We start from the raw sequence: 253,154 nt of genomic DNA on the forward strand, positions 1-253,154 counted from the left end.
CCGGCCTCCCAAAAGCTACTGTCCCCACAAAGTGAAAAGCCTGTCCCTGTAAAAGATTTTATTTTATTTTATTTTTTAAAAATGAAAACTCTCCTTCAGGTAACTGACTGAAGTGCTGAAGAGCGGCCGGGTGAAGCTGAATATTTTTCTTCAAGAGGGAAGCTGGAATTCATGATTGCGGATATTAGCACAAGAGTTGTGCGGAGGAGTGATCAAATTGCATAAGAAAATACTGTATGTTCAGCTGAGTTGAACCTCATGTGCGGCTTAGCTATGCATGCTTAAAAGACAGTTTTGTTATGCTGGCAAGCGGCAACAAGTAGTTGTTGCTTCTAAATGAGCACCTATTATATGCTTAAACTACTGCAAATTGGGCAGTTCACAGCAAAAACAAGTGTGTTTGGCTGATCACGCAGATACGCAGAGAAATGTGCTGCTACATTATCAAGCCACATGCAAACTACAGCCCTAAGTGTATTGGCCATTGGGTTCTTGCAGAGTCTTTAAAAAACGGGGAGACACAATGAGTTGTACATGAATGAGGTGTGTTCATGCCAAAAACGAGGAAAAACTTTACAGGCTTGTACTCTTTGATTTGGTAGGTTGGACATTGGAGTCCCTATTTACACTAATTGGCAGGTTATACTTACAGTTGAGTACTCTTTCTTCAGAGATTCAGAGTTTATGCAAGAAATAAGCATTTTATTTGGGAGAACATTCCCATTCAAAAACAAATCAAACATTTTGGGAGAACATTCCAGCATAATTTTGTCACAAAGGTGGTGCATTTAATTGACTCCAGAATCTGAATGATTTAGGAAATAACATGCAATACAACTCTTTGCAGGCTAGCAGCATGCAAGTCGTACAAATTCTAGTCCTAGGAGAGCTGTAATAGCTAGCAATACGGGGTCCAGTCAGATACTCTCCCTCCGGGATCCAAATCTGAATCAAATAGATTATCAGATTTGCTCGCGCATACACACACACGCCAGATAGAAAATTGAAGGACATCTGAACATTTCTAGTTCCAAATCTATCCCTAGTAAATTTAAGATTATTTCATTCTGCAGAAAGTATTTTTTTTATCAGAACTTCTGGATGCTATTAGAAAATGAGGTTGCCTACTTGCCTTGATCAAATTGACTGTCTCAGTTCTTCAACTATCTGAAGAGAACAACTGTGATCAAATCCATTTGTTCTCTACATAAATTAAGTTCAGCCTTAATGGACCCTGATAGAATATACTATATTAGTATTATATCATCATATGCTGACATTGATACAACATCTGCAGTGAACCTAGACTGACTTTGGACATGATCCAAGATGCAGGTTCAGTTGTTTTGCTAGTAATAATATATATGAAGAGAAACATCTTCAGGGCAGCAGAGTTACTGCACAAGGGCCAAAGGGAACAATATTAAAGAAATAAACGGCACATGCGTTGTGTCCTCCTGCAGATGAGAATCCAATGGCTGTCACAATAAGAAGTGCTCTTCAGAACAGGCCAACTTCCAGCCTGGAGAATGTAGAATTATGGGATATCCTCTTACCAGATCCATATATACATAATAAAGTTGTTGATTTATATTAAGCATCATACTAGTCTGCACAGTTGTTGAACTATAAGCAAATAGGGATCCAAAACAAGTAACTGAAATTCGGCAAAAGAAACTCTAACGGTACTTCCTGTGAAGTGTTAAAAGTATACATTGCTTCAAACTCAATACTTAGCTAATTAAGATTATCACATGCTGAAATTAATTTGTTGTACATAATGAATTAATTTGTTGTACATAATGAACCTAAACCATGTTAAAAGTTTACTAGATTAGTTTGAACTTGTATTACTTTGCTAACTCTTGTATTTCTTGCAGTATGACTACTAGCTGCTGTTGACTGAAATGATGTCATGAATATGATTGTATCATATCCAGAATTTCTTGCAACAGTAGGAGCTGCTTTTCTCTTTCTCTCCCTCTCTCTCTCTTTTTTTTTTGAGGGGGGGTGTTGGTTGAATCGACAATGGTGGCAAGACGAGCAGAGAGAATTACATGTTAGAACATTACTTTTGCGTCTATATCTTCTAAGACAGCTGCAAACTATCCAAAAGGACTGAGCATTTAAAGTGTATTGCAGGTTTGCTGAGAATCAAAACTCTCCAGGAATTCACAAGAACCAAACAGCATAAATGCAGCAGCTCCCTTGAAACAGGAGTAGGGGAGAAAAGATAGGGATGAATGATAACACATGCAGAGGAGCTGAGTTGTAGCGCAGCATGCCAGCCATTAGCCAAGGTGTTCAATCCGGCCGGGGATCCAATCGATCTGCACGCTCTCCTCCTGTAACTGCCAGCGCGTTAACCACATGGTTTGTACCAGCCTACCAGGGTCAATGGTCCAGTGTGTTTCTGATCCTAGCTTGCATCTCCAAGCCTCGATGTTTTCGGCCCCCCTGCAAAACAAGACAAGGATACTACCACAAATGCATGGGATCCGAGCTGAACAGGAGAGCCAACTCACAAGGCGAAGATTAAAACGAAAAGACACCAAAAACTCCCTTCTGCCTCCTGTTCTCCTGCGCCTGCCGTATCTGAAGTTTTTCAGAGCTGCCAGGATGCCCAGGATCCCATTGCCGTTGGCGTCCAGACAGGCACATATGCGTTGCTCCCTTGGGAGCTGCAGGATTGATTGGAGGCGCCGGCAGTAGGCTGCAGCATGCTACGGTATCGGCTTTGCCACAACTGATGCGACAGTAGCATCTGCTGTCTGAATCCGTGTCTGATCGTGTACGCATACCGGTGAACGCCTAGAGACAGTCAACCGATGGTCATCGACACCGATGATCTCTATGTGATATTTAGTGCTGCAGAGGACTCTAGATCTACTGCATTGTGCGCGTACAGTACAACTGTACGATGGTCAAAACGCTGGCCTGACGCAGTAGTGTATGGATTGGTCATCATATTAGCAGTAGACTAGTAGCTGTGATGTTTGTAGTTCCCAGCTGGGTAATTCAGCAGGCTATCTGAGATTCTGACAACATTAGTATTTTGGACTAGAAAATGTGATGTTCTTATAGGTAGCAAGCTGATCAAGGGCTATGCTCATCGACCCTCTAGAAAATAGCAATGCTTTTCGTCCGGACGGGCCTGTAAAACACCACAGAAATAGTATGCAGGTGAGAACAGAGAATGAAACTCGCCGAATTGAGTTCCAACTTCCAAACAAAACCAGTTGTTACCAAAGCATGCCGGAAAAATATTGGCCACATGAACAACCAATGAGTCATGGGTGCAACAATTGAGCGCTGTGTGGTTCACATTTTGCACAAAAATCTTCTGATGAATAATTTACAAGAGATATGTACACAAATGCATATGGCATATCTTGTACAGGAAGAACAAAAATCAAGATAGGAATAATTTGGCAAGCTACGCAATAATACAACAGAAATAAGAGTCAATCTTTACCATTATTACAAAACTAGCATAAACTTGTCGCCATTGTAACATTGCTCGGTTTAGGGGGGCAACCGAACATTTTACTCAGAAGTTATTCAACACGACACTAGTCAATCCTAGTAACAAGCATAAAATGGGCAGCAAAGACACAGAGATAGTAACAGAAGATCTGGCAGTTGGACATTAGTCTTTCATTGTTTCAGGCGCTTAATGCGTCTCTGGAGAAACTACCATAGCAGAACTTAGACTAAATCGAAGTAGACTATTGTGTCCTTAGCCATGATCAGCAGGAGAATCTTGAAGTATATCAAAGCCCACTTCCTGGTAACCTCATTGTGGACATAATCCAGAAGGATCCCCTTGTGGAACATGTAGATTTGATGGAACACTGACATGACCATAAGAGAAGTGGTGACGCTATTCCTTGACATGAGAAGGAGAGTCGGGATCAAGTAATATGTAGAATTTGTAACTATCTCATTTGCCCTCACTTTCAAGCTTTCATTTCTCAGTGGACCGCTTCTGGGTTTGGCAATAGTTGCTTCCAATGGGCTGGATGCAGTCACCTTTGTGGAGGTGCCTCCCTGTTTGTTTCCAGTTTATCAGATGGAGCCATAACAGCAATTGTTACACTAGCAATGACTCAGCCAATGTCTATTGAGAAATGATAACAAACTATCAGAGGTAGACAATGCACATTATGGGCCCACCTGCACCTGCTGCACAGAAGATCCATTGGATGCTCCAGTAGAAAACCAACGAGGTAATACTTGTGTGCCACTGAGTCGTGATATTCGATCATACCCTAGAATCTGTTTGCATACTCAAACATAAAAATGGCATAAAAAAGTGTATTAATAGGAGCACAACCGACTGCTACATTGACTGACAAAGATGGGAAAAGAAGTACGCATATACAGCTCAACAAGTTCAATAAGAAGGCACAGCCTGAACTTCTTAAGAATTAGGTAAAACCGTAAAAGATAGAATAGGTCCACAAAGCATGCATTAACAATCCTAGTATCCATGCATCAACTATATTTCAGAATTTCAAAAGTGTGATCGCACAAGATAGAAGTCTTTCTAATGCAAAGATAAATAGTAAAGCATTCAGCAAGTATACGATAAATGTTATGGTAGTTAGAAATATAATTGTTGTAGTGAAATATGTTAAGTATATATCTTGGCCCATATACTCTAGGCCCATGTGGCCCATGTGTTCTCTCTTCACCTTCCACCTTTTAAGTCTGACTGCAGACGTACTCTCACTCAAGCTCTCAGTCGTTTCCTCCATTCAAGGTAACATGGAATCAGAGCCGAGATCCAATTTTTTTTCCCCGCCGCCGGCCATCCGTCCATGGCGCGCCGCTTATCGCGGCACGTCTTTAGGACGCCGTCGCGGCTCCATTTGCTGGCCGCCCGTCGGCGGCCCCTTCGTCCTCTGTCGCGGAGCAGAGCAGCGCCCGTCGTGCCTTCCTCCCCTGCTCCGCATCTTCCGTCCGCCCGCGCGCGAGCTGCGGCCGGCCGCGGAGGCTTCCCAGTCACGGGTGGAGCAGCAGCTGTCGCTCGTGCTGCCCGTCGCGGCCCCCGCTGCCCCCGTCGCGCGGCCGCCGTCCGCTCCGTCCGTCGCGGATCTGGCCGTCGCGGCCCCTCTGCTGGTGTTGTGCCCGTTCGTTCGGCTCCGCCGCCCGTTGCGCCTCCGCCTCGTCTCCACGCCATCCAGAAAGTCTCGGCCACACAGGAGGTCTGAATCAATTGCAGACCTCGTGGTTGCCCAGTCAGCGTGCGGCTGCTCATCTGGGATTGGAGAGTCTGTTGCTGCTCATTTACTCTCGGTGAAATCTGCTGCTCTGCATCTGTTACTGCCTATTGGTGTCATTTCTCTTCAAGCAAAGTCACAGTTCCGTTCTATTCTATGTTTTGGGTACAAGTACCAGCCTTTCCTCAACATGTTGCAATCCAGTGATATCAAGCTTGATGCTAGGGTTCATGCTAGTGAAACTGTGTCTATTGCTGCAGCCTCTCAGAACATTGCTTCGCAGTCTTGGATTCTAGATTCAGGGGCTTCTTTTCATGTGACATCTGACAAGTCTAAGTTGGTAGCATGTAAATCAGTCACCAATGCTTCTTCTATTCACACTGCTGACGGCACATCATGTCATATTACTCATCAGGGTTCCTTTCAATCTCCCCATTTTTATATACTTGATGTTTCCTGTGTTCCTCAGCTATCGATGAATCTTCTATCACTGGGTCAAATCGCTGATATGAACTGCTTTGTTGGATTTGATGATTCATCATGTTTTATCCAAGATCGTCAGAGTGGAAGTGTGATTGGGACTGGTCATTGTCGTAGAGATTCTTCTAACCTCTATGTTCTGGACACCTTACATCTTCCTTCTTCCACCGCTTGTGTGTCATCAGTTGTGTCATCATCAGGTTCATCTTTCGCCAAGTGGCATCATCGTCTTGGCCACCTATGTGGGTCTCGATTGTCTACCCTGATTCATGAGGGTCGTCTTGGTCGTATCCCTATTGATTCTAGTTTCCATTGCAAGGGTTGCAGGCTTGGCAAACAGGTACAACTCCCATATTCTAGTAGTACTTCTCATTCTGCCCGACCTTTTGATCTTGTTCACTCAAATGTTTGGGGTCCTTCACCTTTTCCTTCTAAGGGTGGTTACAACTACTATGTCATATTCATTAATGACCATTCTCAATATACTTGGATCTATTTTATGAAACATCGATCCCAACTGTGTTCCATTTACCAGTCCTTTGCTCGCATGGTTCACACTCAATTTTCCACTGCTGTTAGAGTTTTTCGTTCTGATTCTGGAGGTGAATACTTGTCTTCCGCTTTTCGCCAGTTTCTCACTTCCGAGGGCACCCTTCCTCAGCTCTCATGTGCAGGTGCTCATGCTCAAAATGGTGTTGCTGAACGAAAACATCGCCATCTTATAGAGACTGCTCGCACACTTCTTATGCACAAAATGTGGCCCATATATGAATCTGGCATTCGAGTACCCCACCCGTAGGATTCCTATGCATCTTCCGGAAGAAAGTTTCTTCCATACCTTCTGCTTTAAGATATGTGCACCAGTTGAAACTAACGGACAGGATGAGACTAGGACGACGTCACGATGCGCTAATGCTATCTGGGTTGGCGTGGGGACCCCTCAAAAGGCAGGTGCGCTGGGACATTATTGGCTCACTAGAGTTTGAATTTCAAACTTTAAATTATTTTTTCTCTTAAACGGTGCATTCAATTTGGATTCCGTTTGAACCATCATCTCTATGAGAATTTTTCTAACAATTTGCAATCCCATATGATTATATGTTTTTTTTAATTTCAACATTCTAGGTGTATTAGCTCAACATTTTAGATATGCTGTTTCAACATATCTGCATAAAATGTTGACCCACACTTGAAGTATTGTTGAATTCTGTATTTTGAAATATTGAAACAATATATATTACTCAACATTTACTTATTTTCTATTGTTGAAAAAAGGAAAACTAAAAACCACTAGCAGGACGTCTGGATCATGGGAAAACAAATGAAGAAAAACTGTTACGTTGGTGCCCACGACACAGGGTAGTGCACGTGGTCGTGCTCCAGCTATCCTGCGTGCGCTGCTGGTCTACCACCACGCTCACGCTTTACCATCTGTTTGTGTTGGAATTTGATAATATTTGGACGGGCTGCGGACACGAGAAAAGAAGAAACTGTGAGACTACGACGGTTCGTAGTTTATGGGCCTACTGTTGGGCTGTTAATGGATTAAAGATATATATGTTAACTATCTTTTACAAGATAAATACGTGCCCCCCCCCCCCTTCCTTTTTCAAAATCCTGAGGTAACTCACAAGCCTTTTATGCCTAGAACGATTCCGCGCTCATTTTTCCAATACCAGATCCCATGCTATTTTTGCTTGCTCCGGAACACGCTTACAGGCACAAAATGAACAACCAGAGACAGTTTTGAAGCTACATGCATGGACATTCAGTGTAATTTCTTCTTTTTCCCCCTATCTTAAAACCTGCAAGTTATCACTCACTGTACATTTTAAAGTTTCTAGAAATTCGATACTTACACCAGTAAGTGTACAAACGCAATTTCATCATAAAATTTTAAAAAAATGTGTATATCGAAAACGCCCATAGAATTAGCATACTTTTAACCAGGCATGTGGTTTAACTTTGGGAAAATACCTTGGAAGGCCCTGTGACAAATGGAGGTTCCTTCTATGGCCCTAGAAAACTGAAACACCCTTTTGTAACCTTCTTTTAACTTTCGTTCCCTTCTATGGCCCTACTGTTATCTCTCCGGTTAACTCCTAGTTAAGTGGCGGTGAAAATACCAAATTACCCCTGGCACACCAACATTACACACCACTCCCCCCATCTTCCCCAGGCGGCGGCGCCATCTCCCCCCAGGCAGCAGCGCGCGAAGGAGGCCCTGCCCCAAGCGGAGGCGTGCGAAGGGCAGATGGCGGGGCTGTGGGCGGTGGCGGCGCGTTAGGGCGGCGAGCGTGGCGGCGGCGGGCGGGGCCACGGGCGTCGAGCGAGGCGGCGGGCAGTGCCGCGAACGGCGACGGCGGGTGGTGGCAGGGCGCAAGACGGCGGGCGGGGCCGCGAGCGGCGGCGGCGGCACGCATGGTGGCAGGGGGGTCGTGGACGGTGGCGGGCGGGCGGGGCCGCGGGCGGCGAGCGAGGCAGCCAGCGGTGCCGCGAACGGCGGCGGCAGGCAGGGCTGCGGGCAGTGGCGGCGCGCATGGCGGCGGGTGGAGCCGCGGGCGGGGCCATGGGCGGCGAGCGAGGCAGCCGGCGGTGCCGCGGACGGCGGCGGCAGGCGGGGCTGCGGGCGGTGGCGGCAGGTGGAGCCGCGAGTGGCGATTGAGGCGGACGGCGGCACCGCGGACGGCGGCGGCGTGGCGATTGAGGCGGACGGCGGCACCGCGGACGGCGGCGGCGGGCGGCATCGCGGGTGGCGAGCGGGGCACAGCAGCTCACCGGCGTAGCAGCTCACCGGCGACCCTGCCCAGCCCCAGTTCGATCCCCTGCTTGTGCCGTCGTGCAGGGAGAATGAAGGAACAAGATGACGAGTGGACCCTACTCGTCAGTGAGAGATAGAGAGGGCTGAGTGGTGTGTAATATTGGTGTGCCAGGGGTATTTTGGTATTTTCACCACCACTTAACTGGGAGTTAACCGAAGAGATAACGGTAGGGCCATAGAAGGGAACGAAAGTTAAAAAAAGGTTACAAAAGGGTGTTTCAGTTTTCTAGGGCCATAGAAGGAACCTCCATTTGTTACAGGGCCTTCCAAGGAATTTTCCCTTTAACTTTCTCCAGAGTGGAAGTGATATATATTCTGCCTAGGTGTAAAATATGCTCTCTAAAGGAGAGAATAGTATCAACCGCACGCTAGCTCCACGTATCATCAAAAGTCAATTTGACACGATCATCACACTTCAAATGGGGAAAAGGCGGATAGGGCGGTTACTGGCTAGCTGCTTAATCACCCCCAATAGTGTTTAGCAATAGGCATATTCTACCGACATTCATAGCTAGCGTACCAAATGGAGGGCCCATTTATTCTTTGAGTGTCTTCTTGGGCGTTGGAAATTCATTGCTCGATTAATTAATTAACTAACTAATCCTGCCGATTTATTCTGGACTCTACGTGGAAATGCTTGTTGCTTGCACGCTGACACGTCTGAGAATGCAAAGTATGACTTTAAACAAATGGTTTTTTTTTTGAATGGTCACTGGGGGAGAGTATCCCCACCTGAATTGTATTCAAAAGGTGTGGCAGACCACAGATCAAAGGCCTCATTTTTAGGGAAAATGAGACAAAACCCACATTGCTCGGTTAACTTAGGAAAATTGGGCTAAAACCTCAACAACTACTTAGCTAAACTAGGTCTAAACCAACTCCAAAGCCCAAGCATATGGGCAAAATTGTGGCATAACCACGAATACACTCACACCCTAGCATAAGGGTGGAAATGTGGCACAACCACGGATAGCAACAAAGCCATTGCCGGCCTTAGGAAGCTAGGGTAGTCGCTAGGGCTGGGCATTTTTTAACCGAAAAAACCGAACCGAACCGAACCGACCCGAACCGAACCGAATTGTCGGTTTTTCGGTTTATTCGGTTCGGTGTCGGCTTTTATTTTTGTCAGATTCGGTGGTCGGCTTCGGCTTCGGTTTTTAGGTTCCACCGAACCGAATCAACCGAACAACCGATTTGGGGGAGCGCAAAGCAAGCAACTACGCTGCGCGAGCGAGCAGCCGGCGCGGTGCGTGCGCGAGCGCGTGGGCCAGCGGCCGCCCAAGCGAGCGTCCGAGCGCAGCACAGGCGTCACATGGGCCAGCAGCGGCAGCGGCTAGCAGGTGCATGGCCGCATGGGCCAGCAGGTGCCTGACTTCCTCCCGCATGCAGGCCAACAGCTCGAACGGAGGGCAACACATGGGCCGCATGCAGGCCAACAACAGGAGCGGAGGGCAGCACATGGGCCAACGGCAGGAGCACAGCACGCGGGCCAGCGGCTGCCAGCAAGTAGAGCAGCATGCACGCAGCGACCAGCGATAGGGATATACGTTCATGTGCTGTTCGGTGCCACCGATAAACCGAACCGAACAAACCGACAATTTCGGTTTCGGTTTTTGATATTTTGAAGCACCGAACGGTTTTCAGTTTTTTAGAACCGAATTTTTAGAAGACCGAAAAAACCGAACCGAACACAACCAAAAAACCGAATGCCCACCCCTAGTAGTCGCTTGCGCCGTCTTCCGACGATGAACCGCTCCCACGACCCACTGCAAGCCAAGTCGTCTTATGAAGTCGTAGCTGCAAGCACCGTCCATTGACGCTGCCTTAAGCCGCACTTAGTTGCGGTCGTGGTTCGCTGCAAGCAGTTAGCCGACAACGACGAGACAACCCATAGTCGCCAATCCGCCATCAATGTCATATGCTGAGATGGTTCTCAAGCAGCGACACCTCCAAGGAGGGGGACGCCACCGCCGATCGCCACGAGCCACGGCCGCAGCAGAGGTGAACGCTCGCGCGTGGGGGGGGGAGCCACTGCCGCAACACCGCGAAGACCGGCCCCGGGGACACCGGAATCGACCTTCAGGGCTGCAACGGAACAGGTTCTTCAAAGACGACGCTTCCAAAGAAGAAACGATGCCGAGGGCGCCGCCGCCGCCCGCCTGAGCAAATTCAGGCAAGGTTTTCACCGAGAGAGACCTGTCAGGGAGAGGAGGGCACCTCGACAACGCCCCCAAGGGAGAACACAGCGTCCACTGAACGTCGTCGCTGCCGGCCTGGCTAGAGACTGAGCAAGACTTTCGTCTGGCAAATCCCTCATCCCACAGTCGCCGCAGCACCATGCACCCTCTGCCGACGTCTCCGCTACCGCTAGCTCCATGTGCCACGAGCCGTGGCCGCAACCGCAGCAGAGGTGGCCGCCGGCCACCAAGGCGCCCGCCCGCGCTCCCAAGATGGACACCCCCGCGTGGGTGATGCCGCCGCCGCCGCCCAGGGGCATCGGGGGGAGGGGGGCCCAACGAACCTCTGGCCCCGGGTGTAACACCTCCGGTGTTTAACACTATATAAAACAGGCAATTAACATGCGATGACACGTTAAACCCTCCCCCAACTTCTCAATTACTGCAAAGCCGAAATTCAGTTTAAACACGCCAAAAAGTCAACCCTCACACTTTTGCTCAAATGAACTCTTGCCCAGAACGAAAGTCGTAGAGTTGGACAAAACAAACAGCTTCCGTGTTCAAAGTTTTTCAAGTTCTAACATGAAAATTTGAATTAACCCCGAAAAACAAGCGGGATCATTAAACTTGAATTCAAAATTTGAACTTCCAAACCATCGCTCAAATGAAGTTTTGCCTGAAAGGAAAGTTGTAGAAAATTTAATTTTGAACAACTTTCGTGTTCAAAATTTTTCGAGTTTCAATTGAAAATTTCAAGTTTTTGCTAAGTCAAACAGTAGACTTTCTTTTTTTTTTCTTTTCTCTCTCCACTCTCTTTCTCTCTCTCCCCTCTCTCTTCCCCGCTGACTCCCCTCTCTGCTCTGCGCGCGCGCAGGCACTTGAGCGCGCGTGCGCTTGCTGCCTCGCTGCGCCGCTGCCGCGAAGCCGCTGCCCCGCACTGCCTCGCCGCGCCGCTGACCCCCGCCCCACTCGAGTGCGCACGCTCCCGGACGCCGCCCGCTGCCGCACCCTGCCGTTGACGCGCGCGCCGCGCCAAGCGCTCGGCGACGCGCCGCCATCGTCGCCAAGGCGCCCAAACAGGCCGGCCGTGCCCTGCCGAGCCGCGGACCACGGCCAGCCTTCATTGCCGCTCGCTACCCACGCCACCGGCCCGCTTGCTGCGCCCTGACCCGCCTTGAAGGCCGCCTGGCGAGCACGCCACCGCCAGGCCGCGCGCACCGCCGCCGCTGCCCTCTTCTGCGCTCAGCCCCTCCTCACGCCCTCACTCCCCCTTTTAGCTCGCGCCGCGCGTGTGCCCGCTCGCCCGCACCCCATTTCCCCACGCCCACGTCCCACCCCTTCGCCCAGAACGGCCAGCGCCGCCGCGCCACTGCGCAGCGCCGCCGCGCCCCATTCCCGCCCGCCGAGCCACGGCTCCCGTGGAGGGCCCAGCTCAGCGCCCCTCCACCCCCACCGAGCACGCAGCGAGCTCTATTTCACCCCCAGGCAGCTCCCAGGCCCGCCCAATTTCCCCCGGAGCCTCCCAGCGCCGCGGAACACCGCCGCCGCCGTCGTGAACACCGCCGGCCGCCCGCCTGCCGCGGACCTTCCTGCTCCGCCCCTCCCCGCCTCCAGTCGAGCCCCGAGCTAGCTTCCTCAGGGCGAAGTGAAGCTCCCCGGCCTGCTCTTGCCCCTCCTCCCGCACCGGAGCGCCGCCGCTCGCTGCAGCCGCCGCCGCCGCTCCCTGGACGCCGCCGCCGACCCTGCTCCGGCCGTTCCCGTCGACCACATCACCCACCCCTAGGTAGATCTCGGCGAGCTCTTGCCCTAGGACCCCCTCCCCGTCGCCGGCAAGCCCCTCCTCGCCGGGAAACGGGCCGCCGCCGCATCCCCTGTCTCCTACCTCCGGCCAGGGACCCCAGCGCAATTTGTTTTAGGTTTCTAGGGGGTTAAGTGAAAGATCCAGGGGCCCCTTTGCAATCTGTGTTTTTGTATTTTCTAGATTTTCCAGTGAACTTGTAAATTCGTTTAAAAATCGTAGAAAAATCGGAAAAATGCAAACTCAACTGCTATGGAATCCTAGAAAAGATATCTACAACTTTTGTTACATGAACTTTTTCATTTGCTCAATAGTTTTTATTTCTTTTAAAAATGCAAAGGAAATGTGGTTTATATTAGATCCCAAGTTACAAGCATGTGTTGTTAGCCATTTTTGGTCAGTGGGGTACATGTTAGATGTATAACATTGTGTAAAAGTTTCATAAACTTTTGACATGCCTAGCTATCGGTTTATTTAAATCTTGCCTTATGCCTTGTTTAAATTAGTTTGTTTGTACCTACGGTTTAACTTGGTTTACTGAGCTCAAACTTTTACAGTACCTTTAACTTGATGTTTTGTTGCTGTACAAAAATTTTGAGAAATTTTAGATGGGTGGAACCAGTCCAACTAATTAATAGTATAGATATTTACACTAAATCAAGAAAAATAGTTTCTGTACATGAAAAATTCTAATAATTTTTCTAGGGGTTAACCTTGAGTTTATAACCATACTGATAAGATATGAGGCTCTGGAACTTAGTATAACAGCCTATGGAATTCAATTTCGATCCATGCAGCATTACTTTGTGCTATTTTTTTCATGCCCTGTAAAATGCTTATTAAATTGTGAAAAATTTATGACAGGGTTATATTTAGGTATAAAACCTTCAGTTAAAATTTCATTACCAGTACTTGCGTAGTTTGACCTGTAAAATTCATTTTTGTTTCCAGCAGTAGCTGTTTGTTTTATTTTTTGTGGTAAATAGGCTGCATAAAATGGGCTGAAAATTTCACAGTAGGCAAGTTATTTAGATATGTATCATACATAAAAATTTCGAACCCAAAATCTCGGTTTAACATTATTCATGATAAGGACATGCTTAACCTAGCATTAAATAAGAAAAATTTTTCTTTTGCTGCATAGGGATAAAAGAGACAACCCATCCGAGTTACTTTGTGGAGTCAGTATAATGATTATTACTCTATAAATGGTTGCCCAAACAATGTAACAGAATATTTTATAAATCATCTTGAGTTGCGTTGAATTACAACTCTATAGTAAAGAATTGTTTAATTCGTATTACTAATATAACTCACGCATATGCATTTCATATAGATTCGACTACTCTCCCTGACGGTACGTACGAGTTGGTGCCGGAGTCCGAGAGTGAGCAGCGTGAAGCTCAAGTGAATCTAACTGAAGCCACTGAAGACCTGAACCAGAGTTCAGAAGAGCCCAAGGCTAGCTCCGCTCAGGAAGGCAAGCCCCGGATCATGTTCTACCTATTTGAAATTATGCAACTATGTATATTCCTGTTTATCTGTGCATTTAAGTTGCAGGAATTGTTTGGGACCTTAGTTGCATGATCCTAGGCACCTATGCTTGAACACTAGTATGTGTAGGTCGCTAGTTGGCTATGCTAATGGTTCGGTAGAAGTCGAGTGATTGCCTGTCACTCGCGAGCTCATAGGAGTTGAATGCTTACTACACACTGCAATATAAGGTTTACGGGCGGGGTTGTTGTACTTGTGATACCCCGTCTGTTTAGTCAAAATGGATAAGGCCGTGGTGTGTGGTAGTGGTGGTTAAGCGTTTGAACGTACTAACCACATGCCGAGAATATGGTAATCGGTAAGCTTAAGTACCTGATGGAACCGGCCGTGGAACATACTCCCCACTGTCTGGTCTATGGTCACGCACGGGTGCAGGGCACCCTAGGACGGTGGGCCTGTTTCATGCCCGGGGAAAAAGGGGAAAAGTCGCGTGGGGGACTGCATTTCCCATGCGTGTGTTTAGGTCTGCCTGGCCAGGTTAACAAATTCGATTCGAATCGTCCGTCTCTCACGGATATTGAGACTGCTTAACCCTTTTGCCACATAGAGTAAGAAGTGGAATAATGATGATGAGAAATATGTTGAATGATGAAAAATAATTGATTTCCACCATGTATGCTTTAGGATAGATGCTAATGTAGAATGGTTAAGCCTAATAGAACTTGAAAGCTAAAATCGGAAAATAAGGACTTACTGCTTTTCGGCAAAGACAAACCCCTCAAGCCAAAAGCCTTGCATGTCTAGTTAGAGGGTTAGTTATATCCTAGTCGGGTAAGCCTTGCGGAGTATTAGTATACTCAGCCTTGCTTGTGGCTAAATTTTTATTTCAGGTAATACTTTTGAGGACATGATTGCTAGCTTGACTTGGCCGTGTACCTTACCCCCTGGTTGGTCGGTGGAGTGGGATACGACTCCGACCAACGATGGCAATGCCGAGTGATGTCATGTACGGGCTTCATCATGACATCATGTATCGTCGTTTAGAACTCGTTCTATTTCCGCTGCAGTGAACTCTGAACTACTTTCTTTTCGAATTTCAAGTACCTTTCAATGATTTCGAACTTGGTTTGTAATAATTAAGTTAAGACTCTGTAATGTAATATATTAGTGAAATGTTGTACTCTCTGGACTCACCTTCGTGTGGGTTACATGTAAGCTTTGGGTTCGATCGACGCTCAGGTGGATTCTTCGGGACTTTACCCGACAGCACTGCCGAATTACTCCGTTTGAAGTGCGTGTTAGCCGGGATTGTCTTTAAGATGATGGTTCGCGCACTTGAGCCGGATTAATTAGGGCGGTACTGCCACACCGGGGGCGCCGGATCCGACCGCCGGTGACCACGCGCAACCGGCCACGCGCCGCAACGGACGCTCCCGCGTGGTGGAAGCCGCCGCCACACCATGTAGATCCGGCCAGGGGTTCGCGCTGCCCCCGGGCCGCCGCCGCCGGCTCCATGCCCGGCACCGCCACGAGCCCGCCATGGGAGGGGGGCGCCGCATCGTGCAAATCAGCCCCCGGGGGCACCGGATCCGGTCCCCAGGACGCCGGATTCGTAGCCCCAGACTGCCGCTGCCGCCACCGTGCCCAGCACCCGGCGCTGCTCGTCGTGCGCGGCCATGCCTGCGCGCAGCACATGAAAGGCCCCGTCGCCGCCTTCCCCGCAGGTGCACGGGCTTCCGGCACCCTGCTCCGGCGGCGGCGAGGTGGGGGGAGGTCGGGAGGGAGTGCGCGGCGGCGGGGGTGGGCGCCGCCCGAGTTGCCTCCGAGGGAGACGACGTGGGGGCCTCTGAGCTGTGAAGCCGTTAGTTTCAACAATCCAAATGGGGTTTTAGACCAATGGCACCCATAAATGTGCAGCATGATTTCTAACTCAAGAATTGTTCTTTGTAATACTGAAATCCCGCGGCGGGGGAGGATGGTATGTGTTGTGGGGTGGGGTGGACAGTTAGGATCGATTTCAGTTACTACAATAAAAAAAGAGTAAAATGCACTAGAGGTCCACCAACTTGTAAGGATGTGCTATTTAGGTCCACGAACTCTAAAAGTGTATTTTTAGATTCATCAACTTGTAATTCATGTCACTTAGGTCCATAAACTATGAAACTACATTTTTAGGTCCATAAACTTGTAGTTTGTGTCACTTAGGTCCATAAACTCTGAAAGTGCATTTTTAGGTTCACGAACTTTATCCATGAGCAATCGTGTGGCTACAGATCCTTAAAGGTCGCTTCGATATAGCTGTCCATGAATATCTTTCAACCCCTCATCGAGAACCATTGTGGGTTGACCCAAGTCTAACATCGTCACAGAAGTTTTTGCCACAACAACTTGCACCACCATATCCGGCCACTTACGCCACGGAGGATATAATATCCACTACCATGGTACACATATTGTTGAGTCCCTATATAACCTACTCCATCTTTCCAGAGCAATCACCCCTACTCTCCATCCATATTACAGGGTTATATATGGATATAAGCTCCAAAACTCACTAATGGCAGTCCGAAAGCCCTCTTTGAATCCCAATACATATCAATAACATCCAAAATAAATCTTTCATCCCCCTCTCCCCTCTCTACGCATTTGATTTGAAATTGGGGCTCAAATTTCATCATTCTGATACAACTCCTGCAATGTGTGGGAACCATATAGATTCATATTGGTGTGATATCAGTGCACGAAGGCTAGGTGGAGGGGTATGGACCTAGATGACACAAATTACAAGTTAGTGGACCTAGAAATGAATTTTCAGAGTTCGTGGACCTAAGTGACACAAATTACAAATTTATGGACCCAGAAATGTAATTTTGAAGTTGATGGACCTAAGTGACACCCTACTATAAATTGATGGACCTCTGGTGCATTTTACTCATAAGAAAATAGTATCATGCATATGGTACCTAGTATGTTGTTTGGTCAAATATATGGTATTTTCAGCTCTGTGATCTTGGTGATGTAATTGCTTTTCATTTCGAATTAAAAAAACTGTAGAATGCTGGCCCGTGGATCATCCCAATAGCTAAGATCACGAAAGGAGTAGAACCCCTTAGCAGAATCAGAACATTCCCCAATTAAGTAGCCACTAAAATAGCACAAAACACATAGCCTGCACCGGCCACTTCCTCTAGCTCGCCCCGGCCACTTCATCTATAAAAGCCTCGTCACTTGGTCTGCTTGTCATCCTCACCGGATCGGAACACAATACACATAGCACACACGGCCGCAGCATTAGTATTATTAGCCTGCACTCTGGGGTCGATCGGGCAAGTGTGAGGATCGGATCGGAGGTGAAGCGACCAGCTAATTAACAATCAGAAGAAGTTTTTGATCGATCTCTCGTCAACAATGGCGGACGGCGGCGTGTCGAGGCTGGCGTCGCAGCGCGCGGTGGTGATCTTCGGGACGAGCAACTGCTGCATGTGCCACGCCGTGAAGACGCTCTTCTCCGACCTGGGCGTGAGCTGGGCGGTGTGCGAGCTGGACAAGGAGCCCAGGGGCAAGGACATCGAGAAGGCGCTGGCGTGCATGGTGGGCCGCAGCCCGCCCGTGCCGGCGGTGTTCATCGGCGGCAAGCTCGTCGGCCCCACCGACCAGGTCATGTCGCTGCACCTCGGGGGGAAGCTCGTGCCGCTCCTGCGTGAGGCCGGCGCCCTGTGGCTGTGAGCTAGCTAGGCTACTAGAAAACGCCAAAGATCTAGACAAAAAAACCACTTGTTGTTTGAATTGATATTAATGTGAGACATCGGCTGCATTAATAGCCGGTACTCTTGGCATGCGTCGAGCGCTGACAAGACGCGCCACGGCACAAACCGGTGCCAATGCACTGACAAAGGCACCGGTTAACTCCATCAGCCGGTACCAAATTGGCCATGCATCAATGGCACCAGGTGGTGGCACGACCCAATGCTTATGGAGCAGACATTAGCACCGAGTCATGACATGACCCGGTGCCTGTGCTGGCCTGGACATAGGCATCGGTTGAAATGAGTATCCGGTACCAATGGCTGGCCTGATCTCGCTTGATATTTTAAGTCCCGGCCACGATGGTTCCCATCTCTCTCTCCTTATCTGCACCAGACCACCCATCTCTTCTCTCCACCGCACAGATCCCACTCTGTTATCCTCTCCACTGCCCAGCACCCATCTCTTCTATCTTCTCCCCATCTCTCCTCTCTCCCACGCCATGGAGGTCAGGCTGGTGGATCGAGCCCATGTGCTGGAAGCTCACTGCCAAGGTGGTCTGGGTCATGAGCAGCTTCATCGTCTGCATCGCCATGGCCATGATCACCATCCTCAGCTCCTGTCGCTCGGCGATATTGGCGGCAACGTGTAGGACGCCGCCGCCGTCAACAAGGGCCTCAAGAGCACTGCGCTCGCCCTCGCCCTCTTCGTACCACTCGGCTTCCCCTTCGAGGTAAGCTATATGCAAGCCTTTCTTGCTGATCTGCTGCTCCACTTTTCGATTCAGGCCGCGGGAGCTGGCGTGGGGCGCTCGGGCCGCCGCCGTGGGGCGCACGGGCCGCCACAGCTGCGGGAGCCGGCCGCAGCCGCTGTAGGCCGCGCAGGCCGCCACCGCTGCGTGTTTGCGGGAGCCGGCTGCCGTCGGGGGAGTGAGAGGGCTGACGCCGCTGCCGGAGCAGGACGGGAGCTGGCCGCATGGGTGATTTTTTTCTTTTTTTCTTATTTTTCAGAAACAGATATGTACGTGGGATTGTATTGATTGGATGTCTCTTGTGAACTATTCTTTGGATGATTTGTGAGACATATGACTATTTTGTATCTATGGATTTAATATCTGAACGATTCTTTGGAGCATGAATCTTGTGAACGATGCGAGGGAAACGGGAGGAGGGGGACCGAGAGAAGATGCTAGAGAACGGCCGTAGCGATCCTGTACCAATGGAAGTCTTAGGCACCGGGTTATTTACTCCTAGGTAGTCACATTGATCTCGGTTACTTAGTACCGGTTGCAAAACCAGTACATATGCTCATTTTCAACCAGTGTTGATGGTCCTTTCTCTAGTAGTGCTACCGCGCTAACCCGGCCATCCCATCAGCTAGCTAGCTTCCCATGATTATATTAATGCATGATAAAGTTATGGTTACATGCTGCTGCTAGCCACTGAAAGGTCATCAAATTAAGATCCATGATCTTTCACTACATATGTAAACATATACCTCTTGTAATATAATCGCACAATGAAATGCCCTGCAACCCATGACTATTCTGGAAAAGATAAATACTATACTAGTACAACAAAGTTTATCGCAACTCTACTTCAGGCAACATTTCGTTCAGAAGTTTGAACTGACGTTGATGAACATGTGTGTACTATACGCTGCCGCAGGTAAGCAATCTGGTTCAAATCATGTCGGACGTGTTTTCACTAGAGCGGAGGATGGGCAGCTGTAGGCAACCCTGTGCCTAGCGTCCAATGACGCAGGGCTAACCTTTAAGATAAAGAAGAAATTTCAAAATTTGGAATTCAATTCGTAAGCTTTTTAGAATTTAACACCTTTATGCACGATGCTTGTCCTCGTAAGACTGACTTCAACAATGATACGCAAACGCATATATGGCTCCGCCGCGGCACTGTGCATCACCGATTCGAGCTCCAACAGATGAGGCATCGCAGGATGCAAACTGCATCGTGAGGAGAGAGGTGAGCTAAAAATGAATTTCCTCTCTCCTCCTACGCAAATCCGGAGGCGAGCGGCGGGGCTGGTAGCGCGAGCGAGCGCGGGCGACCTCCTCCCCGCGCGGCGGGGCAGCAGCGGCGGGCCGCAGCCGGCGGCGAGCCGGAGCCGCGGCGGCTCACAAGGTGTCTCCCGAACGGACATGGGCAGCCACTGACAGCCATGCCCCACCGCGTCGCCGCCCTCCTCCTGCTCCTCCCGCTCACCGCCGCGTCGGAGGAAGCTGCGCCGGCGGCCGCTCCGCCGGTGGAGGCAGTTGCCGTGACCGCGGCCGCGCTGCTGGACCGGCACACGGCGCAGCTCGCGAGGCTGGAGGAGCTCGCGGAGTCGCTCGGCAGGTCCGTCCGCGCGCTCGAGTCCGCGCTCGCCAGATCCGTGGACGGGCTCACCAAGTACTTCGCCGTGGGAGACTCCCGCGGCTGCGTCTTCGTCTTCTCCGCCGCCGGGGACGCGCTGCTCGACCTCGAGGCTGCCTCCGGCGAGTCCCAGTCACCGCACTCCTCGCCTACCTCTCGCCGCGCCGCACCGACTGCCTCCTCTTCACCGGCCACGCCGACGGCTTCATTGCCGCGCACCGCCTCATCGAGTCGTCCCCGCACAGCCGCATCCTCCCGCCTCCTTGTCCGCGGCATCGATGCCTCCCCCGTGGTCCACCTCGAGGCCCACCACGCCGGCCGCGCGCGCTACGTGCTCGCCTGCAACGCCGGCGACCGCATCCGCGTCTTCACGGAGACATCCGCGTCTTCACAGGCCACGGCCGCCTCTTCCTCACCGAGGCTGGAGCTGCCTCGCTCGACCTCCGCTCCATGTCCGTCCGGGAGATGCCTTGTGAGGGCCTTGCTCGACGGCGCGGCGCGGGGTGCTGCCGAGGTGGGCGGCAGGCGCGGCGGAAGGGGCCGGCGTCGGGGGCGGAGCGGCGGTGGCGGCGCGGCGTCGGGGGCGGAGCGACGGGAAATGCGAATGCTGTTGGAGACATCGGGATGAGAAGGAAACGCAAAACACTGTGTGTGCGAGGCAAAAGTGGATTTGCATATGGAATATGGCTCTCCTTGTTGGAGTCAGTCTAAGGGGACAAAGAGTACTTTAGGCTAAACAAGTGTCAGTAGCTTAACCAGATCGAATCGCCTTTGGATTTGGGCCTTGCGCTCCAAAAAGTGCAGACTTGTCGGCGGCTACTGCTGCTGTCTCCACACACACGTGTTCCACGACCTGATCGATCGATGATGAGCAGCGTAGTAGTAGTAAGCTGTTTCTGGGCCAGAAAAGGGGTCGGCAGAATCGGCGGGTTGACCTGCTGTGAGGTCCAGGAACGACATGTGGCCCACGCGAGACGAGGCCCGCGCGAACCGCTAGTGGGGTGGGCCTGGGCTGGACCGGGGCAAGCAAGGAGCGGAAGCAACAACTTCCGCGGGCCTCTCGTGGACGGCCGGGCCGGCGCTGGGCAGCATCAGGAATCCTATATATCTTCCGGAAATTTTTTTCTTATCCATCTTCCACTGTTTGAGATTCGTGCAAATAACTCATACCGTTAGATTTTCATAACCCTAACACACACTCTCCTGCCTCCTACACCCGCCGCCGCCACTGCCGGCGGCCTCCTCCACCTCTGCCGCTGCCTCCGGCGCGCCGTCACCCCTTCCTTCAGTGCGCCACCGCCCTGCTCCTCCACTCCGACAGCGTGCTCCGCGCCCTGCTCCCTTGTGCAGCCGCCGCGGCTCCCCTGCGGAGCCGCCCCTTGCCCCCCGACCCGCCGCCGGCTCCCCCGCGCGCTCGCCCGCCGGCCGTGCCCGCGTGCCGCGTGACCCACTCCTGCGCCGCCGCCTCCGCGGCCTGCTCCTGCGTCGATGCGCCCGCAACCCGCTCCTGCGCCGCCGCGCTCCGCTGTCTGCTCCTGGCGCGCCTTGCCCCGCGCGGGAGCGCCGCCGGCGGCCTTCGTGCTGCTGTGTGAGCCCGCCGGAGCTCCGGCGTTGTTGCCGGCACTCGCCGGCACCGGAGAAGAAGATGTGGAAAAAATGTTGAGTTTCAACATTTTTCAAATACTGTTTCAACATTTTCCACATACTAGTTTAACATTTTCGAAATACTAGTTCAATATCAACTGGGCCTTAATGGACTTTATAGATAATTTGTTTAACCATCTTCCACAGGATGCATAGGGTCCCCCGGCAGCATGGCCCACGTCGCCGAGCGGGCAGCACGTCTGTCGGCGTGCACGAGAGCGAGCTGCGCCTGCGCCGCGTGCTCAGCGTCTCGAGCTGCCTCTCGGCGATTTTCCGGCCTTTTTTTCCCGTGGCACGACGCTACTAGAGTACTCCATTTCTAAACCACCACACGTGCCGACCGCTCCACCTAGGCTGCCGCCGGTGCCAATCACCGGCGTGCACACGTCGCGACGCGGGCTCGCCACGGCTCGGCCTCGGCGGCAGCGTCGTCAAATGTCAAGCCCACCGCGCGTCACCGGTCGGTGGCCGTGACATTGGCCGCGCGCTCACGTGGCACGGCAGCGCCCGACCTCGCCGCGAAGAGCAAGAGGACGAATTCGAAACCGACGACAGCAAGCACCGGTGGCCGCTCGAAATATCCGCGTGGCCAGGAGCTCTCGATAGCGTCGTCGTTTTCCGCGCGAGAGCTCCCCCAGCGCCAACGGTAACTCGAGCACTCGTTGTCACTTCTCCGGAGGTAAAAACTCGAGGACAAAAAAGAAAAAAAAAGAGTAGTATCAACACTGTGTGAGCGGTCAGCAGGGCCTGGCAAGTGAATGAGCTTGATGACTGGCGCAGTAAACATGGGCCGGAATTAAGAGGCTGCTTCCGTGCCATTTAAAAGCGGAGAGGTGGCAGGCAGCCGAGGAAAGCGGATGTGCCCCAAAGATCCCCTTCCCTTCTCTCTCCCCTCCACTGCCTCCGCCTGCCCAGAGCTGACTTTTGCTCCGCCCACCCCCCTCTCTCTCTACCACGCTTGTTTGCCTTCGCTTTGCCCCCCCACAGCCTCATGTTCTTCCTCTCCTTCGTGTAGCTTCCATCCCACTCCCACCGCCGCCCTCCCGCTCGAGCCGAATCCCCCCACTAGCGCTCCCCAATTGGGGCCCAGGCCCCCTCCCGCCGGCTTAAAAATCCGGTTTTGGGGAGGCTTGCTGCCGCAGATCGGGGAGACGCTCCCGGTTCATTCGGTCGGCCGGTGTCCCCGTCCCCCGTCGTTCCTCGGTGCTGTCTTCTTCCCGGGGCGGTGCTTGGATGAGCTGCTTCGTGTGCTTCGGATCGGCCCACGATGGGGAGGCCAAGAAGCCCGCCGCCGCCGACGCCAAGGACCCGCGCAAGGACGGGCCGCCGGATCGCGGGGTGGCCAGGGTCGGATCAGGTGCGGCCGTCTACCAAACTGGATCTGGGGATTGTTTGTTCCTCGCTCCTTCGCTGCGGCTTGGTCGTCTTCTTTTGTTGCTTGCTGCGCGTGAACCGTGAGAGTTTTCATGGAGCCAAATTAGCTGGAGATCATTCTAGTGAGCTTAGTGGTTATGGATCGGCGGAGACGAGCTTTGTGCTGCATTTGGTGGGGGACAGCACGGGACGCGTGCTAGTGCTAGGCTCATTTTGTGGCTATTACATTTAACTATAGCTCGAGCGTTACCAGTACAACACGTCCGTGGAGACTGGAGAGTGTCTGAAAGCGCGTTGGGCTGGATACAGATACACACTATACTGGTAGTATTTGTTTTCTGGAGTAATGGAAGCCAAGCCACGAACCTCAATAGTCAATAGGTGGGTGGAAAGTGATGGATGTGTTGTTGCAGTTGCCAGTTGCAGTCCTTCGACTTGGTAAGGATCGCCAGGATTCAGGCACTGAGAAATTGATTGTTATATTGATGTTTTGCCTCTCGGGAATAGGTTCGGACTTTTTCCACCTAGGCAGCTCCCCATGTCTGTGACCTGCAAATTGTATTTTCTACCCTGGCAGCTCCCATGTCTGTGTCCCTGTGATGTGCAAATTGCATGCAGTGGCTTGGTGGTCTGATATTTTAAAATTCTAGGATGTTTTTTTACATATACTGTATTCTAGGATGGGTTATAGTGACCTTATGCAGTGTAGAGAAGATGGGGGATAGGGGTTTATAGGTAGTTCTTGCTTGGTCATTACATCCTTGTGATGATGCTTTCAAGCTTAGCCGACTGGCCATTGGAAGTAATCAACTGATTCTTAAACTGATTTTTCATCACCTGGCTGTCTAGCTGCTTACAAAACTGTTTTAATGCTGCGGGGAGAGAAATAACTGATTTGATAAAGCAACTATTTTTTACAATTCTACTTACATGTAAATGTATATCTTTAAAGTAAAGAGGAACATCTAGAGTTGCAGGTTATGTTACATCCTGTTGCAACTTTTTTTGTGTTTTACTGATATGATGCCGCTTCTCTGAGTTCTGCATTTTTCTCATGTTGCATCTTTTAATGCATTTGCTTACTGATTCAATATATGCTTTTTTTTTGCTTAGATAAATCTAGATCACAGGGTGGATCAGACTCTAAGAAGGACATAATTATCCATAGAGACGGGAACAGTCAAAATATTGCAGCACAGACTTTCACTTTTCGCGAACTTGCTGCTGCCACGAAGAACTTCAGGCAAGATTGCTTATTGGGGGAGGGAGGTTTTGGCCGTGTATATAAAGGACGTTTGGAGAATGGGCAGGTAAGTCTCTCTTAAACCATCTTGACGCATTGGTATTTTGTCTGTAATGCTAAGTCCCCTTGATTTGGGTTTTGAATGGTTTTGATTGAAATATTAAATAAAATGCTGATGGAATTACTGTGTTGTCTCTTTAATGCACACTTTGCAGTAGTCCTGGATGCTAACCAAATAATTCTACTTATGTACTTGGATTAGTCCTGGATACTAACATAATTCTACTTCCCAGGCTGTTGCTGTGAAGCAACTTGATCGTAATGGTCTCCAAGGAAATAGGGAATTTCTGGTTGAGGTTCTCATGCTCAGTCTCTTACATCACACTAACCTGGTCAATCTAATTGGCTACTGTGCTGACGGTGACCAACGCCTTCTTGTTTACGAGTTTATGCCATTGGGGTCACTAGAAGATCATCTGCATGGTTTGTGTATCTTCTCTGTCATCCAGTCTTCTGAAATTCCATGAGTGCCTATAACAACGTTAAGGAAACCATCATGGCACTCTGTAGGAGTGGCATGCTTCATCTGACTGTTTAACATGCGCTATTCTTGACTTGACTGTACATGTGCACTTAGGTTGATAGATTGTGACTTGGTTCAGCTTAAAAGTTAAAACCATCATGATGTATGTTGTACTACTATTGGGCCTATCATATATGTTTGGTGTGCTAAATTTCACTTCTTTCGGTTTGCTGTATTTTTCATATGCTAAAATGACTTGGTTTTTTGCTTGAGACTTGTGTATGTATTTAGCCAGACTTATGAATGCAGCTTGCTGATTGTAAAGTTAAAAAAAATGTAAGATAAAAACTGCAGAAAAGAAAAAAAAAAGTAAAGAGAAAAAAAACTAGGAGCTCCAAATTCAGAAAGGTTCTCAATTCGAAAACAAAAATGGTAACCATATATGGATGTTCTTTTTTTCTGATTTTATATTCATGGTTTTATATTTTATTTTGTTCTTCCAATTCCTGGTAGTCACAACTCTCTTCGTCTTATAACTGAGGAGTATCTGTTTTGTATATAGATCTGCCACCAGATAAAGAAGCTCTTGATTGGAACACACGGATGAAGATAGCCGCAGGTGCTGCCAAGGGCTTAGAGTACCTTCACGACAAGGCAAGCCCTCCTGTTATTTACAGGGATTTCAAGTCGTCAAACATTCTTCTTGGAGAAGGATTTCACCCAAAGCTATCGGACTTTGGCCTTGCAAAACTAGGTCCAGTTGGTGACAAGACACATGTTTCAACACGTGTGATGGGTACATATGGCTACTGTGCCCCAGAATATGCAATGACTGGGCAGCTCACAGTTAAGTCCGATGTTTATAGCTTTGGTGTTGTGTTCCTTGAACTCATCACAGGGCGCAAAGCAATTGACAATACCAGGCCCCAGGGGGAGCAAAACCTAGTGGCATGGGTATGTTTCATATTTCATTGCATGTAGCTCTTTTTGTGTCCGACAGCATGAAAATCAAGCTGTGTGCGCTTATGAATGAATGCCTCTCTCAACATCTGTCATTTCAAATTGCTATCAGATACTATTTTCTGCTGCAGTCTTGCAGCATCAGCAACATTCATTTAGACAGTTTTATCTGGAAAATTGATATAGTTCATCTAATCTGCAGGCTCGTCCACTGTTTAAGGACCGCAGGAAGTTCCCTAAAATGGCTGATCCGATGCTTCAGGACCGCTTCCCCATGAGGGGTCTATATCAGGCATTAGCTGTTGCTGCCATGTGTTTGCAAGAGCAAGCTACCACACGCCCTCATATAGGGGATGTCGTCACTGCCCTCTCATATCTTGCTTCTCAGGCATATGACCCAAATGCCCCTGTTCAACACAGTCGGAGCAATTCATCTACCCCCAGGGCCAGAAATCCTGCTGGGTGGAACGATGACCAACGCAACATGCGCTCCCCAAACCACCACTCTCCAGACCTGCGGAGGAGAGAAGCTGCCAGGGCATCAAAGTATGGAGCAGAGGTTAGCAGGACTAGCTCTACTGGTGATTCCGGTCGGCGATCAGGATTGGATGACTTGGACGTGACAGGGTCACAAGTGGGTAGCCCAGCTCAAACTGGAAGGAGAAGAGAAACTCCTTTTTTTAGATAATGATGAGAAGAGAAACTCCTAGGGCCGCTGACAGGCAGCGCGCTATCGCGGAGGCCAAAATGTGGGGGGAATATTCAAGAGAGCGATCAAATGGTCATGGCAGCTTTGACAGCACAAATGAGTAAAACCGGCAGGTTTTGTTTCAGGCATCACTTCAGCAGAGGGGTGAGTTGAGCACTCATCAGCACCAAAAGGGATCCCATCTCGGTCCCGGATACATTGTCATCGATCCCATTGTCTGTGAATAAGGCTTTTCTTGCTCTTTAACGCATCCTCCTGGCGTCCATTCCTTGCGAATGTGATCGTGTTACATGCTTCGGTGGAGCTGAGGAGCCTGTAGGATTCAGTTGGGGAAGGTAGATTTGAGAAGAGGGGGTGCACAGAGTCGCATTGGACAAGTGCGTTTTTTTACGGTTATATCATATATATGCACGCATGCTCAATTTCGTCTATGTTGTGAATGTATAACTCGGTGTCAGGTTTCGCTGCCTGAGAGGCCGTGAAGCTTGTTTGTGAAATCCTGTTTGGATATTTAGGACAGGCTACGGTGTTTAGTACAGCTGTTTTTTTTTTTCTTGGAGGTTCTCCTGTCTTGTTGAGTTACAGAACACCTGCAAATCTGTCTGAGCATGCTGTACTGAAGTTGCAACATGTGCAGACGACTATTTGAGCACGATGAGCAACCGGGGACGGCGGCAGATTGACATTGGCTAGTCCCGGATGGCGGATGCTCCGAGGGCAGCAAACCGTTCCGAAGTTCGGCGGCCGGTGTTGCCAGGACAGCTTGATCAGTCCGTCCTGAAGGAGATCATCATCATCATCATCATCATAAGAACGAAATCCAGCAGGGATCTGCTTTTGAAGCTACTACCTTTGGACGGCTCACCTGATGACCGGATACAATGCTGGCTTTCGCTCATTGCGGAAAATTCCCCTACACTCTCCGCCTCCCAGATCAGAGATCACCTCAGAAGCTGGGCTTTCAGAGCTGGGGCACGCGTTTGAAGAGTAGGAGGAACTCAGAAGAGGAACGTTTCAGATTTCCTCTCCGCGAACCGCGGGGAAGAACGAGAACAGTAGCCCATGGCTGGCGTCTTTCTTCCCACCTGCCGCAGGCAGCAGCCGTTGACCACCATCTGAACGGCCGCGAAGAAGACGAAGAGAGGCCCCACGGCGGCGACTAGGCGGATCGGATCGCCGCCGAGATTTGTTTGACTCACTGCTACGTGGCCCCACCCACGCGTCCGTTTTGTTCGACTGGCCTACCTACCCGCCGCGGCGACTGGCGGCGCGGGGCCCAGCGGGTACAGGACCCACCGTCGGTGGCAGACAAGGGGCTGCGAGTTTGCGAGGGTGGGTGGATGGAATATTTGCAGGCTGCTCCGTTTGGCCCACCCCAGCCGCCGGGGTAGGTGAGCCGTGAGCCCGAGCACTCGCCAACACGCAGGCGGGCGCTGCAGATCAAAAGGAGGCCCGAACTCCAAAGTCCATCGTGCCATCTTCCTCCTGCCCCCGCCCCGATTCAGCACCGCACTGCAGAGAGGCTCTCCGCCGGTCGAGCGCGCCTCGATCCAGATCCAGGTAACCTCCTTGGCTCCTCCTCCCGCCGCGACTGCGCCTCTCTCTATCTTGCTCCGCCTCCTCCTCCTCCTCCTCCCATGCGGAGGGGAATCGGTTGGTTGGTTCCCGGTTCTGCTCGTCAGGGATGCCCCACCTCGCCTGGACGGGTTCGGTGTGACGTTCCGCGCGCTCCGTCCGGCGGAACTTTTGTTTGTTGGGTAGCCGTTCAATCAGGATCTTCCTTTCTGGAAGTGGAACGGATACTCCTACTTCTATCCGAATCTGATACGAATTGACGTTAGTCGTTACCGATGGACTTTCGATGCGAAACTTCTGTAGATTCGACTACTTTCTCGTCGTTTCAAACAGTCCGTTGGGTTACTAGACACGGAAATGCCCGCTCTTGCTCACCTGGCCAGCGAGTTACCTCTCAAATCTTAACATGCTGCGCGCTTGTGTGCCTGTCACCCTTCCATCCTTTCCGCCAAAATTGGCTTTTGTAGTGTGCATCCTTGTAGTAGCCACCAGTCAGCACTCAGCACTCGGTCACTGTCTTTGATTTATCTGTCTTTTGTTCACAACAAACCAGCAGTAATTAGGATGATGCATCTTCGTTCATCTGATTCGCATCGGTTGTACAAATTGTATCACCCTACAGGATGGGTTTGTTCCTCATACCTAACACCCGTAAAGGTCCAAAGCACACATCCTCTGTTACATTTGGATTGAGATCTATCGTCTATGTGAAGTTGCATTTCGATCCATAAACGGATAAACCTGATGTGTTTGCTGCTTGTGTGGCCAGGTAGGAGATGGCTCTCACGAGAATTGGTCTCGCTGGCCTCGCGGTCATGGGGCAGAACCTTGCCCTCAATATTGCGGAGAAAGGGTTCCCCATCTCTGTCTACAACAGGACAACCTCCAAGGTTGATGAGACAGTGCAGCGCGCCAAGCTGGAAGGAAACCTCCCTGTGTATGGTTTCCATGACCCTGCATCCTTCGTGAGCTCCATTCAGAAGCCTCGTGTCGTCATCATGCTTGTCAAGGCTGGGGCGCCGGTCGACCAGACCATTGCCACCCTTGCGGCACACCTGGAGCAGGGCGATTGTATCATTGATGGAGGAAATGAGTGGTATGAGAACACGGAGAGGAGGGAGAAGGCAATGGAGGAGCGTGGACTCCTATACCTTGGCATGGGTGTCTCCGGAGGAGAGGAGGGTGCCCGCAATGGCCCGTCATTGATGCCTGGAGGCTCTCTTGAGGCGTACAAGTACATCGAAGATATTCTTCTGAAGGTGGCTGCCCAGGTCCCGGACAGCGGCCCATGTGTCACATATATTGGCAAAGGTGGATCAGGCAACTTTGTCAAGATGGTTCACAATGGAATTGAATACGGTGACATGCAACTGATTGCTGAGGCATATGACGTTCTCAAGTCCGTGGGTAAGCTCACAAACAGTGAACTGCAGCAGGTGTTCTCTGAATGGAACAAGGGTGAGCTCCTCAGTTTCTTGATTGAGATCACCGCAGATATTTTTGGTATCAAGGATGAGCAGGGTGAAGGCTACCTGGTTGACAAGGTCCTGGACAAGACCGGGATGAAAGGAACTGGGAAATGGACGGTCCAGCAGGCTGCTGAACTCTCTGTGGCTGCTCCTACAATTGAGGCATCCTTGGACTCCAGGTTCCTCAGCGGTCTGAAGGACGAGCGGGTCGAGGCTTCCAAAATCTTCCAAGGTGACTACTCCACTGGCCTACCAGTGGACAAGGCACAGCTGATTGAAGATGTGAGGCAAGCTCTATACGCCTCCAAGATCTGCAGTTACGCACAGGGCATGAACATCATCAAGGCCAAGAGCTCAGAGAAAGGATGGGGACTCAACCTTGGTGAGCTAGCGAGGATCTGGAAGGGAGGGTGCATCATCCGTGCCATCTTCCTCGACCGCATCAAGAAGGCCTATGATAGGAACCCCAACCTTGCCAACCTCCTTGTGGACCCTGAGTTCGCCCAGGAGATCATGGACAGGCAAGCTGCCTGGCGCAGGGTCGTCTGCCTAGCCATCAACAATGGCGTTAGCACCCCGGGCATGTCTGCGAGTCTGGCCTACTTCGACTCCTACCGCAGGGACAGGCTGCCCGCCAACCTGGTCCAGGCACAGAGGGACTACTTCGGGGCTCACACCTACGAGAGGGTCGACATGCCTGGTTCTTTCCACACCGAGTGGTTCAAGATTGCGCGCAACTCCAAGATCTGAACTGCTGCTGCACAAACGGCATGCCAAAACACGATAAGACTGCCGGATGTTGAGTAATCAGTCATATATCGCTTGCAGGGGAGGAACCGTGGTTGAATTTTATTTTCCATGCACATTGCTTAAGTTGGGTCAGAAGTTCAGAGTTCCCTCTTGTAAGCACTAAGCAGTCCCGGATGGAGAACATTTAAATTTGCTGGAACTTTGCAATCTGTGTTTGTAATTTTTATTACATGAATAAAAGCATTTTGGCATGCTTGTTTCTAGTTCTCATGTTGATGAATCATTACATTTACTTTTGCCTTGAAAGAAACTATTTCTCTTGTAGTTCTCTCGCCTCTGTGTTGTTGCACTGAACTGTTGATTGGTAATTGTCCCAGTACTCCTAAACTAGGCTTGATGGACAACTTTGAAATAGCTTAATATCATTTCACGAAAGCTCATACTAAACAGTTTTAAAGAAACACGAATGCTCCAAGTTTTGTTGTTGCTCAAACTAGATTGGATGAATTATTGAATACACAACGCATTTGTCAATATCAGCACAGATGTTTGCAAACTGAACAATATATTGCGCAACCACATTTACACCAAGAATATCCAAATCTGCGTGCTCCTTTCACCCTCCGGTTTGATGCAGGAATATTTTAACAGCAAGCATCACAACAGAGATGAGTGGGAATATCTGTGCAGTGCTATCTCACATTACTGATTCGTGATGCTATCGTACTATACATATCATACACTTGTTCACTGGGCACTGAATCCTCTATCATTCGACAAACCAGGCTGCTTCGACAATATGACATTACCATTGAGGTCCATCTGATACTGCAATTTGCTGTAGTCCATGACGATTCTGCAGCTGCTCCAGTCTTCTGCATGCATGCTGACACCGAGATAGTATATATGGTCGTGCACACTAGTTCCACTTACCGACCTGAATACCAACAAAGATGAGTATGAGAAGCTCCAAAAAGCTTAAAGTGAAGAGGAAGAAAAGAAATGATAAAAATGCATCTGCTGTCTGCTGTGATCTTTCATTTGAGAGAGATCGATGACCTGCTGCAAGTTGGGTCTTCACCAGAATCATCACAGATCTTCTCCACAGAGTAGACTAAGCTTCCTAGTCCAATGTTATGGATCCATACCTGAAGAAATGAAAAATAAAGTGTTGGAATCTAGGGAAGCATAGAAACCAGGAGTACCAAGTACCAGCTATCTGTAAAAGTGGAATATTAACTGTACTGTAGAGTGCATATCATACCTCTCTTGGGAAGTGATGGTAGGTCTTCTCTGGGAAGAATGAGAAGTATGGTGGCAGGTGGGGCACGATATCGTGGGCATGAGTAACTCGAATTGCATGAGGCAAGTATGTCTTGAAATAAGAAGCAAAAGCAGCATTGCCAATACGAGGCTGCCCAAATGTCATCAGTTTTACGCCATCCAGTCCGTAGTTCACCTAAAAATATGGACATTTATTTGGATGTAGAAGTTAAACAAGCAGGAAGAAAGTTTTGGCAAATAGTCTTGGCTTTTTAGGAAACATGGCACTCCAAACCTTTTTATTTAAAACTACATTTATGGCAAAATTCTAACTGCTCAGACATGTAGAAGATTATCTGAAACACAACATAAGCTTTAGGTTGCTAAACAAAAGATGAAGAAACATCATCGCCACAACAGGCTAACCCAGCAGCTGCGAATGTAGCTATCGAGCATAAATTTCTGAAGAACAAGTAGTAAAAGCTTAAAGCGCATATGCTTCAGGCAAGGCTCAGTACTTACAACAAGATCAAATGCACAAAATGAAGCCATAGCTCCTCCCATTGAATGCCCCGTGATCATGATTGGAATATCTCCATAAAATTTCCTAGTCTTTTTAATACCACTGACTATTCCGTCACGTAGTGTCGTGTTGTGGTAGGCAGAATAAAACCCTCGGTGCACCTATAACCAGGTAGAATACTAGTATGAAATATGAAGCAGGTTTATCACAAGTGCAGTTTAACTATAATCCTTCAGCTATACTCACCATTGCTTCAGGCATACCAGGGTAGTCAAGATCAAGCTGTTTCCATAACAAATCCTCTATCCAATTCTGGATGCTGAGAAAAATGGACAATCAGTGCAGTTAAGGTAATAAAGTACATTTTGACACATTGCACAGAGATATGCCTCGTTTTCAACTAAAAAAGGTCAAGTATTTATAACATATATAATGCATCTCAACGAATTGTACTAGTACATTTTTTTAGATTAAGGATGCTCCGGCCTCGACCGAACAAACTGTACTAATACATAATTGATCTATTCGTGTAAGTTAAAGTGTTAGAAGTTCTGAATTGAAACAAGAATAGCAGTTTTTAAGAACTATAAGCAAAAAAGAGATTTAATGTACCTGTTCTCTTGAGTTCCTCTAAACACAACAACTATAGCATTAATATCACTAGCAAAACCAACATATGCCTGCTTATTCATTGAAAAATGATCAGTATACTATACGACATGAAGATAAAGGTACAAAAAAAGTAGGGAACAACCTCCAAGCAGTTCTCAACATCTACAACGATCTGTATCATCTTAAACCCCTGGGTCATCCAATGAGATTTCATCATCCATACCCAAAATTACATAGGTGGTATGGAAAGACTCAGAACATAGGTGAGTGGTAGTGAAGGTTTACCTTAATCAAGTCACCGCATCGAGCACATGTCCAATTAAATAATTGTGTCAAATCAGCCGTATAGATCTGCAAAATATCACGACATTTAACTACAAAACATGGTAAAAGAAAAGGCAGAAACCTACACATAGTGGTATGTTTTTGTATGAATTTTGCGCAAATAGTGGAAGGAATTAATTGACATTGAGGAAAAACTAATGGAAGAAAGGTAAATGAGCTTACTGCAGCAGCATACTCCACAAGTATCTTGGCAAGAGTGGAGTTGTATATGGCAGTGGAGGGGTTATGTTTGATCGTAAGTTCTGTTTGACAAAAGTAAAGCATACAAATTAAGATTCATTAAGAAAATACTGAAGAGTAATATGGAACATGATGAATACTTGGAGACAAACTAGCTAACAAAAACATAGCATGTAACATGGAAATTATAATCATACAGAAAATTTCTTCAGAAGTTAAAGTGGAAATATGTGACGTCTTTGAATCAAATCTGTATGCAAAATACTGTACTAATATACAAAAAATATTGATGTCACTTGTTCAAGAAAAATTTACTACGACCAGGCTACAAAACCATACCGACAAGACACGCCTCCAACGTTTTCAACCTCAAGAATTGAAATGAAAAATCAAGGTAATTTTATGTACTACTAAATGGGTTAGCATAAAAAACATATTTCGACGTATTGCTCTGTAATTTGCCAAGTGTGTGGTACACTATATTCCATAGAAATAGACAGCATGTCAGTTCATCCAGTTGCTTCTGAAAAATTGGACTCACTAAGTATCTCATTTGTTGCAGATTGTTTCTTTTTTCCCCCAAATACTCCCATCCGCATTCCAAAGTGGAGCAGATGAAGTGCAATGAGCACCTCTAAATGCAAGCAGGCACTGCTAGAACACAACATTGTGGGGGGTTAACTGCTTACCTCTCCCGGAGCAAACAGCAAGCAAGCACAGAAAAAGAGCTGCCTTTAGCAACCCGCGGCGCTCCATGCCCTGAAAACACAGCACAGAGAAACCAGGTGCACTCAAAATCACGACGCGTCCCGCACGAAGTCGACTAATTTCGGAAGAAATTGGGTGAAATAGCTCTGGAGTCGCTTACCGGAGGCGAAATCGGCGGAACCCAGGCCAAAATCCTGTCGCGCGCGATCGTGGAGCGCAAGAAATTGGGGAGGAGACCGGAGGATCCCCGATTGGCCAATCCGAACTTGTGCGAAATTTTATTCTGACAAGCAATCCGGGTTCTGACTTTCTGAGGTGCGGGGACAGTTGGGGATACTAAAGTTGAGAAGAAGGCGGAAATAAAATAAATTATATTTATAGGAGTGATAAATTAAGGGAGCGAAGAAGCGAGAGCCCGACCCGCTGATTAGATTAGAGTCATCTTATATAGGGAGTAGGAGCGATAACAAGAACACTGGGTCGGTGTGAAATGACACTCATGACCCCCTGAAGTTTATCGTCGGGATATGGATTGGTAACCAAGCGGGTCGCAATCCGCCCCCAACCCAGAAAGAATGGTGCGGAAGGATTAGACTCATGGCACCAATAATTCCCAGGAATCCGCTGGCCTCTCTCTCATAAACCTGAGCCCGTTTGGCAGGGCTGTGCATTTTGCCGCAGCAGCTCCGGGCCAGAAGCCTACGAATTACCCATACTCTAAAATGAATGCCGTACTCGTATTCAATGGCGATACGCTCTGATACAGTTCAATATGCGTATCGAGAAGTATCGAGAAATTATAATTTAAAAATAAAAGATTTAATTTCTGATACGTCATTCGATATGGCCCGATACTCTGTCCGATATTTTTAGACCAATAACACCACATTTGAAAGAGCACCGAGAGCCCACCAACATAAACTCATTTTGGTTGAACTAATCATTTAGCTATTTCTGATTGAACTTGAACACTTGCTACGTATGTTGGCTCTTTGGAAACGTAATGTTTACCATCTATTTCATTCTCTAGAATTATTTGATAATTTACATTTTAGAAATATATATATATATACACTTGTCGTATTGGCGTATCCTTGTTTTTTAAAAATCGTTGTATCGCCGTATCCGTACCCGTATCGGTGTATCGTGTATCGATGTACTTAGCAAGAAGCCTCTGGAGTCCCATGCGGTTTCCACGCATGAGGTGGAGCCACGAAAGGAGTCTCCACACGGCTCCACAAATAGATCATGTCCATTCGTTCTACTTTATCGCCACAACATCGTCAATCGTTCTGGTTGATTGGCTTGTCAGTCAACCAGCCAGCAGTACTATTCTCTCATACTAAATCAGCATCAGCCACTTAGCAGTATTGCTCTCTCATAACAAATCACCAGTAGCCACTAGTCACAGCTAAGCGAACACAGCGAATGGCGGGGAGGAGGTGGTGCTCGGGGGCCAAGGCGGTAGTCGACAGTCGGCGTGAGAGCAAACCGGCTACGTGAGGCGCCACAGGAGGCGAAGGGAGCAAGATGCGGCGGGCGGATAGAGTGAGGTGTGTGCGTGGAGGCGGGTAGAAGTTGGGCAGCGCAACTGGCGGTGTGCAGAGGCAAGTAGAAGCTGGGTAGCCGGCGGGGAGCAAGAGTAGGATGACACGAGATGAACCAAGAGGAAGAGAAGGGATAAGGAAGGAAGATAAGGGAAGGGAAGAAAAATAAAAAGAAAATGAGAAAATAAAAAGAGGTATTTTTAAAAACAAGACAAAACTATTTTATCAAATATTTTTTAAAATAGCTTCAACTCCATGAGGGAAGCCCCCTATCTAAAGAGCCGGAAACGAAGTTGTTTTGGGAGGAGGCGAAATCCTACAAACAGCCCCTAGTCTCTCCTGGAGCTACGCGAGTGAGTGAGCACGGCCAACTAGATCTGACGAGGGACATTGATTGCATATTTGCATCGTAGGTCGTAGGGTGGCAAGAGATGTCAGGAGGAAGCAATCAAGCAAATGAAACGGACGGCGACAAGGAGCTGGGCACGAGCGATCAGCGCCCTGTTTCACCAAACCGATTACGTTTCCCGTGCCGGGGACGTCGCAGCTAGATCGAGCTTTCCTTTCCGTTTCCTTTGGAATTTGGAGTAGGATGCGATGCCTCGATCCATCAGTTTGTTGAGGTGGTTATTGCATGAGCTCGACGTAGCTTCTTCATGCGGCAACCACTGCAAAGGTTAACGATCGATCGATGTGCTGCTGCTGCCCAGATTCGCCGCCCCTGCCCCCTGGCGATCGACCGATCGATCTCTTTCGAAAACGAAGGCCTCATCTTTGATTTGATTTTTTTCAGCCATGCTTTTGCTGCGTGCATGTTTATCTTTCTGCTGGCCGGCTGGCGAACCTTGCTCCGGCGTCAAATCAAAATTCAGCACGCGATCACATAGAACCATTCAGAATTGCTCGCCGGCGGCGAATGAGCCGTTCAAACAGGCGTAGCTGCGTCAAACTGAATTGCTTTTGCTTGGACGGATCAGAGTCAGAGATGCAGCGCCAGGGAATTGCCAATTGGGGAGGCTGCCACCGTGCCACGCAATGACGCAAGGAACATCCTTGGACGTCTCAGGCAGGCGTGCCGGAAACAGAAGAGACGAATGAGAGACTCCAAGTTGGGCCCCACGGTTGAGATTTGAGAAGGACGAAACGGTCCGGGCTCAAAACCGTCGGGAGCACGGAACGGTGCCGTGTGACTGTCGGTGATAGTTTTGGGTCCTGACATCTGAGGGCGCGTTTAGTTCCCAAAAATTTCTGAATTATTTTGGATGGAGCGCGATTGTTATTCCCGCTTCCCCCTGTTCTTCATCGATGGCGTGCACGGGGAACCAAACAAACCTACATCGTTTCATTTTCAGTAAATCACTTCCTCACTGAATCCCAAAAGTTCAGAGTTTCACATCACGAGGGACGGAGCGACGACTAGCTAGTTGCAGCCGTCTCTACCCTCAAGGGCAGAGGAGTGGAGTGCGAGGTCTACAATTCCACGTCGCATGGCGTGCGTACGACAGGTACCTATGTTCGAAGGCAGTGAAAATTTGCCAATATCACAACTAATATATAAGAAGTTCGCATCAATATATCTATATATTTCTAAAGCAAGTAAAATTCATGCTGAAAGCTGTACACCAATGCAAGAAATAGGGGAGCTGATAGTCTGCACTTCGCAACACGTGCTTTGTGCCTTTGTCCTTAACTATGCTAAGCTTTTTTTTTTTTTGCCGTGTCAGTACTCCTGCACAGCAAATTAAAACCAACCATGCCAGGTGTGACAACAAACAAAGGGAAGGAAATTGTCTAGCGTCAAATATACCTTGCTCTTAAATATAAACTAATAAGAACACAAAAGAAAAGTGCTGAATCCTTTTTTGATGTTGTGGCCTAGATGTTTGTTAACGCATTGTGAAGCATTCTAATATTTTTTTTTTCTGTAATTGAGTAGTAATCACGCGTGGCACTTTTGGCATCATAGCAAGTATGCACTGGAATGAACTTACATTTCATTATGTTCGGCTGGGAAAAAAAAGCCGGCTAATTTCGACTAATGTAATAGTATTTTGTGAGAGAGAATAAACTGCAACAAACTAAATAAGCTGAAAGCAGGCCAACCGAAATGAGTAAATCGGACCATACATTTTTTTTTCAATACTCGGTTGACGCAACGGGGCAGATTTATGTCATACTCACCCTTCATGAGACAGTAAATAAAAAAATAAAATTACTGTGCTCAAATCAAATATACCCTGAAGCCTGAACCCTGAACCCTATTATGCCCTTAGCTTAGTTAGCGTTTCATTGATCTGAATTGAGCTACCTAATACAATGAAACTGAGCTACCTAGTTTCATTGCATGCATACAGTTAGTTGCACTGATCAGCAAAGACAACAAAAGCGTGATCTGAATTGATCTCTGCGATTCTGGTCGTATCCCATCTCATGCTCCCATGCACATGACAGTCTGGATTATGTCAGGCATGAGCGAAGCTTTTGGTTTTTTTTTCCTATAATCATTTTTCTGATCTCCACACACACTTACACTTGACACTTTATGGCGGTTCTGTTTCCTTCTTTCATGTGCTGCATCCTCATTCCACCAAGAACTCATCTGTGCGGTCAGTAGATTTTCTTTTGCCGTTGGCTCCAGATGCATTGGGGTGTAGTGTAGGGGTTCTAGCTACAAACGGCATGCCTGTGGCGATTCACCAATTCGTCGATCCTACCCCGCCCCGTGCCCCGGCGTCTCCGTTCCATTCGCACCGTCCTCTCCGAGACTCCGATCGCCATCACGCTTGGACCTCGCAGCGTGGTTGGAAGCTTCTTATTTGGTTTCTGGGTTGAGGGGCATGGATGCGTGTTAGGGTATGAGAAGAGGAACAAGACAGAGTGGATCGGAGGAGTTCACTAGCAAGGGAAGCAGCAGAGGTCTGCTTCTTGGAGAAGAAGAAGAAGATCCAGTTTAACTCATACATGCCGATACCCTTTACTCACGCCTGCATTCCTATTCCTCCATGGGCATTCCTACAGAGATTTCGATATTTGACATCGAATACGCACGCCTCATTTGTTTAGATATTAAATTCGTGAGTCTTCCAAAATATAACACCGAGCGTGCGAATTCTTTCAAAACGGGGGATTTCTTCTCCTTTTCTTGATTTCTGTCCTTTTCCATTGCATTTTATAGATCAAGGGAATAGACAAATTTGCCCCTAATCTTATCCTCGCTCATCTCTTCTTCTCTATCGCTGGCATCCACCATTCACTCGCCGGCCACCAGCTCCACCGCATCAGCAGACTCCGTAGCCACCGACATCTCCCGCGCCCTTGCATCTAGCCGCAGCCCCTGTGGCGGTGCACGGCCTCCAGAGATGATGGCGTGGCTGCAGGCCCCATGGCGGGCGCCCAGCGGAGCTCGCCGGCGTGTGGGGCGGGAGAGCGTGCAATGGCGGGTGGCGGGCGTCGATACGCGGACAGGGGAGGGATCGCACGGCCGTTGGCGCGCGGTCAGGGAGGGAGTGGCGGCCGTCAGCAGGCGGTAGGGAGGGAGTGGCTGCCGCGGACGGAGCAAGCAACGGCGCACGGGAAAAAGGATAGGGAAGAGCGCGATGCTCACTCTGGGCCACTGCTTGAGCACGCCGGCGTCCGTGGGCATCGATGGCGGCGTAGTCGAGGCAGCGATGGATGTCCTTTTTCGCCGAGGTAGCGGTGGGGATTGGGGAACATGTACTTGACAAAGTGGATGGTGAGGATGAAGTTGTTGAGGCGTCGCCGGCCACGGCGCACCAGGGCTTGCGCGGCTGCGCAGCTTCCTTTGCCACCGCCATGGCAGCGGAACTGGCGGGCGCAAGGTGAGCTCATGGCGCCCGCACGGCAGGAGGGCGGCAACATTCAAGAGGCTGGAATCCAATTGGTCAGGGGCAAAATGGTCCGCTCACTCGGGTCGTAAACTGAAAACGAAAAAGAAAAGATAGAAATCGAGAAAAGAAGAAGAAATCTGCTGTTTTGAAAGAATTCGCACGTTGGAAGTTAAATATTAAAATCTCTCATTTCTATAGCGCGGCGGGATAGACTCTAATCAAGCTGCCAGGGCCATCATGGACAGAACTTCGTCTGTAGTCATTCAATAAAAGAATTTTCTAATATTTTACAAAACTTCCTAAATTGGATCGCAATTAATAATCGTAATTCTTTTTTTTTTACAAAAAATCCCCTAGTTTGGATAGCGATTAGTAATTACATCCGAGAGTTTACATAGAACCCTCTATATTGGGATCGCGATCAGTATTCACGATCCGATATTTTACACAAAAGTCCCTGAAACAGAATAATAGTTGCGAAATAGTCCCTCTCCGCACTCTTCCCCATAGTCCATGGCTGATGCTCCCTTCCCCTTCCCATGCGGGCTTCCGCCGCCGCACCCCGCTCCTACTCGTCTCTCACCATGAATTTCAAACTGGGCAGCCACCACGGCGCTACCGCCGCGGACGAGGAGGAGGAGGGAACGAATCGTGTGCGTTGCGGTGGATGGGAGGATCACTATCAGGGATATGGGGACTAGATCGGAGTGTGGCTTCGCGGCCAGACCCATCTAGAGCCTCTCTCCCCTCCGGTGGCTTCCCCTCGCTTGCTCGTGCGACCGGCGCGGTAGGCGGAGGCGTTCCTCTTCTGCGGCGGCGGCGGCGGCAGAGTAATACGATGTTATTGCAGCGCAATGTTTCGAGTTCCAAAATCGCAACTTTCTCTTCAATTTTCTCCATCTCAATGCTCAGCCATGATTTATCTGATTCAATCACTTTCTCCTTGAGCAAATAGATCTGCTGTTCACTACCACACAGCGACACAGATGTAATTGTTGAATTCGATATCATGGCATCGTACTAAGATTCTGTTCCTTCGTTGACACTAAAATAATACAGACTGATCATTCGATTCATGAACTGGGATCAAATGACCAGCTACTCACACTTCTTACTTGATACATAAAAAATGAATCCTAAGCTGTGCACATGGTCTGGAAAGTTTTCTAAAGAGATGATACAATTGGCCCATTAAGTTCCCTTTTCTGATTTGACCAAAATTATAATTGGACAAAAAACTGTTGCAGAAGATGACTCAAATACCAAATCGACAAATTTTAGTAGTCAATTTCTCGATAACTTTCAGATCATGTTACAGGTCAACCTTTCACAGTATGCACATTGATAGCAGTAGAATGATTTACAACTAAGCATAATTTATTTCATAGAATTTTGAACTTAACTGAACTTAACATCAGAAAACCAATGCCTTGCTTGGTGCTGCTCATCTCTTATTCTCCTCAGCACATCTCAGAAGATGGCCCTCCCTGCCTTGAGGCTTGAAGGTGTCGCCCCATCTTAGCAGTAAGGGTAGACGGCGATGCAGCGCCTGCGTCGGGGAGGTGTGCACATCATCAGCAGCAGCAAGGCGAGAACGATGGTGACAAGCAGCCCCAGCAGGTTGAACGCCGGCTCATCATCTTCTTGGCTGCAACACAGCTTGCCCATGTTAGCTGTTAGAGAGGGAGGAGGAGATGAGTCTTGGTAGAATGAGGATGGAGGGGTGGGACTTGGCTAAAGGCTTCTTTCTTGGCTTGTGGAATTTCTTTAAGGCAACGACTGGGGATACAGGTCAGTCTTTCTATTATATGGTATGTTTGATATGAATCTTCTTTGCTTTTAGGCTTTGTTTTGTGGCTGTGGGTTGGTCTTAGTTGTTGAGACATCACTGTCCACTTTTCCATGTTGCATTTTTTTTTGTTATTTGGTCCTTTAGGTTGCAGATGAGACGACTCACTCAACCAATCAATTCCACACCAATAATACCACTACCACCCGACTAGGATATAGTTTGTTACAGCCACATCAGTAGGCATGTTATGTGGCATCAACTTCCTGGTTTTCCTTTCAGTATATCCTGGTCAAATTCATATTCGTCTGATCTGTACTGTCATTATCAAGTATTAATTTGGTTATATTGACACTGAAATCCATGTTAGTAGCATGTGCTGATACTGGTGGAACCAGGTTGTATTCAATAATTTGCTCTCTTTTTTTCAGTATATAGCTATGCAGCTGTGGCCTGTGGGTATGTTTTTCTCAAATTTTGCTTCATTCACAGGACACAGATCTATCTATAGCAATTAAATTGCGGGTCGTCAACATCAACTTGAATTCTGGTATGCACATCATTGGTACTTTAATTAAGAGACAGTTGCTAAAACACTTGCTAAAGTTGTTTTCATTGTATCATACATACCATATGTTATATTTACTGCAATTAGGTTGATAATGACTTCTAAAAATGGCTACCCAACTCTTGATTCCTCATTTTCCAAGTACCATTTACATTTTATTTTTTTCGAATAAAGACAAGACAACCTGTACTAGAAAAGAATATGATGACTTGATGTACTGTTTTGTGGCCTCATTTGCTAATGCAACCAACTCATCAACAACCACTTACCAACTAAATTGGAAATCATAGTTGGTATAACTGCTACTAAAATGGTACTGTTAGACAAATATCTTAATGCTGTATTAAACAGAATGACGGTCATGCTACCAGGTCTGTAAGCATGTAGCATTAAGAGGTAAGAACACATATGCATGCACAATTCTGGTGACTAAAAGGAACAGAGCACATTGAACATTCAATGACGCATACATGTCATCTGCCATGGTACATCATTTTTCAGTTCAAAGTCGATGCACTTGGAGAAGGAGCCTTTTCGTCATCGTTCTCCTTCTCTGGGACAGCCAACTCCTCTGCCTATTCCTCAGTGGTTATGGTCTCCTTGTAATCAATGGGTTGCTTCCCATCTGATTCCCCTGCACATGGGACGAATGGAAGTTTTGTGTCAGCACATGATGATGCACCAGAGCAGAACTATATCCCATGCTTCCATGTAGGGAATGATGGTGTCAAGAAACAAAATGATTAGATATTAAGGATAGCAGCAGATGCATGATTAATTAGGCCCTGATCACTTATCATGACCAATATAGATGAAATGTGTGGTTGGCACATAGCACAATTAGCAAGAAAATTCAACCTACCATCCTCGTCTCTCGAAACCGCACTAGAACTTTCCTCCTTGGGCACTTTGGAGACACTCTCATCATCTTGCTCGACCTTGATCTCCCCAACAGTCTCCAATTTCCCCTCCTCCTCCACTTTCAGTGCCTCGACAGCTTCAGTTATCACCTGCTCAACAACAGTAGGGTCTGGGAGCTCTGCCTCATTTTTTACTACCTCATTATCTTCAGAAGGTTTGGGTTGCTCTGCCACCCCCTCCTCCTTCCTTTCTGTTGTGCCATCAACTTCGGTCATGGACTCCTTGTCCTCAAAAACAGTAGGCTCTGGGAGCTCCGCCTCATTTTTCACCTCCCCAGTGTCCTCAGAAGGCTCAAGTTGCTCTGCCATCTCCTCCTCAACCGGGACAGCTGTTAAGGTGACAATGTCATTGTCCTCGGTAGTTGGGGCAGCTGCCAAGGTAACACTGTCGTCGTCCTTGGTCGTGGGGGCAGCTGCGATGGTAACACTGTGACCATCCTTGGTCACAGGGGCTACCGGTTTTGCAAAGTAGACACTACCGCCCTCCTCGGTCACCATGGCAAGCATGTCATTGTTCTTGGTCGTAGGAGCAGCTGCAAAGGAAACACTGTCATCATCCTTAGTCACAGGGGCAACTGGTACCGCAAAGGTGATATTTCCATCCTCCTCAGTCACCATGGCAACCATGTTCCTGCCCTTGGTTGCCAGGGGCGATGGAAAGGTAACACTGTCATCATCCTTGTCATCATCCTTGGTGATGGCGTCATCTGGTACTCTGAAGGTGACACTGCCATCCTCCTCTGTCAGCATCGCAACTGGGAAGGTGACACCGAAATCATCCTTGTTCTCCACGACCTCATCCTCGGTCGATGCAATGTCCTCACTCAGTGCAGCAGCAGCATTCTCTTCAGATGACATCTCTTTGTTTTCACCCTCATTTTTCTTGTCCTTGACGGCTCCCTCCATCGATATCTCGACGACATCGTCATTCTTGATATTTTCTTTTTTCTCCTCAGTGATGACATTCTCGGTTGATGCCACGTCGGCCTTCTGATTGGCGACCATTTTGTCCTTGAGAACCTCATCTTTCTTGTCCTCCTCCTGTTCCTTATCCTTGATGGCCTTCTCGGTCGATGCTTCTTTGCCCTTCTCAATGGTGATCGCTTCTTTAGCATCCTTGATAATTTCTTCATCCTTCTTGATCTCAACCTCTTTCTTCTCTGGGATGGCGTTCGTTGCTATCGCCTTGGCCTCCTTCACCGCAAATGCTTCTCTGTTGTCCCTGACGACCTGATCAGCCTTGCTGTTGATCCCCTCTTGTTTCTTCTCCTCAATGGCCTTCTGTGTTGATGTAGTTTCCTTGTTCTTTGCATCAGCGACCACCTCGTCATTGGCTTTCGCAACCATGGCAGAGCCATTATCAGATGGCGGAGGCGCACGGGATGACTGGGTGGCGTCGGCGACGACGCTGGATTTCCTCCGGAAGCGATTGCACCTGCTGCTGCCGGAATTGCCTTTGACCACAGCTTCTTTGGAGCCACCGCAACCCATGGTGGCTCAAAGGAGATGGAGAGGAGAGAACGTCGGAGATGCAAATGCAATGAGAGGAAGAAGAATTAATATGGGGTCTAGGATTTGAGGCAAGGAGAAGTCTCGGGAGATTAGGGTGTTATATGTCACGTGCATGTATGAATGGACAAGCTCGTGGAGAAATGCATGCATGCATGCATGATTTGACAAATTTAGGGAAACCATAAACAAGCAATAGTTCTTTTTTCTTCATAAAAGATGGAAGTTTCTGTTTTTTTTGTTGAAGAGGTTGTCACAAGTGTACTATTTGTCTAATTCAAGGTATTTGTCTAATTCAAGGTCATCGTTGCTGTAAAATTTGCTTCGCTTAGAAAACTGTTGTTTGACAAACCTTGTGCCTGCAGGCTGTCTTACCCAAGGTTAACCTAACCGGTGGGAACCGGTCCGGTTTGACCGGTTACCGGTCAAACCGGTCCGGTCCGGTTCCGGTTCCGGCCGGTACCCAACCGGCCAAAATTCAAATTTTAAATTTGAATTCAAAAAATGAAAAATTCCCAAAAAATTCCTAAAAATACTTCAAGGTGTGATGAATCTAATGGTGTCAAATTTTCTCAAAAATTCATTCATTTAGTATAGTTTGTGGGAATTTAAAGTTAAATCAAAAAAGAAAAAGAAAAAAAATGGGCCGGCCCATGAAGGCCCACCGATCAAACCGGTCAAACCGGCCGGTAAACCGGTCAAACCGGCCGGTAAACCGGTAAAACCGGCCGGTAAACCGGTTGCACGGGAGCTTTTGAATTTCAAACCGGTCAAACCGACCGGTAAACCGGTAAAACCGGCCGGTAAACCGGTAAAACCGGTCGGTAAACCGGTCGGAACCGGTTGCACGGGAAAATTTGAATTTATTTGAATTTGGATTTGAATTTAACCGGTTTCCACCGGTTACCGGCCTAACCGGTCCGGTAAACCGGTACCGGAGGGTGGCGGTAACCGGTTTCCGGTTGGGAAATAAAACCCTCTTACCTCATCCGGCTCGGCTGGCCTCCAGGTGGTTGTCCATGCTGATCCAAGAAGGAACTGTTCAGGCGTCATTATAACCCCCATCCCCCAATATGCTGACTAGGATACAAATGTTTGACTTGGTGGACAACAAATACCATGTTTTTCTATATCACAACACCATGCATCAGGAAGTATACAAATGATACTCAACGGAGGGAGTATCATTTGTATACTTCCTGATGCATGGTATTGTGATATAGAAAAACTTCTTCTGTGCCGTGTGAGCCAGGAAGCTCTCACTCTGATGGCTCTTGACATGAGCCTCTTGTGCTTGTGCATCTTCTACGTTCTCTGCTGCCTGCTCCAGGACTGCTGCCCGGCACCCTCCGTTCCTCGGGGCGTGTACCCTGATCATCCTCTGCAGTGCATAGCCCTACCTGGATGAATAGATTTCTGTATCCAGTTCGTTATGCGTTCCTTTCTACGCAACTGCTGATGAATAAACACTGATGAAAACTTGACCAAGTCTGGTTGTCATTGATATCTTGACACGATCCCTGAGTTAGTGACTCTTGGATTTTGGAGACATTGCCTTGAGACTCCAATGCATGTCGGGTTGGGGTGGTAAAGGGCATTAAAATTTAGCCTATATAATCTAAGGGCTCTTAAAAGAGTCGGGCTCTAATTTTATATAATTTTGAGCTAAAATTATATAAGAGCTAAGTTAAATTGTGAAGGGACAATGATCCATTACCACCTCTAATGTCGAGTCAAAGATAACCCGAATGGTAAATAACACAAGATATTGTGATCATTCAGTAGAACTGAATCCAGCAAACTGCAAAAAAGGAAGAAAACTTGGGCATATGCAAAATAAACCCAGGTTAGTCTACAGGCAGCGCAGCAGTCATCTTTTGGGTGGGTTCTATACAACGCAAAAAGAACTGTTCTATACATACAGGAAGCTGGTAGTTTAGTTTGCCACCGATGTTATATCCAAAACCATCTGCACTAATAATGCTAACAAATGCTCCTCTCCATGATGTTGGAGTGCGACTGCCCTTCAACTCTCTTGCCACATCGAGTATCCCAGCTGCTGAACACGGAACTCATAATCGCAGCAGGTAACCGAATGAGGTACCAAGAAGCGCCACGTACACCACAAACAGCAAGGGAAAGCCCACTTGACTCCTGGGAGCACCCTTCTTTCTTAGAAATACCTGGCCAAGACATCCATGATATTAGAAATAATAGAAGTTGTATAACTAAAGCCAACTGAAAAATCAAAATAAACATCTGACGTACATGGGTCTATGTTGTCTGCCTCAGAAAAAAAATTACATATACCAGCAATCACAGCCGATAGTAAAAAGTAATTTCAAGAAAAAACAGCAAATTCCACAGTGGGCAGTTAGGCGACTATTCTGCTTTGTATGTGCCATGGCTAATTTTCAGATAGAGATAAAGATATCAGGTGACTATCCATCAACCATGCGGATCTAAAGGCATATATTGGGAAATAACTGCAATATTGGTTGTCAGATGATATCCGGGGACCATTAAGCATATGAAATCCTGGATGGATAGCCCCACGACCGGGAAACATGTCATGAAGAATCTACTCGACCGGGAAACATGCCATGAAGAATCTACCTGAACCAGTTAATGGCATGATGCATTGATGTGCCAATCTGAAAAGGAAAATGCAACCCCTCTCATTCATTGTGAATATAAATGTGCTGCACCTTGAAATTTCAGGCCAAACAGCAACAGGAGGGGGAGGGAACTGTTGCTGAAAGACATTTTAGATTTTTCACGCTTCTTCTTTATGAGTAAGTTGAAAACCATGTTTTTGAATGCCCTTTTTTTAAGCAATAGTATATACAAGTCTTCTATATTTTTCAGACATCTATGTATTGATGAAGTTCAAGACATACCATTTCTTGCTGTAACTTATCCCGCTCCTGGGTGGTACTTCTGCTCTCTTCTCTTAGCCTTATTATCATCCTTTCAGCCTACAAGACAGAAACATAATAGAGTATCTTCAGAGTTCAATGATAATTATATTATCCTGATACTTGTTCAGGTGATCCAAAATATCCCATGGTGCTCAGCTACCTCTTCCAATTTTGATTCAAGATTGTTGAGCTTTGACTTCAGATTCTGAACATCTTCTGTTACCTGGTACAAATGTACAAGGAGAAAGTCAACAAATCAGTTGTACAAAAAGAATAAGGAACCTTTTGTCCCGCAAGTAGGGTAGGCTAAACATGAATCCAATAAGAGCCATAGACTCAAGAGGTTAATATTATGTTGAATTGAAGGCTGTGAAAGAAATAAATCAGGACTGTGTTATGGAAGGTGCGTACTCACACACTTGTCTAATTCAGTTTTCTCTGGCCAATATGAGGGCCACAATTCAAAACTGAATCCCATATTTTAATTAGCTCTTCACCATCTTATTTCATAACTAGGAAATTTTAAACTGGGCATACAGTGCACTAGATAATGGAAGCTTACATGAGACAATTGATGGTTCTGCACATTGAAAAGTCCCCGATCACTTAGCATAACAGCTTCCTTAGGAGTTTTCTCCAGTGGAGGAGATTCCTTAAAAACTGCAGTGCTTTGTTTCAAAGGAGGGGATTCAATCTTAATAGCAGGGGCATGTTCATTTGCAACAGTAGATGCATGTTCAATTGCAATAGCAGATGAATCTTTTTTATTGGATGGAGATTCTGTCAATGCAACTGGTACTTCATTTATTGGCACAGGAATTTCTCTCAAGCCTGGAGTCTCTTTGACTGGTGAAGGTATTTCAGTTGCAATTGCTGGAGTTTGTTTCAGAGGGGGAGGAACTTCTTTTGCAACAGCTGGCACTTCGTTCTCTATATTTGGCATCTCTTTCAGTACAGGAACTTCAACAGCTGGCTCAGTGTTGTGAACTCCATTAATGGGTTCATCTTCAAGAGAATGGGATGCACTAACAAGGACAACTCTCAATTTACTTTCCTCGATGTACCTGCCAGTTTCTTTGGAGAACTGAAAGAAAAGAATTAATGAGATTTACAATTGGAGCAAATGACATGAAAAGATTAAGGGTTACAGCTATGTGCTTACAAAGGCAGGAATAAGGTCCTCATCAGATGTACCATAAGGAACAACTGTGGTCTGCACCAAAAACTTGTCTTTTAATTGCATGTCTGGTGGAGCAGTTCGGAGTGCTTGCATGGTAACTACATTTAAGTAAAAAGCAGGCGCAAATAATATAAGAGAAAATAATAATGTAGTTAACATAAGAAGAAATCTTACAAGGGAGAGAAAAGTTCTATTACTATTGCCATGCACACATGTGAATTTAATGGGCAGGGAAAGTAAAGGAGGAATCCACTTATAATGAACATCAAACAAGAGGCACAAACCGTTCCATTTAGAAATGATTTAGGATTTAGATAGTTACTACTTACTACCTCCAGTTTGAATACTTATCGCTTTAGCTTCATGCACACTGAACCAGGAGAATATCAGTAAGTACTGAATTGCCCTTTTTCTTTGCTTGCTAATATTCTTCCATCTCTTAAATACCAAATACAAATAGCCAAATAGGAAATTTGGTAACAAATGTTGCCTTGAAACACAAAATGACATCTATTTACAAACCCAAATGGACTTCCTAAACCAACATCTATGATAGTGAAGCGGTACTTCATACCAGAATCGAGATGGCTATCATGTATCTCCATTTTAACTTAACCCTCAAGTAAGCATATTCTTAGATGTGGATTAATATGGGTACTCTCAAGGTGGTTCTACTTCAATGAACCTCCCGTGGACAAACCATGATTATCAATAAAAGTGGCCCGTAGATGCATACCTGTGAATTCACAAGTTTTCCTAGGAAGGATAACTCCAGTATTTGGTCGAACACAGTATCTTTTTGGAGATGTTGTTTTAACCTAGCCAATTCGAGAGAAAGAAAGACAAGATCAGATATTGCAGTTTTCTATATGCTCAAAATACATTCAATGTGATCATCCAGTTTAGCATAAAATGAGAGCAGCGTACACAAAGCTCAGGCAACAAAACTTCTAGTTATAGCTCTAGCATAATCAGAAACTAACTAGATGGTTAGAGATTGATTTTTTTTTACTTCCCAAGATGCTTCATGATCATCCCAAATACCTACTCAACATTATACATAATATTGGAAGTTCGGACATTGCAGTATCAACCCATTAGTACAATTGGAGAAAGACTTTGAGTAGAAAATAGGAAATAATAATTGAGATGTACATCAAAGTCGCTGACAAACCTTGAAAGCAACAAATTCATTGGACTTGTTGACTAGATGTACAGTACATGAACTTTGTTTCTTCACCTCAACTGAAAACCAAGAAGGAAAAAGGGGGTCAGATTTTAAAACTGAAGAAGAATGCATACAGAATTCGATGTTTGAAATGAAGTGACACATTTGAAAAGGCACTATCAGAAAAAAGATGTATGAATGTATAACCGTATAAAGAATAAGAATGCTGAGGTTAGCTCTAATAACCAATCTGCAATTGACCAGCTGATCTATTTTACGATTTCAACATGGGTAGGTATCTGTGAGAGAAATTAGGTTCATCCTGTGAAAATCAGAGTCTCCATTTGATAAAGCACATATTTGACAAGCAATATTGTCGACAAGTGCATTGCCGATGTTCTTCACACACAAACCAGAGAAAAAGTAGTGACGTGGAAAACTCTTAGACCTTCTAAAAAGATCAGTAACATAACATTTCACTACGGGTCCCACAATTATTACTCTAAGCATATTCATTGTCTCTTTTTTTCCCTAGAGAACACTCATAGGACCATTTTCACTTCGTTGTGTAACCTTTTTGAGACAAAATCAGTTACAGCTATGATTGTACTCAATCCAGGTCCAGCCCAAGAGCACTGCAACACACTTGCAGTTTATGGCTGCCAATTCATTTACCGTGTTCACAAACCTTAACACCTTTTCCTCTCATCAAGTTCCTTCTCTCTCAACACAACTGATATTAGGAAAGGTGCGAGCCATTAGCTCACTTTCATGCTAACAAACCAAACATGAACTAACTGCCAAGCAGACCCCTCCCTGCCTGCCTCTCTCACACGCTGACACACACCCCACCAGTCACCAGACTTTACAACCACTCGCACCACGAAATCTATCTGTTTCTAACCAAACGAACAGAATGGAAGCAACCAACTAAAGTACTAGTCTAGAAGAAAAGCTCCGAGCTCTACACTGTCACGCATTACTGACAAAGTAAAGGGAGGAAAGGTATGCTCATTGCTTCGACTGGATCCTCTCATCCAGTGATGAAAGAGAGAAAGAGAAATTCTGCAAGGTGGTGGTCTAAAGTTGACGAAACCGCTAAAACTGAGAAAAGCAAGCAGAGGAAAAATAAAAGTTCGCGAAACCGTTGCTTCCCAAATTCACAACTCCCAAGGGGTTTAACTTGGCTGCTACTCCATCGAATACACGTCGAAAAGTTCCGAGCCTCATCCCCAAAAGCAGCGGTTATTCATCGGAGAGCTACTCTGTGATCAATTCAAAGCACCCCAACAAACAACTAGACAAAATCAACTCCAATAGGCGGAAAGCGTTCGAAATTAACCTCCGCACGCCATACGGAATCCGCCAAGCGCAAAACGCTAGCTACGCTAACAAAACATCGAATCGAAGCGGACATTCGAGGCCGCACGCCACCAGCATCATCTACTCGTGCAGTTCGCCGGTCGAGGCAGATCAGAAGAGCGGAGCAGGGAGGAGGCGGGAGGGACTTACAGGTGAACTGGAGCTCGCGCGGGTGGATCTCGACGAGGTCCTGGTCCATCGCCGCCGCAGGCTCCGCACCGCAAGCACACCGGCTACACCACCACGACCACGAGCAGAGCGCGCGCCGCTGCCCACTAGTAATTCGCAGGCGGCACCGAGTCTGGCGGGGTCGTGCAATCAATCAATCAGTCCCCGTCCCGAAAGCCTCGGCGTCGCTCGCGACAAGGACCGCCCTCCCAATCGCAATAGCAGCAGCAGAGGAGGAGTTGGAGTGAAGACAACGGGATGAAGGGACGGGGAGGCCACTCCGTCGCCGGCTCGTCCCCCCTCGCGTCCGCGCTCCGCGGCGGTTTTGACGAGGGAGGTTGGAGCGGGGGACGCGGAGCAGGCGGCGAGGTTTCCCAGGGGCGGGGTGCGGGCCCGGATTTATCGGTGCGGGTCCAGCCGGCAGACCTCTGCCCGTTTTGCAGATCCGTCCCTACACTCCCCCACACCTTTTCACCTCTCAAGAGAACGTGGACCTCGCTTGTAAACTTGCCCATAGGCCAGGCCCTTGAGTGCAAGTAGTAGCGTCGACACAGCAGCGTGGATTTCTGAAGCGGGGCACTGGCAGGTGGGGCCGTCCGCCTTCACCGCCCTGTCGGCAGTGACGTGGCGGGGCTGCTCCAGCGCGAGGAGCGCCCGGTGGTGGTCAGTCCCGGTGACTGGGCCTTGAATTTCGGTGGAGGGCCGCTGCTAGCGTCACACACCACACACGGCCCGCGAGTGGATCGCCAAACGGTACGGCGGGCCCAGCCGGGGTGCCAGGTGGAGCGTCGCGGTTGGTTGGAAGGCGGGGTCACTGTCAGTTCTGATGCTGTGTGGTTCCCGCTGCGCCCGGGGAGGCGACGGCATCGCCCAAGGATTTCCACATGGCTGGCTGCAGGGTGCATGCCAATGCCATCATCGTCTGTCATCAATCCGTAAAAGTTACCAGACGAGCCGAGCAGTACTGGTACTAGTCTTGCCATGGCTGCTAAACAAGTTTAGGAGAGCGATCAGAGCATGTGCGCCCGCTCCTTAACGATCTGCTGGACCTCCCTCTCATCTCTCAAATGGTACTTTTTAGTATTGATGGCGAATTTGAGCATTCTGACCTCCTCTCGTCTTCAAAATCTCTCAAATGGTAGTTTTATGGTATTGATGGCGAATTTGAACATTCTGCTGGAGATGCTCTTACCTGCATGTGGCTTTTGATTGGGGGAATCGGATGTTGCTTCGAAGAAACAACAGCTCGATCTGATTTGCGGCTGACTAATGTACCATGATTAGTTCGCCATTTTTCAGCGAATAATTATAACTCTTAGTACTCTGTTAGAAATGTGTAACGCGTATTGTGAGCTTGGATACGTGGCCACGTGGGTATGTAGAGCATGAGCAGCCTACAACTACAACCACAAATATATGGTCTCACAACGCGCCAAGCTAGGAGATGCTAGTTAGTAGGGCAGAGTTGTGATTATAGTCTACTAGGAAGCAAACGCGTTGAGCTGTTGAGCCAGTGCACCACCGTTTTCTGGAACTACAACACGGCTAGCTAGCTAGAGAGAAAAAGGAACATTTGTATAAAGGAAATCCGCCTTTTCTCATTTTTCAATGATCTAGCTGATGACATGATTTAAAGTTGCCCGAGTTCTAAATCATATCCCTGCTCAAAAGATAGTAGACACACTGCTTGGTATTGCTTCGCCTTTGCAGCTAACAAATTTGTTAGTAGTACTGCGGCTGGGGTGAGTAGCTGAAAAAAACAGTTGTTTCGCAATGCACGGGCTATAGGGTGTGTTTAGATCCGCGAAAATCGGGTAGAAAAGTCGCATCGGACACTGTAGTACATTGTAGCACTTTTCGTTTGTTTGTGGTAAATATTGTCCTACCATGACCTAACTAGGCTCAAAAGATTCGTCTCGCAACGTACATCAAAACTATGCAATTAGTTTTTTTATTTACCTACATTTAGTACTCTATGCATGGGTCATTTTCTATGTTTAATGTTTCGATGTGATTTCGATGTGATGGAAAGTCTGGAGGAGTTTAGGAGAAGTGAACACAGCCATAGGCTATAGCCTTTTCCGTGGAACATGCATGTGCTATAGGCCGTGTTTGGATGAAGGGTGGAAAAGTTTTGATGAGAGAGAAATGATGCTTTGACTATTAATTAGTGGTATTAAATAAAGTCTAATTACAAAATTACCTCCACAACTGTGGTACTGTAGCAGTTGCTCTAGCTAATGAGGTCTTTGACCGTATGGTTAGAGGATGATTGAGCGCGGTTACTGTAGCATCACTGTAGCCAATAATGATGAAACTTGGCTCATTAGATTCGTCTCGAAAAGTTACACTCATTCCTAAAAAGGTTTTGCAAATAAACTTCGTTTAATACTTCATGCATGCATTCGTCTTTTTGTGCAAAAGTTTTCGTGGATTCATCCAAACATGGCCATATGTCGCGTTTTAAAACGGTGCACAATGTTTGCCAAAGTCGTTTGGAGTTTAAAAGTATTTATAAGAACCTATATATACTTTTCACTTAAAAACTTTTTTTAAAAAAGTACAAAGACTCCATAAATAATATAACTAACTATAGTGTGTGTGTGGGTGGGGGGGGGGGGTTGAATTGCTGATTTCCTTGCAAGGTACTGCTACTCGCTCGGCTCGGCACAGGTTTCTTGAGCGGTGGTTGAGCTTTCGTCGTCCGAGCTAACCGACGCGGCGGCCACTCCGACCGATCCCTTCCAACCAAGCCATGCAAAGCTCTCCAGGCTTTCAGAAAAAAACGCCCCGCGCGCACTCAGTGCGGCCGGCGTTGCTCGTCGTCGTCGTCGTACGCGCGCGCACCGACCCACCGACAAGCAACGAGACGAGAGCGGCTCGATCGATCTCCACTGACCGACTGACTTTGGCTGCGCTCGAGCTCGTCGTCAGTTCCATCCAGTGCCGCCGTTGTGCTCTTCTTTAATTTCGTTCCCACTGCACCAGCAGCAGCACGCACGGGTGCTAGCTAGCTAGTGATGACTAGTGCTGCAGTTATTTGGTCATTAGAGCAACTTCAGCTCAAACTCCTACTCGAGCCTTTGCTCTAAATCATGAAAGCTTAGCTCAAACTCCTACTCGAGCCTTTACTCTAAATCATGAAAGCTTAGAGAGAAAATAAACTCCAACAAACCCCTTAAATAAACTCCCATTTTAAATGGACTCTCAAATTAGCACTCGAGTCCCTAGCAATAGGAGCCTCCCATCTCGGCCCCCACACGCCGGCCCGCCCCCCACGCGCCGCCGCGCGGCGCGCCGGCCGCCGCGCCTGCACCTCCACCTCCGCCCCGCCTGTAGACGGCCGCCGCGCCTCCACCTCGTCGCCTGCACCTCCACCTCCGCCCCGCCTGCAGACGGCCGCCTTCAACTCCGACGGAACGAGCGAGCCTTGAACGGGGCGGCGCCGGCGGGCCGGCGGTGGACGGCCGCGCCTCGCGCCTGCCGCCCCGAAGAGCGCTTCCACGGGGCCGTGAACAGAGCGCTCCTCCAGCTCGGGCACGGGCACGGGTGGGCGGTGGCTACCTCTGCAGCCCTGCGCCGCCGCAGCCGCGCCGCCGGGGAGCCGTGCAAGAACGACGTGCTCGACATGGTCCTCGACAAGGAGGGCGAGTGGAAAGCAGGAGGGGTCCCTGCTCGGCCACAACGTCATGCGAGTCCTCCTCTCCGATCTGTACGGCGCCGGGGCGAGCACGACGGCGGCTCTCATCGAGTGGGGAATGGTGGACCTGCTCCAGAACCCGGACGCGGACAGGTTCATCCCGGAGAGGTTCGTCGGCGGCGAGATCAGGAGCTACCTGGGCCAGGACTTCGAGATGATCCCGTTCGGCCTCGGCCACCGCATCTGCCCCGGGATGCCGCTGGCGCAGAAGCTGATACCGCTGCTCCTTGGCACGCTGCTCCATTGCTTCGAGTGGGAGCTCCCCGCCGAGGTCAGGGAGAGCGGGATCGACATGAAGGAGAAGTGTGGGGTGGTGCTGTCTCTCGTCAACCCCCTCACGGCCCTACCCAAGGAGATATGATCGAATTTCTCTCGCTCCATGGCTCGATGGTTTCCGTGCCCGTATCCTCTGCTCGGCGAAGCTCCGTTCATGGATTGGGATCTCAAGATGCCGGTGTGGAGCCGGTGTCAGCCAGGACGGCTGCGGCGGCGGTGCCCCCGCGAGCCCGATGAAGCGCCCGCGCTCCGGCGCCAGCGGCGGCGGCGGGGCGCAGTGCCCGTCGTGCGCGGTGGACGGCTGCAAGGCGCACGCGGGGCGGCAGGCGCGAGGCGCGGCGTGCGATGGCGCGCGCACGGCCGGCGAGGATGCGGCGGACACGACGACGGCGGAGTCGACAACGGAGGCGAGAAGGATCCCCTGTGTCGCTGACAGTGGGTCCCGCTGATTTGCAGGCCGAAATTTGAGAGCCCGGCTGGAGTTGGGTCCGAATTTGGGCCTATATATTGCGGTTTTTTCTTTTCTCTTATCGGATCCATCGTCAAAACTTCTGACCATGATATACGTATACGTATGTCATGGGCTTAATTGCTTATGGTATCTGATCTTTGTGGGCTTTTCGTGGGCCAGCTGTGCGCGTGAGAACAGGCCAATAAGAGGCCGCAAATAAAATTCGGCCCAGCGTGAGACCGCGAAGATGCCTCTTGCCCCTTGTGGCCCATCTGTTACATTCTGTTGCCCTTCACTTTTGCCGGGTCTTCGGCCTGGCCTTATTTCACTTTTTTTTTTCGAAAGCAAAGACGAGCAACCAGGCTTCCGTGCATACCGTCCTCAGGTCTCGTCCCCGGGAGATCCTACGGTGTCTTCGGGAGGGCTCCGCATCTCGGCTTATAGCGCCTCGGCTTCAGGCTTTCGCACGGCAGCCATCCTCACTCGGCTCGACCTCGTCATCGTCGAGCCACATAAAGCGATGGAGGTAGGTGCCAGTTCGCGTGCTGACGGCCTCCGACGTGAGCGCGGTGGTTCTTGGGGTGGCCGCAGTTGAGCGCCGGCGACATGGCAGCCTCCCCGCAAAGCTAGCTCCCTGCGCCGCGTGTGGCTAGCAGCGCCTCGTCTCGTCTCAAGATTCTTCAGTCTCAAGATTCTTCAGAGAACGAAGAAATTTCAGCAGAAAATGCAAAGATTCTAAGGGAGGAGGGAGCACATGGAGATGTTCTTGTTGCAGCAGCTTGAATCCTTCAGTCTGTGGAGGTTGAGTTTGCAACCTGCTGATCGACAGGGAGTAGTACTCGCTGCCGGACGTTGCCGTGCCGTCGGAGCAGTTGCGTTGCCGCGCCGCCGACACCGCCACAGTTGTGCGATAGTAGATGCGTTTGCAAACCCTCAGGCAGTTGAATGATCTTTTTCTCGGTCGGTTATGGAAGTCGATTGCTAGAAGGATCGCTGGCCAGGAGCCGAGCCGTGTTCTCACGCTGAGTAGGAGGCTAGGAGCCGATGCATGCAGCTTCCTCCAAACATGTGGGAGCCAGATTCTTAGCAGTCGTCGGATGGAAGGCCTCTCCACGCGTACGACATCGGAGGACGGTATGCACGGAAGCATGGTTGCATACCGTCTCCACCGAATTTTTTTTCCAGGTAAGCATGTAACAGAGAGGAGGAACTCCGATTTATCTATTATTATTTTAATATAATAGTGTTAAAAGAAACCACCACATTTGCCAAGGGACTAGAAATTCTCACGTTAATCCAAAAAAGAGAAGGATATATATCGTTAGATTTTAGGAAGATCTAACGGTCTATATTACTCTAAAGAATCCATATCACATAAATATTGGATAAAAGGTTTGTATTTCCTATTTGACTCAGCACGTCAATTAGACTCGGACTCCAATTAGAGACTCAGCACATCAATTAGACACGGACTCCATTAAGAAAACATCACATCATAGATACATACATGTCCGTTTATGGATACAACAAAATTTGAGCACCCTTTGTGTCCAGATTTTTTTAAAAAAAAATAAGAAAACGTCACATCATAGCTTCCAACGCCAAACCTTTAGATAGGTAAACTTAGAACTAGAAAATAAGAAAATTAGGATTTAATCCAATTATTACTAAATAGCTAATTTAAGAATTAAAAAATTAGAAAAACATAAGACAGGATCAAAGAATCCATTTCAAATACGATTAGTAGATAACTAAATTAAATAAAAAATTAGAACTTAACACATTTGAAATTAAAAGATTAAGAAGCCACTACGTTCACCGAGTGGGTCTAGAAATTAGCTCGGTCTATAAATTACCATGTCAATTAAAAAAAAGGGAAGAGTTACACTATTGGATTTTCATGAAAATATGTCGGGTCTACTCCACTAACCTGTATCTGATACATCTAATAAATATATATAAATTCAAAATTTAACAAATAATCTTTCTCTTCCTAACTTAATTGGTGTCTTGGTCAACCTGGATTTCGAAGTTCCCACATTAATTAAAAATATGACCATCTATTTTTAGAATCTTTTTAATCATGTGATCAAGATTCAAGCAGATGTATTATATAGTTTAATTCGGCTACCACATCTTGCTGTTGCACCAAAACAATAAAAAAGAAAGTACATGCATTATAAGCATCCACTATATGGATTGAAAGTTTAAAGGAAAGAGGAGAGTCAGGCCAGAGAAAAAGCAAATGCATTTGATTGCACAAGCAAACCACGCCAAATAATTGAACTCAAATTTTGCAGCCGACTTGCACAAAAGACCAAGCACCCGAGCTAAACTGTCGCTTCGATGGATCAGCCTTGAGCAAAAAGTTACCACACGATAACCTCATATTTATACATTTGACATAATTCAGCAAACCTGAATTACAACTAACGGTTTGACATTATAATTTGCCGAATGATGCTTTGATGTTAATTTATGGTTATGGTGTAACAAGTGATCCATGTTCGATTAGACATAGCATTACCATGGTGCCAGAAAACAATTGCGGGAGTTGACTAGCAAACAGTTACCCGTAAAGCTACCCTCAACCAGGGATCCAACTAACCGAGAAAAAACCAGACTTTTATACTAGATGGATTGAATCAGCACCGTTATTCCTAAGAGAAACCTAGACTACGTCTAGCAATTTTTGCCATAGCATACGAGACTAATCAAACGCTACCAGCGCTGATGGAAAGGCAACACATCATTTTGTACATACCGGTGTGTAACTTAAAAATGTAATAGCTGATTATATGGGTAGCTACAGTGCAGATCACATAATGCAATGATAGTTCACATACAGTTGTGATCTTAGATGATGCTTATAGCACATGTATGTGCTTCCTACGATAAAAAGATTTATAGTTATAGCCTTCGTTGTCCTAGAGGAACACCCCAAGGGTATATAATTTTTGGAATCAAAACTTAAATATGGTTAAAATTTGTTGACCGTCTTACCTTCAAATTAAAATTTTTGAATTATTTTTAAACACTAGAGTCTATTTAGGTTGTTTGTCTAGCACATTACCATGCTCACTACGTTATGGATGTGTAATGGAGGAAAATAATTGCCAAGTTGGACAATGTGCATTGTGAAATAAAATTTGGGGGTATGGCTATATTGGTAAGGATGCTACATAGAAGCACAACTTAGAGCAACAGTTTATACGGAACTATGATAAAAATAAAATAGAGAAAAAAAATCAGCACGGTCCAATTACAAGATGGCCGGGTGATTACTATCATGGAGAAAAATAGTATTTTTGTTAGAAAAAGTAAGTTTACGCAGCTAGCAACATATAGAGAATCAACTGTACAATCAGAAGATAGAAAAAAGAAGCACACAGTTAAGAATCGATTTCAATCTAGAAAGCAATGAACTGATAAGAGTGTCTAGACTTGAAAAGCACAACAGTAATAAGTGTCGGGGACCACGATTAGGGGCACCCTAATCGGGGTATTAAAATCACCCTAAAAAACACAAATACATGTTGGGCAACCAGGCCCACGAAGGCCTACAGCCCCCTTCCAATCTGGAAGAAAGGAAATGACTCAAAGAAGCCCAATACGCGGCCCACGTACTCAGTGCGGTCCATCCGCACCCCCCTCGGACCCGCGGGGTGATCTCCGTCTCGCTCGAGGGCTACCATCGAGACCCTCGACCGCTCCCCGCGTCTCTGCCTCGCTCGAGGGTAGCGAGCCTACCCTCGGGGAGGCGAATCGTCTCCGTCTTGCTCGAGGCCACCCCTCGACGAAAAGGCCAAATAGTCCTTCCGCTCACCCGCCCGTCGTACGGAGGCACTAAATGCCAACCACTCCTCCACAGCGCCCAGGTCAGATGGCGTCAGACCGCCATTCCCCACAGTGGCTGTGACCGGAGTCCCGTCCGCCAACTCCGATCACTGCTCCGCCATCCCGGATGCTGTGGCAACACTGTGGGAACCTGCGACGCGGTACGGGACGTGCTCGGCACAGCTCTCGTTACTATTCTGCCAACTCCTGCTGTCTGGACTCCACCTCACCACACCAACGGCCCCGGACCCGTCCCCTGCTCGAGAAGGGATCCGGCGTTCCCACGTGTCCCCCAAGGAAGGATGCTCAGCACTAGCAGCCGGAGGCCCGGACCTCCCCCTCGAGGGGTCCGGGACCTCCACGTGACTCCCGGACCCCCTCAGCGCACGCGCTAGCGCTCCGCCCAGGGGGGCCCGGGACCACCACGTGCCCCACTACCGCTGGCGCACATATATATGCAAGACCCTGGCCTGCAGGGCACACGGAACGCCGCCACGCCACCCCTGGAAGACGGTACACCCTACAGCGACGACCACGCTGCCTGCTGGGGCTGACAGGACGCTGGCGCGATCTCCACAAGGCCGAGGACGATGCCCAGGACGACTGCCACGCCCGACGCCATGCCCCACAGTGTACTTCCCACAGTGCTCGACCACTGCACCCCTGCGATTCGGGGAAAAGACGACGACTTCCACGATCCCCTGTGCATGTACCCTGTCCCTCCTTGTGTCTATAAAAGGAGGAGACGGGCTTCCTTTAAGGGGGTCGCGGTCAGACCCATTCGATAGAACGCAACACTCAGCACCACTGAGCACCCGATATTGGCACTCGCCTCAATCAACTCCTTCTCTAGCAGAGACCTGGGAGCTTCCCTCCCTCTCTCGCCTCGCATGTACCCCCTACTACAGGCACCTCCGGTGTAAGATAGTACAGTGCCCTCGCACACCCCTTTGCTCAACGTACGGCCCCACGGCCGGAACCAGGATAAACCCATGTGTTACTGTATTGCCTCTTGCATCAACATCTGGGACGAGAAAACACGCAACATCATCACTAGTTGGGTCCAGACCGCCGGGTCACGACACCGACAGTTGGCGCGCCATGTAGGGGGCGCTGCGTGACATTTTCTCTTTTGTTCCCATTTGATCTCCAGGGATGGCGAGCAGATCCAATCCATTCCCCATGGGCGTCTCGGATCCGCTCCCAGCAGGATACGTGATCTGGTTCAGGAGTCTTGAGTTCAGAGCAACCGGCAACGGTTTCCTCATGGAGCTCCTCCCACCCAGACGCAACCCTAACACTCCGACTTCTCCAGCCCGGCGCAACAGGCGCTCGGGCCAGCACTCGCGACAAGCGCGCGTGGAGTGGTGCCGGGCGGCACGCCTCAGCTCCCCCACATGGGTAGAGGTTGACATGTCACAGCTCAGCGTCGCGGTCGACGGGGCCACCGCTTCGTCATCACATGCTTCGGCGTCAGCTACGCCGGCACCATCATCGACTGTAGCCCTAGTGCCTCCCAGGGGGGGCACGACTGCGGCGTCGCCCTTCCCCTTCGGGATGCGCAACGCTGCCTCCTACGCCTCTTCGTCCAGCACCAACTTCACCGAGTATGAGGATCTGCCGGGTCATCACCTCCTGTCAATCCGCAACCTCATCGCATCGTCTCCTAACGACTCCTACCCTGAGACGGCGAGCTCGATCGCCGACGACATCAGCTTCTTCATGGACAACTTCACGACCGAGGAGGCTGAGGACTACTCCGGGGTCCGCGACCCCGACGCTTTCCGTTCGTTCCAACTCGCGGCGGCTTACTACCTCACCTGCTCTGAGGACTCCAGCGAGGGGGATTACGATCCCGCCCGGGAGTGCTTCATGGTCCAGCTCGTGGACGGGCAAGAGGACAACGCTCCGGGTGATGACGGGAACGGCGGGGCAGACACGCTGGCAAACTAACTAGTGGTGCCGGCTGCGGCCCCTTCTTCTTCGTCAAGCTCGGCGGCGCAGCAGGCACATCTAGCGCAGATCAAGGAGCTTCAAGCCAAGCTCGACAAGCAGCGTCGGCAGACTCAGGAGCTGCACACCGCACTCGAGCAACAGCGCACCGCGCGTGGTGCACATGCCCAGGCGGCGGCACGCGTTGCCCGGGAGCGGATCCTAGCCGATGACAACGTCGACAAACCTTCAGAACTGAAAACGGCCGGCGAAAAACTCGTCGCTGCGGCCTACCTACTCCAAGCGATGCCCGAGCCGTCGACGACTCCGGGTCGCAACCTGCGCCGCGAGGCATAGGCGCGCATCGAGCAAGCTGCTGTGCAGCAGGCCGAGAGCTCTGCGTCTCGCATGCGCTCGATATTCCCGAAGCAGCCCGGTGGGACTGCACGGCAGGACCACGAGGTTTTGGTGCACACTCCACTAGGAGGGAAGGGAAAGGCAGCCGCAGCACATGATGCGAAGGCACCCTCGGTGCACGATCGCATCGGAAAGGCTCCCGAAAGGGAGTGACTCCACGACACGCGCGGGCATGCCGGCGACGGCAACGCCCGCTACATCGTCAACGGCAGGAAGTACACCCCTCGACGGGGTGGACGCTTCGACCCCGAGCACGACAGGGGCGAGTCACCGGAGCCTCCGGTACCCGTGTGTTCAACCGGGAGATTCGAACCGCTCCTTTTACCCCACGCTTTCGACAGCCCACCACCCTCGTCAAGTACTCGGGCGAGACCGATCCCGCAGTCTGGCTCAACGACTACCGCCTAGCATGCCAGCTGGTCGATGCGACAGAAGACGCGGTCATCATCCACAACCTTCCACTTCACCTTGCTGATGCCACACGAACGTGGCTCGAGCACTTGCCCGCGGAGCAGATCCACAACTGGGCCGACTTAGTCCAGATCTTCGTGGGCAACTTTCAGGGCACGTACGTGCGCCCAGGGAACTCCTGGGACCTCAAAGGGTGTCGGTAGAAGCCCAATGAGTCCCTGCGTGACTACGTGCGGCGCTTCTCCAAGCAATGCACCGAGCTCCCCAGCGTCACCCACGTCGAGGTCATCAACGCCTTCCTCGAGGGCACGACGTGCAGGAACTTGGTGCACGAGCTTGTGCGAAGCCGTCCCACCAACACCAACGAGTTGTTCGATGCTGCCACCAACTACGCCGCCGACGAGGAGGCAGTTGGTGCCATTTTCGACGACAAGCCGAACAAGCGCAAGGAAGATGCGCCCGCAGAGGGCGGCAACGCCAAGATCAACGCCCCCGCTAAGAAACAAAAGCTGGGAAGGAAAGGGAAGAAGCAGTCCCCACCAATCCAGCGTGGACTGGGACTGGCGGAAGACTCCGACGAGGCCTTCGTCACCGCCCCGGACCGCAAAAGACCTCGAGCCCCCCCTCGAGGTGGAGGCGGCCTATTCGATGACATGCTCAAGAAGCCGTGCCCTTACCACAAGGGCTCAGTCAATCACACCCTCGAGTAGTGCGAAATGCTCAGGAAGTACTACAACCACGGCGCGCATCGCGATGAGGACAAGAAGAAGGATACGGGCGACAAAGGTGGAGATGACGAGTTCCCCCCGGTGGAGAACTCCTTCTTCATCTTTGGAGGACCAACGACGAACATGACCTCTCGGCAGCGCAAGCGTGAGCGCCGGGAAGTCTTCTCCGTCACCAAGGCCACGCCATCCTACCTCGACTGGTCGAAGGACACCATTTCCTTTGGCTGCGAGGACCACCCCGACTACGTCCCACACCCGGGACGGTACCCGCTTGTTGTCGAACCCATCATCGGCAACACCCGCTTCTCCAAGGTGCTCATGGACGGAGGCAGCAGCCTCAACATCATGTACGCCCACACCTTGGAGCTCATGGGGATTGTATTGAACAAGCTTCGCCCCAGCAAGTCGCCATTTCATGGCGTTGCGCCGGGGAAGCGAGTCCAACCCCTCGGCCAGATCGATCTACCCGTCCGCTTCGGCACGGCAGCCAACTTCCGCATGGAAGTACTCACCTTTGAGATGGTGGGGCTTCGGGGATCCTATCACGCCATTCTTGGTCGTCCCTATTACGCCAAGTTCATGGCCATCCCCAACTACACCTACCTCAAGCTGAAGATGCCGGGTCCGAATGGTGTCGTCACTATCGGCTCTTCGTTCGAGCACGCCTACGAGTGCGATGTCGAGTGCGTTGAGCACACGGTGGCTCAAGCGGAGGACGAGGCCCTCGCAGCCACCCTCGACAAAATGGCAAGCGAGGCCTTGGACTCCACTCACCAACACGTGGGCAGCTTCGAACTCGCCGAGGGTATCAAGAAGGTGCCCCTCGACCTGAATCGCTCCGACGACAAGGCGTTGCAGGTCAGCGCCACCCTCGACAGCAAATAGGAAGTGGTGCTCGTCGACTTTCTCCGCGCCAACGCAGACATCTTTGCGTGGAGCCCCTCGGACATGCCTGGCATATCGAGGGAGGTCGCCGAGCACTCCCTTGATATCCGACCCAACTCCAAGCCGGTGAAGCAGCGCCTGCGATGTTTCGACGAGCTCAAGCACCGGGCGATCGGCGAGGAGCTACATAAACTTCTGGCAGCCAGATTCATCAAGGAAGTATTCCATCTTGAGTGGCTAGCTAATCTTGTATTAGTGAAGAAAAAGAATGGGAGTTGGCGGATGTGCGTAGACTACACTTGTTTAAATAAAGTATGTCCAAAGGTTCCCTTTCCTTTGCCGCGCATTGATCAAATCGTAGATTCAACTGCGGGATGCGAACTTTTATCCTTTCTTGATGCTTACTCCGGTTAACACCAAATCAAGATGAAAGAGTCCGACCAGCTCGCGACTTCTTTTATCACACCTTTCGGCATGTACTGCTGCGTCACGATGCCCTTTGGCCTCAAAAACGCCGGAGCTACATATCAGCGGTGTATGCTCCACGTTTTCGGGGACCATCTCGGGCAGAATGTAGAGGCATATGTCGACGACATCGTTGTAAAATCCAGGAAGGCGGACGACCTAGTTGCCGATCTCAGGATCGCATTCGATTGCCTAAGGGCCAAAGGGGTAAAACTCAACCCCGAGAAGTGCGTGTTCGGAGTCCCTCGAGGCATGCTCTTGGGCTTCATTGTCTCCCAGCGGGGCATCGAACCCAACCCTGAGAAATCTCGGCCATCACTCGGATGGGACCGATCCGAGACCTAAAGGGGGTACAGAGGGTCATGGGATGCCTAGCGTCCCTCAGCCGATTCATCTCGCGTCTCGGCGAGAAAGTCTTACCCCTTTTATCGACTCCTGAGGAAAACCGAGCACTTCACGTGGACCCCCGAAGCTCAAGAAGCCCTCAACAGGCTGAAGGCATCGCTCACTCACGCCCCCATTCTCACGCCACCCGTGGATGGCGAGCCCCTCTATCTGTACGTAGCCACGACGACCCAAGTGGTCAGCGCGGTGATCGTTGTCGAAAGACAAGAGGAGGGCCATGCTCTGCCTATCCAACGGCCGGTGTACTACATCAGCGAGGTGTTGTCTGAAACCAGGACACGCTATCCACAGATTCAGAAGCTGCTATACGCAGTGGTTTTGGCTCGGCGCAAGCTGCGCCACTACTTCGAGGCCCATCTCGTCACCGTGGTCTCATATTTCCCTCTGGGAGAGATAGTCCGCAACAGGGAAGCCGAGGGTAAAATTGCCAAATGGTCAGTGGAGCTGATGGGAGAAACTCTCACCTATGCCCCCTGCAAAGCGATCAAGTCCCAAGTCTTGGCTGACTTCGTGGCTGAGTGGACGGACACTCAGCTACCCCCACCACAAATCCAGGTTGAATGCTGGACCGTGTACTTCGACGGGTCGGTGATGAAAACTGGCGCCGGCGCTGGCCTCCTCTTCATCTCACCCCTCAGAGATCACATGCGATATGTAATACGCTTGCACTTCCCTGTGTCTAACAATATGGCGGAGTACGAGGCCCTCCTCAGTGGCCTCCGCATCGCCATCGAGCTTGGCGTCAAACGCCTCGACGTACGCGGTGACTCTCAACTCGTCATCGACCAAGTGATGAAGGAGTCTAGCTGCCACGACCCGAAGATGGAGGCATACTGCAAAGCAGTATGCCTTGCAGTATGCCACCTCGAAGACAAGTTCGACAGCCTAGAACTCAATCATGTCCTGCGCAAGTACAACGAGGATGCCGACGAACTAGCCAAGATCGCGTCAGGGCGGACCACCGCCCCCCCGAACATCTTCGCTCGCGACATCACCAAGCCCTCCGTTGAATTCAAGGATCCGGCAGAGCCAGGCCCCTCGAACGCTGGGCCCTCCGGCGGGAACCCCCCAGCGGACGAGGCTGAGCCCATGGACATTGACTTCGAGACCTCGTCCACGGACGAGGCCGAAGCAATGGAGATCGACGAGGCCCGCACTCCGCAAGATTGGCGCACCCAGTACCTCGACTGGATGATTCGAGGGATCCTACCCTCGGACCGCGCTCAGGCTCGGTGCCTCGCTAGGCGGGCCAAGTCCTTCGCCCTAATCGACGACGAGGTGTACAAGCGCAGTCCCTCGGGCGTCTTGCAGTGATGCATCCCCATCTCCGAGGGCAAGGAGCTGATCCGTGACATCCACGCTGGCACCTGCGGTCATCACGCCGCGCCGCGCACCCTCGTGGGTAATGCGTTTCGACAAGGCTTTTACTGGCCCACCGCGGTCACCGACGCTACCGACGTCGTGCGGACCTGCGAGGGTTGCCAATTCTACGCTCGAAAGATGCACCTCCCAGCCCACGCTCTGCAGACCATCCCCATCACGTGGCCATTTGCCGTGTGGGGGCTGGACCTCGTCGGCCCGCTGCAGAAGGCGCCCGGAGGCTTCATCCACTTGTTGGTAGCAATCGACAAATTCTCCAAGTGGATCGAGGCTCGACCCATCGGCAAGATTAAATCCGAGCAAGCCGTTCTGTTCTTTACTGACATTGTCTTCAGGTTCAGAGTCCCGAACTCGATCATCACCGATAACGGCACCCTGTTCACAGGCAAGAAGTTCTTGGCGTTCTGCGACAGCTACCACATACGTGTGGTCTGGTCGGCTGTGGCGCACCCACAGATGAACGGGCAAGTGGAGCGTGCTAATGGCATGATCCTCCAAGGACTGAAACCAAGGATCTTCAACAAGCTGAACAAGTTTGGCCGGAGGTGGCTCACAGAGCTACCCCTCAGTTATTTGGAGCCTGAGGACGACCCCAAGTAGAGCCACGGGCTTTATCCCATTCTTCCTCGTCTATGGCGCCGAGGCCATACTCCCCACGGACCTGGAGTACGGGTCACTAAGGCTCAATACCTATCAAGAGCAGCAGAACCAGCGAGCCCGCGAAGACTCGCTGGATCAAGTGGACGAGGCTCGAGACGTGGCGCTCTTACACTCTGCGCACTACCAGCAGTCTTTGCGAAGATATCAAGCGCAGATAGTTTAGCGCCGAGACCTCAACAAAGGGGACTTGGTGCTGAGGCTTCGACAGGACAACAGGGGCCGCCACAAGCTCTCACCACCGTGGGAAGGCCCATACATCATCGCCGAGGTGCTCAAGCCCGGCACGTACAACCTGGCAAACAAAAATGGCGAAGTCTTCACCAATGCTTGGAACATACAGCAGCTACGTCGCTTCTATCCTTAGAGTTCCGAGCTATTTGTACATCGTTTGTACTCGCATTTTCGATTTCCCGAAATAATAAAGGAGTACGCTTTACTTGTTTATTTTTTAGGAACCTTCCGGACCCTCAGGGGCTCGGATGCGCACGAACACTGAGGTACGCCTGACTTTACCCTCGGCAAAGCCAAGCCTCTCTCGGGGGCTACTATGGGGGGAACCCCCGAACGTCCCTAAAAATCGCCAACCTTTTTTAAAAAAATTTCCGTCTCTAAGTTTCTCGTACATTTGGAAAAAATAGACGCGAGGCATAAGCAACTACGGTACGGGGCCGGCCGAGTCGTGGGGCCGCCTACGCCTCCGAGATATGGCACCCCCCTCACCACCCCACGCCTAAGTCGCTTATGAATGCGTAATTTCTCGCAGAAGTTTACCAAAGTTGCATACGAGAACACGGAAGTAGAGTAAAGAAAATGAGGGCTCGAATGCACAAGGCCTCGATGGGCCACACTGTCGATTTATGATAACGAATTTCTTAATTCACAAGTACAATTACGACATGTACTAATTCATTACATGGGCTCCGAGGCCCAGTCTCCCTACAGGTTATCATCCCCCCTTTGCGGGTCTTCAACAGCATCGAATTCGGCTATCGGGGGGATGTTAGCTTTGAACTTCCCGACCAGGACTGTGGCGAACACCTCGGCGGCTGCGGCGGCGTCGTCCATGATGGCTGACGCGGCGTCCGCATCGATGTCGTTGGGAACGACGTACCCCGACGGCACGCTCTGGAGGTCCATGATATAGTGCGTCGAGGCCACGGCGAGGGCTCGTAGGACACCGAGGTAGAAGGTGCTCTTGGCATGCTCAGTGATCCGGCCACCTAGCGCTCGCAGGCGAATGATCACCGAGCTACCAGACACAGCGCCCTCCCCCTCGAGCTCCTGGCACACGCTCACAGCGGTCCGCTCCAGGTTAGTGTACTCCGCCGGCGCTGCCATGAGCGCGGTGTTGACCGCCTCCTTCGCCGCAGTCTCGTCTGGCACTCTCTGCCTCAGCTCTGATCAAAGGAACCAAGATAAGCTGCGAAAAATTAGAACCCAACAACAGCGAAATTTCGAGCACACACCCGCGATATTCTTCTGCGCCTCCTCCTGCTAGACTCAGGCGGCCTCCTCGAGCGAGGACAAGGAGTTCTCCTTCTCCTTGAGGACGGCCTCCGCATTTCGGATGGCCACCTCATTTTCCTCGAGGGCTTTGCCCTTCTCCTCGAGGGTCCCGGTGAGCGTGGCGACGGTCGCCTTCTCGCAATGGAGCTCGGCCTCCTTGCGCTGGAGCTCGGCTTCCTTCTGCTCGAGCGCTGTCCTAGTACGCTGCAGCTTGGCGGTTTGCGCCTCGGCTTCCTGAGCCTTCTGCCCCGCTGCGTCCCTCTGGACGTCACGCTCGCCGGTGGTCCGCGCCAACTCCTCCTCTAGCGCCTGCTGACGCGCCCACAGATCCGTCATCTTGGTGTTGGCGTCGATATTCTGGAGCACCAAGCCAGCATTGTGCTGCCCAAGCCAGCGCACCTGGGAGTACAGCCGGGTCATCTCGGCGCTCTTTTTGCGCGAGATGTCCCTCAGCCGCTGCAAGTGGAAAGGCGTGGGTAAAACACAGGCGCACTGCCCTGACCGACGAGTTGTCACATTCACCGGCACCTGTGTGCGCCTGGCGGGAGCACAGCACCGATGGATCACGTCAAGGGCAAAATCGCCAAAATACCCTTTGGCCGAATCCCCTGACTCGACCAAAGCCTCGGGGGCTACTGTCGGGGACCACGATTAGGGGCACCCTAATCAGGGTATTAAAATCACCATAAAAAACGCAAATACATGTTGGGCAACCAGGCCCACGAAGGCCTACAGCCCTCTTCCAATCTGGAAGAAAGGAAAGGACTCAAAGAAGCCCAATACGCGGCCCACGTACTCAGTGCGGTCCATCCGCACCCCCCTCGGACCCGCAGGGTGACCTCCGTCTCGCTCGAGGGCTCCCATCGAGACCCTCGACCGCGCCCCGCGTCTCCGCCTTGCTCGAGGGTAGCGAGCCTACCCTCGGGGAGGTGAATTGTCTCCGCCTCGCTCGAGGGTAGCGAACCTACCCTCGAGCGGGGCGAATCGTCTCCGTCTCGCTCGAGGCCACCCCTCGACGAAAAGGACAAACAGTCCTTCCGTTCACCCACCCGTCGTACGGAGGCATTAAATGCCAACCACTCATCCACAGCGCCCAGGTCAGATGGCGTCAGGCCGCCATTCCCCACAGTGGCTGTGACCGAAGTCCCGTCCGCCAACTTCGGTCACTGCTCCGCCATCCCGGACGTTGTGGCAACACTGTGGGAACCTGCGATGCGGTACGAGACGTGCTCGGTACAGCTCCCGTTATTATTCTGCCAACTCCTGGTGTCCGGACTCCACCTCACCACACCAACGGCCCCGGACCCGTCCCCTGCTCGGGAAGGGATCCGGCGTTGTCACGTGTCCTCCAAGGAAGGATGCTCAGCACTAGCAGCCGGAGGCCCGGACCTCCCCCCTCGAGGGGTCCGGGACCTCCACGTGACTCCCGGACCCCCTCAGCGCACGCGCTAGCGCTCCGCCCAGGGGGGCCCGGGACCGCCACGTGCCCCACTACCGCTGGCGCACATATATATATGTAAGACCCTGGCCTGCAGGGCACATGGAATGCCGCCACGCCACACCTGGAAGACGGTACACCCTACAGCGACGACCACGCTGCCTGCTGGGGTTGACAGGATGCCGGCGCGATCTCCGCAAGGCCGAGGACGATGCCCAGGACGACTGCCACGCCCGACGCCATGCCCCACAGTGTACTTCCCACAGTGCTCGACCACTGCACCCCCCGCGATTCAGGGAAAAGACGATGACTTCCACGATCCCCTGTGCATGTACACTGTCACTCCTTGTGTCTATAAAAGGAGGAGGCGGGCTTCCTTTAAGGGGGTCGCGGTCAGACCCATTCGATAGAACGCAACACTCAGCATCACTGAGCACCCGATATTGGCACTCGCCTCAATCAACTCCTTCTCTAACAGAGACCTGGGAGCTTCCCTCCCTCTCTCGCCTCGCCTGTACCCCCTACTACAGGCACCTCCGGTGCAAGATAGTACAGTGCCCTCGCACACCCCTTTGCTGGACGTACGGCCCCATGGCCGGAACCAGGATAAACCCGTGTGTTACTGTATTGCCTCTTGCATCAACATCTGGGACGAGGAAACACGCAGCATCATCACTGGTTGGGTCAGGACACCGACAATAAGAGTATGAAATTAGAGCATGGCAATGATAGCATGATGGTGACCCACAATATGATCTCAACCCATTCACTAGGTTGAGCATTACCTTGCGCAAACTACACTGTTGCTATTATTAAAGTATGGTATCACCACTAGCGACAATGAGAAGCATTGTGATTAGTTGATAGCTGAGATTAAAAAATTTAGGAGAGAAAAAAATTGATGCAATCGTGGTAGAGGGCCAACGCGATCTAGAACAAAACATGTAAGTAAATTGCTGTTTAACATGCATGCAGTCTGTAGCAAACCACAGGTAGGGTTCAACTAAAGGGAACGATGTGCTGCACCATAATGGTGCATCTTCCATGATCATTGTATAGCTATACCTAAGATAATATGGGAGTATGCATATATAGGGCTATATTAATGGGTGATTGAAGGACAAAGAAAATAAAGTATATTTTTACTTTTAGCACAAAATACCTAAATCTGTTTATAAAAATCTAGAGATAATTTATCATGCATAATAACTAAAACATTTTACTCATGTCACAAGTGTTTGCCAGCTTGGTCTTTAAAGATGCTCATAGGGGTAGGGTTTGCGTTCGTGCGTACATAAGGGTGAGTGTGCATGCATTTGTGAGTGTCTGAGTCGTATTATGTAATCTGAAAAAAGTAAATATTTAGCCTTACTTTCAGTAAATACCCAAAAGACATATTTCTGTATATAAGGTTCATTTCTCTCTTAAGTCATGTAAAAACACCACACCTGTGTCTGTAATTTTAGTACAATGGACTTATAATTATATATCTAAACAAACTTTTTGCAACTATTACTTTGAAATAAAAAAATCCTAAATATTAAAAGCAAGAACTAGGTACCCGCACTATTTACGCTGGCCACCTTGCTAGTTGACCTTATTCAGCGGGCAAACTCTTGGCAACCCATGAACCCAAGGCAAGATCATCGATCTGATGCACTCAAGCACACAGCACTTAAGAGTTCACTAGGCAGCCATGGTGAAGTTGAAGTTGCTGCACGTCGTCTGCCTGAACAGCAGCAGGGTGCTGAGGCCGAGCTGCTGCTGCTCCTCGTCAAACACCAGCAGGTTGTTCTCCATCTGGTACCCTCCCATCACCATCGCCGGCGCCTGCTGGCCGTAGTGCTCGTACCCGACCTCCCCCGCCTTCATCTCCACGAACGCGAGGCACACCGTGCCGTCGTCCACCTGCACCAGCGAGTTGGCCCCGAACACCCCGTACCTGGTGCCATCTTCCATGATCAGGTCGATCTGCGGCGCGGCGTAGCCGATCCGGGTCGACCAGAGCGTGCTCCTGTTGTAGCACATCTCGAACGGCGCCACCGGGGCGACGCGCTGCATGCCGAACCCGGACGTCGAGGCGTTGTCGAACGCCTGCACGAACGGGCGGTACACGTCGGCCCGGAGCGCCGTGTACGGGGTGGTGGTGGAGAAGCCGACGACGAGCGGGCCGCCGTAGTAACCGAGAGGCACCGGGTTTTGGTTGACGTTGATGCCCTTGATCCAGATGTAGTACCCGGGCTGTTCCTGGTACCTGCGGAGCGGAGTGAACTCCATGGCCGACGTGATCTCCGGCCGCCATGGCGGGAGGAGGAAGAGCGGTCCCCCCGCCGAAGATGGCCACGCCCTGGCCGCCGCTCGGGAGGCACAGCGCCAACTTCCTGGCGACGCCCTGCGTGGTCGCGATCTGCGCCGGGAGCGCGAGGTCTGACGGCGCGAGCCCCGCGACGCCGGCCGCGCCGGCCGGGAGCTTGTCGAGGAGGGACTCCGGCGCGCAGGAGGCGACCGCGGGGAAGGAGACCGGGTATAGCGGGTTCTTGCCGTCGGTGGCGCTGGCCGAGAGCGCGGCGCGCGTCAGGTCCCCGGACGCGCACCTGCCGGCGACGGGGTTGTACGGGTGCGCCGCGCACTTGCTGCGGCCGTTGCTGGCGCCGTCGTCGGAGCCGGCGGCGTACGCCCAGCAGCGCGGGCGCGTGTAGCGGTTGGCGTCCGCGCACTCGCGCTCGTAGGGCTCGAGCGTTGGGTGCGAGGCGTCGCACGTGACGCACGTCGACCGGACGAGCGAGCCGGAGAGGTCGAGGACGAGCGGGCGGCCGCCCTCGAGGGGCGCGGTGTAGAGCGAGGTGGACGCGTCCTTAGTGATGGGCGTGATGAGGGGCTTGCCGCCGCCTCCTGCTAACGTGCATGGGGAGAAGGACGCCGCCAGGAGGAGGCAGAGCGAGACGGCGACGAGGAAGGATTGGCGTTGCGACATTTTCTTTTTCTGGTTGGTTTAGCAGCCTGCGATTAGATTTGGTGCACAACTTGGTTGCTTAAATAGTGAGTGATAGAGGATGCTTGGCTTAGAGCATCTCCAAGAAACTCTTTATATCTTCTCTAATTTATAGAAATAGAGATTTTGATGAAAAATTAGCCTCCAACAGGCTCTTCAAATGAATATCCAAAGATAGATATCCTCTATTTCGGATTTTATATTATCCAAAGATGGAGAGTACAGATGGCTCTCTAGACTACAAATAAGATAAAGAAGAGCTGTTGGAAAAGACAAAGATATGAAAAACAATTTTCACTCAAATGACTCTCCAAATAATAATTAGAATATAGATTTTGGAAAAGCTCTTGGAGATGCTCTTAAGTCCTTCCGCAGTGGTGAAGCGTTGCCTAAAAAAAGTGGGCCCAGAGAACAGGACACAACAACGATGCCCGTGAAGCTGCAGTGTCAGAAAATTTTGGCACCGATGCCATCTGCCATCGCCGGTACCCGCATCTAATAAAATACATCTCCCTCCATTCTTCTCCTTTCGCGGGAGGAAAAATCGCTACAGTGAATTTATATTATTCTATGAGTTGGGCACCGGTGAATCTACATTCACCGCTTCACTGTTTCACAAGAATCACTCCTACCTAGCACTACTACCTGCAATGTTGGGAGTGCCGCCTAAACACACACTCTCTCTCTCTACTTTTGGGCATCACTCCCATAGCACACTGCGGAAGGCCTAAGGGCTGATAAATTGCTACACGTCAGTAGTAGTCTTGAAGGTTGTCTTATGCAATGCTATATAGGATTTTTTATGTAGAGGAGAGAGAGCAGGGTGAGAGAAAGAGCTGGTTGTCTCGCGAAACAACCGACTCATACTTGCCCTAATTTTGTTGGTAATCAAGGAAACTGCTGAAGCTCGTTGACTTCATTTACCTGAGACCAAGTTGTTGACTTTCCTCGAGATTGGCGAGAGGAGCTGACTGGTGATTTGATTATTACTGAAAGGCCCTCTATCTAAAATTCTAAATCGTGTTTCTTCGATCGGCATCGGAACTCTGCAAACCAAAACCATGCACCAGCGATACTTATTTTCTGGACGCTCTAAACAATCCCGCCTTCATTATTTAACGAATGTTTATGTTTTAACACAAAAGAACAAGCTCGCAAATCTCAAAATCGAAGGAAAAGAATGAACACTGATACAAACTGCCAGACATGAACACTCTAAGCGGCGAGCGTGAAGTTGAAGTTGCTGCACGTCGTCTGCCTACCGAAGAGCAGGCTACTGAAGCCGAGCTGCTGCTTCTCCTCGTCGAACACCAGCAGGTTGTTCTCCATCTGGAACCCTCCGATCAACACCGCCGGCGCCCCCTTCTCCACCCCGGCCATCCTGACGAAGCCGAAGCAGGCCGTGTTGTCGTCGACCTGCACCATGGAGTTGCCGCCGAACACCGTCCAGTTGGCGCCGCCCTCCAGCATCAGGTCCACCTGCGGCACGGCGTAGCCGAGCCGCGTCGACCCCAGCTCCCGCGAGTCGTAGCACAGCTCGAACGGCGCCGCCGCCGGCGTCACGCGCTTCCTCTCCGCCGTGGCCTTGTCGAACGCCTTCACGAACGGACCGTACACGTCGGCCCGGAGCTCCGTGTACGGGACCCGCGAGCTCAGCCCGACGACGAGCGGCCCCGCCGGCTGCACCTGTTCCTGGTTAACGGCGACGCCCGTGGCCGAGATGAAGTAGCCGGGGAGCGCCGGGTTCCTGCGCAGCGGGGTGGTCCCGGCCAGCGTCGTCGTCACGTCCGGGCGCCCTGGCGGGAGGAGGAAGAGCGGCCCGCCGCCGAAGATGGCCACGCCCTGGCCGCCGCTCGGGAGGCAGAGCGCGAACTTGTTGGCGACCTTCTGCGCGCGCGACACCTGCGTGGGCAGCGCCACCCTGGAGCGCGCGAGCCCCGCGACGCCGACCGCCCCGGCCGGGAGCTTGGCGAGCAGCGACTGCGGCGCGCAGGCGGCGACGGCGGGGAAGGAGACCGGGTGGAGCGGGTTCTCGCCGTCGGTGTCGTTGGCGGTGACGGTGACGCGCGTGAGGTCGCCCGAGCCGGCCTTGCGCGCGAAGGGGTTGTAGGGGTGCGCCGTGCACTTGCAGCGGAACGGGTCGTCCTCGTCGGTGACGCCGTGGCCGGTGCGCGGGCAGTCCGGCGGGTGGTAGCTGTGCGCGTGCGCGCACACGTGGTGGTGGCACTCGAAGCTCGGGTGCTTGGGCGGGCAGGTGGACCAGATGAGCGGGCCGGAGAGGTCGAGGACGAGCGGGCGGGTGTCCTTGAGCGGGGCCGTGTACAGCTTGGTGGCCGCGTCCTTGGTGATGGCGGTCACCAGGGGCTTGCCGCCGTAGCTCGCCGCCGCGCGCCACGGCAGCAGCGCCGAGAGGCAGCAGAGCGAGACGGCGAGCAGCAGCGCCGCCGGCTTGAGCGGCGACATCATGGACCGGCTGCTGCTTTGGGGCTCTGTGGTGGTCTCGTGCTGTGCGATCGAAAGCTGTGCCGTGTGTGAGTGCTTAAATATTTGCAGCGCACCGCCACCGCTGCAGATCGATCTTGGAATGCTAGGCACGCTGCTTTTTCCCCCCTCCCAGTGTTATCGCCACGTTCGTGATTGATCAACCATTGAGCAGTGGCTAGCTGGGGACGGAGCATGCATCCAGCTGGGGAGTGCCGCGATTCTCGTCTGGGGACTCGCCGAGAGGCTTGGATTCTCCACTCCGTCCGTTTAAGACAACCATGTGTGAAGTTTGAACAGAATTGATCCAAGTGCCCCAGCTCTTGCACACTCATGTGGGCAGCCGTGCAGGATTAGCGGGTGTCGGTGATTGCAGTCTCAGCTCCATCCCATGAGCCATGAGCTAGCCATCATTCTTTCAAAAAAAAAGAAAAAAGAGAGAGACAGCCATCAGCAGCAGATGGATCGGAGCTGCAGACATCTCTCGAACGTGGCCTGCACAAACTGAATGAGGTCCACGACGCGGGTGTTCTAGCAGCGAACATATCGGATCTTGCCCGTTGTGCGGTGTGCCCATCAACCTCCACGCCTCTGGTCAAAGGGTTAGGATTAGATGCAATTATAAAGTAGTTCTAGTACGGCGCTCGAGGTCCATCGGTGCCATGCTTTCCGCAGCAACGCTTCCGGTTAGAGCAGGTATAATGGCCGGCTGAGAGCGGGCGACGTCCGACGTGGGAGGAGGAAAGAGAAAGCAGCGAGCGGCTCGCAAAACGCCGGCTTCAGCGGGCGGAGATGCGCTGCGCGGGCAGTGATTGGCTGAGCAGGGTTGCAACAGTAGGGCCCGCCGCACTGTGCTGATGTTCACCGGCTGGGACTATTAGCCATGCTCTTAAAACTACTAGTAGGAAGGAGAAAGTTGGAGCAAAAACAAGGATAGAGAAAAAATGAAGATGGAGAATTGGTTGGATTAGGCACATAGTTCAGGTGTGGGATGAGGATAAAATAATCACGCATACTGTATAGACAGAACAGATTCCGTTTCATTGAATCAGTTACTAACATCATGATGGCAGCCATCATGTCATGATGGATCGCGTCGGGTAAAAACTTCATTCTCTTCTATACTACGAAGATGACCTTTCGTATTCGAGAAAAAAATAAAAAATAATAGATATATACCCCCCTTCTTTCATGTTTATAAGGCGTACACTTATATCAAAATTTAAAATTTTCTATCTTTGACCAATAGTTTTTCTATTTTTCATGTTATGCACCTAGACATAATGTATATCTAAATGCATAGTAATATCTATGAATCTAGAAAAGTCAAAATGACCTATAATTTGAAACGGAGGGACTATAAACATAATTTTTGACTTGATGAGTATATGTGTATGCATGTTTTTTTACTTTCGTTTTGGATTGGCTTAGTTTTACGTGGTCGATTCTACTCTTGGATTTTGTCATTTACATACTTTATATACTTTGGGTTTTAAGAATTTCTCTAGCATGCCATCTATCTATGTATTTAAAATCTTCTATATCCCAAATCTAAACGAGGTCTTACATTTATTGATTCAGGCAGCGTCTCAGGCAACGATTGCAAATAAGAAATACACGGCCCACCTAAAGGCGGAGGGCCCATTTAGATTGGAACTCGACTCAATAAGAATGTCTCACAATGCTCTCTCTTCCTTTTGACGAACCCTAGTCCTCTCATCCCTCTAGCCACCATCCGATTCCATCATTTGATGGAACTGCGAGCAGCATGTATTCGCCGACGAGACCCCTCGCAAAGGTCAGTAACACCAGAGCACTCTCTGCCCTCTAGCTCCCCGATCTCCCATCCCACGTGGTTTAGAAAGATCTAGTAGATCACCAATGCAGTTTTTTTTAACAGGAAGTGGCTTTGGGACTCCATCTTTCTTCGCTGTCTTGCCGGGTTATGTCCCGGTGCAGGGCTACCACCGCTGCCCTCCGCCTAGTGATTAAAATAGCGGGTTAAGGCATTTAGCGGTTGGTGTTTGTAGAGGCTAAGAAAGGCTATAGTGGGCTATAGCCTAGCTAACTCATTTAGCGATTCTGTAAATAACATGTATTGAGAAATTAGTGCCCCTGACAACTTCACTTAGACACAAATACAAGAGACCAACTCTATATGTGTCGCCTCCGACGCGGGAGGCAAATATGCGTCACCTCCGACGCGAGACGCAAATGCCTCAGAGCTCGCCTGCGCACCGCCGGCGGCGGGGCAAGACTGGCGCGCGATTTGGGACCACGGCGGGGCGCAGCCGGCGTGGCGGGAAGCAGCTGAATGCGGCGAGGCAGACCCGCGATAGGGAGCGGCCGGCACGGCGAGGCAGGCCAGTGGCGGGGAGCGGCCGGCGCGGCGGGGCGGCGCGGTGGGGAGCGGCAGGAACGGCGAGGTGGGCCCAAGACGAGGCGCTGCCGGAATGGAATTGGTGTCGTGTTTTTGCGTTCATTGTTGGAGAAGGAAAGATTTGGGTGTGTGACCCTTTTACTGTACATGACCCAAAACCTGAAATGAGTCTTTTGTTTGGGTTCCTGCTGTTGGAGATAGCCTAACCACCGCGGAAATTGGGAGATTTGGTGATGAAAAGGCAGAGGGTATTCAGTTCGAGCTTTGTTGCTTTTCCTCAGGTTGGAGTGCAGGGCAATTCTGATTTTAGGCCGTGTTTAGTTCCAACGCAAAAAAAATTTGCGATGAAATTTTACTAATTTGAAGTATTAAATAAAGTCTATTTACAAAACTTTTTGCACAAATGGGTTGTAAATCGCGAGACGAATCTAATGATGTTAATTAATCCATAATTAATGGATGGTTACTGTAGCATCACTGTTGCAAATCATGGATTAAGTAGGCTCATTAGATTCGTCTCGCGATTTACAACCCATCCATGCAAAAAGTTTTGTAAATAAACTTCATTTAGTACTCTATGCATGTGTCAAAACATTCGATGTGATGTTTTTTTTTTTTGCGTTTACGGGGTTCACGGGTAAAGATCTAAACAGAGTCTTAATGTAAGAGTTGCAAAATTGTCTCCATTGCAAAAGAGGGTCACTGTAATTAATCACTCCTTATATGCTAAATTCTGTTCTAAACGTTATTTTTTACCCGTATAAAGGGAGTACTACTTAACAAAACAAGTAGGGTTCCAGAATTTTTTTTAAAAAAAAAAGTGGGTTCCAGAAATTTGTCATCGTTGATCGGTGCACATGATCATTAAACCGAGCTAGTAGTACTTAAACAGGTGACAGACTTTGCAGGCCACTAACTTGCCGTGATCGAGGTCCGAGAAGGAGAAGAATCCACTGCACTAGTAGTACTGGGTCTTGGTGAGGTTGAAGTTACTGCACGCCGAGAAAAACGGCACCTTGGCGAAGCCGAGCTGTTGCTTCTCCAGGTCGAACTGCAGAAGGTGGTTCTCCATCTGGAACCCTCCGACCACCACCGCCGCCGCGCTGGGATCCCCGGCCTTCACCCCCTTCATCTCGACCAAGGCGAGGCACGCGGTCTGGCTGTTCACGTCCACCATCGAGCTGCTGCCCACGAACGTCCAGCTCTTCCCACCCTCGAGCACCAGGGCGATGTCCGGCACGGCGTAGCCGAGGTGCGAGTTCCCCAACATGCTCGACCGGTAGCAGAGCTCGAAGGGCGCCACCGCCGGGACCTTGGCGTCGTTCCGCGCCAGGGCCCTGTCGAACGAGTCCACGACCGGGCGGTACACGTCCGGCCGGAGCGCGGTGTACGCCACCCGGGTGCAGAGCACGACGCCGGCGGCGGCAAGCGCGTTCGCGGGGAGCGGCACCTGCGCCTGGTTCACGGCGATGCCCTGCACCGGGATGTAGTACAAGGGGTTGTCTTTCCTGCGGCGGAGCGGGGTGAACGCCAGCGTCGCCGTGAGGTCGCCCATGGCCGACTCCGGGAGGAGGAACAGCGGGCCACCGCCGAAGATGGCGACGCCCTCGCCGCGCCTCGGGAGGCAGAGCAGGAACTTGCTGGCGACGCGGTGCGAGGCCGCGACCTGCGCCGGCAGCGCCAGGCCGGACGCCGAGAGCCCCGCGACGCCCGCGACGTCCTTGGGCAGCGACGCCAGGATGTTCCTGGGCGCGCACGCCGCCACGGCCCGGACGGAGACCTGCTGCAGCGGGTTCTTGCCGTCGGTGGTGTTGGCGATGAACCTGGTGTGGACCAGGTTTGCGGCGGCGCACTGCCCCGTGATGGGGTTGTACGGGTACGCCCTGCACCGCTTCTTGCAGGGCTGGCCGGCGATGCGGCAGCTCGGGGCGCGGTAGGCGTTGGCGTCCCTGCACTCTGTGGCATTGCAGGAGAAGGCCGCCGGAAGGTGGTCGCTGGCGCAGGTGGACCAGAGCAGCGGGCAGGCGAGGTCGATGACGTGGTTGTCGCCGTCCCTGATGGGGACGGTGTAGAGGGAGGTGGCCGGGTCCTTGGCGACAGGGATGAGCACGGGGTCGGCGCACGAAGCCGGCCACGCTAGCACGAGCAGCGAGGCGGCCAAGAGGATGAGGAGCGCGGGCCGTGGCATCTCCATGGTCGATGCTGAGCTTCCTGGTGAGCTGTGGCCTGTGATTGGTGGTTGATGATGCGTCTGCTGCTCTAAATGGCGCTCCTTATATAGTGCTTGCCAGTCACAGATCTCACTGAGCTCTCCGCCGCACAGGAATGGCGATTCCCGTCAGTTGCCGACTTGCCAAGTCTGCACTAAAAAAATATTTCACAAATTTTTCCATTACATCGAATTTTTGAACGCATGCATAAAATATTAAATGTAGATAAATAAAATAATTAATTACACAATTTATTTATAATTTGTGAGACGGATTTTTTGAGTCTAGTTAATCTATAGCGGAATAATAATTATTAAATACAAACAAAAATGATAAAATGTTTTACACCAAAAAATTTACGCATTTTTGCCTGCTGCCATGCCGATCGCGATCGGGTCTTGGAGTCTAGCCGAGGCCGCGAGGCGTATCAACGAAGGTGCGCAGTCAACGGAAGCCTGCACACGCGTTGCTCGGGGACCATCACGAGAGTAATGCGTTGACCTTCTCGGCTGTCACGCCGGCGGCGCCATGCCCGGCCGACGAGGTGGCTTCCTATGTACGCCATGGATTATAACCGTCTGGAGATTTTCAGCTCAGGAATGGTTTATATTGTGTTCAGTGCAGCTCTTGATCAACTTATGATCATTGGTTACGAATTAGCTAAATCGCACTGAGAGTTATTTAATTTGGACGCCCCAACACTCAATTATATTTGTTTATCAAAGAAAAACACTCAACTATATTTATCATTCCTTTCCTTGCCCAGTTACCCTTCGTGTTGCTGTCGCTAGCTACCGGCGCAGTCAGCTCCCCGCAATAGGTGGATCAACTTGATTATACACTCGACGTGAAAAAATATGCAATTGTAATAATAAGATAAAATTAAAAAAATGGAACAATACAATCTTATATGCTCAACTTGATCAAAAATGATGGACAATACCTTTTAAAATTTTAAATCGCAAATGACGTCAAAATATCTCCAATTCATGTCTTCATGTCATTCCTTACGACGGCTCAACACTTTGCCTTATTCAACATGGAAATGGAAAGAATGGAAGTGCTCACGGTTTTTGTCGCTGTCCGCCACACTTTTTCAGAGTGTGTTTAGTTCGCGAAATTGTTTGGGTTTGACTACTATAACACTTTCGTTTTTATTTGGTAATTAGTGTCCAATCATAGACTAATTAGACTCAAAAGATTCATCTCATCATTTACAGCCAAACTGTGCAATTGATTATTTTTTTAAACTATATTTAATGCTCTATGCATGTGTCCAAAAATTTGATGTGACGGGGAATCTTGAAAAAAATTTGGGAACTAAACAGGGCCTCAGTTTGACACTAGAAACAGACATCAAGACCATATTAGGATTCTAGTATGAAGCTACTTGCAGCCACCTTTATCTTTGATCCAACCTGTGATGCACCCTACTAACTGGGGATATATGCCCCCCCTCCCCATACACACACTGATGCAGTTTAAAATGACCATCTATGTTACTATCATTATTCCTCCTTTGACGCACCAAAAAAGGACTACTTTTTTTTTCTTTTGGCGAGTAAGTATTTTTTGTTAGGGGGGAGTGCCAATTTCATTCCTCCATACTCACTCCATCATGAAATATAAGGCATTGAAGGGTTCAAAACTTGTACTCGAATATAAAGCATCCTAGAACTTTGGATAAGTATTTAAAAACTAATTTAATTTTACTTAGCTCTTACCTGCATTTTTACCCTTTTATTACTTCCTTCCCTGCTTAACCTTAGGAACAACCAGTATACGGAGAGCTCTCGGAGAATACATGTGTCTTTTGTTCTCTCCCTTAATCCGTTTTAGAATTACTACCGTGCCTTATATTATCGGACGGAGGGAGTATATGACAGTGGTTACATATCAACGTATGTGTATATTTTAGAACTTGGAAACTAGCAAATAATATTGTTAGTGAAGACACGAGCAAAAATCAACAGCATCTTATATTAATGAACAGAGGGAGTATGTATTTATCATAAAAAAGTAATCTACTATGATTTGACAAGCAATTCAAACAGAGGGGGTATGTATTTTACATGTAATATTGTACATAAGTTCTATAATATTTGCATTTCCAGGGACTCGAGAAACACTCAAATGCCTTGCAGACTAAAGACTTTACTAGTAGATAACATACTTGGCAGTTCACTAGGATGATCAAGGAGTATCGAGTGTCTGGTGACCAAGACCAGATACATGAAACAGGATTACAGGACACATGCCGTCAGGCTCTTACGATTGGGACATGCGAAGCCTAGCCGGCCCGTGTGAAATTAAAGTTACTGCACGACGTATAAAAGGGCACCCTGGCAAACCCAAGGCGCCGCCTCTCCAGGTCGAACTGCAGGACGTGGTTCTCCATCTGGAACCCTCCGATCACCACCGCCGGCGCCCCGCCGTACCCGCCCTTCTCCGGCTTCATCTCGACGAACCCGAAGCACGACGCCGCGAAGTTGTTGACGTCCACCATCGAGCTGAGGCCGCTAAAGGTCCAGTTGGTCTTTCCACCCTGGAGCACGAGGTCGATGTCCGGGACAAGCCAGCCGATCCGGGTCGGGCCAGGGAGCGTCTTCGAATCGTAGCACAGCTCGAAGGGCGCCACCGCCGCCACTCTCCTGGTGTTGTTCCACTCCCGCGTCAGGGCCTTGTCGAACGCGTCCGCCAACGGGCGGTACACGTCGGGCCGGAGCGCGGTGTACGGCGCCGTGGTGCCGAGCACGACGCCGCCGGTGGCGAGCGCGTCCCTGAGGAGGGGCACCCGCGCTTTGCCGACGGCGACGGCCTTCACGGGAAGGTAGTAGCCGGAGCTGCCTCTCTTGCTGAGCAGCGTGGTGTCCGTGAAGTCCCCGATGGCCGACTCCGGGAGGAGGAAGAGCGGGCCCCTGCCGAAGATGGCCACGCCCTCGTCGCGCCTCGGGAGGCAGAGCATGAACTTGCTTGCGACGCGCTGCGACGCCGCGACCTGCGCCGGCAGCGCCAGGCCGGACGCCGCGAGCCCCGCGACGCCCGCGGCGCCCCTGGGCAGCCGCGCCAGGAGCTTCCGCGGCGCGCACGCCGCCACGGCCCGGACGGAGACCTGCCGGAGCGGGTTCTTGCCGTCGGTGGTGTTGGCAACGAGCCTCGTGTGGATCAGGCTCGCGCCGGCGCACTGCCCCGAGACCGGGTTGTACGGGTACGCCTTGCACTGCTGCTTGCACGGCTGGCTGGCCTCACGGCAGCCGGGGGGGCGGTAGGCGTTGGCGAGCTTGCAGACAGAGTCCCCGCACGAGAACTTTGCCGGCAAGTGGTCGCTGGCGCACGGGGACCAGAGGAGCGGGCCGGCGAGGTCGATGACGTGGTTGGCGCCGTCCCTGACGGGGATGGTGTAGAGGGAGGTGGCGGCGTCCTTGGCCACCGGGAAGAGCACGGGGTCGGCGCACGAGGCTGGCCACGCCAGCGCGAGCACCGAGACGGCCAAGAGGAGCAGGGTCTTGTGCCGCCGGGGCATCTCCTTCTCCATCCTTCGGAAGGTGAACCAGGTGAGCTGGCTAGGGAAATGCTTTCGATGTGTGTGCAGTGTTCGTGCTCATCTGCTCGCTCGGCTCTCCTTATATATATATAGTGGGTTGCCCTGCAACTTATTTTATTACTATGCCTTTGTTTAGTTGCAAAATTTAAAATTCTAATTTTTTTCCGGCACCTGCATGGAGAATTAAATCTAGACGAAATAAAAAATACATGGCACAGTTTGTCTGTAAATCGCGAGACGAATCTAATGAACCTAATTAGACCGTAATTGGACGCTAAATTGATACAGTAATGCTACAGTAAACAACATCTAATGATGGATTAATTAGGCTCATTAGATTCGTCTCGCGATTTACAAACGAATTCTGTAATTTATTTTATGATTAGTTTATGTTTAGTACTTCAAATATAAGAAGATGTCATTTCAAAAATTTTACACAGCGTAACTAAACAAAGACTATATACTCTAGCTCCGAAGCAACGCCATTGCTAATGGGTTTGAGCTAAGAGCCAGCCTGTTCTAGACTTTAGTGTTCTGATCTTCTCGACAGGATCATGCCCTACAGGTGAAGACTTCTCAACACAGATCACGCACACTGATCTGCACCGCGGCGCGAAAAATGATTGGTACACCACAGAGCTGTGATAGAAGTTATCGTGGCCGTTTTTCTTATATAGGGATATGTGCCAGCTTGTCTTTAGTGCTAGTATTCCATATGTATCTCATTTTTTTAGTGTATGTATACCGAAGGTGGGCGCGTGTCTGGCTAGTGGTGGGAAAAGCATGTCCTCCTACACAGTGCTAGCAGTACCTTTTTGACTTCGGGATCCGTGTAAAGCTAATGGCTTGTACTCTCTGCTCCATATGCATTACTTGTTCAAATTTTAAAATAGTACTGTTATCCATAGCTATCTTCTCTCTCATGTATATTAACATAAATATAACCAAAATCGAATTATGATAAGACTGATGATCTTCGTTAGATACAGGTACCTCTAGGTACTCCACTGTACCATGCTCTTTTAATGTTGTACGCTGCTACAATAGTAGTAATTATATTATTGTACTGATCAAATGTAATATGTACCACAGTATACTCAACACTTGACAAGAGCTCATTCTCGTTGTACACTTAGATTTGAACACATTTTTTAGTCACGGTTCTATATGCTATGAGTATATTAACAACAGTAAAAACACAAAATACAAATTCTTCCTGTACAAATATACAAATCCATGTTCGCTGGTCGAACACCAAAATTATCCGGTGGTGCATGGACTAAAAAATCAACAATAAACATAAAGGATTATCCACAACAAATAAAATTGAGAAGAAAATCAGATGTGGTACATCGTGGTGTATACAATAGTAATATACCATGAATATTTCTTGTACATCGTGCTTTCCCAAAATCGAATCGAAAAGAATCCCTTCCAGATCGCCAAGAAATAAGATCAAACGAAAAGCAAGATGCGGAGCAAAATCAGAGGAGAGATCAAGGGAAACAAAACCAAAGCCGCTGCTCGACTTGAACTGAGAGCAAACAAAAGAATCACAAGTGGAGAATGGCGCAGGCCCCGCGGCGGCGATGGATGAGGCCTCCGACGCCATCTCGTGCGCCGTCACCAGCGCCTCGCAGAAGGAAGCGGCGAAGTGGGCGGAAGCGAAGACCTGCCTCGCCTTGCCAAGATCCGTGCCGCTCGGCAGCCTCGCCATCATCGGCGGCGCGACGGAATGATGGCCTGCGGCGTCTCCGGCTACGTCTATGCGCACCTCCGGCGGCGCCCCATCTTTTGCGGGCGCGGACGGCGCGGTGTTGACGACGACGGCGTCCGCGCGGCAGAGCGGGCACGTGGCGTCGCCGCGGAACCAGGCGTCGATGCACTCGACATGGAAACGGTGGCCGCAGCGCGGCAGCTCGCGGGCCTTCTCCCCGGGCTCGAGCTCGGCAAGGCAGACCGCGCAGTCCCCGCTCGTGACGGCGCCCGGGCCCTCGGCTACCGCGACCACGGGTATCGCGGCGAGCACCGCGGGGTCGAGCCCGCGCGGCGAGGGCGCGGCGTCGTTGCGGTCCTCGTCGGCGCTGGCGATGGCCAGGCTCCTGAGCGTCGGCCTCGCCCGGCTGCAGCGCCGCCCAGAACCGCGTCCGCCTCGCCGGCGCCCACCGCCCAGCACCGCGTCCGCCGCCCGGCGCCCACCAGCCAGCACCGCATCCGCCTCGCCCAGCTGCAGCGCCCGCCCAGCCTTCCGACGCACGGAGCGGCCCGGACGCGGTCGCGCTCGTCGGGCGCGGCGCCGATGCCGCCGCCGCCGCCGCATTCGTCCTCCTTCGCGGCGCCGGAGCCGGGTGCCGCCGCGGCATCCCCATGGGGCTGCGGCGGCTGGAGCAGCGCGGCGGCGAGGCGGATGTGGCGGATCTGGCCGTTGCAGAAGAGCTCGTCCGCGGACGACATGGCGGCGGCGGAGGGCGACGGTGACGAGAAGTCGAAGTCGAGGAGGACGGCGGCGGCGCCGAAGTCCTTGGGGCCGCCGCGAGTGGGGCTGGCCGGGGCGCTGTAGAAGTAGGCGAGGTGGCCGAGGCGGGCGAGGATGCGCGCCACGCGACCGGCGTCCGGGTCCTCGCCGCCGAGGAACGCCACGCAGGGTAGGCAGCCGCGGTGCGTCCACGCGCAGGCCTCCATGATGCTGCACTCCATGTTGTCTAGCATGGCGAAGACCTCGGAGAGGAGCCCCGTGCGGTCGGCGCCCATGAGCTCCAGCGTCGTCAGGCCCTCGAGCGCCGCCGGCCGCGGGTGGTCTCCGCGCCGCCGGGCCGCGACGCCCGGGCCGTCGCGCCGTGAACCGCGATGCCCAGGGCGCCGGAGCTGGCGCAGATCTGCCGTGGCGTCCGATCACAGGTGGTCTCCGCGCCGCCGAACCGCGACGCCGGAGCCACCGCGCCGTGACCAGCGATGCCCAGGGCGCCGGAGCTGGTGCAGATCTGCGGCGGCATCCGGTCGCGGGTGGTCTCCGCAGATCTGCGGCGGCGTCCGGTCCGCGAGGAGAGAGAGGGGTAGACGGGAGATGAGGAGAGAGGCGGAGGATTCAAATGATTTTGAAATGTTTCCAACCGTACTGGTTCGGGATAATAATATTATGTTACTGCGTACAGCACGAAATCTGAAAATACATATGTATACAGTACAAAAGTACACTGACGGAACATAATCATACGTCAGGAGGTACAACACAATCCCGAGTACAGAATGAATGGTCCAGATAAAAACCTTTATGGTTCCATGGAGTATATTATTCTAGTTCGGCGCGGCGGCAATGGCGTGGCGATCTCCGTCGGTTTGCAGAAACTGTACAAAACAATTGGTGTAGCATGCATGGTACCATACTACCATGCCCATCGGATCCTGCCGTGGAGTATGGGCGAAGCCATGAAACTGCGTGCGAGTCAAAGGAAACGTACGCGCGTGTCAGTTGGAAGCCGGAATTTCTTTGGGTTCGTTCGTGCGGGATAGGCATTGACCTTCTGGCATATACAACAGGCCACAGCTGGGCCAAATGCACACAGGATGCTACTAGCTGAAATCAAGGTGTTCGGTGAAATGCACACAGAAACATACACGAGCGTCCATCACTTCTTATTCAAAGATCGAAACAGGTAGATTAACGGTAGCACGGTCAAGTTCACGCAAGGGCTAGTACTGAGCTAATGGTCAAGTTGTGGAGAAGTTGAAGTTGCCGCAGGTGGTCCTGATGAACAGCAGGGTGCCGCTGAACCCGAGCTTGGACGAGGCCTCGTCGAACAGCAAGAAATTGTTCTCCATCTGGAACCCGCCGACGGCCACGGCGCTCGGCGCCGCCCACCCGCCGTCGACGAACGCCAGGCACGCCACGTCAGGCGCCACCTGCGCCAGCGAGTTGGCTCCGAACACCGTCCAGTTGCCGGCCCCGCGCGCCGCCATCATCAGGTCCACGGGCGCCACCGCGTACCCGACCCGCGTGAACCCTAGCGCGCGGCTGTCGAAGCACAGCTCGAAGGACGGCGCGCGGGACCCGCGCCGTGGCCCTCCGGAACGCGTCCACGAACGGGCGGTACACGTCGCGCCGCAGGACGGTGTAGGGGAGCGCCGTGTCGAGCGTGACGCCGCCGCCGCGGGCCAGCGCGCCGGCGGGGAGCGGCACCGCCTCCTGGTTCACGGCGATGCCGCGCAGCCGGATGCCGTACGCGGTGGGCCGCCTCGGGTCGCGCACCAGGTCGGTGTAGGAGAGCGCGGCGCCCGCGTCGAACTGCGGCGGCGGCATGAGCCCGTACGGCCCGCTCCCGAAGAACGCCGCGCCGGGCGCCGCCGCGGTGCTCGGCAGGCAGATGGCGAACTGCCGCTTGGTAAGCGAGAGCTTCGCGTGCAGCTGAGCCAGGAGGCCCAGGCTTCCGCGGCCGAGGCCCGCGTCGCCGGCGGCCCCGCTCGGGAACGACCGGAGGAGGCTGTCCGGCGCGCAGGACGAGACGACGCCGTGCACGGTGACCTCCGCGGTCGGCGTCTTCCCGTCGGAGGCGTTCGTGGCGACGTCCGTGAGCGTGAGGTCGCCGACTGCCCGTTCACCCGTCACGGGGTTCGCCGGACGGGCGGTGCAGGTGCATTGGCCGTCGCGGAACTCGGGCGCCCCCGATCCTGCGGCGGCACACTCGCCGGAGGAGCATGGGACGGTGGGGTGGGTGGGAGAGCACGGTGACCACAGAAGGGGCCCGGAGAGGTCAAGCAAGTACTGCTGCTGGGAGATGGATAGGGTGTACAGTGAAGTGCCGGTGTCTTTGGTGATCGGAGCTACCAGGGTTTGGATTGGAGGAGAAGAGGCACGCACAAGTCTAAGATGAACCGATGGCAAGGAGAACAGGGTGGTGCAGAGGAAGGTCAGGTGAAAATAAGCTGGGAGATTCAGAGCCATCTTGATCATGTTGTGGCGATTGGGCGGGTGGTGATGAGTGTGGTATATGCTTGTAAGAGCGCTAGGCACAACGTGTGGGGATTGGGACTGCTTTAAGTCTAGCTCATCGATTGTAGTTCGATTAGCACTAAAATATGGTAAGATAAGCTTGAAGGAAGTTCCTGCTGTTTCCATGGAGTGGATCTACTATATTCGCTTGGCTGTAGTTGGTAGCTGGTGCTGATTTATTATGATAAAAAAATACTGTTGGCTGGCTGGTGGCTCGTGGCTGATGCTGATTTGGTTTGAAAGAATAGTGTTATTTGACTGTTCTTGGAGTGGTTGTGAATTACGCTATCTGCTTTGTCAAAGTCATGCCGGCACGCTTGAGATTTCAGAGCAGCCGGATATCGTGTTCACGGGATTGAGCTCGCCGTGTCAACTCTATGCAGCGGTATCGTTTCTAGTCTTGTTTCCAAATGTACTTAGTCAACTCGTGAGGAACCCCCGGAACGGCGGCCACTACCTCCCCGTCAAGAGCATCTTGGTGCTCTCTGCTCTGGGACCAGGACGTCGAGGTGTCGTCCCTGCCTGCCGGCGCGCTCGACCTCGATGCCAGCACGGGGCGCGGCGGCGTGGTGCTGAGCACGGTGACGCCGTACACATGGCGACGCGTGTACCGCCTGTTCATCCAGGCGTACGACGCGGCCGTGCGAGGGAAGAGCTACGCGTGGTGGAGCGGGTGGTGCCGTTGGAGCTGTCCTACAACGCGGGCGCTCTGCGGCCGCAGAAGCGGTTCGGCCGCGACGTGCCGATCGACGATCTCGCTGTGTTGGTGGACGGGTGGGTGGCGTGCGCCGTGGAGATGGGGCGGGGACGACCGGACGAGCCGGCCGTGGTGCTGGTGGGCGGGATGCAGCTGGCCTGGGCCGCCGCTTGGCCCTGCAGCACTGCGCGGTGCCCCTCCGCTGACCGAATCGTGACCGCTGCCTCTCGATCCAACGGTTCAAAATACTACAGGCCTGGACGGTAAAAGGGATACCGTCCCGGGTGAACCGAGCCTACGGCCGCGCGCTCTCGTGCTCGCGGCTCGCCGCGCCGTCGCGCTCGGCGCCAGCGAGGCCACAGCCACCCTCCCCTAGTGTCATATCCGCGGTATTCAGCACCGGCTGCGCCTCCACTCGCCGGTGGCGGCCGACATCTTCCCGTCCCGGCGCGCCCACGGCCAGCGCCGCCAGGGACGACGCCGCGCAGACCCGTCGCGCGCTTTCCTCCGCCGCATCGAGGTGTTCCGACACCATGGAACCTGGGTCCAAGGACTTGGAGCTGGAGGGCCTCAGGCCTCAGCACATGCTTGCTAGCTGACCGCGTCGCCCGTGGCCCTCCTGCACAAGTCGATGGCACCTTCAGGCTGACTAATGCCCTTGAGGTGATGAAGGACGTTCCGATCGATGTTCAGATGGCAAGATGTCTATATCTCCTCGGGGTTGTCGATCCATGAAAACATCAGCAACAACGACGTGGTTACCACAAACATCCAATATGAATTGGAGCGGAAAGACGCGGCATCTAAATGTTCGGACTTGTTGCTGCCAATGCCTCGATGTTTCAATGTGTACTTTGCTCAGACACACCGGATTTGCTATAGGCACAGCGATATCTACTTGCATTGACAGGGGACGACAAACAATGTAGCTGCGAGTCACAAAGATCGCAGAGCAGCAGCCATCCATTGATTTACAGTGAACATCACTTGTCATGCTTCAACTTCAATAACAATGTATATTATATTCCTGGGAAGACGAACAACACATTCATCATTGTTTTGGCTGGTAGCTGGTGCTGATTTGTTACGAGAGAAAAGTACTGCTGACTGCTGACTGATGGCTGCTGATGATTTGGTGCAATTTTCACTTCTTGTTTTTTATGAAGTAGACACATGGATCCTGCTTTCTGTAAACTTTTCTTCCTCTCCTCTTAATAAAAAACATGCTCAGCACGGTCGCTAAAAAAATCATTGCAGTGAACAGAAACGTAGGGATCCGGGGTGCATCCATTGATTTGGCATTCAGATTTGCATGCACTGGACAATACCATTTCTGACTCAATAGAGTCCTCTGACTTGGTGTTCCTCCATGTCACAGCAGCACAAGCGAGAGCCATGTCATGGCACGGCGTCCCTCGCACCCAATGCAGTGCTTTGGACCTCGACGTGTCCCGCCCTTTTCGTCCGGCGTTCGACGAGGCCATAACCAGGTTCTTCTTGCTGTCTGAAAAACATTGTCGCCATTGATTCTCAGCTCCAGGTTATACTATACTTCTACTACTAGTATTTGACTCATAAGCTGAACGCTGTGTGACTTGAACTGAACTCACCTGCAGGGGGGAGATGACAAACGTGAATTCCAGCCCAGTTGGCACACCTTTCCAGTTGCGTGCCTGGAATTTGGAGGTAGATCCTCGCTTGTTAGGTTCAGAGATAAATGGTCAAATGCATGAGTTCATCAGCATAAATTAAGCGACATAACCGAAAAGAAACGCCCACCATAAGCAGCACTTTGATGTGGGAGAGGATGGAAGTCGAGCAACTTCAGCGGAAAAATCATGGTAAATTGTTCGATTTCAGAAGAACTTATTCACACTACGCCTGAATTTTTTAGACAGGCAATCATGCCTGCAAACTAGAGAAAAACTAGCCATATCACTATTCAGTATGGTCAGTGTACTAAATTTAAATGCGCTTCATTAAGGTACATAAAATTCTGTTTTCAATCAAAATAAAGAGGACACCATGTGCTTGTTATTAGCACAAAAGCACTTTATATTATGATTTATGGAAGTTGAACAGGTAACTCCGCCGGTTCAAATAAGAGAAAATGAAAGCTAATTATGATTTCAGAGCCCGGGTAGCATGGAGGATCCTTGATGAGCATGACTTAATATTAATTAATTTAGTATTGTATAAGCACATATATATCCATCATCGTTTCATTAACTTTAGAATTCGGTAAGGCATCGCTTACCCTGCTGAAGCAGGATCTTGCTATAAATTAAAAGCCCACCAGCCTGCAATAGACAAGTCAAAGAAATTAAACAAAGAAGAATGTAGTGTGTGCTAAGAAACATCAGCTAGCGAGAAGCAGCATCTCACCATGCTATGGATCCAATCCTGGGATGCAGTTGTGGGGAAAGTAGTGGAAACCATCTGCTAATATTACCTACTTGGATACGAGACTTGTGAAATACTATGAGCGATCTCACCCCTGTCCTGTCCTTGCCAATTCTCCAGAGCTGGGCAGTCGACTATCCGCAGCTCCACCTCAGTAAGGCCGCGTATTCTTTCTGGCAGCGAAGACAGCTTTGGGCACTTGTGGATGCGAATTTTTCTCAATGAAGTGAAGTCTCCCAGACATTCCGGCAGTCTCTCTAAGTCGGCACACAGCAGTATATCAAGCTTCCGGAGGTTCGTGAAGCCTCGGATGGCCTCTGGCAAGGTTCTGAGGCCTGTGATGGTGTTAAGCTGAAGACCCTCGATCGAAGAGAGGTACCGGGCCCTACGCCACATTTCAGAAGAAGGTAATGCACCCCCGATCACAAGAAAAAATGGACTTGTGGTAGATGAGAGGTTCCCAAAGCCACGTTCCGGAAGCACGTGATCGCTGTTGCCCACCATCCACGTCACGCTCCTTGGGGGATAAGGCAGGAACTTCAGCTTTGGGCAATCCGCGACACCCAATTGATGCAGATTAGGGATTAGGAACTCCCCATCTTCATTAGATGATCTCGTTGTCCACCACTCTTCCAAGTTATCCATTGAATTGAGCGCAATCATCCTCAGCTTCTGACAGTTTCCATAGTTCCCATAAAATTCACGGCCAACACTCGTGATATTGGGCATTTTGGCCAAGCCCAATGCTCTCAGGTTTGGTAGGTGCCCAAGTTGAGGTAGGTGGTTGCATCCTTTCACACCGACAAGAAAGATGGTTGTAAGGTAAGGTATGTAGGAAGGAATGTCCAGCATCCACCTAGGGAAGTCTATACTCATATAACCGCAAATACCTAGGTGTTGGAGACTTCTAGGAGGCACGAGCTTCTCCATCACCGATTTGTCAGCAAGCCCCACCAGACTGCTACAGCCAGCATGTTCCCATAAAAGAATCAGCCTCGTAAGCTTAGAGTTGTTCGACAATATTTTAGCTTGCTCTGATCCTTCCCCTTCCAAATGCGTTGCATTCTCAAGACCGTGGATCCTCACTTCATGGTAGGGTGTCTTCTCGAGCTTTTCAATTCGACTCCATAGATCACAGTTTCCTCCATCAAGCTCGCATGACCCTTTCAGTTTTAGTTTCTCCCCAAGTTGTTCAACTTTAGAATTTATGTTGAGTGTAAATAATGTTCTTTCGACATGTACAAGTGTAGACATGCTAAAGATGCTATCTGGCAAGTCACCGAGGAAAAAACAGCCTTCAAGGTCCAAACGTTCAAGTCGTGAATTACCAATAGAGGAGGGCAGATGCTCAAGATTTACACAGAATGACAAATTTAGATGTTTTAACATCATGAGTTTGCATAGAGACTCAGGCAACATTTGAATCTTGGAGCAGCTGGTCATGTTCAAATACTCAAGCTTAGAGATTTGATCGATACAGTCTGGGAGCATTTCAAGGCTATGGCAATCCGACAGATCAAGATGTATCATGTCATGAAGCAGACGAAAAGATTTCGGTAGCAACTGGAGTCTGTAGCAATCGGATAGGTTCAGAAATTGAAGCCTCCCCAGCATGCCAAAGGATTCTGGAAGTGCATGCAGTTCGTGGCATCTTGCCAAGTTTAGAAAGAGCAGAGCACTTAGGGACCCAAAAGTGACGGGAAGTTCAGAAAGGTTGGCACATCCTGATAGGTCAAAGTATTGCAGCTTTCGGAGGCAACTAATGCTTGCGGGCATTATCTTCAAAGAAGTGTTTGAAATTATCAACGTTTGCAAGTTCAAGAGACGGTTCAAGAACTTGGGCATGGTTGAGATAGGAAGGCCAGAAGCATCAAGATACCGTAACAGCTTCAGTTTATAAAGAGAATTAGGTAGCTCTGACACATCACATCCACCCAAATCCAGAACTCTCAAACATAATGTGTGTGAGAATGCTCGGTTTGGAAGATGCAATTTTTCGCAACCCCTAAGATGCAGGGCCCTGACCTTAGTTGAAAAATCCTTGTACGTCCATGATGTGCTGTTTTGATTTAGTAATGATTGATAGTGGCAACTTAACCTATCCCTCTTTATATTGCTATTTGCCACAAGATTTATGCAAGATAATTCATCACCAGCAACATGTCTTGCAAGATCGTGCACCATATCATGCATGCGGAGCTTAAATGTGGGTTTGAATATCCTTGCAGTTGGCACCTTGAGGAAAAATTTGCGAACTTCAATTCAGATTATAGGGAATTATTGCAAGCTTATAATTACCATGATTATGCATATGATAATTGATATGAAGTATTAATTAATTAATTCACTTACTGTAGGAGAAGTCGAACTTGTAAGGAAGGACATCCCAAAGAGTTCTTCAACGTATTGTGTGCCAAGTATTTGAAGTGACTGTCCATCAGCATCTTGAATAAATCCCAAAGCAATCCATTGCTGGATCAAGATGTCATGATCTATCTCATGGCTCTTAGGAAATATAGAGCAATACATGAAACAGAGTTTAAGTGGGGGAGCCATGTGGTGGTAGCTCAGCAGCAAGCCCTTAAGAATTCCCTTGTCATCATCCTTGATATCCAATATATTACTATCCTTGATTTCAAGCCATGCACCTCTTGTGCAATGCTTCCGCATCACGTAACCAAGAGCCTTGGCAACTAGAGGTACTCCGTTACATCGTCGTGAAATTTCTTGTCCAATGTCCGCAAGGTCAGTACTTTGACCATCTCCTAAATTTAGAGGCTTCATAATAGACCAGCATTCATAATCTGACAAACCCTCTAGTTTGATTGGATCAACAATATGAAAATATGAAGCTCCTACAACAGATAATGTACTAGCAACTTTCTCACTACGTGTGGTTACAATTATCTTGCTGCCTTTCTCTCCTGGTGGTAACATGGTCACCAGTTTCTCCAAATGATGGCCCCTTTCCTCCCATAAATCATCTAAGACAATAAGGTACAACTTTCCAGACAATATATGGTCGAGCTGAGATTTTAGACGATGCAGACTAGTATCTTTAGCTGGAATAATGCGGCTGTCTAACTGATAGATAATGTCACATACAATTCTCTTTAGTTCGAACTCCATTGATACATGGACCCAGGCTTTCAGATCAAACTCAGTTGTTTCTTTATGAGTGTAAACAAATTTTGCAACAGTTGTTTTACCCATACCACCAAGGCCAACAATAGGAATAATAGAGCTCCCTCGATCTCCATATTTTTCCAACACCTCATGAAGTATATGTTTCTTCTCTCTTTCCCTTCCTACCATCTGAACATCATCTCTGCCACCAACATATGTTTCTCTCCCCATTTCATAATTAGCATGTTCTGTTGATGCAGATGGGGGGACGAAATTGAATTTCTTGGCATTCTCAGCAATCTTATGTAACCTCACCCTAATACTTCTCATCTTGTTTGACATGGTGATACGCACAAAGATTGGATTGACAGATGAGAAGCACAATTTAAGCTGTGATCAATTTTGTTTTCGTTAGTCAAAACTCGAAAATAATCACAATGTAGAATATCCTATCTATGAGCATGACTGATTAAAAGGTGCTCAAGTGGTACATTTGTGTAGTCTGGAGAAGTAACATTTCAAGGCTATAAATTTCTAAAGGATATTACTCTATCTATTAGATTAAAACAATCGAACGGTATCATGACTCATGAGCGAACAGTAGACACAACGCAGGCTTGAGTCGGAGAACGAATAACTATCTAGCTAATTGAATTCAGAATTGAAGATTGAGTGCATAATTATCGAGTTTCGAAATTACGAATGCCTTTTTTGTGAAAGAAATTGAAATGATGATTGCCAGTAAGGTCCAAAAGAATACAACTATATATATAGCACCATGCAAGATGACACACTAGCTAGGTGTGGTCATTATTCATAAAAAAGGGTTCTACAATAATAGTAACACTAGGTCGCTAACTAAAAGGAATATTGTTCTAACATTTATTCTCCTAACAGAAATTATGAAGAAGAAAAAAATGACTTTGTATGTACACATGTGAACGAAGGCTCAGTGTCATGGAACGTTACCGTTTTTGGGTTCCATTTCCATATTAAAGCATTGGCCTCCAACTCATCCAGCCCGTCTTCGATGTCATAGGCAAGAGACTTGTACTTCTCGAGCCAATGTTGGGCCAATGCGTCGTCAGTCCCTCTGATGTGCTTGTCGGCATGGCTAAGCGCAACCTGCAGAGTAACCATTTTGTCCTTCATCTCCTGGGCATCCTCTTTGAACCTCCACATCAGCTCGATCCTCTCCCAAGCGATATTGCCGAGCTTGCTGGCGACACGCTGCACGATGGCTGCCGCGACCATCCCCGCTCCCCCGCTCATGGCACTATGGCAGGCCTTGCCCTCTCGCGCACACAGGAACTAGCTAGTTCTGTTGTTGTGTCCGACTGTCCAATCCAAGAGAGGGCAGAGTAGAGATACATTATTAATTTGTTACTACAGAAATCATATAGGAACAGTTACTGAAAGTTTTCTCTAAGAGCATCTCCAATAGATTAGGTAAAATTTCTAGCTAAATGACTAGTTAAATAACTAGGTAAACAAATAAATTGCTAGCCAAAGGATGAGAGATCCAACAACCTCTCCATCCATTCTTCTCCTCCACTCCAAAAAAGTGATCTGATGAGTGGACCCCACGCATCAGACTCAGTCCGGAAGCGCCGCACGCCTCGCCGCCGGGGAGCCTCCGCCGCCGCAGCTCATCCCTCCGCTCAAGCGCCGCCAACGCGACCCTCCTCCGCGCGGGCGCAACCCTCTGCCGCCGGGGGCGGAGCTCGACACCGCGGGCGCGGCCCTCCTCCCGCCGGCGCGACCCTCCGCGCGGGCGCGGCCCTCCACCGCCGGGGGCGGAGCTCGACGCCGCCGGCGAGGCCCTCCTCCGCCGTGCGCGTGGCCCTCCTGCGCCGCGGGCGAGGCCCTCCTCCGCCGGGGGCGGAGCTCGACGTCGCGGGCGCGGCCCTCCTCCGCCACGGGCGGAGCTCAACGCCGGCGCGCGCGGCGAGGAGACGGCATGCGGGAGGTACCCGCGGTACGGCGCGGCGGCGTTGGACATGGGGGCCGGGGTGGGGTCGCTGGCGCGGCGCGAGTGGGCAAGGTCGCGAGGAGGTGCGCGTGGCGTGGAGGTCCTTGGCGGTGACCCCGTCGGCGGCGGAGAAGGCTGGGTTGGCGGGTGCGGTGGCCTCGTTGGGGCGGGGGCGGCGAACAGGGCGGAGGGCGAGGGAGCAGGCACGCGGGAGGAGGAATAGCGAGGCGGGAGGGCTCGGTAGAATTAGTTGGTGGAGGGGGCCAGATACAGATCGGGATAGAGAGCATAGCAAACCTTCTCTTTTTTAAATTTACCTAACTAAATTATTTTGGCTAGGCTGTTGGAGTTGTTTTTAGTACGTACTAATAATATATCATTTTAATCTATTGTTTATTTCTAGAATCATTTAGTTTTGATCTAAATGGCCGATGGAAGCAGCTGATTAAGTGTCACACATGAGCTTTTACCGGGAGCAGACATTAAGTGTCACACATGAGCTTTTACCGGGAGCAGACACAGTGCAAATCACCGGCCAAAATTCAGAGACTAGTAGCCTCGATCCCGTCAGCCACTGGGGTTAGCTCATTCTCCTTTGCCCTCAATGATCTCTACGTGGGCAGGAGCAATGCCAGCGCGCGCCTGATTGAGGAGTTCACTGTCTCGGAGGCACTACATGCGGTTCGCTCCATGAACCGCTGCAGCGCTCCGGGCCCGGATGGTTTTGGGCCGAGCTTCTACGTTGCCGCATGGGATGCCATCAAGGACGATGTGATGCTATTTCTGTGAGCTTTCCATGATAGGTCGGTTCAGCTTGCCAGGATTAACCGGTCATATATGGTGCTGCTGCCAAAGAAGCCCGGGCGGTCACGGTCAACGCCTTCCGGCCAATCTGCCTTCAGAATTGCAGTGTCAAGATCGCCGCGAAGCTTCTCACCACACGCTTGCAGCGGGAAATTGCTGAGCTAATCGATTTGAACCAGACTGAGTTTCTGAAAGGCCGGACAATCACCGAGAACTTCGTCTATGCTGCTGAAATGCTTCAATTGCGCCACAAACGGAAAATCCCCACACTCGTCCTCAAGCTGGATTTCGCCAAGGCCTTTGATACTGTCAACTGGGACTGCCTCATGCAGATTATGGCCGCCAGGGGGTTCTCATCTCTTTGGTATTCCTGGGTCCGTATGCTACTTGAGACTTCACACACTGCGGTTTTGGTCAACGGTTGTCCTGGGCCATGGCTCACTTGCAAGAGAGGTCTGCGCCAAGGAGATCCAATGTCTCCCTACCTGTTTCTGCTTGTGGCTGATGTCCTGCAGGCTCTCATTAAACATGAAAACTCCGTGCGCAACCCACTGGATCATGCGGCGGCATGCTCTGTACTGCAGTATACGGATGATACACTCATTCTTCTAAGAGAGGAGCTTGCTGATGTGCAACACCTGAAACATATACTTGATCAGTTTTCAGCGGCAACCGGCCTCCTCATCAACTATCACAAAAGCACCGCCGTCCCCCTGCACATGGAGGAACAAACTATCCCTCAGTGTATCGCCGTTTTGGGCTGCCGGCAAGAATGTTTCCCACAGACTCATCTCGGTTTGCCGCTGTCGTGTGACAAGCTGAAAATATCTGCTTTTGACCCATACATATGCAAAACTGATCGGTACCTAGCAGGCTGGCAAGCTTCCTTTCTCAACCCAATGGGGAGGACTGCACTGATCAATCCTGTTCTCGATGGTCAGCTGTCCTACATCATGATGGCTGTGTCTTTGCCTCCTGGGGTGATTGCCAAGATTGATAAGCGACGCTGCAGCTTCCTCTGGACTGGGGAGGGGGAAGCCCATGGCTCAAACTGCCTGATTGCCTGGGACCAGGTACGGCAATGTCGAGATCAGGGGGGCTCAGAATCAAAGATTTAGCTATCCAAAACATTTGCTTGCTTATGAAACTCTTGCACAAGCTACACGCTGGACAACAGTCTTCCTGTGCCACTTGGGTCCGTCAGCACACATGCCTGGCTTCACTGACTGGTGATCTGCAAGGTGCTCACTGGGATTCCATGCGCAGCCTCTTACCTCTGTACCAGGCCGTTAGCCCGTTACAACCGTGACTGTGGGGGATGGCCAGTCCACCTCGTTCTGGCATGATATCTGGTTTGAAGATGAGTGTTTCTCTGAACGCTTTCATGTATTGCACAACCATTGCAAGCGAGATGATCAGTCTGTGGCAGTGATTCTCAATGGCGGCTTCCGCAACCACCTTGTGCCGCGCTTATCTGCTGAAGCTGCGGCTGAACTCACCATGCTGGAAGGCATGATTTCCCAGATGGCACTCAGTGGTGACAGGGACAAAAGACACTCTCCTTTTGCTGACAATGAAGGAAAATTGCACACAAAGGACTTATATGCTCTACTCAAATGTATGGGCGCCACTGCTAGCTCGCCCACAAGCATTTTCTGGCGCAGCTGCGCACCACCCCGGGTACAATTCTTCGCCTGGCTTCTGGTTCATGAATGGATTCAATGCAAGGCAACTTTGGCTCGTCGGATGATTCTGCCAGATAGCACATGTGAGCTGTGTGGCGACGGCCCTGAGACGGCAGTGCACCTGCTCTTCCATTGTGACTTTGCTGCGAGCTTCTGGAGGGCGCTTGGCTTCGCTGTTCCTACTGACCTTGAAGCCAGACACATCCAACAGCTTCCTCGCCCCTCACATGTGGAAGGTGGCCACTACGACACTTTCATCCTCCTTTGTTGCTGGCAATTATGGAAACGCCGGAATGGAATCGTCTTCCACCAGGAGACCATGTCGTTACATCAGATCCTGCACGCGTGCAGACGGGAAGCCAAATCATGGAGCTGCCGCCTGCCATGTACTGAGCGACGCTTAGGTGATCATTGGTGTTCCCTCTTTTCTTTGGCAATGTAAAATCCATTTGTAATAACTCTACTCTATCTGGTCATTCAGGGCCTCTGTGAGAAATGAAAAATCAGGTGGGGATCCTCTCCCCCTCCGTTGACCCCTAAAAAAAACTCTCGGAGATGATAGCTAGTCATGAATGTTGTAGCTAGACTAGTGAAGTAATACCACCGATGTCTAGCTCGCTTCTATTCAGTTTGCAGCATAAGTACTCGCATGTTAGGTTAGGTGGGACTAGCTCGGGGGTACTGGGTAGTGGGTACACAAGAGAAGAAGTTGGTCAACTCTTGGATCCAAGGGCCTCAGATCCTGCAAATTCAGAGCTAGCCGGCCTATATAATTGCATTATTGTGAGGATCTAAAGTTCCCTTAGCTATAATTCATCCACCTAATCATTAGCTAGGTTGAATCAGCTTGCTAATTAGCTGCACATCAGCTTATCCCATCTGGACCAACCCCGGTAGCATCTAGATTCACACATACCTTAAGCCAAGTTAGGAAAAGAAACGCTAGAGCCAGGGACCCGGCGGAGAGAGGGATCGCACACCGTGCCTTGCTGTTGGTCGCGAGATCGTAGTATGTCGATCGGGGAGCTCAACGAGGGCTACCGCACTTGCCAGCTAGGGCGCCCTGGAGCCTTGGTTAATTGCGGCGGCGGAGCTCCACGTCGTGGTCGCCCAACGATGCCGAGGTAGACAGAGCGTGTGGACTGGGCAGCGGAGCTCGACGTGGTTGTCGAGAGCCGAGGTTAAGCTAGCCAGGGGCAGGTGGTGGCCGGAGCTCGTCGCGGGCTGGGGGGGGGGGGGGGGGGGGGGGGGATACCTCGGCTTCGCCGCCACGTCGTACACTTGTCCTTGGCTTCCCCGCAACGTTTTGGACTAATTAAGCCGGCCGGCGCCGGCGTTGCTTACTTGTTGCGGCGAAAACAAACACTCTCTTCGGCACCAAATCAGCCTGACAGTAGTGCTGTTGACATGAAATCCGGCCAACATATCTGAGTGTGCTAGAACGAAGATCGTCAAAACGATCAACAACGACGAAATTTTGGGCCGAACCGGTCTGACCGGTTGTGCTGACCAGTCTAACCGATCTAAGCAGAACGCCGCGTAGACCTAGAATAACGAGCTTGGAATGAACCCGTCAGATCTCGCAAGGCTAGGGTTGCTCTGAAATCAGTCAGACCGCTCGGGATGCTTTCAGATGTTGTCGAGACGCAAGAAAAACAAAAATTAGGGTTTGGAAAAGAACTAGGGTTTGAAAGGACAAAAATAATGTAAATTGTGTTGAATAGGTTGGGATTACTCTCAACGGTCTTAGCCTTCATTCATATATATATATATATATATATATATATATATATATATATATATATATATATATATATATATATATATATATATAGTAGCTCTATTGAGTACCCTGTGTATGGAACAAGCAATTCCATACCTGACCTAACATTATGGGCAGATGTACCCCTTCCAAGTCAGTTTACATGATGGTTATTCCTACATTAAATCTAGACATACTCGGATTACAAATGGGCCACCGATATTGTTAAATTTGGCTGTCAACATATGCCCCTCTTCTTTTTGGTGAGCTTTACAAGTCAAAAAACAAGTACCAGAATCTAGCTTGATATACACGTGTTACACAAATTATATTGGTCTAAAAATAATGCTAAAGGCATTATTATGTATCGGTCGTCTTCATCATCATACACTTTGCCATACGCTGAGATAGTATTTCTTCAAGTATCTCCAGCTCTGTGTAGAATTTCTCCTTGCAGCGTCTTCATAATGTATGAGTTTCCGGAGATCACTTTGATTATCTTGTACGGACCCTCCCAACTTGGCGATCATTTGCCAAACTTATTGCTTTTTTATCTTTTTGTGACAAAATTATCTTCCAAACCAGATCTCCAACCTGAAAAGATTTACTTTTTTTTACCTTTTTGTTGTAGGTTTTGGCCACCCGAACCTTATCTTTCTCAATCTCCTTTAAAGCCTTCAAACGCTTGTCGGTCACCTCATCAATATTGTCCATTATCAAAACATGATAATCAACTAGAGAGGTTATTTTGTTTAGCCAATCTATAAGCGTCCAGATTTACCTCAACAGGTAAAACGACTTCTTGACCATACACAAGTTCAAAAATAGTGACTTTGGTAGTACCATATCGAGATATGCAATGAGCCCATAATGCTTCGGATAATACTTTATGCCACCTCTTAGAATTTTCTTCTATCTTCTTTTTGATAAGTTTGATCAAAATCTTGTTACTTGACTCGGTCTGTCCATTGGCCTGAACTTAGTATAGAGATGAATTGAGCAATTTAATCTTATAAGATTTGGTAAAGACATGCACCTCCTTTTCATATGAATGAAGAATCTTAATTCGTTGTTAAAATTTGTGGAATACAGAATCTATAAATAATATGCTCCGTGATAAACTCAATCACCTCTCTATGTGTCATATTCTTCAAAGGAACTATTTTGGTCCATTTAGTGAAATAATATGTAGCAACTAACATGAAGTGATGCCCATTTGAAGATGGAGGATTAATTTGTCCAATGAAATTCGACCTCAATCTTGGAATGGCCATGGTTTAATGACGGGATGCATCAACATGGTAGGTCAATAAAAACCGGCTTTTCTACGCATCTACTTCATCGTGGGAGCCGATTGATGAATACTACAAATGCCTTCATAAACCTCGCCCATGGCGACTTTGGCCTAATCCGAGTCTAAACATTTGAGAAGTAAATCTTTGGCGGTTCGACAATAGTGCCAATCAAAAGATATTTAAAAGTCATACGCCGAATATTCTTCTGTACACCACGATCAGGATATTTCAAATAGGAGATAAGAGGAACTCTCCAATCCTGATCTTTGGTCTTGACAATTAAATCATCTTTTGCAGCCGAATTGGTGTTCTCAGTAGATTCACTGGTCAGACCGGTGTCTGAATCGGTTAGATCAGTCTGGACGGTCAGACCGGTTGCTTCAACCGGTTGGACTGGTTCGTCCAGAATCTGCAACTCAGTTTTTGCTCGCATCGACTTTCGAATGTTAAAGTATTTTTCGCAACATATAACCAGATGCTTGTTGTTAGTATTTCGTAATGTTTGCTTCAGATACAAGGTTACTCATCCTGATCCCAGAACCGGATCCGCTGCAGTTACCTCCCCTGCAGTTGGGTCACTGCCACGTGGGCCCCACGCGTGCAGGCCCCACACGCAGTGACTCAACTGCACGGCTGCCAACTGCAGCGGAGCCTCGTCCCAGCGGGTACCCTGATCCCGGTATCACTGCGGATGAAAAGCACCGCAGCTGCAAGTCACAAAGATCGCAGGGTATCAGTCAGCAAGCATCCATTGTTTTACAGTGAACATCACTTGTCATGGTTCAACTTCCATAACAATTTAATTTATATTTCTGGGAAGGCGAACAACACATGATCTGATCATTGCAGTGAACACAAAGGTAGGGATACTGTGAGCATCCATTGATTTGGCAAGGTGGGGACTCTGTAACTCCTCGTGGCCCTCCAATATCAGTCAGTGCACCGGCGGCCAATGCAAAGAACTCGCTCGGTCTGTCGATCACGATTGAAGAACCAAGGAGAAGGGAAACTGGACGCTCACGGGGGCTCTCGAATTGATGCGTCCTCCGATCCAGGCTCGCTACGCCGGCCGCCCGTTGGCCGCAGACGGCGGCGTCCGGCGGTCGACGTCGATCTACAGAGCAGGCGCATCGACGACGGTGACCGCGCAAGGCACGCAGATCAAATTTCCCAACGGGCCCTCAATAACAAATGGTGGGCTCAAGCAACTGGGCCCCCGATTGGCCCAGCAACGCTGCCGCGTCTCCCCCAACAGGTCGAGATCGTGGCCGTAATCCTCCGATCTAACGGTTCAAAATACTTCAGACGTGGATGGTAAATGAAATACCGTCCACCTTGGACTCACCTCGTCGCGCGCGTTCTCATGCTCGCCGCTCGCCGCGCTCGGCATCGCCGGCGTCGGAGCCGTCACAGCCTCACAGGAACCTCTCTGGTGTCACCTCGGAGGTCTTCGGTTGCCTCGCGCCTCAACTCGACGCATTGCACTCCGCGCGGCGGCGGCCGCAATGCATCTTCCCGGCCGCCGTCGTGCCCGCGGCCAGCGCTACCCGGGACGGCACCGCCCCGCCTCGTCGTGCGCATCTCCTCCGCCCGCAGCTCTGCTCTGCCGCGTCGAGGCGTTCCAGCGGCGAGGGTCCAGCCTGCTCCGCCGCTTGGACTTGAATTCTGCTGGGTGCTGACTGCTTAAAAGAGACGCACTTTAAATTTTAACTCAAATATGAATGATGAATTGATGATGATCGCTATGCTAATGAATTCGGGATGTAAGAGAGTGATAGACCCTTTAATCCAGTATACCGGGCCGAAATCAGATTACATGGATGGATGGCGTCTTTGATTTGATCCAAGTACAGTAGTAGTATTTCTAACGTTCCCGAGCACGACCGGGTGCAGCGTCAGCGACAGTGGGTGCGACAGAACCGTCAAATTAAACTGTTTAATTAAGTGTAATGGTCATCATTTGAACACATCAGACGCATTAGTTTAATTAAACGTAACTTGACAGCCTGTTTTCAACCCATAGGCCGATCGAAACATGCCAATAGTCTCGCACGATGACGAGCACAGACGGTACCAGCATGTTACATTTTCACAAAATAGATAACAACATAAATATTTACAAAATATATTTAAATTTAGAATTTATATAAAATAAAGGACAACATCGGAAGAGAATATAACCTGAGAGAAGAAAATTTGATTGAGAACAAATAAAACAAAACGACAACTACGAAAACGTGAGGACGTCACATCGAGCCCACTGATGCGAATCCTGGTTAGCTTCTATATCTAAAATAGGGTAAACAACAAACCCTGAGCAACTAGTACTCAGCAAGACTTACCCGACCAGTGGGTATAACTTAGCCCACATACCTAGATATGCAAGACATTTGGCTGGTGGTTATTTTGCAGAAAAGCGACTAAAGTAATTCCTTACTTTCATTATTTTAGCCCCATATTCTATATAATTTAACTCTAATCTAATATTTGCAGGAACCAACTATAGCAAAACATGGTGGTGCAATCAATAATAATTCAAGGTGTTCAATATTTTATATATATATATATATATGCCAGGGCTAATCTCTACCCTGGGTATGGAATACTTATTCCATACCCGAGACAACCAGAGCTACCGTCGCACTCCAGCGCCCAAGCCGCGCTCAGCCGGTTTTCCTCCCTCGCTGCAGCCCCACCGTTCCCATCCCGATTTTTTTTCAGACGCCAAGACGTGCGTCAGTTATGACCGAGGCCTCTCTCTCCGGTTTGCTGTTTTTTTTCAGGTGCGCGTGCGGAAAGAGAAAAACAATCAGATGAATCCAAGGCCGCAACGCTCCTAGTTTGCTCTCTCAGTTATAACTCAATTGAATTGTGACATGCAACAGCGAGAACACAATTAGCTCATGGAGTAAACTCATACAAGACAATGTGATATTTTCCGGAGCTTGGATTAATTTTTTTTAAGCAGGTCTTTTTAGCCTGCTACATCAATTACAACTGCAACTATAAAGGTTCAATATGAAACTACAACACATAGCTGATCTGTAATCTGCTACTACAATAAACACAACATAGCAAGTTTTCAAATGGGATAAACATAATTGGTGCTCTACTTCTACATTATGGCAACATGATTCCTCTTTAATAAAAGATCTTCCTTCTGGAGGGCAAGTCATCAGACCATAATGAACATCCATCAACTGAATTCCGTGGGATGGTTCTAGCTCTGACAATTGTTGTGCTGCTACTTTGTTTTTGGAATCAGAGTCGTCAATATGCAACTTCAAAGCCTGAAATTACAATTTTCACTCTATCAGTGAGGCAATGGGGTAAATAAATGCCAACTAGACTATTAATAAGCCGCCTGGCCAATTTTTCCAGACTCCAACTGAGTTGGGCTTGATTTGTCCAGGGCAATTCATCATACTAAAATAAATAGGTAAACAATATTTTATTGCTGCACATACATGACATCAATATTGTTTTGTAGGGGGTAATGGATACACCTTAATATTAACCATGAAAACCAAAATCTAAAGTGCCACTGTATATGATACACACTCAAATGGCAGTACTTTAAGCAGACAAAAAGGATTCACATCAGAGAAAAGAAAAACCTTTAATCGAGATGATTTGGCATTGAGCACAGCACCAGCAAGATCAGAATCTGTAGTCAGGAGCACCTTGTCACCTTCATCATCCTCATACTGCATAGAACAACAGCATCAAATTTTAGCTGCTGCAATTATAGTATACACAGTATTCTAAAAAAGCTCACACATTAAATTCAGCAGTGCTTGAGAACAATAGAATACACAATTGAAGTACATAATTCTTCATGAAGATGCAGTAGTGAATCTAAAATTTGTATATCAGACACAGAGCACCTGGTTCTTCTCTATAAATGCCTACACAAAGTTGAAAGCATAGGGATGCCAAATGAGTCAAGCTTACCAAAAGTTGAACTGTGCTCTTATCACCACCAATGCCTAATCTTTGCATTATAGAAGATATCAACTCATCTAAACTCTTAGACCCTGGAAATTGAACAAATAAGTTTTTAGCTGAAGCAAATGAACCACACTTACATCTCAAATAACTTCAGAGTCAGCACCTACCACAAGTAAATCTATGCAAACGTCCATTCTGGTCCCGAAGTTTAAAGACAAATGAATTACCAACAGCAGGAGGATACATACTGCTCCTGCCATCCCCAGCCTCTGATGGCGTTACTAAAGATAAATCACTGCACAAAGCAATAGTTAAGGTAGGCATTGTATTTGAGAGGGAATACAAAAAGGAAATATTAACAAGACCTGTGACTATCAAAATCCTCGTCTGGAGGCTCTAGAGCAAGAGCGGAGTTCCAGAATTTCTGCATCATTGTGTTCGCCACATCATTTGCTGTCCCAGGACCTCCTTCAAAGTTCAGACAGAAAAACATGCCATGAACCAAGATTACTAGGAAAGTCGACACAAAAAAGGGAGGGAAAGCATGGGCCATAGAGAGAGACCATTGAAATGGCTGCATGAGTAAGATGCAGAACATCCAAGCAAGCAGCGACCCGGCCATCTGTTCACAGTGGGAAAAAATCGGATGCTCAATATGAATACCAAAGGAGGAAACTTTAGGTCGAGAAGCATAAATGTTTACCTCCATCGAGAACAGGAATATGCAAGAATTTGCCATCATTTCCAGCCATTGCTCTCGGACAGGCCATCTTCCTCCTCGCAGCTGACGGTGGCCGCCGATGAGACGGCGATGCCTGATGTTGAGAAGTGGAGGGGGCCCTAGGGAGATCCAGACTGTACCTCTGATTCCGCATCCTCCCGGCCGGAATCGCCGGTCCAGAGCTGCACCGTGCTCATCCACTTGCTCTTGTCCCCGGCAGCGCCATCCTCCTCCGTTGCCTTGCGATCGTTCTTCGTCTTCGTCCCCGCCTCCGCCTTCATGACATCGATCACTGCGCACACGCCGCAGCATCGCCGCATAAAAAAACCGCCCCCAAAAAGGAAAGGCACAAGAACAAAAGAACAAAAAAGAGAGTAAATTTCCTCACCTTCGGCGAGGAGGCGCGCGCAGAGCGGGAGCTCCCGCCTGAACATCTCGATCTTGCCCCGCTCCTCCTCGAGGCGGCGGATGCAGGCGTCCACGTCCGACGCCGGCATGTCCCTGGCCTGCTGGACGGCCTTGGAGGCGAAGTACCTCAGATCCAGGCTCAAATCGGAACCCATTCTGATCTCCAAGATGTCAAGCCCCATCGGAATGGATGGATTGAATTGAATTGAATCTACGCTGTCCTGTGTATTGGAAGGGGGAGCTGTGAGGCGGATGGGAACGGAGGAGGGTGAGTCGAGGACGCGGCACAGCAGCGACAGGCTACCACCGGGACGGCAGGAGGGGGGCAAGGGCACCCGACACTGGAGCTCGCCGGGTCGGCACGGGACGAAAAAATGACGCGTCGACAGAAGGGTGGGGCCGGGGCCGCAGCGCCTCACCGGGGAGGGCGCTGGGGTGGGCGGCGCAGAGCCTCACATGGACAGCAAGAGGAGAAGAGGACACCCGCCGGGGAGGGAATGGCGCGGGCCGGCGGGAGCAGGAGCTGCAACTCGCCGGGCGGCACGGACGCCGGCGATGCAGGGAATCGCGCGGGCCAGTGGCGCTGGGCGGGGCGGGCGTAGGGAAACAGGGGGCCGGCGGCGCAGGGAATCGCGGGCCAGCAGGGCAGCGGCGCTGGGCGGGGCGGACGCAGGGAAACAGGGGGGCCGGCGGCGCAGGGAATCACGGAGCCGGCAGGGAAAAACCGCTCGGATGTGGTGGCGAGAAAACCGGGCGGGGCCGCGGGAGGTGGGAACGGCGCAAGGGGGGAAAACGGATGTGAAGATGCGTGCGGGTCGGATCCGGGGGGTCGGATCGGGGGTTGGCTCGGGTATGGAATTCCTTATTCCATACCCAGGGTTCCTAATAGAGTTACTATATATATATATATATATATATATATATATATATATATATATATATATAACTCACATTGTAACATTTTGCTACGATGCAGCAAAGAGATCAAAGCCCTTATAACCGCGAGACACGGCGAATCGATCCGATTTAACCTTGCAAGGTGGACCTAACCAACACGGCACGCAAAAGCCCCGTCGGACCCCACGTACCGACCTTTCCCCTCCCCGCCTCGAACTACATAACCGCCCCACCTATATATAGTCAGTTGAGCTCAACGTGAGACCACCAAAAGTAAACATATGCATCCCGTTTCTCCGCGACTACTCGACTCGACCTAAGGGGTGGTGATGAAGTTCTGTACTTTCGAAGCGAAGCAGTACTCGACTTATCGGTTTCGACTACCTCCTACTCCCGGCATGCGGTTAGTACAGTTCAATCCCCGATCAGCACTGCCAACAACGGCCGGTCCTTAATCGACACAGACGGGGCTAAGACACCCAGGAACCCTGTCCTGCTGCCATACCTAAATATCATCATCTTTCCCCGTCCGATCTCAATTTCCATTCATTCTATCTCGAATTCAATAACTCATGTTCTGGAATATATATACATACTATATCTCGCGAGTAACCAGAAATTACTCGACTTCTAAACATCCTATATCTCACAAGTGACAAGAAATCACTCGACTTCTACCGAGAACTATTAAGCATATCATTACTATCGTCCTATACCCACTAGTTTCAACTCAAGAGAACCTAGGGATCATGCAACTAAGATTTCAAACAACTCCTGAAACGTAATGCACAAGTAATAAATATATATAGTGAGTCATAATTTAAAATAGTAGGTCATGCACCGGGACTTGCCTTTTGCTGAGCAAGGTTAGTATTATTTGTGGCCTTGGGCTGGGTCTTCACGAACTCCTTCCTGGGCATGCATTGCCGGTTCTGGACTTCACGACCAACTTATAGACGACGTCCTCGGCTACGATTCTACATGAGTGCATATGAGATACCAATTAATGCAATTGCATATTTCTAAAAATACATAGGCGATCATTGACCGAGCATAAAATAGACTAATGAATTACATAAACTCGCATGGTTGTCCGTAATAGTGACAATAAGTATTGCTATACATTATGTTTTAAAGTATTCCTTAATTCTGACCAACGCCCGAACGAATTCGGAATTACATTTAACTCCATTACTCTTAACACGAAGTCATTAACTAATATTATAATCGCATATAAAATATGGTTTAACCCCTCCATACTCTAACTGTAATCCAACTTAACATGATTAAAGATTCGGAGGATTATTATCTCAAAATTAGATATATAAGATTACACTGATACGGCGATACAAACTTAATCCCTAATTGCTAGGAACATTTAAATTACCTGAGTATCGACTTAGAGTATAAATTAATACAAAATATAACCTAACCTGCAAGGACACTATTCACATATTTTTCATAAATTTTTATAGAATTGTATATGCAAAGATATTATTTATTCCTAGTACAATACGCTATAGAAAATTTTTTAATTACATACTAAACTATGTTTTCTCGATATGAAAATTTTACAGTGAATCACTTATAGCTAAACTAGGTTACCGCATAAATCTAATAATTTTTGGACTGACAGACCTATAGAAATTAATTAAACAAGTCTAAGCACAATTTAAATTTTTGCATGGGCAAAAAGATCATGTCACAAGAATTAATATTTTTCCCTTATAGATATAGGCATAACCAATCTAACAAAACTAGTTTTTATGTAGTCTACAAGTTTTCGTCAAATGAATAAAAGTCAGAAGATCCTACCCGGCCATGGCCGGCGGCGTGGCGAGCAGCTCCCGCCAGTGACGAAGACGTCCAGCGGCGGGGCATGGTGGCGCGGCGGCTAGTGCAGCCGGGAGGAGCCGGCGCGCACGGCAGCGCGGCTCGGCGAGCAGTGGCATGGTGGCAGCGACGGCGCGACGAACGAGTGCGGAAACTCGTGGAACGCGATGGAACAAGGAAAGCACGAGCATCAGTGCATCCCCTAGGTTTGATTTGAGCCGTCGTTCGGGGAAAACTGTGGCCGGAAGGTGTGGTTCGACGTTGAGGTCCATGGCGGCGCCTATGGTGGCTCTGTGTCACTGGGGAGAGCTGTTTCGGCGAGGGACTCGGCCGGCCGAGTGTGGGGATCGAGGGATGAGCTCGTGGGACTCCTATTTGTGTGAGGAATTGAACTTTGGTGGCTTGTGTGGGGAGTATTGGAAAAGAGGGCGAGCTCGAGCTCGAGCTCGTTAATGGTGGCCCGGTTCTGGAGTTGGGCTTGGCGATAGTGCAGCGCGCGAGCGGGGAGGGGGAAGAGGGCAGGCAGTGGCAAGGAGCTCGGGAAGGACGGCAGGGGGCCAGGCAGCGGCTTGGGCAAGGCCGACGGCAGAAGCTCGGTTCGGCTCTGCTCGAGGAAGAAGAAAGGGGTGAACGTGCGTGCGAGAGGTTTCGGGAACAGGCGAACTGGCTAGTGTGTGGAGACTTACGAGAGTGAGAGAGTAATAGAGATAAATATCCTGTCCCTATACAATGCCAGCAAGAAAATATCACTCCACCGTGAACCTACTCCAAAATTCATTAGATAGACTAAAATTCTCATGTTGGTCACAAATTTAGTATTAAGTCAAAATAAATTTAAAAGTCGCTCAAACATGGTTACTTTGAATTAACAAAAACCAGCATTTCATGTGATTCGATATTTAAATTAGAAATTTTAATTGATCTCTTTGAAAATTTGTTCCGGGATGATAAATGCATCATTTGGCATTCAAAACATTTTTTAAACACAAATTTACTATCTTTCATATTTATGCATTTTTAATACTATTTAATTGTGGAATTGTATAAACTCGTGCTAAAAAATATTTTAAAAGTAATTCAACATTACATGTATTAAAATGCTAGACAAATTTATTTAATGTCTTTATACATGAATGAATTAGTGCTAATGATCATGTTAAGCCTGTGATTAACCCTAATTACAGGTAATTAACAACTGTGGGTGTTAGGGGGCGTTTAGTTCCCAAACGCAAAAAATTTTGGGTGTCACGTCAATGTTTGACCAGATGTCGGGAGGGTTTTTCGAACACTAATTAAAAAAATAATTTCAGAACTCACTTGGAAACCGTGAGACGAATCTTTTGAGGCATTTGACTGCATCGTTAGCACATGTGGGTTACTGTAGCACTTATGACTAATCATGCACTAATTAGTCTCAAAAGATTCGTCTCATCGTGTACATCCAAAATGTGTAATTAATTTTGTTATTTAATTATATTTAGTGCTTCATACATGTATTCAAAGGGGAGGTGAAAATTTTTGGGTGAAAATTTTTGGTAACTAAACGGGGCTCTTACAGCGGCGGGCGGGCGCGAGCCGCCATGTAACATGTGCGGTGTGCCCACCACCCCGACCAAACCCCAGAACCAACCCAACCACAACCAGACCACCACTCACCTCTCCACTATCTCACTCGCCATGTAACTGCAAGGCCGCAGCAGGGCACACATCGCCAAAGCAATCCTCCGACCTCTCCGCCTCGCCCTCGCCCTCGCCACGCCGCCATCCCCACACCAACACGCGTGGGCAGCGACCGATGGCGAGGGCGCGCGCGCGCGGCCATCTCCTCCTCGCCGTCCTCGCGGCCGTGCTGGCGCTCCACCTCGCGCCGTCCTGCTCCGCCGCGCCCGCGCTCCGGGCGTCGTCCATCTCCGCGGCGCCCGCGTACGCGCCGCTCCCGCGGCTCCCGAGGCAGCACGGCCGCCCCCACTCCGCGCTCCCGCCGGCGGCGTCGCTGTCGCCGGACATAATGCCCGTGCTCCCCTCCCCCGCCGAGGACGGCGCCGCCGCGCCGCCGTCCGACGCGGAGCCCACCATCCCGTCCAGCCCGAGCCCGCCCAACCCGGACGCGCTCGAGCCCAACTCGGCCCTCGCGCCCTTCGGCTACGCGCCCGCCGTCGCCGCGCAGTCCCCCGCGCCGCCGCCGGTCCGGCTGGCGACCGTGGCGTGGGCGCTCCCCGTGGCGCTGCTGGCCATGTGGTCGGTGTAGTGGAGTGGGCGAGCCCTCAGCCATGGTCCTCACCTCTGCTCCTTGTGGATGAGAAAGCAGGCGCAGGCGACTGGGGCACAGCATGCCTCTCTCGCCAGCCTTCAGGCGTGCAGGAAAAAGTTGGCCTTTGGTTGGTCGGGTTGGCTCTGCAGCTTCCATTGCACTACTCCTGTCCTTGTGAAGAACTGCTACACTAGTCCGTTTCATTTCATCAGTGTCTAGTTCTCTCCTGTAAATTTTAGTTTTCTGTTGATTCATATTTTTGGGAGGAAGGGTTACATGATGTCATAGCCTTTTTTGTTTTGTTTTGTGGCCTTTGTTAAGTTCAAATTATTTGGGTGATTCTTGTAATAAATTTGGATGGAGGGATTATTAGTATGTGCTCAACTATGACACCTTATGTGAAGTTCAAATTGGATTTCCTTGATTGCTTGTTTCATACTCTACCTTGACTGCTGATCATTCTTCAGCTGCAGCAGAGGCCCTTCCTCACATAATGGTCCTCACAAGTGACCCAAAAGGCCACAATGCATCAGAGGCTATTCTTAGAAGCAATCATAGTTTAATTATGTGATTGTTTTGCTGCTTCTATAATTTGCAGCTCATTAGATCAGATCATTGGTAGAATCGTTTCTCATGCTTCTATTAAAGCATAGTAACCTGGAAAAGCATATGATGGTTTCCTTTCCTTTGTATCCCTGACTTTAGGAATAGAAAAAACTCAGGAAGGGAACATGATAATTCACCGGAAAGGGTACAGTAGTGTGCAGCTGGAACTCCACATCGAAATTCTATATTCTCCCTTTCGTGCTCCTTTTAGATTGGCATCACACTTTAGGTTCATCATCACCTCATGATTATCAGCATAAAGCCTCTGGCATTGCCACTTCGCCAAGAAATTAACTTTGAAGACATGATCAACTGCAGGCATGTGATCTAGCTCATGGTTTGAGACGCCCATGATTGGAGAAGAGATCACGTGGCCTCTCTCAACTGTGTGTGCATATCTTACCAAGAACATTAATTTGACTGCATGCTGTTTCTGGAAACCAACTGATAAAAAATTTCAAATGCGTTTTGATTGAGATGAGGTGAATGGTTCTTGCCGTAATCTTAGGATGAAGTGGAACTACAGTATTTTTTTCCTTAGCGGTTAATAGCTTGTTAGAGCTTATTTTAATTTGAGGATCACCACACCAGTGCGAGTTCTCCGTGACTTCACCTAGGGCCTTCTTACAGCTCTACTCTTCTTACTGCAGTAAGTTCAGATGCAATGGCCCCCTTTTTGCACTTGAACCTGAAGAATATATAAGAACAGATGTAGCTGCTAGGCAAGTCTCATTAACCATGATGTCCTCACCAAAGTAGGAACGAGAATACGAGATGTACATGTGTGATGTGAAGATAGACAAACTGCTCCTAGTGGCATCCAATGATAGGAAAAAGACATCCGCGATGAAGATGGGATCGGTCGGCCTTGTCGTCGTCAGGCTAGCTTCTTCACGTGCAGTGTCCATTTGCCCCCAAGCTCCATCTCGACGAATTACCCGGCAATTATAGCTCGGTAAGTTTGTTTGGCCTTTTCACTAATCGCCGCCAGTATTACCCTTACCCAGCCCAGTTCGATCACCTGCCATTTGGCGTTTTACTGTGGCCGTGGCCTTGAGAGTTGAGATCGAGGAGGAGCAGGTCGAGCTCGAGCCCTACTATCAAGAAGGCAACAAGAAGAGTGCCATTGAGCCGGCCGATCTGTGAGCTGTGCGCGATCGATGAGAAGATTCGCCTGCTTGTCGTGCAGGCTAGCCGTAGGAGGAAGGCGCCAAGGGATTAAGTAGGCAGTCACGTGCTCGTCTGCTGCCTGATTAGCAGGCTACTCTCCGCTCATACTGCGAGACGAGAGACGACGCCCGGAGCAGTTGGGGCGCGAGACTTTGTCGGAAGTTCTTTACTCGTAAACCCCATAAACATAAAAAAAAACATCACATCGAATATTTTGACACATGCATGAAGTAATAAATGAAGTTTATTTATAAAACTTTTTACATGGATGGGCTGTAAATCGCGAGACGAATCTAATAAGCCTACTTAATCCATAATTTGCAACAGTAATGCTACATTAACCATATGCTAATTATGGATTAATCATGGATTAATTAGCATCATTAGATTCGTCTCGCGATTTACAACCCATCTGTGCAAAAAGTTTTGTAAATAGACTTCATTTAGTACTTCAAATTAGCAAGATTCCATCGCAAAAATTAATTTTTGCGTTGGAACTAAACACGGCCTTTGTCGGAAGAAAAATCCCTGATGACATGAGGAATACTTTACGTCATGGGAGGCTGGAGCTGGGCTAGTGGTGCCTGTCTCAGAGCAAAGTTAATAATATAGCTAACAAGTCGGCTGTAAGAATCCTTGCAGTCTTCTTTCAGCCCACCTGTATAATAGTTAGTTTTTCACAATTAATATATGGCCCACTTATCTCTCTCACAGATTTTCTTGGTTCTTCTGTCCAAGCCGGCGGTAATCTTACAGCCCGCTTCTCCTCTCTCTCTCCTCTCTTCTCTCCATCTCATTATTTAGCCGGCTTACAACCAGCTATAATACTTGCTCTCAGAACAAACTAGTTAGACTGAGTCCAATAAGGGCAGGCAAATGCTTTTTGCCTCTCCAATCGGCTACTGTAGCGCAAGCATCTGTCTCCAACAACATAGGCAAACGAGACGCCTCTCTCCTCCGACGCATTTTCCTGTGCCGCAGAGCTCACGCATGGCCGTACCCAGGCGGCGCGATGCGGGGCCATCGGAGACGAGAAGCGCCGCCATCGGTGGCAGCCTGGCCCGGCGGGAGCCGGACGCGGGGCGGGGGCCGGACGCCGGGACGCGGGCGGTGGCGGCCTGGCTGGGCGGCGCCGGAGCCGAACGCCGAGCGAGGGCGGGGAGCGGCTGGAGCGGGGACCGGCGGCCTGAAGGGAGCCGGACGTCGGTACACCGGGCGGGGAGCGGCCGAAGCGGCGCGGCGTACCCAGCCTCCACGCCGGTGGAGGGAGGAGCAGCCCGGGCCGCCTCTCCCGCGCTGGCCGGCGGCTCCTCTCCAGGCCGACGGAGGAGCAGAGGCGGGGTGGCGGCGGCGGCGCGTCGATCCGGGGGCGGGCGGAGCTCCTGCGGCGGCGCGGGGCAGCACCGGCGGAGGGAGGAGCAGCCCGGGCCGCCTCTCCCGCGCGCTAGCTACTCCTCCGGGCTGGAATCGAACACTGGCTCCTCCTCGTCGTCGTCCTTCTCCGGGTGGTCCATGTCGCTCCGTGAAGCATCCCCTGACAAGAGAAGACTTAAATGTGATACAAATATCAGCCCCAGGAGGCTGATAACACATTTATTACATCAGATGGTACATCACTGTACAACTCTACGCGGAAGTGGGCAGGGAAGCACCACTATCGCAAGGACAACAACTACAACCCAGACAAGAACATAAAGCACGAAGAGGTCATCAGAGTCTTGCGCCATACGAAACTTGGTGACCCTATCCACAGGCAAGGTTGGGTGCAGAACGGAACCCCTACTCAACATCCTCGGGAACCAAGTCTGGATCTTCCTCTATAAAAAATTAAGTAAGGGGGTGAGTACAAACGTACTCAGCAAGTCCAACCACACCTACAAAGGGGGTATAAACAGAATACATGCACAGGATGGATCAAGGATGAGGCTAGGTTTTGTTTGCGGAAAGCTAATTTTTCATGCATGGGTTTGTTTGATAGAAAAGGGTTTTCCAAAGCGATTATCTTGTACCGAGTACACGTAGAGTTGATCCACACAGGTTCCAAGTTTTAAATTTACTACCGGGCTTCTCATCCGCCGTAGCACACGGCACAACTGCCGGACACTTTCCCAAAACAACTCACGCCAACACATCCATTCCCAGAAGAAACACTAGTTGTGTGACCAGACCGTAACTCACCCAGTACTGTGGGCACGGCTATTCGAATAGATTTTAACTCTACAGAGGTATGCAACTTTACCCACAAGCAGGGTACCACAGCACGACCACCTTAGTGTTGTTGCAGATCCCAACAAAGCCATTACCCACCTTAGCTAGACCTGACTAGCCACCACGGGATCCACCAAGGGGCCATTGACCTATCTCCGAGGTTTAACCGGGGCATAAGTCACATAGAGCTTATCCCTTCTCTTTGATCACCCGTTGCTCTCAGCTCTCCTGATGGCTATCAGACTAACTAGTGGGTTTTATGCTAAGCCGTTGCCCATACAACGGTCGAGTGGTTTGCACGATAGTGGAGTTAGCGCAAGATGACACACCAACTCGGTCCTTAATTGTGACGAGATGGATATCTCCCAACCTTGCTCAACCACACAGGTACGAGCACACCATTCGGCAATTCACACAGAAGTGCCATCCATCCCGTCTAAACTCATCTTTCGAAAATTCCACATTTTCTCTTCCCACGCACTCACACATTTTCCTTTTATAAAACAAGTTGTACCGTGTTTAAGGTCCTAAGCGTTCTAGCAGCGATTAACGTCCAAACAAATCACATTCAGCCATTAATCTAGGTGGTCAAGGAATGGTTATAGCAAATCAAGGGGTGGCTATCCAACCATGTTTTCAGCAGTCAAAATATATGCAGTTTTGTAAAACAGGCCAATAGGTTGTGTTTATAAAACTGGGATAAAATATGCATCAAAGGATGAGATTGAACTAGCCGTTCTCAAAGCCTTCTGGGAAGTCCTAATCGAGATACTGTCCTTCGGGTTCGGGGACGCGGAACTGGTCCTCGTTCACTTGCTCGCGGTACTGCTCGTCGACGGGTTCTCCCTCGTTCACACCGTGATCTACAGCGCACGCAACCAAGCACACAATCAAGAAAAAGAAATAAAGGTTTTATCGTTGAGCTCGAATCAAAGAAAATTAAGATATGGAGATAGGAATAATATTTTTGGGTGATATTCCAATGGCACGGCCAAAACTATATTAGAAATGGTGTGGTAAAATTTCGGGGCAAACGGAGGATTTTTGGCGCATGAAATGACAGGTTAATGGAAGGTTTAGGGCTAAACCGGGGTTTAGGGCCTCTTTGTAATTATTTTTGAGATGGTAGGGGCTTGATTAGAATTTTGGAAAATCGTTGGGTTACTCTGAAAATGGGCAGGGGTTTATTTAGAATTATTTTTATAAAGTGGAGGTCTCATTTTTAGAAAGGGAATTAGTAAGGGCTTTCTTGGAAAAGGACCTAGAGAGGTGGGTGGGTTATTTTGGAAAAAGTAAAAAGGGGAGGGGACTCAAGGCAATTTTGCCTTTCTTCTTCCTCCCCTCGACACAGAACAGAGGAGGGGAGAGGCGCACGGCGGCGCTTGGCGCCGGCGAGCCAGGGCAAGGCGGCGACCATGGAGGGGGGCAAAAGCACGAGGGCGTCGAGGGGATTTGATTCCCCTACTTACTCGGGGCTGGGGTGGCGTGAGGAGGCACGCCCACGGGGGCGGGCGGCGGCCGGCACAGGTGCTTGCGGCGGCGGCGATGCAAGGCCGGGGAGGGAGCTAGGGGCGGCGGCAGTGGTTGTGGTGCTGGGGAGCGGCGCGGAGGCCCTATTTATAGGCGAGGTAAGGCAGTGGAGGAGGGGCGCGGCGGTGGTGGTGGCCGGCGAGCTCGGCGGGGCGCCATTAATGGTGTTCGGCCGCTTGTGCGCGTCGCGGAGCGGCGTGCGCATCGAGGACGGCGTCTAGGGGCGGGGCGCGCACGTGGCCGGTTGCTGTGGCCGACGTCGAGCTCGGCTCACGCTCCCGCGTAGAGGCGGCACAAGCGGCGGTGCTGTTCGGATCGACGGGCGGCACGGTGATGGCCGGGGCCGCGTGGGACGCGTGCTGCGCGCACAGGGCCGCGCGTGCGGCGCGCGGGCAGGGGCACAGGCGTGAGCAGAGCAGCGTGCGGGGAGCGAGGCAGTGAGGAGAGGGAGGGAGGAGAGAGAAGGAGGAAAAGGGAAAAAAGGAAAAAAGAAAAGGAAAGAGAGAGAGTCGCGGCGGGATTCACGGCGGCTCACGCCGCGCGCGGGGAGCGAGGCAGTGAGGAGAGGGAGGGAGGAGAGAGAAGGAGGAAAAGGGAAAAAGGAAAAAAGAAAAGGAAAGAGAGAGAGTCGCGGCGGGATTCACGGCGGCGACCGCGGCCGGACGAGCACGCACGCCGGTCGCGCGACGCGCAGCGCGTTGCACGGAACGAGGGAAAGAAAGGGATAGGACGGCGATTGAATTCGGGTGTCGGGACGGCGAAAATTTCCGGGAAGGAATTCAAAGGATTAGGGGCTCGGTCGAAAAAAGAGGTTTAGGAATGATTGGAGCTCAACGATGAAAAGGAAATTTTGAAAATTATTTTTAGCGCGTGATTTATCTTAGTAAATTTTTCGGGATGTTACACTCCGGCCGCCACGCTAGTGCTTGTGGAGCCCGGACCCCGGGTGCTGCTCCGAGTTGCTGGCAGAGGGAGCAGGCCGCCGCACCGCCGCTCGCCGCTGGCCGTGCCCGGAGGAGGCGGCGCGAGCGCGAGGCGCAGAGGAGATGGGGGAGCGGAAGCGAGAAATGCGATTGCTTGTTGGCTATTGGAGCCAGTGGAATGGGAACCAAACGCAAATCACTGTACACGCAAGGCAAACCGCAATTTGACTTCAAAAAATGCATGCTGTTGTTGGAGTCAGTCTTACCACTAGTATGGTGACCTCAAATAGTAGCACAATTCCCCGTATACTATATTTTTCATCTGGATCAGAGAACTGGCTCCGTACTAGTATTTGAAATTTGGTCTGCACTTCAGCATGTTTAGCGATTTTAATTCAAAATGTATCCTGGGATGTGGTTGGGGTTCGCCAAATCCAAACTATCATTATTTCGGGATGTGATTTTTTTTTTGGAAAAATTTCGGGATGTGACTAACTTGGGGCTCATAACAGAGGCCCATGCAATAGCCTATTGATGTGCCGCCCACGGGCCACGGCCCACCCCACCAGTTGGACTCCTCCACATGCGGGCTGTACCGCAAAACAAAACAAAAAGCGTGGTCAGTAGTGGGCTCCACGAGGGCCCGCCACCCCTTTCCTTCGTCCGCATTCTGAAGGATCACAAGCCTCCCATGCCGCCGGAGCAGAGCTGCAACCGCCGGCCTACCACCGGAAAATCGACGCACTGCCGCAGTGGATGCGACGCCAAACTCCGAGCCTACTGGCCGGCAACTTTCTCCCGATCTCGTCGGCTCTCAGACCTCCGGTCGTCCTCGCCGCTCGCGCATCTTCCCACCATGCGCCCGCGGCCGACGCACACCACCTGCTCGACGAAGCGCCGCGCAGGAGGGCCAGCGCCATCGTGCGCGCCCTCGCCGCGTCCTCCTCCACCGGTGACGCAAACGTCATCGCGTCCCTCCACTGCGCCTCTGTCAAGTCGGGGGCCGTGCTGGACCCGCCCGTGCGCACCTCCCTGCTCACGGCGTACGCCAGGGCGCGCGACGCGGGCGCCCCGCAGGCGCTGTTCGGCGAGGCCGTCGCCCCCGACGTGATCCTGTGGAACGCGGCCATCAACGCCTTGACGCTGAGTCGCCGGTACGACGATGCCGTGGCTCATTTCCGGCAGATGGCTTGCGAGCTCGGGGTGTTTGATTCGACGACGGTGGTCGTCATGCTGTCGGGGGCGTCCCGCGCGGGTAACCTGGGGCACGGGATGGCGCTTCATGGCATGTCGGCGAAGAGGTGCCTCGATGCTGATCACCTGAGCCTGTGGAACGCCCTTGTTGACATGTATGCAAAATGCGGCGATTTTTACTCCTCAGAGGTGGTGTTTCAGAGGATGCCCTGCAGGGACACCACCTCATGGAACTCTGTGATAAGTGGAAGCATTTTTAACGGACTTGCTGAGGTTTCAGCTTGGTACTTCAAGGAAATGACCCGTTCCATCTTTCAGCCAGATGAGGTGAGCCTCTCTTCTGTCCTCTCAGCTTGCTCTCGTCTGGATGATCTCTTCTCTTTTGGGGAGTCAGTTCATAGCTTTGCGGTCAAACTCGGTTATGAGGACACTACATCTTGCTCAGTGGCTAATTCCCTGACAACATTCTATTCTGAGTTTAGGCTGTCAGAGGCTGCTGTGAAGGTATTTGCTAGCACTTTGAACAAGAATTTGGTATCATGGAATGCTATGATCAAGGGACTGGTAGAGAGCGACAGAGTCAGCGAAGCCCTTACTGCTTTGTGGGAAATGAGATTGGAGTACCAGCCAGATGTTGTCACTTTGGTCACCATAATTTCAGGCTGTGGTGGTCAAGGCCTAGTTTCTGAAGGAAAAGCAGTTCATGGATACATACTCAGAAAAGGATTTCTTCATGAGGAGGCGTCCGCAGGGAACAGCTTACTTGATTTCTATTTGAAATGCGACGAGCCATCTACTGCGAGCCTGTTGTTTAGGACAATTCCAAGAAGAGACTTGATATCGTGGAACACAATGATTTCTGGTTACTCAAGAAATGATTCACTGAGAGAAGAGGCACAATCAATGTTCAAAGGGTTGCTTTCTGAGGGCGGCTTGCACTGTAGCATGACCACTATGCTAGCTATCATACCTTCATGCTCTAGTGCGGAAGAACTTAGCTTTGGCAAATCACTTCATTCTTTCAGCTTGAAGTATGGATTTGCTAGTGAAGTTTCAGTTGTTAATGCGTTGATACACATGTATATAAGCTGTGGTGACCCATTGGCTGCCTTTTTGCTGATAGAAAGAATAATACCGGTGTCAGATATTGTTTCATGGAATACAATCATAGTTGGTTGTACACAGAATGGACTCTACAAAGATGCATTGGAAGCCTTCCAGTTCATGCATTCCTCTTTGCCTATAAATCCTGACAGTATTACATTTGTTGGCATCCTGTCGGCATGTGGAAACCTTAATCTGCAGTTACTAGGGAAATCTATCCACTGCATGATCTTGAAGCAATTGCTTGCTTCCAACTTGAGGGTGAAAAATGCATTGTTAGCCATGTACTTGCGCTATGGAGATACTAAAAGTGCTGAGTTAGTTTTCTATAGCATGGGAGATAAAAATTTGTGCTCCTGGAATTGTATGATCTCTGGCTTCGTGCAGAATAACAAAGGATGGCGGGCATTGCAGTTCTTTCGGAAGATGGAAGACTGTGTACCAAGTGAAATATCCATAGTCGGTATTATATGTGCCTGCACACAACTTGGGGATTATCAACAAGGAAAGAGCATACATGGGCATGTGGTCAGGTCTGGTTTGCAAAAAGATGTTTTTATTTCAGCATCACTTGTTGATATGTATTGCAAGTGTGGAAGGCTGGATATTGCTGTCAGAGTATTTGAAGCTTCTGCTGAAAAATCAATTGCTGGCTGGAACTCCATGATATCCGCCTTTGGTTTCCATGGCCATGGATTGAGATCCATAGAACTTTTCTGGAAGATGATTGATTCTGGAACAAAAGCAACGAGAAGCACTTTTATTGCTCTTTTATCAGCTTGCAGTCACTCTGGGCTTATTGATGAAGGATGGAAGTATTACCACCTTATGTCAGAAAAATTTGGGATCATCCCAACACCAGAACATCATGTGTGCATTGTAGACATGCTTGGGAGGGCTGGTCGGCTGCAGGAAGCACACAGATTTGTGGAGAGTTTACCATCCCAACAAGCACATGGTGTTTGGGGTGCACTGCTAAATGCTTGCAGTAGCAAGAGTGAACTCAAGATGGGTGAATCCATCGCGAGGCATTTGCTAAATTTGGAGCCTGAAAATAGTGGATATTATGTAACTATTTCGAACCTTTATGCGTATAGAGACATGTGGAGTGGTGCTGTCCAAGTAAGGAGCATTTTGCAAGATAAAGGACTGATGAAGCCCCGTGGTCATAGCATTGTTGGTTAAACAGTGAACCAAGTTCTAGTTAAACATTATGATTTATGAACATAAGGTAGACTCTCCTTGTAAAAACAGAGTAGGCAGCAGAGCCTTGGAGTCAGATACCTGTCTCGCATTTGAGAGAACCTGGAGCAGGTACGATAAAGTGAACAACCTTCTTTTGTGATTCTTGGGTGGGAGAGGAGGAGGTCAGGCAGGGAGGGTGGGTTATTCTCTCTGCCATGCGGGACCCATCTAGTGGCAAGGGCATACGTACAAATACTCGAAACCTCAGAGGTTGCCATGAAGCGGTTGTTAGAAGGGAGGACCAGAATCCAGAGGGGATGATGGATGGCTGTCCTTTGGACACACCACCACCCAATCACCCCTTTCACTTTCTCCACCCTCTGCACCACTCAAACCCCCAGCTCTCCCTTCTTTTCCCCTCTCCTCTCCTTTCCTCTGGACACCAGCTTCCCCGGCCAGCTGGCTCAAGAGCCACACCAGGCTGCACTGCAGGATGGCCACAGTGATGAAGGCTCTCGCCGTTGGCTCGCCGGTCTCGGCACGGGCACAACCCCATAAGTGCGTTGCAGGTACAGTCCCCTTTGAAACTAGTCATTCAGTTGCATGTGTAACTCTGTTTCAGTTTATATTACTATTTGCTATATATGTGCAGTTGTGCACTGAGGCCATTTTAGTTCTCTGGCTACGTTGTCTTAACACACGACTGTACTCTCTACTTCCATGTTTAACATTGGCACGCCGGGGTCTCAAGATCAATTTCTGCTTCCGAAGTTACTGCCACTCTCATGATGGAGCCGTTTCAGACCCTGTTCCTATCTATTTTCAGGTGCCACTAGCCAGCAGCAGAGCCTGCAGTCGTCCTTCAACGGCGTGTCCCTGCAGTGCCGGCGGTCGTCGCGGCCGTGGCCGTGCGGCACACCCCGGTCGTCGCTGGTGCAGGTGGTGATGATGGCGAAGCCGTCGATCCAGTTCATCCAGGGCACGGACGAGCAGACGATCCCTGACGTGCGGCTGACCAAGTCCCGGGACGGCACCAACGGCGTGGCCATCTTCACCTTCGAGCAGCCGTCGGTGTTCGACTCGTCGGCGGAGCTGGGTGACATCACGGGGTTCTACATGATCGACGAGGAGGGCGTGCTGCAGTCGGTGGACGTCAGCGCCAAGTTCGTCAACGGGAAGCCGGCGCGGATCGAGGCCAAGTACGTCATGCGCACGCCCAGGGACTGGGACCGCTTCATGCGCTTCATGGAGCGCTACTCCCAGGCTAACGGCCTCCAGTTCGTCAAGAACTGAGCTCCCTATCTCTCTCATGGCTGGACTTGGAGGTGGAGGTCGACGTCATGGCAATGCTCCCCGTTGCATCAACTTGGCTTCACTGCTCCTTTTTTTCTTCTTATCTTTTTCTCACACTGCCTTGAGTTCCTATGAGCCTGGTTTGTTGGATGTCAAGTTTTGCCAAGCTAAAATCATGGCAAGCTAAATAATAGGCATGTCAAATTGTAGGCATCGTCAAATTGTGGGTAAGAAATTTATTATGACTACATTGCTCAGTGTAGCTTGAGTGGTGCAGATACTTGTGTGCTGGGCTGGTAAGCTTGACACTGGGCTATGAGGTTCTGTGGTGTATGTGCCTGCTATTTCTTTTTCTTCCCCTGGTGATGTGAGTGAAATTTTGCAGAAAAAGAATTACTACAAAATGCAAGTTGGGAGGTTTGCATGCGCACGTCCATGAGGTGAGAGCATCACAGATGACAGATGGAGACTTCCTGCCTGTTTTAACAAGTTTATAGTAACTTGCCATAGTTGTGGTCACAAATTTTGAATTGGCCGGTTTTTAAATGTGAATCAATTGATAGTCAAACTTTATTGGTATATCATGATTTTGGTTCGGGAAAAAATCTGAAAGCCAACCAATCAGACTCGCTACCATTGTGGGCTGGGCCGGTAAGGTTGACACTGGGCTGTGAGGTTCTGTGGTGCGTGCCTGCTATTTCTTTTTCTTCCCCTGGTGATGTGAGTGATTTTTTGTAGAAAAAGAATTACTACAAAATGGGAAATTGGGAGGTTTGTCTGGGCACGTCCATGAGGTGAGAGCATCACAGATGACAGACAGATGGAGACTTCCTGCCTGTTTGGCTAAAGCCGGTCCGTTAGCTTGAATTGAGAAAAGGAGTCTGTCAGATGCTTTGGGTCAAACAAAACGGAAGAGAATTTAGTATCATCTCACACACAAACGGCAACAATTTGCAATCAACGCCAGGCTGCATTTGGCCCCAATTGTGCAATTAGGAAGCAGGTTGTGCTAGCTTAGCTGTGGGCATGACATGACAAGGGGTTTATCAGGAAGAACTGGCAGATTGGTGGTGGTTATAGGTTGACTCGCTAGCTTGCAATTGCAACTGGATATGCGGCCGTTGTGTTGCGTACTCGGCCAGGCTATACAGGCCATGGGGACACAGAGCATGTGGCCGCACTGGAAGCCAGCCTAGAATTACTATTCTAGTCTGCAGCAAATTGCCCCTCTCTCATAGAAAGGGATCTGTCGGCCTGTGCAGTCCTTTTTGGGTAAGCTTCGTGCTGTCAGCTTGGTATTCTCCAGTCACCTTCAGTACCTTACCTACCTATGCAGGGTACACATAGCTCTTTAGTTCTCTTACAAAAAAAATAGAGAAAAGAAAAAAAACATGCGCATAGATAGCTAGGATATTTTGATCATCAGTTTATCTTACACTATATCAGCAACTGCCATGGATATTTTGTAATTGACTATTTTTTGGTAAACAGCTGCAGAGTTTGGCTTTTCATAACCTACTAATTCGCTTGCTAAAAAGAATGGATAAAGTACTTCTAAAACCTGTCAATTGAATCCTACCAAAAGGATTGATAGCATCAGCCTCATGGACATGCAGAGTGGTGTGTGTTACGAATCTATGAACCAACACCAAGTTACTGCCAACTATTCTACAACAATTCAATATTCTACAACAATTCAATCAAATCGTCATCGTCCATCGATAATCGGTCGTTTTTCCTTTTGAAACTGCCCTAAGATATATATCACGGCCCAAGCATCCATCTATCAATCCAGTAGCTTTGATAAAGACCGGCCTTCACTAGCTAAGTATCATGAAAGAAGGAGCATCCTCCAGTTGGAGCTTTGGATCTGCACCCTGCAGCAGTGCCCCAAATCATTCGGACACATCTTCGCCGTACTATTACACTGACTAGACGAGGATAGCATCATCAAAAGCACATCGAGCCATTCAGGGTCTAGTGCTTCTTGCCCCTACCCTAACGTTTGTTCTTCCCCTTTTCTCCTCGACTTCTCTGATAAAGTTTAATAAGTTACCAGCATCCACTTCTCTCTAATCATACACCCACACATGGCTGTCGTTTCTGAAGATTAGCATGTGAATCAGGCCCCCATGATATATCCCCCCTGAACCCTGCAGTAATTTCACGTTTCATTCAGGTGTGTGAATGCCAAACACCTGATCTCATGTGTTCCTGGGCCAAGCAAAAGTTCAGATGGCTTTGAGTTGGAGGAGCAGACATGCCAGCTCTGTTGTGGGAGGATTGACAGCGAGGGTTCCGATCGTCATGGGTGTGAGGGTGTCTCTTGCTGCCTTCATGTCCTTGTCCACCACTCCTCGGGTCCAGGGCCTTCTTTTGTTACCATCTGCCAAGGGCACGGTGGAACCCAAGTTTTGACACCACAATTGATAGGTAAGTTCAGGAAAGGATAATGATTCTTTTAGTAGCCTGAATTTTGAAATAACTGGACAGGCCCGTGTCATGCACTACTGAAAACGTCGATGAGAATTCTCCATGATAGATATGCCTCGAGAAAATCCACATGATTGGTTATCAGTTTTGGGTATCTTCTTCCTCATCCTGCCTGGAAAAGAAAAAAAATCCATTTTTGACCAGATCAGCTCGAATATTTTTTTCTCCCTTTGATTTCAATCAATCATGATGAGGAGTCAGCTTGAGCCTATTGGTGGTAATATTTTCGTTTCACTAGTGGCTTTACAATCCTCCATTTTTTCCAAAAATAAATCATGCTATGTTTGAATCTTCAAGTGGTCCACGAGTTGACATGACCTCCACTACCCTGTTCCAGTCAACCCTACTAGTCTGCACCAATCACCACTGCTCCCGCCCGCTCACAGTAAAAAAAAAACCCGGCACGATAAAGGTTGACCCGTCGCACGTTTTTACCCACACCATTTGAATTGAATTAAATGAACTTAACCGCTGAAATAGTAACTGCAGAGTTTGAGCACGACACATGAGCATAAAATACAAGCCTGTGCACAGTTGCACTACAGAAGATGAAGAAACCATTTTTTTCCCTTCGGAAAGGAATTAAAGAACAACAAAAAAAACAAACACACACCTGCTTGAAACCGTTGCAGCAAAGCAAGATCACAAGGACAACCTCCATTGTCTTCTCAAGCTAGCTACTAGCTCTCTTTTTTCTCTCTCTCTCTAAAAACACACAAAAAAAAAAACCACCTCCTCCCTCTCTGCTTGAGAGAAAGAGAGAGAGAGGCTTCTCAGGTCACCATTGCAACAAGTAGGGAGCGGGGGAGCCTCCAACTCCAACTGCGGCATGCATATCCATTAGCAATTTATTAATTGCTCCGCCACGGACGCCAACTCCAACTCCATCGCCTGCCCTCCACCACCTAAACCCAAAAATAATTCCAGCAACCGCAGCGACGAGGCGGAGGCGAGAGCCAACTCGCCCACAGCGGCGGCGACCAAGTCTCCGGCGGAAACCCTAGCAGGCCGAGCGCGCAATGGCGGAGGACGGCGACAAGGCCGCGCCGCCCGCTATGGCGTCAGCTGCGGCGCCCGCGGACGGAGGAGGAGCAGCAGGGAAGGGAGGCGGCGGCGGCGAGGAGGGGAGCGTGAAGCTCTTCGTGGGGCAGGTGCCCAAGCACATGACGGAGGCCGAGCTGCTCGCCATGTTCCGGGAGGTGGCCGCCGTCGACGAGGTCACCGTCATCAAGGACAAGGTCACCAAGGTCTCCCGAGGTGCGGATCCGTGAGCCCGGATCTGGGCTCGCCACCCTCGCTCGCGCTCCGGGGCGCTTGCTACGGCTCGATTTAGCGTAATGCCGCGCTGCGAAGAGCTCTCGTGCTCTCTCGAGGTGTTTTTGCTTGGTCGCGTTTTGGGGCAATGCCCTCGGAGCAATCTGAGCTTTGCGGTTCGAATTTCCAGCGTTTTGACTTGGTTTTTTACTAGTGGGGTTCGATTTGTTCCAATGCTGGAGGGAGATCTCGCGTCGAATTCTCTGGTTGGGGGTGTGTCAGCACGAATTTGAGTTTGTTAGGTTTGAATTGTGTTCCTTGGTGTGTGCGCTCCAATGCCTGAGCTAAAATTACGCGTTTCTGTTTTTTAAATTCACATTTTGCTGGCTCCATATTTTCATTTGGGATTTTTGCCAAAAAAAAATGCGTGTCTGGTATGGCTTGAGCTTGTTTTGGAGCAATGCAGGCTTAAATGTGCTATATTTGCGTGGAATTTTTGCTATTCTTAGCTGCTTGGCTTGGCTTGGCTTCAGGAAAACTCAAGTATTTCTGGTTCAGATGTGGATGTTTGGTTGGGATGTCCATTTCTGCAAAATTAGAAACATTTCCTTGTTCCCCCCTGAAAGCTGTTTGTTACGTCGCACATTGACAAGCCAGTTTTCCGCTTCTAGTGCTACTACTACATTCGCCTCTGTGCAGCTCCAACCTGACAGTGTTTGCTTCATTGTGTCCATCTGCTTGTTGATTTGACATCAGTTTTACATGCTTTGAACATAATGCAGGCTGCTGCTTCCTCATATGCCCCACAAGGGAAGAAGCTGACAAGGCGGTGAATGCCTACCACAACAAGCGCACGCTCCCTGGGGTACGTGAGCATTCTAATCGTGCTCTGTTAGCATGTCTCTCCTTGCATCTGCCTAGGTGTCATTTTCAGGAACTGAATCTACTGTAGCACTTTAAGCTCTATCTGGTGATCGCAAATTATGAATATACTATAATCTGGATGGCAGGGGCCACATTGTCAGTTAATGTATGCCTTTAGGTGCTCAGTGGGATAAAATGAATCTTTGGTGGGACACTGGGGAAATTTAATCTAGTGACTGTGACTTTGGTGGGTGTTCGAAAATTTAGAAGTGGCTTTGTGTAACATTTCTGGGTTCACACAAATTTTATAGATTAACCATTTGTCAACGCCTCAAGGGGAATGCACAAATGATTGCAGGATGTGAATCCATTCTAGTCTTGTTTCTATATTTTGTGCATTATTTCAGCAGTTTTGCCTTTTCCAGGACTGCTTTATGGCTGATTTCAAGGATATGTCTGAATAGTGTTAATCCCAGTGGCAATCGTTTTTTTTTCCTTCTTGCACATTGGATAAGAAAGAATATGTTCTTTAACCTCCCTTCAGTGAGTTCTTTCTCTAAAGTTGGTCTTGCTATGCCATTCTTTGGTTGGAACCTGTTCTTCTAATGCAGATACACAATAGTGCTTTTAAGAGCAAGTAGACAAAACAATACAACAACCCTTTATTAGTCTTTAGGTTGGCTAAATCTTTTGTTTGCTACTCTGAGTAGGATAAGTGGATAGCCACTATATTACGAATGTGATTCTGTGTTCTATATGTGAAGTACATCTTATCGTGCCATACTGCCATTCTGTAAGATCAGTGCCTGGTCATTTGCAGGATGCTATTATGGTATTTATCAAAGTTAGCCGGTTCAGCCTCCTTTCGAGAAACATAAATGTCTATAACTTCCAGCATTACCAAAGGAATCAATTGCTCTTATGTAGGACAGGAGGAATTCTAGAGATTTCCTTTCAGGTGTAATCAGATAGTGAGCATGTTGATGTAGAATATACCTATGTGGGGTGTAATTTTCAAATTGTTGGCAATTTGTATATCGATCAATAGACACAAGCTCAGGAGGAAGTTCTGATTTCTGTCCTCCTCAAAGTATGATCTTGTGTAGCATCTTTCAACAGAAGCTAGTCAAGCATTTGGGACGATTAACAAAATTTGTATTTAACAAGATTATGGGGTTAAAAGGGCGGCCTGGTGCAAGTGGTAGTGCTTGCCGCCTATGAACCGAGAGGTCACAGGTTCGAGTGGTGGCCTCTACACATTGCACGGTGTGTGGGAAAGACCTCCCGCTAATAACCTCCCCTAGACCCCGCACAGTGCGGGAGCCTACGGCACTGGGTACGTCCTTACGTCCTAAGATTATGGGGTTGCAGTCAAGAATCCGTACCTGTTGAATTGCTCATGAGGAAGTATGGTTTTTATGGGAAACTAGTTTCTATGACAACTGACTTCTGGCCAGTAACCATATAATGGCCTAGGCTTGTCTCTGACGTGGGACACCTAATAGAAGTTAGACCACCAGTTGGCTATAACACTTTTGCATCCATCTTGTGTGGTAAATGAACTTTTTGTAGCTCAAGGTTAGTGGTGCACCTAACTGATGGCCAAACCAAACAATGGACTTATAGCCAACCTGACTCTTGGTGTGGTCTATTGTGGCCTCTGTCCCATCAAACATGACTAAAGTTTATAGATAGATGAAACAGCTGGGTATGAGTAAAGCTTGCGGACTAGATTTAAAATGTAATGAAAATGCATTAACACTCCTGCTGATATGGGTATCTTAGCTGTCTTCCCCCACTGAATAGCATCAAGAAAATGACTACGTATCTAATCCCACTTCTGCTGATTTGGTTTTTTTGTTAAAATGTACAAAGTAACATTGCATCATTTCATGAGACTAGCAGAGGCAAAAGTTCACCAAATAAGGATGGCGATAGAAAACATGCTATTAAGTATTGGTGGTTAGAGATCCCCATCCTAATGTTGGGCAAAATTTGAAATGCTTGGTAGTTGGTAAACACTGACTTTGTGGAGCCACTGAGACACTTCCCCATTACTACTGTTGTCTTATTAATATAGCTACTCTTGTGATGCCTTGTTTGGGTAGTGTGACACTTTTCTATGGCACTCATCAAATACAGATCTCGTAAATCGTCTCTACTTTCTTTGACACTATGATGACGCTCTTCTATGTTTCTCTCTTTAACTTAGGCATCAAGTCCTTTGCAAGTAAAGTATGCTGATGGAGAGTTGGAGAGGCTGGGTATGATTGCTCTTTACATACAACTTTCTCTTTGCCAGTAATTTTGTATGGGCATCTTGCTCAGGACATTGTTGCCTGTATTTTACCGATGTTTGAACAGTGAACTCATATAGTCATATCTATACTTGTCATTACTTCCAGAACATAAGCTTTTCATTGGAATGCTTCCAAAAAATGTTACGGATACTGAGTTGACTGATCTGTTTTCCAAACATGGAAATATCAAGGATTTACAAATTTTAAGAGGTTCACAACAAACAAGCAAAGGTAATGCCCTGTGGAGAAGTTGCTTTCCTTATCAATAGAGTTATAAGCATCGCTTGGTTTAGACACTTTGTCATCTCAACTGTATATTTTCAATTAACTTTGCTTTTTTCCCCTTCCAGCTGGCTGCGCCTTCCTTAAATATGAGACAAAAGAGCAAGCATTGGCAGCCATTGAGGCTCTAAACGGGAAGCACAAAATAGAGGTTTGAAAAAATGAGTTAGGACACGAAAGCAATTGTTACACATATTTTATATCACTGTGATGCACAGTGGAGCATAGCATATAGCTCATAGTTTTGACTGAATTATGTACTCTAATTATCATCCAACAGTAACAAGTAACGGTAATTAAAAATAGAGGTTTGACCAAATGAGATAGGAAATTCATGGAAGTTTTGCATGTTTTTTTTATTACTGTGATTCATGTGGGGACATGTCATCAAAGCTCGTAACTTGAATTATGTTCTTCTATTTATTATCCAACTGTTTGAAGTAATACTTTGCATTTACTGTGGAATTGTCAAATATATACTATTATGGCATTCCGGATTTTGCAGCTATTCAATTTCTGGCCAGATCTTCTGCAAATATTTGATTTAGTTTGATCATTAAGAATGCAAATCTATTCAGCCTCACCCTTGGGTTCACTAAACTTGTCCTTACTTTGCCTAGTGAATCCTACATGACTTAAATTATGACTTCCACATGGTGCTGACTTAGCTTGTGATGTGGGCACAATACAAGTGTACTCATGAAATGATTTTTGCCCGTCAAAATATACGGAGACAAAGGAAATATGTTAAAAATTGTTTACCTAAATGATGAATAGGTGGCAATGCGGTGAGCCCAAAATTTTATGGTAGTTTAGTTATTTTCAGTTTGTAAATAAATTGTGAAATTTAGAGAGATTATTTTGTTACTGCATTTTTGGATTGCTAATTTGACACCTTGAGTTTGAAATATGTTCTTTTTTAAGGATTCCTTCCGAACCCCCTTTTCGGTAGATGTATTCTAACAAGTTCTGGTACATTTGTAGGGTTCTAGTGTGCCATTGGTTGTCAAATGGGCTGATACAGAGAAGGAAAGACAGGCTAGGAAAGCACAAAAAGCTCAACTACAGTTATCTAATATGCCCAATGCAAGTCCTATGCAGCAATCTTCACTGTTTGGAACTTTACAGATGGGATATATGCCTCAATATAATGGATTTGGTTATCAGGTGACTTGCCTTCTATACTGTTTTGCTTTATAATAGAAAATTTTAATACTATACACCAATTTATTTTTTCTAGTTATTTTCTTTACAAAACTTTTCCATCAATCATTGTTGCAGATTTTTTTATTGACTTGCTCTCTTCACATTGAAAATGTAATTTAAACATCTATCTGTCACCATTTGGATGTTTCCTGCTTGTTCTTACATACTGTTGCAAACAAAACAAAAAAGATGGTCTTAGTTCAAAGTGCTGAAATTTCTAATCTTTCTTCCTTGATATGCTGTCAATACTTTAACCCAAGTGTTGTTTGTATAGCTTAAAATTACTGAATTTTGTGCCTTAAATAGTCCACTTGAAATTTATTGTGTACTGATTTAGAACTTCTGTGCAGCCACCGGGCACCTATGGACTTATGCAGTACCCTCTGTCACCTATGCAAAATCAAGGTCCCTTCCAAAACATGGTTCAACCTGTTAATCAAGGAAACTCAATAAGAGGAGTCAACCCTGAACTGTCCCCCAGTTCAGTTCAAAGGTCATTTAATGCAATGCAGTTAGGCAGCCCTTATCCTCCTATCCCTGGTATGCAGTATCCTGGATCATATCCTGGTGATCTCATGAGCAATCGTCCTTTTGGAAATTCTCACAATTCGATTAAAGTTCCACATTCGAATGCCACTTCTGCCATATCTACTAGTCCCAGAAGCAATACTGGTGGGCAGATCGAAGGTTAGCCACATTCAATACTCTGTATGTCTGTATTGGGCAAGGCAGATAGTTTGCTGCTGTCATTAGCATGCATTTTTTATCTCCCAATATTAAGTCTCCCAAAATGTCATGTTCATCGCAAACATTTTCCTCCTTTTGTTTCTCAAAAGCGAACAACAGTACATAGGGCTATCAGAAGACTTGCTTTATTTCTAACACAGATACAAAAAAAACTCGGCCGGGTGGGGAAAGACCGCCCCACCGGTATTAGCTTAAGAAGAAGCATCGGCTTCCCCGACCGAGAAAATCCCCGAACCCTGGCCCCGCCCTGACACTGGGAGACGTAACCCCTGGGAACTACCTGCCTGGGCCATGTAAGGGTCCTCAGGCCGACCTGGGTCGTCTCACAACCAGTGCTTTGGCACACGGGGCCAGCGAGGGGATTTTTTTACCCTCAGCCTGAAATTCGCTCCCACGGGGAGTCGAACTCAGGACTTGAGGGGTGCCGCCGGAGTGACTAACCAACTGGGCTAGCATCCTTTGGCATTTCTAACACAGATACTGCACAATGATTGGTAGATCTGATTATAGGCTGTACTATCAAAATCCGTAGCACATTATTGAACAAATTATTCTGTCTACCATAGTACCATTGTTATAACTGATATTGTGACATTTATTGCGTTGTCCAATTACCATGTTACAGGTCCTCCTGGAGCCAATCTATTTATTTATCATATCCCACAAGACTATGGTGACCAAGAACTTTCCAATGCATTTCAGAGTTTTGGTAGAGTACTAAGTGCTAAGGTGTTTGTAGACAAAGCAACGGGTGTCAGCAAATGCTTCGGTAAAAACTTCAATGCGCTCTATCTTCCAGTGCACAGCCTTGCTAACTGTGCTAATCGATTTATATCACCTGGTGCAGGTTTTGTGAGCTACGATTCTCCAGCTTCTGCACAGGCAGCCATCAGTATGATGAACGGGTTCCAATTAGGCGGTAAGAAACTCAAAGTACAACTCAAGAGAGAAAACAACAAGCATAGTAAGCCCTATTGACAAAAGCAGCAGCAGTTGTGACCATACGACACGATCAGGTTCTCGGTACATATTTGTCAGATAATTGATCGTTTACCACATTGTTTCCTTCGTCAGCTCCCTCCCAACCAGCCAGTCAGCCCATCAGACTCGGGGAGCCCATTGTATCGTTCTTTGTTCAGTTCACATTCTTGAAAGATCGCCAAGTTGTGTAATGTAATTCATTGCAGCATAGTCGGTAGCATTTGTACCATCAGATCACTTGTACACAAGACTGCCAATTCATTCAATTGTTACCTTTTCCAACTAACAAAATGGCTAATTCGCTGTTATTATTCCCGTCATTTCCTGCGATCATGTGCCCATGTACATTGTGAGAGATCTATCCATGATCGTGGGTCATCAGTTGTTTCTGATGGCTGAACAGAATGGTGTAATACACGCTATAGAAAAAAAATGCGGTCGGAACGCTGCAGCCAGAGTAATATAGAGTACAACGGTACAACGCTGCAGTTTGCCACGGCCTTGTACAGACTTCCCTTTCAAGTTTCAACAACGAGAGAGAGAGAGAGAGAAGCAGCAACATGGAGGACATGAATGAGTTATCGCGAAGCAGGTGAGGATCACTGTCTTTCTGCCCGCTAACCACCCGTCATTACTCGCTGACACCGACACTCGACGCCGATTGCTGTGGGGCACGGTTTGTTTGAGTTGGTGAACCAGGCACGCCAGCCGCTATCTGCCTCCATCCCTCGCGTGCTTGCTGTGGCAGGTGAACTGGAGGACCTCGTCGGCCGGCAGCCGGATGAAGGGCCACCCCTAATAATGGAAAAAAAATAAATTCCTGGCTACAGCACTCGATTGCTGCTGATGCTGCACGCTGCGCCCAGCGTGTGGTTGAAATTCGCTCCTTCCGTTGATTGGCCTACTCCTTCAGTACAATACTCACTAGTGGACCACATGCACAAGTAGGCCGGAGCCACGATGCTGCTACTATTTCATCACGAACATAGTACGATGAACCACGAGTGCCAAGAAGAGAGAGAGAGAGAGAGAAATCCAAACTGGCAACTTTTATTATTTACCCATACTTTTTTTTGACAGCACGAACATAGCACAAAGCGAAGCATCGAACGAAGAACTGATGCACGATCGACCAGAGCACCGTACCAGTCGGAGCAGCTACACCTTGTACAGCACCCCTGCAGCAGCTGCATGGTGCACCTGCAGCTGCAACGCTCCGGCCGCCGGCGCCGGCGGCTTGATGCCCTTGGCGACCTTGCCGTAGTAGAAGTCCGTGAAGGGCGCGTACCCGCCCTTGTCGTCGATCCCGGGCACCATGGTCGGCGACGGCGCCACCTGCATGAACATGTAGTTCCCGGCGAAGAGCTCCCCGATGTAGGGCCGGCCCTCCCTGAGCCGCCGCGCCACCTTGGCCACCGACGCCCGCACCCTGCCCCCGACGGCCGCCGCCCTCCGCCGCAGCGCCCGCGCCAGACCCGAGATCCTCAGGCGCGGCCGCCTCGCCCTCCGCTGCCACTGCTGCCTCCTCCGACCCCTGGCCACCGCCGCGCCCAGCGCGCGGTAGTAGGACTGGTAGGATTCCTGGATGGCCGCAGCGGGCGGCTGCTGGTGGTGGTGATCGTCCAGGTGGTCTTGCTGCTCGAGGGTGGCGGCGGCGGGGGAAGGGGCGCGAGGGAGCTTCTTGAGCTTGTGGTAGGCGAAGCTGCGGCCGCGGCGCATGGCCGCCAGGTAGGACGCGCCGCCGGCAGGCATGGCGGTGGAGGCTCCGCGGCGTGCGTACGTGGAGCTCAGTAGCTTGGCTGCAGGTGCCGGAGCCCCGACCCGAGGGAGGCGGCGCCGCTTTGTACCACCGCCAGTGGGCGAGCAGTTGCGGTGGCAGCAATGGACACGGATCGCGCTCGCGTGGCGCAGCACTGTGCGTTCGTTCGTCCGTGCGCGGTTTAATCTGGGAGTTCGCGGTGAGAAGCGCCCGTGGCAAGTTGGTGCGGCACGATGCGTGACCGTGAGGGATGGGGACGACGGCAATTGAAGAGGGTGTCAATGCAGTTGGGCGAAGGGCGGGCGGGCAGGAGGCTGCCGGCTCTGCTGTTGCGTGGGGTCTCCGGTCTCGTGGTCCATTAATGGCGGAGGGGAGTCTGGTCTGCTAGTGCAGGGATAACGCCCCGTTTGGTTTCATTCATGCTACTCGCGATAAAAGGAATCTTACACGCATGCATGGAGTGCTAAATGAAATTTATTTGTAAAACTTTTTCATGAATAGAGTGCTAAATGAAATTTATTTGTAAAACTTTTTCATGGATAGGTGTTATTTTTCACGACAAATCTAATAATAATAATTAATCGATGATTGGCTACAGTAATGCTACAGTACCTAACCTCTAATCGTGCGGTCAAATGCCTCATTAAATTCGTCTCGCGAAGTAGCGCAGGGGTGTGAAGTTAGTTTTATAAACTGCTTTTATTTAGTACCACTAATTATTGGTCAAAGTTTGTGCTACTTGTGCTACTCCACAAACCAAACAGGGGCCGTGTTTGGATTGTGCTAGCATGTTCCTCGAAGAAAAAAAGAATCTCGCATACATGGAGTACTAAATGAAATCTATTTGCAAAATCTTTTTAGGGATGGGTGTAACTTTTCGTGACGAATCTAATAACGGTAATTAATCGATGATTGGCTACAGTGATGCTACAATAACTATCCTCTAATCGTTCGGTCAAAGGTCTCATTAGATTCATCTCACGAAGTAACGCAAGGATTGTGAAATTAATTTTATAAACTGTCTTTATTTAGTACTCAAATTATTAGTTAAAATTTGTGCTACTCATGCTACTCCCTAAACCAAACAGGGCCGGGTTGCAGGCAGCAGCGGGCGGTGAGGGCTTGATGGTCATTCCGCAGCCAATCACCTACTCCTACTCATTAGTTTGTTTGTGCGGTGAGGGCTTGATGGTCATTCCGCAGCCAATCACCTACTCCTACTCATTAGTTTGTTTGTGCTACTCATGCTACTCCCTAAACCAAACAGGGCCGGGTTGCAGGCAGCAGCGGGCGGTGAGGGCTTGATGGTCATTCCGCAGCCAATCACCTACTCCTACTCATTAGTTTGTCGCGCGCTCGCGCCAACCTGGGCTGTGTTTAGATCCATAAATTGGTGGTAAAAAAAATCACATCGAATACTAAAATGGTGGTAAAAAAATCACATCGAATACTATAGCACACTATAGTATTTTTCGTTTGTTTGTGATAATTGTTGTTCTACCATGACCTAACTAGGCTCAAAAAATTCGTCTCGTCGTGTACATCAAAACTATGCAATTAATTTTTTTATTTACCTACATTTAATACTCCATGCATAAGGTAAAAAATTTGATATGATAGATAAATAGTGAAGTTTGGAGAGAGAATTTTTGGATCTAAACACAGCCCTAACACAGCCCTGGTGGCTCTTTTCCTTTCCAAGATCCAGCATGCGACGCTGGCACACCCGGGATCGCGGCGCCGGGGTGCCCGGCCAGGTAGGTGCTCCTCGACGGCTGCAGGAGCGAGCCGAGGCCATGGCCCACGGATGAATATTGGTATTCCACCGAGTCCTCGCGGCAAGCGGCCATGTGATGTGCGGAGGCGGAGCGGCACGACCGCCTGGCATCTGCATCAGAAGCTCCTAAATGCAATCACGCGACATTGGTGAGAGGGTCCCGGGAGCCTCACAGTCACACCTGACACCACCACCACATTATATATAGCCCAATAAACCTATAAACAGTATCTGAACTTCTCTAGGAATAAACATGCATGGATGCCGGCAAAAGATGGCTGAAAATGAGTCTAGAACGCCAGCAACAGAGGTCACAGCTCAGCTTTTTTTTTTCTTTTTCATTTGTAGCGCACAGATGGGATTACCACGAAAACTCAAAAGAGAAGATCATAGCAAAACTGGGCGTGGATGCAAAACTTAGTAACGAGCCTCCACAAAACTGTGAGGCGAACGCCGCGCCCTTTCATATGCGAAAACCAAAGGTCCTTCACACTTGAGGAGAGATACTCTAATGAGTTCAGCAGCAGCAGGCAGTACCACGGCAGACCGGGGCAGGCGCGCACGCGCTACAGAAGGGCCTGCCACCCTTGTGGCTTTGACCACGACGCGCAGCCGCCGCCGCCCCTCTTGCGGTTTGCCTTATACCCCCCGTTTCCCATTCCCCACCCATATTTACATGCACCAGCAGCGAGTGTACCGGCATGCCGAGGCAGGGGGTGAGCTTCCTTGCGCTTTTGGCCGCCTGCCCCAGAGCCGATCGCATCGCCCGGCTACAACCAGATGATACCGACGGTGGAGCCCCGTCCTCTCTTGCTGACGCAGACCTCTCTAATTCATATCTGGTTAGCCGTGTGCTCCATTCATCATAGTAGCCTCATTAGGATACATGATATAAAGACAAAAAGAACCCAGCGACAGGAATCACCCTGCATCCTGGTAGCGTCAGCTGCAACAGCACAATGTTATACAGTCAGAATTGATGATATGCTGGTATTATGAGCTAAATATACGAAAGCTTACACATGAGTAGTACAAATGTCTGCTCGGGCTCATCTACTCCATTTTGTTATTGTTAACTGATTGGACAAAAGTTTGGTTCATTATGATTCAAATAGAAAAGGGGCAATGTGTGTATTCTCAAACCCACAACTAAGGAGTCCCCGCTCCCCAGTTTCCAAACCTTCGGTTCATTTTGTGTTGCCGACGTCAATTGATGCAAGTATTCATAGAAAAGAACTTGGCAATTGAACCTCAACTGAGTATGTAAGTAATTAAGATCAGATATACACTCAAATCAACTGTATATACTGTTATTCTCATAAGCAGAAACTGTGGATAAACAACACTAACATGAACTGTTTAATTAAATCCTACAGCGAGATGTATAATAGTAGCTTGTTACGATTTGAATAGCATTTACTTGCTTTGCGCACACTTAGCAGCGTATAAATAAATTGCTTGTGGATAAAAAATTCTAAAGTTGCGAAAAATATAAATGGAGAAATAACTCACATGAAAGAGGTGAAGGAGCCACTTGTGACATCCCAGCAGGACCCGTTTGTGTTGCCTGTTCACTTGGAGCAGGACTTGTCCGCCTTCCATGTTCACTTGGAGGATGTGCATGAGCAAAAGAAACGGTGGGCAAAGGTGGCTCCGGTAGCACAGGAGAGGATGGAACAGGGGATCTACCACGCATAGTGGGATGATGTGGAGAACGACTACCAGGCGAAGGTGACCATGGATGTGGTGGTGGGGCCCTAGAAGCAGAACGTTGGTCACCACCTGCAGGTTCAGCAGCTTGTGTAATTGGCCCTCTTTTCTTTGGCTTGTTTTTGCTGTATGGACACCCAGATGGAGGTGGAGCACCATATCTGGGTTGTGGCACAGGAAAATGCGTTGGAGCAGCAGCAGGAGCCGGAGCTAGACGCCTGTTGTTGTCAGGACTGTGGTGATGGTGATGATGGCCGTGATGAGCATGATGATGCATGGGTGCAGGACTAGGTGCATCTGAACCACCCCCACTATGTAAGGAATGCCTAAGATAGGACGAAAGGCTAATCTGCTTTACTTTGCCAAATACAGTATGATTCAGGCCCAGGTTTCCAGAGGATGAAGATGAATTGGTAATTGTCCGCGCCAACTGCTTCATCCTTGGCACAGATGGCTCAGATGGCTGGTGATTTCCAACTTCGAGGACAATAGAGGTCTCAACAATTGTTGGAGGAAGAATCGTGGAACCTTGCGAATTCGTCAATTTGATATACAGATTCTGCATTGCACAAACCCAAAGATTCAATTTGCAAGGAAAAAACAGATAGCTACTACACTACTAATTAATGCCTAGGAATTTTCACCAGTCTGAATTGCTATCTTGCCAAGCAACTGTACAAAACAAACTACAGCAAGACAGAAATTTTTTGTGCTTTGTTCTTTTTCATGGTTCTTACTAAGGAAATATGTTAGTTAGATTATCCTGTGAACCTAGTGTGGTGCCCTGCATGATCTCTCATGTTTACAGATTATTTGCGTAAAGTGCTGAGCAAACTAATGGGTAAACACCAGAAATGTATGTCACAAATAGGTCTACAAGATCATATGCACCATTTGCATCACATGCAAAATTACCAAATGCCTATACACCTGTGCCATGATGAAGGTCACTAGAAGTCGAGTCAAAATAACATATCTTACATATAAATATGCTTCAGCTTGAACTGATAATGAAGACAATTGCATATAAACTAGGACAGTGGGTACTACTAACCTCGTATGGACTGAGAAGTAGTCCTGCCTTCATTTGATCCTTTAACTCGTTGGTTCTGTCTTGTATTTTGTAGATTGGATAGTTCAGAGTGAAATTAAAAGTCGCATGGGGTTTCTGAAGAAGAAAAGCAGTTTGTGTAGGGATGATTGTTATTCCTCCTGGGAATTTAACTACTTCAAAGGATGATGAATTCCCAAATAGAGAGTCAGTCAAGTGGAGTGTTGACTGCCGTACAACCAAGGACATGAAATGGGATCTAAGAATGCTCAACCATGTCGATGAGATAGTCAAGGCCTCTTGGAAAGGGACGATGCTGAAGATGACGTTTGTCCAATTGGAGCCATCTAATGGGTGCAGCGTATTCACAACCACCTGTATAGAACTTTAAGCATCAGTTTACGGCAACAGGATGCAAGTATCAAGTAATGCATAGATCAGAAAGTTGGAGGGCCTACGGTGGAATTAGGAATGCCAATTTCCTCGTAGATATCAAATTCGAGCTTAGATTTATTTCCATTCAGCTCAGGAACTGTCTTGTGTAGCCTAAAGCTTGCCACTATAGCAGCTGCAAAATATAGATTCGTTAGTAAACAATATGCTATAATGGAATGTTTTTTGCCATGAGTTCATTGCATATTATATTGTACAAGCTATGGGCTCCCTAGTAAAATTCAAGAACGCTTCATGCAGCTAAACGAAGGGATAGAAATGGCCAGAAATACCTTGGTTCATCTCATCCTAAAGTAACTAAGATGAATACAAAAATCCAGTGCACAATCCCATGGCCAAATGAAAACTTATCTACAATTAAAGCACAAAATCTAGTCAGGCCAGTGCACAAAATCAGTATCCCTTACATCACCCAATTCTGCAATATACACAATCCCCAGAATCCAAAATGGTACATCAGCGATCAACAGAAATAGTTTGTGACCACTTCCCACCATTCCCCGATACCCAGGCCAGCAATCCAGCATAGTACTCCCATTTTGGCAGCATGTTCTTAAACTTACTATTTTCACAAAAATAGCAGCAGCGGATACCAAAGGAGGACCCTTCCTTACACGTTGCAGTTGGTTCAATTTCCAACCAAACACACAAACACTCGCTCATGTTGACACGATTTTTTTTGTGTGTCACAAAGCCCCGCTTCAAAACAAAAAAAAAAGGAGCACCGACACATGCCAATCAGCACTGATCCAATCCAAGCATCGAATCCAGCAAAACACGAACCATACGCGACTAAATCTGCAGGCGGTACACCAGTAGAATGATGAGACACTAGCGGAGGGCTCTAGAAGAGAGATCCAGCTTGTTGTCCGAACCTAACATAACTCACAGCGTCTCGACAGGGTTCCTCGCAGTCAAAGTTGATTCAAAATTTCCAGCCCAAAAGCCGCAGCTATTCACTGCCTATATCCAGATCCAAAGCTGAGCAATCACCAGCCAGCACCCGGCCGAAAATATGCACAGATCGAACCAGCAGCCAGTACTCGTCGGCATAGAGAGGAACGAGACCGAGATCTCGCAATGCGGAGGCGCTCACCTCCGAACTCATCCCCCGGATCCGGCCCCTCCGCGCCCCTGCCCCGCCGCGCGAACGGCGGGAGCCAGAACACCGCCGACAGCAGCACCGCTACCCCGAGCACGAGCGCCGCCACGCATTGCAGCCTGACCACCCTTGTCCCTCCGCAGCAGCAGCAGCGGCGGCCGCCGCCGCCGCTACCGCCCCTTCCTCCTCCGCCTCCTGCGCCTCCGCCTCCGCCGCCGCCCGCCCCGTCCGGCGGCTGCTGCTGCGCCTCGCCGGCGTCCTTCCCCATCCGGCGCCGCGACCTCACGCATCCCGACCGGCGAGCGCGGCCGCCGCCGAGGAGGGGGAGGAGACGAGGCGCCCCGCCATTGCCGCCGCTGAGCGCGCCAGTGGGTGTGCTTGGGCCCGGTTGGTGGTGGCGCTTAGGGTCGCGGGTCGCTTGGGGGGGCGTTGCTTAAGGCTACCTCCAAGGGTTCACGGTATAAGTCCCCCCACCCCACGTAGGGGGAGGTTTGGGGGGAAATCCGGTCCAACGGTTCCCCCCAAAGCTCCCCCTATATATGGGGGGAGTTGAAACTCCCCCTATATAGAGTGAGTTCCAACTCCCCCTATATCTCTAATCACGTCGTTTCTTCGCGATATTAATCCTGTTTGAGCCCCGTAACATGATGATAATGTGTATTATGACCGTATAAATACTTTATGATTTTTTTAAAATTCAAAAATGTTAAATAAATAGTTAGTTAATGAGTGATAGTATATAGGGGGAATAGATATGGAGGGAATGGTTGGAGAGAAGGAGTTATAGAGGGAGGAATCTTTTGGAGGGAGGTAGTAAAATATAGTAAATAGTACGTTTGGGGGGAGTTGGATGGGGGGAATGGTTGGAGATAGCCTAAGGAGGAGGCGATGGAGGTGGGCGAGGAAGGTGAGAGAAAGGGAGAGGTAAACCGCAGCCGCAGCGAGGTGAAATGGAAAGGAAGGGGAGAGAGCCAGCCAAGAGGGATTGCTAGCTAGCTGTTGGAGAAGAGCAGCAGCAGCAGCAGCGGTTGGAGCCTTGGGGTTGGGGAGATTAGTGAGGAGTTATTAACTTCAAAAAAAAAAGATTGGTGAGGAGTGACTTAGTGATGATGAGCTTGTTAGTGGGTAAAAAAGCACACTTGATGGATCCTTAATTTGGTTATGGTTGTGTTAGTGTGGACTATTTTTGGATTTTGAACTTTGTTTTGATTATCTTGTTTTGTTGGAGGTTTTGGTTGCGGATGGTATGAAGATTTTGAAATTGGGTGGGGGTAAAGGCAAGGCAGGATCTTCTGTGGCCCATGTGTCGGTGTGCCGAATGCTTCATGGAGTCAAGGCCTTGTTTGATTTTTACCCGTAATCCCAGTAAACACAAAAAAACCCGTGCAACAGTGGTGCTACAGTACCATCCGTTAAATATGAATTAATCATGGATTAATTAGTATTATTAGATTCGTCTCGCGATTTACAACCCATCTGTCCAAAAAGTTTTATAAATAAACTTCAATTAGTATTTCAAATTAGCAAAATTCCATCACAAATTTTTTTTGCGTTGGAACTAAACACGGCCCAAATGTCTTGTTGCGTCTTTGTATACCTGCGGTAACGGAAGTGGAATACACATGGTAGTTGACAGCCGCATTTTCTATTCTACATTATGGCCGTGTTTAGTTTCGTTGAAAAAAAAATTCAAAGGAATTTTACTAATTTGAAGTACTAAATGAAGTCTATTTATCAAACTTTTTGCACAGATAGGTTGTAAATCGCAAGACGAATATAATGATGCTAATTAATTCATGCTTAAGTAGGCTCATTAGATTCGTCTCGCGATTTACAGCTCATTCATGTAAAAAGTTTTATAAATAGACTTTATTTAGTACTCTATACATATATCAAAATATTTGATGTGATGTTTTTTTTATTTACGGGTTCACGAGATCGGATCTAAAATATCCACGGAACCGGGCGCCCGGATGGGCCTGCCTCTACGTTTCTCAAGTCGGTCCACGTGCTTCCGCGTAAATTACGAAGCCTTGCCACTGACACTATGTGCCTGGGTGGGAGTAATAAGGATGAAAACGGACCATAAAATATATTTCTATATTTATTCCATCCATTTTGTATTTATGAAAAAAACACAGAAATGGAACGAGAAGCTGGAAGGGATGTATTCCGTCCGTATTTACGGGATTTCATTTTTAACTAGAATAATCTCGTATTAATTTCGTATTTATAAAATCCGAAAAAAATAATAAGCACACCATATATCATCTCATGTTCCTCAACTTCAATACATATACTTCACGGTTTAATCATAGGAAACAAAAATATTGATCATATTTTTTAAAAAATAGCTTGTGTAAAGTCGTGTCTAGCATTATATCAATGCAAAATAAATGGTGATTAAATAGTAATACATTCCAGTAGATTTTTCGTTCCCGTCCATTTCCGTAATCATTATATCCCGTTTCCATTTTCGTACCCGGCTATTTTGCTCCCGGTCCTATTTTTTGAAATAGAAAACGGAAACAGAAATGGTTGATGGATTTTCCCGCCCATTCCCGTCCGTTTTCGTCCCTACTCCCTCCATCATAAAATAAATACAATTCTATGATTCAGAATTTGTCAAAAAAAATGTAACTTTGATCTAGCAACCACAAAAGACAAGAGTCTCTATAAACTTCTCCTACAAAAGACAAGTCAATGTCTAGATTTTTTTTACAAAAGACAATAGGTAATTTGTTAATTTGCACTTAGTATTGGTTTACGTGTCCGATCTTAGAATTGTATTTATTTTGTGACGTAGGGAGTAGGGCCCGTTTGGTAGGGCTTCGGCTCTTCCAAAAACAGCTCCGGCTCTGGCTTCTCAGATGGAGCGGCTTTTCTGGTGGAGTTGGAGCCGTTTTAGAAAATGTTTGGCAAAACAGTTTCACTTGTTAGATTGATGTGTAAGCCGCGTGAAGCCACGATTTCATGGCTTCACCTTACATGTGTAAGCCGCCGACGGCTTCAGAACCGGCTTCACACGTGAAGCCGGTACTGAAACAAACATTTAGGAGGGCTTCACTGAAGCCGCTCGTGAAGCTGCCGGTGAAGCCCTCCCAAACGGGGCCTAGGTGGGAGCAGCACGGATGGACCCTCTACCACCGACTCCTGGCCCCCTTGGCGCGTGGTACGAACACACGTGGAACGGTTGCAGCGGGGCGCCGAGCCGTCGTCTCGACGCGGACACCGACAGCGACGCCGCGGAGCTGGAACAGCGCCATGAGGCAGATGCACACTGGAACGGAACGGCGAGGAAACCCGAGAGGGCCCAGCCGCCGGCGACCCGCAGGGTGCGCCGTCGGCGGCCGGAGACGTGGCGGTGGGTTAGGGGCTCGCTGTCGGCGGCGGCTGAGGAAGGGAGGGGAGGACGCCACTTGGACTACGTAACAAGGACCATGCAACCAACAGCTTGCCTCTCGTCACTCGTCCGCGAGGGCCTCTAGAAGATCGAGATGCTTCTGCTTCTGCTTCTGCTTCTCCCTCCTCCGTGCGATGCACACGTGTGGGGCTCTGCTCCAGTGCTCCTTTCTGGCCCGGGCGTTGAGGATATCATCGGTCTAACTTTAATTATTAATTAGCCATATTAAATAAAAACACTTTATGAAAATAACTATGTTACTTCGCGAGACGAATCTAATAAAAATTTTGATCGTATGATTAGAGAATGATTATTGTAGTATTATATTGCCAATTGTGGTGGAACTTGACTCGTTAGATTCATCTTGAAAAGTTGCACTCATCTATGAAAAAATTTTACAAATAAATTTTATTTAGCACCCATACTCCCTCCATACCAAAATAAATATAATTCTAGGACCAAACATGTGAACCAATATTATGTGCAAATTACCAAATTGCTCCTTGTAATTTGTAAGAAAAATCTAGACATTAGCTTGTTTTTTATATGAGAAGTTTCGAAAGACTCTTGTCTTTTGTGGTTGATAGGTCAAAACTACATTCTTTATAGAATAAAATTTAAATTATAGAATTGAATTTATTTTGAAACGGAGAGAGTACATAAAGATTCTTCCACGCTAAAGTTTAGCGCGGATGAACCAACAGGACCATCGATGGAGTAACGAGCTTGTTCTCTTAATTGGGAGAGTTATTACGATCGACGTTGATGGCCCATTAATCAGGTTTCGAATTTGGAGCAGGCTGATTGTGTGCGGCACCCGATTTATTCCCTACTTTCATCTCATTCATTGACTTGCCGGTACGCGCAGGAACAGCTTGTAAATTCCCGAGTCATTTTTCGGGCCGTACTGTCTGCTCCTGATTTTATACTGCTATCGGTTTTTTCGACAGTTGCATTACCATTATTTCGACTACATTTTTAGATTAGCCTCAGTGGGGTCATCATACAGTTACCAAAAATATAAATTAAACAATCGAGTCGAAAGAGTATCATAGTGTCTAGGACTCAAATACCACAAAATTTTAGTGTGTTTGGGCAAAGACAAGTTTTTTTTAGGGTTTTTTGGATTCCTGCCATTACAATTCTCCGACTTTGGAAGAATGCCACTACTTTTCACGTTATTTGAAACTTGCCATTAAAATTTTGCAAACCTCACAGAACTGCCCTGATCTACGCTTGCTACGTCTCTGGGCCCACTGTCAGGGCGCGTTTTTGCGTATGCGGACCGTATTGCCCCTCCTCTTCTTCTTTAAACCGTCCGGTCGGCTCGAGCCGACCCCACTCGCCTCGTCTCGCCTCCTCCTCCCCAGACTCGTCTTCTCCCGTTCTCCCTTCTTCTCCCGCACGCCATTGCCGTCGAGGCCTGCTTCCCCTCGCCGGGTTCGCCGCCGACGGCCTCCAAGATTTGGCGGCTGCTTAGTCGAGGATGAGTTTGAAGCAGATCTGGCGGCCGCCATCCACCGGCTCCAGCTCGACGCAGAGGCCGGGTCAAAGCCCGCCGCTGCCCGCACTTGTGGATTGCCCTGGTTGCCGCATCGAGCTGGTTCGGATCGTCAGCAAGCAGCCGAAAACTTATGGGCAAAGCTTCGTGAAGTGCCCTAACAACATCAAAGTAAGTCGTTTTGTGTTAAATTTGTGTGCAATTTCGGGTCTCTTGTTTGGTGTTCATGCCGCTAGGGTTGAATGTGATGCAGGATGACCCAACAACCTGCGGCGTCATCATGTCCGAGGCACAATATGCTGCTTACTTGCGCAACCCAGGGGAACTTCCACCTCATTGGAAGAAGTCGATCCCTCCCAGCTTCGGAGACCTTGGTGGTTGTTGTGATGACCGCATTTTGGAGATGAAGCAAGAGCTAGATGCACTGAAGCTGAAAGTTGACAGTGCCGTGGACGGGTTGTGGGATCTGAAGGTGCAAATGCAGAGGTTGAAATCGGAATCTGTTGTGATAGCAGCAGTTTGTCTAGGTGTAGCTTTGGGTTGTATTGTTAGCAAACTGTGGTAGTCTGGAACTAGTCAATTAGGTAGCCCTCTATCTTTGCAGTTGTATGAAAATTTGAACAGAGATATTGAATGAAGGGTAACCCTTGAATGAATGCTATTGTATGCATGGGTATGACAATTTCAAGTTAACAAGCAACACAAAATTTCAAGTTCAACCTGACCGCGAATTGAAACTGACAGCGAAATAGTATACAGAAATTCAGGGAAATAGCTTGTTCAAGTTCACAAGCAACACATGCCATGACAGGCACACACAAAAGCATTAGGAGCTTTACAAGCTTGTTCTAGGTTTCAAGCATTACAGGCCATGATAGGCACACAAAGCTCCAATTCACAGTTCCAAAATCTAATAGGTCCATCAGCATGAACTTCAGTGTCCATCACCAAAAATTAGGTCCATCAAGCTTCTGACTACCTTGGCTGGAGGAGCAGCAGCATCCCTTTGCTGTCTCTTCTTGGCAGGTGTTTTCTCTTCTTAGGGGTCTTCTTCCTCTTTGATGGCTTCTTCTTTTTGACAAATGATGGTCCAGCTGTGTCTTCAGTCCTCTTCCTGTACAGGATTTACAGCAATGACTTAACCCATGATTTATAGTAAAAAATGCATCCTAAATAATTTAGAGCAAGGATTACCTTTTATTTTTTGTTGGTGCTGTTTCTCCATCCTCTCCAACCATCTCAAGTTTGCATGTCTTGGCAAAGTGACCAAAACCTCGACACCTTGAACATTTGACTCTCTTTTTGGCGGCCCTTTTCTCTAGGCATCCCCTTTGCCTTTGAACCTTCGGCCTTCCTGGTGCTCTTCCAAGCAAAGGTGGGTAAACCTTAAATCCAAGATCAACTTCTGGCCATTGGGATCTGTCTGGCATTGCCTCAACTCTACCTTCATAAGCTGCTCTGAACTTTGCAACTGAGTAATATTCATGCACAAAATCAGCAATTTGCAGACCTCTGTTGGACAGTATCCACGCCAAGGCATGCTTGCATGGCTTGCCAGTTACCTGCCATTCCCTGCATCCACAATTCTTGTTTTTCAGATCAACTATGTGTCTTTTCTGGTTATTCCAATCATCCAGCAGTGTCACCTCTGCGAAGTCAACATCACTGACTTTAACCTTAACAACTTTGAGGTTATTGCTTTTGAGGTTCAAGTCCTTCATTACACCAGGTAGGATTCCATCTCCCCAATTCTGTGCCAGCTTCTTTCTTAGGTACCTTTTCTCCATTATGAGCTCTCTAATCCTGTCAACTAGCTCATGGAGATGAAGTCCTTTGAATTCCTTGATCTGAGCATTAAAGCTCTCAGATACATTATTAGTTAAGTAATCACATTTGCTATGCTCAGAGAAGCCACATCTGTACCATATCCTAGGATGATTTTGCTGCAGGTAGTCTATTGCATCAGGAGCAAACTCATAGATTTTCTTCATATGCCACTTGAACATGCCCTCTGTGTAGTTCCTTGCAGCAGGATACAAATGATCAGTGAAAACGTCTCCCGTGTAGTACTTCATGAAGTTTTTGTACATGTGCCTTGCACACTCCCTGTTTTCAGCATTGGGGAAAACAGCCCCAACAGCATTCTCTAACCCTTTACAAGCATCAGAATATATCACTAGACCTGGAGGGTCTCCTATGACACTGTGCAAATTGTCTAGGAACCACGTCCAATTGTCCTCATTCTCCGCGTCAAACACCCCAAAAGCAATATGATACAACCAGTTGTGCCCATCAACACCTGTTGCTGAAGCCAATTGCCCAGTATACTTTCCATTAAGAAAAGATGCATCTACTCCTACAAAAGGTCTACAACCAGCTAAAAATCCATCAATGCATGGCTTCAAAGCAACAAATATCCTCTTGAACCTATTTCTCTTACCAACCTTCTGTACCTCTATCTGTACTCTACTTCCAAGTGAACTTATTTCTAGTTGTGCTGCCCAATTGTACAAAAGTTGAAAGCTTTCTTCGTACTTACCATGAATTTGCTCCAAGGCTACCTTCAAACCAGACCAAGCTTTAGAGTACTTCAGCTTAATTCCAAAGTCACCCTCCAACTTGTCCTTTGCATCCTTTGCTCCCTTTGTTGGGTTGTTCTTAACCCACTCTCCAAGCCTGTCTGCACACCAGCCTTGACTGGCCATTTTCCCTTCTCTTAGCTTGGTGGTAGGACAATTGTGGGGAGCAGGCAGCACTTTGATCTACAACACAGTTCAAAGCAAGACAAAAATGTTAGATGTTAAGAAAGGGTAAACAAATGGGTACCAAAGGACAGGACAGAATGATATGTACCTGTACAGTTTTTTTATCAAAAATGGTGGAAGCATGTATGCGCCAAGGGCATCCCTCTGCTGCACACTTTGCTATGAACCTTGACTTGTCACTTTTGTAACCAGCAGTAGCAAACTCAAATCCAGTCTTCACAGCATAATGTCTTATGGCTTTCCTAAATGCAATGATATCAGGAAACAGCTCCCCTTTCACAATTTTGGGATTCTCAGGATCATGCAATACAGTGACCTCGTCAGGATCAGCATCATCCACCTTGCCTCGACATGGACAAAATCAACATCAGGATCATCGGTGGCATTAGAGTTAGCATTGTCAGATGGCTGTGGATGTGCAAACTCTGGTGGCTGTGGATTTTCAGCATATGTGGCCTCATCACCAAGTCCCACATATTCTTCTTCGTTGTCAAAAATATCTGGTTCTCTATCACACTCTACCTCATCCGCTGCCTCTGAATTTTCATGAGCAGCAGCTGGCCTGACTATAGGCTGAGTGGGACATCTAGTGGGTGCTTTACGACTGCCATGAGTGCCTAAAACTGCTGCATCATCAGGTGCATCATCAGCTGCATCAACAGGTGCATCATCAGGTGCATCATCAGGTGCATCATCAGGTGCATCAGCAGGAGGAATCACACACAGAGGCTCCAGTTCATCAAACTCATGATCCTGACAAGTAGATCTATCAAATACACCTACTACAACCTGGCATGTCATCTCTTCCTTATACATTTCAAACAAATCAATCATTTGTATCTCATCAGCTAGTCTGGTGTCCTCATTCAATCTTTTGTCATAAAACCAAACAGTGGGTAACTGGTCAGTGCATAGATTCAACTCGGTTGCCAGATGTTTCAACAGCAAGTCTAACGTCAGTGACCCATACTCAACATCCCACTTGAAAACTCGCCCTTTTGTGTATGATTTTCTACCACTAGCGTCTTTAAGCATGAACCCTTCGACTTTTACCTCTACCGCAAACATCCCATCCCTAGGCAGAAGTAAAGTCAAATTCATCCCCAAATCAACACAACGTGCACAAAGCAAATCAGACGCCTAAATCGCCAACTAGACTATAGAAGAATGCAGATTGGGTACCTGCTACCGCTGTCCCCCATCGCCGCAGCACCAGTGGAAGCGCATGGCGGCGCCAAGCCGGCGCTTCCCACCATCAGGGTGCCTCCATCCCCGCCGATTGATGCGAGGTTAGGGTTCCTCTCAGTTGCTGCCAGTCCTTGTCGAGGAAACCTTCAATCGCCGCCGCGAATCACGCCGCCGCCGTCAATCTCTAGGGTTAGGGTTTCGGTGGTTTGCTCGGGGATGGGGAATGGGAGAAGACGAGTCTGGGGAGGAGGAGGCGAGACGAGGCGAGTGGGGTCGGCTCGAGCCGACCGGACGGTTTAAAGAAGAAGAGGAGGGGCAATACGGTCCGCATACGCAAAAACGCGCCCTGACAGTGGGCCCAGAGACGTAGCAAGCGTAGATCAGGGCAATTCTGTGAGGTTTGCAAAATTTTAATGGCAAGTTTCAAATAACGTGAAAAGTAGTGGCATTCTTCCAAAGTCGGAGAATTGTAATGGCAGGAATCCAAAAAACCCTTTTTTTTTATGTATTGTAGCAAATACTATGTTTTTTTAGTGTTCAGGACCTAGGTCTTGTTTAGTTATAAAATTTAAATTCCAAAACTATCATATCGAAAATGAATCTTACATGCATAGAATATTAAATTTAGATTAAATAAAAAATGAATTGCATAGTTTGCATGTAAATCGCGAGACGAATCTAATGAGTCCAATTAGACTATAATTAGATACTAGATTGCTACAATAATTAATAAGTACACATATGTTAATGATGAATTAATTAGTCTTATAGTTTATAGACGGTTCTAATTAATTTTATAATCAGTAAATGTTTAATATTTTGGCACATTTCATTTCAGAAACTTTAGATCCTAACTGCCCTCTTCTTTCGATCTCGCCTTCCTGTGAGGCGACTCAGCAGTCGGCCCTCACCTTTCCCCACCGGCAGCCGGCGCTCCTGGGACTGGAAGACGACGCCGCGACGGCGACCCCGCGGGCACGGCGGCGCTTCCGCTGCTCCTTCTCCGCCCACCAGCTGCCGCCTGCTGCCAGTCTGACTCCTCCATCCAGGCCTCCAGGCCGAACCGCCCCACCGTCCGCGGTCCACCGAGCCGACAAGGTGAGCCGTGACCGCTAGCATCCTCCCCTCCTGTCTCCAGTGTCCTCCTATACAGATAGATACAGACCGTAGGAACATATGTGAGTGCTAGTCGATGACCGATGTACAGAGTACAAACAAATAGGAGTTAGCATGTAAAGTGGAATTGCTAGAGTTGTTTGTTGATGCATTGCGAATTTTGGTTGTTGAATTATGAAGAGGAATGGAGACCGTGCCAGTTTATGCAAGTTTCGAACTTGATTGAGTGATTTTAAGATATTATGAGATCTTTTGGATATATTACCATTTTTAGTTATTTTATAACCGAATTGTTTGGAAATTTTTCGACCGATTTATTCACTGGGTTAACTGAATTGTTATTTGAGTAATTTCTCGGCATACCCTAGGTTGAAATCTTAGATCCACCACTGGTAACGAGCACCCACCAGTTATGCCCATCGCCCCTTCCTGCAGTATGAAACAGAGTGCCCCAAATCCAAAAGTACCTATTGGATTAGGATCCAACCCAATTACATTATATACATGTATCAACCTACTAACTTGGGATTTTTGCAGAAATTATCGGGTGTATGCCCATGTCTTATACTGGGTCCGCCTCTGAGAGAAGGTCGGTCTGCCCTAACTGACCAAAGGGGTTCATTCAGAGATGCGTTTTTCAAGAGAAGATCTGGTTGGGTCAGTGTTCATTGCTTTTGGGGTCACTTTGTTTGTGGGTTTCTTCTATGCTGCCATCGTGTCCAAGCTGCTTCCACCATATGAAAACAGTCTTCTAGCTGCCATCCAAAATGATTGGTAAGAGCAACTCCAAGAGACTCTCTAAAAAGAGTGTATAGCTAAAAATTTGGAAAAAAAGAAACAGGAAAAGTGTGTTCCAACAGTCTAGCCATCCGGTGTGCCTTTTGTATATTTTGCCAACTGTTGTCTGACCACAGAGAGTCCACTTATTTGCTAACTAATTAATAGTACCAAGTAATCTAGGTGCATTGGGGAGTCTACTTATGGATGTTATTTGTGTTGTTTCTATTTGAAAGAGTGAGGTCCATGTAACAGCATACTTTGTGTAATTGATTTACAAGTTCTCTGACTAGTTTACTGTGTAATTTGCAGGTATTACTGCCTACTTGTGCCATTGACGCTTCCTGTCATAATCGTGGCAGTCTATCTGCATTGGCTTAGCATGAAGATGTTTAAACATGCATGAAGCAAAATTTCCATGGATTTTATAGAGCAAGTATGCAGTTTTGTTCCAGTTTCAGAAACTCTGGATAAGATGAGGATTAAGGTAATTTAGCTGAAAGTGTCCTGTCAACAGTTATCCTACAGAGTGCCTAATTTGTTTCTGTCATCTCCATTCTCCAATATGTAGCTTGATTATGCTTCAATCAGAAATATTCATTAATTCCTTTCATACCAGCAATTGCTGCCAAGTGCTTACAGTAGATATCGCTAAATTTATGGATTGCCATCCCGTAGCATTTGAGAAGAAGCTTGGTACTAATTTTCAATATGTTGACAACAAGTGATGGCTTTATACAATAAGAAACTTCATGCTTCACATTTACTCCCTCCGTCCTGAAATGTAGAGCATCCTAGGTTCAGACAAATTATGAAGGTAGAGAAAAGACGCATGTACCCCACTACCCCTTATTAGTGCATTGTTTAGTTACTCCCTCCGTCCCGTAAAGACTGTTCTTTTAGAAAATTTTAGACATACTACTTATAGTAGAAAATGACCATGTTACCCCTAATTAACTATAGCACTTGTAATTGAAGACCGTGAAATTTTTTTGATTCCCTAGATCTTCAATAAATGCAAATGCATTAGAACTAGAAAAGTAAACATTTGATTGGCTTTATGCCCTTCTCAATGCAATTCTTTCTTGGTATTTGATATTGCTTTAATTAGATGAACTTTAGTACAATCTAAACGAACAGTCTTTGTGGGAAAAAAATTGAAGGCTAAACAAATAGTCTTTACGTGACGGAGGAAATAATCAATTGCTTAGTTTTTGGTGCTCACACCAAAACCAAGGACACTAGCATGACTTTTTTACTCCCTTGGTCCACCACAATTGATTTTTTTTTACAAAATTAGCACCAAAACCAAGGAGATTATTATGACTTTTTGTCCAAAGAACTCTAGGATGCCTTACATTTGAGTACAAATTTTAAGCTCTCAAATGCCTTACATTTCAGGACGGAGGGAGTAGTTTGTTCTACTACTGTGTGACGGTTGTGCAAACAAAGAGGTTTCTTTTGTTCGCAGATGTGAAGATGTTTTGGAGAATTGTGGTACAGATGCTAGAGAACACTGGATATTTTTTACCTTTTATATGCTGTGCTCCAAGGCCAAGCTGGAGGCACCAAAATCAGCAGACGGGAGCAACTATCTTTGCTGGGCCTCTATAAGGAAGTATCGAATTGCAAGTTGTGTTGACTCCCTAGTCGCTGAAGAAGGCAGAACGTGCTGCAAAACATCTGAACATTTTGGTGTCCTTCTTGAGTGTTTTCTTCTTTTAGTCAATGTGGTGATTGTAATATTTTACATGGTTGAAAACATCTTTTTTGCCTGCTGTATGGATTTTTGACGGTCGACTTATCCTCCCATGCTCTCAGCGTGCTTGATGGTCGATTTAAAGGAAGAGTGTCAGCAACTGGTTCAGTTAGTATGCCACCTCGTGGTGGAATTTGTATTGGAAAAGGGTACAGATAGCCTGTGCAGTGCCATTGCAAGTCAGAGATGATATTCGTTACTCACTTGGTGTCAACCTCCAGAGAAAACTTGCTGGTCCTCTGCTGGCTGACACTTATGTAACTCTCCTAAAAGATCAACAATGCATGGTATGGACAAATACTTGCTAAGGGAGAGTTGAGTCTTGACATGGGTGATAGTATCAAGGGAAAGGGAACGATTCGGGTAATGTAATAACAGTGTTTTATTCCATTTTATTCTGATAATCTCTTTGAAGAACTTTGAAAGGTGAAAAAAATTACGGAAGATGCCAAAGCTTCCTGGATGTTGGACAACCCTGACTTCTGCCCGAGGTTTTAGTGGCAAGCCCCTGAATATTTTCATATACCCCCTTATTAGAATCGGAATCGTGGTCAGTAATCGGCTAATCGCGATCCGAATATTTATAAATACCCCTGATTCGGATCACAACTATGGATCGCGGTGGATTATTTGCAGTTACATCTTTATATTTACAAATACACCCTTTTATTCGGATCGTGATTACAGATCGTGGTCCGATTATTTGCAATTACACCCTTATATTTACAAATAGGCCCCTTGTTGACTGCTCTATCTCCTCGTCGGCTCTTGTGGCCCTTGACCCTATCGTCAATTGAAGTAGACTTGCAGTTGGTGCCCATGTCAATCAGAGGGGCACAGGGGCGACCCGTCCCCAAGCAAAGAAGCGCATGCATGGGCGCTGCCTATATTTATCGGCGGAGATCCGATGCGTATGCATGGGATCGGATTGGGAGGTTGTTAGAGTTCTGATCCCGTCAAAGCTGCCGCGAGGTCCCTGCTACTCGGGACTCCGCGGCAGGTGGGTCGGTAGCCCGCGCTCCCAGAACCAGAAGCCACCCATCACCATTGCCTGCCTGCGAAACAAAACAAAGGAGATCGGCCGGGGGAGGGGGGAGACAGAGGTAGATGGCCATGGAGTTGCAGACCTGATTGCCAACAACTACTCAGGAGCGCGGGCGCAGCTGTGATTGTTGATCAGAAGAGGAGCAGGGGGCGATCATGGCGTACCTGCGGAACAAGTCGATGGAGTTCCTCAAGAGGTTCGAGGTGCCGGCCAAGAACCCGTCGGAGGACGCGCAGCGCCGGTGGCGCGAGGCCGTCGGCACGCTCGTCAAGAACCGCCGCCGCCGCTTCCGCATGGTCCCCGACCTCGACAAGCGGTCGCAGGTCGAGACGCAGCGTCGCAACATACAGGTACGTACTCCGTCATCAAAAACCCATCTGGCCATCTCATAGCTCATTATTGCTGACCTCACACACATGGATTGAGATTGTCTTTCATTAGAACTGATGAAACTCAATCAGTTTCGATCTGCAATTCAGGCACTACTGGATTAAGAACAAGTAATCTGATACGCTGCTATTGTACATTGTTTCGCTGTTCATCCAACGCAAGACGGCGCTGGATGATGGCATGACATTGCCTGCAGCCTGCCTAGTACTCCCTCCGTTCTAAATTATAAGTCATTCCAAGAATTTTGGAGAGTCAAACCATCTCAAAATTTGACCAAAATTATAGAGAGAAACACAAAAATTTATGACATCAAATAGGTATACTATGAAAATATAGCTAACAAAGAATCTAATTATACTTAATTGGTATCATAAATGTTATTATCTTGTTATATAAATTTGGTCAAACTTGAAAAACTTTGACTCTCCATGATTCTTGGAATGACTTATAATTTGGAACGGAGGGAGTACCTAATAAGGCCACCGTTTTCTGCAACTTTCCTCGGAGATACTGCTCATCTGCGACTAAAAAATTATTGTACATCTTTAACATTCAATATTATGGTTAATAGACAGATACATTGTCGTCCTGCGCGATCGGTTTTAAAAATACTGCACAACAAATATATAACCTGTCCTTATACGTGTTACCATTATGTACCTTCTTGATGCGTGCAAAAAAATATTTGCCTCATGTGCATTGCCAAAAAATACTTTGTAGAAAATATGGTTGATACATACTTTTGCCTATTTCGAAAATTATATAGAAAATAGATATGGTATATATTCTCAAGAAGAAACAATTGACAACAGATAGTTTGAGTTATGACGAATATAACTTCTGGCAGTTAGATCAATGACCCATGCCCAAGGACTAATGCTCTAGTAATTCTTTGCCAGTTAATTGCACTGGTTAAAGTACAGTGGAAAATTTCATCTTACACATCAGTGTATAAAATCACCCTAATATTAATCCACACTAGGCCGATCAGAATACCTGTCTCGGAATTTCGACTTCTGTTATGGGATACAGGTTCAATGGTCAACCTAAAAAGTCCAATTCAGTAATTCTTGAAGTGCTCCATAATTTTCATTAGTTATTGCACATTATGAATATCAGTTACCTTTTTGTGTAACCTACAGGACAGAGTTATTTAAGCTAAGTTAATGTCACTCTTTAGGTTTGAATATTAACTAATACTAGGACTACGTCTTGATCTATTTGCATGTACCTGAGGATTAGAATACAGGGAGAAATTTTATGATTTTTTTTTCTAAAGTGAGAGATTTTAACAACAGTTGATTGCTCCCAAAGTATATGTAATGTTTCTAAAGTTTCATGTAATGTTTATTTCAGTCCAATTTATCAGCCAACTTGCACTAGAACGATTATATCATATATTATTCAGTAAAAGTTCATTCCTTTCTGTGCTACTAATTCAATGCAATTTTACTGCTCACGTTAAAATTAAAGCTGCATGACAGAACATTGACACCTTTTACTGATATTTAATTTTCAATTAGCATGGAGCTGGAAATAACAAATATGCATGGTGTAAGGTGTTCTTGCGCCTTTTGTTGGCGTCCAGCCCAAAGCACTCAAAATGATTCTTTCTGATTCACAGGAGAAGCTTCGTGTTGCACTGTACGTGCAGAAGGCTGCACTGCAGTTCATCGATGGTACGCTAGCACATCCTCTCCTCTCTCTATTTTGTACAAGCGTTGCATTCAAAAATCTTGGGTGGTTCAATCTGTTGCTTCCGATCCTCTGATCTTCAAGTCTCCTAACAATAATATAATGTCGGTGTTGAAATCCTTTGTAGCCGCCCGCAGGGCGGAGCACCCATTGCCGGAGCTGGCGCGGCAATGCGGCTTCTCCGTGAGCGCGGAGGAGCTGGCCACCGTGGTGCGCAACCACGACACCAAGAGCCTGAGGCAACTGAGGGGCGTCGACGGCATCGCCCGGAAGATCAACGTCTCCCTCGCCGACGGCATCAAGTCTGACGACACGGGCATCCGGGCCGAGGTCTACGGCGCCAACCAGTACACGGAGAAGCCCCCGAGGACGTTCTGGATGTTCCTGTGGGACGCCAGCCAGGACATGACGCTCCTGCTCCTGGCCTTGTGCGCGCTCGTCTCCGTCGTCATCGGCCTGGCCACCGAGGGATGGCCCAACGGCATGTACGACGGCCTCGGCATCGTGCTCACCATCTTCCTCGTGGTCATGATCACCGCCGCCAGCGACTACAAGCAGTCGCTGCAGTTCCGGGACCTCGACAAGGAGAAGAAGAAGATCGACATGCACGTCACCCGCGACGGCTACCGGCAGAAGGTGTCCATCTACGACATCGTCGTCGGCGACATCGTCCACCTGTCCATCGGCGACCAGGTCCCGGCCGACGGCCTGTACATTGACGGCTACTCGTTCGTGGTCGACGAGTCGAGCCTCTCCGGCGAAAGCGAGCCCGTGCACTTGTCCAACGCCAAGCCGTTCCTGCTCGGCGGGACCAAGGTGCAGGACGGCTCGGCGCGGATGCTGGTGACGGCGGTCGGGATGCGGACGGAGTGGGGGAACCTGATGGAGACGCTGAGCCAGGGCGGCGAGGACGAGACGCCGCTGCAGGTCAAGCTCAACGGCGTGGCCACCATCATCGGCAAGATCGGGCTGGCGTTCGCGGTGCTCACGTTCACGGTGCTCATGACGCGCTTCCTGGTGGGCAAGGCGCACGCGCCCGGCGGGCTGCTGCGGTGGAGCGGCGAGGACGCGCTCTCGGTGCTCAACTTCTTCGCCGTCGCGGTCACCATCATCGTCGTCGCCGTGCCCGAGGGGCTGCCGCTCGCCGTCACGCTCAGCCTGGCGTTCGCCATGAAGAAGCTCATGCAGGAGCGCGCGCTCGTAAGGCACCTCTCGGCGTGCGAGACCATGGGGTCGGCGAGCTGCATCTGCACCGACAAGACCGGCACGCTCACCACCAACCACATGGTCGTCGAGAAACTCTGGGCTTCCGGGGCAGCGCAGACGGTGAGCACCGCCAAGGGCTTCGACGAGCTCAAGTCGTCCGTGTCAGAAAACTTCACCAAGGTGCTGCTCGAGGGCGTCTTCCATTGCTCCGGCTCGGAGGTCGTCACGAACAAGGACGGCAAGACCACCATCATGGGCACGCCCACCGAGACGGCCATCCTAGAGTTCGGCCTCGAGGTGGAGAAGTACACCAAAGTGGAGCGCTGCAGCGCCAAGAAGCTCAAGGTGGAGCCCTTCAACTCGGTGAAGAAGACGATGGCCGTGGTCGTCGCGTCCCCGCACGCCGCCGGCCATCCCCGCGTGATCCTCAAGGGCGCATCCGAGGTAGTCCTGAGACGGTGCAGCTCCATCATCGACGGCACCGGGAGCGTCGAGAAGCTCACGGATGCCAAGGCCAAGCGTGTGGCCAGCGCCATCGACGCGTTCGCGTGCGAGGCGCTGCGCACGCTCTGCCTGGCGTACCAGGACGTGACCAGCGGCAGCGACATCCCCAACGATGGGTACACGCTCATCGCCGTGTTCGGCATCAAGGACCCCCTCCGTCCAGGGGTGAGGGAGGCCGTCAAGACGTGCCACGCTGCAGGTATCAATGTCCGCATGGTCACCGGCGACAACATCAACACGGCCAAGGCGATTGCGAGGGAGTGCGGCATCCTCACCGATGATGGGATTGCCATAGAGGGGCCCGACTTCCGGACCAAGAGCCCCAACGAGATGAAGGAGATCATACCCAGAATCCAGGCACGTAGCTGCATTCTCTTAGCTTCATTCTTCTCTGAAGAATTTTTTTGCATCAGGAAAACTGACACGACTGGTTTCTTGTGCCTGCAGGTGATGGCTCGGTCGTTGCCGTTGGACAAGCACACGCTGGTGACAAACCTGAGAGGCATGTTCGGAGAGGTGGTGGCGGTGACCGGCGACGGCACAAACGACGCGCCTGCGCTGCACGAGGCTGACATCGGCCTCGCCATGGGCATTGCTGGAACAGAGGTGTGTAACTGAGCACTTGACTCGCTCAAAAATGTCTTTCAGACTACTTGACAGTTGCAACTGCTGATCAGGTTGCCAAGGAGAACGCCGACGTGATCATCATGGATGACAACTTCTCGACCATCATCAACGTGGCCAAATGGGGTCGTTCCGTCTACATCAACATTCAGAAGTTCGTGCAGTTCCAGCTCACGGTGAACGTTGTTGCCCTGATGGTGAACTTCGTCTCCGCGTCCTTCACAGGTGCGCATAACTGCATGTTCAGTAGTACCTCATTCTTGTCACATCTTCTAATAACTTTCTGAGTGACTTCTCTTGTGATTTGCAACCGAACAAATAATTCAGGAAGCGCCCCACTGACCATTGTGCAACTGCTGTGGGTGAACCTGATCATGGACACCCTCGGCGCCCTGGCGCTGGCGACGGAGCCCCCCAATGATGCGATGATGCAGAGGCCACCGGTCGGCCGAGGTGACAACTTCATCACCAAGGTCATGTGGAGGAACATCATAGGCCAGAGCATCTACCAGCTGATCGTGCTCGGCATCCTCATCTTCAAGGGCAAGAGCCTCCTGCAGTTGAACGGCGATCGATCTGACACCCAGCTCAACACGTTCATATTCAATACCTTTGTGTTCTGCCAGGTACAGAAGCTGAAGTTGCCCCTTCTTAGTTCTGAACTTTTACTTCTTGTTGCCACTCACACTCCGTTCTTTGGGCAGGTTTTCAACGAGGTAAACAGCAGGGAGATGGAGAAGATCAATGTGTTCAGCGGCATCTTCAGCAGCTGGATCTTCTCGGCGGTCGCCGGTGCCACCGCGGCGTTCCAGGTGATCATCGTGGAGCTCCTAGGGACGTTCGCTAGCACGGAGCACCTGAGCGGGCGGCTCTGGCTCACCAGCGTGCTGATCGGGTCGGTCAGCCTGATGATTGGTGCCATCCTGAAGCTCATCCCTGTCGATTCCAGCAGCGACTCGTCTGATCGCCGTGATGGGTACCAGCCCATCCCCACTGGCCCTGACGCCGTGTGATTTCGAAGACGTTTCGTCATTCTTTTTCCTTTTAGGAACAAGAGAATTCAGCAGGTTTGATTATTTTAGGTAGGAGTGGCGGTTCGTTGTTGCTGTTAGCTATTTGATCTTCAGTCTCTCGACCTTGTTGTCTTTCAGGCAAACAATGTGTCTGAATGTGGGTGATAGAACCAATGTTTGTAGCGAATAATGGTAGAATCTATGTGAACTTTTACATGTCTGTATTATATTCTTCATTGCATGGCTGTTTTGTATTTGTAGCAAACCACGTTTCCACGGGTCAATGTCTCAATGATAGGGGGGAAAAATACAGATCATATTACTAGTACACTTAGACGGGGTTAGGCTCGTCCTTCCATCACGTTGCAGTCAAGTAATTTTGGCGTGTTTGAATTAACCCTGGCTAGCCAAACCAAAGTTTAGCCATGTCCTCCTAATAATTGGCTGTTAGTTGGTTTATGGTTGATATTTGTTTAGCGCCAAAATATTTTTTGTGGTTTCTTTTTTTACTATGCAAGGGTGAACAGCAAGGGATACGACATGATAAAGTGTTTGTTGAAGAATAATACTCAAAATATATATTTGCACTGCTGTGTGCCTTTCAATTAAATTAACAAATCAAGACCCAAGCTGACCATATCATACTAAACAAAAATTTATCTCTTTAGTGGACTGTAAAACTATTGCTTCCACTTCGGTCTTAAATGATTTGGTAGTCGTGGCGCGATGTGTACTTCATAATTTCTATCTTAATACAAAAATACACAGCTCTCCTATGTATTCAACAAAAAAAAAATTTGGTAGTGCTCCTGCCATTTTTTCTAAAAAATACAAAACAAAAATTAGCGTCATGCTCCCAATTAGAGCATTTTGGCATTCTTTTGAGATTCTGTCCTTGCTACCATCCAAACAAATCTAAAATGTGGCTAAATTTGGGTTATGCCCATATTTGGCCGTAACAAATATTGTGTCTTGGCAAGATGAGTCCACAAACAGAACATCCCATGCAGGGCAGCCCACTTCTGCACTTCTGCAGGTTTGGATATTTTGGTTCGATTATACCTGTAACAAGAAGAGAGCACAACCGACTGTTGCAGTTGAAGCCGATTACTGTGGACGCTACCGTCATCGATTTCCGCTGTTCATATATGTACACACACCCACCCTACACACGCACACCTTACTCACACCACTATACACGTACAAACAGTCCTATAACTACACTCAGAATCGAAGACCGCGTCCTCGAGATCACCGGATGACTCCATAGGCGACAGGCGCGTCGCACTCCCTTTGTGACTCCACGCGTAAGAGGCTACAGATTTAAACAAAGAAACACGGTTCCCGAGTGCGAACCCGCGCCGAGCAGCGCTGGAACGCGGGCGGCAGGCGCTCCACTGAACAGCCTTGCCAACGCGCTACGCGCGCATTCGCCTGACAGATGCTCTTGATGCCTCCTCTTCCCAGCGTCTCATGGTCTCTCTCTCTCTCTGGATAGGAGGAAGGCACAACCGGGGAATGTGCCCTTATATAAGCCGTCATGCCTGTTTCAACAAGTATGTGCGAGTTGGTGGGAGCTGGTGCATTTGCTCCGTCAAATCTCTAGTACATCAGATGAGATGATGGTGATGATCACATGATCTTTCGTACACATTACTGGTCAACATTCATTGATGTGTTGCAACCGCAATCATTCGATTCATTTGCTAAAGACCACGAATGAAGAGCCAGCTAATTCTTGGAAACTTGCACAGCAGTACCCCTAAAAACGAAAACTCACACAACAGCACTCCAAAGTATGGGTAGCATAAATACCCACCCGCGACCATACCCAAAAGTTCAAGTTTTACCCATATTCGCAAAGGTTATCGGGTAAAATTTCATGCCAGTACCCATACTTAGTGGGTACTCGGCGGGTTTCAGGTACCCGTCGGATTCATTTATAAGAGCACAAATAATATTTCATTCTAATAATGATATAAATAAATTTAGTCCTAATATACCACCCATACAAGTCAATGCAAACCTTTATATAGTATAAAGATCTAAACACTCGGTCTTTTTAGGGTTTACTTTGTAGTGCATGCAAGCGATTTTTTTAGTCAAGTATTTAATATTAGAAGCAACAAGCAATGACAAAGTACACTGCTAGCAAATAATTAAGCAAAATCTCACTTCTCATTTATAGTTCACATAGTCTCACATCCTAGTTCTATGTAGTTCATACATTCCATATTAGAATGAGAATAAACATGATAATATATAGGTTCTCTAATCTATACCACTTTTTTTTAACCTAGAAATCTATACCACTTCAGGAACCATCGGGCACTTACGGGTAAGATTGGATACCCAAACCCGACACCGCCTCATTTCGGGTACCCAGTCCAATCGTGCTTGCAGGCGAGATTTCATACTCATATCCTCAGCCATCGGGTACGAAACCCGCAGGTACCTGTGCCCCCCGGGTAGGATTGCCAATTTGCCATCCCTTTTCTTTGTCTCGGGGGTGAGTGTCTGACTCACGTTCTTTTTTTTTTGTTGAAAAGCTAGCAGGAGCATTGCCTTGTCATTTAAGGAAGGAGAAGCAATAGAGCTCGTCTTACAAGTTTGATATTACATAAATAAGATAGTTCCCAAACTCTAGAAAGCGAAAGCATAACATAATAACTAGGATAACTCTGGCTCTGAACTAGCCAACTTCCGAGTGCTTACTTCAAGCTTGATCTCTTGCATGACCTTCGCCGAAGTCTTGGTTGTCTGCTCAAACACTCGCTTGTTCCTTTCATTCCATAGATTTCACGCACGGCACAATACATCAACATCGCGGCTTTGGTTTTCCTTGTTTTGCTCAGTAGTTGAGAGAGTTCCTTCTGCCACCAATCAACTATCTCGATCCCATTTTGCGGCGGCTTCACCAGGTGGTCCAATGTTCCATTTTTTCCCAAACTTACTTAGCAAAGTGGTAATGTAGTACCATGTGCTGCTGATTCTTGCTCGTGGTTGCAAAGTGAACATATTTGGTTGCATGGCCATTGTCTGCGGTCAGTATTTTTTATTGCAGTAATAGCCAAGCAAAAAAAATTGTGCTTGCCGCTTTCCAAATAATGTACTGTCCATGGAAGTAACTGTAGGATCCCAAGAATTGTGCGTTATAAGCTGATTTTGATGTTCACGGAAGAACTATTCATAGACTGTAGGCCATTTTCGCGTTCTAACTACAAGGTGATGTTTTCACCGGCCGCCACCCGCAGTAATGCCCCGACTGCAAGAAGGATGTCGGTTGCCACCAAAGACGGCAACTGCTGGCTCATTGGCTCCTGCTAGCTGCTTCACCTGTCCTGCCGCTGCACAAGAAGTAGAACGCACCCTAACACCGACGGACAGGCGTCGATGGCTACGCTTCGGCGCCGGCGGTAGCGAGCTCACTAGCTAGACTGGCGAGACCCCAAGCGACACGGTTCCAGGCGCCTCCTACTCCCAAACGTCTGACCTCTCATTCTCTTTTCTAGCGCAACATGTGCAATTCATCACGTCCCTTGCGTGATCCGATCCATTCACGTTGGCATTGGCTACTGATCGAGCTGGTGGGGTGCGCTGTAGCTGGGGCTAGCTAGTCCTTGTATGTATCTATATATAAGAGCCAAGTTTGGTGGAGGATGTATTAACTGCGTTTAGCTCCATCTGACATTAAACTCGATGATGGTATGACTTGTAAAAAAATCAATATTCACCTTATAAAAAAATCAACATTCACCTTCGAAAAGAAAATCAGCATTCAAGTGCTTTATCTAACAATTAATGGTCTATTATGTATGTGTTTTTGTTAAATGTAGTACTATTTAATTATTTCTCTAGCTGGAATCAAACTGGTAAAGCTGGTGAAACAGTATGACCAGGGATAACTAGGACAGCTCATGTCCGAAAAAAAAAAGCTTGACCAGGCCAATGCTGCGAGATTTGCAGCTTGATCCATGTTAGGTGGACACCCCGAGGCATGCAGCTTCGGATGCATCCTAGACGTTGGTCCTCTGCAATCTTGGTCCGGCCGTGCCTGATCTGACTCAGTCCAACATCATGTATTCCTCTTCCTCAGGCACATCTTGGAGTTGGCAGCTATAGAGCCAATACCCCAAGAGTTGCAGTTCCAGATTCCTCCGATTCCCAGCAGCCTGTGCATATATCGTGGTGGCGGCGCATGGCGTCAGGAGCAGGCGCAGCTGAGGCGGTGGCGCGGTGCATGGCAGCAGCCCCATATGCTGATTTTTCTTTGCACGTGCGTTTGAATCTGCTCATCTATGATTTTTTTCAATACCCTATATATATATATATATATATATATATATATATATATATATATATATATATATATATATATATATATATATATAAAACCAGAAGGCACATAAGGTGCAGTACTGAAAGATCAGTTAGCAGCTCAACTGCACATAAAGCCAACAGTAGCAACACTATTTAGTAGTATACCGGACCTTGACGGGAAATGAGTGAACATCTTCTCACAAAACATCACCTCTTAGTTCAGCTGATGATGCTCTCTCCATCCGGCAACATGGACAGCAGACTGCAGACAGATTCCTCCGATTCCCATTACCCAATAGCTAGCTAGTCCATCTAAATTAGGGAGTGACCTCGCCTCACTCGAGTGAAATCTCACCTCGCCTCACTCGATTTATAATAATACGGCCCTTGCTGCCTGCTGGTACGGTTCCTAGCTAGCACGCTCCGAGTTCCGCCGCCTGTCCTGCTGTCCTATACCCACCTTCATGTTGGTTCCGTTGAAATTCCAGACGAACAGGGGCTGTGGTTACTGGTGCCTCCAAATCCCGACCCTCTCTCTCGCGCGCGTGTTTTCGCTTCCGGCAAGTGACTGCCTGGCCTTGCTAATAAAAGCTCGCAGCAGTAGGTCCTGAAGAAGAAGGCTATCTACCACATATATATGCCTTTGGGTGATGATACACTTACAGTGAGATATGATAGAAGGCAAGGCAGAGGGGAATGTGTCACTCCTATATAACAAGGGGCGCGGGAGGTCGGTGGGATTATTATTATTATACTTGCTCTCCATCGGCCTCATTCGTGCTCTTCAACAGACGGGAGTGTGGAAAATATATAACATATGTAACAGCCCTATGTTGATTAACTAGTTAAATATGTCATCATGTGCATCTTAAAGCATTAAGCATAATTAGCTCGTAATTAAAGAGAGAATTAAATCTTAGGCTAATCCACTATTTTGGTAGTGGCGGACAGTCCACCCCTATACGGCGGACGGTCCGCGACCTTGCCACGTGGCCGACCACGGTTCACCTCGGGCACATCGAATTCACTGTCATGTCACCCTACCCGTGGATAGTCCACGCATCACTCGCGGACGGTCCGCTAGCGCATCTCCGATGCGTGTCACATGCGCAGAGTCTGGGCGCCACGTCTCACCCCCGACCCCACTCGTCAGCCCGACCCTCCATCTCCTGGGAGCCTTCTCCCAGCTCTCTCTCTCTCCCTCATTCACTCTCATCACCTTCTCTCTCAAGCTCCAAGCCATGGAGGAGCTCCCCCATCTTCCCCACCATTGAAGCCCCTCCACCTCGCCGGAGCACCAGCGGAGGACGCTGGAGAACGACGCCTACGAACTGCACCACCCCGATCTCCTCTTCTTCCTTGGGGAGGAGCTTCCCCAACAAGCTTCTTCCTCTACTTCATTCTCTTCCTCAAGCCCAAGCAAGGAGGACGACCCCGAGCTACTCCAAGTCTTCCCCGACGACTTGAAGCCCTTACCGGTGACCCACTCGACGCCGGTGAGTGTTTCCCCTCCCCGATCCATCCGCATTGCCCTAGGATTCGAAGCCAAGAGCACCCCTAGAGCACAAATCACCATTGATGACCTAGAGCTTCGAAACCCTAATGCATGTGCGATTCAGTTACCAAAGTGAACTCCCTAGACTCCCAGGCACCTCTAGGAACAAACCCCACCCCAAACCGTGTCCGGAATCGCCGGCGGCGAACTCGCCGGTGAGCCTCGGCCGTGTCGCGGACGGTCCGCCCGACATGGCCGGACGGTCCGCCAGCTCCTGACCAAAACCAACAGAGCATCTGCACGAGTTCTGGCCTTTCAAGATTTGAAAGGCGGACAGTCCTCTCATCCCACGCGGACGGTCCGCGATTTAGTCAGAGAGCATGTTTTCCACTCAGCACGGTCCGCGACTGACCGGCGGACGGTCCGCGACTGACCGGCGGACGGTCCGCGACTGACCGGCGGACGGTCCGCGACTGACCGGCGGATGGTCCGCCACTCGGTCCGCCGTTCAGACCGGACGGTCCGCTTACCTAAACCGGACGGTCCGCAATTACCTGTTCAGCACCCTTTCACTCATTCACGTACCACCCACCTTTGTACCTTATGTCCAGTCTCTATACCATAGTTTAGCCCTATTAAAGCATGCATTCTCCTGTCACTAGCAATCATTGCACGCATTCATAGCATGCTCATTTCTCAAACATCATTTGCATTCGTGGAGAGACCGTGACACCGGAACAAGAGGAGGGTGAGCCGAAACCCGTGGAAAACAACGCTTCTTTTGAGACTCAAGGCAGGCCCCTAAGCATTTCTTACACCCTATTTTGGATCAATGAAGTATATGTGTCTTGTTTGCGCATGAGTTACTATATATATATATATCATTGATTGCGTAGAACCTATTTGATACATTATCAACCTTGATTAGGATATCATCTTTAGATGAGTATGCTTGAATAGGTGTCATGAACTATATGCTTAGCCATGCTTAGTTACGGTACAAGACGAGAGGTGGTAAGGTCACCACCACTCGCGAGCTATAGGATGTTTGATTAATTTACATGATTAGTCAAGAATAGATAAAAGTTGAGCAGATATGAAAGATGATTCGGACTTGGGCAAGTATGATAGGGCCATGTTGGGATGGAGCTCACATGGTTAGTCTTGCTTGAGTTGATTAAGGACCGATGCGTAATCGCTTTGATACTTGAGCACCTTTCCGTACAAACCACATACTATATAATGGGACGGTAAGCCAACTAGCATAAGTCACACCTTGCCTTGATCGGATTCGGTGCGAGTTGTGATGGAGTGCGATCGGCGCTTCCGGTGCACTTGTCCTTCTCGATCGTTCGCTCATAGTCGGTTGTGTTTGTGCGAAAGGTTGAGGCATGAATCAACACTTATCCTTGGCCGTGGGTATGGTCGTTGGTCTTGTTCTCGTGTGAGAAAAGTTGTACACCCCTGCAGGGTTTTCGATCTATTGTAATAGCCGCGCTCTCGGACATTGAGCACGCTCTTGTACTTTGACTTCAACGTAGAGTTACCGAGGAAGTTCATGGAAGATTGAGTTTATGATTTATGAACACCTTACTTATGCAATTGTTTGATGCATGCTTTAGAGATCATAGATGCTCTGTCTTTTGTTTATTACAACTTGATCAAAGTTAGATGCTTTTATGCAAAAGTTAAATACCGTACCCTATCCTTGCTACTAACCAAATGCATTCTCCTTGAGGTCGGGATATTATATACCCATATTGGATAAGTCCTGCGAGTACCTTTTGTACTCATGGTGCTATCGTTAAAGTTGTTGCAGGTGATGCGCAGCCGGAAGCCGTGTTCGGCTACTTCTACCCCGCGGACGGAGGTGCGGGTGAGGAGTAGATGGCCGGTGGCTATGTGAAGGGCACTATCGGCATATAGTGTTACCTTCTTATTTTGCGATATGTATGGAGTGCTAGTAGTAGAATTTTCCGCTGCAAAAACTCTGAGGACTTGCTGTATTAAAATTTGAACCGCTTTGTAATATAATCTCGTGTGTTGGACGTGACTATGTAATGGTGTTACTGTTGTGCTCGTGTAGTGTGTTTAAATCTTGGGCGGTGCTCATGACACATTCCAAGGACTACCAGAGTTGGTTCCCTCTAATCAAGTTGATCAATGGATGATGACTCGATTAGGCGAGATCAACTTGGGCTGGTTCCTCACAACATAAATCAGAGTTAGTATCTGACTATTGGTTCTTGTAGCACAAATACGTTCTACTGTGGGAAAAGCGTGTCAATGTAGTCCACCTCTCACTTCATGAAAAGCGGTCTCCGCACAGGAAACTGCAGAAATGCGCAGTATGGCAAGCTCACGCATCAACCATCCCAACAGGCCGTTGCGCGCACAGGCCTAAGCATAAGCAGTAACCTCTGCGATACCAGCATTGCTTTCTGAGAGTCGGATCAGGCACCCGGTTAAGGGTCCAGGCAACGTCGGCCTCCACAAGAACTTTCGCCATGTCTCGTGAATGTTGCTTCTATGGTATCCAAAGGACGGACGCTAGAGATGTGGTTCCTGAAGCCTTCTGTTCCCAATGCACTGCTATCCTAACACCAAATTGGCCATCAGAAGAAAAGAACTACCAACTACATTCAGCATCTGGATGATATAAGGAGCCGGGGAGGCAAAGCTCGCCCCAAGTATGACCCTATCCCCTAGTACAGATGCACAGTGTGGTATTCATGCCTAGAAATGTCAAAGACGTCTTTCGGCGGTACTGGTTAGGGTTGTTTCTACGACAATTCTGAATGGACTTGACACACACACACACACACACACACACACACACACACACACACACACACACACACACACACACACACACACACACACACACACACACACACACACACATATCCGACCCAAGTAATTACTTAGTCGTGCCATAGGCTAACGTGGCCATATAGTCGTATAACACCAACATCCCACATTTGGTTTGTCTGCCAAAAGCCAAACGAAGCACGCGATCATTCATGGTAAGGGCCAGAGGCTCCAACGATAAATACAGGCAAGAGTGTGCAGGGGATCATAAGAGTAACTGGAGAACACGATAAGGATGCATATGTACACAAAGTGCTTTGTTTTCCTTGCACAGTACCTGACCTAAACAGATCTTGCTCAAATGGTTTTTTCATGGAAAAGGCGATACCTAGAGCACAAAAGATACCATTTCTGAGTTAAAAGGCAGGATTGATTTCATTCATACTGCAAACCAAAATGTTCAAGAAATAACATGACCCTACACTGTTAGGTGAGCAAGCATGTACCTGTCGAACTCGAGCTTCTGAGTGACAATACCATTCAGCAGAAGCTCTGAGTCAAAGACTTGGAGACCTGCAACCATTGCACAGAACTTGTTCCCTGAGATAGCAAGAAACGGGGGAAGCAACAGAAAAAGATCTTTTGGGAGAGAAAATTCATAACATGTACCACTCCTAATTAATGGCATACAGACACTGCGGTCTTGTTCACAAGAGATGACAAAGGCCCCCTCAAACTTCTTGTTCTTTATTGTAGAGGCTGTGATTCTGTCCGATGGCTGACAAAATTAGCACTAGAGCAGATTAGCCAATATAATAAAAACTATGTAACCAAGAATGAAATTCAAACATATATCAAGGTCATACGAAATTATTATGACATGTAAAACAGAAAGTAATCGTTTGATCTTCCCTATTTTGACTTATGGATATATGGTTATATACTTGATAAATGAATGCGATGGTAGGTAGACTACCAGTCTACCATGGACAGTAGGACCCAATATGTAGATTAACAATTGCATACCTGACCATGAGCTGCTGCCACTAAACTTTTCAGAAGCTCCTTGCTAGGCTTGGCATTTGGCGTGATTAGTACTCTTCTACCCTAATATGAATTTTGGAAAAGTCAGGAAACTTAACAGTATAAGTATTACAAATAAAATGCCATAAAAATATACTGTAAGTTGAAAGTTTTGACATAAAAGAGAATACATCATGCACTCCCCCATTTCAATTGGATTCATCACAGCTAAGAAATTAGTGGCAAACCTCAAGCAATGGTTTTTTGCAGGCTCTGCCTATTGAAACAGGCAAGCTAAAGCCTAGTTCCTTTTCCTTCTTCATATCCCTCATAATGTATTTCTTTTCATCCATGAAGCACCTTGCTTCACCACAGCATTCAAGCCATGATGGTGTGACTACAGGTATCCCCATAGCCATTGCTTCTAGCATGTTCCTTGTACGGGCAAACTTTTCAGCAACAAAGTGTGTAGCCTCTGTAGTAGTCGTCGCCGCAGGTAATCCAAAGTACGTCAATATCTGCCAACGTCCAAGAAAATTTAAATGGTGGAAACTGGAAACCATCAACAGACCCTTAAAAACTGCTTTAGTATTGACTAATGTATTGAAAACTACCTTTGTTTGCATTTTTATTGTTTCCTTGTCCATGCTTTGGCTGAACAGAACACGTACGTTGGACATATTTCTCCTTCGCCTGCTCAATTGCAAAACTGGAGATGCTTCATTTCTGAACAGACTGGCAAGTTCTCGGGAACCTTGAGATTTCAGAAGGCCTCTCTTCAGTGGTTTCTTTGACATCTGTGTCCTAGATTGGGGGCCAGCGCTATTTAGCTCTATCAGTGGTACTCTGTGTGATAAAATAGAGTTCTGATCTTCCTGTGCAGATGTGGGTTGCTTTTCCACTCCAGCATGCTTGCTGAAATCAGGGCCAGATGTGCTAAGTGTTTTTGCTGTCAATGAGTCTGCTACTTCTGTAGTTTTGGATGTAAATGTAGCTGAGCTGCCAGCTTTATTGAATTGAATTTTCGAGTTTCTTGAGATAAACATATAGGTTCTCTTCCTTCTAGGGTGGATTACAGCATCAGAACATAGAATATTTGAAACACTTGCACCAGATGCCTTGGTTCCTTCGGACACCTCATGCATGCTGCCATTGTCCACGCTTCCTTTTGCTTTCCCTGCCATTTGTTTTGGATTGTTCCTAGTTTTTAACTTGCTGGGTTGCTTTTTCAAAAAGCTTGAACTTCCACCAATTCGCTTTTGAATTAGTGGTTCAACTGAACATGTCTTATCTGCCTTCCTTTCTTTTCCCAAATTTGTTATGAGAACAGAACTTTCAGGATGTACGTTCTCCCTGACAACACAATTGACAGTTGAGGCATTGGACAATGCTTCCATAGCTTCAGCTGCCATCTGAGTACTTGGCCCAATATCATATGCTTCAGATAAATCATCTGTAGAACCAAAAGGCTCTGGCTTGTTAAAAGAATCCGCGGCTGAGTCACCACCAATACAATCTGATATGAACCCAGCCCTGGTACTTGATCCATTGCCACCATATCTCTGGGAGGCCAAATGTTTCACTTTAGTGTTAGCATGGATCCTTTGTTTTTTCCTGGAAATCATAATGGCTGTGCATTCGCCATTATTGGGAGTATCAGCCCAGTCAAATATACCTGACTTTTGGAGGGGGCTATTGTACTCGGCCCTTTTGGCCAGACACTGAGCTACTTTTGTGACTAATATAGGAGCTGGTTTTATCCCACTGATTGGGTCAGTGCTTGTTTTCTGAGAAGTTTCTATGTCATCTCCTACTAGGAGCCTTTCTACAGTATCAATAGCTGTGGCCTGTGATTCATCATCAGACTCCTGAGAATTAAGGTAATCTAAACTTCCCTGTACTCTTGCACTAGTCATTGTACACAAGCTGTAACAGCTAAGATAGATAGGCAAGCAGAACCTACAAGATTGAAACAGTGAATAGTCACCAACACCAGGCAAATTGTGATCTCACTATCCAGTTGTTAACAAAAATCTGAACATGATTATGAGTGCTTAATATAATCGAATTCAAATGGTTGAATGATGCATAAACCAAAACTGCATAAGTGAAAGGAACATTTTCAAACTGCCAAAGTATTCAACTGCAGATGTACACACCCACATGTGCACACAGAAAATGTATGATTACAAGAAAGATAAATGACGCATGCTATCCTGTCCAGGAGTACGGAAAAAATATGGCAATACAGCCAACTGCAAGGAGAGTTTTCAAGATAAATAGTGCCAGCTGCAAACTTAAATGTGGCAGCCAGTAGCAACTAGCAAGGGACTGAAATGTTGAGATTCAGAGCAGATAGTGTTTACCACAATAACGTGTATCCATATTTGTATTGTTTCTGAAAAATGGAATTCAGATAGCTAAAAGCTTTGCCAGGACTAGTAGACCATCCAATCGCAATGGCAATCAGTTGGTGTCAGAAAAAATAACAGCATCTAATGGTAAATCATATAGTGCATTGGATGAAGAACATGACAACATGATCATCCTAGAAATCTAACACAGAAGTTCATAACAGTATCAATAACAACAACACGGACCAATCTTATGTCTTTTAGATTGAAACTACCAGTAGTGATAGCTGCTACAATATTGTTGAATCAATCATCACAAGTACTAATTTCACAAAAGTGTCTGCATGGCAATCGCACGCTCATTGCGCTCATCACGCAGCAATCGCCAAAAGAGGAATCATCAGACGCCGGCGGCTTCCGTGTAAACAGGGGGAGAGGATTGGGTTTAGGGCTGGGAGTAGGGGAGAGGAGAGAATCCTTCCGCGGGTGGAGTGCACGGAGGCGACTAGAGGTGGAGCAAGCCAGAAGGCGCAGTCAGAGGGTTCGATCAAGATCTCCCGCGCATGCGGCGAGAGACGAACGACTCGTCAGCGCGGGGAACACGATCAAAATACTAGCAAAAAAAATCCGCGAAAATATTGGGGGAAGACGATGGAATTATACCTCCGTTCGAAGGGAGCAAGGCCAGAAGTTCTGTAGGGCCTCGCGCCTTCACTTCGGCACTAATCCGCCAGTGATCGAAGCGAGCAAGGGAGCATCCGATTCGGGTTTCGGTGCGGCGGATGCGAGGAATTGGGGGAGCGGAAGAGAGATGATGAGTGCTCTGCGCCAGTGAAGCGCGTGTTCCGAAGCAAATGCCGCTGGAGAAGCGTACTCGGGAAGCCTCTTCCCTCTGGCTCGTCTTTCTGGAGGGAAGAACTGAACGTGGTGGAAAATTTCGGACCAATTTTTTCGGCGAGAGCGCGCAAACATTATTTTGGCGGGGAAAACAAATTTCACGCGCCCCGGGAAAATAAATTTAGTAAAGGTGAAAATGGTCGTAGATACTCTTCTCCTCTATTAATGAAAAAATAACGTATACGGACAAGATCGTTATGAATAAAAAATAATTTTTCTCTCCCTGACATTGTTAAATTCCCAATATTAATGAATAGTGCAGGAGAACGATGGTAGTGGTAGAACGGAGCGTGGAATTAGCTTTTGCGAAAACTTTGTTGAAATTAAAAAAAACGCTCGTTTTGCTAACAGAATCGTAAGAGAACTAATTTACAGCATTCCTTATTGATATATACTCATGCTGTGTTTAGTTCGTGAAATTTTTTGAGTTTGGATACTGTAGCACTTTCGTTGTTATTTGACAATTAATGTCCAATTATGAACTAATTAGGTTTAAAAGATTCATCTCATCATTTACAGTTGAACTTTGTAATTAGTTATTTTTTCAACTGTATTTAATGCTCCATGCATATGTCCGAAGATTTGATGTGACGAGTACTGTAGAAAAAATTTTGGGAACTAAACAGGGCCTCACATAAAAGCTTTATCAACTCAGTGATCTTAACCCAAACTAGAGCACGGTGGATAATGAACGCATGTCTTGAAACAAAGCTAACCAGGCACCGGAACAGGGGAGTATACATGGTCATCACCAATGAAAAGATAAATGGAGCTGCATCTAGTCCTAAGCAGTGTTTTCCTTACTGATCGGTAACCGCCGGTTACCGCCGATTTTTACCGATACCGCTACTAGGCGGCAACCCATACCGGCGGTAAATTTCGAAAAATTTCGCTCGAATTTAAAATTTTCAAAAATATTTGAAATAAAAAAGGAAAAAATATGGTAAGAAAGTAGAAATGACATACATCATTCTAATATAGAACATGTTTAAATATTTGACTGTTTGGGCACTCAAAAAAATAAAAAAACTTTCGGACCGGTAATCTCGAGCGGTATCCTATAATCCCGAGCGGTATTCGGCGTTTTTCAAGCGGAAATCGGCGCGTTTGGACCGGAAACCACTGCATTGTGAGTATTTCTTGATTTTACATTGATTTTTAGATGTTTGTTGTGTAGCTATATTCAAAAACATGTGTTCATATTAGCTATATGGATCCATTTGTTCATGGTAGTTGGATGTTAATTTGTTCATTTTAGCTATATGTATATATGTGTGTTCATATTTTAAATATGTACATATATTTTCATTTGTTCATTTGTTCATTTGGACCGGAAACCACTACTATATATTATATATATTGACGATGATGGTTTGTGAGGACTATGGTTGTGATGATTTGCATGGACTATTGTTGTGATGATTTATATGGACTATGGATGTGAATTTCTATTTTTATGGATATGAACTTCTATTCTATGTATGTGTAAATGTTATATAATTGTTTGATATATACCATCAGTAATGATATTTACAAAATTACGGTGAAATGCTGCCAAATTTTTTAATTTTCCAAAGTCATACGGTGTTTACCGGTTAAAAACGACGGTTACCGGTCGGTAAACATCGATTACCAGTCGGTAAACAACGGTTACCGGTTTTTTGAATTTGAATTGTCATTTCGAGCGGTTTCTAGCGGTTTCCGGCGATTTACCGCCGGTTTACCGATACCGCTAGTTGGCGAAAATCGCTTTACCGTCGGTAAGGTGAACCCTGGTCCTAAGTCGTAACAGGGTGACAGCATCTAGTTTGCCCTGACAGAGTTACATGCATCCAATAATATCAGGCATGTAGCATCCTTGAACCGTAAATGCACGTGAGCATCAGAGAAATAGGCATCAACAAAATGTCCGAATCTGAGGACAGCCCACTGGGGTCTGGAATCTAGGTTGCAAGTACCATTAGCATCCGTCTTCTCGAGGATTCAACAACATCCTTCCATCATGCCTACGCATCCATGGGACTATGGAGGGAGTACATGTGTCGATGTCGAATATGGGTTCACGTTCAGGAAATGTTAAAATGCTACTCTTTTCGTTTAGCCACAAACAGTTTGCTCATATCTTCAGTAACAATGTTGCTCCTGTGAAGCAGTGACCAAAAGATAAACATCATTTAGGCATAGAAAACACATAATGTGAATAATTGGCAAAAGCAATCTGGGACTGGGCCCATATCTGTTCATTAAAAGCATTTTATTGTGGAGATTGGTACCAGATGACACCAAAGAGACAGGAAAAGGAAAAACAAAACTAACCTTCCACGAAGCTGCGGAGGAATTAGAGAGTTCCCTGCAGCACTTCTTACGCCTCGAGGTTGTGGTTGCACCCTTGGAAATTTACTGCGTGAGTCATGAAGTGCAGATCCATTTGATTCTCTCTTCCTTGATGCATTCTCTGAAGGGGGAGCAAAGAGATCTGCAACATCTGGGAGGTCTAATGATGGTGTGGGCAGGGAGACATTACTGGACCTGATGGGTTCTATGTTCCTGGAGCAAAAGAAAAATATATAAAATCAAGAAAATACGAACTTGACAACAACATATCAAACCTAGAAAGCAATGGCAGGGAGGACTGGTAGAAATCTACTTGCAATTGGCAAATCTGAAAAGTATACATCCAAAATAAAATCTCAGCATGCATACAACTGAGGGGGGAAAAACGGAAGAAACAAAAACAAGGCCAGGCACCAAAATGAAAGCGGGGGCAATGAAATAACAAGGGAAGTAACTTCATAAAATACGGTAAGGAGGTGAAATGCAGAAGGGAAGTGTCAGCTTTAACTAACATCACTTAAAATCCTTTCGCCAATAAACCAACACAGCACAAGCACAGGACATCTAATACTCCAACCTGCCCTGTTAGCATTACCATTCCCCCCACCCCCCAGGAGATCAAGGACAAGGTAATGGCGCCTTTTCTTTCTTGTCCTCATTGCAACAAATTGGTTGTCTTCTCTCTTATGTTAGTATAGTTCCAGAATGATCTATCATGACCACTGAGGAAGGAGTGTGCAATGCAGTAGGAATAGTAAGCAAATGCATTATTTTCTAAGTGATATGTGACTGACTTGTTCACATATATTCCAAATATTGCAAAAATACAAATATCATTGCAGTCAACAAAATTTCCCTGAACAAGCCTTGCCATTGTAATTACACATCTTGGTTTAACTAAATCTTGTTACCTTGAGTGCAACTAAGCTTTTGTGAACGGAATACTGATACTATTGTATAAAACAAAGTGAAAGTGGAGGTGTCTTCCTTAATTTCTAAAGAGAGGCAGAAGCTGTGCTGCATATCACGTCTCAAGCATATCCTCTGCTGAGTGATGACTGCACATATAGAACTCTCTTCATGGTTTTGAAGTTGCATAAATAAATCCCACCAATAAAAGGAGCACATTGCAAAATATGCAGCGCATACATGCCAATTATCATTTCGAACTGAACCTTCACTAGCATAGAAGATTTGCTTCAGCTACTGTGAGCTATTTGGGGAACCATGAGTTTTATTGATGGAAGATTTACTAGTACGGTGAGTCGATAGCCAATCGGTTCAGCTGTAGTACAGCACACTCAATCAGCCGACCCCGTCTCTTCTCTTGGTCACCTGCCAAGCAACCCCCGTTCCCACGAGCGAAACCCTAGAGAGACAAGGCAGCAAGGACTTACTGGCTCTGGATGGGTGCAGGCGGCGGCAGAGTAGGCTGAGGTGCATCGCCGTCGCGTTCCACCTCCGCCTTGTTTCCCTTGCCCTGTTCTGGCCCTGGCCTTGTGCCACTTCCGGCCCGTCACGTCGCCATGGATCGGAATGCCCGCGTTCCGCTCGTGAACACGCTCTGGAGCCTCACCGAACACCAAGCCTGTTAACCCCGCTTGGCCCTTGTCTCGCTGCGCCGTGTCTTGGCTTTCCGAGTGTCAGCGTGTGCACAAACTCAGTTCACCACCGCACGTCCAAGCCGATCCCCTAGCCATGCCCTTTGGCCACGCTCGCAACGCCACCATTGCCTAACCTCGCCGCCGCCGCCGTGGCCACGCCATGCGTGCGCCGCGCGCGAACGCGCGCACTGGCGCTCGAGGCTAGGCCTTTGCCCTTCCTCGCCGCCAAGTCCCCGACCTCGCCTTGCGCGTTCCCGAGCACGCCGTAGCGCTCCGCAACCTGAAAGTCTCGTCTCCACCTTGACCTGCCCGGGATCCGCTCCGCCACCCGGAGACCTCGCCGCCGTCGCCGCCAGGAAGACCTCGTCGCCGCCGTCCTACTCTACCCTGCCTCGGCACGGAGACCACACGGAGCTAAGCCACTCTAGATCGCACGAGCCGCAGCTGATCCCACCACCTCTGACACGTGGGACCGCCTTGTCAGCAAGAGAAGGAGACCGACCAGCGGGACCGGAGCTGTCAGCGAGATGAAGGAGAAGAAGAAAAAACAAAGAAGGAGAAAAGAACATGAAGACGGGCCGCCATACCCCGCCGGCCTAGTCCGCCAAGCCGAGCTGAGTTCTCGGGTAGTTGAGCCGGCCCGTTCACCTTGAGCCGTTATCCGAGCCGACCTAGTTCTCGAGCCAAGCCGCCAAACCGCGTGGGACCTACTAGTCAGTGATGCACCACGTGGCTAACTGTGTGTTTTCCTTTTTCCGATAATCATTTAATAATTCCAGGAAATGCTCTAGTCTTAGAAAATTCTTAATAATTTAACCGGATCCCAAAAAATTATGAAACTAGTTTCATAATTCTTATAAAATCATGATCTACCTGATAGAATAGGTTTTGTTGTGAGTTGGATCTTATTTGAGCAGTTTTGTGCATTCTTGCACTTTGGTCCTTATGTTTATACGTAATCACGACTAGGTCCTGGTGAGGAGAAGTTGATCGACGTTCCGAGCAACCAACGGATCCAGAAGGACTACCCGACACCCGGAGGATCCAGAAGGACGTACCGGACGACCAGAAGACGTTAGAGACCGAGAAAGGATATGAAGACCTATCAGGTTCACGCCCATTCGAGATTGAATACCTATTAGGCATTGCTTGCTAGATACGCTACGCTCCCAAATTGAGTGTGATGAGATGAGCTTGCATAGCCATTTATTTTACCGTATTCCTTGATTCCCATACTTAGAAATGATTTGTTGTATGCTATTACTACTATGAGTGAGATTTGGGGTATGGAAATATATGATATGATAGTCCTTGCTTGCTGGAAGTTGCCTCCACATATATGGGAGTTGGTGATTAGGTTACAACGGGGGCGAGCGGACCCTTTTCTCTGATCTTCGGATCGAGAGCCGGGGATTGTGTGTTGGGCACGATCCTGTGAGCACCTGTGATGGGTGACGAGCACCTGTGGCGGGTGCCAGACTGTTCCGGTGGGAACTTTAGTAGAGGTGTAGTTATGGAGGAGATACTTGTAATGGGTATCGATTGCAAATCGTGTTGACGGAATGCTAACTTGGACGAAGACGCTCGCCTCGGCTGGATGAAGGACTTGACTTTGTGGCCCTAGTGACGGAATTATGTCAAACGTGCACACCACTTATACTTTATGAGGGGGGACCTAGCCCGAGCTAGCTATGCACGGCACCATTATTGCAGGAGGATAGTGTTTTAGTGTCAGGGGGAGAGGGCAGGACCCTATCGCCCCCGATCGCAGGATCCATGGAGATTCCATTCTAGATAGCTTCACAGCCCCGGGCGACCTTATGCGGGAGGACGCGCCCCAGACCGGGAGTAGTATGGTGCCATAGCCGTTAATTTAGTTGACTGGTGCCTCGGAGAAAGTCGGCTGATCCCCGGCTGGATTCGGGGCGAGTGGGTACAGGTGTACAATCCCTGCAGGGTGAAAACTATACGTATAGCCGCGTACTCGGTCATGTACAACTCTGGATCTGGCCCCACAAATGTAGTTAGATCCATATATACTTTTCTACCTCCCTCTAGTCTACTTTTCCTACTTGGATAGCAGCTGAGGTGCGGGGAGAGGGAGTTCCCGCACCGAAACTGGGTTGAGATAGTTGTAGTGGGAGATAGGAGACCGGGAGTCCGGAATGCCGGAGCTGCCCGCGTCGGAAGGAGATTTGGATGAGTTATTTATATATTGCTTGCATAAAAAACTCTAGCCTATCCTTGGCATTACTTTTATACTGTTTGCATCCACATAAAGTTTGCATACGGATGGTGACGTGAACCTATCCCGTCCTTGGGGATAGCCTGATAGATGCAGTATCAAAGTGAAGGAGTCGACAGAACGACAAATGAAGAAGATGAGAAGGATGGCCCGAGCTACACTCCGAGCTGCCTGTGGAGAGGATTCGTGAAGATGAAGTTTGCCCAGAAGACTAGATATCGTTTCCGTTTTCTGTTTGTTTTCTTTCAACCCAAGAGGATTGTACTCTGAGTTTCGTAACACAATCCTTCAGATTATGTAATAATTAAATCCATGCGTTGTTGTAAACGTGAGTCATGTTTGTGATATTCGATTGAAATGGGTTCTGTATGTGATAGCTACTGATTCAGAGACTATCATGATGATACAGAGAGTCGGGTTCACCTTTCGGGAACCCGATCTGTTTCACGGAGGCCTGGGCTGCGGCCCGATCGAGGAGGCTACGGGTGGAGGGGAGGGCGCCGCGGCGGCGGGAGGCTCGCCGACGTCTTACTCGTCGGATGAGGCGTCGTAGGCTACCAACGACATCGGGTCCGGTCCGGGGTCGGTTCACGCCAGGTTGGGCTCCTACCCTTTAGCTTCGTTTTCGGCGTTTTTTTTTCATTTTTATATTAAAAAAAACAAAATTTCAAAAATATATGCTGAATAGAGAAATTTTCAAAAATGGGTGCCTGTCGCCCATCCAGTTGGCGAAAGGACCTAAATATAAATTTTTTTTACATTTAGGTCCTGGCGTCTAGGGCGCATTAAACAGTGAACTTGTAAAATTGATATAAAATTGTAGAAAAATCATAAAAATATAAAATCAACTGTTATGGATTCTATGAAACAAGATCTACAACTTTTGTTACATAAAGTTTTTTATTTGATCAATGTATATTGCTCTATTTTAAATACCAGTTTAATGCACTTTTATTTAAATCTCAAGATACATTCTTTGGATGCATGTCATCTTTGGCCAAAGTGTTGCATATAGTGAGAATAGACTTGTACAAAATTGGTAGGCCCAGAAAACATTTCTAGAATAAGTTTTAAAATTAGATCTTGCAATATGTCTAGTTTAAATGGGTTATTTATCCATGCTGCTATAGTGAGTATTAGAAGCCATAACTTTTACAGTACTATAATTTTATTTCCTAAGAGCTATAAAAAAAGTTTGGTAAATTTTAGATAAGCACAACTAGACCAAATGAATTATTTCAGATTTTTCTAGGTACAAGATCTATTTTTTTTGATTTAGATAAATTGATCAAATGAAAAACTTTATGTAACAAAAGTTGTAGATCTTATTTCATAGAATTCATAACAGTTGAGTTTGTATTTTTCCGATTTTTCTACAATTTTATATTGATTTTACAAGTTCACTGTTTAATGCGCCCTGGGCGCCAGGACCTAAATGTAATTTTTTTAACATTTAGGTCCTGTCGCCAACTGGATGGGCGACAGGCACCATGTCGCCCGTTAGGGGCGACAGACACCCATTTTTGAAAATTTCCCTATTCGATATATATTTTTGAAATTTTGTTTTTTTAAAATATAAAAATGAAAAAGGCTCGTTTTCGACGTGGGCTGTGGGGATAGTGGGCCTTCAAAAGCGAGCCTAACTTGGGCCAAATTTTACTTGAACAGGCGAGGGAATTTTGCTCGGCATGTTTCACTTGACGGTCGCGGAATTGAGAAAACTGCAAGCTGCAGCTGCCCCGTCCGGGAAGACAGCGACACTTGCCGATGTTGCTGTGCCATGAATCCATGATCCCATCTCCCAAGTATGCCATGCCGCTGTGCCATTGTCATAGACGAATTGGCTTTCTCGACCTGTTGTAGATTCATGGAATCATGGTATCCCGTATCCTGTCTCTATCATTGGCGCTGGCGCATCAGTATCGCGATGCAAATTCAGTGTTGTTGGAATTTGATTTATTTATGGCCCATTTAAAAAAATTTCAAAGCAATAAATGGCTAGTTGGTATTGTCCCATACTGCTAGTACAAGCAAGTGGACACTAATTTAAATATTAGAACACTTTCTATGTATTGAATGGAGCAGCCAAGAGATGGAGTGTGTAAAACTTTGCTAAACACACACCAACGCACGCGTGCGCGCGTATCCGTGTGACTTGTGATGTGCGGTTGTGTGGCTGTAATTTAGCCAATATTTTACCACTTATGGCTCTCACTTTTGAGCTGTTGTGCATTGATTATGTGATAATCAGTGTATGGTTAATATAATAATTCCTAGTAAATTGTCGTGACCATCCTAAATATGTTTTAATGTCATTTATGGGCGTTATCAATGAGAAAATGGCTCCTTGAAAGCAGCTGCGCCTATATCAGTGGACTGAAAATACTTAGGATACACTTACTTAATCCCCAGCCATTCTTCCAATTCCTGCTGTGCTGTGTCGTCGAGCTGCTAGATCTCGCCGGCCCTTCCCTTGGCGTGCACTGAGGAGAAGGGTGAGCGGTATCTCCGAACTTTTGCCATCGTAAAGCCTGCACAAGGGACGGCAATAAGATTTCTAGGCAGCACAACTGCGCGACCGTTCGAGCCTGTTCGACTACATTCTACACTGCTATAATCTGCACTGCATCGTCTCTTCACGAGGACGAGCGCTGATCGGTAAGAGTAATCGAATTTAACATGAGTATGTTTCGGTTCGTTTTGCTCTGTCAGTTTTCAATTTTATTTGAGATATCAATAGCATTGTTATTACTATTTTGCTTTAAATTGAAATCTGGTATCTTTAAACGCATATTTCCAACAAGTGTTTCAGTTCACCTCTCAGCGCTCTCTGGCACAGGGTTCCCCAAACCGTCGGTAACCGGTCCGGTTTGGTCCGGTATGAAACCGGTCCAAATTCAAAATTTAAATTTAAATTCAAAAAATGAAAAATTCTCAAAAAATTTCTAAAAATACTTCAAGATGCGACAAATCTAATGGTGTCAAATTTTCTCAAAAATTCGTTCGTTTAATATAGTTTGCGGGGATTTGAAATTAAACAAAAAAGTGTGCATACAAAAGTTTACAAATACAATGTAAAGTAGTACAAAAGAGGGTTGGAGGGTTTATTTAGACTAAAATATGTTATACAAACATTTATTTAGTATACTTTGCGGGCATTTGAATTTAAACCGAAAAAGAAAAAAATTTGAATTTGACCGGTTACCAGCCAAACCGGCCGGTTACCAGCCAAACCGGCCGGTATACCGGTACAAACCGATTGAATTGGGAAGTTTGAATTCAAATTTGAATTTGTCCGATTCCGACCGGTAACCGGCCAAACCGGACCGGTATAACGAAACCGGAGTCCGGCGGTTACCGGTTAGCGGTCGGATAGTTTAACCCTGCTCTGCCATGGAGAAACGAGCGACTGTAGCGGACTCATCGTCATCGTCTAGCAGGCTTGTCCACCCTCCTCCCCCCACTGGCCCACTCCCACTCCTCGCTCCCTTGCTCATTAATGGCGGGCACTGCATGGTTGGCGCCATCTATGTGCATTAATGCGTCCACCGACCTCCGGGCCGCCCAGCCCCATTTATCCGAGTCCGAGCCAAGCCGATCGAGCGCTTGCTTCCAATCCAGGCTCCGGGCACCACCCACCCCCACCTTGCCCGGCGCGCCTCGCCCTAATGCCGGCTGCCGGACAGCTCCGCCCCCGGTATCCTTGAGCTGGAGGTGGGTGGCGACGTAAAGGCGGCTGTTTGCTTTACTGGCGTTGATCCCCTTACTTATCCCTGCGTCGGTGCCTTGGTTCTTGGATTGTGGTTGATTTTGTGTTTGGCGTGCTGTGGTTGTAGGTGGTGGTGGATGACCAGCTCTCGGAATTTTCTGAGCGGAAGATCAGGGGGCGCTGTGTTAGGTCCGTGGTTGGTGAGCGGCGTTTGAAGCGATTTCGAGCGTGGCGGGGTCGTTGTGTGATGCAGGAATTGGGCTCTGGGCGGGTAGGACTGCCTCGCGCTCAAGCTGTTCGATTAATTGCCTTTGACTTTGAGAGCACACACATGTGAGCTGAGCCGCTCTTAGTGTCCTGGTTTGAGTGGTTTCTGAATTCTGATAGATTGCGAGAGAGATGGTTGGAAGCGTGCACATGAATGGATCGGTGCACGGTGCCAATGGCACTGAGGAGCGGCTGGATGAGCTGCGCCGGCTGCTCGGCAAGTCAGACGGAGACTTGCTCAAGATCGTCAGCGTTGGTGCCGGGGCTTGGGGCAGTGTCTTTGCTGCTCTTTTGCAGGACGCCTATGGCCATTTTCGGGAGAAGGTGCAGATAAGGATTTGGCGGCGCCCGGGGAGGACGGTTGACCGGTCCACCGCGGAGCATCTTTTTGAGGTGATCAACTCGAGGGAAGATGTTCTGAGGCGTCTCATCCGCCGCTGCGCCTACTTGAAGTATGTCGAGGCACGGCTTGGGGATCGAAAATTGTATGCTGATGAGATATTGAAGGATGGATTCTGTTTGAACATGATTGAAACACCGCTCTGCCCTCTGAAGGTGGTCACCAACCTGCAGGAAGCTGTTTGGGATGCTGACATTGTGGTCAATGGGTTGCCATCCACTGAGACAAGGGAGGTGTTTGAGGAGATCAGCAAGTATTGGAAGGAGAGGATCAGTGTACCGGTAATAATTTCCCTGGCAAAGGGGATAGAAGCCTCATTGGATCCAATTCCTCATATCATTACACCTACTCAAATGATTAGTTCGGCAAGTAAGAATCTCTCGTGTCTCTTTTGTCTGTATATTTTAAATTGAAAGATTCGATCACTTGGTTTCACAAGGAAGTTCTTGGTTTCCAAAGATAGATTTATGAATGTGACATGCATGGTAAATTGCTCGATCAAGTGTTCCTAGTACTTGGCTATTTACATGTAATGATTAAATAGCACAATATTTGATTAACGTACAAATTGCTGTCATGTGGAATGCTCATAGGTGTACTGCACAATGTTTGACAAACGCTCCTGGTTCCATAGTCCATGCTAATAACTTCAGTAAGTTAGCTTCCATAATTATCCATTTACTAGTACAGAGGACAGAATGAACCTATTTATTACCTGTCTATTACCATAACCAGATATACTGCATAATCGTGTCATTAGCTGTTTAGCACAGTAAATTAGTGGTTATGCTCCCACCAACAATTCTTTTGGCTCAATAGTCTGGTCCATTTGAAGGCTGCATTAAATTCTGATAGATGTGTTTACTTGTCTGTTCCATTTCTTTATTTACCATTATGATGTGTTTTATATGTACGGAAGTCAAGCACACCTAACTTGTAAATTTATGGCATGATCATGACATGATGCTTATCTTCAATGCCCCTGATAGAAAGAATGGTCTTAATCTTGACATGCACCTGGTTGAAACATATAATCAGTTTTTTTTTGTGGCTGTGCTTAATGCTTGACCTGTGAATTTGAACTCAATAGTACTGGCTGATATTTTTTAGAAATACAATGCAGCTGGAGTTCCAACTGAGAATATACTATATCTTGGAGGACCAAACATCGCCTCAGAAATTTATAACAAAGAATACGCAAATGCTCGAATCTGTGGATCCAACAAGTGGAGGAAGCCTCTTGCTAAGTTTTTGAGGCAGCCACATTTCACTGTCTGGGACAACAGTGATCTTGTCACTCATGAGGTGATGGGTGGCTTGAAGAATGTCTATGCAATTGGCGCTGGTAAAACTAACTTCTCTGATTTTCATTAGATGTCAACATTAGTGTAATTGGCATTCTACTCCTTGACGTTGAAGAAAGCATATGAAACATGGAAGTGTTTTTCGCTTATATTTTAGTTGATCCATTTAATGGTCACCCATCAGGCCATCACCATGACCTCTTGCCTTACTAGAGTATGGATGGCAGGGTGGGGTATACTAAGATCAGAACGGTTCCTTGGAATTTTAAGAAAAGAGAAACAATCCACTTTGAAAACCTTGAAATAAGGATATAGTGTTGAATACTTGCTACTTACTCTTTGATAATCTCCATTATTTGACTCAATGTTATATTTGTCATGAAAGCCGCGGACGCAAATAGGATCATATATTTTGCTTTGATTTACTGACTTTGTGAGTTCCTGTTTCGCCATGTCTCTCTTTATGTTTCAGGAATGGTGGCAGCTTTAACAAATGAGAGTGCAACAAGCAAATCTGTATATTTTGCTCATTGCACGTCAGAGATGATATTCATTACTCACTTGCTGACAGAACAACCAGAGAAACTTGCTGGTCCTCTGCTGGCTGATACTTATGTAACTCTCCTAAAAGGTCGCAATGCATGGTATGGGCAAATGCTTGCCAAGGGGGAGTTGAGTCCTGACATGGGTGATAGTATCAAGGGAAAGGGAATGATTCAGGTAATACAAGAACAGTGTTTTTTTTAATTTTATTATGAGAATCTCTTTGACGAAGTTTGAAAGGCGAAAATTGCAGGAGATGTCAAAGCTTCCTGGATGTTGGACAACCCTGACTTTTGCAATTGTCCCTTTTTCCTTTTAACATGGTGTGTTTCACAACAATTGTTTTATCATTCCATTTGACAGGGTATCTCTGCTGTTGGTGCATTTTTTGAGCTGCTTAGTCAACCCAGCTTAAGTGTACAACACCCGGAAGAAAACAAGCAGGTCGCTCCGGCTGAACTATGCCCAATCCTGAAGAGGCTTTACAGAATACTGATAAAAAGGTTTGTCCTCTGTATCGCCCCCATTGCTCTCTGCATAACTGGAGAATTTTTACAGTGTGCTCGACGAGTGAGGAACCTAAGTGCAAATTTACAATCTCATTCCTGAATTTAACTGCCAGTATTATGTTAAACCAGCTCTGACATGTATCATCGAACTTATCGGAATCTGCAGGGAGCTCCCAGCAAGAGACATTCTCCAAGCCTTGAGGGATGAAACGATGAATGATCCTCGCGAAAGGATTGAGATGGCACAAAGCCATGCATTCTACCGCCCATCTCTCCTTGGAAAACCATGATCTTCTTACTCTTGTATATTAGTAGAACATAAACGAAGGCGGGAGGAGATCAATTCGCCAAGCTATGGATCATTCTTGATCGCGCTTGGTGGTCTCTCCGCGATGCTGTTGGCATGTCCGAGTTACAGGGCCTTTTTTTTCAGTTGTGGAATTCTTTGTGCTTCTTCGTTGCTACATCGTAGAAGAGATTACTGAATCAATAAATATTATTTGCATGGCCATGTTGTGGATAACTGAATCATGTATGCCAGATTTGGAGGAATTATTGGTGCTTCTTACATGACCATGTTCTTCTAATGAATAACACTCGACGAGTATGTTTCTATTAATATAGAAGAAAAAATACAAAAATATAGTCTGAAAGGCCTTTTTTTAGGAAAAAATAAAAGTGAAAAAGAAAAGAACACACGACAAACGACGTTGGCGGGTTGGATTTGGATGTCAACATGTGTCGAACACAAACCTACTCAAACAACTCAGGGTGGTTGGATTGCAACTCAGACTTGCCGGATTGGGACGTCAATGCAAGCCACGCAGCATGTCTCCAAGAGCAACAATGCCCGGTCCCATTGGGATGTCAACATGGACGAGACGACTCCCCAACTGCTATAGACCACTCCACTGGGCCCGCGGCTGACCAACTTCTCCACCTCTTGTAGCCACCGTCGGGTACAGCCTTGTGCTGATAGGAAAGCGAGAAAACAGACTGCACCGCACCGAAGAAGGCCACCGCCATACAAGACTCACCGCCGTAGTGCCGCTGCAACACGACACACCATCCGACAGGGTGAATCTACTGGATCTGGACCAAACACAGGCTGCCTCGCAGTCGCCACCACGACACACAACGCGCGGGGGGCTCATCATATCCGCTGTTGAACTCCACTTGTCGCCTCACCTCATGCGGGGGCCTCGCCACGCCAGCCTCAACACTCCGAGTCGCAAACATGGCCATGTTGTGGATTACTGACTCAATACTTAAATGTATGTGACCACTTAGAGGAATTTTGACTATAAAATTAGCATATTTTTCAAATGCTGAATTGGTTGCTGCATTTTGTTACTGAGAACAATCTTAGAGACTTTCCTGGTTATTAAGTTTCCTATGGACATCATTGTCAATCCTTTCAGCATCCTTATAGGACTGTTGTTTTTACCCATTCAATTCTCACTCTGTTTTGAAGAATACTGGAAGTTGAGATTTGCAACTTGATATTATTTGATATGACACTCTGTGGCTATCGCTCCCTGTTTAATTGTTTCCCTTAAAGTTTAGCAAAAAATAATAGTTCCCAACCTTCTTCTCAGACAGATAAATAAGAACTAATTTTCTTGCCGGAAATTAGCATTTTGCAGTGTCTCCAGGCATAACAGCCCATTTTCGCACACTAAGATGTTCCGGCCCAATATCTGGTGCTTCAGACTTCCAGCCCACAATCAAGGCCCGTCGAGCCTTGAGATATTTCCTGCCCGTCTTCTAGAATCATCTCATCTCCCTCCGCCCAACGCCAGTCACCACTCACCACTCCCCACTCCCATTCTCCCCGTCTCCACCGTACCGGAAGGCGAAGGCCCGGCGTGGATCCAGCGATGGCGGCGAGACCTCCCACAACGGAGGTGGAGCTGCTGAGCACCAACAAGATGTTCGGCGGCCATAACCTCCGCTACCGCCACCAGAGCGCCACCCTCGGCTGCCCCATGACCTTCACCGTCTACCTGCCCCCGTCCCCGGCGTCCAATGTCCCCGTGAGTGCTACGCCCTTGCTCCCCGCTTCTCCCGGGTCTAATCTGAGCCTTCGAATGTGACGAGGTGTCGTATCGCTGCTTTGCAGGTCCTGTACTGGCTCTCGGGCCTCACCTGCACTGACGAGAACTTCATTATTAAGGCCGGCGCTCAGCGCGCGGCCGCCGCCCACGGCATCGCCCTCGTCGCGCCCGACACCTCTCCACGTATGTCGATATTGAACCCGTGCTCACACCGCGTTCCGTTTCTAAGGTTTATGCCTGTGCTGTTACGTCTCTCTGTTTCCTTTTTTTTTCTTTGTGCGAAATTTTGGGGGCTAGCTGATCCTGTCAGTTAATGTAATACTAGCAAAGTTTATGCTGTGGACATCATTTGCCCTTCTTTTTATCACTTGTATCAACTTGAATCTCTAAAAAATTGATATGATAAATACAATGCTGCTAGTATTGGGACTTGGGAGCTTAAGGAACAAGGGTTATTACTTGAATCGTTGAGATATGTACTATGTGATTACACCATTGTAGACCTTTTTTTCTGGGTTTGATATGAATGAGACAGTTTTATCAGCAAAAGAGGCAACGGCAATTTCTCCCTTAAGTTCTAGCCTCCCTAGGGCATTTGCCAACTGCATTTTCCTCCCTCCAACATAAATGTAGTGTAGAGTCGAGTCTAGTAACACTTATCTCCCTCTTTACCATGTAACTATAATCCTGTTGATAACTGACTGCAATGTCTGTTCCTTTACCTGCAAATGATTTGGGGTATGTTCAATGCAATCTTACTTCTATTAATGCCTTTTACCTTTTTGTCGTTTAGAATACACTTTATATGGTTATTTTGTTAATGTAAAGGAGTTTTATTTTCTCACTGCTCTTTTCCCTTGGTTCATGCAGGCGGATTAAATATTGAAGGAGAGTCAGACAGCTATGATTTTGGTGTCGGTAAGGAACGAAGGATTGTAACTAAGATAGCCTTGATAAAGTTTTGCATTTTGTACAGATATATGGTCTGCCTACTCGGCAAGTTTCACTCAAGTATTTAACTTGGCAAGTTGTCTTGATAGTTTCACTATGTAATCATCCAACTCTCCTAATTGTGCTGTCATCAATTCAGCAAGAGCTCATAGAGCTAGTCTGAATTAGTTCACCATATGATGGTATTGTTTAAGGCATGTGTGAGATTTGGTGTAACCAGTGTGGCAATTAGTGTAACATGTATAAGCCTGTTGCATTGCACAGCACTTTCACTAGTCCAATGCTACTATAGTTAAAAGGCAAACCCTGCTATGATAGAGTGCCTTATGATGATATGAATGTATGGTAAATCATATGATCTAGAATCATGATGACTGCCAAGTAGCATGGGTGCTAAGCCATCTGTCTTTGGTAGTTTGGTTGGTGTGCTTATTAGTTTTTATATATGTTCTAGCCATGTATTAGGACATCTTTCTTTACCTAGTTATCTTCAGAGATATACATTAGCATTTTTTTGTCAAACAATTTTTAATAAAAACTCATATCAAATTACAAAAGAAGAATAAAAATCCTGCCAAAAAGAACATCTGGGTTCAATTGCAGTGGACCAAGCTTGTTAAGTTATTGATAAAGTGACTATAACATCAACACTCAACTTGCAAGAACTAATTGCGTCAACTTCCATAATGATGTATCTGGAGTTCAGGATAAGAACACTGCTTACTGACTGTAACCCTGGTGGCTAATATTTTTATGCTTCTATCTAGACGATTCTTTGTACCGTATTTCAATTATTGTGGTCTTGTAGCATGGTCATCCTGTGTTAACCAATGTGGATTTAGCATATTTGAAAGGAATGTGCAGGATCGCTTGTTTGTATTACCCTGTGTATGATCATTAGTAACTGTACATATCATGGTGAGGTTGTTTTATGTGTTTTGAGGAAGAGAGGAAATTGACAATTTACCATATCAAGTAGCTCGCAATATAAGACTGGTCTGCTCTTGTAGCAAGGGGCGATCCTTTACATTCTGTCAAAACTCAAAAACACTTCTGTTGGAACATTAGAGAAACTCCACTATACTAGCAGATTGAATGAATTATATTTCTGCATATTTGTTCAGATAAGCTTAATGCTTTTTTTTCCTTTTCTGACTAGGTGCTGGGTTTTATTTGAACGCCACAAATGAAAAATGGAAAAACTGGCGCATGTATGACTATGTTGTGAAAGAGCTTCCAAAAGTTTTGAGTGATCACTTTGAACAGCTCAACATTTCACAAGCATCCATTTCTGGGCACTCTATGGGAGGCCATGGTGCACTGACAATTTACTCGAAAAACACTGATAAATACAAGGTACTATTCACATGTCATTTTGTTTAAGCCTAAATAGACATTTCAAGTTGACATCCATGACATTTGTATTGAATCTCACCCTGAATTTTTTTATTTATCTTAAATTTCAGTCAGTATCAGCATTTGCTCCAATTGTCAATCCGATAAACTGCCCGTGGGGTCAGAAAGCATTCTCAAATTACCTGGGCTCAACTAAATCAGATTGGGAGGTATTCTCCTATTTCTGTTTGATATGTTGGATACTTATATATCTCTGATATGTTGGATACTGATAAGTACCTGATTGCTGTAGGAATATGATGCTACCTGCCTGATTAAAAAGAACAGCAAAGTTTCTACTCCTATCCTAATTGACCAGGTACAATGTTGGCCATGGATTCACTTGTGTCATGTTTCTGCTATCACACTATTGCTATCCCAGCTGGTTTGGTTTCCTTTATATATTTTCAGAACATGGAAGGAAGTATTGTTTTAAAAAAATGGAGGATAGATCTTTTTAAGTCGAGTGTTGGTGACACATGTCCATGTGATCAAACCTGAAACCACCTGTTGCCACACATGTCTCTTTTGATGGGTTGACTAGTCATTTAGTGCTTGCATCTGATATCTATCATTCATGAAAGTGAAACCTCATCGACCACCCAGCACATATCAGAGCAATCAGTAGTCCAGTACAGATAAGTGGCAGACGATACATTTGAAGATCTACTTAGCATTATAGGTGGATTTTTTTTCTTGAAATTACCACTGAGTATGAATCTAGTACCTATAGTCAGATGTACGTGACAACATTATAGAGTTGCCATCCTGGATAATAGGTATGTGACAAGCTGATAGCAAATGGGGACCTTAGGCTGTCTGCACTCGTCTTGTCGTACTCTAAATCCAACCTCTAAAAAGAATATTACTGCCTGGTCATCGAGATTCTCTCCTCTATATACAGTTTTCCCGCACCCATCCATCCTTTATATCTCTCCTCTATCCCAACTACCAACTGCGGGCCCCACGCGTCAGATTTTTAATCTATTTTTTTACCCCCGCCCCCTTCTCCCCCCACCCTCTCTCCCCAGTCCCCACCTCGAGCGCATCGGCGCCTCCATCCCCCCCCCCGACCGCCGCTCGCTCTGGTCCCCCCCCCCCCCGGCGCCACCCTCCCCGCCCCACCCTCTCTCCCCAGTCCCCACCTCGAGCGCGTCGGCGCCTCCATCCCCTCCCCCAACTGCCGCTCGCTCTGGTCCTCCCCCCGACGCCACCCTCCCTCCCTGGCAGTTCCCTCCCCGGCGGCCCTCTGCGCAGCGGCGCACGCGCGCCGAGCTCGTCCTACCTCCCTCGCACGCGCGCTGCTCCCCACCCTGCACTCCTCTGCGCCCTGCGCTCGCTCGTCGGAACGCCGGCCTTCTCTGCGCTCCACTCCTCCGGGGCAACTGTGGTGGGCCGGCCACCCCCCTCCCTCGCGCCTCGCCGGCGCCCCTGCTCCCCTGCTCTCTCCGCCCCATGCGGAGCAGCGGCGTGGGGCTACGCCGGTCGGCGCGCGGCTGGCGCACGAAGCAGCTGCCAGCGCGGCCCAGCCCCGTTCCGGCCTTGCGTGGCGGTCCGGTCGGCGCACGAGCCCCGCTGGCCCATCCCCGTTTTGGCCTTGCGTGGCGGCGGCGCGGCCTGCGCGGCCGCCAGTGGCGCCGGCCTCGACGTCATCGTGCTCATCTGGAAGGACCCGCGGCAGGGCCACTGGTGGCTGCAGCTTGGCTCCGGTGCGCTCGTCGGCTACTGGCCGTCCTCGCTGTTCACGCACCTGGGCTCCCACACCGACATGGTGCAGTTCGGCGGCGAGGTCGTTCAGTGAACGCGCGGCCGACCGGCGTGCCGCACACGCCCACGTAGATGGGCTCCGGCCGCTTCCCCGGGGAAGGCTACGCGTGCGCTGCCTACTTCAGCAACGTGCAGGTCGTCGACTGGGACAACAGCCTCGTGCCCGCCGCCGAGCTCCGGATCCGCACGGCGGCGGCGGCGGTCGAGATCCGGCGGCGGCCCTCTCTCTCCCCTTCCTGCTTACACGGCGCGACGGTCCTCTCTCTGTCTCGCTGGTCTTCCTCCTCGCCGGCCGCATCCGTTCGCGGCCTCGACGGCGGACCTGCGCGGCGGCGGCGGACCTACGCAGCGGCGGCAGAGGCTCGGCAGGTGCCGCGCGCGCGGGCGGAGGCGAGGTGGGGCCGGCGCGAACGGTAGCGGACCTTCCGTACCACTCTGGGAATGGCGGACGGCGGCTCGTCCGCAACCGTAGCGGACGGGCTTACCGTACCCGCTGCGGGGGTTTTTTCGTTAAAGTGAAACGCTAAGATAGCGTAGCGTTCCATTTACAGTACGCGGTGCGGACAGCCTTAGAACATTTTCAAATGGGCTGTTTACATTTATTTGTTATACTATTGTTCGCGATTGAGCTCAACCATTTTGATGGTCTTCTACACTATGGATCTGGTTAGCTCGTCCAATGATGAGACCTCTATTTATTAATTTAGCATTTGTAGGACTCCATACATGAACAGTATTCAGAGTATATCAGGGTTACTTGACTGTAGCATAGATAACTACTGCCTGTTTCGATTGATTTAACTTAAAATGCTTGTTCTTGATTGAACTGGGTAGAAGTCTAGACTCTAGACTCCTAAGGAGTAGAGTAGGGTCAAGCTTATCAGCTGTTTCTGATATACTTTAGGGCTTATAAGTATCATACGTCACCCACAGTGCAACGCTGTTTGGAGAATTAATTGTCCGATGAGTCTTGAGGCTACCACAACTACAATCAAGTTTTTTGTTTATTCCACAGAGTAGAAGTAAAAAAATGTTATTTTGGTGAGAGAGCTTATCTGATATGCTCTTGTTGACAATTTGTTTAGGGGGAGGATGACAAGTTCCTGGCTGAGCAGCTGCTACCTCGCAACTTCGAGGAGGCGTGCAAGGCCGCGGGGGTTCCTCTGATCTTGCGCATGCAGCCTGGATACGATCATTCGTACTTTTTCGTCGCTACATTTATCGATGATCACATTGCGCACCATGCTCAATTTCTGAAGAGCGCCTGACCTCGGTGTCACCTGTAATGTGAGGAAGCTATCAAAAGAAGGGAGTTGGGGAGGCAGCTCTGTGATTGCTGCGGTGTCCCCGCTTAAAGCATGTCACTATATCCCGCTGCCAACAGTCTTTTGGACTTCTCTTGTCTGCTAGGTGCTAGCTTCAGGTGAACAATATAGCTACATGCAAATAAGATGAAAGACTTGTGCATGCTGTCTGCTGTAGCAGGAATGGGATCTCGATGGTGCATTTGAGTGTAGTTTCCTTGTCTTTGGGTTGTGCGCAATTATTGGCCCTGATGCAGCCACTTCTGGTGCAAGAAATTGCCCATGTGTGCAATTGACTCTTCTTTGCTTCTGCTGGGGAGGAAACCTGTATGGGTTTGTATGATTGTATCTCTGTCGCCCTTCCACAATACTTTGCCATGTTGCCCACTCGTATTTCTGTAGTTGCTCGTGTGCCCAGTTTCTCGCGGCAGTGGCAATTTGCCGCTGCGTATTTGCAACTCGATGCAAAGGATGCTGTAGCCTACGTGAGTCATTGTAGCGGAGCCGGAGCTGGATGAGGCCGACCGGAGTCGCCTTCGGTCCGGTCACTGATTCTAGGAGGGGAAGGCCTAGGATGATGTTTGGGTGGTATGCCAATGGATGATCTTCGCACCGACACATTTCTGCATTCATAATTGTGGATCAGCGCACCAGAAAATTCAGATTGTGACCAGGAATACAGTGATCTGTTGTCGCTGGTGATTGGTTCTCCGCGATCCGTCCTGTAACCTCAGCGAGCGACAGTGGGTGTGCCTTGGCACAAGGTTCAGGTTGTTGAGGCAGCCCATTTGTTGGGCCGCCTGGACGCCAGCGCCAAGGACATGGTGGGTACATGCAGTATCTTGAGCCAGGTACGGCAGATTGCGTCCAACCACCGGGACCGAGCTAGCGGCGGCTCGCCGGACTCGCCGCTGGACCGGACCGCCGGCCGGTCCCTCCCAGCACCGGGACCTGGCGGCCATCATGGAGAATTTTTGTCATCATCCAACAAGGGCGGTTAGCTAGCGGTCGTCGTGCTTCTAGCTAGGGGTACGAAGAGATGGTCAGTGATGACCCGTACTGCTAGTGCTCGATGGAGGCTCTTTGCCTGTGGCCCTGTGGGTCTCGACGCGCGCCACCCAAGCAGTGCCGAGCACCTGTCACCTGTGGCTCGCTCGACGCAAGTGAAAGGAAAATCGATCCCAGCTTGTGCCAGTGCCAGTCGATCCCACCGGCCGGCGGCGAGACACGAGGTTGCACCGTGGCCGGCGCGTGCCCTCCTGCGGCGGCGTGTGGTGTGGCTGCTGCCTGCCTCTTGCCGGTCCTGTTTCCGATCGATATCGTCGCGTCAGCTAGATCTCCAACGTTACTATAGATGATGATCGACGGAGATGTGCTCATCTCCGGCGAATCACATCATATCGATCGATCTGGTGCTTTAGTTTTGTTTTGTTACCTGAAAAGAAAGGAACAGTGTTGGCATCTGTATCGATCGATCTGTAGCTGAAACGGCATATATATAGTTTGCTCACGCACGCGAATCTCTTGGTGCTCAAGCTCCCAATTATGTGTCTTCCCCTCCCCGGACAGACATGACGCGACGCAGATCACTTCTCAAAAGAGAGACCCACTGTTGCTGAATGCTGATGCCTGATGATAAATTTATCCACCCATCGTCCATCCATATGGGGCCCTGTGTAGATTTTTAACCGTAAACTCCGTAAACACAAAAAAAAAAGTCACACTGAATATTGGGACATACATGGAATACTAAATGAAGTCTATTTACAAAACTTTTGTATGGATGAGCTGTAAATCGCGAGACGAATCTAATGAGCCTACTTTATCTATGATTTGCAACAGTGATGCTACAGTAACCATCCGCTAATTATAGATTAATCATAGATTAATTAGCATCATTAGATTCGTCTCGCGATTTACAATCCATCTATGCAAAAATTTTGTAAATAGACTTTATTTAGTACTTCAAATTAGTAAGATTCCAACGTAAAAATTTTACATGTAAAGAACTAAATAAATAATGTTTGCTAGGGATCGATCGGAGGCACCGTAAAATGTGAAGGATGGTGGCTGATGGCGATCGATGATGAGGATCTTCTTTGCAACAGATCGACATGGATGCATGCATGGTTGCTGACAGGCGAGACGGGCTGGAGCTGGAGTGTAGCGACGAGGAGAGACATGGATTGCGTAGGCATGGCCCTGCCCTATGCCTGCCTCTGCTAGCTGCACGGATTGGCGGTCGCATCTCTTTCATCCCCCCATCACCGCCTCTCTGCCGCTCCGGCCGTCTGCCCCTACCTAGCGCTCGCACCTGTCCACCCCCTATCGTTAGCTTACCACTAAGGAGCGAGCATGGAAAGGAGGAGAGGTTCATAACTAGTCCAGATTGCCATCATGCCACTGTCTCATGGCAACTCAGGGGCCGTTTAGTTCCCAAAAATTTTTGGGACCGTTTGACCGCTAATTAAGAGTATTAAATATAAATTAATTATAAAATTAATTACACGGATGGACAGGAAATCGCGAGGCGAATCTATTAAGCCTAATTAATCTGTCAGTAGAGGTTGGTTACTGTAGCACAATATTGTCTAATCATTGCATAATTAGGTTCATTAGATTCGTCTCGCGATTTCACCCTGGATTATGGAATGGATTTTGTCAGTTATTCACATTTAATACTCCAAATTAGTGGTCGAACGTTACAAGTTAGTGTAGCGCGTGAAAAATTTTGGGAACTAAACGGCTCTCATGGTGATAAGATTGGTGATGTGGCACTGGGCCAGTACTTGTCGTCTCAAGAACTCGTGACGTACTGCTTGTCATGTTCATTCTTCAGGGCTGGTGATCTATTTTGTTTGCATTTTGTGCCTCATATGGATGCCTTGCATTGGTATATGTATATATAAGCATTTTTATTTCATAAGAACTAGACGCTCAAAATTATTTTGACAATTCTTCAAGAATTTACCTGTGTTCTTGACAGGCGAGAAGAAACAACATGCCGGTTTTCTTCATAGTATATTACATGATGTGGTACCAGATTATTAATTATAAGGTTATATATATACCTATGTTGCTCAAATGAAAGATGGTAGAACTATGAGCATTGAGCAAAGGATGAATATCTAACATTAGTAGTAGTGTAGTATAGATCATGTCCCTTTTGGTGTCCAGTAGTACAACTATTTGGACTTGAAATGTAGTACATTATTGTGTCATAGATCATGCACCTTTTCCACCCCTCCTCCTGCAGGCTGCAGCAATGATATGAGCATTGCTCCCTTCCCACCCTCAGAATTGGCCTGTCACCCTTTATCCATCTGCTCCTGGCCCCTACTTTTCTCATATCCTGTAGGCTTGGACTTTACTTGCACCCATTGGAGACTGGCGCGGCCCACTCACAGCAAGAGCGTCGCGGGAACGACGGAACTGCAAATGGAGGGCCAGCGTCGGGCGTCCTCCCTCCGTGACGTGTCGACCGGAGAGCGACCGGCTGCTCTCAGGACTCCCACTCCACGGCGTATAGGAGTAAAGGTACTTGCACCCATTGGAGCTGATGCGTGTAAGGATGGCCCACGTCTGCAGAATAATTTCATTTCGCTGCTTACGGAATTAAATAAGCTAAAAGATCATATAAAAAAATATTAAATGCATCACTAGATGAAGAATAACTTGTCACGCCTATATATAGTCTGCACCCAATTTTATATGCAACCCAACTTTCATTCAGTGGTAATCTCACAGCTACCAAATCTTGGGATACTGGTTCTTTTATTGCTGGCATGCATTCTTCTCTTTCACTTCTCTTTTGTTTGCCAAAGGGCCTCTAGCTGAGTTGGTTAGAGGAACCCAGCAGCACTCCTCAGGTCCTGGGTTCGACTCCTCGTGGGAGCGAATTTCAGGTTGATGTTAAAAAAACCCCATCGCCTGCCTCATGTCCAAAGCACTGTAGAGCCCGGCCTAACTCACAAGGCGACGGGCCACCGTGTACGGGTGGGGCAGGGGTTCGGGGTTTTCTTGGCCTGTTGTGAGAAGGTCATTCTACCTCTCAAACAATGCCGTGGGGGCGGTCTTACCCCCGCAGGTCAAGTTTTTTTCACTTCTCTTTTGTTTTCTTCTTTTTTTGGGACTAATTCAGAATGAATTAGGCTTTAGCCTAAAAAGGATTATCATGATGTTGGTATATACTCCACTAAAATAAAATCATATTATGTTCAGTTATGTTGTGTCGATCTTCGCATTTTTGCATCATAGATTCACAATCTTTTTGCTTCAGCTATTATTGAACAAAAACGTCCATGTCGTCGTATTGGACCATTAAGATGTCCATGATGAAGATGGCATATCTCTGGCATACTAATTAGATTGCGCTTACATCATACAACTGCAGACATGATTAAAGAAAGTAGGGTTGAGAACGACGCTAAGCAACCTGGTCTAAAAAGAAGAATACCTGTCTCTGTGAAGTACTCCACTTCATATATGTCCGTACAAATGAGACAAACATACTCCAAGATCGAACATGGTACCAACTCGTTCAATTAATTAATTACATGCAACTAGAAATAAATGAAATGTAAAGTGGATGGAAGTTGTTTATTTATTTCTTTGTAGAGATCACAAATAATTCTGCAGCAAGTTGTTTGTATAAATTGATGTAACTGTTTACATAAATACTAAAATTTTACATAAATACTAAAATTAAAAGTAAAGTATAATATTAAAAGCGAGCTTAGAAACAAATGGTAATGGATTCTCATCATACCTCTATGAAAGTAATAACTGAATTCATAAGTTATCTTTTACGGGAATGATTGATTTGTAATCCCACTTACTTGGTTCTTCCTTATTAGCTATAGACCTGCTTCTAACGACAGCATGAGGAAGTGAAAACATGATCACAGCGAATAACTTTTGCAATAAAAGCATCAGATAGAATAATTAGAAAACGACACCAAACGAACACGTTTCCAAAGCAGGGAACTGAAATGATAGGTGCGTGCAGCCGTGCACCCTTAAAGATGTACATCATTCACTTTTGTATATGTTCTTTCAACAACTCAATGGAGGCATTGCTTATAGGTTAATTGTAACACCCCAGGTGTTTATCACCATAACTACAAAGTTAATCCCATGATTAATATGATTGTTAGCACTAAATCTGCCTGAACAATACCACTAAAGAAATTCTTGCTAGCAATTTAACCTGTGAAATGAGAAGATCTCTTTTGAAATAATTTCTAAATAAAGGTTCGCGTCATTTTTTAAATCAAATAATATTAAAAGGTAGGAACAGCGAAAGAAGAATGTTTAGCTAAAAATATAGTTGGGGTGCCAAATGACTCAATTTTGATGTTTGAACAAATTTTCAAAACAAATCAAGTCGACTCAATCGCAATTTATCTCTGGGAATCATTGTGAACCCGGAACTTCCGGAAACATCCGGATACTCCGGTATTTCACCCGGATACTCCGGACCTGGAAGTTTATATCACACGTTTTGATCCTTTTTGCTGTTCCGAAACGTTATAAACCGTTATTCACTCTCCTTTCTCGCCCTCCCCGTGCTCTCTCTCTCTCTTCCCCAGGCCCTAAACACCAAATCCACCATCCCAAATCCATCTCAAGACCTCGAAAGCTGCAAATCGGCGTGGAGGATCATCCCTTCCACTCATTCCTCCCTGGGGTGGCTTCAGTTTTAACGGGGTGGCTTCAGTTTCAACTTGAGAAGGTACCCAAGCTAGGGCTAAATGGATTGATCATTCTAGGATGTTTTAAGCGATTTCTTTTGGGTCAGTCATCTTCTTATGAATCACTCTACTAGGGTTTAGGAGGGTTTCAATTTTTGTGGGTTGGTTTTGCCAGAAATCAAGATTTCAGTTTTTGAGGGCGAAAATGGTAGGAAACCCGGAGACTCCGGGTATAAGCCCGGATACTCCGGATTTGGAACACTCCGGGGAAAAACTCCGGCTATTAATCCGGATACTCCGGAAATTCCGGATTGAATTCCGGATATTCCGGGTTTTTGCAGTATTATAGACGTCGGGTTATCTCAAATTAAACTAGAGGGTTCTGTGAGTCAGTTAAATGAAATCCTTTAGTACTCTCATTTGCTTTTGTGTATATGCCTAGCCTTCTAAATGAGTTTAGTAAGTTTTATTTAAAGGACACACTTCAGGCTAAAACAAATTAAATGAACTCTCATAGTGTAGCGTTGACCCATTTTCCTTTTAAGCTTGCTTTGTCTTTTTGATACATCACCCATGCATTCATACATCAATATTGTTGCGTTTCATTTAGATACGCTAGATATGCAAAACATGGACGTGCAGCACGCGATGTTGGAGCCGAACCACAAGACGGTGTTCGGTGGACATCTCCAGAAGATGGAAGGACTGCTGAAGCAACCGAAGACCCGGCCCAAGGTCGGAAGGGCCCAAGGCCGAAAATAATATTAACACTAACTTAGTGTTACCCTCAGGCAAGCCCCGGTGCACATTCTATTATTTGAAATTATGACACCTATATATGTATTTATTACTTGTGCATTATGTTTCAGGAGTTGATTGGAACCCTAGTTGCATGATCCCTAGGTTTCCCTGAGTTATACTAGCATGTATAGGACAATAGAAATGCTATGCTTAATAGTTCTCGATAGAAGTCGAGTGACTTGTTGCACTCGCGAGACATAGGATATTTAGAAGTTGAGTAATTTCCGGTTACTCGCGAGATATAGGTTATATACTTATCTACAGTACCTGAGTTGTTGAAATTGACATGGAAGCTTGAGACCGGACGGGAAGTGGTGATGATATATAGGTATGACAGCAGGACAGGGTTCCTGGGTGTCTTAGTCCCGTCTGTGTCGATTAAGGACCGTACCGTTGTAGGCCCTGCTGATCATGTTTGAATTGTACTAACCGCATACCGGGAGTAGGAGGTAGTTGAAACCGGTAAGCCGAGTACTGCCTTGCTTCGAAATTACAGGAACCCGCACCCAACTCCTGGGGTAGTCAAGTAGTCGCGGAGAAATGGGGATGCATTGTTAACTTTTGGTGGTCTCACGTTGAGCTCGGCTGACCATATGTCGTTGGGCTGGTTCCTGTAGTTCGAGGCGGGAAGGGGAATGGTTGGCATGTATAGTCCGACGGGGCAAATACGTGCCGTGTTGGTTAGGTCTACCTTGCAAGGTTAAATCGGATCGATTCGCCGTCAGTCGCTCTCGGATATGAGCACCTTGATCACTGCGTCACATCGTAGTGTTATGTCGAGATGATGAGTATATTCATATACATATGATGATGAACAACTTGAATTATTGTTGATTCCACCACCATGTTTGCTATAGTTGGTTCATGCAAATATTAGAATAGAGTTAATTTGTATAGAATCTGGGGCTAAAATACTGAAAGTAAGGAATTACATTAGTCGCTTTTCTGCAAAATAACCACTAGACAAAAGCCTTGCATGTCTAGATATGTGGGCTAAGTTATACCCACTGGTCGGGTAAGTCTTGCTGAGTATTAGTTGCTCAGGGTTTGTTGTTTACCCTATTTCAGGTTTAGAAGCTAACTAGGTGTCATATGGGTGGGCTCGATGTGGCGCCTTGTCTTCACGTCTCGGTAGTTCTCGATTTATTTAGTTTGTTTTATCTATTCTCTAGTAAAAATGCTTTGTAAGTTAGATTCTTTTCCGCTGCTATCTTTTCATTTGTAAATTTTAAATTTAAAGCTATTTTGTAAAAAGCCTTAATATTATTTTCTATTTTGTAAGATTTTATCGTGGTGGTATCCTCTGCGCTCGCCTTCGTGCGGGACTTCTGGTGTGTTTCGATCGGCCTGTGGGTTGGAAACAGCCTGTCAAGTTACACTTAATTAAGCTAATGTGCCAAATAATGGCGGTTACACTTAATTAAGTGTTTTAACTCGGCGGGTCTGCCACATTAATTATCGCATGAAAAATCGACACGTCAATGAGCATAATCCAATACGTTTGTTTTGAGAGAGCATCATCATCCAATGTGTTTGAACAAGGATAATACAAAATCTAAGCGATGTTGACCTTTCTGTAGGTAGAATAAATAGAAGAATTATTCTATTTCTCTCCTCAAGAGATTATAACTATATAATGTTTATCAAAGACATGGAATCCTAATTAATTTGTCCTAGTTGACTAATCTACCAAGAAGTGCAATAATGTGGACCAACAAAATTAAAGTTTACAACATTGCTCTCCAACCATGGAGAATCATGCATGTGTTGTTGCCAGACACCTATGACCTTTTGTATTATTTGAACGACGATCAAAATTGGTACCAAATAAACCAAAAATGACCACACATTCTATATATTAGCACATAAGAAATCCGTGGGGGCTCCATTCAGCAACAAAATAAGGAAAAAGCACACGCAATCAATGCATGAGAGAGGGACTGTTTATTCATGAAAGACAAGATCCACTGAAGTCGCCTGGACAAATGATGTTTTGGTTGTGTCGGTTTCAAACAAAATCCAAACATGTTTGTCACGAGAGGGAGTGACTGTATTCCATGCATACTGAAGCTAGCAAAATAAACCTGCTGGATGCATGACAGGAGACAACGAACTTTAATTTTGCCCACAAAATCAAAATAAATTAGAACATATAACTCCACTGTGGGGCTACCTAGAGAGATCACGGCTTGGCCTTTATGCAACATGTTGCCGGGCAAAACACGGTCAGAATTCGGTTCTACTATTGTATCCGGCACCAGCAGCACGCACCAAATAAACCAACCAAATCTCTAGCAAAAGGTCGCAGCAGCGCAACATTTCTGCTGCACTGATTAAATTGACTTTATTGCAAATGGGAAACCGGCCACCTGCAGTGTACTTGTAACTATGGGCAGAAAAGCAAGGTTGCTGCCTATGTGATCATCAAAAGATCTTCAGATAGATGCAGGATTTGGCAGATTTGGGTGTATGCTGTTGCTAGCTTTTGCAGATGGTTGGCTAGCAATTGATGTATATATATGGTGTTTTTCTTGACCTCTCATATGTTGTCGCACTCTTGTCTTTCTATATTCGCGCATGCTTTATTTATTTATCTAGGCGAACGAGCGCTAGCTCGGCTGGTGGGAGTGCGGCAGCGAAAACCACCAGGTCGGGGGTTCGATCCCCGGCTCGCACAGGAAAAAAACTCACTCGCTTGTCCCATGTCCAAAGTACTGTAGAGCCCGTCCTAACTCACAAGGCGACGGGCCCCCGTGTACGGGTGGGGCAGGGGTTCAGGGGTTTTCTTGGCCTGCTGTGAGAAGGTCATTCTACCTCTCAAACAATGCCGTGGGGGCGGTCTCACCCCCCGCAGGTCAAGTTTTTTTTTATTTATCTAGTGCTTTTGATATATCAGTTGCTAATTGGGTATAACTAGTAGCCTAATAGAAGTAATCCAAACATGGCTTAATATACTACATGCTAACTGAGATATGATGTTTGTTGTCAAAGATTCACTGATTCATGCTCAATCAGCAAAAGTTGGGATTGATTACATGAAAGCTACCTAGCTAGTAATGTGATCTAGTTAGGCTTGCAACTTTATGTAAACTTATAGTTGCTCGGTTAGGTTTAAGAGGCCACTTTAGTATAGTTAATTAGGCATATCCAGTAATCAATCTAGAGAGAAGTGTCGTCAGTGAGATCCAACAATGAGGTAGTATGACACCCCAAGTAAGAAAGATACTCTTCCCCTACATTATTGTTGGCAGCGCTTATATATATGATGCCAATTGTCAAAGCTAAAGATCTCTAGAAGCTTGAAAAGCCGAGCTTTTCGTACTTAGCATTCTTGATGACGGGCAGGGTGTGGAGTTGAACATGCACTAGCTAGTACATGGGAAATGCGGCCATAGCTTATGCGTGCATGAAAGCAACAGTTAGTTTGGCGGCTCTTCTTTGTAGCTTTCACAAAGTTGGTATAGAATGGACGGTGGCCTACAATTTATTACCAGCATGCAGGGACTAGCATGCAAGCTGTTTAGTCATACGTTCTAGGGTTTGTTAATTAGATACTCTCTCCGATCCAGTCACAATTATAAGTGATGTTTTGAGTTGCGTGCAGTTAGCCATTATAAACTTATTAATTTGGTTACAAATAACTTTTTATGTGTCAAGTTTTGGATATGTGGAAATGGTTCTATAAAATGTAATTTTTTGTAGTCTTATAATCATATTAAAAAAATTGAAGTACTGACGATTAAAGTTACGTTTCGAAGACCATATTGTTCGATGCTCAAAACATCACTTATTCACCACTGTTGGAGCGAGTATTTAATTTATGTATAGGGTGGTTATATAAATTTTGAAGTTCACACGGTAGGTTTTTTTCTTTGAAAATACTTTCCCTTGATTTGAGCTGTAGATTCAATTCCCTGATTATATTGCGTGCAAGTATGATGCACGGAGTACCCACCATATTAAGTAACGATTAGTATATGTGTAGTAGTCCAAGTGTGTGACAAGCAGATATGCACGTTACGTAGGAAAGCTGCTTGGTGCACAGCAACCACTTTAATTTCAATGAATGCGCAACTTGCATGATGGTGTGATGTCAAATAATTAAACGATCTAGACGCTCAAGTTATAATTGCAACTTGTGCGTTCAGGGAAGAGAACAGGTTAACTTGCATGCATACCTAATCAGTGGAATGAGAAATGATATAGTAGAACAGTGCGCGATAACTTACTTGGTTCAATTCGATCAAGCTACCAAATTTAAATGGTCTCACCACTCTCGATTCAAAACACATCGCCTCTAAAGCAATTAATGCAGCTAAACTTTTGTTTGATTTTAAGCCAGTAATTAAATTCAGTTCAAACCTGGGTGGCATGCATGCTGAATGAAATCAATTGCTCGTTGCATGCGTATACGATGGTGAGCACACGTTTACACATGTATCTATATATAGTCATCACTTCCAGTTATTTTTATGTGCACTATGCTTGCACACAACTACTACGGCTAGTAGTTAATAGTTACACTACTATATCATTTGTTAGGTCTATAGTTAGGCATTTTTGGTAGATTCAGTAGTGTAGAAGCATCAACTTGGCATGGCTGCTGGGGATCATGTTATGATCCAACAATCATGCCTTATCCATGTTAGTTTCAAAAATTTTACTTGCAGAGATAGGTATTTTGGTAGCGATGCATATATCTCAAAAGTGACCCTATGATTTAAACTTAATTTCTTAGAAAATCAACGTGAAAGCCGATTGTAGTTTTTTACAAACTAGGCATGGCAAAAAAAATTTATCCTCAAATATTTTTTTCATAAAATTTCCATATTCCAAATAAAGCACGCATTTCAAGGAGATTATTTTGGAAACTTAGAGCTCATTTTTATCAATTGAACACTGATTCAGTGATGTCATGAACCACCCAAACACTTACAAGGCTCGGGACAGAATCAATTGAACACTGATTCAGTGATGTCATGAACCACCCAAACACTTACAAGGCTCGGGACAGAGTCTATTTCGACCATACCAATGAAATTCTAATGCAAGACGTTTGTAACTAATGGAGATAAAGAATGAGTTAGTACTAGTACGGAAAAGGGTCTTTGGTCCTGCACACATTTATCCCGGCCGCTTTGGACTCGGGGCTAATGAAGGCATTAGGCCCGAGTCCAATGGCTAGGGGTCGGAAAGGGATCTTTAGCCCTGGTTGGAGCCTCCTTCCGGAACTAAAGGTCAATCTTTAGTTTCAATTAGTGTTACAATAATCTGAGACTAAAGGTCCAAAACTTTTAGTCCATGTTTGTCCCTGTTGGTAACACCAACCGGGACTAAAGATTTACCATTTAGTCCCGGTTAGTGGGGATGCCACAGGTTGTTTTAAAAGGAAAGCATCCCAAGTAGTGATATATGTGGATACTCAAAAAAAGTAATGATTATGTGGCTGTGTAGGTGGAGTGGTAAGGAAGCTTCGAGTCTTGCTAGGTGCATAATAAACTTTTTTGCATTGCACAGGCCCTTTCCCGAGCGAGGAAACCGGGACTAATGATCCGAGATCTTTTGTCCCAAACTCGTAGTCCCTGTTCCAAAACCGGTATTAAAGGGGGTTTGGAACCAGAACTAAAGGCCCAGTCTGTACTAGTGTAAAGAATAGCAGTAGCTGCTGTTAAATTGAGGTCATAGAGTTTGCCTGCCCCCAATCCCAGTTTTAATCTCTTAACACCCATATGCTTCTAGTTGCATGTTATTGTAAACGCTTTGTTGTGCAAGTAGGGCAGTAGGCTTATGCATGTTTGCCTTTTGATTAGCTAGAAACTAATATCAGGCAGATTAAATCTGTCATTTGGCAAGCATTGCCATTCAGTATTCTAGCTAGCCATTCAGTATTCTAGCTAGCATATTCTTATATCCCTGGTTACAGTGTAAACATATCTTGTGGAAAATGGCAAGATTTTGAGTTGATTTTGATCGATAGTTGATAGTTCCAATCTAATATTAATTTTGTTTGACACCTTCTGTTTTATCTCAGTGGTGTACTTTGTAGTTGACGTAAAAAGTTAGCAGCACAATGTTCAAAGATGCCGGCAATATGATGACAGAACAACAGAGGGTTAACTGCTGTCTACCTAAACACTGGACAATTATCAGGTGGTTTGGCTGCTGGCTAAAGTAGTAAAATCATGTCAAGCAAGTGCAGCGCTAGTTGCTGTCTTAGATGTTAGACCACCTTTTAGGGTTGGTTCTGATGGCATCTAGCTTTTGACTACTGCAGGCACTGCACTGCACACAAGAAGCAAGCTATTGTTATAGAATTGGCATGCAGCTTGTGTATATACATCATGTTGGATCATGGGAACGCCTCGTCTCTAACCCAATAATCATCTGCACTATTGTAGTACACAGCCATTATGCATGTCCACCCTTAAGATATTACATACAGTTTTTTAATTTGCTCCTATTATTTGAGCATGCACATATACGCTCGATCAACATGGGGAAAATAGATCAAAATAATAATAATAATATATTTTTATTTTCCCCCCTCCTAATTTATGTGTATTCATTTCCCTTCTATTTGTGTTCATACTTCGAGCTAAGAATAATGTAAGAACTGGCTATAAACGGTCGCAGAGATCGTAAATAATTTTCATTTTTCTGATAAAACCTGGGAATGCATCCACACACATAAGACACAATATAGTTTTCAAAGTTTGGTCATATAGACCAACGCACTAGATCGAGTGGTTACCTTCGTGCTTCCGTTTAGTGAATGTTCAATTCAGTCGCTCTCTGCCATCGCACTCCATCTCTTACGCATGCATAGATGGCTTTGGCACTATTGATCCGATGAAACCTAGTCAAAAGGAGTTGGAAAACAAGGAGGTTAATTGCCACCCATGGGTTGCTCGACACGGCGGCTGATGTATATACTCTGTATCTTCACATTTGCACACAATGAGCGAGACGATAAAGAAAGAAAGCACGTACACACACACAAGGTGCTTTGCTTGGACCATCTTGTGATGCACAACTCCTGGCCAGTTACTACAAAAAAAGTGACAAGCAACTCGTTCCTTTAAGGATTGTCATTCCTTTAATACTCCAAACCTCTAAGAATTGCATTCTTTGTTGGTGGAGGGAGGGTATCTCCAAACCTTACGACTTGCATTACAATGCAAGGACAAGAGTGCCAGTACAAATGTAAGTACCACAATAGCAACTCATGAGTTTGTCTCCCTGCCATCCTCACGCTGATAATAAATCAGGAGAGCACACAACAAGATCCCATGCAGAGACCCCAGAAGCAAACAGAACAGGTGGGCTTGTGGGTTTGTTCATCATCATGTCAGGAGGGCTTGACACGTCCGCGCGCTGGGTCCCGCGGGCCGAAAGCTACCGGGGAAAATGTCAAGAAGGCCACGTGGGGGGTGGGTCCCCGAAGTCCACTTCCGCGCGATCTCAAGGCCGGGCCGCACCGGCGATCGCTCTCCGGCCGCCTCCCTCGCTTGGCCATGCCATGCATGCACATGCAGGGCAGGAGCATCTCTCTCTGCGTCACAGTGCTTGTCTTGCTCACACATCAGCTTCGTCAGTCGGTCAGGGCGCACGCTGCAACACAACAACAACAACACCTGTGCAAGATGGCGTCTATCATTGATAGCAATAGCATACCCGGTCGGTTGACTCGTCGCACATTCATCCTGGGGGCGTTTGGTTGCCTGCACTGCACGGGAGTCTGGACCTGGCTCACTAGATGCAAAAAGCAGCCCACAGCATGGCTAGCCAGATACGGATTTCATTTGTGTTTCTGTTGAGCCAGACTCGCGTGGTGCAACGCAGATTTTCTTAATGTATTTTAATTCATATTCATATTAAGCAATATTAGTGTATTTTAAACTATATTAAAATATTACAAGTAAAGTTAAACTATATTATAGCATTACTTGTTTATCTCTTTTTATTTTACATACTAACTTTATGCGGACCACCAAACAGTATTTCTTGTCAGCCATGCTCTATATGTGCAGCCAACCGAACAAGAATAGTTTGCACCACCGTAGCAGCTTAGGCCCGGCTCCCATGTCCCCTCTGTGTATGAACAAACAGAAATTCCTTCCTTCTATTATTACATATTATTCCAAGAGTACTTTATTTGCAAGCACCTTATTATTATTATTATTATTATTATCTTTTTTTCTAATTTAAAGAAATATGTTGCAGTGGCAAATTCGATTATTAAATTCAATTTAAATTATATGTTCACTTCCATTCCATTTGACCAGATAAGTGTCAAAAAGTAAAGCGCAAGCAAAAAAGAAACACTAACCAAATGCGTATATATTTGTCTATGCCACATAAGCTCAAACCACAGTGTGTAAGCTTTCCAGCTCTGCATATACTCATGTGACACTGTTGTCGACGGATTGTGTGGACGACATTGACACAACGGACGGGTGAGGCGCCGTCAAGGTCAATTGCTCAAAATAAAGGTGTCATTTTGCCAACACGATGAACCAATGGTGGTGCCATCCATCCACGACCCACCAATCCTTTTTGGTTGGTGGTTAAGTTGGCCCCAACTTGAAGGCCCGCCCTACGGTGGTGGCCGTGTTCTCGAAGGGTGACTGCCTCTGGTAAGCACTAAACAATAAACATGCATGTGTGTGTATTTTTCGCTTTTAATTTGAGTGATCTTTTTTTTTGACGAACAAACAGGTCCATGATGCCAAGGCTGCCGTTATTTCTTAGACTTGTTGTTACTGCAACCAAAATTAAGGTGTACTTTCAAGTGGTTTTGTTTCCCACGCAGAGACGCGGTTTCAGGGTGCACATTCTATATCTTTTTAGGTTTGAATATGGGCACTCTAGATCTTTAATTAGCAGCACGTACTAGTTTTAAATTTGCCACGTGAGAGGGAGGGAGGAGAATCTCCGGTGTGGTGGAGTCTGCCTACCAGGCATGCGGCGGCGAGACAGGATGGACGTGCAGGTGACGGTCAAAGTGGCGGCCTCTCTGCTCTGCTACCCCTTTGCTGCTCTGCTTGCTTGCTTGGTTGGTGCTTCCTAGTGCTCGGCCGGACCGGACACCACACCACTTGGTCGCGTCCCGGTGCGTTACCGTCCGCCGGTGTCCATCTCACCCCTGCACTTTAAATTCGTGACGCCAACAGCGAGATCGTTCGCCCCTGCAAGTCACAAGCGCTCTGGATTTCTGATCAGCTAGCTAGCTCTTGTCCGTGCCGGGCTCGGGTGGTCGATCTGGCTGGGCTCCGGGGCGTCCACACACAGAAGAATCGGATCGCCTGCTGTGCCGTGTACGTAGCCGGGCTGGGCATCCACAGACGTCGGGGTTGGGGTTGGGGCTGGGCAGCAACAGCAGACGCGACGGTCCAAGTCGTACCACAAAGGTGGTTGCGCATGCGTGCCATGTTGCCATCACCCAGATGCTATTGGATCCGGGAAACGAACTTGTGAGGACCCCTACCGGCTACTGGCTGCTCTCCTTCTCATCAATTCCCGGACGAACAAACTCAGCTCAGCTCAGCTCAGCTCAACAACGATGGCTTGCTACGTGGGTAAGGAAGGCTGGAACACGGGGGATGTCAAGTGGGGAAAACATTTATCATCTGAAAGCTCCTGGTCCTCTGGAATTATCATTTACTACTACTACTACTACTACTACTACTACTACTACTACTACTACTACTACTCACGACCAGAGAGGGAGAGAAAGAATACCCCAAGTAATCCATGTCCATACGATTGAGCTAACCGAAAGATCAACTCCAGCGAGCTTTGCCTTCTTGTTTATTCATTAGATTAGAGGGGCAGTGAGGTAAGGAAGGCTCCTTCACGGAAGCAGAGGCCCAGCCGAGCAGAGCTCCAATCCAACAGCATATGACCAGCGACCAAAACATACGGATGTCCTGTGGGTTTAGGCAGGGACAGCCGCATGCAAGCCATGTGACTGTCTGAGAGACAGAGAGCGCCGACGATACTGGAACAGAGGATCCGCCCCCCCTTCTTTTCTGTGAGATCTCCTCTCCTCCCCATTAGCTAGCTTGTTAAGCAGCCAACACATGCATGTTCCCCCCTTGCTCGAGATAGGAGCTACAAAGCACGAACACCGTGCTCTAAAAAAAGAAACCACTAGGGCATGTCTGTGCCCGAATTTGCAAGCAACAAAGCCAAGCCGGCAGGCAGACAGTCGTCATACGGTTTTTACCAAACAGCCAGCGCCCAGGACTGACTTAGTTGACCGCACCACTGAAGACCGCCTCACACAGCTCCAGTAGTCCCGCCCCTCCGGCTATATAGAGAGACCCCCTCCCCTCCCCTGCATGGACAACCACCACCGCCCTTTCTTTCTCCCTCTCTCTCTCTCTCTCCGTCTCCTGCTCTTGTTGCACCTCATCAGGAACTCCCACTCTACAAGAAGCCCTCTCTATCGCCACCCTTCAAATTCCAAGCTTCCTACCAACCTGCCAAACCTCCATCCTTTTGGTCGGGTTGTTGAATTATAAATTGAAGAGCTAGACGGCCGGCCGGCCACCATGAAGCCATCACTGGAGCACTGCTTCAAGCTCCTCCTGCTGCTGGCGCTTGGCGGGGTGACCATGCACGTGCCCGACGCCGACGTCCTCTCCTCCCTCGGGGCGCTGCGCCTCGACGGCCATTTCAGCTTCCACGACGCCTCCGCCATGGCGCGGGACTTCGGCAACCGCTGCAGCTTGCTGCCGGCCGCCGTGCTCCACCCCGGCTCCGTGTCCGACATCGCCGCGACCTTGAGGCACGTCTTCTCCCTGGGCGAGCGCTCGCCGCTGACCGTCGCCGCGCGCGGCCACGGGCACTCGCTCATGGGCCAGTCCCAGGCCGCCGGGGGGATCGTCGTCAGGATGGAGTCGCTCCGGGGCAGTAGTGACAGGCGGCTTCAGGTAGTCCATGGCGGCATGTCTCCGTTTGTGGACGCCCCAGGAGGGGAGCTCTGGATCAACGTGCTCCACGAGACCCTCAAGCACGGCCTGGCGCCCAAGTCTTGGACCGACTATCTCCATCTCACGGTCGGTGGCACCTTGTCTAATGCGGGGGTCAGCGGGCAGGCGTTCCGCCACGGACCGCAGGTCAGCAATGTCAATCAACTGGAGATTGTGACAGGTCTCAAACGAACCCGCAAATTAAAAGCATTGAACTAGCTACCTAGGAGCACATAACCGAACATAAAACCAGTTGCTGATTCCCATGTCGTGACTATACCAAAATGCAGGAAGAGGAGACGTTGTTACCTGCTCGCCCGAGGAGAACTCTGATCTCTTCTACGCTGCTCTCGGCGGTCTCGGTCAGTTTGGGATCATCACCAGAGCAAGGATTGCTCTCGAGCCTGCTCCAAAGATGGTAAGTCAACAGGCAATTCAGTTAAGTGAACCCTTGGTTCCATTCAATATATAGGACATGCAGTCATGCACTAAATGGGTATTTACGATGCCAGGTGAGGTGGATCAGAGTTCTTTACTCGGATTTTGTAAGCTTCACCGAGGACCAGGAGATGCTGATCATGGCAGAGAACACCTTTGACTACATTGAAGGTTTTGTCATCATAAACAGGACAGGCATCCTCAACAACTGGAGGACGTCCTTCAAGCCACAGGACCCAGTCCAAGCAAGCCGTTTTCAGTCAGATGCAAGGGTTCTATACTGCCTCGAGCTAACCAAGAACTTCAACAGTGACGAAGCAGATAACATGGAACAGGTGAGTTCATTATTTCCGTTTGCACCGCGATGTTGACTTGTGACTTCATCATCCCTTTATAGTAACTGTAACATACACGTTTCAGGAAGTTACTGCACTGCTATCTCGACTCAGATACATCCGGTCTACTCTATTCCACACCGATGTCACGTACCTGGAGTTCTTGGACAGGGTGCACGCCTCCGAGGTGAAGCTGAGAGCACAAGGCCTCTGGGAAGTTCCACACCCTTGGTTGAATCTTCTAATCCCAAGGAGCTCAATCCAAAGATTTGCTAAGGAAGTCTTCGGCAAGATCCTGAAAGATAGCAACAATGGTCCCATACTGCTTTACCCAGTGAACAAATCAAAGTAACTTAACTTCACTTGCAGAATTACTGTCTCAAATAAGTTAATCTAGTTGCGGTTTAGATTGCTCAATTGGTCTATTCATTTTGATGCAGGTGGGACAACAGAACGTCAGTAGTCATTCCAGATGAGGAAATTTTCTACCTAGTGGGGTTCCTTTCTTCAGCACCGTCTCTCTCAGGTCACGGCAGCGTTGCACATGCAATGAACCTGAACAACCAAATTGTTGAGTTCTGTGAAGAGGCCGATATTGGGATGAAACAGTATCTGGCACCCTACACCACACAGCAGCAGTGGAAAGCCCACTTTGGAGCGAGGTGGGAGACATTTGAACGGAGGAAACACACGTATGATCCCCTAGCCATCCTAGCACCAGGACAGAGAATATTCCCAAAGGCGTCACTGCCGTTGTCCTTGTGACAGTACCTGCTATTTAAAGGCTTTTGTAGAGCATATGTTGTACAAAAGTGTAGGTAAAAGTCTCCCTGTAAAGACAATATCGATCTACGGAAGGTAGCTAGCCTGAAGAACACATTATAGCGACTTCTTAGTGACCGAAGATACCTCGAAGCAGTACTTCAAAGTGGAGTAGCGTCACCTGAACTCTGACTGGTGAATGCAACTTTGGAGGCAATCATTGGAGGATTGTATGGGTCCAAGTAACATGCGGAACCCAGCTGTTGTTACAGCGTAGATTTGAGCTATGCTGATCAACTGATCACCAACCTGTGTAACAAGGAACTCATGTTGAGTTCTTTGCATTTTCAGTTAACGACAGTGCAGAAAGTAGCACGAGAGTAGATCCTTGATTAGCAAATAACACTGCCAGTTATTTTGCATGTAACTAGCCTCTCATCTCAGGACTGCCTGCATAAATGCAGCAGGTTACTTTAGTCAATGACTCAGAACATTATATGTTCATGCCAAAACAGTGAAGCTGCTTATCAATCATGATGTCTGGAAACAGAAAACATTTTGGAATTATCTTGACTTGTGCATTAACTATTACCAGCATGTAGCACGAATTTGAATAAGAAATCAAGAGCGTAGTTATTGAAACTGAATTAAATGTGAAATGATAGAACTCCCATCAAGCAGAATTATAGGTTTGCATGATAAGCAGATAACTATATCATATAGCAAGCAATAATAATGTGCTGCCATCTCCTAATTGTTGTCAGCAGAGAAGAAGCCAGGATATAGAGTTCAGATTCCTAAAAGAAAGTAAATTACACCATTATAATCTGTATATTGAACTGCATGTGCAATACAGGTTCTGCTCATATTGGTACTAACAGAAGTTCTCATATACAGTGACATTCATATCCAACAACAGCATAATATCCAAAGATGCTTCCTTGCTTCAAATTCATACATGTAGTTCTTCAAGTTTGTGGAATAATTCCACCAACAGGTTGACCCAAAAGCAATAATATCCAAATGAATTCATGCCTTTAAAGGGCCCAGGTGGCCAGTAATCCTATTCCGATCACCAAATAACACTAACAGTGCTTTGAGGCCATGCATTGAGATGAACTATAAATTAAACTAAAAGTTAAAACTTACTGCAATGTGGAAGATAAAATAAGTGGTGCACAAATTTTTTTTTGGAATACAGAAAAGGAAAGTATAACATAAGAAGCAAGTGAATAGTCCAGATTATCAGAGGAGAAAACATAGACCATTCCTCTAATCAGATCTTAATTAGATAAAAATCAGTATTATGTACTATCAGGTAGTGAGCATATTATCTATTGCTGATATTACTACAGGACTGCATGCTCCAGAACAAATACAAGCACTGAAAACAAGCATGTATGAGTGTTATGTCAACTACAACGAAGCCTGGTCAGTTGTTTCGCATAGACTTAAATCCACATTCACATTGTGAGTCTTAACTGAATCAAACACAACAATTATTTGTTGATGTTCATTGCCTGTTAGATGCGGATGTAGCAATATGAATATCACTGCTGAAGTTACGAGAAGTTTCAAAACTGGCATACTGCTGAATAGAAACTACAAATTTAGATAAAATGGCACAATCAAATCTTCTGCAATAACTATGTGAGCAATCTTATCAGTTGCCAACATGATACAAGATATCAACCAAGTCTGAACAGCTACACTAAAACTATCAAAAAGCCAATTTCAAGTTTAGTCTTCCATGAAGCAGACTCATGTGCAGTACAAAGAACATGTGCAGGAAACAGAATGGTATAACTTTCCAAGTTGCCCTACACAGTTGAGCCCTGCTATTTACCATTTCAACCACCTATTTGATTAGTTATCTGTCACAATATGTAGATTTCCTTTCAATTTTTTTAGACTTCTTAGTTGAGATGCAGGCCCATTTAGCTGCAGCCGCAACCAGCAGCTGGCTGCAGCTGCGCTGAGCACCCTTTATGTGTATGTCAATATCTAACCAGTTCGTGGCTTAATGCGATACTGAACGAAAACACATCCATCAGTTCTTACCTCACCAATGGGGAAAGAATAGAAGGTAGGTGATCGAGATATAAACCATCTATGTCTTGGTGTTAGTAAAATTCTTCTGTGGCCTCTATTACCACCACCAATTTACACTAACTGATAGCTGTCTACCACGGATCCCTTTGATAACTGATAACAGACAGCCCCTCATAACAAATACCACCCTGGAAAAATCTCAACCGTCAATAATGGCGTAATACCGAGTTTATAACATCTGATGTGCATCAACTTATTGCAGATGCAGTTACTGTGTCATGGATTTACCCACCTTTTAAATACATTTTCCGTGTGACATTGTTGGCAAAGAATTGAAGGGAAGGAACATGCCCTCTTCTCCTAGTTGGTGATATATCACCCCGTCCATGTCAAAGATAAGTTGATTGGAAGGTAAAATATATGGTCATCCGCCTGAAATTACTTCTAGCTGACCGCATTGTTACTGTCAGAGTCTAATCCACCTTATCCTTCCAAGATAAAACGAGAGGCCACATCAGAAGGATTCGGTACAATCCACAGCAATAATGCAGGCCAAATTCTAAACGCGCACACACAATTCACAGCTCCACTATATTAGCACTAACGAAAGGATGGCCTATATATTTTTCAAAAAAAAGGATGAAGTTGAAGCGCGAAGAGTAAAAGGCACTTCACCTCCCGATTTTACCCGTAATATCGTCCGCCTGTGGACCATACGCAGAAGAATTCGTACAATCCTTGTTGTTCTATCAGCGAAATTCGATCCGATTATTATTATCCGATAGGCGCAACCCCAATTAGTCGAATTCGAGACCCCAATCTATCAAACAGAACACAGATCAGAACGGCGAAGGGCGGCGTGAATCCGGGTGGGGGAGATTGGGATGCGGTCGAAGGGAAGAGAGCTCATGTCGTGTCCGGCGCCGGCGGAACGGTGGCGAGCCACGGCGGGGGCGCGCGCAGAGGCGGAGGAGACGGGAGGAGCCGACGTGTGGCTCGGATCCTTCTGGAAGAAGAAGCCGTCGCGCCTTTCGAACAGCGCAGGCGCCGAGCTCCGCATGGGCTCCGACTTTCGCCTTCTGAGGCCCATGGCCCACTGCCGTGTTGTATAGGCCACTTTTACTATTGGGCTTCTTATATTCTCAATAAAATACTATTGGGCTTCTTAACCATTCGAGGGTTTGAGTCTCCAATTTCGGAAATGCACCGTCCTCGTATATCTAACATACCATTTTCCTTCGTAAAAAAACATCTATCTACTCATCTTCTTACTAATAATACCTACGATGTTGGCAAGTGCTAGCAGGAAACAGCAAAACGCATCACGCACCTGCCATTTAAACCATAGAAGAGTGGAAATCTCTCTTTGGGAAAGAAACTAAACATGGTTGAGGTCAAGCTGAGATGTCAAATCATTACCGTGCTCATCAAACTGAAATGTCAAAAATCTTATTATTTGATCACTGATCTCTCGATAGATGAGCCTTCATCTTCAAGGATCAATTTCTTCCGCTTTTCATGAGAATTAGGCCTGCAAGATCAGTTCATAAAAGAAGACAGCAGCTCAGATTTACAATGAATTAGCTACCTTAACGGACAAAAATAAAACGAATTGAACTTCCTCCTAACAAGTTTCACCTGCCTCCCAGGTACTGATAGGAAGGAGAAATGGAATTTCTCTGCACAAGACCGAATTTTATATATATGAATATAGATATCAAACAATGTGCCTTTTTACATTTGCACAGAGGGGCTAGCTCCTGTATCACCATCTCTCCCTATATGGAACCTTGCTGTCTATTCGACGAATGTACTGCGGCAAGGAGGGCGGCACCCACCCCTGACCCATCCTCCGTCACCCTCAGCGCCACCGTCCGCGCCACCTCCTCCCCCATAATCTCCACCAGGGCCTCGTCTAGGTACTCCCTGAACACCGGGTAGCCCTGGTACAGGCCACCCTCGATCGCCACCACCGTCCTCCGCGGCTGCCCCCGCATTCTCCCACTTGAAGCCACGCCGCTCCCGTCCCGGCCCAGCTTTTTCAGTATCCCGACGATCCCAGCGGCAGCTAGGCGGGCAGCTCTCCGGGTGACTATGTCACAGACTTTGACGACAAGCCTTCGGGTTTTCAGACGAGTGTCAGGTATCTGCAACAGAAAACATCAAAACCTTTCAGTACATACAGGTTGGAGCAAACACACTTGTTCGAGTTTGCGGAGATCAGGAAAACTGACCTTCAGATGTTCTTGCAGTATCTTTCTGACTTCGCTCAGATCTGGTGAATCGTCCTCACGAATTGCCGCCAGAAGCGGTGTGCTGGAACACAAACAGTACACGTCAAACATATATTAGTAGTAGTTTGTGTAAAAACTTTAATTAGGCACTGAAACTCAGATCAAGGAAGTCAGCCAAGCAAAGTTTTCCTTTCAAAACTGGTTGACAGAAGTATTCCAAATGTTCTAGTAACATGCTCAGCTGAGCAGCGAGGATTCCAAGTACACCGCGAAAGAAAATAACCACCGGCACTTTTAACATGGGAACGGAATAAATCTTACAAAAAAGATGCAGTAGCCTAAAGTTTAAAGGGATAGTAAAACACTTGAGCTACGTAAGAGTACCAGATAAGCAAAGCATAGCAAGCATTAAATTCACCTCAATGTGAATGGGATAGATAGATTATCAGCAGCATCACCAAAAACATCTGATTCTAGAGCCATTCGATGAAGCACCAGCCTTGCAATTTCCCCAAGATAAATCCCAGAGATCATTTTCTCAAAGCCCTGTATCAATGACAATTTTGTTCAGCGATACTTACTAGCCAAGGGTACAAATATTGCATAAGATATTTTCCACTAAGTGTCACCTGATCATTACGATTTTGTGTCTCATCATCTAGCGAGATGTCATAAGGAGTCCTTGGCAAATGGGATGACCAGAAATTACCCCATTCCATGTTTACTACCTGACGAATTAAATATTTGAACATAAAACATAATAACCGAATTTTTTTCAGCCACAGGAACATTAGAGAAAATAGATAATTTGACTACAGAACAAAGTAGAAAAAGGAATATACCATGCCACCAGAGTTTGTAAGGAGACCCTGGCATTTAATAATTGCATCTGTGCGCTCAATATAGCAAGCATTGGTGCCTGCCCCGATGATCACAGCAGCCACTGTATCCTCATCATGATAATGCCCTAAAGCTAATGTGCCCACAGTGTCATTCACCTAAGTAGAAAATAAGATAAGTATTTAGAAGGTGTTGGTGCTACACAATAACTAAAAAGCAATAACCATAGGAGGACATGCTGGTTGAGAATGAGAATGACAGTATTCCCTCGGTAGCTCGCAAAAAATGCTTGGTGAAATGCAAATTTGTAACTTCATCAAGCAACCAAAACTAAATAAAGGAACTTTGACAATTTAGGAAAAGCTGGCGTCAAGAAAAGATTCAAGAGTGCACGATATCTTACAAGCAACCACACAGCTATTAACTTCCATGGAACAAATAAGCTGCTAGAGAATGATATGACAATTGTGTTCCCCTTGTAAAAAAAAACTTATGCGCGACATTGTTCGGTGCATGATCATGCTCCCAATCAAATATTTGGTACAAATTAACTTCACTACACACAAGCAAGGGCACCCATATTGAATGGGTGTAGAACTAAATATGATCCATATTAACCAATGCGTAAAAGTGGCTTGCCTAATGTAACAAAATGATCAAACAGTACCAAACTACCAACAGATGTAGCAACAGATGAGACAAAATGATCAAAGCAACCTACCAGAGCAGTGACTCGCACGTTTAGTCCACTCCCAGCAAGAGCTTCATTTAAGCATTGAGCCACATCTTTCCCAACCTGATATTCCATAGTTCACATCAGAAAGTGTATAAAAAATAGAATCATAAACTGAACATAACAGCAATCATACACCAAAGCAAAGCAATGTGTGTTTCGCAGTATATACATATACAGTGAGATATAAAGTGGAGAAATAAGGTGGTGATGATAGGTTAACCAGGCCATTAACACAATGAATACTTGACTGCGGTAGAAAGCAAGTTTCAAGTCTACGTGTAATATCAACCTTCAATGTGCATCACATGCTGCATTCTCCATAAAAAAGATTGAGTATGTCCTAATATTGCGACGGCAATGTTAGCAAGGTGCCAATCATTGTCCAATACAATGACTCGTGATCTATTAATAAATGGCATGCCAAATCCATCTATCACAGTGAGCACAGTTCTGGTACAGAAATCAGTTTCCTTACCGCATTTTCAATTGAAAATCCTTTAGTCCACCTAATTAATGACCCTGAAGAGACTGAAGTTTGCCTAACAGGGAAAGAAAATGTGAAACCAAGCGCCTTTTGTTCATCTTTTCCATCTTCTCTTTCTACAAAATCCTTCAGTGCTAAGGCAACGAAGCTGAATAGCTCCTGCGGTCGAACAAGATATCAGAGACATACAAGAAACACATTGTATATCAGAAATCGGAAGCTGTCTGAAATAACAAGCACCTCAATTGTACCCTTGGTAAATTCCTCAGGGATGGGAAGTTCAACCTTCCGACTGGTGACCACAGACCCCGCACCAACTTCTACCCTCAACGCTCTAAAGTTTGTTCCTCCAAGATCAATGGCATAATATATGCCTTCTTCATTTCTGTTAAGGGTACACAATCTGAATTTAGATGGTTGCTCAGGTAAGAAAACTAAATGAACATAATTTTTTCTCTATGACATAACCATAGAACATGTAATGCACGAAAGTGTTACATGGTTTGAAAAAGAACGATTAGTTCTTCTAGGAGAAGAACAATATTTCATTCTGTAACTCTATGATTATGAGGGTCATCTCTACTCCATCCCATCTTTAGAAACATACTACTATTTCTTACAATCAGTTTGTTGAAAAAGCATGAAATATTTGTCATGACAACAATTTACCAACCTCGTCACAGTAAACGATTCACCCTAGACCCTACTGACCCAGGAAACTCATGCTTCAGTCTTACAATACAAACAAGCCATGCAAGACGACAATAGTCGTTTGTGCATGCAATGACAAGCAACGGACGTGAGCAGTAGCCACTATCGGTCTGATGTTGCATACCAAAATCAAGTGCACTACCCCTTCACGACAAGCCGAACAACAACACCGTGCCAGCTCAAAGCCAACTCCATGAATGCATCCCCGTTGTGTGTGTACTCTTCCGGCTAGAGGATTTCCCTTGTGAGTATTCTAACGGCTAGCCACAGAACGACGCCATGCCAGCTCAAAGCAACTCCATGGATGCATCTCCCTTGTGCAAGTTTAATGGGTAGCACATCTCACTTGATGAGTGTTCTAACGGCTAGCGCACCTCCTCACACCTTTCCACTACACCTTTGTACTTTAGCAATCTTTCTTATCTAGCACACCTCCAGCCACCAGACCAAGGATGGCTAAATCACTGCCTAACAGTTGGAGCACAACTTTAGAGACACAAATGCAATCTAATATCGTATAGCGGTCATTGAATTGCCATGGGAAAATAGGAAAGCTCGTATTGTCGGGTAATAAATAGCAAATTGGAGAAAAACTTTCTTAGTAGCAAATGTTGCACAAACAAATGTCCTAATATGGAAGATGCTTATATCAACTAGCGAGGCACTATAGAATAGAAGAACAAAATTGCAAATTAGTTATGGGTACAAAACTGGTGTTGCTAAGCCTATGAAATTGAGCAAAAGCTGATAGGCTTAAACAGAAACAAACGGACGCAATATCATGTGGCAAAGATGGAAGAAAGGAACTGTGTGCATATTCCAAAGCAAATATGAAGCCGATCAAGATAAATTGAAGACATCAAGTTCAAGCATACTGCATGCTGCACAAGGCTATGCACACCCAGAATAAATTATTCCATTGCCATCACAAAACAGAAAAGGAATAACCAATCATCACAAGAATCCGCACTGGCGATGAATGAGAAACATCATGGAACTAAAATCCAAACATTTGACAGAAGCAAAAGAACAAAACGCCAGCCAAACCAATGTGTATCCATTTGTCATGTAGATGGTTCTACCATCCCGCTAAGCTGTTGCAAGAGCAGCTACCTAAAAGGCTAAAACAAAACCTTTAACCTAGACAGCTGCAACAAATCAGTAGAAACGAATAGTAGGTTCCATGGGAAGTAAGCATATTAATATTTGATTTGGCCGGTAGCTTGAATGTTCAGCTTGGAATCAGATGAACTGTGGGAACAGTACAGCCTTGGACCAACAACAGCTGAAGATCCCCCGTCCAGTAGAACACAGAAACATTTCTGCGTTTGGGCTCCGCCATCATCATCAGGTATTCTTGCACACCAAAAAGAGCGGCCTCCCCAAGCAATGATTCCCGTATTAGCGCTGTAGCCTCCGAGCGCCCGCGGAGCCGGAGCACGAAATGGGCATCGTTGTGTCCCGCTCCAACAAAGATGGCAACTTTATGACGTCGTATTAGCGGGAATTCCACGAGGGAAGATCGATGAGATGTGCGCGGCATTATACGGAATCGAATAAAGATGGCGGCTTTATGAACAAAATATATCAGCAAAAGTAACGGCCCAAATTCGTTCACTGTTGGAAGAACACATTAGAAAAGTAGAGACCCAAATTTGTTCGCCATTGCACAACAACGCCGAAGAGGAGCAGGAAGCAGGAAAAGGGAGAAGCAGAATCATGTGGGACGATCTCGTACTGAATACTGACACGACTAGTCCGGAGAATGGGACGCCCAATGCACACTACATTGGGCGCAAACAAGTTAGAAATGTGCGTCCTTGCGCGCCGCCGCTTTTAAAAACAAACGAACCGGTGAAAAAACCAAGCTGCGAAAAAAATAAACACGAGCTGAATCCGCACGCGCAGCATTTCGCACGGACACCCGAAGGAAAAGCCAGAAATGCGCGTCGCTCCACATCAGTCGGAAGGCAAGGGGGAACCGAAGAAAAAGAAATCACATTTGCGTACACGCACCGGAGTAACATCGAAACCGACCAAGCTGGCGAGATGCAAGGGTATGATCCAACTACCAACATGTCAGTTAACAAACAGAGGGGGGGAGAAGTTTATTTATTTTGTGTGCGTTCTAATCAAGAATCCGGAAAGGGACTCGCAGAGAGAAGGAAGAAACAAGCGCTTCAAATCAAAGAAGCGCGAGGCCACGAACGAGGGAAGGCAACGGCACAGCAGGCAGCACAAGGAGGAGGGACGGAGGAGCGCAGGAAGAAGGGGCCGCCGTACCCGGTGGGGAGCGCGTCGACGAAGGTGAGCAGCATCTTGAGCTTGCTGCCGCCGTCGGAGGCGAGGCCTGCGTGCATCTCGACGACCATGGCATCGACGACCTGTCGCAGGCGCGCCGGCGGCGTAGCGCAGCCCTCCCCGAACTCCCGGAGCAGCGCGACGGCGCGCCGCCAGCGGGCCCGCGCGGACGCCCTGCGCGCCACGAGCACCGCGGCGATCGCGCACGTGGCCGCCGCGCAGGCCGCCGCCACCCCGAGCCCGACCCGCCCCATCCCCCCCGCCGCCCGGCCCCCTCCCGCCTCCGGCTCGGAACGCGCGCGGCGGCGATCACGGCATCCCAGGGGCGCGCGCTCCTGCCCCCTCCCCGGGAGCCGCGAATCCGCACGCGCGCCCGGGACGCGGCGTCCGGCCGGCGGCGCGCGACGGAATGGCGAATGGGACGGGATGGGATGGAACAGAGAGCGGCGCGGAGGGGAGGGGCGGCTAGTGGGGAAAGGAGAGAGAGAGAGAGAGAGAGTGAGGAGGGGGAGAAAATGAGAAATAGGAATAGGGGGAGGAAGCCAAGAGCGTGGCCGCGGCCTGGGCTTGCTCTTTTTATCATGCCCCGGTTTTCTTTCGCTTTAGCCCTCCATGTTTCCCCTATTCCGCTGCTGTCCCTGCTGCTCTCTTGGTGAAATGCTCTTTCTCTCCTCGCCTTTGACCTGCTGCTTCTGCTTGGGAGAGTCTTTGTTGATGCGCTGCGTTTGCGTCCCCAGGTTTAAAATAAAGCCACGCTCTCGATCTGCTTGCTTGCTACAGTAGTAGTATATGGTTGAAATTTTGCATGAGATTTGTCACGTTCGATGTCTTATCCGCTGCAGAGATTACTTGGTATTATACTATCCTCGTGGATTTCCCTTTTCTTTTTTGTAATGCCCGGACGATTAAGATGATGCACGCAATTTTCGGCTTGCACGTAACAGAAGTTTCGGATATGCTTCAGAAGAACAGCCTACCTAGCTTGTGTGATTGTGTCTGTGTGTGCGCTTTTAAGCTCCTGTTACGATGATTATCCTGTACTGTATCTGTACGTATGGCTCAATGAATACATCCGACGCAATCGACAAGTATTGTATTTCACCTTTCGGGAAGAGAGAAAAAAAGATAAACATGTTTCCCAAACTGCATGTGGCTCTTAAAATACACCGTACAAAATCCGTTGAATTATTTTTCTCTCTCCGTATTTCCTACGTGCAAAGTCAGCTGGGAAATACTCCCCCCACTGGTGAAGTGGTGATGTGAGTGTCAGCAGCAAGCAACGGCGGCAAGTCAACATAACCAAAGCGGCGCGGTCAATCACGAAGCGGGCGGCCCGGCCGCCCGTTGGGCAGGGCAAATAATTTCAAACCCAAAAAAAGCCGATGCATCATCCACAATCCTTCCCTTTGCTCCGGTCCGGCTCCGGCGGGTTACGTTCAGCTCATTCATGCAGGGACGCCCCCGCGCTCCCGGGGAATTCGGTGACGCGACAGCCCCCAGCCACAGCCAGGCAGCCGAGCCGGAGCCGGAGCCGGAGCCGAGGCTGAGCGGCAGCGGTGGGCCGGCACGCGCAGGCAGGTGGGTCAGGCCAGCGCGGCGCGGCGGTGGTGGTGGACTGGTGGTGGGCGCGCTTTGCGGGACGGGACGAAAAGACGGGGGCGCCCCCGTGCGCGCCGCGGAATTGCCGATATGGGCGCGGGGTGGGCCGGCACGTGGGACGGCATGGCCTTTGACCTCTGTAGGGGGAGAGCGGATCGCGACGGCCCCCACCGCCCAGCTTCCTTCCAGTCGCTCGCCCGGTTCGCCTCGCGCGGTTCGGTTAGCCCAACCCGTTCCGGCTCGGCTCGGTTCGCGCCTGACGTCCCACCCGGCCGAACCAGCGGCGGCAGCTTTGACCGGGAGGGACCAGGCGGCCGCTGGGTCGTACGCACGCGACGCGAGTGGATGGTGGGAAGGAAATGTGTCATGTGTCCGGCCTGGCCGCCTGCGCTGCGCTCGCCTCGCTGCACACATGGGATGCGAGAATGCGACGCGAGGCCGAGGCTCCATTTAAATTTGGTACGACCTGCGCGATTCAAAGTTCCGTTGGCTTCGCCGCACAGTTCCAGTTCGTTCATCATGGTCGAGCGGCGCCAGCCTTGATTACTGATTAGGCCAGGCCGCCTACCACACCGTCGTCGTCCTGCTCGACGGGACGATGGCACTGGCATCCACCGGATCGCCCGAGAGCGCCGTCCCCCACCACCGCGCTTCGAAGCAAGTCAGCTCGGACTCGGGTGCAAAGCCGCCGCCGGCACGCGACTCTCGCCTCCGCTGCGACCTGCGACGCCGCATTGATCCCCGCGCGCACGTGGTTTCCCTCGGCCTGGGCCGTGTTTGGTTGCATAAACCAAAATTCCAAAAAAAAATTTCCGGCACTTATATGGAAACTTAAATCTAGAAAAATTTAATGAACCTAATTAGACTGTAATTAGATGCTAAATTACTACAGTAATGCTACAGTAAATAACCTCTAGTGACGGATTAATTATGCTCATTAGATTCGTCTCGCGATTTACAGACGAGTTCTGTAATTATTTTTGTGATTAATCTATATTTAATATTTCAAATATAAAAAAATGTCTTTTCAAAAATTTTCCGGGAGTCAACCAAACACGGCCCTGGCACCTTCGGGACGCGGCGAAGCCTTCTTCTTCCTTCAGCGTTCGCCTGCCTGCCTGCCTGATGCGCGCGGGGGTGATGAGGTGGGGCAGGGCAGCTATTAATTGCGGCCGGCACCGGCGCGTGACGGACGGACGACCGGCAGCCGGCGAGCAGGCGCTCATGGCCGTAACATTCACCAGGCCAGGCCAGGCCCAACCATTCCTCATTAACATTTACAGTTAGCTCATGCAGGCACGCGCGAGCGCTGCAGCTGCCGCCGCTGCTGCTGCGTGCTGCCTCCTTTGCTTCGTTCGCAGTCTACCTAGGCAGGGGCAACCACTGTCCCAACACATGGCCAGTGTGATTACACGGAGACGTAATTAAAGCCTCGGGGTTTCGAAAGGTTCAAAGGCTCTCGCCGCAATTTCATGCTACTCAACGGACCACTTGAAGAAGAACAAGGAGGAGGAATTCCTTTCCGTTGTTCTCCTTCCGGCAGGTCACTTTCCTAGTAGACAGCTTCGTGATCGCTCGTCGACCACAAGTACGACACGACGCATCATTTTGTCCGAGATTTCCACACTTTTCTACGCGCATCCATCACATGTATGACAACATAATTGCTGAAACCATGCGCCCTCCCTCTATACTGCACACTATGCGGTAGTACGCCGCGATGCGGAATGAAATTTATTATCCTTATGCACCTCCAGTTCTCTAGTTTAACTATTTTATTTTTTATTTTTTAAATAGAATTGTATTTTTTAAAAAACAGTGTAAATATTTAAACTAAAGAGCCCTGCCGCGACATAGGGTACCGGAGCAAGCCACGACGACCACGCTTAATTGCTCATTACACCCGAGATAAGCGTGGTTAAGCGATAACAAAAACTATTCCGGAAGCCAGGACTAATAATCAAGCTGCAGCGACAACGCAGAGCAGAATTCCGCTGTGATTGTGTAGGCTATCCTTGCCGTTTCCGTCGGAGGCACGCGCACATGGACGCAGAGCAGCCCAGCAAAGCCATGGAGGGGAATCAATCGTGCAGGTGTGCGACGCTGGAAAAAAAATGGACTGGAGAGCATAATTACTAGCAGCAAGGATCGCTGCCTGTGTGTGTGTTTGTGTTGGTGAAGCCGCCTGCGTCTGCATGCGAGAGCGAGGCCAAGACCGGTCAAAAGGGCGCGGGTGCGTGGGCTGTTGGGCTCTCTGGCTCGGAGAATGAAGAATCTCCGAGGAGAGACCGTTAAAGCGAGCTCCACGAGGATTAACGAACTTTGCCGCCGCGGAGCGGAATGAATGCCCACCAGGCCGCCACCACGCCGTGCCTTCAACGCCACAGGATGGATGGAACAATCACCTGCGTTTTTTTTTCTCTTTTTGCACGGAACAATCCACGCCTTTCTCTCCCGGAAATGGTTACGCCATATGTATTGCATTAAGGCCGTGTTTAGATGGTGTAAACACAAAACATAAAATTTTTATAAATCACTTGCATAGTGTATTAAATGTAGTCGAAAAATAAATCGCATTATACAAATGGATTGTAAATCGCGAGACGAATCTAATGAGCCTAATTATGATGTGATTAGACACTAAATCACTACAGTAATGCTACAGTAGACATGCTCTAATGATGGACTAATTAGGCTCATTAGATTCGTCTCGTAGTTTGCAGACGAGATCTGTAATTAGTTTTGTTATTAGTCTACATTTAATACTTCAAATATTGAAGATTCCCTTCCAAAACCACAAAATGCAAAGTGATCTAAACACACCCTAAGTGTAGAATGGTAGTCCTAAATACGAATTGTTTGTTAATACAAATAAACGTGGGAATGAATGCTAGGAAACATGTGGGATCAATTAAAATTCACTACTAGTACATTAAACACATAAATGTAAAAACACACACATTAGGACTTTACTAACATGGAGACAATAATTTATTATCATCTTTGTGGAGATATATTGATGGACTATTTTAATCTTTTTGTGTTTGCCTGCCTGTGTGATAATCTTAAAATTGTGTGTTACGGTAATAATTTCATTTTTGGTTTATAATAATCAACTAATTTTTATAATGTTCAACGAGAACTCGTTAGTTACGGTAATAATATTCGATGCTGCGTTGCGTTGCATTTCCTACCTGTGTTTTCCAGGAGATCCCATTTGATTCCAGCCCCAAGATTTCGGGGGACCAGCACCCCTAAATCATTTTCTTGATGGCTAGGGTTGGCCGGAGGGGCAGGGAAGATATTGGCAGAGGCGGCCGAGGGTAAAACGGGAAAATCGGCTTCAGAGGCAGGACGGGGAGCGAAATGGAATGAGGCGGTGGGGCTGCGCACTGTAAAGTGTGTGGGACACATATGTGGGGTGAGGCTGGGGGACAGCGCGGCTACAGTTCTGGACAAGAAAACAAAAGGCCCGGCGACCCCGACCTCCCCTCGTGGACGCGGCCCATAAGCCAAGCCAAGCCACGCCTCCACTCGATCCGCCTGGAGAAGAACAGGAACAGCGTGCGTGATCTTGGAAGCAGCCAACAGTCACACGATCTTCTGCTACGTCGCGAATTGTCGCTTCAGGACGGTCGTGCCACGGGCGCCAGGTTCCACGCTCTATGATACTGCTTCTTGAGCTCTGGGGAGGTTTAACAGATGGCTCTTGAGCTGTGCCTTTCTGCTGCGAACACACCGATCGTCGGTCAGCAGCGACACACTACTGTAGAGTTGTAGCATCATTTCAGGCAAAAGGTCGTAATCATTCATTCGGATGGAACACTGATGCGAGTGAGGTCCATGGACCGGGTGCGGGGAGGCCGGGAGCGGAGGGTCTGCGAGCGTCGACGGGAGCTGCGTCTCGGCGCGCCGCGGCCGGCCGTACCAAAGCTCTAGCGTCCAGCTAGCTTCCGCTCACTCCCAGCTCAGCTCCCAGCTTCCCTTTCGCCTCCCTGCTGCTCTGCTGCTCCTCCCTGCGCTGTGCCTTTTTTTATTTGGGCATTATTTTATTTTTCTCGTGCTCGAAAACGCGCCACGAAATCTCACCACCCAACCCACGCGCGGCGCTCCTCGAGATGCCGCCTCCGCCCCGCCACGTCAGCTGAGCCCCATCAACCACCCAAAATCATGCGCGCCCCCCACACCTTGCTACCTACATATTCCTCCGCCCCAAAGTAGCGCCGCCGTCTCCAACATTTTCAGGTCAGGTTGGTGTCCTAGTATTTGCTTTCACGATATGATAGTAGCCCTTTTCTTTTTCCTCCTTCCCTGATTTCCCTTATTGATAATGACATACGGGATCGTTTCGGCATTTCTCCTGTTTCAAAATGTATGAACGCCCTTGGAAGAAACAATAGACCTACATGTCCTTACATTGACATGTACATAACAAAACATAGCTCTAATGTAAGATTTTATCCAATAGTATATGAAGTCGTTTAGGACATGTGAGTATATATCGTCTTTCATTGTTTGCAGGTTAATTACACAGCTCTTTTATTTCTAAACATACAACTAAAATTTTATACGGAGTGTTAATCATTAATCGTATGTAATCATTACAATCAGGTGCCCACTTTTCTATATGCAAATTCTAAGGCCGGTCTCAGTGGGAGTTTCATGGGTATAGTTACCTAGAAACTAGATAACTGTGCCAGATGAGTTTCATGGTGATAAAACTCTCCTCACATCCCATGAAACTCATTCCTTCCCTCTTTTTGTTATGTCAGCAAAATTGATGATATTTAATGTCATGAAACTCTCCATGGAACCCCATTGAGACTGGCCTAACACACAAAAAGCAACCGGCAATCATGTAGACACAATGGTTATACAGTCTGGCATGGAATTTTATACGAATTATCTAGTGTTGTTGCCGTGCATTTGCTAGCATATAGGTGCGCGCTTGTCACCATAAGAGGGTTTTTTTCTAAGTACACAATGGTTGATTGTATGATGTAGTTGTCCATAGAAATTTTGCGAAATAACCTGGATATTTCTATATTGAGAAAAAAAAGAGTGGTGAAACTATGCAGGCAACGGGGTAAAAGCCAGGAACAGATGGTAGTGGTCAACACGATGAGCAAGTAAAAAAGCGGAGGGTTTAAGGTAAGGTAGCAGCATGCCGCCGGCCATGCAAAAAAAAAAAAAGAGGAGGCTTTCGCCCCATGGGGACACAGTTGCGGGGTGGACGGAACGGCGCCAGGCGGGTGGTGGTGGTCGACTGGTCGCGGTGTGGCTGCAAGCCTGCGAGCAAATTGCAAAACCCCCCTCGTGAATGATTGTTTAGAAGCCCACGGCCCAGTCCCCGAGCCCGGGCCCGGGGCTCGAGTGCTCCTCCCCGCCCGTGCCGCGGGCCCCACCCCGTTGGCCGTGGTTAGTTGGTCGCCGCCCGATCCCGATCCGACGCCGTGGGGGGGCGCACGCGGCCCGGCCGTTATGGGGGCTGGTGGGCAGGCGGTGAGCTGGCGCACGTGGAAGCGGTGACAGGCAGGCAGGCAGGGGCGCGGCAGATTTGGAGGGAGAGGAAGAGCGGCCGGGGTGGTCGCCGTCGGCTTGGTCCTTGCGGCATGTGATGGATGGTTTGGGGGGCGTGCGCCGCTGTGCCCGCCGGCCCCGCCAAATTAACCCTCTCTTTACGGCCGCGGGACGCCGGGACGGGGAGACGAGACGCTGCCGTCGCCTGCCTGTGCGGTGGGGTGGTGGTTGCTGGCTGGACTGGACTGGACTGGACGGACGGACTGCTGCCTCTGACTCGCTCAGGCCCGGACAGCACGGCACACAGCACAGCCTAGCTCGTGGTCCGAACGACCACCCTGTTCTGTTGGGGCTGGAGGTGGATGGATCTCTGTTTGCTGCTGTGTTAGCTGCCCCATCGGTGCCGTGCAGAAACTGAAACCGTCGAGCTCGGCGCGTCGTGGTTGAGGATCGACGGAACGGTGGTCTGAGCTCACCACGACGGACGGTGGTCGGAACGGCGCGCTGGCGCGTCCGCTGTTTGGTTCGTTCCTTCGTGGGAAATTTTGCTCATGGACATTGCTTAAAGGTCAAATATGCTGCTGGACACCGCCAACGTCGAAATTTGCTGGTGGACATTACAAATTTTTGGTTCTTTGCTCAATGACACCGGACCGATTATTTTATTCATTTTTCAGTTTTGAAGAGAGAGAAGGTGGGAGAAATGTCTAAGCTGCCCTCGTCTTCAAGCTCTGGTCGTTCACTAGTTATTTGCAGTGACAGACCGTCGGCGCCGCGCACCATGGCTGCCGATTTGGTGGGGGCCCTTCGGTCCGCGCTACGGCAGACGGCAGCCACGGCCTGGGGCGGGAGCGGCCTTCGCCGGGGACGGGAGGTGGTCAGGATGGGGAATCATGAGCTCGGGTGAGGGTCCATTAATAGCGGCGGCGGTGCCGATTGAGGGCTCTGCGGCGAGGGAGAGGACAGAGGGAGGGGATAGGTGGATGCAGCGTGCTCCTGCGGAGTCAAGGCCTTTCTTTTATAGGAGGAGATGGGGAGGACGGCTGGGCCGCGGAGCTCGCTTCCATGCCGGCTATGTCCTTGCAGTGGCGCGGGGAGAAGGCATGGTCCGTACCGGGCGGCGACGTCATGGGGTGCGCAACCTCGCTGTCACAGGCAACCATGACCTGTGGCAGGTGTGGCCTCGCCGGGGCCTCGCGACCTCGCCAGGGGAGGTGCGGCCTTGTCGGGGGCGCGGCCACGGCATGGGGCGGCCGCTGTCGTGCTGCCGGCTGGAGCCGCCCCAAACCCCCCTCGCCTCCTCCCACACCCACGCGCACAGCTCTCAGACATGGATAGAGGGCACGGCTCTCATCCATGGACAAAGGTGGAAGATGACTCCGAGGGGCAATTTGGTCTATTCACCATCCATTCTCTTTCCTGAACCACGAAAATGAATATTTCAGTAACAACGGTGTCCAGCGGCAAAGAATCAAGATTTCATAATGGTACTGGGCATATTTTGGAGTTGGCGGTGTCCAACAGCATATTACAAGTTTTTACAACGTCCATGAGCAAAATTTCCCTTCCTTCGTCCAGGTGGCTGGTCAATTACCCTCCAGGTCCGCTGTTTCGGGGGGAAGGGGAACCTCGAACGACTCGAAAACGGGATCCATGGCTCCATGCGCGCCCTCCCAAGCTGCCAAGCTGGGAAATCGACACATCTGCAGCCGAATCCTTGCTGGAATGAAACACCCATGAGCTGGCAGTCTGGCACGTACTCCTACGTGGGCTGTGTTCACTTTCCTCTCATTCCTCAAAATTTTCCAAATTTTCCATTCCATCGAAATCACATCAAAATATTAAATATAGCAAATGACCCATGCATGAAGTACTAAATGTAGGTAAATAAAAAAACTAATTACATAGTTTTGATGTACGTTGCGAGACGAATCTTTTAAGCCTAATTAGTCTATAATAGGACAATATTCACCACAAACAAACGAAAAGTGCTACAGTACACTACAATGTTCGATTTGATCTTTTCTCCCAAAATTTCGTGGATCTAAACACACCCGTGATGATCTCATGTCAGAGCACAAGACGATCTCAGTTGCAAAATTCAAAATATTGGTCAGCATTGCAATATTGGTCAGCATTCAGCAAAGCACCACCAGCTGTCCAGCTGGAAGCCAGCAGAAAGGGGTAAAAAAAAGGGAAAGAACTTGGCCCAGTTTGGTTTGTAGTAACACAAGTAGCATAAAAATTTTGATCAATAATTAAGGGTACTAAATAAAGATAATTTACAAAACAAACTCCACAACTCTGCGCTATTTCGCGAGACGAACCTAATGAGGACTTTCACCTCGCGATTTAAGGATGGTTACTGTATCATCACTGTAGCCAATCATCGATTAATTGCTATCATTAAATTCGTCGTGAAAAATTACACTCATCCGTGAAAAGGTTTTGCAAATAAACTTCGTTTACGAGATTTTTTCCTCGGAAATCGTGTGCGCTATTCGTGCTATTGAAACCAAACATGGCCCTGGGGTAAACAGAGAGCACGAGGCAGTGGGTAAAAGTGAAGGTGGCCTGCAGGGGTGAGCTGGCTGCCTGGCTTGGCAGCTGGACCTGGCAGTGGCAGTGGCAGGGTTTGGAGGGGCGTGGTTTTGGCCTGCAAGTACGTACAGGCCAGGCCTGCTCTCTGTAGTCTGTCCTCTGCCCAGTATGAGAGGCTTTGTCGGCTTTACAGCCCACAAATCCTATGCAGGAGGAGCACATCCGATCCGATCCATCATGCACGCACAAATCTTGACGCCCACCGCACCCATGGCACCGTATACGTACGATTCTGATGAGGGAGCGTATATACCTGCCTGCGGTAAATAATCTTTGGTACTACACTTTTTCGGGCAATGGGATATGGAGCCTTTAATTTGTACCCCAGCGTACAGTTGTGCAAAGATTGCATCTCGACCCGTTACATTACTGCTACTTTTTTTTCAAGGAAAAAGAGGCCAACCCTTTACTGCGACTTCCCCCTAGCTTACGGCCGGTCCGATGATTTGTCATGCATCTCCTAGTAGGTAGGACTCGCCGGTACTCGATCCGTTTGTACGCGACGCGATGAGCGACCAGCGGACCAGGCGATCGAGCCGTTGCTTGTGTCGGTGGATCGGCCAAGGATTCCGACGCTGTGCGACTGCTAGGTGCTAGCTGTAGCCAGCCCCGGCCACGCCGCGCTGCCGCCGTACGCGCGTACGGACCATGCCGCCGCGTACACTAGTACTCTGGCACCCCCGCGCGGCGTCGATCGTGTCGACTCCGATCGGCCGGCCTGGGACGACGGCCGGGTATTTATGGAACCGGCCGGGTCGGCTCGGCTTGGACGGATCGGAATGTTGGGGGTACCCGTGGGTTTTTCGCGTCGCGAATTCGTACAGGTACTCGTGTGGACCGTCACGGAAGCTAATAAGCCTGCATGCGTGTGATTGATGAGCAGATGATCGTGATCCCATCGCATCGCACTCGCATGCACGGGCCGGGCCGGGCCGGACGCGTCTTATGTAGTGTAGCGCAGCTCTTACCTGGCTCGGCGCTCGGCGCCGTGCGTTCCGTACGCTGTAGGTAGCTGTATACGTATACGTACGTCGCAAGCTTGTGATACCGTGCTCATCCCGTTTTAGCCAGATCTAGCTAGGCTGGGCCAGCAGAGTAGCTCCTGGCGAGTTGGTTAGAATATATAGTAAATAATGTACATGCCGCTCCTGAACCGCATGAACAACGTCACAATGCAAGGACGACGACGACGCCCGGCTCCACGGCTGGTGTACCGGCCAAAATGCGGTTGCTCTGTAACACCTCGGGTGTTCACCCTTTGTAATTAAATTAATCACGACTATTAGTTCCAAAACCCACGCGATAAATCACTAAACCAAAGTGTTATTGACAGTCTGGGCCAGACCGGTCTGACCGGTCGGGACAACCGGTCTGACCGGTTAAACTGGTTTCAACTATTTTAGGCTCCACATCATCATTCTGACTCTCTCTCCCTCACCGGTTCACTCTACCTCTCTCACGTTCGTTCTCTCTTTCTCTCTCGCCCTCACACCGTGCCCCCCCCCCTCTCAAACCCTCACTCCCAAATCCCTCACCCCAAATCCATTTCAAGGCTTGGGAATGCTGCAATCAGCGTGGTGGATCATCTTCTCCACGATTCCCTACCCAGGGGGCAGTGGATCCAAGTTCTTCATGTCATTCAAGGTATTCTAGCTAGGGATGAGTCGAACTCTTTTTCTAGGAGGTTTTTGTCGATTTCCTCTGGTAGAACACATCCAATTACGTCCATGAACTAGTGCCTAGAAGGGTTTTGGAATTGGTGGGCGAGTTTCGCCGCGCCAAGAGTTCTAGCTTTTGGTCTGGATAGGACCGGTCTGACTGGTAGCTTGGTCGGATTGTTTCGGACCGGTCTGACCGGTCGGGTGGACCGGTCTGACCGGTGTGGCAGTAGCTGAGAGGGGTTAGTAATGGATAGTTAGTGCAAATAAGTGAAAACTAGTTCGGGTATCGGTTACTTATAATTTTTGCAAATCATGCCTGCATTTATCATGTCATATGCATGTGCACACGTGTAGCAGCCGCGGGAGAGGAGGTGGTGTACGAGGTGGTTGCGGAGCCACCGGAGCCGCTAGAGCAGGCCCAGCAGGAGGAGAGGTGTGAGGCCCCGGCCCAAGGCCAAGTTCACCCCAGTTCTGGACAGCAGACTCAAGGCAAGCCCCGGTGCACAACCTATTAATTTAAATTATGACACACACACACACATATATATATATAACTTGTGCATTACGTATAGAAATTGGTTGAAACCCTAGTTGCATGATCCCTAGGTTTCCTTGAGTTTATACTAGTATGTTAGGACGATAGTAATGCTATGCTTAAGAGTTCTCGTTAGAAGTCGAGTGGCTTCTTGTCACTCGCGAGATATAGGATGTTTAGAAGTCGAGTAATTTCCAGTTACTCGCGAGATATGAGAATTATTTATATTTCGACACATGAGTTGTTGAATGGATATAGAATGCATGGAAATTTGAGACCGGACGGGAATTGATGATGATGTATAGGTATGGCAGCAGGACAGGGTTCATGGGTGTCTTAGTCCCGTTCGAGTCGGTTAAGGACCGTACCGTTGTTGGCCCTGTTGATCATGTTTGAACTGTACTAACCGCATGCCGGGAGTAGGAGGTAGTCGAAACCAGTAAGCCTAGTACTGCCTCGCTTCGAAAGTACAGAACTTCATCACCACCCCTTAGGGCGAGTCGAGTAGTCGCGGAGAAACGGGATGCATATGTTTACTTTTGGTGGTCTCTCGTTGAGCTCGGCTGACTATATGTAGGTGGGGCGGTTCTGTAGTTCGAGGTGGGGAGGGGAAGGGTTGGTGCGTGTGGTCCGACGGGGCTTTTGCGTGCCGTGTTGGTTAGGTCCACCTTGCAAGGTTAAATCGAATCGATTCACCGTCAGTCGCTCTCGGTTATGAGCACCTTGGTCACTGCGTCGCATCGTAGTGTTGTGATGGAATAATAGTTATACCTATGGTGATGCACACAATGAATTATTATTTATTGCTCCACTATATTCGCTCTAGATTTGGTTATGTAAATATTAGAATATGATTAATTTATATAGAACTTGGGCTAAAATAAGAAAAGTAAGGAATTACTTTAGTCGCTTTTATGCAAAATAACCACCAGACCAAAAGCCTTGCATGTCTAGATATCTGGGTTGGGGATGGCACACACACACACACACACACATATATATATATATATATATATATATATATATATATATATATATATATATATATATCATATATCTGAAACGTGGTTAAATGGATAACATGGATTTAATTGGCAAATTAAGTTTTAGTATACCATTTTTTTGTTGTAATCAATTTGGTGTGCCAGGGGATGTAAAGAATATTATGGCAACAAAGTAGGATATCATTGCCCTAGAAGTCAACCAGAAGCATGTATCAGGTTTGCATTAACTCAAGACCAAAAAGAATTATCATTGGCCAGAGGCAGAACCACTATTATCTCAAGTACTCATAGAAAAATGTCTTGTGAACATAATTCTTCAATTCCAATTTTTGACCTTTCCCCATCCTTCCATCCAAAAGTTCTCTGCATGCAACTCTAGTGTGCATGCTGTCTTTTTCAGTCAGTGGACAAATCGCACTACCACCTATCCAACTACAGTCTGAGATAGCTTTTTTTTTGGTTTGCCTATGTGAATTACGAATTTATATATGATAGGCACTAGGCAGTAGCTCTTGGCGAGATTTTTCTTTCATCCATGTTGAATTTGCAAGAGTTAACCAATGCCCGAGCGAGTCAGAAGATTTAACCTGGGCAATTCTTCCTTCATTGGCGTGCAAGTTCGTGGTGCCGATCCCTGCAGGTCTGGCGCCGGAGCAGGCGGCGCTGCTGCTGTGCGCGGGCGTGACGGTGTACAGCCCGCTGAAGCACTTCGGGCTGACGGCCCCGGGCCTCCGCGGCGGCATCCTGGGGCTCAGCGGCGTGGGCCACATGGGCGTGAAGGTGGCGAAGGCGATGGGCCACCACGTGACGGGGATCAGCTCGTCGTCCCGGAAGGGCGCGGAGAAGATGGACGACCTGGGCGCGGACGCGTACCTGGTGAGCTCCAACGCGGAGGCCATGGCGGCGGCCGCCGACTCGCTAGACTACATTAGGATGCGGTGGAGCCAGATCAGGAGGCGGAACCCTCCACGGTGGAGAAGATTGAAATCGAGGCAGGGGCTGACGAAGGAGAGAAAGGTAGACGCGGGTTGGCGGTGTCGCCGCCGGTGGCTGTTTCGTTAGGGTTGGGGACGGGATTGCCATGCGGTTGGAGGAGGACGCCGGTGGCCATGGGAGTGTCTTCAGGGCACAGGGCGGAGCAGGAGGCTAGCGTCGGCAGGTTGGATGAAGCTACCGGTGGCGCGGAAGGCGAGCGGAGGACGGGAGGAGGCAAAGCTTGTTTAGCGCTGGATTTGATCGTGTCTCAACTCTCAAGGATGGTTTGTGACTCGTGATGGGAGGCATGGAGAAGGCGAGGGGTCGGAGGATGGCAGGAGCCACAGCGTGTCGATTTGTTCGCGAGGCAAGGATGACGCACCTGTACACGCGTCTGTACACGCGTCGATGCAGCTCAAGCGAGCGATTGCAGCCCTGTCAGCGCGATTTGATGACTGAGCCAAGGCGTAGTCTACACGCGACCCAGCACAGGTGAACAGGACGGTGAGGCCTCCAAATCTTCGAGCGATATAGGTAGACATATATATGCGCGCGTGCCGTCACGTGCACGTACAAGGTCGCGCGGCACGCACCGAACTACTGTACATACTGTACCGTACAGCATATATGTATACATATGGTAGGAAGCTAGCATCAGATGCTACATGCTAGAGGTATGTAGCACTGTAGTAAGTAGAAGAAGTACGTGGATACCAGTCGGACGTACGTACGTGTAATCCTTGCGTGCCGGTACATGATTATATTCTATGATATTGATCCACATTTTTTGAATTCCTACTAGATGTCCATCCCTTTCTTGTTGCCCTTGTCGAGGAGGATCGTTCAAAAATGACAAATAAGAAGAGATGTGCAGCCCGGCCCAGGCAGAGCCCGTTTGATGTGGCCCAAGCTAGCCCGGCCCAACCCACTTGAGCGAGAATAGGGTTTAATTAAGGCACCGCTAGAAAATGCCAAATATATTAGTGCAAGGAAAAAGAAAGGAATATAGTGTCAGCTTCGCGATTAGCTAGTGGCTAGCTGCCTGCCTGCCTCTTCGCGTAGCCGCCGGTGACGTACGTCACGTGAGACTAGCAGTGAACCTGGCCAGGTGGTCACCGGCAAGCTCTGTGGTCGCTTTAGCTAGTGATCGATGTGCCCGAAGAATCCACAGCCACGACAGTTAGTACTAGTACTATGTTTAATTACAACGAGGAAAACGCCAGATAGAATCGAAGAATCAGTGGTGCCAACTAACCAACCGAAGGTTTTTGGCAGCTCAGTGGTAAAAAAAAAATTACCAGAGAAGATGAGGCATAGATCCATTAGTACGGCTGCAAGAAATTAATCAGGTGGCCGTCTGCTCGGGGCGGGGCTAATTACGTAAAATGAATTCCTGGTACGACACGCGCACGTCAGGCAGCGCGATGCGGTGACGTGACGGTGCGCGGGCGGTGACGTGGGCGCGTGACGTGACGGCGGCGCGAGGGAACTAGTAGTTGCGCCGGGAAAGCGAGAGGAGGGGGTCGAGTCGAGGAGGTGGAGAACGGGCGACAGGCGAGCAGCTAGTAGCCGCACGAGCCAATTGCGACGCACGCCGACCCGATCCGGTCGCCCGGCAGCGACGTCCGATCTTGGCCGAAAGCAAGCGCGGGCGGGAGAGCAGCAGAGCAGCCAGCAGCCAGTGGGGATTTGATTAGAAGAAAAAAAAACGACGCGCGACGTCGCCGTCACGGACTCTCATCCCTCACGGGTACCTAAGTAGATCTGTAGATTATAACAACAACAAGGGGGAAAACGGAAAATGACGCACGCACGCACGCCCCCGTCGCCCGAGGTGACGCACTGGTTGTGCTTTGGCTAGAGCCGCGGCTTTAATATACTACTGTATTTTTTATTTTAAAATAAAGTAAGTATTGGAGCGTGCCACCCGGACCCGGTGGTGAAGGGATTTCCCATTGGCTCGTAGCGTAGCGCTTTGTTTTTGCTTACTGGCCGACGCCGGCGATCGCGATCGCGATCGGCTGGCAAGTTCCAGTTTCCCTCGTGCAACCGCCGAAACCAGCACTGAATCTACAACTTCGGAACAACTTCATATGTTGCATGCATCATTCCGAATTTTATTTTTAATTGGTTTCGGCCCATTGGGTAACACAACAGAAACGATAATTCGGCCTGGCCCACCACCAGAAAAGGGATATGATATATGGGCTGACCATTTCCACACGCTCGGTTTTTGGTGCCTAAATGGGCCTAGAACGCCTCCCGCCCCCCTGGCAAAGTGCCTTTTTTCATTTTTATATTTAAAACAACAAAATTTCAAAAATATATGCCGAATAGGGAAATTTTCAAAAATGGGTGCGCAGATGGAGATCAACAAAGCGATACTAGAAGAGAACGAGGCTTCTGATGAAGACGATGACAGAGAGTATGATGAAGAGGAAGATGAGGAGGAGGAGCAAGCCCCGATGGAGGAAAGGGAGGCCGTTGTGGAGGAAAGGGAGGCCGTTGTTGTTGGTGCTGTATCAGCTGCTACGCGCACCAGGAATCTTCGGACACATGCATGGACCATTAAATACAGTTGAAAAAATAACTAATTATCAGTTTACCTTATTTGAACAAGATGAATCTTTTAAACCTAATTAATCTATGATTGGATATTAATTGTCAAATAACAACAAAATGTGCTACAATACTAAAACCAAAACTTTTTCACCAACTAAACACCCTCTTACTTCACTTATTCAATTGTGGATCCTGAGAACGATCATGCCTTATTCAATTGCAGATGGATTCGAGGTTTCAGTTGCGGCGGCTGGCCGGCCTGGCCTGGCCCCTTACTTCACTCCCATAGATCGGTGAAGCAGGACAACGCCTTCTAAGAAGCCTTCTACTAACATGGTTCATGGAAGAACTTTCGATCCAGAGTTCCCTTAGCTTCCCATCGGCAAACTTGTTAATCTCAAGTCTGTAAGGCAGATCAGATTTCTTGTTTTCCTCCACTCTCAGCACAGTCTCCTTGAAGTAGCTGAACCGGCGAGCCATCTCCTCACAGTCACGCTCCTGGTTAAAAACCTTGCACCAACGCTCATACAGGTCCCATAGGGCACCATCTGACTCAAGATCCTTCTCATTTGCCTCAAAAATCGCCCGATCTATAGAGACATAATTGTGCGGATCAGATTAACTGTGTGTGTGTGTGTGTAAAGAATAAAGGATCTTTTTCTTTCTCCCTTTCTTGTTATAAATAAAGAATAAAATGATGCATACAACAACAAAAAGGAGAGTAAATATCGCCTAATGATACAGACTACATTTAGGCTAGGTTGGTTGAGTGAGCTAAACCGTAACCCAGTCCACAACCAACCAGGAGGGAACCATAATCATGGTGCGCGAGGCGGGAAACACTATAAACACAGAACAAAGAATAATATATTTGACAGCCTTGCGAGTTCCGACCCGAGAAACCAGTCAAGACCGGGCTTAGCCTCGCATCGCGAAAACAGGTAGAAAGAAAAAAGGACAATATATTTGGCAGTTGCCTCTCTCACACACTTGAGCTCAGCTTGAGCCTCCCCCAGCTATTTGACATAGGAGGCAAAAAGGTTGTCTACAACTCAATTCAAGACCGGATACATCAAAAGAATTCATTCAGGCTCCTGTCACTGTGAAGCACAACCCCAACCAGTTTTGGTGCCGCTGGCGGAATAAACTAACACCAGGGAAACATAGTGGACAGTATCAAATCAAGCTACAGTAGCGGCCGCTGACGCAACACATGAGAATCCAAGTGCCCGAGCTACACTAGCAAAAATTTTTTATTTCGTCCAGATTTAAATCTTCATGTAGGTGTTTTTTTACTGTAGCATTAGATTCGTCTCGCGATTTACAGTCAAACTGTGCAATGTGTTTTTTTATTTCGTCTAGATTTAAATCTTCATGTAAGTGCCGGAATTTTTTTTTGGAATTATGGTCGACATTATGGTTCTGCAGCTGAATTTTTTCCTGCCGATGCAGCTGCAGCTGCTCTGCCTCCCACCAAAATCAATGTGCAAGCAGGCATCATAAACTGCTTTTACAACGACATCTTCAGAATGGCCACCGCCGCGCTGGCAGCAACCCTTGGATCGACCCACGCAAGCAGTAATCCATTGAAAACCAATGGACTCGTAGTTAACCCGGTCCGACTACACTAGCACCCCGTTTAGTTCCTAAAATTTTTTCTACGGTATCCGTCACATCGAATCTTTCGACACATACATGAAACATTAAATGTAGTTGAAAAAAATAACTAATTACACAGTCTAACTGATTAGCACGAGATGAATCTTTTAAGTCTAATTAATTCACAATTGGACATTATTTGTCAAGTAACAACAAAACATGATACAGTAATTTTTTGCCAACTTTTTCACAAACTAAACGGGGCCTAGAGTGGATTGGAATTGAAAATTATCTAATTTCTAGCAAAATCCACTCCAGCTCAACCTAGAATGATGTGAATACGAGTGCATCCAAACTTAAGCACCGAACAAATCGGGACCACGAATGACCAGCATGGATGTGTTGGGCAAATAAAACATATATAACATGGATTCAGATCCGAAAAAATTAGACGGATCAGTATAAGGCTGTGGATTCGCGTGCACTAAATTAGCGTCCTACTAACGTCTGACCTTAGGGAGGGAGGTATTATTGGGGGTACGGATACCTGGTAGGGGGAAGGGTGACCGGTCGATGACTGCTTGTAATTTGGCCACGGTGGATCCACTGTCGTGAGAGAGCCTGCTCCGAGGGGGCCCTGCCTTGAGCGGACCTGAGGCCGCCGCACCGCCTGAACCAGAGCGGGCCGCCGCCGCCTCCCGCGTCGCCACCGCAATGCGAGCGTCTTTTTCTTTTTTATATTAAAAAAATAAAAATTTCAAAAATATATATCCGTTTTGAAAATTTTCGAAAATACCCCCGGTCGCCCGGCCCAGGGGCGACAGGGGTCCTGTCGCCCAAGTAACGGGCGACAGGACTCTAACACAATTTTTTTTTTGAATTTGCAAAGAGGTCCTTGGCCGGGGGGAGGGGGACTGCCGCCCCCCCGGGCGACAGGGGCCTGTCGCCCCCCAGGGGCGACAGCCCCCCTCCCCCCCACGGGCGACGGGGGTCTCCCACCCTATATAAGCTCTGGCATCTATTCCCTTCTTATTTGAGCCCAAAAATTGCACTAAAAATTCGAAAAAAAGAGAGGGTGAGGAGAAGAAAAGCGGCGAAGTTCTGCCAAATTCCGCACTTGTGATCTACCGGTAACTTCCGTATGAATCCGTTGATATTGTATAACAATTTAATTTAATTAGCGGATTAGCTGAATTAGATTTGGTGCTTTAGAACACTCGTTTAGTATTACAATTTCAGTACTATTACAGACTTATTTTTAAATTAATTATGAATTAAAAAAGAATTATGACAGTACCTTATTGATATTGCAGCATAAGGCAATAGAATTATTACAGTACCTATATTTTCACGCATCGATTTGGTATACGATATGTGCATTATTGAAATCATTGTTCGTCATTTGGCGCACCACACTATAGCGCCAATGTCTTCGTCAGGATCAACCTACATTCCGTGGAGCAAGTGTGAAGCCACTGTACCCGAAGAAATTGATGCGCCAATGTGCTTCTGCGGTTCGTTATGCAAGTTCACGCAATCTGAGGTTTTAGGATATGACTACGGCATAAGGTTCTTTATGTGTGAGAACTACGAATATGATCCACCTAAACGATACGGCAAAGACCGGGCCGAGGTAGCAGGACAACAGACGCTATTTTTCTTTGCGACCTAACATTGAGTTATGATTCTAATTTTTGTTGGACAAAGTCTCCTCCGCCTCTTTGTAATTTTATGCAGTGGTTCGACACCGTGCAGTCGCAACAGGCAAAGGACTTTGTGGAACAACAAGCAATGTGGGCTACAGAACGTTGGCGCCGAATGAAGCACGAGGAACAGCAAGAGGAGAAGCGCAAGAAAGAGCAAGAAGAGATCCGCAAGAGGATGGAGGAGGTGGATCGTAAGGCGGCGGCAGAATGTGAAGCTGACAGGGAGAGAAAGCGAGAAAGGGCACGCCGTGCGAAGGAAGCCGGGCCCGAAGCAATTAGGAACGACAAATATCTGCAATTAGGAACGACAAATATCCTTGGTGCACTCAGTAGAGTAGTACCATGTAATCCCGGTATTTTACATTTTTTAAGGCATGGTAGGTTTAGATGCAACAAGAAATTACCTTATCGCGTGCACATGCCACTGCAATTAGTTGTTTATGTTTTTAGTTGAGAGCTTGACTCTGTGTGTTGTAACTTTTACTATTAATTTGTAGTTGTAGCCGGGAATCTATGAAATCTTTGAACTTGTCCTTAATATTTTCGGAGCTTTTCATGTCACTAGAATACTAAAAAGCACACATTTAATTAATATAACGATAACAAATAAGAACTAAGAAATGCATTACATAATGTGAACAATCAAATTTACATCATAATATAATGGTAATGAAACACACATCACACATGCAGTGGCATGGAAAAACCCGTTGCAAACTACGGTAAACAGATTCTGGACTAACCCAACATGCCTTAGGTAATTTAAAAAAACACAACAAACACGACGATGCAGCATGTCACTAGCAGTAGGGTAGTTCTAGCAGCCGTACCCCCACGTAGCAAACTGCGTTGAGCCTTCTCCGCAGTATCCACCTATTGCAGGTGGTGCAGGCGGTGGTGCCGGAGACGCAGGGCTCTTCTTCTTGTGACAAGGGCAGTTGCAGTAAGTAATAGTGCATGGGTCATCCTGTGAAGCGGCTGCATTCCTGCTATCATCATCTTCGTCGTCTTTGTTACCCTCGCTCACTTCCTCGTAATGGTTCGCCTTTCATTCTAGATAAAAAATCTTTATCTGGAGGTATTCTATGAACTCCTGAACTGAATCAATTTGTCGGTACCCCAGGACTGGGGTACCCCCTCTTGCTGTGTCTAGGCAAGGGCCTTGTAGTTATCCTTGACTACGTCCAAACAGCCGGACCCCTGTGGTCCGGAGTTCTGTTCTCTCGGCAACGGTCCCGGACCTACCTCACGACTGGGAAAGATCCGGGAACGACGCGTGTCCCGGAGGAGGCGGGCAGCCCGAACAGCCGGGGCTCCGGACCTCCCGAAGGGTCCGGACCCCCGCGGAAGTCCCGGACCCCTCATAGGGTCCCGGACCTCTTGTATGGTAACCGGACCCCTCGCTAAGGGAAGAAGTCGACGCCCTACCTCTGGGTGGTCCGGCGCGGACACGTATACAAGGGCGCTTGGTCTCCATACAAAGCCTCACCCACCACTGCATTTATTGCGGTAGGTGGACGCCCCGCATTGATACAGTGGAAGCCGAGGCGATTCTTTGACCAGGAGGCACTATTGATCGCGTATTACCAAGGTAGTGGAGCTGCTGGCGCCGCCCACGCCACGCCTGCCAGTCTGCCATAGCAGATGGATACGACGGCTCGGTTTCGCCCATTATGACGCATACATAATAGCCTGTAACACCCCAGTGTTACTGAGCGCTAATCATGAGCTTAGAATTGCTAATTAGGAGTTAATCTTGTCATTAGCGTAAATCGTGTTCGTGCGGTAAACATCGTTTTAGCAGTATTTGATCGCGTTTTTGTCTCTGATCCGAGCTTCATTTCAATTGTCGCCCAAAAACAAAGTTGTAGAGCTTTTTGTCCTCTACAACTTTTATTTTGGTCAAATTTCGGGTTTCAATGTGAAAATTTGAGTTTTGGGCGGTCAAATTTTGATCAAATTCATTTCAAACGAATTAAATCCGGTTACTGTCCTCTCCAGTGAACCGTACGCGCGCCCATGCCGTGACCCCGCGTTGTCGCCGGCGACACCACGCGTCGGCCGTCGGCGATCCTCGGCTTCCGCGTGGACGCGTTCTTATCCTGAGCCCTATCCATTTCGTTCCGTCCCCTTCTTCCTCGAGCGAGCAGAGCACCCGAGTAACCCTAGCTGCCGCTCGCCGCGCCGGTGCCGATTCCGGCCACCTCTCGCCGCCGTGCCTCGATTCCTCGCGTTGCAAGCCGCGCAACCTCGCCCTACACCTTCTTCGCTCCATCTCGTGCTCGATTGAACCCTCCGCCGGCCGGAATCGAAGCTGCAGACCGCGGCCGCCATTGGAGTCTCATCGAGCTCCGCCCCCTCTCGTCGAGTTCCACTTTTCGGCCTCCCTCCGCGCAAAACGAGTCGCCGGTGAGCTTCTACGCGCGCCCTACTTCCTTCCCAGCCTTTTCCCCGCGCGATTTAGGCGCCGCCGACGCCGGAACACTGCTGCGCCGCCGTGGTCGCCATGGCGCCGCCGCTGCGCCCGCTGCGGGCCGCCTCTGTGCAGCCTTGCGCGGCGCCGCCTAGCGCATGGGGTTCGCCTGGGCCACTAGCCGCGCGCGCGCCCCGCCTCCGCCGCCGGCCGGCCACGGCTGGACCGGACCGCCGCGCCGCCGCGCGCGCCCCTGCGCTGCCGCCGCCGTCGCCTCGCAGGTGCCCCGCGCCGTCGCCCCGGCCCTGCGAGCGCCCTTGCCCCGCTCCACCGGCCGCCCTGGCCGCGGGCCCGCACCACCGCACCGCCGCCCGGAGCCCGCCCGCGGAGACCGCCGCCGCCGCCGAGCCTGGTGGTTGCCACGGCCATGGCGTGCGGGCGAGCAGAGAGCAGAGCAGGGGAGGGGCGCCCCCTTTTCTCTCTTTGAGCCACTGACGGGTGGGACCCGCGGGTCAGAGAGAGAAGGGGGGATTAGGGATGGTTTTGTTTTCTTTATTGTATATTTTTTGGCTGGAAGTTTGATAATTGGTAGAAAAATGCATAAAAATGCTAAAAATGCAAACCAAATTTTGTTAGTCTTCTTAAATCTAGATCTTCAGAAGAAAAATACTGGTTCATGTGAAATGTCACTTTTGCCCCTACTAAATTTAGGGTTTGCGTTTAAGCTAGATTATTTTGTATCGGTTGTTCTATTTGTCTAAAAATCCTGAAAAATTTGTGGTAACCTACTCATTGCATGTGTAATCCACTGTAAAAATCTCATGTGCTGGTGTTGTACACTTTGGCATAAATCTTTTTATGTTTAGTTTACCTTGCTAGAGTTAAATAAATGGTTTCGGTCGTCTTTAAATGTGAGAAAATTTGTGTAGCATGCTTTAGCAAAATCATGTTATTCTTATTTATTATTGCTAGATCATGTCTGCAAGTCAAGTCCTTGCTTTTAATTTATCCCTAGCTAGGTTCTGTTCTTATTTTTGTTGTAATTAATTCTTTTATGCATGCATGTGTTTTGCAACAAAACAAGCCCCTAGTTATTTTGATCCATGTTGTTCTAGGGTTGTGTTAATCCTTTGAAGCGAGTTCGTAACTTTTGCTTGATAGGAGACACTTCAGGCTAAAAAGGCCTTAGAACCAAAAGCTGCACATCCGTTCTAAACCATTGCTATCGTAACCCTAGTTGTAAGGTTGCTCTATAGACACTTTTGGAGTTGGTCCATGTCTTTCGTTGTTAGTAGTGCTTTGCATCATTTCTTGAGTCTCATGCATGGCATATTTTTCCTCGTGTAGCCGCCGACACCGAAATCGCCTACGAGCTGGTTGCCGAGCCGGTCCAGGAGCCTTTCGCAGGAGAACCGCAGCCAGGAGAAGTCGTTAATCAAGCTCCCGGAGAAACCACTAACCCCGCTGACTTGCAAGGCAAGCCCCGGAGCATAACCATAATTTAAAGTATTCATTGTTTATTTAAGTATTGTGCATTTATGTTCTAGGAGTTGAATGGAACCATAGTATGCATGTTCCCTAGGTACCGTGGGCCTATACTAGTATGCAGGTGTCGATAGAAATGCTTTGCTAAATAGGATTTCGGTAGAAGTCGAGTGATTGCTGTCACTCGCGAGTTTAGGATCTTGATCCCTTAGCTTGGGCTTGAAATGAATTGTGGAGTAAAGAGAAATGGAGACCGGGCGGAAATGAGTTGGTTTTGGTATGGAATGGATGGAAAGTAAGCTCCGCCTGTGTCGATTGAGGACCGTTCCGTTGTTGGCAGTGCTGATCGAGGATTGAACAGTACTAACCACATACCGGAAGTAGGAGGTAGTCGAAACCGGTAAGCTGTGTACCACCTTACAGCGGTAATTTGAATTCCGCCATGCTACGCTGGGCGTGGGAGTTGGCGGGTGTTGGATAGGATGCCGCCTCCGGGTTCTCCGGGAGTTCACTGCGAGGGGCCCATCACCTGGGTTTTAGCAGGCGTAGTTCAGATGCCGTGGTAATGTGGAAACAGTTGACGCGAGTGGCCCGACGGGGCTTGCATGTGTCGTGTGAGTTAGGTCCACCTTGCAAGGTTAAATCGGATCGATTCGCCGTGACTCGCGGATATGAGAGCCTTGGTCAATGCGTCGCATCGTAGTAAGAATTAAAAGGACAGAAAGAGAAAAGATGGTTTTATGTGGCGTTCTTGAAAAGATAATATGATTAACCATGTGTGCTCTAGAGAAGTAGGCAAACCTAGTTTCTAGCTATCAACACAATTGGAGCTAAAATATTGAAAGTAAGGATCCAGTTTTAGTAGCTTTTCAGCAAAATAACTCCAAAGCCAAAGAGCTGTGCATGTCTAGATAATGGGCTAAGTATACCCATCGACGGGTAAGCCTTGCTGAGTATTAGAATACTCAGGGTTTGGTTGTAACCCTTCTGAGCAGGTTGTATTCCGGAAGACTTCGAGGAAATCAGTGCGTCCTGGAGTGGTCAGCCTCTTCCTCCAGGTTGGACGTTCGAGTGGGTTCCGCCTTCTCCGTGATTGCAGGCAGGTGAGCCTCACATCAGTGGGCAAGATGTGAAGTTCGTCTTTTGGTCATCGACGTTATTTATCGTACGGTATTTTGAAGCTTGTTTCAAACTGTTTGTATTTTCCGCTGCGTTTGAACTCTGTATTCGAAATGTAACTCTGGCTTGTAAAACTTTATTGTAAATTAATTTTGAAGACTTTTGTTTAACTCTGGCTGTAAGTTAAGTTTGGAAACTTTTGTTGCTTGTAATCACCTGTGCTCGTCTTTTGGCGAGAGTTCCTGTGCAACCGATCCTGGTTAAAGCAGGCAGTCTGAGTGTACTGGTGAAGTGCATTATTGGAGGATTAAGTTAAATGGTTAATTAGTGCACTTGATCGGTATTATTTGGACTGTTCTGTGACAGCTGGCATCAGAGCTAATTGCGCTGGGGGGGTGATTACTTGAGTGCTTAACTGCAAAATTTTTGGGTTTTTCGAAAAGTTGACGCTACATGCGCTAAGGAATAGGATAGATAGTTCGTATGCCCTAATTATGTGTTATAAGTTAGGAGGCATCTAAGTATCTATTCATTCCAGCACTTCCAGCATTTACTTCTCGTTAAACCTTACTTTTGTGCACAACTACTATTCTGTAACGACGCACCTACGCTGAGGTAAGAAAGGTAAGCATTCTGGTAGTCCTTAGAATAGCCCACGTGTTTCATACGTGCGCGGGTCCTGTATGATGAGCATATGAGGAGGTGATAAGGCTCAATTCAAACGAGCCTGTCGCTATCTGCCGCCTGATATGGAGTGCGGATTTCATGTCGTGTGATTGTGATCACGGCCATTTCGTAAGTCAATGTTACGAGATGTAAACCTGTCATGCGGTTGGCCATGACCGTGACCCTTGGGACACGTCTACCCATGGATGTCCCGTAAGGCGAGTGTACGGGAAGTGAATACGTTGTTACGACGTATGCAGCGCTGCCCATTCAGCGTCGAACGTTTGGGTGCCGTCTCTATAGTGGACGGTAATGTATGTGTTAATATGTGGGAAACTGCATATGCGTTACCCGTGTGGCGTAGGACACATGGGGGCCGTTCGTGTGTGCTGGCACGAAGGGTCCAGAAATGGATAATTATATCTCTCTTGTTGTTTTGGTTTGTCTGCAGGAACACTAACTCTGTTAAGCGCGTTATGAAATCCTTGATCGTAGGAACGACTAGTATATATAGGGAGAGTACGTAATTGTGCCACTAGTCGTCTTCGTATACCATAATTGGTACTTGCTTGGGTGAGAAACGATAGAACGTGCATGCATCTGGCATATTTGAGTTGGTTGATCGCTTTGTTATTTGCGGTTGTGTCTCATCAAAAAAAAAAGGTTATTTTGATCGCTTCGTAGTTAATAGTGTGCAACCCCGAGATACCAATCTGTGGTTCAAGTTGAGTAGATGAGGTTTCAACCGAAGCAAGTCGGTTTATTTTTTTTTTCCTTGGTGAACCATATCGCAAGGGAAATGATTCATGCCGTGTGTTCATATTAGATATGCACATTCTTTATTGCATGAATTAGTCCTGATAGCGGAATGGCTAACCAAGGGGTGGTTATTTTGCAGATGGGTGATAACCACGCTGCCAACCCTGGAAATGAGAATCACGGAGCACAACCACAACCACCTCCCTCCTTGGCTCAGGCTATTGCAGCTCTTATTGCTGACCGCAACGAGCCGACCGAGTTGATGAGGCAATTGGTGCAAAACAATGCCGGCAGAGGTCGACAAGCTCCACCAGCAGAAACGGATTATGTCGGTTTTCTGGCCACCCAACCACCTCTGTTCCACAAGGCAGATGATCCTCTTGAAGCCGATGCATGGATTCGCACCATTGAGGACAAGTTCAGTATCCTCAATTATACAGAAGTAGACAAAGCCGCCTTTGCAGCGCAACAACTGAGAGGCCCAGCGAAGATATGGTGGGTTAATCACAAGTCTCTACTCCCCGCTGGTGCGCGTCTCACTTGGAATGAGTTTGTGGCAGCATTCAAGGCCCATCATATTCCTACTAGTCTGATGAGAAGGAAGATGGCAGAGTTCCTGGAATTGAAGCAAGGAAACAATACTGTTCTTCAATATGCTCAAACCTTCAACCAGTTAGCTCAGTATGGTGGTTTTCATGTGGATAGTGATGAAAAGAGGCAGGATTGCTTCAGGAGAGGACTGAATACCAAGCTGCAGGACAAACTGGCCCTAACTACTTGTGCCCACTTTACAGAACTGGTTAATAAGGCTATTACTCAAGAAGATGCTACATTAGCTCATAAGGCCGACAAAAAGAGGAAGGCACTTGTTGGATCTTCCAGCAGTACGCCCCAGAAGTACAAGCTAGTACAAACAGGAAGTCAGTGGACTCTAAGTCGTCCACCGCAGCAAGGCCGTTGGGTTGCTAGGCCGCCACAGCAGCAGTCGTGGGTAACACGTCTCCCAGCACCACAGCAAGTGCAGAGACCTCCCGCTTCGCAGTTTGTACGCCCCAGCAACTATCCTTGTTATAACTGCGGGCTTTCTGGGCATTTTGCACGTGATTGTCCCATGCCACGCAGACAAGTCAATTACCAGCCTCCTACACCAATTTCAACTTCTAGTACCCAAAATAATAAGAAGAAGACTGTACCTATCAAAACGGGTCGTGTGAACTACACCACAGTGGAAGATATTACTGACGGTACTCAAGTGATGACGGGTATCTTCTCCGTTAACCAGCGCCCTGTTGTTGTGTTATTTGATTCCGGAGCATCTCATACTTTTATCAGCAAAGCGTGCGTAGCACGGCTCAACTTGCAAGTAACACACATGAAGAGACCATATATTATTTATGCACCGGGTGCACCGTTAAAAGCCGGTCAATGTGTTCCGGGTGTATCCCTTGACCTAGGTGGGAAAGTTTTCCAGACCGATCTCATTGTTCTTCCAAACCAAGGAATAGATATCATTCTTGGAATGAATTGGATGGAGGAACATCGTGTTATCCTTGACACTTCATCTCGCATTGTCCGAATCAATTCTTCCACACATGGCATTTTGAATATTCATCTTTCCCAGCGTGAAATTCCAACCACTATCATATACCATCTTGAGGGGAAGATTCTAGAAATAATTCCGGTGGTTTGTGAATACCCCGATGTGTTTCCGGAGGACTTGCCAGGCATGCCTCCCGATCGGGATATTGAGTTTGTCATTGAGTTACAGCCTGGCACAGCGCCCATATCTCGAAGACCGTACAGAATGACTCCAAGTGAGTTAGCTGAATTGAAAGTTCAGTTGCAAGAGTTATTAGATAAGGGTTTTATCCGACCCAGTGCTTCACCATGGGGTTGTCCAGCCTTGTTTGTGAAAAAGAAAGATCATGGGTTAAGATTGTGTGTGGACTATCGACCTTTGAATGCGGTCACCATCAAAAACAAATATCCTCTTCCTCGCATTGATATTCTCTTTGATCAATTAGCCGGTGCCAAGTTCTTCTCGAAGATAGATCTTCGATCTGGTTATCATCAAATCAAAATCCGGCCATCAGATATACCAAAAACAGCATTCTCCACTCGTTATGGTCTTTATGAGTATTTGGTCATGTCCTTTGGATTAACCAATGCTCCAGCCTACTTCATGTATCTCATGAATTCAGTGTTCATGCAAGAGCTGGATAAATTCGTCGTGGTATTCATTGATGATATCTTAATCTATTCCAAGACGGAAGAAGAACATGCTCAGCATCTTCATATAGTACTCCAGCGTCTTAGGGAACATCAGCTATATGCTAAGCTCAGCAAGTGCGAATTTTGGCTAAAGGAAGTTCCATTTTTAGGTCATGTTATTACGACTGAGGGTATTTCTGTTGATCCCAGTAAAGTACAGGATGTACTGAACTGGAAGGCTCCAACCTCAGTGGCTGAAATCCGAAGTTTCTTAGGGTTAGCGGGTTATTATCGTCGGTTCATACCGGAATTTTCCAGAATTGCTAAACCTATGACCGAACTTCTCAAGAAAGGTACAAAATTCTATTGGAGTGACCAATGTGAGACAGCTTTCCGGAAGCTAAGAACTCTACTTACTTCAGCACCAATCTTAGCTCAACCAGATACTACAAAGCCATTCGATGTTTATTGTGATGCTTCGGGCACCGGAATTGGCTGTGTTCTGATGCAAGAGAATCGGGTGATTGCTTATGCTTCTCGATCACTCAAGCGTCACGAAGAGAACTATCCCACACATGATCTGGAATTAGCAGCTGTAGTCCATTCTTTGAAGATCTGGCGACATTATCTTCTGGGCACGAAGTGTAACATTTATACAGATCACAAGAGCCTCAAATATCTTTTCACTCAATCTGATCTGAACATGCGTCAACGACGATGGCTTGAGTTGATTAAAGATTATGAGCTCGAAGTACACTACCATCCAGGAAAAGCAAATGTGGTTGCTGACGCGTTAAGCCGCAAGGCTCACTGTCATTGCCTCTCTGCTATACCCCTGAGTGAGTCTCTCTGTTTTGAGATGGAAAAGCTGAACTTGAGCATTGTACCCCATGGCACATTGGCTCATCTAGAACTTACTTCTACCCTTCGTGATCTGATCATTGAAGCACAAAAGAAAGATAAAGGAGTAAAGGAAATTCAAAGAAGATTATCAGAAGGAGATCCGAAAGTAAACTGTTTCCACCAAGATAGTGAGAATGTGTTATGGTTCAAGAACCGAATAGTGGTACCTAAGGATTTTGAACTCCGAAAGCAAATTCTTGATGAAGCTCATACTTCCCGACTGTCCATCCATCCTGGTAGCAACAAGATGTATCAGGACCTGAAACAACGATTTTGGTGGACTCGGATGAAAAGAGAGGTCGCTAAATATGTGTCCGAATGTGACATCTGTCGCAGAGTTAAAGCTAGTCATCTCAAGCCAGCAGGAACTCTTCAGCCTTTGAGTATTCCTGAATGGAAATGGGAAGATATTAGTATGGACTTTATAGTTGGATTGCCTCGGACTCAGAAGGGCTATGACTCTATATGGGTTGTGGTTGATAGACTAACCAAGTCAGCACATTTTATTCCAGTCAGTACTCGTTATTCCACCAAAAGATATGCTGAGTTATACATTGAGCGTATCTTATGCCTGCATGGTATACCCAAGACTATCATCTCTGATCGTGGAAGCCAATTCACTGCTCGCTTTTGGGAACAATTGCATACTTGCTTAGGAACTCATGTGATTCGCAGCTCTGCTTACCACCCTCAAACAGATGGCCAAACAGAAAGAATCAATCAGATTTTAGAAGATATGCTCCGTGCATGTGTCTTAGCCTATCCGCAGAAATGGGATCAATGTCTGCCATTAGCGGAATTTTCTTATAACAATAGCTATCAAGAGAGCATCAAAATGGCACCGTTTGAAGCATTATACGGTCGTCGATGCCGAACACCTTTGAATTGGTCTGAAGCAGGGGAAAGAACTATTTTCGGACCTGACATGGTTCAAGAAGCCGAAGAACAAGTCCGTCTTATTCAAGAAAATTTGAAAATCGCGCAGTCTCGGCAGAAGAGCTACGCTGACAAAAGGACTGATCCACTCGTCTTTAAAGTGGGTGACCATGTATACTTAAAAGTATCACCTTGGAAAGGCATTCAAAGATTTGGAGTAAAAGGAAAATTAGCATCCCGCTACATTGGTCCATACCCAATTGTGGAGAGATGTGGCCCTGTAGCTTACCGGTTGGATCTTCCAGCAAAATTTTCAGCAATTCATAACACTTTTCATGTATCACAACTTAAGAAGTGTTTGAGAATTCCAACTGAAGCTATTGATAGTGACTCAATTCAGTTAGAGTCTGATCTCACTTATCCTGAGCATCCTATCAAGATTATTGATCGCAAGGACCGAGTTACTCGTCGCACCACCAACCGATTCTACAAAATTCAATGGAGTAATCACTCTGAAGAAGAAGCTACTTGGGAGAGAGAAGAATTTCTGAGATCCAAGTATCCGGACTTTTTAAATGCTCATCAAGGTACTTCTCACTTGCCCATCTCATCTTATACGTTCCATCGTGTCTGAATCTCGGGACGAGATTCCTTTAAGGGGGGAAGGCTGTAACACCCCAGTGTTACTGAGCGCTAATCATGAGCTTAGAATTGCTAATTAGGAGTTAATCTTGTCATTAGCGTAAATCGTGTTCGTGCGGTAAACATCGTTTTAGCAGTATTTGATCGCGTTTTTGTCTCTGATCCGAGCTTCATTTCAATTGTCGCCCAAAAACAAAGTTGTAGAGCTTTTTGTCCTCTACAACTTTTATTTTGGTCAAATTTCGGGTTTCAATGTGAAAATTTGAGTTTTGGGCGGTCAAATTTTGATCAAATTCATTTCAAACGAATTAAATCCGGTTACTGTCCTCTCCAGTGAACCGTACGCGCGCCCATGCCGTGACCCCGCGTTGTCGCCGGCGACACCACGCGTCGGCCGTCGGCGATCCTCGGCTTCCGCGTGGACGCGTTCTTATCCTGAGCCCTATCCATTTCGTTCCGTCCCCTTCTTCCTCGAGCGAGCAGAGCACCCGAGTAACCCTAGCTGCCGCTCGCCGCGCCGGTGCCGATTCCGGCCACCTCTCGCCGCCGTGCCTCGATTCCTCGCGTTGCAAGCCGCGCAACCTCGCCCTACACCTTCTTCGCTCCATCTCGTGCTCGATTGAACCCTC

General features: G+C 48.1%; 28 protein-coding genes, 3 long non-coding RNA genes and 4 pseudogenes across 42 annotated transcripts; 14 read left to right on the forward strand and 21 right to left on the reverse strand.

The window, feature by feature from the left end:
- Nucleotides 1–3,418: 3,418 nt before the first annotated feature.
- On the reverse strand, nucleotides 3,419–4,632 carry LOC120676713. Its single transcript, XR_005675966.1, has 2 exons — nucleotides 4,177–4,632; nucleotides 3,419–4,050 (listed from the first exon to the last, which is right to left on the reverse strand). It is a non-coding gene; the product is annotated as an uncharacterized LOC120676713 (long non-coding RNA).
- A 12,616-nt stretch (nucleotides 4,633–17,248) lies between these two features.
- LOC120676329 (putative glutaredoxin-C2) lies at nucleotides 17,249–17,757 on the forward strand. Its single transcript, XM_039957577.1, has one exon. It carries the CDS (start codon nucleotides 17,404–17,406, stop codon nucleotides 17,719–17,721), a length of 318 nt encoding a protein of 105 aa, XP_039813511.1. The 5' UTR covers nucleotides 17,249–17,403; the 3' UTR covers nucleotides 17,722–17,757.
- Nucleotides 17,758–19,917: 2,160 nt separating this feature from the next.
- On the forward strand, nucleotides 19,918–21,703 carry LOC120675124. The gene is made up of 2 exons (XM_039956212.1): nucleotides 19,918–20,563; nucleotides 21,288–21,703. The coding sequence occupies exons 1-2, from the start codon at nucleotides 19,918–19,920 to the stop codon at nucleotides 21,701–21,703; spliced, it is 1,062 nt and encodes a 353-aa protein (XP_039812146.1).
- Nucleotides 21,704–22,609: 906 nt separating this feature from the next.
- LOC120672376 (6-phosphogluconate dehydrogenase, decarboxylating 1) lies at nucleotides 22,610–30,626 on the forward strand. The gene is made up of 6 exons (XM_039952738.1): nucleotides 22,610–23,112; nucleotides 24,243–24,439; nucleotides 24,666–24,855; nucleotides 25,458–25,849; nucleotides 26,058–28,124; nucleotides 28,909–30,626. The coding sequence occupies exon 6, from the start codon at nucleotides 28,916–28,918 to the stop codon at nucleotides 30,356–30,358; it is 1,443 nt and encodes a 480-aa protein (XP_039808672.1). The 5' UTR covers nucleotides 22,610–23,112; nucleotides 24,243–24,439; nucleotides 24,666–24,855; nucleotides 25,458–25,849; nucleotides 26,058–28,124; nucleotides 28,909–28,915; the 3' UTR covers nucleotides 30,359–30,626.
- LOC120672377 (receptor-like cytoplasmic kinase 185) lies at nucleotides 22,723–30,621 on the forward strand. The gene is made up of 6 exons (XM_039952739.1): nucleotides 22,723–23,112; nucleotides 24,243–24,439; nucleotides 24,666–24,855; nucleotides 25,458–25,849; nucleotides 26,058–28,124; nucleotides 28,909–30,621. Exons 1-5 carry the CDS (start codon nucleotides 22,989–22,991, stop codon nucleotides 26,541–26,543), a joined length of 1,389 nt encoding a protein of 462 aa, XP_039808673.1. The 5' UTR covers nucleotides 22,723–22,988; the 3' UTR covers nucleotides 26,544–28,124; nucleotides 28,909–30,621.
- A 276-nt stretch (nucleotides 30,627–30,902) lies between the features above and the next one.
- Nucleotides 30,903–34,550, reverse strand: LOC120672378 (probable feruloyl esterase A). The gene is made up of 11 exons (XM_039952740.1): nucleotides 34,150–34,550; nucleotides 33,971–34,040; nucleotides 33,264–33,343; nucleotides 33,042–33,107; nucleotides 32,899–32,946; nucleotides 32,757–32,824; nucleotides 32,391–32,463; nucleotides 32,144–32,305; nucleotides 31,623–31,817; nucleotides 31,418–31,506; nucleotides 30,903–31,295 (listed from the first exon to the last, which is right to left on the reverse strand). Exons 2-11 carry the CDS (start codon nucleotides 34,035–34,037, stop codon nucleotides 31,106–31,108), a joined length of 1,038 nt encoding a protein of 345 aa, XP_039808674.1. The 5' UTR covers nucleotides 34,038–34,040; nucleotides 34,150–34,550; the 3' UTR covers nucleotides 30,903–31,105.
- Nucleotides 34,551–39,844: 5,294 nt separating this feature from the next.
- Nucleotides 39,845–44,546, forward strand: LOC120673673. 2 transcript variants are annotated; one of them, XR_005674735.1, is made up of 3 exons: nucleotides 39,845–41,175; nucleotides 41,666–41,723; nucleotides 44,536–44,546. It is a non-coding gene; the product is annotated as an uncharacterized LOC120673673 (long non-coding RNA). The 2 variants fall into 2 exon arrangements; XR_005674736.1 differs by lacking the exon at nucleotides 44,536–44,546 and adding an exon at nucleotides 43,978–44,474.
- Nucleotides 42,061–44,200, reverse strand: LOC120673672. Its single transcript, XM_039954633.1, has 2 exons — nucleotides 42,604–44,200; nucleotides 42,061–42,375 (listed from the first exon to the last, which is right to left on the reverse strand). The coding sequence occupies exons 1-2, from the start codon at nucleotides 44,150–44,152 to the stop codon at nucleotides 42,317–42,319; spliced, it is 1,608 nt and encodes a 535-aa protein (XP_039810567.1). The 5' UTR covers nucleotides 44,153–44,200; the 3' UTR covers nucleotides 42,061–42,316.
- A 1,350-nt stretch (nucleotides 44,547–45,896) lies between the features above and the next one.
- Nucleotides 45,897–51,343, reverse strand: LOC120673577 (vesicle-associated protein 1-2-like). Its single transcript, XM_039954482.1, has 8 exons — nucleotides 50,952–51,343; nucleotides 49,446–49,516; nucleotides 49,008–49,089; nucleotides 48,254–48,369; nucleotides 47,654–48,175; nucleotides 47,252–47,314; nucleotides 47,071–47,148; nucleotides 45,897–46,353 (listed from the first exon to the last, which is right to left on the reverse strand). The coding sequence occupies exons 1-8, from the start codon at nucleotides 50,998–51,000 to the stop codon at nucleotides 46,243–46,245; spliced, it is 1,092 nt and encodes a 363-aa protein (XP_039810416.1). The 5' UTR covers nucleotides 51,001–51,343; the 3' UTR covers nucleotides 45,897–46,242.
- A 2,844-nt stretch (nucleotides 51,344–54,187) lies between these two features.
- On the forward strand, nucleotides 54,188–55,642 carry LOC120671877 (geraniol 8-hydroxylase-like). Its single transcript, XM_039952138.1, has one exon. The coding sequence runs from the start codon at nucleotides 54,659–54,661 to the stop codon at nucleotides 55,028–55,030; it is 372 nt and encodes a 123-aa protein (XP_039808072.1). The 5' UTR covers nucleotides 54,188–54,658; the 3' UTR covers nucleotides 55,031–55,642.
- A 15,504-nt stretch (nucleotides 55,643–71,146) lies between these two features.
- On the reverse strand, nucleotides 71,147–72,434 carry LOC120675125 (annotated as a pseudogene).
- A 1,108-nt stretch (nucleotides 72,435–73,542) lies between these two features.
- LOC120674435 (chitinase CLP-like) lies at nucleotides 73,543–75,140 on the reverse strand. Its single transcript, XM_039955621.1, has one exon. It carries the CDS (start codon nucleotides 74,916–74,918, stop codon nucleotides 73,668–73,670), a length of 1,251 nt encoding a protein of 416 aa, XP_039811555.1. The 5' UTR covers nucleotides 74,919–75,140; the 3' UTR covers nucleotides 73,543–73,667.
- A 3,016-nt stretch (nucleotides 75,141–78,156) lies between these two features.
- LOC120676603 (chitinase CLP-like) lies at nucleotides 78,157–79,538 on the reverse strand. The gene has a single exon (XM_039957916.1). It carries the CDS (start codon nucleotides 79,505–79,507, stop codon nucleotides 78,272–78,274), a length of 1,236 nt encoding a protein of 411 aa, XP_039813850.1. The 5' UTR covers nucleotides 79,508–79,538; the 3' UTR covers nucleotides 78,157–78,271.
- A 2,069-nt stretch (nucleotides 79,539–81,607) lies between these two features.
- On the reverse strand, nucleotides 81,608–83,139 carry LOC120676429 (chitinase CLP-like). Its single transcript, XM_039957691.1, has one exon. It carries the CDS (start codon nucleotides 83,056–83,058, stop codon nucleotides 81,814–81,816), a length of 1,245 nt encoding a protein of 414 aa, XP_039813625.1. The 5' UTR covers nucleotides 83,059–83,139; the 3' UTR covers nucleotides 81,608–81,813.
- A 3,572-nt stretch (nucleotides 83,140–86,711) lies between these two features.
- On the reverse strand, nucleotides 86,712–88,006 carry LOC120675127 (annotated as a pseudogene).
- A 1,688-nt stretch (nucleotides 88,007–89,694) lies between these two features.
- On the reverse strand, nucleotides 89,695–96,500 carry LOC120673556 (putative disease resistance protein RGA1). 8 transcript variants are annotated; one of them, XR_005674684.1, is made up of 8 exons: nucleotides 95,811–96,497; nucleotides 95,250–95,617; nucleotides 93,507–94,670; nucleotides 91,137–93,389; nucleotides 91,009–91,051; nucleotides 90,531–90,666; nucleotides 90,362–90,424; nucleotides 90,001–90,255 (listed from the first exon to the last, which is right to left on the reverse strand). XR_005674684.1 is itself a non-coding variant. In XM_039954447.1 (6 exons), the coding sequence occupies exons 2-6, from the start codon at nucleotides 95,550–95,552 to the stop codon at nucleotides 89,963–89,965; spliced, it is 1,866 nt and encodes a 621-aa protein (XP_039810381.1). In that variant the 5' UTR covers nucleotides 95,553–95,617; nucleotides 95,811–96,500; the 3' UTR covers nucleotides 89,695–89,962. The 8 variants fall into 8 exon arrangements, 2 of the variants coding, with proteins under 2 accessions (XP_039810381.1, XP_039810382.1); XR_005674685.1 differs by lacking the exon at nucleotides 90,531–90,666 and having other exon boundaries at nucleotides 89,695–90,255; XR_005674687.1 differs by lacking the exon at nucleotides 91,137–93,389 and having other exon boundaries at nucleotides 95,811–96,500.
- Nucleotides 96,501–104,715: 8,215 nt separating this feature from the next.
- LOC120675747 (CBS domain-containing protein CBSCBSPB3-like) lies at nucleotides 104,716–106,218 on the reverse strand. The gene is made up of 5 exons (XM_039956954.1): nucleotides 106,115–106,218; nucleotides 105,917–106,044; nucleotides 105,753–105,835; nucleotides 105,416–105,505; nucleotides 104,716–105,088 (listed from the first exon to the last, which is right to left on the reverse strand). The coding sequence occupies exons 1-5, from the start codon at nucleotides 106,180–106,182 to the stop codon at nucleotides 104,786–104,788; spliced, it is 672 nt and encodes a 223-aa protein (XP_039812888.1). The 5' UTR covers nucleotides 106,183–106,218; the 3' UTR covers nucleotides 104,716–104,785.
- A 95-nt stretch (nucleotides 106,219–106,313) lies between these two features.
- On the reverse strand, nucleotides 106,314–107,060 carry LOC120675128 (transcription factor HHO5-like). Its single transcript, XM_039956213.1, has 2 exons — nucleotides 106,859–107,060; nucleotides 106,314–106,762 (listed from the first exon to the last, which is right to left on the reverse strand). Exons 1-2 carry the CDS (start codon nucleotides 107,058–107,060, stop codon nucleotides 106,590–106,592), a joined length of 375 nt encoding a protein of 124 aa, XP_039812147.1. The 3' UTR covers nucleotides 106,314–106,589.
- A 4,168-nt stretch (nucleotides 107,061–111,228) lies between these two features.
- LOC120676608 (classical arabinogalactan protein 26-like) lies at nucleotides 111,229–112,281 on the forward strand. The gene has a single exon (XM_039957922.1). It carries the CDS (start codon nucleotides 111,404–111,406, stop codon nucleotides 111,854–111,856), a length of 453 nt encoding a protein of 150 aa, XP_039813856.1. The 5' UTR covers nucleotides 111,229–111,403; the 3' UTR covers nucleotides 111,857–112,281.
- Nucleotides 112,282–118,917: 6,636 nt separating this feature from the next.
- LOC120677020 (pentatricopeptide repeat-containing protein At4g19220, mitochondrial-like) lies at nucleotides 118,918–121,918 on the forward strand. The gene has a single exon (XM_039958361.1). The coding sequence runs from the start codon at nucleotides 119,053–119,055 to the stop codon at nucleotides 121,777–121,779; it is 2,727 nt and encodes a 908-aa protein (XP_039814295.1). The 5' UTR covers nucleotides 118,918–119,052; the 3' UTR covers nucleotides 121,780–121,918.
- A 149-nt stretch (nucleotides 121,919–122,067) lies between these two features.
- Nucleotides 122,068–123,476, forward strand: LOC120677023 (photosystem II reaction center PSB28 protein, chloroplastic-like). The gene is made up of 2 exons (XM_039958365.1): nucleotides 122,068–122,348; nucleotides 122,606–123,476. Exons 1-2 carry the CDS (start codon nucleotides 122,273–122,275, stop codon nucleotides 123,070–123,072), a joined length of 543 nt encoding a protein of 180 aa, XP_039814299.1. The 5' UTR covers nucleotides 122,068–122,272; the 3' UTR covers nucleotides 123,073–123,476.
- A 2,843-nt stretch (nucleotides 123,477–126,319) lies between these two features.
- On the forward strand, nucleotides 126,320–133,519 carry LOC120677021 (RNA-binding protein BRN1-like). Its single transcript, XM_039958362.1, has 9 exons — nucleotides 126,320–126,822; nucleotides 127,602–127,684; nucleotides 129,896–129,947; nucleotides 130,089–130,214; nucleotides 130,334–130,416; nucleotides 131,250–131,432; nucleotides 131,822–132,158; nucleotides 132,844–132,987; nucleotides 133,066–133,519. The coding sequence occupies exons 1-9, from the start codon at nucleotides 126,585–126,587 to the stop codon at nucleotides 133,194–133,196; spliced, it is 1,377 nt and encodes a 458-aa protein (XP_039814296.1). The 5' UTR covers nucleotides 126,320–126,584; the 3' UTR covers nucleotides 133,197–133,519.
- A 705-nt stretch (nucleotides 133,520–134,224) lies between these two features.
- Nucleotides 134,225–135,212, reverse strand: LOC120677022. Its single transcript, XM_039958363.1, has one exon. It carries the CDS (start codon nucleotides 134,949–134,951, stop codon nucleotides 134,358–134,360), a length of 594 nt encoding a protein of 197 aa, XP_039814297.1. The 5' UTR covers nucleotides 134,952–135,212; the 3' UTR covers nucleotides 134,225–134,357.
- Nucleotides 135,213–137,076: 1,864 nt separating this feature from the next.
- Nucleotides 137,077–141,457, reverse strand: LOC120673536. 3 transcript variants are annotated; one of them, XR_005674678.1, is made up of 6 exons: nucleotides 141,046–141,457; nucleotides 139,955–140,064; nucleotides 139,500–139,871; nucleotides 138,248–139,004; nucleotides 137,493–137,681; nucleotides 137,077–137,443 (listed from the first exon to the last, which is right to left on the reverse strand). XR_005674678.1 is itself a non-coding variant. In XM_039954411.1 (5 exons), the coding sequence occupies exons 1-5, from the start codon at nucleotides 141,317–141,319 to the stop codon at nucleotides 137,599–137,601; spliced, it is 1,596 nt and encodes a 531-aa protein (XP_039810345.1). In that variant the 5' UTR covers nucleotides 141,320–141,457; the 3' UTR covers nucleotides 137,077–137,598. The 3 variants fall into 3 exon arrangements, 2 of the variants coding, with proteins under 2 accessions (XP_039810345.1, XP_039810346.1); XM_039954411.1 differs by having other exon boundaries at nucleotides 137,077–137,681; XM_039954412.1 differs by lacking the exon at nucleotides 141,046–141,457 and adding an exon at nucleotides 140,222–140,252 and having other exon boundaries at nucleotides 137,077–137,681.
- Nucleotides 141,458–146,930: 5,473 nt separating this feature from the next.
- Nucleotides 146,931–149,521, reverse strand: LOC120675129. The gene is made up of 4 exons (XM_039956214.1): nucleotides 149,185–149,521; nucleotides 148,809–149,065; nucleotides 147,150–148,717; nucleotides 146,931–147,069 (listed from the first exon to the last, which is right to left on the reverse strand). Exons 1-4 carry the CDS (start codon nucleotides 149,519–149,521, stop codon nucleotides 146,931–146,933), a joined length of 2,301 nt encoding a protein of 766 aa, XP_039812148.1.
- Nucleotides 149,522–151,565: 2,044 nt separating this feature from the next.
- On the reverse strand, nucleotides 151,566–152,258 carry LOC120675130 (annotated as a pseudogene).
- Nucleotides 152,259–154,393: 2,135 nt separating this feature from the next.
- LOC120674430 (calcium-transporting ATPase 1, plasma membrane-type) lies at nucleotides 154,394–160,282 on the forward strand. Its single transcript, XM_039955614.1, has 6 exons — nucleotides 154,394–154,955; nucleotides 156,620–156,674; nucleotides 156,818–159,006; nucleotides 159,078–159,249; nucleotides 159,352–159,650; nucleotides 159,729–160,282. The coding sequence occupies exons 1-6, from the start codon at nucleotides 154,761–154,763 to the stop codon at nucleotides 160,035–160,037; spliced, it is 3,219 nt and encodes a 1,072-aa protein (XP_039811548.1). The 5' UTR covers nucleotides 154,394–154,760; the 3' UTR covers nucleotides 160,038–160,282.
- Nucleotides 160,283–168,850: 8,568 nt separating this feature from the next.
- Nucleotides 168,851–172,912, reverse strand: LOC120672122. The gene is made up of 7 exons (XM_039952418.1): nucleotides 172,704–172,912; nucleotides 170,301–171,645; nucleotides 169,935–170,204; nucleotides 169,690–169,770; nucleotides 169,333–169,441; nucleotides 169,170–169,236; nucleotides 168,851–169,051 (listed from the first exon to the last, which is right to left on the reverse strand). Exons 2-7 carry the CDS (start codon nucleotides 171,600–171,602, stop codon nucleotides 169,021–169,023), a joined length of 1,860 nt encoding a protein of 619 aa, XP_039808352.1. The 5' UTR covers nucleotides 171,603–171,645; nucleotides 172,704–172,912; the 3' UTR covers nucleotides 168,851–169,020.
- A 2,109-nt stretch (nucleotides 172,913–175,021) lies between these two features.
- Nucleotides 175,022–179,687, reverse strand: LOC120675131 (annotated as a pseudogene).
- Nucleotides 179,688–182,606: 2,919 nt separating this feature from the next.
- On the forward strand, nucleotides 182,607–186,407 carry LOC120673708 (probable glycerol-3-phosphate dehydrogenase [NAD(+)] 1, cytosolic). 2 transcript variants are annotated; one of them, XR_005674759.1, is made up of 7 exons: nucleotides 182,607–182,834; nucleotides 182,957–183,100; nucleotides 183,217–183,865; nucleotides 184,620–184,841; nucleotides 185,273–185,520; nucleotides 185,597–185,846; nucleotides 186,019–186,407. XR_005674759.1 is itself a non-coding variant. In XM_039954682.1 (7 exons), the coding sequence occupies exons 2-7, from the start codon at nucleotides 183,077–183,079 to the stop codon at nucleotides 186,140–186,142; spliced, it is 1,407 nt and encodes a 468-aa protein (XP_039810616.1). In that variant the 5' UTR covers nucleotides 182,612–182,834; nucleotides 182,957–183,076; the 3' UTR covers nucleotides 186,143–186,407. The 2 variants fall into 2 exon arrangements, 1 of the variants encoding a protein (XP_039810616.1); XM_039954682.1 differs by having other exon boundaries at nucleotides 182,612–182,834; nucleotides 185,707–185,846.
- A 1,219-nt stretch (nucleotides 186,408–187,626) lies between these two features.
- LOC120673316 (S-formylglutathione hydrolase-like) lies at nucleotides 187,627–193,713 on the forward strand. Its single transcript, XM_039954095.1, has 7 exons — nucleotides 187,627–187,888; nucleotides 187,975–188,092; nucleotides 188,780–188,827; nucleotides 190,020–190,216; nucleotides 190,327–190,425; nucleotides 190,509–190,574; nucleotides 193,108–193,713. The coding sequence occupies exons 1-7, from the start codon at nucleotides 187,733–187,735 to the stop codon at nucleotides 193,288–193,290; spliced, it is 867 nt and encodes a 288-aa protein (XP_039810029.1). The 5' UTR covers nucleotides 187,627–187,732; the 3' UTR covers nucleotides 193,291–193,713.
- Nucleotides 193,714–209,803: 16,090 nt separating this feature from the next.
- Nucleotides 209,804–212,898, forward strand: LOC120672730 (cytokinin dehydrogenase 4). The gene is made up of 6 exons (XM_039953283.1): nucleotides 209,804–210,977; nucleotides 211,087–211,214; nucleotides 211,309–211,569; nucleotides 211,655–211,917; nucleotides 212,010–212,383; nucleotides 212,428–212,898. Exons 1-5 carry the CDS (start codon nucleotides 210,377–210,379, stop codon nucleotides 212,332–212,334), a joined length of 1,578 nt encoding a protein of 525 aa, XP_039809217.1. The 5' UTR covers nucleotides 209,804–210,376; the 3' UTR covers nucleotides 212,335–212,383; nucleotides 212,428–212,898.
- On the reverse strand, nucleotides 211,059–215,187 carry LOC120672732. The gene is made up of 6 exons (XR_005674269.1): nucleotides 214,676–215,187; nucleotides 214,393–214,571; nucleotides 212,059–212,781; nucleotides 211,724–211,864; nucleotides 211,333–211,634; nucleotides 211,059–211,200 (listed from the first exon to the last, which is right to left on the reverse strand). It is a non-coding gene; the product is annotated as an uncharacterized LOC120672732 (long non-coding RNA).
- An 870-nt stretch (nucleotides 215,188–216,057) lies between these two features.
- LOC120672731 (hexokinase-3) lies at nucleotides 216,058–222,223 on the reverse strand. Its single transcript, XM_039953284.1, has 9 exons — nucleotides 221,672–222,223; nucleotides 218,918–219,062; nucleotides 218,669–218,836; nucleotides 218,179–218,253; nucleotides 217,460–217,615; nucleotides 217,247–217,345; nucleotides 217,036–217,163; nucleotides 216,618–216,699; nucleotides 216,058–216,530 (listed from the first exon to the last, which is right to left on the reverse strand). The coding sequence occupies exons 1-9, from the start codon at nucleotides 221,941–221,943 to the stop codon at nucleotides 216,162–216,164; spliced, it is 1,494 nt and encodes a 497-aa protein (XP_039809218.1). The 5' UTR covers nucleotides 221,944–222,223; the 3' UTR covers nucleotides 216,058–216,161.
- A 12,724-nt stretch (nucleotides 222,224–234,947) lies between these two features.
- LOC120675709 lies at nucleotides 234,948–235,850 on the reverse strand. The gene has a single exon (XM_039956914.1). The coding sequence runs from the start codon at nucleotides 235,506–235,508 to the stop codon at nucleotides 235,092–235,094; it is 417 nt and encodes a 138-aa protein (XP_039812848.1). The 5' UTR covers nucleotides 235,509–235,850; the 3' UTR covers nucleotides 234,948–235,091.
- Between the last annotated feature and the right edge of the window lie 17,304 nt (nucleotides 235,851–253,154).

The sequence above is a fragment of the Panicum virgatum genome, chromosome 5N, assembly GCF_016808335.1.
Source record: "Panicum virgatum strain AP13 chromosome 5N, P.virgatum_v5, whole genome shotgun sequence".
Taxonomy (NCBI): domain Eukaryota; kingdom Viridiplantae; phylum Streptophyta; class Magnoliopsida; order Poales; family Poaceae; genus Panicum; species Panicum virgatum.

What these genes read in the sequence shown, in the direction of transcription:
- LOC120676329 (XM_039957577.1), top strand. Translation starts at nt 17,404, where the DNA reads ATGGCGGACGGCGGCGTGTCGAGGCTGGCGTCGCAGCGCGCGGTGGTG.
- LOC120675124 (XM_039956212.1), top strand. Translation starts at nt 19,918, where the DNA reads ATGCCCCACCGCGTCGCCGCCCTCCTCCTGCTCCTCCCGCTCACCGCC. An exon ending in TCGCTCGACCTCCGCTCCAT is followed by an intron (nt 20,564 to 21,287) that starts GTCCGTCCGGGA and finishes TCATACCGTTAG; the next exon opens with ATTTTCATAACCCTAACACA.
- LOC120672377 (XM_039952739.1), top strand. Translation starts at nt 22,989, where the DNA reads ATGAGCTGCTTCGTGTGCTTCGGATCGGCCCACGATGGGGAGGCCAAG. An exon ending in GGTGGCCAGGGTCGGATCAG is followed by an intron (nt 23,113 to 24,242) that starts GTGCGGCCGTCT and finishes TTTTTTGCTTAG; the next exon opens with ATAAATCTAGATCACAGGGT. An exon ending in ACTAGAAGATCATCTGCATG is followed by an intron (nt 24,856 to 25,457) that starts GTTTGTGTATCT and finishes TTTTGTATATAG; the next exon opens with ATCTGCCACCAGATAAAGAA.
- LOC120672376 (XM_039952738.1), top strand. Translation starts at nt 28,916, where the DNA reads ATGGCTCTCACGAGAATTGGTCTCGCTGGCCTCGCGGTCATGGGGCAG.
- LOC120672378 (XM_039952740.1), bottom strand. Translation starts at nt 34,037, where the DNA reads ATGGAGCGCCGCGGGTTGCTAAAGGCAGCTCTTTTTCTGTGCTTGCTT. An exon ending in CTGGTATGCCTGAAGCAATG is followed by an intron (nt 32,306 to 32,390) that starts GTGAGTATAGCT and finishes ACCTGGTTATAG; the next exon opens with GTGCACCGAGGGTTTTATTC. An exon ending in GAAGACCCAACTTGCAGCAG is followed by an intron (nt 31,296 to 31,417) that starts GTCATCGATCTC and finishes GTTGGTATTCAG; the next exon opens with GTCGGTAAGTGGAACTAGTG.
- LOC120673672 (XM_039954633.1), bottom strand. Translation starts at nt 44,152, where the DNA reads ATGGGTTGCGGTGGCTCCAAAGAAGCTGTGGTCAAAGGCAATTCCGGC. An exon ending in GGTTTCGAGAGACGAGGATG is followed by an intron (nt 42,376 to 42,603) that starts GTAGGTTGAATT and finishes TCCCATGTGCAG; the next exon opens with GGGAATCAGATGGGAAGCAA.
- LOC120673577 (XM_039954482.1), bottom strand. Translation starts at nt 51,000, where the DNA reads ATGGACCAGGACCTCGTCGAGATCCACCCGCGCGAGCTCCAGTTCACC. An exon ending in GCGCGAGCTCCAGTTCACCT is followed by an intron (nt 49,517 to 50,951) that starts GTAAGTCCCTCC and finishes CTTGGTTTTCAG; the next exon opens with TTGAGGTGAAGAAACAAAGT. An exon ending in AGAACCATCAATTGTCTCAT is followed by an intron (nt 47,315 to 47,653) that starts GTAAGCTTCCAT and finishes CATTTGTACCAG; the next exon opens with GTAACAGAAGATGTTCAGAA.
- LOC120671877 (XM_039952138.1), top strand. Translation starts at nt 54,659, where the DNA reads ATGCGAGTCCTCCTCTCCGATCTGTACGGCGCCGGGGCGAGCACGACG.
- LOC120674435 (XM_039955621.1), bottom strand. Translation starts at nt 74,918, where the DNA reads ATGATGTCGCCGCTCAAGCCGGCGGCGCTGCTGCTCGCCGTCTCGCTC.
- LOC120676603 (XM_039957916.1), bottom strand. Translation starts at nt 79,507, where the DNA reads ATGGAGATGCCACGGCCCGCGCTCCTCATCCTCTTGGCCGCCTCGCTG.
- LOC120676429 (XM_039957691.1), bottom strand. Translation starts at nt 83,058, where the DNA reads ATGGAGAAGGAGATGCCCCGGCGGCACAAGACCCTGCTCCTCTTGGCC.
- LOC120673556 (XM_039954447.1), bottom strand. Translation starts at nt 95,552, where the DNA reads ATGAGCGGGGGAGCGGGGATGGTCGCGGCAGCCATCGTGCAGCGTGTC. An exon ending in CAAGTTCGACTTCTCCTACA is followed by an intron (nt 91,052 to 93,506) that starts GTAAGTGAATTA and finishes TGTCTATTGCAG; the next exon opens with GCTGGTGGGCTTTTAATTTA. An exon ending in CAAGATCCTGCTTCAGCAGG is followed by an intron (nt 90,425 to 91,008) that starts GTAAGCGATGCC and finishes TCCAAATTCCAG; the next exon opens with GCACGCAACTGGAAAGGTGT.
- LOC120675747 (XM_039956954.1), bottom strand. Translation starts at nt 106,182, where the DNA reads ATGATGCAGAAATTCTGGAACTCCGCTCTTGCTCTAGAGCCTCCAGAC. An exon ending in TTTGCATAGATTTACTTGTG is followed by an intron (nt 105,836 to 105,916) that starts GTAGGTGCTGAC and finishes TTCAATTTCCAG; the next exon opens with GGTCTAAGAGTTTAGATGAG. An exon ending in CCAAATCATCTCGATTAAAG is followed by an intron (nt 105,089 to 105,415) that starts GTTTTTCTTTTC and finishes TTGTAATTTCAG; the next exon opens with GCTTTGAAGTTGCATATTGA.
- LOC120675128 (XM_039956213.1), bottom strand. Translation starts at nt 107,060, where the DNA reads ATGGGGCTTGACATCTTGGAGATCAGAATGGGTTCCGATTTGAGCCTG. An exon ending in CGCGCGCCTCCTCGCCGAAG is followed by an intron (nt 106,763 to 106,858) that starts GTGAGGAAATTT and finishes GCGTGTGCGCAG; the next exon opens with TGATCGATGTCATGAAGGCG.
- LOC120676608 (XM_039957922.1), top strand. Translation starts at nt 111,404, where the DNA reads ATGGCGAGGGCGCGCGCGCGCGGCCATCTCCTCCTCGCCGTCCTCGCG.
- LOC120677020 (XM_039958361.1), top strand. Translation starts at nt 119,053, where the DNA reads ATGCGACGCCAAACTCCGAGCCTACTGGCCGGCAACTTTCTCCCGATC.
- LOC120677023 (XM_039958365.1), top strand. Translation starts at nt 122,273, where the DNA reads ATGGCCACAGTGATGAAGGCTCTCGCCGTTGGCTCGCCGGTCTCGGCA. An exon ending in ACCCCATAAGTGCGTTGCAG is followed by an intron (nt 122,349 to 122,605) that starts GTACAGTCCCCT and finishes ATCTATTTTCAG; the next exon opens with GTGCCACTAGCCAGCAGCAG.
- LOC120677021 (XM_039958362.1), top strand. Translation starts at nt 126,585, where the DNA reads ATGGCGGAGGACGGCGACAAGGCCGCGCCGCCCGCTATGGCGTCAGCT. An exon ending in GGTCACCAAGGTCTCCCGAG is followed by an intron (nt 126,823 to 127,601) that starts GTGCGGATCCGT and finishes AACATAATGCAG; the next exon opens with GCTGCTGCTTCCTCATATGC. An exon ending in ACGGGAAGCACAAAATAGAG is followed by an intron (nt 130,417 to 131,249) that starts GTTTGAAAAAAT and finishes GTACATTTGTAG; the next exon opens with GGTTCTAGTGTGCCATTGGT.
- LOC120677022 (XM_039958363.1), bottom strand. Translation starts at nt 134,951, where the DNA reads ATGCCTGCCGGCGGCGCGTCCTACCTGGCGGCCATGCGCCGCGGCCGC.
- LOC120673536 (XM_039954411.1), bottom strand. Translation starts at nt 141,319, where the DNA reads ATGGGGAAGGACGCCGGCGAGGCGCAGCAGCAGCCGCCGGACGGGGCG. An exon ending in TCCGGGGGATGAGTTCGGAG is followed by an intron (nt 140,065 to 141,045) that starts GTGAGCGCCTCC and finishes TATATTTTGCAG; the next exon opens with CTGCTATAGTGGCAAGCTTT. An exon ending in TACTTCTCAGTCCATACGAG is followed by an intron (nt 139,005 to 139,499) that starts GTTAGTAGTACC and finishes TGTGCAATGCAG; the next exon opens with AATCTGTATATCAAATTGAC.
- LOC120675129 (XM_039956214.1), bottom strand. Translation starts at nt 149,521, where the DNA reads ATGACATGCCAGGTTGTAGTAGGTGTATTTGATAGATCTACTTGTCAG. An exon ending in AGAAGAATATGTGGGACTTG is followed by an intron (nt 149,066 to 149,184) that starts GTGATGAGGCCA and finishes GTCCATGTCGAG; the next exon opens with GCAAGGTGGATGATGCTGAT. An exon ending in GCACCAACAAAAAATAAAAG is followed by an intron (nt 147,070 to 147,149) that starts GTAATCCTTGCT and finishes AATCCTGTACAG; the next exon opens with GAAGAGGACTGAAGACACAG.
- LOC120674430 (XM_039955614.1), top strand. Translation starts at nt 154,761, where the DNA reads ATGGCGTACCTGCGGAACAAGTCGATGGAGTTCCTCAAGAGGTTCGAG. An exon ending in TGCACTGCAGTTCATCGATG is followed by an intron (nt 156,675 to 156,817) that starts GTACGCTAGCAC and finishes AATCCTTTGTAG; the next exon opens with CCGCCCGCAGGGCGGAGCAC. An exon ending in CGTCTCCGCGTCCTTCACAG is followed by an intron (nt 159,250 to 159,351) that starts GTGCGCATAACT and finishes CAAATAATTCAG; the next exon opens with GAAGCGCCCCACTGACCATT.
- LOC120672122 (XM_039952418.1), bottom strand. Translation starts at nt 171,602, where the DNA reads ATGACTAGTGCAAGAGTACAGGGAAGTTTAGATTACCTTAATTCTCAG. An exon ending in CAATAAAAATGCAAACAAAG is followed by an intron (nt 170,205 to 170,300) that starts GTAGTTTTCAAT and finishes GGACGTTGGCAG; the next exon opens with ATATTGACGTACTTTGGATT. An exon ending in TGGCAGCAGCTCATGGTCAG is followed by an intron (nt 169,442 to 169,689) that starts GTATGCAATTGT and finishes TAATTTTGTCAG; the next exon opens with CCATCGGACAGAATCACAGC.
- LOC120673708 (XM_039954682.1), top strand. Translation starts at nt 183,077, where the DNA reads ATGCAGGAATTGGGCTCTGGGCGG. An exon ending in TCAAATGATTAGTTCGGCAA is followed by an intron (nt 183,866 to 184,619) that starts GTAAGAATCTCT and finishes AATACAATGCAG; the next exon opens with CTGGAGTTCCAACTGAGAAT. An exon ending in TACAGAATACTGATAAAAAG is followed by an intron (nt 185,847 to 186,018) that starts GTTTGTCCTCTG and finishes CGGAATCTGCAG; the next exon opens with GGAGCTCCCAGCAAGAGACA.
- LOC120673316 (XM_039954095.1), top strand. Translation starts at nt 187,733, where the DNA reads ATGGCGGCGAGACCTCCCACAACGGAGGTGGAGCTGCTGAGCACCAAC. An exon ending in CCCCGGCGTCCAATGTCCCC is followed by an intron (nt 187,889 to 187,974) that starts GTGAGTGCTACG and finishes GCTGCTTTGCAG; the next exon opens with GTCCTGTACTGGCTCTCGGG. An exon ending in AAAACACTGATAAATACAAG is followed by an intron (nt 190,217 to 190,326) that starts GTACTATTCACA and finishes CTTAAATTTCAG; the next exon opens with TCAGTATCAGCATTTGCTCC.
- LOC120672730 (XM_039953283.1), top strand. Translation starts at nt 210,377, where the DNA reads ATGAAGCCATCACTGGAGCACTGCTTCAAGCTCCTCCTGCTGCTGGCG. An exon ending in AAGCAGATAACATGGAACAG is followed by an intron (nt 211,570 to 211,654) that starts GTGAGTTCATTA and finishes TACACGTTTCAG; the next exon opens with GAAGTTACTGCACTGCTATC. An exon ending in TACCCAGTGAACAAATCAAA is followed by an intron (nt 211,918 to 212,009) that starts GTAACTTAACTT and finishes ATTTTGATGCAG; the next exon opens with GTGGGACAACAGAACGTCAG.
- LOC120672731 (XM_039953284.1), bottom strand. Translation starts at nt 221,943, where the DNA reads ATGGGGCGGGTCGGGCTCGGGGTGGCGGCGGCCTGCGCGGCGGCCACG. An exon ending in TTACAAACTCTGGTGGCATG is followed by an intron (nt 217,346 to 217,459) that starts GTATATTCCTTT and finishes TTAATTCGTCAG; the next exon opens with GTAGTAAACATGGAATGGGG. An exon ending in CACAAAATCGTAATGATCAG is followed by an intron (nt 217,164 to 217,246) that starts GTGACACTTAGT and finishes TCATTGATACAG; the next exon opens with GGCTTTGAGAAAATGATCTC.
- LOC120675709 (XM_039956914.1), bottom strand. Translation starts at nt 235,508, where the DNA reads ATGGCCTCCGCGTTGGAGCTCACCAGGTACGCGTCCGCGCCCAGGTCG.